This window comes from Protopterus annectens, chromosome 4.part0, assembly GCF_019279795.1.
Source record: "Protopterus annectens isolate FY-2018-M chromosome 4.part0, PAN1.0, whole genome shotgun sequence".
NCBI classification, from domain to species: domain Eukaryota; kingdom Metazoa; phylum Chordata; order Ceratodontiformes; family Protopteridae; genus Protopterus; species Protopterus annectens.
Window position 1 is genome coordinate 521,530,696 of NC_056733.1, and position 212,500 is coordinate 521,743,195.

General features: G+C 39.6%; 1 protein-coding gene across 2 annotated transcripts; it reads left to right on the forward strand.

Moving 5' to 3' along the window:
• Positions 1–881: 881 nt before the first annotated feature.
• LOC122799411 (zinc finger protein 883-like) lies at positions 882–130,451 on the forward strand. Of its 2 annotated transcripts, XM_044068442.1 has the most exons (4): positions 882–1,068; positions 24,194–24,320; positions 65,347–65,469; positions 127,272–130,451. In XM_044068442.1, exons 1-4 carry the CDS (start codon positions 1,057–1,059, stop codon positions 129,143–129,145), a joined length of 2,136 nt encoding a protein of 711 aa, XP_043924377.1. In that variant the 5' UTR covers positions 882–1,056; the 3' UTR covers positions 129,146–130,451. The 2 variants fall into 2 exon arrangements, with proteins under 2 accessions (XP_043924377.1, XP_043924379.1); XM_044068444.1 differs by lacking the exons at positions 882–1,068; positions 24,194–24,320 and having other exon boundaries at positions 65,369–65,469; positions 127,276–130,451.
• Positions 130,452–212,500: the final 82,049 nt, after the last annotated feature.

The window sequence follows — 212,500 nt, forward strand, 5'->3', positions numbered from 1 at the left end:
TCACATTCAATATTGGGTAATGCTGGATTTACTCATGACTGACTTTGTTTTACCACTAACCTGAGGGATTAATCGAAGACAGCCACTGGTAAATCCTGCATTACCCACACCCAGATATTGTGAAAATAAACACTACTAAATAATTAGCTAGGATAGCATACCTCTCAATCTATGGCAATTTAAAATCACAATGCTGGCCTTCAGAAATTACAACAAAGGGTAAGAAAGAATAGTATTTTCCTGTTTCATGTCCAGATTTTTGCCTCATATTTTGGGTCTGTTCCTCATACATAAAACTTGTGGTTTTCTGGCAAATCACTGATGATTGAAGCCACTAAATAATGGAACACATTTGAATGTCAGGCTCCATATATTTCAGAAAATACATGCTAGCACAAATTGTGTATTTTTGGCAACTTTCTAAGTTTATAATAGCAATATTTAAAATATGTTCCTATTTATGAGCCTTTGCCCCTCCCCCATTATTTTAGACTTTTGTCTCTACATTTTGAGAGGTATGTGCTCCACACAATTAGATATATGTCTCAGAATAGTGATGTAATCATTTTTGTACAACCTTTACTTTAGCAACCCTTACTTTACTGAGGTCAGTTAAGGTCAAACAAAGCCAAGTCTGAAACAAAAAAACATAGTATGGTTAAATCATAGCAGCTCAGAAGTACATTAAACAGATCTTTCTTTATTGCATACAACAGACAGTAAAGCATGGAGTCTTTCACAGCATTGTGAAGTGATAACTGCATACAGCTGGCAACCTTCCTCGTTAATTATTCAGAAGGATCCAACCCTGCTCCTCCTTTGCAGTTGCCTGCTGTGAATATTAATAAGAAGAGTTACATAGCGATAGGGATGAATTTCAGTGTTGGACAGGAAGAGTAAGTACATCATGTTACAAAAGCTGTTTCAGTGTTGAGGTTGTAGGAAGTTGCTAGGAATTTCTTTTCCTTAAGGTTATTTGTAAAATGTTTTGATAACTAACAGCTGCAGAACCAGAGCACAGCAGCAGGTTTTTCTGTCTGAAAAAGGATTAGTACCATGAAGCTAGAGGTAAGTCATACTGAGAGTGAGCACACACACACAGTGCTGCTGTAGGAGAATTTGTGTTCTGTGGGTAAACAGTGTATGTGATGTTAACCAAACATTTAATTCAACAGCAGGTTGTATCCCTGACTACAGCAGTCAGTGTCAGAGATTGAAACTGGATAAAAGACAGGAAGCTGGAAATAAGAGATATTGAGAATGCATGCACTCAAACCATTAGACATACACACAGAATCACAAAGTGCTGCAGCTGAGGAACTGGTATTGTATAGACACTTGTACAGCCGCAAAGCATAACTGTTGCTTAGGGTGTTCCTTCTTTTACTAGTTCTTGATTGCATGCAGGTGACTTGTGCATTTACTTTGGCTACACACTCTGTTGTATGCTTACAATGCATTACAGGTTTGCACTTGAAAAGTCTGTTTTAGTGTCTTATTGAATGTAACAATGTTATGTATCTTGACCATGTGGTTTTTATATTTATTCAGGCCAAAGATTAATCATATTTGCTTAGTCTTTGTTTTTGCAACTTGCCATTTTTTTAACTAAACTAGACCATGACTGAGATCTTAATACATAAATAGATGCATAGGTAATTATTACTAGGCTAGCCAATTTCCCTTTTAAAGGTGAGAATCAAACCCTGTACCTTGCATCTGTGAGGTAAACACCTTAATCATTATACCAAGTAAACAAACAAAATAAGTAAATACATCAGTCAGCCAATCCATACCATACTTTATATTTTCAAAATCTTGAGAGGAGTTGAAGAATGTAATATTGGCAGACTGAAGCAGGACAATGACTTTGAAAATATAAAATGCTAAATAATAAAAAGTATATAGTTTTATTTAGTTTTCGTAAGCATGTCTGTATTACAGGCATTCAGAATATGACATCAAATAAGAACTATGTCTCTAGATCATACCTCACATTTTGTGTGTGTGTGTGTGTGTGTATGTATGTATGAGTGTATATTTTACTCTGTGATGCTGATGTATGCATCACAAAAATACAAAATTCCTCAGCAAATTGGGATCATATCCCACCACTGTGTATATCTGTATGAATGTCAGTATTTTCTTAACTTCCTAATTTCAGGAGACAGTGAATAACATAATGTGAACATCATATTATGTTTATATTACCTCATACATACTGTATTGTTTGTAAACATTTTTATGGTGTATGTAATACTTTGTGGAGCTTTTCTCCCTGGGCCTGTGCTGAAAAAGGGCGCAAGCTCAGTCAGACATTGCCAGTTAACAAATGTCAGATAAATAAATTATTTAGAGCCTAGAGGTTAGCAGTGTATAATGTGGAAGAAAATATCTTAAAAAAACTCTGAAAAAATATGGAAAATTTGAAGCGCTTTTGATTGGTAAACCAATACAATAAGACAGCATCTAGGCTGCATTTGTTAAAGCTGTTTAACACTATTTTCTTATAATCTAGCTGTTCCCTGCCTACTTCGGGTGCAATGTTTGTTTTAAAGAAATCTGTTATTCCAAGAATGGTAATTGCAAGAATACAATCTCCTCAGTCCCTTCTCCCCGAATTTATATGTCCCTGAGTGTTTTTATTGCTTTGTATTAGAAAAGTGCTCGCAGGATGAGCAGTAGCAAGTCCTGCCCACCATACAGTAATCAATGAAAGTTAAGTAATATTCATACTGACAGCAGCATGAATATTCATTGTCTATTTGTAGTTTGCCCTTTTCCTCAAGGTAGTGCGATCTTGTAGATGGTATATTTAATTTGTGGGGGGCTTTCCCCCTGCAATAATGAAGAAAAAAAAATTATTGCACACAGAAATCTGCATGGCTGTCAATCATGCATCTTTTCCTTACCAGGATTTGCCCGTTTCAGTAGATGTTCCCAGATGTTATTTGCACGCGTAAAGGATCGAGTGAGCTGCATAGAGCAGGGTAAAGCGCTGACAAACTGCAACCAGGCTCTACCAGACCATACACCACACTTAAATACGGACACTAAGGAGCTAGGTGCCGAGGTCACTGAAAACGACTAAAAAAAAATGGTCTCATCAAAACTAAAACCTTTGGAAATGAAACAGTTTCCCAAAGACAACCTAAATTTGGTGGAAGTAAAGTAAGCAGAGAGACCGGGGATGGAAAGGGAAGTTTACTTCAACACCCACACCCACAAGGGTTTAAAAACAAAAACATTCTACCTTGCACACACCTCATTTTTTTCAATATTCACATCCCCAATGGATGTCATTGTCCCCCATCATCCTCCCTCATCGACCCATGATGCGGTTGTTTGCTTCATTTGTTTCAAATGTACACCCCGGCAAAAACAGCTGAGAGAGACCAAAAGTAAAACAACCATCTGCACCATCTCCAACCAAGGTCTTATTCTGGTAGCTTGCTTAGGAGACAGCTAGCTATTCAGTATTTCAGTAGCATACTGCCTCCTCGAGGTGATCTCTGCCCACCCGCATAAGGGGCCATGCCAATGGAGGATCTGATGGACATGCTCAAAAATCAAAATCCATCAGGACCACCCAGCTAAGCTAAAGACTTAAACCTCGGCGCAGTATGAATAAAACATGCTGGAGGGATAGATTCATAACCCAGAGGCTTCCCTCCTAGTAGGCAGTGCCTCCCTGCCACTCTTCAAGAGAAATCAAAAATCTTGATGGTGGATGGGAGATTGGAAGTTTACCGTCACATCTGGTCACATCACTGCTAGACAGGGGCACAAAACAAATTCTATATATATTCTATTTTCATTGTGTCACTGTGTGACTAGAGCACAGCACAGTATTATATTTTTTACATTTTTTTTGTACCATTTCATGGGGTGGCAAAAACACCCACTATGGCTAGGCTTACAAATGCCCCAGGGCAGATAGCCTAGTACTATACTATGAAACTATGAAACTATGACAATCACTGAGGATATGCCCACTTCTGCGAAGACCGGCCTGCAATTTACGTTTCTGATGCAAAGCTGTTTTTACATTTATCGCATCTACTACAAGACTGCATTTGTGCAAGGCTTTCTCTTTTCACCTTTTCACTCTGACTGGCAACCATGGAGTTAGCATATATAAGTAAGGGGAGTTGTAGTGGGGAAGGCCTTTTTACAAAAAAATAGTGGTGGTGCTGCAGTAGCGTTGTCGCCTTACAGTTAGACGTTGCCCGTTCGATTCTCAGTTAAAACGTCTTCTGTGTGGCGACATGCGTGAATGGGCGTTCCTTCGTTGAAGGTTGTGCGTTAGGCCCGGCAAGCCAGCACGTAAAAGTCTACTGCCAATCTTTAGTGGACCGGAGTTCCGCTGTGGCGACTCCTAACCAGGAAAAGCTGAAAGACACAAACAAAATTAGGGAATTATTCTTAAAGTACTTATAGTGGATCCAAGTTTCCATATGTTAATGTATATTTTCAAATTGTTTATGGAATGTCAGAGATGTTTTGTGGTGAAGTTTGCTGACATTGCCATTAGAAATCTGATTTTGAATGACATAGTTTTCATCTGGATTCTTGCTAAGTAGATTGTACTTTTTCAACACATGGGTTTTGAACTTGTCCTGTAACTCAGGATGCAACGACCCTTCCTATTTCACAGGTACTTCTAAATATTTCTGATGTAAGTGAACATTTCACATGTGGTCACGTTTACTGTCACACAAAAGGAGGCACGTGCAGTACTTTAGCAGCTTATCTCCCAGTTTAACCTTATGTGGCCAAGCAGGTTGTTTTTGTAACACTCGGGTATAGTAATACTAAGATAACTGAATGTATTCCTGTATGCTACAGTACTGGGAATGCATATTTGTCATTAGTAAAAAGCTATATTCACATTCCATACGTTACAATGTGGACATAACAGGTTTAAGACTGGCAGTGACATTGGAAGCTGCACCTATTTTCCTCACACTAGGCCATTAAAAAAATCAGGTCTGCTGGTTGATGTGGAGTCATCCACTTTGAGAGTGTGTATCTGTTTTTTGAGCCATTTGGCAACCCATCTTACAAAGAAGGGTTTTACATTCAGTTTGCTAAGTTTATCAGTAATGCCTGAATGTGGGATTGTGTCGAAAGCCTTTGCCAAGTCGAGGTTTGCTGTGTGCACAGATTTGCCCTGGTCACATTTCCAAAGAAGTCCACCAGTTTTAACAGGCAAGATCTGCTCTTGATGAAGCCAAATTGGGTAGGATCCAGGGTTTGGATGTCACCTATGTCTTTATTTATGTGGTCCATAATGATATGCTCCATGGTCTTACATATGAGGCTGGTCAGGGTTATGGGTGTGTAATTCTCCAGGTCTGTTGCTAGGCCGCCTTTATGGAGGGGAATAACTCTCACTGTTGTCCATTAAACAGGTACAAAGTCTTTGGTTAGACTATGATTGAAAAAGGTACAATGGTAATCCTAGTTCATGTTTTAGTCTGTTTAGAACAAAAAGCCTGGGATATCATCTGGTCCCACAGAGGCTATGTTTTTTGCCTTGGACAAGGGTTTGAGGACCTGCTCTTCAGATATGTAGGGTGGTGGGGGTTGGAGAAGGTTTGTAATAAGTTAGGAGGGAATAAGGGAGTTAAATTTTCACCAAACCTATCCACTAGCAGGTTTGCTATCTCTGTGGGGTCAGTGAGTGTGATACCATTGGTCACTAGTTCTGCACATGCCTATGTCCTACCTTTTAGGCTATGTACGTAGCTGTAGAAGACCTTATGGTTATCCTTGGCTGTACTTGCTAAGTTTCTCTCAAAGGAGCCCTTAGAGGATTTGACAAGTTGTTTTATTTGTCTGTTGAGGATGAGGAGGGTGCTTTTCCATTGTTGGGGCCTTGCCTTTGTTTTCTTGGACAGCAACATTTTGCATTTATTGTAAAGTTTGTTGATGTTGGATGTCCACCATGACAGCTTGTTTTTACTTGGAGCTCTAGCTTTGATTCTTTCTGATATAGCTGAATTTATAGACTTTAATGTAAGCTTCGGTGTAGTTACCACTTCCAGCTTGGTGTGTGGCTTGGATTGCATTTATACCTTGACCTAGGAGGGTATTATTTGCCTTGGTGAAGTTTCTTAGTCTGATTTCACCCTTTGTGAGTTCTGTTGTTAGTGTCATCTCAAAGGTGACTGTTTTGTAGTCAGATTTAATTAATGAGTGTCTAACAGTTGTGGCACTGCATCTGTTTGACATGTTATTGAGGACCAGATCTAGAATCTTTGTTCCTCTTTTCGGGGTCTGAACAGATAGTTCCAGGGCATTTGAATTAGCAAAGTCAAGAAACTTTTGTGCTAGCAAGTTGGGGACTAGTGTAGATTTCCAAGTTGATGGTGGGATAATTGAAATCCCCATAACCAGAGTGCTCAGTAAATTTGGATTGTCGCCATTGTGGTCAAGTAGGCTTAATGGGGGTCGTGACCCATGGAGGAGGATGTACAACTGTCTGTGACTTGAATGGGAGTCTTACCCACAATAACTTTGATTTGGAGTAACAACATGGAGTTGTCCTGTCTAACTAGACAGGAAGTGAATTTATATCTAATAGAAACACCGCCCCCTTTGGTTTTCACATGTTCATTTTGCAGTCTAAAAGTGTGAAAGGCATTGTAGCATTGCAAGGCAGGGGTACTCTCTGAGGTCTTGAACTAGATTTCTGTGACTACACAGACATCTACATCTTTTAGTGATAGAAGTGCTTCCAGGGAGTGTAGTTTTTGGTTTAAGCTCCTAGCATTTAGCAGTATGACCCTTATTTTGTTCTGGTTTGCTAATTTCACATTGGTAATGTTGTTTTCAAGACCTCGCCTAAAACAGGCACTGTGGGGGAGGCAAGAGCCTTTTCCAGCAACAAAAAGCCTAGAGGTGCCAGGTGCAAACTGTCTCTGGCAAAGCAGTGAGGCTTCCCAAGCTGACAGGAACTAGAAACCCTTTGAATGACACCAAAAACTAAGCCAATTATTGAAATCAATCATTTTTGTTTATACTGCAGTATCATTCTAAGTGAGGGTAGTATGCTGCTCAAGGCTAGGGACATATCTGCCTGGGACACATACTCAGAGAACTCAGCCATGTCTCTGTTCATATAGTCCAGTGAGGTACATCTCAGGTTGTTCACATCAACATGAACTATTACAGAATCATGATGGTACTTGTTGCTGAGAGACCTGAGTGCATGCATGATCTGACAAATCCTGGCACTGGACAGGTAGCTGACCATGACATTCTCCTTGTCCAGCCTGGTGAGTGGGACATCTGTGTGTCTCACTATCGAGTCACCATTGACAAGAAAATTTGTTTTTTGAGTGTTTTTCCTTACAGGCTTGGTGGGTGAGATACTGGTGTTGCTATGTGTTGTGGGTGCTGTAGGGACTGTGTTAGTTGTAGCAGTCTTGTGTTTTAGAGTTCTCTGGTGTTTAGGTAAGTTTTTCGAGAGAACATCTATATATGTAGATTTTTGTGTTTGATGCATACTGTGGGTATGAGTAATGGTACTATGTGTATATGTAGTGGTGGGTGAGTTGACACCCTCTTCCATGTTAGTGTTTTGAGTGCAAGAGAGCATGGATTCAAGATTCTTGGTGTAGATACATCTCTTGCACTCTGTACTAAAGTGAGTTATTAGTAGAAGGTTGTCAGTGTACATGAGGCACTTGCTACACTGCCTCAAAAGACCCAAGTCAGAAGGATGGCAGGAGAAACAGGGGTAGTCCAACTGTCCATAATGCTAGTTGAAGACTGTTGTCACTAGGGATAGCTTTTAGAATTTTCATGGAGGAGCTCAGTGGGTGGATATTTCTGCCTGGAGTTTTATTTTTATTATTATTTTTATTTGGCTGGTGATTAATAGGTTACAGCTCACTAGCAGTATTTATTTGATCGGGAAAGCACTAAGGATGAGGGCTACACAAGTGTGCTACAGTAGTATCTAAGGGTAAAACTGTTAAATGTAACTAGCCATCTTTAGCGCACAGTTGCGCAACAGTGCGCAATGCTGTGCAACGTGCAAACAAGTAGAAACCTTCTCAAATGTAGGGCCTAAATACCAGAAGCTAAAAACTTGAAATAAATTTTCAAAAGATTCAAAAAGATCAATGAGGAAGCTTATTCCAAGCCCTAGACCGACATCCCTTTACCAGACAGGGTCCAATCAACACAGTCTTCTCACTAATGCAGCTAAGCCCCTTCCAATTCAAGATGACCTGGAAAACATGCTCAGAACAAACAAACTCTTATAGTCCACTCTTTTGGAATTTACTAATTAAATCTTGGCTCTGCACGTATGCCTGTAATCTGTCCTATTCGATCAAAGCCTTTCGCTGTTTGGATTTGTACCGTCTTTCCTTTCCTCAATGGGGAAAGTAATCTGCTCGATCTGTCATAACTAGATTTCTGGATATTACGCTTCTTAAACAATTGAGCCTTGATTTTTTTTTGTTCTGGGATTTAGGCTGCAACAAACTTGAGGAAATAGGTAGCGTAGTTCTAGTTTGCCTGGAAAGTAATCTTTCAGCAAGCGAGCCAAGAATATCATCACAGGGTAAGTTTTTGAGATGAAGTAAATTCAAGAATATATCAGTATTGTCAGGCTTTGACCTTTCAGATAAACTGCTTTGCACTATGCACTGCTCGTTCAGCTAGACCATTGGCCTGAGGATGTTCAGGACTACTAATGATATGTACAAAGTTCCATTCTTTTGCAAATTTTTGAAACAACTGGCTAGTGTATTGAGCACCATTGTCAGAAAAAAAATTGTGTGGACTACCACAAACTGAGAAATGATATTTCAACTTAATAATAACTGTAGTTGAGGATAAGTTTGGTAGTAGATCAATCACAAACATGTTTGAGTAAGAGTCTACCAAAACTAAGTAGTGTTTATTGTTCCATTCAAATATATCATTTGCTACAGTAGACCAAGGTAGTTCAGGAATTGGATTTTAGCTGAAGCAGTTCTCTTTGAAAATGCAGTCTAGTACTATTGCATACTGAATGAGAAGAAAGAACTTTATCAATGTCTTTTGATAATGTAGGCCAAAATATCAATTCTCTTGCTCTTCTCTTTGTGGGTGTGGATCCTGGGTGACCACAATGTAGAATTTGAATATACTCTTGTTGTAAGGAAGCAGGAACAAAATTTTAGGACCTTTGAAAACAATGCCATCTTCCATCAACACTTCATTTCTGTAAGGTAAATATGTTTGCACCTCAGGTGATGCACTAAATTGCTTTGACAGCCATCCGACATTAATATAATGATTGAGCTTCTGTGAAATTGGATCAGTCTGAGTGTGATCTCTTAACTCATCAAGTATAGTGGTGGAAAAACTACGCACTGACATCACATCAAACTCAAAAGTTTTTCAGTCAAGCTGTTCTTTTGTATTTCTAGGAGATTTGGATAAAGTATTCAGCCAGCTAAAGCAACTTTCCTTTAGTGTAGATCATTTTGAAATTGTACTTTTGCATTTTGAGCAAAATGATTTGCAGTCTCCCTGGAGCAGAATGCATAGGCTTATTTAGAATAGTAACTAGAGGTTGATGATCAGTTTTAATCTGAATAGCTTGACTATAAATATAATCATGAAACTTGGAGCATGCAAATACTATAGCCAAAAGCTCTTTCTCAGTGTGAGCATATTGCATCTTAGATTGGGTTAGTGTTGTAGATGCACAGGCTACTGGTCTGTCCTCTTGAAGTATGGTTGTGCCTAGGCCAAATTTTGAAGCATCACAGGAAAAAATAACTGGTTTGGTCGCATCATAGTATCTTAACATAGGTGGGGTGGCAATTTTCTGCTTAAGGTTTTCAAATGCCTTCTGATGATGTTCCAACCATGACCATGAAACATTTTTGCATGTTAGCTCTCTTAAAGATGCTGTTAACTCACTGAAGTCTGGTATAAATTTGCCTAAATAGTTGTCCATGCTCAGAAAACACTGTAAACTTTGTACACTGTCTGGCACTGACATCTCTAGAATAGCTGTTTGCTTGGTCGGGTCTGGTCTCAAGCCTGTACTTATAAACAAATGTCCTATGTGCATAACTTCTGGAAGTCTGAATTTGCACTTCAGAGGATTGAGCTTTAAGTTTACTTCACGTGCTCTGTCTAGAACTTTCTTGAGGTTTCTGTCATGCTCTGCTTCACCATTGCCTCCAACTAACAGATCATCTGCTATTATGGCACAAGGATAACCTGAAAAAAATTTGTTCCATTGCATGCTGAAAAACTTCACTTGTAGAATTTATTCCAAACAACATCCTTAGGAATCTGTATCTGCCAAACGGAGTACCAAAAGTAGTTATAAATGAGGATTTGCTATCCGGCATCACTTGCCAAAATGAACTCTTCACATCCAAAACAGAAAATACAGTGGCATGCAGTATTAGAGCTACAACTTCTTCAACTGTGCACATTGGATGATACAGTCTTTTTAATGCTTTGCTCAAATCTCTTGGGTCAGTGCATATTCAGATTTTATCTGAGCCTTTCTTGTGAGTGGCTACCATGGACAATACCCATTCATTTGGTTCTGTGATTGGACAAATCACAACTTGCTGCACCATTTTATCCAACTGAGCTTTTACTTTGTTTTACAGAGCTATCAGAACTCTTCTTGCTGGTCTGACTACTGGAGTGATCTCTGGGTCTAACTTTATGGAATATACAACTGGAAGCTTTCCCAATTTATCATCAAAAACATCAGCATACTCTGAGAAAATGGCTTAGGAGAAATTGGAACTCGGAACTGCACTTACATGATGAACTTCTTTAGCAAAAGAAAGCAGATTCATTCTTAAACTATCTTTGAGACCCAATGAAGATTGCACTGGCCTTCAGACTACATAGAATAACAAGTTGTAACAGTTCTCGGCCAAATAACATGAAAGTATCACTGAACCTTCACTTTGAATTTCTTCACCTCCATATGTAACAAGCCTCGCACTACTGGTTATATTGAGTTGTTCGTTAGTTCTTACTTTTTGCAACTGTGTCCGCTAATATAACATTACACTTTGACCCAGTGTCTACTTTGAGCTCATTGGATTTTCCATTAATCCAGACTGTACAAAACACTTCACTTCTTGTCAATAAGTTTACTGCATCAACTCTTTCAACAAGCACTGATACACCATCTACATAGAAAGCTGATTGTTTTGGCTCTACTTGATCAACATGCTTGTTTGTGCGACCTTTCTTTACAACTGCATGAGACTTACTTGATTTACAAAATGTTTGGAAATGGTTCCATTTTTTACATTTGCAACATTGCTGAGCAAATGCTAAGCACTTCTCTCTTTTAGACTCATGATTCGCGCCACAATTGCGACAGTTAACAATAAAGCTAGATTTGAGTTATGCTGATTCACGTTTGTGTTACACTGAGCTGGCGCTGGAGCTTTCACTTTTTCTGGAACTTTCTAGAAAATATGTGGCTTCTTTGGAAATCCTATAGCTGCCATGTGCTTAGGCCTGTTCTTGTTTGTCAAGTGTTGCATACTATCTACATGTGCTCTGGAGCCAACTGAATCCATGCTTTTGTCACTCGCAAGCATACTTTTATGTTTTTTGTTACCTCATGGTTTTGACAAACCTTTATGGCTTTGCTCAGTGTTAAATCACTGTCACGAAGTAACATTTTTCTCACAGCAGCCCTGTTAATACCACATACAAGCCTGTCCTTTATCAGCTCATCTTTTAGATCACCAAACCGATATGTCTTAGCTCTGTATCTCAAGTCAGTTATATAAGCTGCAAATGTTTCCCCTGGTTTCTGATCTCTTGTGTAAAACAAATGCCTCCCTAACATAACATTCGTCTGGGAGTTGCACATCTCTCTAAACTTACGCTTCAAACACTTGGGATCTTCCCTTGATTCAGCTTGTACAACAATATGGCGGTCTGCACCGTTTCCTTCATATACTGCTGGTGCATACACAAATCAAAATGAATACCCTGGTGCATGCATCTCTATCTGCATAAGCTGCTTGTATGAAAATATTGTACTCTTGCTCAAATATTCTCCAGTTCTCTGCAACATTCTGATCAAACACAAGTGGTAGGGGTTTTTGAAATCCGTCTGCCATATTAGCACATACCAGCGAATGGGTTTTTTGCAAATAAGCATGAATATACACACATACAAATATGCAGAAGTTTCTGGCATAAACAGAACTTGTCCAGTGCCTTCGTGCTCTGAATTTATATTCTGATTGGTCAGAATTATGTGAATGAATGAACTTGTAGTACTTTTGAATGACTGGACTTTGCAAAATAAACTTCTCTAGCTTTTCAATAGTTACTGAACTTTGCAAAATAACTTCTCGATGCTTTTGAAATATTATCTATAAAGGCAGAAATGCTAAAGTAATTCATCATGACTTGTGAATCTTATTGGTAAAGGCAGAAATGCTAAAGTCACTTACTATCACTTGTTAAAGTCGTCACTTTAAGAAGCATTTGAGAACTTTACAATGCGACTGAATAACTTACGAGCACTGTAATACTCTTGTAATGTTGTCTTTTGCAAGAAAACACCTCTTGGTGTAAGAAACATATCAAGCAACTGCACAATGCAAATAAATCAAACACCTGTTGCCCAAAACTCAATAGCTTTCGAAGTAATTATATTTTGTGAATAACTGCATACAGCACACTGAAATGTCCCCAAAATGGCATTACCTTGCTAGGTAACTCTTTACAGTACAAGAAGCACTCTGTAATGGCAGCACTTTGTGAACAGACACACCCAACACAAGAACTTTTTCAAAATAACTATACTTTGACTGGACTGCATGAAATGGTTGCACTTTGCAGACAATGAACTCTTCGAAATACATGCACAGTAATAAGCACACACTGTAAGCCCTTTTACACACTCTGAGATACTTCAAATAACTTTAGTTACGCCCTTGATACAATGCGAAGTTGTAGTTATGCCCAAAGACAACACTTTGCCCAAACACATTGTCGCCTTGCTTTATTTTGCTTAATGTGCCCTTTTCTTTCCTGTTGTAATAGTTCTGCTCGTTTAAGCCCTTTTTATGCCCATCTTACTTTTCTTGTGCTCGTTTTACTTTAAACATGCTCAACTTTGCCTCAAACACATTTGTTTTGCTTTAAACATACCCATTTTGCTTTACAGTTAATTGTTTCATTGAATACTTTTATCTTAAACATTTTCTTTAGTTAAACTTTTTGTACTTTACCCTTGCCTGATAATGCAGTTTGTGCCCTTGTAATGCCCGTTTATTGTCTTTCACGTCGAGTAAATAATTTGTTTTATTTTTCGTTATCTTTGATTCTTTCTGCCTATGTTTGTGCTCTTTTCTCTTGGTTTTACCTTCGCTGTCGTCTTTACATCTCATGGCTGGAAACATTCTTCTCTCTTTCATCCTGGTTCTGAACACCTTGTCGCTTTTGTGTTAGGACACAAATAAATGAATATTTGTGGGTTCTGTTCAAACAGCTTTATTATATACAAACACATTACTATTGCTGACTGTAGACTGTAAGTTAAGTAACTTGTATACAATTAATGACTATGATCATGCATGCTCACTCCATAGCTGCTCCTTCAAAATGGCACTAAGGTTGTGCACATGTGCAGGTTATGTACGTGCACATACAGCTTTGCATGCTTCTTAAAGATTTACACTCTGATCTACAGTGAGTAAGAAAATAACTTCAGTCTTATTTTTTTTTCAAATATATTTTTATTGCATTTTTTCTTCTTATTTTAATACAAGAAAAGAATATCACAGAAAAATATAAGAACAGGTACTAGTAATATCAAGTTGCAGTAATCCTAATAAAGTATATATAACATGAACCATCAGTGGTAAACTAACAATATGTAAAATTAACTAACAATCAAGTTGTTCATATTGAGCTATAATACAGAAAACTACACAGAGATAACGTACAACACATTGAAATCTGACATTAAACCACTTGCATCAAGACATTTCTAGCCTACCTAACTTACGTTATATCTTGCACTGACTATATACACTATATACATTGATGTCACCTTGAATGTTCATCTTATATGTATTACCATGACCTACCCATTGTTGTTGTGGTAAACATTTTACAATATTAAATACCTTTAGTTTCCCTTATTTACATAGAATAATACTGATGCTGTAGTCCCTTGTTCATAAATCAGTTTTGACCTATTTCTACAACCGTTCTCCAATGTTTCTGATAATAGGATTTTTTTTTTTGCTTCTTGTAATTAGTTTACTGGCTAATAAATATTTTATAGCCATTCCTTTAAATTCTTCCCATGTGATTTTATTTCTATCTAACCAGTTTTGGGCTATGTATGATTTCATCATTGCACACTGTGTGACTATGATGTGTTTATTTTCATAGGAAAAATTGGTAGGGAATACATGTAAAATTGCCATTTCCCATGACAGGGTAGATTTAGTGTATCCCTTTTTTTCTAACTTGGCACAACGAACACCATAATTTGTAAGCATTCTTGCAGCTACAAAAAATATGAAGAGTGTCTGCAATGGTATATGATGTAATAAGGAGAGTGTGCGGGATTAATTTTGCTTAGAAAAAGTGGTGTGTGATAAGCATTGTTATTAATCATAATTTGGGTGTAAATTAGTTTTTTGAGGGGAGGCTAGTTTCAAAGTAAGCTCAATTGCAGCAGAGTTTTGTTCAACAGTGATCTTATTTTTCTCTTCCCAAAATTTTGAATATAGAACTGCATCTTGATATTTAATTTTTGTTATTAATCTATAGGTATTTGACAACATTTTAGATCTCATAAGTAACAGGTTAATAATTTGTTGATATAGCTGCATGTCTTGGCTATCTATTTTAACATTCATAGTAATTGTGTTAATCAGGTATGTTAATTGGTTGAGTATGCTGTTATAACTTTTATTTACTTCATATCTTTGCCTAATATTTTCAGTTGAAAGGCTTTTGACCTGATAGATGTCACGTATGTTGATGTTTTTGATTTTGGGGTACTGAGTCAGGTTTATCATAGTATTATTTAGTTTAATATAGGTTCATAGGTAGGTACTAGGCTAGTAGCCCTAGGGCATATATAAGCCTGGCCAAAAAGGTACCCTGGCCACCCAAGAAAATTATTGTCCTGTGCCCCTGTCGAGCAGAGCCACAGAAGTGATCCCTGGGGTGAATTTTCTATTTCCCATCCAATCATCAAGATTTTTCTTGAAGAGTGTTAATGAAAGAGCTGTGACCTAGATAGGTAGTCTGTTCCAGAGTATGGGAAGTCTGTGGGACAGGACTCTATCCCTCCAGCATTTTCTGTTTATTGTGGTGACAAAGTTTAGGTCCCTAGAGCATGTAGCTCGGAGGGATTGGGATTTATTTAAGTGGAGCATGTCCAACAGCTCTGGGTTTGACATAGCTTTGTATGTTAGGCAGAGATTGCCTCTGAGTAGGCGATATGTGATGGAGTAAAGCTGGAGTTTTTTGAGACGGTCTGCGTAGGGCATCTGTTTGAGGCCAGTAATCCTCTTTGTGAGGTATTTCTGTGGCCTTTCCAGTTCTTGTAGATGTCTTGTGAGGTACATACCAAAAGGGGCATTGTACTCTATAATGGGTCTAATGAGTGATGAGTAGAGGGGAACAATGACCTCTTTTTTTCTGGATGAGAAACCTTTTGTGATGAGGTGAGCCACTTCGAAGGATTTCCTAACCACTGTGGCAATGTGATTATCAAAGGAGAGACTACTGTCCACCTGTGTCCCATGATCTCTTATAATACTTTCGGCGTTAAGTAGACTACCACTTATGTAGTAGTTCATGGGTACAGTGTTTTTACCAAAGGAGATGACAATACACTTTTTGGCATTGAGCTTCAAGACATGGCTTTGACACCAGGCATCTGTCTCAGTGAGGACTTTTGTAGTATGTTCACATCATTAGGAGTTTCGATTATGGCTCCTAGTTTGCAGTCATCTGCAAACTTTGTTAGCCAAAGACCTTCTGTGTTAGCATGTACTTCAGAGAAGTAGATACCAAACAGGAGAAGACCCAGGACTGAACCCTGTGGTACTCCACTTGTCACTGGTCTGAAGTCGGATTTGGAGTCTGCTACTTTCACAGTGTGGGCTCTGTCCATGAGCCAGTTGGCAACCCATCTTGTGACATAGGGATTCATACCTAGTTTAGTGAGCTTGTCTATAATTCCAGAGTGGGGGATGGTGTTGAAAGCCTTGGCGAGATGTAGATAAGCTGTGTGAACCACCTTACCCTCATCTATGGCTTTGGTGACTGCTTCAAAGAAGTCAGTCAGGTTTAGGAGACATGATCTGCCTTTTACAAACCCAAACTGGGTAGGGTCCAGAGTTTGGAGATTACCAATGTCTTTGTTTATGAGTTCCATAATGATACGTTCCATGGCCTTGCAGACCAGGCTCATCAGGCTAATGGGGCGGTAGTTCCCAGGGTCCGTCGTGCTCCCCCTTTGTGGAGTGGGATAACCGTCGCGGTTATATTATATTAGGGTTAAGGTGTATTGGTTGTCCCAGTACCAAAGTATCTTTAAGATTTAGGGAGGATACCAGCTTTTGAAATATTAGTGTGTTTCTTATGAGTATGGGGTGGACCTTAAAATACTTTAATGTCTTAGAATTCTAAAAGGGTACTGCTTTAGGATTTAAATTACATGAGATTAGATGATTGTAATATATTTTAATCTATAGTGGATACCATGCTTTGTTGAATGGTTCAAAATTTGCTATTTGTATAATTCGACTAGCACTTATAATGTTATAGTATGTTTGGAATTCAGGTAGACCTAGCCCCCCTTTTTGTTTGGGTAAAGTTAATCTGGAATATTTTATTCTTGTATTTTTTGGATGCCAAATAAATCTGCCTAGTAGTCTTTCAAGTTTGGAGAAGAAATTTTTGGGTATATATTGATTAATAACACTAAAATGAAACAATAGTCTTGGAAGAATATTCATTTTAACTATAGATGTCTTAGATAGTAGAGATAGACTGAGATTTAACCATCTCTTAGTGTCCTCAGTGATAGTAGTCCAGGTTTTGAGCAAGTTGTTTTTAGTCATTTCAGATTGGGGGTGAGTGAACATGATACCCAGATATTTAAGATTATAATTGACTTTTATTTCAGTTTTGGGGAAATAGAATTCTTTATGTCCTAGAGTATTCAGAGGGAATATGACTGATTTTTTTTTTGGGTTAAAGGCACAATGCAAATGTACTAAGCAATTAATAACAACATTGTATACTGTGGGAAGAAGAAAATTTGCAATAATTTGTTAAGGCCACCAAATCATTCAGTAGTGAGACAGTAAACAAAAGCAAGTATTATCTTAGAGTACTTTCAATAAAAGCAGAGATGAATATCAACCAGCCAGATACAAACCAATCATCTTGAACCTGTAAAGAGGAGAATGCCATTTCTGAAGAATTAACTTTGGCAAAAATATATTTAGAAAATGTTGTGCCTATTTATTTAAAGTTATATACAATGGTATGTCAAACAAAGGTTGGGATTGAGTTTAGAGAATAAATAAAATGGGATGGGGGGACTACTTTAAAGTAGAATTCTCCTTGACGGTCTGCAATAGTGAATGAAAAAACATTGCATTTAGACCTGGGAACCGTTTTAGGGTTTAAGTCTTGATAGTTGCTGGATTGTGAAACTCACCTATATGCTGTCAAAAAAGATAAGAGAAAGAGATAAGAGAAATGCAGCAAACAAAAAAAAATGAGCCAGTCTCCCAACAAAATTAGAGAGTCCCATGCTACAACTGGAGTGCGCAATCAGCATGTAGGACAAGGAAAATGCTCAACAGGTTACTTTGAAAGATGTGTTTGGAAAATTAAAAAAAATGAATGCCACCATAGAGATGTTTATGGTGGAAACATGAGCAAGAATTTAGAAAACCGCAAGTATCCTAAGCAGCCATACAGGCATGATAAAAACATTCAAGAGGCAGAACAATTGCAGCTATGGGTAGAAGCAACAGAAGCCAGAAGCAAGACTGGATTTGGTAGAGGAGATCCTGCAAGACTACCAAAATAGGGCAAGGCAAAAATATACACTTGAGAGGGTGTGCCGGAATGAGCAGAGGGCAGAGACTGTAAGCTGTCTTATATCATGCAGTTTGCAAAGTGGATACGGATACTAGAGCCACATATTAAAAAGCCCTGAGGACACAGTAGCAACATGGTAGCAAATGCTTCTCAAAAAGAAAAACAACTGTGAGATTTGAAACCTATAAAATGAAGGAAATGCTACTATAACTGCTATGGAAATTAGGGGCTAAATGGATATATGGGTCTGCTTTGTTTTCAATGACCAGGATTATTCTATGGAGACAAGAAAGAGGTAAGCAGCATTTTTACCTATCCCTAAAATGGCAAAGTGCAAGGAAAGTGGGGCCAGATTGATTTATCTGTAAAACAACTGATGAACCAAGAGAGCCACTGAGGTGGGTGGAGGAAACGGGACCTTTACAGGTGGTTACACATGTTACAGTGCAGAGCTCCATGCAAGAATGGGAATCAGTACAATGCCAAGCCGATCATGAAGGGACATCTAGTATGCAGGGAAGAGGTTTTCTACCCTTTCAAAGACATTACCTTAAGGAAAGATCAGAAATAGCCCAGCAACATTGTAGAAGGTGAACAGGAACACAGAGCAGCCAAGCCAAAGAAGTCCTTTTAACTGCTCAAAGGAGAGCAACAGGTAAATAGGTCAGTAACTATATTAAAACTGTGTGGTGCAGTGTATGAGATAGTTAAAAGAAAAGCAATTGCACGTAGAGCATACAATGTCTTTGCTGACCATATGTATCATATGTGTTTTACTAAGTTTCCTGTTTGTAGCACAAATGAGAGTGTATACTAAAGTATTTAAAGAAAGTTAACAAGAGTTTAAAGTTCTGGTTCAGAGGGAAAAGAGAAAACACAAGAGAGAACAAAGCAGAGGAAGATAAAGCAGAGTAGGACTGGGGGTGGGGTGGGGGGGTAGAAACACAACCTGAATGATGAAAGCCAGCACAGCCTTGTATGTAGGCAAGCATAGGTTGTGCCTGCAGGGCATGTTTTGGGGAAATAATTTGCATGCCTTGGGAGAACACATTTTTTTTAATTTTAGGGGTTTAAAAAGTTTAAAAATTTTGATTTGTCTGTAAAAAGTGGTAAAAATGAATGGACAATTGATAAGCAAATATATGGATGAACAAAGATAAACAAAAATGGAGAGTCTCTGGGAAATTTCAAGAAGGAAAGAGTGAGGAGTATTACATCCAGGCTATAACTATTTTATAAGATGGAGCATGAATTGGTTAACAGTTTCAATCAAAAGAGACAGAGTGACAGAGAAAGAGAGACAATATTGGGAGTACAAAGAAGAAAGGTAGACATAGTAGTGTTAACTGAAACACACTTAACACATGATGAACATACTAAAATGGAAAAAAGAGGATTTTATTTGCAAGCTATATAGGTTACTACTATCTGCCCTCCTAAGGCATTTTTATAGCCAAAGTTTCAGTTCTTACGCCAACCATTATAATAAAAAAAAAAAATTACCCATTGTTTTTGTGCCCTCTGTCCAGCACACACACAGAGATGATTCCTGGGGGGTATCCGATCTCCCATCCCCAGTCAAGTCAAGATCTCTCTTGAAGCCAGCCAGCAGGTGCTCTGCCTCACATGGACCGGGATTTTATTCCACAGCATAGGTAGTCTCTGATAGGTGTATATAGGAGCAAGGAGGTGAGGAACAATGTTACTGACAGCTAGAGGGCTTCCATATATCCAAGATATGGAGAAAGCTGGAGGACAATAAGGGTAGGTATGTGGGCATAAAGGTCTAGTCGTATGGGCAGATGTGAGCTGTAGTGGCATTATACCTACCACGAAATGTCTGCTTCAAAGAAGTTAGAGTGATTATAGTAGATGTATTTAGGTTTTATAAGGGATTCCTCTGTGTCACTGTAGACAGGAATCAGGTGTATTCTAAGGAAGATGTACAAAGTAATGGCACCCGGTGGAAAATAATGAAGGCTGAGAGACAAACAAAAGGGCTCCTAATGAAAATAGGGCTGATGGATGTATGGAAGCTAAAGGAGGGGATAATGGAAGGTAAGGGGTTTACCTTTTACTCATGTAGATTTAAAACATGGTAGAGAGTGGTCAGGGGATATATTCTAAAGGAATATGCGGACCAATTAAGGAGAGGGGAAGTGATGCTGATAATGTTTTCCAGCCACATCTATCGTTAGGTAAAAGATGCACTAAAGGGCAAACCCAGACCAAGCAAACACTTGGAGATTCCCAACCTGTAAGTTAGAGAAGAAAGACTATATCAGCAGGATTCTGAATATTATACACTCCTGTATGGAGTCTGTAGGTTCTCCTTGTGTCTCTGGGATTCCTCCCAAAAACATGCAGAGTGTTTCCATCTCCAACTCACCCAAGAACTGTAGGCGACAGCACAGACTTTTGTGCCCTATAGGGGAATGTTGCTTAGACCAACCACTTTGGGCATCAACTGTGGTGCACAATACCTACTAGCTAAACAAACATAGATCAGTGACTGCATACCATGTCAGGGCTAGCCACTCAGTAGTGTAAAAATTGTCTCTAGGTGATTCGGTCATGTTAACAAATATTGCCAAAAAATGGGCATGGGTATTTACTGATGATAAGTGGGCTGAGGACCTGGCTTACTCCAGTCTATGCCAGGACCATGCTAACTATGGAAGGGGTGCTATGCCCCTTTAGGCCAGTGTGTGCCTTCCATAAAGCCCAGAAGCCCAGGATCAATGAACTACTGACCGGCCATTGCCCAGTTGCCCAGCTTGAGTTACCTGGGATAGCTGTGTTGAGCTACATCTGGAGATAAAACAAGTCAGCCTGTCAAAAATGAACTAAGGACTGCTACAATCACTGAGAAGATGCAGCTTGGTAGTGCATCATTTGATGGTAAGGAGGAGGCTGAACATCCTGTGTATGCAGGAAACAGGATGAAAGGGCAGTGCAGCAAAGCAACTTGGCTTGGGATCCAGTGTCTACCACTTGCTAGAGGGACAGACTAGAAATGATGTGGGAATTGTGGTGAGGAAGAGGCTTCGGAAGACAATGAGGGATGTCATTAGAATTAGTGACAGATTCATGGCAATCAGACTCCAGTGTAAGGATAGGGCAGTATTAATAATCTCAGCCTGTGTCCCACAGCAGGGTTGTGATAGTGAGGAAAAGAGTGTATTCATTCCACATAGGTAGACTTCCACCTAATAAGGAAAGGGCATTTGGGTAGAATCAGTGATTGCAAAGTCATCCCCCAGTGAAACAGTTGGCCCACAGCATAAACTACTGGTTGGCAGAATCATCTGCAAGCTGTGATCAGAGAAGGTTCTAAGGTCATCAGAGAGTAGGTTGACCTGGAAGTTGACTGGAGATAAAAGGATGAGATTAAGGAATTAACTTGGCACTCTGACACCCCAGGAAGAAGAGCAAATAGGTGGAATTGATGAAGAAGAGTAGCAGCTCCTTAAAACAGCATGTGTAAAGACTATAGAACAGATATGTAGCTGAGCCAGGTATCGAAGCAAGGTCCCTAAGGAAAGCTGGTAGTGGAATGCAGAAGTCTAGGAATTCATCAAAAGGAAGAAGGAGTGGAGAAAAAGTGGGAGATAGAAAAGAAGGATGAGGCAAAGAAGGAATATTTACTGGTCATCAAACAAGCTAAGAAAAAAGAACAAGTCATCGGAGGCATTCTACCCAAGGGCCAGATCCAGCACAAGGCAAACTAGACTGCTGCCTAAGGCCTGATGTTGGCTGATGGGGCTTGGACTGGTCTTAAAAAAAAAAAAAACTCCCACCTTTCTGCATCACCATCAGCCCAGATTTGCTCCCACTGACCTCTAGAAGTGCTTCTGCAGCACTATAGATTTATTTCAATATTACACAGGAACAGGAGATTACTCTCTAGGTCTTTAAAATTAAAAAAAAAATGCTCACCTTCCTGCATCACCATCAGCCTAGGGATTCGTTGACACTTGCATCAGATGTATGGAAGCACTTTTGTAGAGTGCCAGATTTGTCTTGACATAGCATGGGAACAGGACTTAGCAGTGCAAGATGCAGAAGTACTTCTGCAGAGATTTTGTAGTAGTAGGTCAGAAAGCACAAGAACAGGAGCTTTAGCAGTTCGAGATACAGCATAGTACAGGGACTGAGACACTTTCTTGAGTCCTGTCTATAGATTTGTAGATACCCTGCCACTGATTCCTCCTGCATATAGGATTCCCTCAAGTTCTACATATGGCGTTGCACTTTACCCTGCCTCCTGATTTCTTCTGCATATGGAATTTCCTCCTACAGTTAGTCCAGGCTGCAGGAAATTCAGGTAGGTTGGTATAACAATTAGTCAATAATACATTTGTCATAATTATTCTTTCTCTAAAAATAACAAGTTCCAGAAGCACCATCTGGTTGCGTGGCTTTTTCAAACTCACACAGTAGGTAAATGGAGCTATTTTTGGCTTTGTATAGAATTCTTGAGCAAAGAAGTTGAGAGATATTTTTGTCCATTCCTTGTGAAATGTGTGGCATTCTGGCAAATTGCTGTGGACTGAAATCATTAAATAATGACAGGTATGAGTTTCAGACTTTGGATCCTTCAGAAAATGCTTGCCAATGCTAAGATTTTTATTTTAGCAGTTTTCTAAGTATATGAAAAACATTTAAAATCTGTTCCTAATTGTTGGTTGCAAGCTCCTTCCTGCTATTTATATGGCTTACAACTGCAGCCTGGCCATGTGACTCATCAACCGTAAACTGTGAGGAGGGGTGCATAGCCATTGGTTCATAGGTTGATAGGTAGGTACTAGGCTATCGGCCCTGGGGCCTATACAAGCCCAGCCAAAAAGGTACCCTGGCTTTTGCCACCCAAGAAAATTATTTTCCTGTGCCACTGTCGAGCAGAGCCACAGAGGTGATCCATTTCCCATCCAATCATCAAGATTTTTCTTGAAGAGTGCTAATGAGGAGCTTTGTTTGATATAGATAGGTAGTTTATTCCAGAGTATAGGAAGTCTCTGGGACAGGAATCTATCCCTCCGGCATGTCCTGTTTATTGTGGTGACAAGTTTTAGGTCCCTAGAGCATGTAGCTCGGAGGGATTGGGATTTCTTTAAGTGGAGCATGTCCAACAGCTCTGGGTTTGACATAGCTTTGTATGTTAGGCAGAGATCACCTCTGAGTAGGCGATATGTGACTGAGTAAAGCTGGAGTTTTTTGAGACTGTCTGCGTAGGGCATCTGTTTGAGGCCGATAATCCTCTTTGTGAGGTATTTCTGCGGCCTTTCCAGTTGTTGTAGATGTCTTGTGAGGTACATACCAAAAGGGGCGTTGTACTCTATAATGGGTCTAATGAGTGATGAGTAGAGGGGAACAATGACCTCTTTTTTTCTGGATGAGAAACCTTTTGTGATGAGGTGTGCCACGTAGGAGGATTTTCTGACTACTGTGGCGATGTGACTGTCAAAGGAGGGACTACTGTCCACCTGTGTCCCAAGGTCTCTTATCACACTTTCAGTGTTTAGTATAGCAGAGCACCTCACTGGCCATCTTCAAGAGAAATCTTGATGAGTAGATTGGAAAAAGAAAATTCACCCTGGGATCACTCCAGTGGCTCTACTCGACAGAGGCACTAGGAACTAGTGCACGATGCCAGGGTAATCCTATGGGCTAGTCTTGTAAAGGCTCCAAGGCCATTAGCCTAGTACACACCTATGAGCCTATACACTATTTCTTATTTAGTAAGGTATATGGGGAAAAGTTTTATTGGCAGTGACTGATTACTACGTGGAGGTGGGAATGGTTTCTGTTGCTCCATTGCCACAGTGTTAGGGAGTTAGGTTCATTATTGCTAGTAACTGAGCTGTATTAAGAACATACACTGCAATGTGAAGGACATATCAGAACTTTCTGAAATAGACTGTTTCCTTGTGCTAGGGTGCAGAAGAAATGTATTTAATAGCCATAAAAATGGCAAAGAGTTGATGTCTGTAAGTAACAAATGCTGTCAGTGCAGCTTTGTTTTGAAAAGTTTCTTTAAAGCCGTAGAACAAAATAAATTAAAAAGTGTCTCATTTTTCAGATTCCAGAAACCTTTGAAGATGTTGCAGTTGACTTTTCAAGCGAAGAGTGGAAGTTGTTGAGCAAAGGGGAGAAATGGCTACATCGTGAGGTGATGGTACAGAATTATGAGCACATGGTTTCACTAGGTAAGAAGAAAGATCGCAACCGCAGCAGGTGATGTTGCAGACCTATGGCCAAATGTTGTCAGTAGGTAAGGAGGATGGTCCCAAAGAGTCAAAGGGAGGTAATGGTTTGAGAACACATCAGGGAGGAGACGCTGTATAGCAGAATATGTACAAGGAGTGCATAGTATGCAGAGAAGCACATCAGGTTTGTAAGAAACTCAGAATGATGACCATCATGTATCTGTTTCATTGGTGATGTAACATGCCCTTTAGCATCTTTACATACAGAAAGAAGGTTCATAGGTTAATAGGTTCATACTAGGCTATCTGCCCTAGGGCATTTATAAGCCTAGCCAGAGTTGTGTGGCTTTCACCACCCCTTAGGTTGAAGGTGCTCTCACACATGGGGGGGGGATTCTGTTCACAGCATAGGAGTCTCTGGACTGAATAGAGCCGCCAATTTAAATGAATTTTGCTATGCCCTTTTTCGAGGTTAGTATACTGTGCCTCTGTCTAACAGTGACACAGAAGTGATACCCGGGGTAAACCTACGATCTCCCATCCACTCATCAAGATTACTCTTGAAGAGAGTCAAAGAGAGACTCTGCCTAACCTGGACTGGGATTTTATTCCAGAGTGAAGGGAGCCTCTGGGTTATGAATCTGTCCCTCCAGCATGTTCTATTTATTTCAGTGCTGAGATTCAAGTCTCTCGAGTGCGTAGCTCGATGGGATTTGGATTTTCTGAGGTGCAGCATGTCCATTAATTCCGGGTTGGACATGGCTTTATATGTCAGGCACAGATCGCCTCTGAGCAGGCAGTATGCCACTGAGTAGAGCTGGAGTTTCTTTAACCGGGCAGCATATGGCATCTGTTTGAGCCCTTTGATCCTCTTGGTGAGGTACTTTTGGGGTCTTTCCAGTTGCTGCAGGTGTCTGGTAAGGTACATCCCAAAAGGGGCATTGTACTCAATTATAGGCCTGATGAGGGATGAGTAAAGAGGCACGATGACCTCCCCTGATCTAGATGTGAATCCCTTCATGATTAGGTGGGCTATATAAAATGTTTTTCTAACCACTTTGGCCATGTGGTTGTCAAATGAGAGATTGCTATCAACTTGAGTCCCCAGGTCCCTAATTACTTATTCTGTACTTAATGGATTACCACCTATGTGGTAGTTTGTGGGCACTTTGTTTTTGCCAAAGGGGATGACTATACACTTTTTGACATTTAGCTTGAGGCCATGGCTCTGGCACCAGTTGTCTGTTTCTATGAGGCCCTTTTGGAGGATGCTTGTGTCAGCTGGAGAGTCGATTATGGTGCCCAGTTTGCAGTCATCTGCGAACTTGGTCAGCCACAGTCCTTCCGTGTTGGCCTGTACCTCCGAGAAATATATACCGAACAAGAGAGGTCCCAGGACTGAGCCTTGTGGGACACCACTTGTAACTGGTTTGGAGTCTGACATGGCTCCAGCAATTCTAACCATGTGGGTTCTGTCCTTGAGCCAGTTTGAAACCCATCTAGTGACATAGGGGTTTATATTTAAGCTGGTGAGCTTATCTATAATGCCCGAGTGGGGTATTGTATCGAAGGCTTTTGCGAGGTCCAGGTAGGCTGTGTGGACCACCTTCCCCTCGTCAATGGCCTTGGTGACTGTTTCAAAGAAATCGACCAGGTTTAAGAGGCAGGATCTGCCCTTAACAAAGCCGAACTGGGTAGGATCCAGTGTCTGTAGGTCCCTAATATCTTTATTTATGAGGTCCATGATGATCCTTTCCATAGCTTTGCAGACCAAGCTAGTCAGGCTTATGGGGTGATAGTTTCCAGGATCCGTTGAGGCACCACCTTTGTGGAGAGGGACCACTGTTGCTGTACACCACTCTTTGGGTGCATATCATGTAGTAAGGCTGAGATTGAACAGTAGTTTTATGTTTGGATTTAGCTCTTTTTGGAGTTCATGTAGGATGCAGCCCAGGACACCGTCTGGTCCCATTGATGCTGTGTTTTTTGCTTTGGAGAGGGCGGTTCTTACCTGAGCATCTGAGATGTCAGGGGGCAGCACTCTGCTGGGATAGATATTTGCCCTTTTGGTGGGGGGGAGTTTGCGCTGAACCTGTCAGCTAGGATGTTGGCAATGTCTGTGGGTTCGGTGTATTTTTTGTCATTTTGAACTAATTCTGAGCATATTTGGGAATTCCCACCCAGGTTCCTAACATAACTAAAGAAAGCCTTGTGATTATTCTTAGTGTCCTGTGCAATTTTTCTCTCGAAGCTGGCCTTAGACAATTTTATGAGTGCCCATAGTTTTTTGCTAATACTGATCAGAGATGCCTTCCCTTTTTGGGATTTTGCTCTATCATGTAGTAGCTTCCTCCTTCTATTGTATAGTTTGTATATGGCTGGGGTCCACCAGACAGGACGTCTGCCTTTGGAGGACTGGGTCTTGGTTTTATTTGGGATTGCATGATCCATGCATTCCTGAAGGTGTAGGATTCTGCGGTCTGGGCCGTATTTTCCACAGGCCCGGGGGCTTTGAAGGATTCTACCTCGGTTTTGAGGAGTGTGAAATTTGCTTTAGAGAAGTTTTTCACTGTGGTTTTCTGGGCAGGGGGTGGAGTCGGGATGTGAATATCCAGTGAGATTAGTTTATGGTCTGATCTTACCAGTGAGGGATACACTTCTGGTCTGGAGCATAGAGTCCCCATGTTGGTGATGATCAGGTCCAGTATGTTTTCCCCTCTTGTGGGAGTGGTAATAAGTTGTTCCATAGCATTTGAGTTTATAAATTCTAGGAACCTTTGGGCTAGGGTGTTGGAGCTAGAGTAATGCTCCCAGTCTATGTTTGGGTAGTTGAAGTCACCCAATATAATGGTGTTTGGAGAGACCTTCATATTTTCCAATGTTCTCAGGAAGGCCGAGTGGGGTTCCTGGGTTTGGGAGGGTGGTCTGTAGCAGGCTATAAACTGGAAGGCAGTTTTTCCCACTGTTAGTTGCACATGGATAGTCTCTGATGCTTCATGCTGTGCCACCAACCTGGAGGTGTGGGTATCTTTGACGAATATTGATACTCCCCCCTCCTTTTGTGGTTCGGTCCAAGTTTTGGGTTTGAAAAGCATGGTATGAGGTATAACCTGGTAGTGCTGGGGTGCTCTCGGGAGCCTTGAACCAGGTTTCTGTTACTGCACAGATATCGATGTTCTCCATGCTAAGGAGAGTTTTGAGTGCGTGCATCTTGATGTTTAGACTTCTGGCGTTGAGTAGCATTACTCTTAGTTTCTTATCCCTTGTGATACCTATGGAGGTGGGTTTGTCTTTTGAGCCTTGCTTAAAACAGGCACTATGGGGGTAGCAAGAGCCTTTGCCAATATCCGAAAGCCCAGGGGTGACAGGTGCAAGCCGTCCCTAGCGAAGCATCGTGGCTTGTCGAGCATGTCATCCCAGGCTGACAGGCATTGGATCCCCTTTGAATGACACCAATACTTAAGCCAATTGTTGAAATTGATCATCTTGTCTTCATATTGTGGCATCATTCTTGGTGAGGGTTAGATGCTTCTCAAGGTCAGGGTCATACCGGCCTGGGCTACATGCTCAGAGAGCTCCTCTATGTCTCTTTTCATGTAGTCCAGGGAGGTACGTCTCAGGTCATTCACACCAGCATGGACAATGACTGAGTCATATTTGTACTTGCCTTGGAGTGACCTGAGTGCTTGTGGTATGTGGTGGATCCTAGCGCCCGACAGGCAGCTCACCATGACCTTCTCCTTGTTCAGCCTGGTGAGTGGGACGTCAGTGTGCCTAACGATAGAGTCACCTATTACAAGTGTATCAGGTGTGTTGTTTAACCTTAAGGGCTGTGACTGTTCGGCACACTGGGCTTTGTGAGCTATGTGTTGCACTTGTTTTGTTTTGGGGTAGCGGTTGCTTGGGTGTCTGCTTTGGAGGTCTCTGCTACTTAGGCAGATTTTTATTTAGAGCCTCCGAGTATGTTTTTGTGTGTTTATGTGTTTGGTTTGCTGTCGTGGTAGGTCTATGTGAGACTGGAATTGTAGTGAGTGTGGTTTCCTTCTCCTCCTGACTGGTTACACCAGTACTGAGTTGAGAGAGCTTAGCCTCCAGTTTGGCTATATGGTTGCATCTCTCACATGTGTTGGAATTTGTTGGGAGGATTAGAGGGTTGTCTGTGTACATGAGGCAGTTGTAACATTGCCTCAAGATTCCCAGATTCACCAGCTGGACCAGAGAGGAGATTGACAACTGACCTTTGGACATGCTAGAATAGTATTGGGAATTCCTTTATAATTGAAAAAAAAGGGCCAATGGGGAACAAGGTACTCAAGGGGAGTGTGTGAGGGTGTAGTGCTTTTAATTTTTTAGTGCTGACGTATATAATTGCTTTAGTGAGCATGTGCCAGGCAACTTAAATGCAATGTGTTACAGGTAACTTAAATGCAAAAACGACAAACAGTAACTTTATTTCAAGTGAAACAAGGAAATAAGTACAGTAAGCAATGCAGATATCACTAGGGATCCACAGAAGCACTGAAAAGCCACGTTTTAGGTGGAATTAGCGTTTCAGGGAAATAACAAACAAACAAACAACAAGCATACAAACAAAGCTAGATTCAGCAGGCCTGGATCTAGTCTATGCTACAGCAAACAGGGTGTACCAATTTCAGTAAGAAACGGTTCAAATATGCAGGCACTATAAGCCTTTAACCAGAAATTCCCAGCTCAGAAGGGCAGAGTCCAGCCTCTCCTCCCACAAGAGTGCAGACCACGAACCTTCTTAATGTAAAATAACTGGCCTGAAGCCCAAGTGCTTAAACCAGAACTAATACACTTTTAGAATAACTGAGCCCTCAATCAGCAGTTCCCAACTTAGAAGGATGTAAGCTACCTGTCCCGCCACCACAGTGCAGGCCACAAACCTTCCTAATGTAAAACAACTGGTCTGAAGCCCAAGTGCTTAATCCAAAAGACTTAGAATGATAGCTACACTTTAATCAAGTTACTACCAAGCAGTAATAAATACAATTGAATACTTTAAAGAATGCCTGGATTAGTGCTCAAGTTATACAAACAAAGCTAGATTCAGAAGGCCTGGATCCAGTCTGTGCTACAGCAAACAAGGTGTACCAATTTCAGTAAGAAGCAGTTCAAATATGCAGGCACTAGAAGCCTTTAACCAGAAATTCCCAGCTCAAAAGGGCAGAGTCCAGCCTCTCCTCCCACAAGAGTGCAGACCACGAACCCTCTTAATGCAAAATAACTGGCCTGAAGCCCAAGTACTTAAACCAGAATTAATACACTTTTAGAATAACAGACACTGAGCCCTCAATCAGCAGTTCCCAACTTAGAAGGATGTAAGCTACCTGTTCTGCCACTACAGTGCAGACCACAAGCCTTCTTAATGTAAAACAACTGGTCTGAAGCCCAAGTGCTTAAACTAAAAGGCTTAGAATGAGTTACACCAAGCAGTAATAGATACAATTGAGTACTTTTAAGATGGCGCAAAAGCAAAATAAAGTAGGAAGAAACACAAATACAGTAAAAGCAGATAATTTTTTTTTTTTTTTTGAGTGAGCAAATGAGATGGGCCCAGGAGTTACAGGACAGAAACAAGTGCAAATGCAGGCCTTCAAATCAGAAAGTTGAGAGAGATGGAAGACCGCCCAAGTGGTGGTTAGTGAGTGCTGGATCTGCAGTGAAGAAGAAGACACAGATCAAGCAATATGCCAAGCTGCATGAACTGGCACCCCACCTAAGTACCGTGTTCAGTCATAGCCTCACCTCAGGCTTTGTGCCTGCTGAATGGTGCACAGCAGCGGTTATCCCACTCCACAAGGGGGGGAGTCACCACGGACCCCGGGAACTACCACCCCATTAGCCTGGCCTGCAAGGCCATGGAACGTATCATCATGGAACTTATAAACAAAGACATTGGTAATCTCCAAACTCTGGACCCCACCCAGTTTGGGTTTGTAAAAGGCAGATCATGTCTTTTAAACCTGATAGACTTCTTTGAAGCAGTCACCAAAGCTGTAGACAGGGGTAAGGTGGTTCACACAGCCTATCTAGATCTTGCCAAGGCTTTCGACACCATCCCCCACTCTGGAATTATAGATAAACTCACTGAAATAGGTATAAATCCCTATGTCACAAGATGGGTTGCCAACTGGCTCACTGACAGAACCCACACTGTGAAAGTAGCAGACTCCAAATCCGACTTCAGACAAGTGGAGTACCACAGGGTTCAGTCCTGGCTCCTCTCCTGTTTGGTATCTACTTCTCTGAAGTACAGGCTAACACAGAAGGTTTTTGGCTAATGAAGTTCGCAGATGACTGCAAACTAGGAGCCATAATCGAAACTCCTAACAATGTGGACATCCTACAAAAAGGGCCTCACTGAGACCGATGCCTGGTGTCAAAGCCATGGCCTCAAGCTCAATGCCAAAAAGTGCATTGTCATTCCCCTTGGTAAAAACTCTGTACCCATGAACTACAACATAGGCAGTAGTGTATTTAACACCGAAAGTGTGATAAGAGACCTTGGGACACAGGTGGACAGTAGTCTCTCCTATGATAATCACATCGCCACAGTAGTCATGAAATCCTTCTACATGGCACACCTCATCACAAAAGGTTTCTCATTCAGAAAAAAGAGGTCATTGTTCCCCACTACTCATCACTCATTAGACCCATTATAGAGTACAATGCCCCTTTTGGTATGTACCTCACAAGACATCTACAACAACTGGAAAGGCCGCAGAAATACCTCACAAAGAGGATTACCGGCCTCAAACAGATGCCCTACGCAGACAGTCTCAAAAAACTCCAGCTTTACTCCGTCGCATATCGCCTACTCAGAGGTGATCTCTGCCTAACACACAAAGCTTTGTCAAATCCAGAGCTGTTGGACATGCTCCATTTAAAGAAACCCCAATCCCTCCGAGCTACACGCTCTAGGGACCTAAACCTTGTCACCACAATAAACAGAACATGCCGGAGGGCTAGATTCCTGTCCCGGAGACTTTCCATACTCTGGAATAAACTACCTATCTATATCAAACAAAGCTCCTCATTAGCACTCTTCAAGAAAAATCTTGATGATTGGATGGGAAATAGGAAATTCACCCTGGGGATCACCTCTGTGGCTCTGCTCAACAGTGACACAGGAAAATAATTTTCTTGGGTGGCAAAAGCCAGGGTACCTTTTTGGCTGGGCTTGTATAGACCCCAGGGCCGATAGCCTAGTACCTACCTATGAACCTATGCAGTGGGAGTATTAAGGAATAAGAAGCTCTAGAGGTAGGTAGGGGTACTTTGTAAAGAGGTCTGTTAAGTCATTTGGGCATAGCTGCAAAGGATGAGGGATGGTCTAGACAGAGGACAGTACTAATGATTGCATTGGACAGGGTAAGAACAATGGAAGGGAGAAAGCTTTAAGGTTGAAGTAAAGCAGAGAAGTAAGAGACTGGGATGTTGAGTTAAAAAGAAGTCAGAAATTAGATAAGCAGGATGCAGAGGAACAGTGGTGAGTTAAAAGAGTGGGACAAGTGGAATACTAAGGGATAACAATACTAAGGTATGGAAGTCAAGAAGAAGTAGAAGAAAAAAGGCCAGACCATGAAGTGAAAATAGAAATGGGAAAGTTTGTTGTTGGAGGTTTATGGTAATGGAGTCGTAAGCATGTTTGCCTATAAATACTTGTAAATGTATTTTATTGCTTCAGTATTATCTTGTATTGTTGACAAAAGGAGAATGATCATGCACAACAAAAGAGAGAAGAACTGTCAGGCCAGACATTTGATGTCTCAGGGAAACTGTTTCTTTTAAGCTAGGTAGTGGCACAGAATGTAACATTGTATCTGAATTTAGATTTAAAACAATAGTTGCCAGTTACTGAGTGTAAATATGTGTGCATTCTATTGACATAGTTAGGTCATAAACTAAAAACCAGCGTGTCAGATTTTACTCAAACACGAATACATGCATAAAAAAACATAAGCATATGTTTTAAGTGGGTCTTTTAGACATTGAGGGAAACCACGTAAATATATTAGGTTTTGTGATTTGTGAGAAGTTTGGTATGGCCATGAGGATTAACAGTTCACAGGCTCAGACCAGATGCTACATTTTAATAGCTAGTCAACATGTTTCAAAGGCAGATTACAGGTATGATTATGAGAAAAGCAATGCATCTTTTTTTTTCTTAAACAGGCTTTGCAAATATTTGCACTACAGAAAGACAGTATTTGTGGCAATATTAATGTTTTAAAGCATACAGCTTGAATGTTGGCTGCACACTGAATGTTAACCCCACTGTGAGTGTTTCAAGGCAGTTTCATAAAGTTCCTAATCTCAGAAGTATAGCTAGAATAATAAGAATGTGGCTATCATCACTTGGAAATATACTAGTGGATGATAAACTTGAAGCAAAACAATTTATTTCTGACACTTAAGATGTTAATAGCATTTTGGAGCATTGACATAATCTAACATCTACGAGATGAGCATGGATGCTTCTTTTAAAGCTAAGCTTAATGCCCATTTCTGTAAATGGGCTGGATACACGCACGCACACACGCCTGCACACACACGCGAGCGCGCACACATAGTGCTACTAAAGAACTACAAACTGCATGATCTGTTTACAGTGTTAACATATATTCAATTAAAGCCAACTTGATTTGTATGTTATAAGCCAACCTGGATTGTGTATTAACAGTAATAAAGTAAATGTAAAGTTTTATAAATGCCTTATAATATGCCAGTCAGACACTGTGGCAGCAATATTTGTTGTCCAGGTGTGTGCTTTCATGTGAGACTAGGCAGTTTATTTTTTCAGAGATACTTGCATAAGTATGTGAAAGTTACATCCATGTATATTAGTAAGGATATAAACAGCACTTCTCTCACTAGCTATAGGTAGTAGATGTGTAGTAGGCTAGCAACCACTGGTGCCTTTATAAGCCTAGTCAAGCATCCCAAATGTATCCCCCAGGTTTATATGCCTTAGATGTTATTTTTGGGGTGTATGTAAGCTAGGGAAAGATTTACAGGCCACCTCTGTCATTAGAGACAAAGGTGCTAGACCTGGGGTGTATTTCCAATTTCTCATCCATTGGTCCAGATTCCTCTTGAATAAGGTTAGGGAAGAGCTCTGCTTCTCATGGATTTATGTTACAAGCAAAGTTTAAATTCCTAGATTGAGTAACTCTAATACCTTGTATGCCAGGCATAGATCGCCTGTCAGCAGTCTGTAGGGAACAGAGTATATAGAGAGGACTTTGAGATAAACTGCATATGTTCATGCCCTGTATTCTTTTTTGTGAGGAAGCTCTGTGGACATTCCATTTGTTGCATGTGGCTTGTCTGGTACATACTGAAGGGGGCGTAGTACTCAATGGTGGGATTGATGAGGCTGAATATAGTGGAAAAAAGACTTTCTTGGACCTAGCTGCCATACGTTTGCATATAAGTTGAGCAACACTGAATGATTTCCTTAGTACCTTAGATACATGTTGGTCAAAATCCAGGTTACTATCTACATAAGTACCCAAATCCCAGACTACTGGTTCTGTTCTTAGGGGTGTGTTATCAATGAGGTAATTTTTCTAGGGTGGTGACTTCTCAAAGGGTACTGTTATACATTTTGTGACATTGAGTTGTAAACCATATCTGTGGCACTAGTCATTTGTCTGCATTAGTTTTTCCTGTAGGATGTTAGCATCTTGGAGGTGATTCTATTACTACTTCTAGTTTGCAATCATCTGCAAACTTGGTCAGCCAGAGGCCCTTGGCATTGGCCTTGTCGTCTGAGAAATAGATGCCAAAATAAGGAACAGACTCAGCAGAGAGCCCTGAGAGACTCCACTAATGACCACCATCTTTATGGAGGTGGTCTCCCTTATCCTGATTTCTTGGGTCCTATGTGATAATCAGTTGACTGTCCATTGAGTAACATAGAGAGGTTATGCTTATATCAATGAGTTTGTTTACAGTGCCTGAGTGGGATATAACATCAAATGCATTTGCCAAGTTGATGACTTTCAAGATGACTGCACACTGAACAACAGCTTAATTCACACTCTCCCAGTGTGAAAAAAGAAGCAGAGAAATAAAGGCTAGTAATTCTGACATTTTTAATAAAATTCCATTACTGGCTATATTTATACTGCCTGGATGCCAGCAAAGAAGAAACATAGAGAGCCAGAAAGCAAATCAACTAGAAAAAGTGAAGAGAAAATATTGACTGGGAAGAATCCTGCAGATCTTCAGTAAAAAGCAGTAACAGTTCAAGCTCCAGCTTTGGTACAAAAGATGGCTTTCAGTAATTTATTGGAAAAATAAATCAAATATGCTCAGAACTGAGTAAAATAAATGAAACAACAAAGAAGTATATCAACTCAAATAACAAACATCTGATAAAAGGAAGAAGCTTTGAACAGCTGTTCAAACTGATAAAACTGCAAAAATCAGAGATAGAAGTAAAGAAAAAGCTGTCCGAGTATGAAACTGCTTAAGAAAAGCTGTTTAAAAAAATAGTAGTCTTAGAAGACACAGAGCACACAGAGAAAACCTGAGATTTTCTGCTGTACTAGAGACAATAGAAGGAACGGACTGTATCAACTATATGAAAGCACAAATAAACAACTGGACTGCTGGTATTCCAGAGCAAGACTCCTTAATCGAAAGGGCGTATCATATGCATGCTCTAAACCTGCCCATGAAGAAGCAGCCAAGACCTGTATTAGTAAATATTTAATCATACCAGCAGAAAGAGTTTATCCTGACAAAACTTTGGCAGAAGAGCAAAGTATTAAAAGTTGGAGACAGTAGAGTGTTTGTGGAAAAGGGTTATTCACTGTACACCAGGTAGAAGAGAAGCAAGTTTATCCCAGTAGTCAGAGAATGCCAAGAGGCAAGTGCAAGATTCATGCTGCTGTACTCATCTGCCTTCAGAATATTTTTCCTGGCGGATCAATGACATTGTTTTGATGCAGAACAGGCTAAGGAGGAAATACAAACGTTTATCCAACAAAAAGGGAGCCATCAAACAGAGGGGGACACTGCTTCTCATTCTTCTAATAATAAAGCTCATAGAGAGACTTTGTCAGTGAAACCTTTTTCAGTGCTTGAGAGACAGAAAAAAAATGCACAATATTTGACAAGACAAATCAGGAGTAGCTTGAACTTCAACTGGATTGGAGATGGAGATAAACATGAAGAAGACCAGCAACACTGAAATTAGTGAATAAATGTGACATTATAAAGCATCAGTCAGATTTATGAAATATGGTTACAAGAAAAAGTGGCTGAAAAAGATTGAGCTTTGGTTGACTTTGTTAAACTTAGGGGAGGCTGAAAAGCATATACCCTACTTCATGTCATTAATGTTTCGAAGGACACTAAAAGGAAAATAATTGTTGTTCTTAACAGTACTTGTATAAAACATTTCATGATATAAATTGCATGTTATATAGTAAAGCATTTTCAGTGACTGACATGTGATAAAGGTACTAAAGTAAACACGTATTTTTTTTTCTTTTTTAGTTTTAAGAAATGTAGGCATTGCAATCTAAAAATAGAAAAAGGCTGGACAAAAATATGTTTAAGTTAATATGCTCTAATTGTTGGCTGTTGAGGTGGTGGATAGGGAATACAAATGCAGTGATTATAATATATGTAGAGTTCAGATGTTTTCTGTTACATTTGCATAGGTGATTATCTGGATTAATGCCCTTGGCTTAACCTAATAACAAGTTTTTTTTATGTGTGTGTAAGCAAGTGCACTTAAAAATAAGAGAACACTGTGAATGTAATGAAAAGTTTCCCTTTCATAAATAAATGTCCAGTATGAGCTGAGAAGTCTGCAGCTAAGGAGAGTTGTCGATTCTGTTTTTATATTTCCATGGAAACAAGGTGACTACAGGGGCAAGTAATAAATGAGTTCTGGGCAGTGTTTGCTGAGGGGATAGTAAAATTGAAATGTACAAGGGTAAGCAAATAAAGCTTGAAATTATTGGAAGTGAATAACAGATAGCAGCTTTCCTCGTACCATCATACTTCAATGCATTTAATAGAATGATGTATAATTTAGTTTTGTTTAAAGATGGCCAGCCCATTTTTTAAGGCTAAAGTTAGCTTTCTGAAGTCATACAAGCTGCTTTTCACATCAGGGTGGGGAAAAAAACAGGACAAAAACAGACAGCAATTAGTATAAGTAGGAGGTGTAACAGACACCTGAGTGTGGATAACCTTAATTTTAGTTTAATAATGCCTGTGGGTACACCTGTTGATTTAGGACAGTTGTGTTATCAGGAGGATTAAACTTCATTATTTGAAGACATACATCATTTTGTGTGTTTTGCTCCAAGTTAATAGGTTATGGGAGTGTTCTCGGGGGGGGGGGGTCTGTATCACATCGTTGAATGACCTATGTGATGCCCGTGCCCTGGCCCAGCAATCAAGGAGCCTCAATCCTCACCATTAACACCAGAGAGGGCATCTCAAATATGAGGAAAGGATAACAAATACACACAGGAAAGTGCAATTTCCCTTAAGAGCACACAGAGGTCACAGTCAGTCTGGGGCTGGTCACTCCCTTGCTCTCCAGGTCCCCAATAAGACTCCCCACTGTAACAGCTATAGGGTGCAGATCTCAGCCTAGTAAGCAAGCCGAAACCTCTTGAACCCTGTCTGTCCAACCAGTGCTTTTTGCCCCTGCCCAAGTAGCTGACACACACACACACACATATATGCACTTTCAGATAACAGTTTACACAACTACACAGACACTTCTGGAGAAGGCTGGCACAGGTTCTCCAGCTGTGTCCCCTTTTACCCAGACTATACGGTAGTAATTACTGCCACCACCCAGCTAATATTGATCAGCTACTCAAAGGCCCTTAAAAGGGTGTCCAATTATTACTATGCAATATTATTATCCAAGTGGTAGTATAGTCCAGGGCTAAAGCTATAGGAGTGGCTTTGTACAATTTTACCAAAGGCATACAAGTACTCTAAAGAGCTTAAATTATCTCTACATAAACCAGCCACAGTTAAAAGGTTTTAAAATATTTAATAATAAATTAAAACCACAAGACAATAATTTCTACTACACAGTCAGTGCTAGACAAGAGAGTTCATAGATCACACAGAAATTATTAAAATAGTCAGTAGTACAGTTCTGACATCACAGAAAACCACTTAGTCTAAACTTTCTAATTCCTAGCTATTGCTACAAGAAAACACACTTCTAAAATAACTTACTTATAGAGCAAGGCAGAGTGTTGTGAGTTGTAGTCAAGTCAAAAATGCTTAATGCCTTTTGATTCTCTCTGTTTAAATTGCTATTGCAGTTTTGATAAACATTACATCATCTCTTTTACACTTTCCTGGAGTTCCCAGGCTGACAGAAACTGCATTTACATTCTTTTACACTTAAAGCAATAAAGGACATTCCACATGTAAATTCTGGTCATTAATTTTAGCCTTAAAATAATAGGCAGGAAGCCTTCATCTAGCTGGACTAGAGCCGACTTGTAAAACATCAAAGGCAGTGATGAAATAATTTTAATTTCAAAGGACCAACAAGAAATGCTTGACTTAGCTTTCTTTACAGCAGATGGTGATGTTGCCACATTGTTTTAAGTTCAGCATTCATATTTACAAATGATAGAATTATCTGCACAATTCTATCTGGCTAGGCTGGCAGCTTTCACCCATCTCTACCAATCTTCACCCCCCCCCCCCCCGGAGAACTCAAACTGTTTTTCAAGTGACCCTTCAGAAATGCCTGTTGAGAGGGTTAGGTCTATCTGAGTGTACCTACCCCATTCCCTGTCTTGATAGCCCATGAGCATTGGCATTGCTACTCCCACTGCGGTGCTGCCTAGGCTCCATCCTAGCAACTTGGCATTTTGCTGGCTGGCTCTGTTTAACCATGTTAGGGGGTTGTGATCTGTCATAACAGTGAATTTCCTTCCATACAGATAAGGCTGAAGTTTTTTCAGTGCCCACACTATGGCTAGACATTCCTTCTCTATAGCTGCATAGCATTCCTCCCTGGGTTGGAGCCTACGACTGAGATAAACCACTGGTCCGCTTCCCCCTCTGAAGAAATCTGGCTAAGTACAGCCCCCACCCCATGGTTTGAAGCATCCACCTGCACAACAAATCCTTTGCTGTAATCTGGACTGGCTAACACAGGGGGTCCTCCCAAAGCTTCTTTAAGAATTTGGTATGCCTGCTCACATGCTGGGGTCCACGCTACCTTTTCTGGCCTGTTCTTCCTTGTCCGGTCTGTGAGGGGAGTAGCTATGGTATTATAACTGGGGATGAACTTTCTGTAGTACCCTACTGTCCCTAAAAATGCCCTCACCTGCTTTTTAGTAACAGGTGCAGGGCATGCCTGAATGGCTTCCACTTTGGCAGGTTGTGGCCTTACCTTACCACTCCCCACTCTATGTTCTAGGTAGGTGACCTCTGCCATACCCACCTGACATTTGCTCGGCTTAGTGGTCAACCCTGCTCTGTGTAGTCTTCCCTGCACCTCCCTGACATGCTGGAGGTGTTCTGGCCAGGAATGGCTGTAGATGGCAATATCATCCAGGTAAGCAAAGGTAAATATTCCTGCTCCTGCAGGGATATGATCTACCAGCTTCTGGAAAGTTGCTGGGGCATTCTTCATCCCAAAGAAGATCTTTGTGAACTCATATAAGCCAAAAGGAGTCACAAAGGCTGACTTCTCTCTAGCACTGGGAGTCAAGGGCACCTGCCAGTAACCCTTGGTAAGATCGATGGTTGTAAGATACTTAGCCTCACCCAGCTGCTCTAGGGCCTCATCTGTCCTAGGTATGGGGTAAGCATTCGACTCTGTGTGACTGTAGTCCACACAGAACCTGGTGCTGCCATCCTTCTTTGGCACCTGCACCACTGGGGAGGCACAGGGACTGTTGGACTCTTGAATCACCCCTAGTTCCAACATCTCCTGTACCTCCTCCTTCAGAGTCTGTCTGACTCTCTCAGGCACCCTATAAGAGGCCTGCCTAATGGGCCTTTTGGGTCCTGTATCCACCTGGTGCTGCACCAGGTGGGTGTACCCTGGTTTCCCCAGTGAACATGTCCCCAATTCCTGCAAGAGTGCTTGGATTTCTCAAACCTGGGTAGGAGATAGCTGCTGGGACATGGCTACCCCTTCCATTGAGGTATCAGCCCGAACCTCACTGAGGAGATCAGTCCCCAGATCTCTCTCAGACTCCTCCTGCAATCCACTGCAAATGCTCAGCACAAGGGCCTCCCTATCACGGTAAGGTTTCATCATGTTAACATGGTACAATTTGTGCCCCTGCCATCTTACCACCTTGTAGGGACCCTTCCAAGCTGCTTGCAGCTTGTTGTGTCTGACAGGAATGAGAACCATTACCTGCTGTCCCACAGCATACTCTCTAGCTCGAGCATTCCTGTCATACCACACCTTTTTCTGTTGTTGGGCTTCTGCCAGATTCTCCTGGGCCCAGCCCATGAGTTCCCTGAGCCTTGTCCTGAGGGTTAGGATGTATGCCACAACAGACTCCTTCTGAGACTCGCACTCACCTTCCCACTCATCTCAAATTAAATCTAGAGGTCCCCTCACCTTATGCCCATACATCAACTCAAAGGATGAAAAACCTGTGGATTCCTGGGGAACCCCTCTGTAAGCAAACAACAGATGGGGCAAATATTTGTCCCTCGTAAACTGATCTGCAAATACCCGTGGCATGGACTTGATTGTAGAGTTTAACCTCTCAACAAGACCATTAGTCTGGGGATGATAGCGGTGATCTTCATGTGCTTCACCCAACAAGACTTCCACAGACAAGCCAGCAGGTCTAACATGAAATAGGCACATCTGTCAGACAGTATTTCTTTTGCGAAACATACCCTGCTGAAAATCTCTAACAAAGCATTTGCCACCTTCTCTGCCTCAATGGAGGACAAAACCACTGCCTCTGGGTATCGTGTAGCATAATCCACTACCACTAGGAAATACTTTTTCCCTGTGGAACTTGGGGTACTCAGAAGACCCGCAATATCCATAGCTACCCTCTGAAATGGCTCCTCAATCGCAGGCAAAGGCATCAAAGGAGATCCTGCCTTGCCTACCTTTTGGCACTGCTCACAGGTCCTGCAGTACCCTGTTACATCTCTGAAAACTCCAGGCCAGTAGAAGTTCTGCATAATATGCCTCTTTGTACATTTTATGCCCATATGACATGCAAAGGGAATATCATGGGCTATGGCTAGAAGCACCAGAAGGTAGGCTGTAGGCACTTCCAACTGCTGTACTCTCTCACCTTCTAGCCCTCCCTCAGGGGGTCCGCTCTCTGTATAGTAACCCTTTGTCCCAGTATACACATTCCCCTTTCCTTGAGAATCAGGTGCCTCCATAGCTACCTGCCTCAGGCCTTGCAGTGTAGGGTCTGACAGCTGAGCCTGTCTCAAGTCTCTCCTTGTAACCCTTCCCAGCTCTCCTTCCACAGGAAGTCTGGCATCCTCTGACAGTGGTGCCTCACTGTCAGCCTGGGTACTACTACTCACCTCTACCTTTGCAGTCACTCTGTCCAAGGGACCATCAGTACCCACAAGCAGTTGTGGCTCACATTCAGTCTCACTGCTACAGAGTAGCTTCCTCCCTGAAGTAACCACATCACCAGTCCTGGTTGCAAGTATGCAGTCTGTCTGTGTCTCCCCAGGCTATCAGACCCACATGCTTGTCTCCTAGCCTGACCACATGTAACTGCATAAGCACATGGTACTGCCTCATCCAAATCCTTCCCTCTCAGAACATCTGCAGGATGGTAGTTTATTACCCATGTTGTCTCAAGACAACCTACTATTGGCATTTTGTCTTTCCCACTTACTGGCTCCCTCACCTTTGGTTCCCCACCTTGCCTTCATGGACACCTGTATGCCACATGGCCCCACTGGGTTACATTCAAAACATTTAACCCTAGCTCCTGGACATGTACCTGGACTAGTGGCTTCCCCTGCTACTGGCAGATTCTGTTGTGGCAGTCTGTGCTTCCCACCATGGGTTCCTTAAGACCCATGAGCAGTACTGGGAGTCCCCTTCCTGTGCAAGACTGCCCTGCTTGCCAGGTATAGGTCTCCCTTCTTCCCTAACTCATCTGAAGTACCACATTGTCTATCAGCTAACCAGATCCTCATGTCCTCAGGCAAAGTGCTGAGGGCTATTTCCCTCACCAAAAGGTCTGCCAGCCCTTCAAAAGTGGTGACCTGACATCCACTTACCCACGTATGGAAATAAGTGCTCAATTCAGCAACATATTCATACACACTTTCATCTGCCTTGCATCTGTGCTCACAAAACTTTTTCCTGTATGTTTCAGGTGTTAGCTTAAACAGTTCTAAAAGACAATTTTTTACAGCAGTATAATCAAAACATGCAACGTCCGACATTTTGGACAGAACAGTTACAACTTTACCATGGAGTAAGGGGGTCAGGAACTGTGCCCAGAGCCCTTGATCAACTTCATACTGTTTACATACCCTCTCAGACATATGAATGAAACTATCAAAATTATCCCCCTCTCTAAACTGTGGAAGAAATTTACTGACCTTTTGTGTTTCTGGGGTCCAGTTACTCCCTTCCCCATTACCTCCATGACTCTGGCGAAGAGTCAGCATCTCCTTCTCATGCTGCCTCTGCCTCTCTTGTTCCTCAGCTTGCAGACGTAACTGTTTCTCATTCTCCTCAGCCTGCAAACATTGCAGTCTCGCATTTGCTTCTAATTCCACATGCCTGGCCTGCAACTCAAGTCTCTTTAGCTCCAGCTGGATGTTTAATTGAGCTGTCCATTCTCCAAGGGAATTATATCTCCACTGCCAGTCTGATTGTCCTCCTGGTTGCTGTTTTCTGATGCAGCTGTAACCAAGGCTGCAATCAGGTCTGCCTTAGTCAAGTTTCCATGCACCAGTCCTCTAGCCTGGCACATCTCTGCCAGCTGGCTCCTTGTCAGCTTTCCATACTCCTCTGCTGTCATGCTGCCTGCTCTCCCTGACTAAGCTAACAAAAGAAATAAAACAATTGTGATCTGAACTCTGAGTATTCACTGTGCAGCTGTTTTGAGTACAAAACACCTTCCAAGCTCACTGTACACAAGCTACAGGATTCACTCTACCCACACCACTACAAGCCAATTAGTATTTGCCATCTAATTAATATGTGATGTGGATATCCCACCACTGCCAAACAAATAAAGCTTGAAATTATTGGAAGTGATAACAGCAGCTTTCCTCGTACCAAAATACTTCAATGCATTTAATAGAATGGTGTATAATTTAATTTTGTTTAAAGATGGCCATCGCATTTTTTTAAGGCTAAACGTTAGTTTTCTGAAGTCATACAAGCTACTTTTCACATCAGGGTGGGGAAAAAACAAGACAAAAACAAACAGCAATTAGTATAAGTAGGAGGTGTAACAAGCACCTGAGTGTGGATAACCTTAATTTTAGTTTAGTAATGCCTGTGGGTGCACCTGTTGATTTAGGACAGTTGTGCTATCAGGAGGATTAAACTTCATTATTTGAAGATGTACATCGTTTTGTGTGTTTTGCTATAAGTTAATAGGTTATGGGAGTGTTCTAGGGGGGGTCTGTATCACATCATTGAATGACCTATTCAGCAAATGTCTCTTCATCGAACTTCATTTGTCAAACCCTTTATGTGTCAAGCTATCATTTTAGTGATTTTTTTCCCAGGAAAAAATACTACTAGGCCAGCTACCAATTGTCGCAAAAAAAAAAAAAAAAAAAAAAAAATTAAAACCCAATCAGGAGAGCAGCACCTTCCACCCCACCCCTAACTACCAACTCCAAGATCACACTACAGTGGAGAAAAGGGCAAATTCCCAACGATGGTCCACTGTTTTTTCCCTGAGAAATATTTTCTAAAATAGTTGTTTGACGGCTAGAAGTTTCAGCAAATGAAATTAGATGAGGCATTCACTGACTAGGTCATTCAATGATGTGATACAGATCTGTTCTAGGGGGGTTTTTGGTTTTTTGTTTGAGGGTTTTCGTTAAAGCTAACAGTCATGTAAATTGTGGCATAAGTTAAAATGGAAATGACAAGAAATTACTGTATAAAAAAACTTGCCAAACATTAGTGGGTTCATGTAACTCAAAAGCTGGAAATGGACATTTAAAAAAGCTGTCATATGTAATAGGTTGGAATAATAATTTCTTATCACAATGGCTACACTATCCATATTATTTTGGAATGTGAATGGCCTCACAGGTATAGACAAAAATATAAGGGTGTTGAATTATATTAAGAAATGCAGCTACTGGCAGGGAAGATGATTATGCTGGCATGTATTTATATTCCAGCAAAAACTGCTGTTATGGAGGTTAAGAAACTTTTGGGAGAAATCATCAGCTTTCAACGGGGAATATGACTTGTAGGTGGGGAGTGGAGCTTGATTTGCAAATGTGAGGATGTATCCAGGGGACCTAAAAATTAAAATAAAAAAGAGGGTAGATTTCTTAAGAAATTTCTGAAAATATTGGATATGGAAGATGTGAATTCAGTAGTCAGAACTGTCACAGATAATTTGCATATTTTCTAAGATATGATAACTGGGCTACACTAGACAGAAATTATATTTCTTGGGAATATGTATATTTAATTGAAAGCTCTGAAACATCCATTAACTATTTCAGATCAGTTGCCAATAACAACTAACATAAAAAATGCAAGGTAATGAATTGAAAATGAGACACTGGTGCTTTCCTATCTACCTGCTTAAAAAAGGAATTTAAGGAATGGTTATTAGAAATTGTTTGAGTGTTACTAGGGAAGATAAAAAATTCTTCAAAGTTCTAGCTAGTGAGTCAGATAAAATGAAATTGGAGTTTAAAAATATGACAGAAATAAAAGAAAAAGCGGTATGGTTAAGACATTAACAAGAATTGTGTAGAGGGGCTGACAAAATTAAATTATTGCAGAATAAGGAAAATCTCACAGAAAAAGAAGAGGTGGACCTGCAGACTACTTAAGAGAACATAAGGGAGTATCTAGATAATATGTGTGAGTTTAGAAAGATTGCTGTTAAGCACCTGTTCTTTTGATAACTCCAGGGCACAAAAACTTTTAGCACAATGACTTAGAAAACAGAAAGTAGAAAGGGTTGATGCCAAACTTAGGGAAGACTTAAGTATGCTGAGGTTAGCGCTAGATGACCTTCAGCAACATAGAAGAAGATGAGATAAAAATGATTATATATATAATCAGACTTCTGGAAGGTCTCCAGAAATAGATTGTATTTCTGTGGAAGTTTGGAAGCTAGGAGGGAAGAAAGTGATAAAGATTTGGAAGGTTTTGGTAAAAAGTATTTAAAAGGAGGGAAAGCACCAACAACCTGGAAGAAAGCTGGGGTGACTGTAATAGCTAAAGACGGCAAACACCCATCAGACCCAGGTACATATAAGTCCATTTTAATTTAAAACCATGGTTATAAAGTGTTTGTGTATAATAGCTAAAATAATTGCAAAGGTGTTACCAAAATTGATAAATATGAATCAGTGTGTTTTTGTGCAGGCAAAGCAAACATTTGACACAATTAGTAGAACAATGATGATCCTGAAAGAAGCAGAATGTAAGGAAATGCCACTGTTGGTGGTGGGTCTTGATTAAGAAAAAGCATTTGAAAGAGTAAGCTGGGATTTTATTAGTAGACTAATGGAAAAATTTGCTTTCCCTGATGCAACAAAAAGGTTAATTTGGAGGATATATGAGGAATCAGAGGCAAATTTAAAGTGGGAGGATTCCTCTTTGATAAGTTGTGACTGAACAGAGGAACAAGGCAGGTGTGTCCTATTTTCCCTTTGTTATTTGCTTTATATTTAGAGGCATTTGCAAGGAAAATAAGGGACTCATAAATTCAAGGATATAATAGATATGGTAGTCAAGAAATGGCTTAATTTGCAGTTGATATTGCTTTTTACTAATAAAACTAGAAAAAGAAATTTCAGTGCTGTGAAACATTTTTGAGACAGTTTCAAGTCTTTCTGGGGTATAAAATTAGTGAAGATAAAACAAAGGCTGTAGCTGTAAACTATGTACCCACACATGAATTCATTCAGCAACACCCATATTTATGGGGACACAAAATGAAGTATTTAGGAGTGTGAATTAAAAAGAATTCTGTTATGACAGCTGAAATTATGTGGGAAGAGACTAAACAAAATATAATACAAAAACAGAGAAACTGGAAGCTCTTGTGTATGGGTATGGATAGTAAGATACAAGCAGAAAAAATGTTTTTAGTCCCTATATTTTCTATATGCAGTCAGGCATATTTTTATCAACCAGAAAAAATTGTGGACAATAATATTTTGAAAAAAATTTTCTGGGAGAGGAAGAGGTTTCCCTGTCTCTATCCAGGCCCCAAACAAGACTTCCCCACTGACACAGCTGTAGAGTTGAGTCTTCAGCCATGTGTTCCAAGCCAAATCATCTACCACCCTCTCTGTGAAACCAGTGGTCCGTGTCCTTGCTCCAAATGTCTGACACACACACACACACACACTCTTTGAGATTTGGTTTTCACACACACACACACACCTGGGAAAGGCTGGCAAAGCTTTACTAGCTTTACCATCTCTGCTCGGGCTAAAGATAGTTCCACCACCACCAGCCAGCTACTCTAAGTCTGTTACAAGGGTACCCAGTTATACTGAGTAAAATTTAATACTAATACAAATGGTAATGTTGACCAAACAGCAAGGCTTTCAGGAGTGGCCACAATGTTGCCAGATAAATATAAGTACTCTCAAGGTTAAAATATTGTCTTAAAGACCAGCCAGAATGAAAAGTTTACAGATATTTAATAATAATTAACAAAAGAACATGAAAATACTATTTATTTACAATAAACACAAGAGTTTTGGTCGCAGGAAATATTAAAAATAACACAGGTGGAAGGATTCACACAGATACAGAAAAACAATACTTAACTAATCTCACTATATTTTCCCTGAGTGGTCTAAAGAACTACTGTCCCCTAGTTCACTTAGTTCAATCTAGTTCACTTAGTTCACTACTTCAAAAAGTGCAGTGTCATCCCCTTTGGTAAAAACTCTGTACCCATGAACTACCACATAGGCAGCAGTCTACTTAACACAGAATGTGTGATAAGAGACCTTGGGACCCAGATGGACAGTAGTCTCTCCTTTGATAGTCACACTGCCACAGTAGTCAGGAAGTCCTTCTACGTGGCACACCTCATCATAAAAGGGTTCTCATCCAGGAAAATAGAGGTCATTGTTCCCCTCTGCTCGACACTTATTAGACCCATTATAGAGTACAACGCCCCTTTTGGAATTTACCTCAAAAGACATCTGCAGCAGCTGGAAAGGCCACAGAAGTACCTCACAAAAAGGATTACTGGCCTCAAACAAATACCCTACACTGACCGCCTCAAAAAACTCCAGCTGTACTCCGTAGCATATCGCCTACTCTGAGGTGATCTCTGCCTAACATATAAAGCTATGTCAAACCCAGAGCTGCTGGACATGCTACACCTAAAGAAATCCCAATCCCTCTGAGCTACACGCTCTAGGGACCTAAACCTTGTCACCACAATAAACAAGACATGCTGGAGGGATAGGTTCCTGTCCCAGAGACTTCCCATAATCTAGAACAGGCTACCCATCTATGTCAAGCAAAGTTCTTCATTAGCACTCTTCAAGAAAAATCTTGATGAGTGGATGGGAAATAGGAAATACACCCCGGGAATCACTTCTGTGTCTCTGCTCAACAGTGGCACAGGAAAATTAACTTTCTTGGGTGGCGTAAGCCAGGGAACCTTGTTGACTTGATCATCTGAGTCTGGTTCCCACACTGCCCCCTTTACTAGAAACTGAACTGGAATCTAGCACATATGTGTCATAATACATGCACATAGAGCTTTGCTAAGATGTGTTATAGCATCTGGAAGCTATAAAACCATTTCTAAAACTTCCACTCTTCCAGGGTAGCAATTAGTTCACCCCTAAGGACAATACAGTAAGGTTACTAGTCCTGGTTTTCACAGACAGTTTGTCTGTGGCTGCAATCAGAACTGTAAGATACAATCTTTATGGCCTAAACCAGATAATTTAATTTCAGACTATTTTTCAAAATTAGCTGGACTGAGAGTAACTTCTCCTCTTCCAGTATCCTCTGTTACAGTATATTCGTTTCAACAGTTACAATACAGTCTGACATACAGATGTATTTCTTTTATGTCCATCAGGACCCACTTTTTTAAATAAACATCTTTAATAAATGATCACATATGACATAAGCAATCTTACATTTATATAAATGAAAAACAAAATGACACCAGTTTAGTTGCAAACATTATACATCACAGACACCATTGAAACAATTGTTGTTGCAAACATTATGCATCGCTTATAATCTATATAGTCATTCTCAGTTAAGCATTATATGGCTCATTCCAATTCTGACTCTTAAAACTCATTCCTTCTCTGCATATATTGTTCCTACAATTCCCATTTTCCCTATTTAGTTTGTTCCTTCCCTTTTCTAAAGATCCCAATTCCAGTTGTTTTGTCTCTGTTATTATATTTACTACGTTTAGTAAAGTTGGCCTAGGCTTTGCTTTCTATTTTCTAGTAATTACTTTTTTGGCAGCCACCATAATTAGACTCGGCAAGGCTTTACTATGTCTAGGCAATTCAGATTCTGTATCATAGCTCCAAAAATTCCTCTCCCCAGTCAATCCAGTCTGCTCACCCAGCATCTGTGACAAAGCAGTCTGCAGGGAGTCCCTAAAGTCTGCCAGTTCATTACATTGCCAAAAAATATGTTCCCAGCCACCTCTTTCTTGCCCATCACATCTCCAACATTTGCTATCCACCCGAGGAAAAATTCTTTGGAGTCTACTTGGGGTATAAAAATATTTATGTGAACACTAGACTTTATTGCATATTTGAAGGATATACATATATCCCCCTATTGTCTCTTTGTGAATTGCTTATCCAATCTCTCTTCCCAATCCTTTCTAAGCTCCTGTAATTGATTCTTATAATTTTCATGCAATATATTTATATGCTTTGCTAATTATTCGTTTTTTAATGGCAGCTTCTGTTCTAGATTCTATTAAAAAACTATACCAGTGCTGGTCTTTCATTTAGGACCCCCTATTTCTTTCTCTTTGCCTATACTGTGATGTCAATCCTTGATAGGGAAGGCACTCTGTAACCTGCAGTCCAAATAAATTCTTGGCCTCTTCCCATTCTATTACCTTTCCCTTTCTAGTTATTCGGTCCCAATAACTTGGCTCCTTTGCCAGTTTTCTCCAGTAAATTCCATCCCCCTCTTGCCTGTTATCGATATCCTTAACCACAATCATTCCTATCAGCAGAATCTCTTTTCTCCATTCTTGTGCTGGTTTAGTTATTAGAATACTCCCTGCTATTTTATGAATGTAATACTCTGTATGATTTTTGTTGTTTTCCTTAAGAGTCTGCACCCAAAATCCCAAGCTGTCCTTATTTCTTGAGCTTCCCCCCTGTATCATCATCATTCCTCTCCACTTCGAATTATAGTGTTCTGCTTGTACTATGTATAAGAGCCTTAACTGTGTTACTGTAAAGTTCCCACTCAAATTGGGTAATCCTAGTCTGCCTTGTTCTATTTTTTAAGAATCAGCTTATCCCACTTGACTCTTGCTGTCTTCCCTTCCCAGATAAAATCCTTCAACTCTTTTTTTAATTGCTGTCCACAGCTTCTCCTCTGCTTGATAAAAATATGCCCGAACTGTGTGTAACACCTGTTGTTGCGTCTTTCGGCTTTTCCCGGTTAGGGGTCGCATCAGCGGAACTCTGGTCCGCTAATGATTGGTAGTTGATTTTTATGTGCCAAGTTACCAGCCCTGACGCACAACCTTCAACGAAGGTACACCCATTCACGCATGTCTCCACGCAGAAGACGCTCTACCTGAGAATCGAACTGGACAGCGTCTTACTGTGAGGCGACAACGCTGTATAACACTAATGGGACTAAAAGCATTTTAACTGCTTTTATCTTACTATCCATATCCATATAAAAAAGTTTCCATTTTCTCAGTTTTTATATTATCTTTTATTTAGGCTCTTCCCACATATCCTTAGCTGTTATAACAGAGTTATTTCTAATCCATACTCCTAAATACTTCATTTTATCATGCCCCCATAAATATGGATATTGTTGGACCAATTTGTGTGTGGGTACGGAATTTACTGCTATTGCCTTGTTTTAGCTTCATTAATTTGGATCACGAAAAGATTTGAACTGTCTTAAAATGTTCCTCAACACTGTAATGTCCCTTTCTGGTTTTGTCATGTATACAATAATATCATCTGTAAATAGAGCCAGCTTTTCCTGACTACCATACCAATTATATCCTTGAATTTCTGAGTCTCTTATTTTCTTTGCTAATGGTTCTAAATATAGTGCAAACAACAAAGGGGAAAACAGACAACCTTGCGTGGTTCCTGTACTCAAGCAGAAGTTATCAGAGAGGACTCCACCCACTTTAATTTTCACCTCCGATCCCTCATATATACTCCTAATCAACCTTATAATTGTATCAGGGAAAACAAATGCTTCCATTTCCCTGCTAATGAAGTCCCAGTCTACTCTGTCCAATGCTCTGTGTACATCAACACCCACCAATAAAAGTGGTATTTCTTACATTCTGCTTCCCTCTGGATCATCAGTGTTCTGTTAATATTGTCAAATGTTTGCCTCCCTTCCACAAAACCGCACTGATCTATATCTATCAATTTTGGTATTACTTTTGCCATTTTTAGCCATTGTAGACATGAACACTTTATAATCATGGTTTAGTACTGAAATGGGCCTGTATGAAGCTGAATCCAATGGATCTTTACCCTCTTTATGTATTACCATTACCACTGCCTTCTTCAGGATGCTGATACTTCTTCTCCTCTTAAAATACTGTCAAACAAATCCTTCCTGATCTTTACCAGTTTTATTTCCTTCCTAACTTCCAAACTTCCACAGAAATGCCATCTATTCCTGGGGACTTTCCTGTAGATTGGTTATACATAGCCATTTTTATCTCGTCTCTTCCTATCCTAACTGTTAGTAATTGAGCCTCATCTACCTCTAACCTTGGCATACTTAATTCTTCCATAAACATTTACATTTGTACTTTTTCTTGGTTTCCATATTTCTCTGCTTTATACAAACTTTCATAAAATTTCCAAAATATTTCTAATATTTCTGGATCTCTTATCTCCTGTGTTATAGACTCCCTAAGCTTGGTGACGGCCCTTTCCACTTTCTCTTGCCTTAATCATTGTGCTAAAGGTTTTTGTGCTCTAGAATTATTATCAAAAACAGTTGCAATCTTTCTAAACTCATGCATAGTATCAAGGTAATCCCTTATTTTCTGCTTAGCATTCTGCAGTTGCTCCTTTTCTTGTTCTGAAAGATTCCCCCTGTTTTGCAATACTTTTAACATTTGCAGCAGGACCTGTGTTGGTACATTTTTTAACACAAGCAACTTTACAAATCCATTTTAAACACAAGTACCTGTACAAATCAGTTTGATATACAAATAGCGTATAATTCTTTACAATACTCCAGCAGGCTATGCTGACATATGTTACATATCCACTGCCCTACGTCTCCTGGCATAGCTGGCAATACCTCACATCATTACACTAGGACCCAGTCTAATAGGGAATTTGATGTCTTGCTATAATGTGTGGGACTACTAATTAGTTGTGTAAACCAAATAAGTTCACAGTAGATGTAGGGGAGTTGAGTTTGTGTCCAACCAATTGACAGTCACATCACCTAGTAGCTTTATTTCTTGTGGAATTGTTATGGATATCCAATGTAGGATATCTTCCAGTACAGCTGTATTGTCACCAAGAACAGTAATACATATTTGTGTGTAATTGTTTAGTTTCAGGAAAGTAATAAGAAGCACTGCTGAATTAAATTTTGGTATTAGCTTGGTATAAGGGGAAACGTGGTAGTTGTTGGTAAATGTTAAAGCAGTACCACCGCCTTTCCTCTTTATAGTGTCATTATGAATGATATTATACCTGGGAGGTGTAATTTGAGTAATTTATGCTGGGTTTAAGTCAAGTTTCAGTTACAGTGATAATGTCAGGCTTCTGTTGGGTAATACAGGCATGTAGTTCAGGAATTTTTATTTCTTATGCTTCTAATATTTATGGCAGCAAAAGTTAGATTACCGGGTTTGGGGGTTGACCGTTGTAGGGTTAGAGTAGTCTGTGGAAGAAAATTTTCTTGATGTTCATTGCAATAGGTAGGGCTAAGATTAGGGTGAATGTCTCCTTCCAGAAGGATTTTAGTACATTAGGGAACTGATACATTTTTTGGAAAATATTTTTCCACATAATTTTGGTTTGGTTTGAGTTGGAATGGAGCTAATAAGTCTATATTTGGAATAAAGATTAGGGGTGTCATTAAACAGGTTTGGTGTGATGTGTGGAGTGTATGGAAGAAGTATGAATAGGTGGTTGGGATAGAGTTGGAGATATGTTGAGTGCTATTACAGTCATGGTAGGATGAAAAGCTGGCTCAGTAGCAGGAGAACAATGTAGGATAAGCTGAGTTGTAGGGTTCCTATTATTTCCTCAGAGGCATTCTATCGAATGCCTCTTCATTGAACTTGAAACCACGGAATCTGAAAACATTGAATATCCACATAAGCGATTTCTTTCCTTGGGAAATCTGGCTCAGTAGCAGGAGAACAATGTAGGATAAGCTGAGTAATAGGGTTCCTATTATTTCCTCAGAGGCATTCTATCGAACGCCTCTTCATTGAACTTGAAACCACGAAATCTGAAAACATCGAACATCTACATAAGCTATTTCTTTCCTTGGGAAAGAAATCACTTGGCCATCCTCATCGGTTTGCTGTTTTCCCCACTGTAGTGTGATCTCAGAGTTGGTATATTTAGTTGGGTGGGTGGGGGGTGAAGCCCCCCACTTTGTAATGTTTGTGGTTATTTGTAGGTGTTTGTAGGGCAAGCGATTTCTTTCCAAGGGAAAGAAATCGCTTATGTGGAGATTCAATATTTTGAAAGTTCACGGTTTTGGGTTTTGAAGTCGATGAAGAGGTGTTCAGTGGAGCGCCTCTTCGAGGAAATAATATATAGACCCGAGTAGTAGCATAATTAAGTAAAGGGGTCTGTATGTTATAGCTTACAGGTAGTATGGAAGAAGGGATCAAGAAGGAAAATGAAGTTACAGGGTAGAAGGATATTTAGTAGTGATGGATGCTGAAAGCTGATAGAGGGTAGGTAGGAAAGAAGTATTTTTTGTGAAGGAATAGAGTTGGGTTGTCCTAGTATCTTCTCTGGAATGTAAGGAGTAGGGGGGTTTAAAAGGCTAGATTATGATAATATAGGTAGAATAGGAACACGTGACGGTTTATTTGGGAAAAGTAGAATATACAACGTAAAACAGATAGGTGCTGTTAGGGAAGGGTGTGACAAAATGTATGTAGAACAAAAGTATGGAAGGGAGAAAGGTAGTTGGGAATGGTGCTAAAAGATTAAATAGAAGATTGAGAATCAGGTAAAGAGAAACAGGAGTGTTTTTTTGGTAGTAGTAAGGTTGTTTAGGAAGGTTAAGTAACAGGAGTCACTTGTGTAATGTGTGTGTAGGGAGTATAATAGTAGAGTAAGAGGAGGTATGTATTAGGGGTAGGGGAGCGTAGCTGGCTTCCACCTTCAGGTCAGATTATAACGGAGAGTAATTAGTTTATAGCCAATGCAAACCAATTAGCAGAAAAGTACAAAGTAGAACAAGTTTTCTTTCATTTCATGAATGCAGAAACCTATCAGCCAGGAAGAACAAGTAACTGGCATGTACAGTGTAATCTACTGGTCAAGTTATGGGTTTAGCCAAGATTACAAAATTGATGTTTATTTACGAGGGATACAGCTTTGTGGTCTAACTTTATGAAAGAGGACACTACACTTGGGGGTTGGGGGGGTTGCAGCATTCTCCCATGTTTGTGAGTACTAAGTCGAGGACTGAATGGTCCAAGGTGTTTGTCTTTACAAAGTCCAGGAATCTCTAGTCCTATACATTTGGGGGTTGTATAAGTATCCAAGGTTATAGTGGGGTATTTGAAGTCGCCAATGAATATCACATTAGGTTGAGTGGTGAGAGCATCTATTAAGTTCAAGTATAAGTTATGGGTTTCTTTGGTCATAGATGATGCCCTTTAGTTTGCAAGAATATGATATGGAACTTTGCCTATGGAAATCTGGACATGAAGAAGCTCAAGCATGGTATTCTGCATCTTGAGGTCAGTTTGGTGGTGTTATACATTGAGACACCTCCACTTTTGCTTCCTGCCGGTGCAGTAGATGGCCTAAATGTGTGGAAGGCATTGTAGCCCTGCACTGCTGGGGTGATCAGCACAGATTTATACCATGTCTCAGTAACTCTGCAGATGTCCAAGGAGAGCCTGGACAGACAGTGGAGTTTCTTGTTTAGGTTACTTTACATTCCCTTGGGTTGATTTTTCTATGTTGGAAGGTTTGACAGCTTGGCATTGCCTAAAAAGGCACTATGGGGAAGGACAGAGTTTTAGCAAATATTCAAAAGCCTAGAGGGGACAGGTGCAGACCATCCTTGGCAAAGCAGTGTGGTCTGTTGACAGTATCTTCCCATGCTAACAAATATTGTACCCCCTTGGAATGACACCAGAAACTAAGCCAATTCTTGAAGTTGGTCATCTTTTGTTCATACCGTGACATCATCCTTAGTGAATGTAGAGTGATGCTCATTGATAGGCACCTACCAGCCTTGGGCACGTAGTCAGAGAGATTATGGAACACTCTGTTTATAGAGCCCAGGGAAGTACATCTTGCACCATTGGCACCCATATAGACTATGAATGAGTAATACTTGTACTTATGGTCTAATGACTTGAGCACGTGGGTGATTTGGTTGATCTTCCACTTATAGACAACTGACCATGTTTTTTCTCCTTATTCAGCATGGTGAGTATGACAGGTGTAGGTCTCCTAATGGAGTCTTCTAGGACTAAAATATTGGCTTGCCTTATAGGCTTTGTAGTTGAGGCACCAAAGGTGTTGCTGTATGTGTTGTGTTGGGTGTTGTTTTGGAGGAGTGCTTTTGGGGTTTCTGAGGATTTTTTTTTTGTTTTTTGTAGGATGAATGTCTAGGATGTCTTTGGGTTTAGGAAGGTTGCTTTAAGTGCCTCAGTATATGTTGGCCTATGTGTCAGTAATGTTTGTGGTGGGTGTAATCCTGACAACCTGATTATTTTAACTGCTTTTATGTGGAAGTCGTGTCCCCAGTGATCTTGTGTAATTACTTCTCTCACATACTGTATCTATTTCTCTAAGGATTAGTTGTTTTTAGTAAACATAAGACAATTCCTACATTGTCTCAGGATGTCTATATCTACCAAGTTGGCGGCAAAGAAATTGGAAAGTACTCATCCATGGTGTCTTGTCTTTTGTAGGTGAACTACAAAGGGTAGTACAGCTTGGACACTGCCCTCAAAAGACCTGTGATTGGCTGTGCAGGTAGAGAGAGCATTGCCAAGGTGCTAGAAACATAGTGTCTTGGGCTGTATCATTGATACCTACAGCAAGCAATTTAGGTTTAAAAAATGCTATACTCCTCAGCTGGTTGTGTTTGCATTCGGTGTGTTGGGTAGAGATACTAAGGCAGAGAAAAACAAGTCTCTCAAGTAAGTAGGGTTACTTACTAGTATGCTTCTTGTGAATACCTGGACAAACAGCTGAAGGGGTCATTGGCGGAACAGTTTCATTTTGGTACTTGTGCATACTTGGAGAGACTGCTGAAGGTGGTGGGAGAAACATTTAATTTTTGTGATTGTGAATACTTGGACAGCCTGCTATGAGGGTCACTGGGGAAAATGTTTCATTCAATTGCCATTTGAGTGAATGTGCATACTTGGACAAATTACTGAAGAGACTGCCAGGAAATTTAGGAAAATAAAGCAAACAATGCAGCTATATTGCTTGATGGGCAGCAGTGCATCAAAGCCAAACATAATTGTAGCGTATATGCTTGATTTTAAAACAAGGATCTAGTAACTCCTTTCACAGAAGATCAGCTCACTGAAATGTAAGTGTTTTGAGGAGGGACAGGCTTGCCTGCATCCCCAATGTGATGTTGAGCCACCAACACCATCCAACTAGTCTATTCTTCCTGTTCTTTGAAAAAAAGCTAACATATCTGTGTGTGTGTCTCTCTCTCTTTTTTTCTTTCTTTCTTCTCTCTCTTTGTCCCTCTCCCTCCCTTGAAGGCAGTTTCAAGGCCATACCTCTCAACTTGTTAGCACAAGGAATTTGAACAAAGTCTAAAATAACGGGGGTAATGGCCCAGAAATAGGGACAGGTTTTAAATATTGCTCTTTGAAAGTCCACAGAATAGCAGGATTCGTATTGTACATTTTCTGAAGGAAATGAAGTCTGAAACACACAAAATTGTATGTCGTTATTTAATGAGTTCAGTCCTCACTGATATTCCAGAAAATCACAAATTTTGAGGTGAAAATCTGGATGCTCTGCAAAACTCTGGACGGTTGAGAGGTAGAGACCAGGGCTAAGTATTCAGCTCATGTTGGTTAATACTCAAAGTCCATTTGTTGCCTGGGTGAACTATGGAGAAAATGAGGCCTCACTGCACTCTGTATTCTTAATAGGCTTTTGGGGTCTCCATCAGAGTACTTGAACTGAAGTAATCACCATTACTGCAAATTTGCAGAATAACAAATTGTGCTGCCCAAAGTGTTATACTGTATGTCTCAGCCAGAGATTGGTTTAGGACTTTGGAAACTTTCCTTCCTCTTTTGCAGCAGCTGAAAAGTATCATAAAGTAGGATAGGTATATGTAATGCGGTATGCAAATAGTTATTGGGTTTGGTATTTATGACTATTATTGGGTTTTTATAAAATGTATGCTATAATTAAAATTATGCAAATTTTAGCTCAGGCACTTTATTTTTTGATGACTGGCATGCAAATTGAATATATATCTATCATGGTATGTTTTGTGCTGTAACAAACATTGTGTGTGTGTGTGTGTCTGTCTGTGTGTGTCTGTGTCTGTGTGTCCTTGTATGCCATGTCAAGCCTAGCCATATTTCCTATCCCAAAGGTAAGAATAAAACCCTGTACCTTATGAATATTACATGAATCTGTGTCTGTGTGTGTCTATGTCTGTGTGTCCTTGTATGCCATGTCAAGCCTAGCCATATTTCCTATCCCAAAGGTAAGAATAAAACCCTGTACCTTATGAATATTACATGAATCCAGCAGAACTCATACTTTCAGAAGCAATTTAATCCAGGGGACAATTTTTTTTCCAATACTTTTTAATTTCTTCTGTTGCTTACTTGTTTGCACTTTGCATTTATCTTTATTCACTTGTTATGTTTTATAACTGAAAGTCATTTTATAACTGAAATAACACACTTTGAGGCACAGCCTCTGTTATCTAGTACAGCACACCTCTGTTGCTAAACAGTAAACGCACTCAGTGTAAGTGTCTAGTATCTTACTATGTCACTGGGGCAGGCTGTAAGCAGACAATAAACTGCACACTGCTGTGTAGATGATCCAGTGTTCACTGAACTAGCACTAACTATCAAAATATTGTGTTACAAAGAGTTGTCAATCTGATGTAAAGTTTGGGTACAAATGGTATGGCAATGCACACTAAACATTTTTGTTTAGTATACGTGCATATAAAATATTGATTGGTCAAAATGTGTATTTTAGTTGCTTCTCCTGTGGGTCATGATTTTCTGTTTGAACCACAGTTATTTCTGTTTTGCAGTTCATATTTACCAAGCTCTTATTAGTATCATTTGTTATGCTGCTATTGGCATTTGGACTGTACCCACAAAAAGATATGGATTGTGCTGAATTCTTTTTTATTTTTAATATCTGTATAGTTTCTTTAAATTGCTAAAGCTGTGTTGTGTTGTGTTGTGTTTGATTATGCATCACATGACAGTTAAACAATTAAATCTGAAAATACATTAAACTTTCAGTAAAACGTCCTGTTTGGACATGCTTTTGAGCTTCTTGGTCTCTTATGTTTTTCCGAAAAGCTGTTGTCTAGGCATTTTTCCCACCCCGTTCAAAAAAATTTTTTTTGCTCCGTGTGTGTGTGTGTGTGTGTGTGTGTGTGTGTGTGTGTGTGTGTGTGTGTGTGTGTGTGAGGGGGGGAGGATGAGGGTCTCCCCGTGGGTAACAAGTGGCCTAGCTACTCCTCTTATACACACACACATATACCCTTGGAGATTTGTTCAGCATTGTTTCAAGGTGGTAGATGGAGGGCTGTTTGGGAAGTTGAGATGTCATAGAGGAAGTGTACATATGGAACAGTCTTTTATGGATAATGTAGGGGTCAACTGCAACTGAATATTGTAAAGGAGGTAAAAGAACTGGAGGTGGTGTCCTTAGAAAATGGAAAGAGAAAGTTGCATAAAGGTAAATGGAATCTGTGCTAATTGTGAAAATGTTACTCTGATTTGTTTTCTTTCATATTAATGCATGTGTACTTGTGTCACTGGTTTAGTTGTGATTTAATAAAGGTGTTTATATGTGCCTACTCGGTCATGGAAATGTATTGTAATATTATATTTTACTCAGTAGAAAGGGAAATGGATACAAGACTGTAAAAGGTCCTTTTGCTGTGTTCACTTGCCCACTTAATCTTCTTCTTCTTCTTCTTTCGGCTTTTCCTGGTTAGGGGTCGCCACAGCGGATCATCTGTCCGCTCATGATTGGCAGTGGAGTTTTACAGTGTCGAGTTGCCAGCCCGGCGCCCAACCTTCCACAGAAGGCACACACATGCGCACACTCACACCTACGGCCAATTTAAAGTTTCCAGTCCACCTACAGCATGTCTTTGGGATGTGGGAGGAAACCGGAGCACCCGGAGGAAACCCACGCGACCACAGGGAGGACATGCAGACTCCGCACAGAAGGCACCCAGCTGAGAATCAAACCAGAGAACCTCTTGCTGTGAGATGGCAACGCTAACCGCTGCACCATCCCACTTAATAAATGTACAAATAAGTAAAATATGGTTAGAATAACAGGGTCATGTCTTCCTTATGAGCCATTAAAATGTATTTCTCTGTGTAGTTGTGGCTAGCTGTGCCATTCAGCAGAGTGGGTGATTGCAGTGTACGTTCTGTGAATCTCACGCCAAGTGTTTAATACAGCAGGACTAGAATTTAATTATGCAAAGTGAAACAAAAGAAATCACTCTTATACTTAATTCTTTCCATGCTGACCATTAGTTACCATTTGCCTCCCCAGCACAGAATTGTACCTAAATCTTATACAACTACTTGGTGTTTGTCTAGGATCTGTAGAATGATGGCAGTGGAAGTCTACTATATTTATGTTAATAATTGCAAATCAATATTACATTCTATCTACAGGAAGCCATCCTTTTAAATATCATATGATAGACAGAAAAACTGTCAGTGACCCTTGATGTCTGCCTCATTCATCTTATTAATTTTAGGTGGCCATAATTTGTACAGTTCTGCAAATGTGTCAGATGCTAATCAACATTAACAGAATTCCCTGTCTTCATTTAAAAGCTCACAGGGGAATTAATTCAAATGTTGCTGACAGAAGGTATCTGGCTTCAACAGTTCTGATAATGTCAGTGGTGTAAAGAACATTACACCAAAAGTCACATTTACCATGCTTACATGTGACAGAAATATTATTTAAAACTTGGAATCTAAAGAATGCTGCTGCTGTAAAGATAGGTTTACACTAAATAATTTTGCTTTTTATACTTCGTATAACAAGCAAAATTATTTAGTAAACATATGAGCATTTGTTAGTGGAATTACTTCATAATGTCATCTTATCAAAAGACACAGACTGCATTATTAGTAAGCATAAAGTCAGAGCACAGCCTTCCAGACAGAGCTACTACCTAGGGTGTTACAGAAATGACCCCTTAATATACCTGAGCTCAATTTTGTTTTAAGGATAAACTAGTCTGTTTATATTCCTGAATTATGTGTAAATATACTGTCATTTTCACTACTTCCGCGGTGGTGCAGCGGTAGCATTGTTGCCTCACAGCAAGAAGTTCTCCCGTTCGATTCTCGGCTGGAGTGCGGGGGAGTGCCTTCTGTGTGGAGTCTGCATGTCCTACCTGTGGTTTGAAAGACATGCGTAAATAGGCATGCCTTCGTTGAAGGTTGAATGTCGAGCTGGCACCTCGGCGTTCGTGAAAATCTACTGCCAATCATTAGCGGACCGGAGTTCCGCTGTGGCGACCCCTAACTGGGAAAAGCCGAAAGACAACAACAACATACTGTCATTTTCATCATAAGTACAACTGGAAAGATGCCTTAAACACATTTATTATAATGACAGCAGAAATCCTAATCGAGAACAAAAATATCTTTGATGGGAAACTGAATAAACACATTCTATAATTCCACTGATGAGAATATCTCTCAACAGAGAACTGAACCATTGAAAATAGAAGAGTTTTTTTTTTTGTATTTCAAATCAACATTATACAGAAGGGCTGCAGATGTTAAAGTTATGAAAGATAAGATGCAATATAATGGTTGTGTGTGGCTTGGAAAACAAACTGGACAATTCAAATATGGCTGATTTAATACAGTTCCAAACTGAACCGCTGTAAGAAGTGGGATGTATGACTCTGTTCGCATGAGGGATGTATGGACTGTGTTCCCCCCACCCCTACTAAAAATGTACAGTGCAACCACTAATGAAGGACACACTGGCTTCCTGGTAGTGGAGCAGACATTTGGCACAATGTTGCTGTTAGCACCATGGTGTGTCTTGAGTCAGGGTATATAAGTAAAGACAACACCACTGCACTTCAATAAAAATAGCTACCAACTAGAGCTCATTTCTTAAGCAATTCTCTTGACTTTTGGTCACTTCCCTCTTCAAGTAATAACTTGAAAATAAAGTTATCAACCTACAAATTAAGGAATCATGATGGAATACAACTAGCCACTCTAGTGACATAGAGGAGTAAAGCCCTGTCGGTCGTCCCCTCCCGATGCCGAAGTCATCAAAAAATCTATACCGCTGGGGACCCTTTTCTTCCCAGCTGATGTCAGAAATTACTGAAAAAAAAAAAACAATGTCTTTCTTGTGGTAAACAAATACCCCTGTCTCGCTTTCCAAGCGCATCAGCTCTCAGGCACCGGTTCGCCGGGCGCGAGATTTTGAAGATTTTTTTTTTAATATTTGCCGTACCCCGCGGGACCGATCGACATCGAAAAACTAAAAGACTGGGAAAGACTGGGACGCCCACACCTCGCCCACCGATACCCCACCACTCCACGCCAAAACTCCAGCTCCTCTCCTCTGGTTCCCTCTGCGGTCTCTCGTACCACCGCTCCCACCACACCGACACACACCGCGACAGCCACCCGACTCATCACTCCCCCAGTTTTCCTCCCGATAATAAACCCGAGGAAATGCCCGAGACCATTGCTGTAGACAGGGTCACTCCTGCACTGCGGAGCTGCCAGGCCTCCTATGGCCATGTCTATAAAGGCCACACTAGTGCTAAGGCAGCCAGCAAAACAAAGCATTCAGCCTACCAGAGACCAACAACAAATTATGTCCATGGCTGCTGATTTAATTTCCATGATTAGAGGTTTCCATCCTGAGGATGAGAGAGCCTCCTTCAGCTGATAAAATAAAAGGCCTGACCTCCTCCCTCTATATTCCTTCAGATGAAGATTCTGAGGGCTCTGTCACTCTGATGGCCAGAAGAGCTCTTCGACCCAGAGGAGGACGGGGATGGAAGATTCCATCCTCCTCCCTCTGCCTCCCGTGATATTTCTTTTGGGGGAAGTTCTGCACACCATGAGGAACATTTCAAGTGGCATGGTCAGGAATATATGATTTATAGTGCTACCCCCTTTCTTCTCCTCTGCTCCCAGAAAGCCACAGGGGTATACAGACTCCAGAGAAACATTCCCATTTATTCAGTTCATACTGCTGATTTTTGGAAACTATTTTAGGGGGGCCTAAAGGTTTTTCCCCACCTAAAAAAAGCCTCCTTCCCTAGGAAGCTTAGGTCATTAAGGAGAGATGGGGCAAAAGGTTTACACATCCACTACCTTATCTATGAGAGAGCTTTATTGCCTTTTTCATATGTTACAATATCAGGATTACGTGTTAGAAGATTTACAAAACATGCCAAACTACCACAAAAACCAGGGCAGAGGCTATCAAGCAAATCACTCTGCTGACTAGTTCCAACAAAGAACAAGACCAGGGGTTTTACTCAAGACTGTGACTTGTCATTAAACACCTTTTCTCATAGTACCAAAGTTCAAAATGCTGACTCTACCTTCAGTAATGCTCATTGCAGGCTCCAGGGGATAAAAACCTGGATTTACTTCAAGCTCTGATTACACCAGTATGACAACAGTCAACTTCCAAGTCAAGCTCTACATCAGCCATCAATTCTTAGGAGCCAAACAAGAGCCAGCCCAGCAGATGGCTTACCTGCCTGAAGACAAGCAAGAGAAGTTAAAGCATTACTTCCAAATAAAGGTTTAAAAAAACAAAGATGACTGAAGGCAAGGAGATTCCTACAGGCCCTGGTGTGGTGGCATCCTCTGCATTCTCCTGTTCCATTAGCAAGACTACACATGAGAAGCTTCAATGGTACCTAAAAAAAGCATTTCTCCTCAACACAGCAAACTTTGGACACAATCACTCGCTCATTCCATGCCTACAAGGAATTCCCTGGGTGGTGGCCTCGTGAGCACAAAAAACACAGTATGTCATTTCAAAAAACCAGATATAACAGACTATGACCACACTGACCTCAGACCTTGGATGGGGGCGACAATGTGTTGGCGACAGCCTAAGCAGGAATTTCACAGCAGACAACTCACTTCGACATGGGGCAAGCCAGAAGGACCTATTTTGCTCTCACTCAACCATCTCTCTACCAAAATCCTGCACAAGGACATACCATCAACTAACACAATCTATGCATTCCCACCTCTGCCACTGATGACCTCAGTATTACTAAAGAGGAGGTGGGCTCCCCCAATGGCTCTACTTTTGACTCAACACAGCCTGGGAGATCCCATAAATCAGCTCTCTCTCTCTCAAGGAGAGTTCAGCGGGATACTAACAGAGGCCAAGACCATCCACCAGAAAGGTTTACTTAGCAAAGTGGAAAAGATTCAGCAATTGGAACATCCCACCATCTCTGAAATATTGGCAGAGATATTAAGAGACGGCCTCTCATATTCTTCCATAAAGATACATGCATCTGCTATTTCAGCTAGATACAACATTTGAGCAGCAGCTTCCAGTTGGCTTGCAATTTCCGGGACAGAAGAACCGCCAGTGTAGGAAGTGAACAACTTTTTGTAGCTTAGCCCCCTGCAAGTCCAAGGAAAGCAATTTCAAAACAGACTATTTCAAAAGAGCAGGCTTTGCTCGGCAGTCCTGCAAGGGGTTGATTGCCACACCATCTTTTCCTAGCTGACGTCGGAGAGAATGCGACATCAGCCGCCCGGACCCAGACCACTTTGGATCCCCGCCGACCGAGGGCCTTTTTACAGTGCAGGCAACCTGAGTTTAATAAGTGGCTCAGGCAACTGACAGAGATGCAGGGAGCAATGAGTGTGTCCATCCTGTGAAGGGACAGGGCATTCGTCAAGGACACCTTCGAAGGAGATGAGTGGTCCAAAGAGGGGAGTTGCCCTTGAACATGTGTCAAAGAGCATGTGGGGGAGGGGATGGGTAAGTCATATATTAAAAAAAAACATTGGTTAGAAGATAGACAGCAGACCCTCTTCCCCCCAACCCCGTGGATGCCCTTAGGTTCCTTGCTGGCCCCAGAGTAAATTCAAGAATTTGATCAGGGGGAGTATTGGAATACCAGTAGACCCAGAGTAGGACATGGGGCACTGGGACATCTGTCAGAGTGGCAGTAAGGGGGGTGGAATATCACTGTCTCAGCCTTAATTTGTTCTGTCCTTGGAAATAAAAGAAATCCTTTTCAAAAATTGTACCAGTCAGCTGAAACACACTGCTACAAAGCATGTAGAGTCTTGCGCTATATGTATTATTTAGAGAAAAACTCTGGTACCATCTACTAGATATATATAATTGCAATTTCTTCACTGACAAAGATTAATATTACTAACAAAATAAATTATCATTTTCACTGTAAGCTGCCCAAAGGAAAATATTGGAATGCTGGTTCCTTGAAATCCTTGTTTAGAATGCAAAGACGGATGCCAGGGGAGTAATACTGAGGACAGTAAATTAGGAGTAATTGGCACTGTTAAAATATTTCTACAATCTGCTGCTGTTATTGTCTGCTACATATTTGCTATTACAATTCCAGATGTGTCAGTTAATATTTGTAATTGGGTGTGGCCTGGATCATGAGTGTAAAAGGTATTTTGATCACTTTTCCCTGACTGGGCTAACTAAATCAATAAACATACAGCTCATACCATCTGTTCCACCAGTACATAGACTTCCAATCCATTAAAATATTTCTGCACCAGTTACTGAGTCACTGTTACAGACCACTCTCTGTCTAGTAAAAGGACAATGAACGCAGCCAAGGTATCTCTGGTTCCTTGACTGAAGTGCAAACCAATTTCAAACTTACCAGTTTGTACCAAGACAATATATCTGTCATCAGCCCATCCAAGTTTTATGACATACAACAGAAATATCTCAAAACTTTATTGCCGAAATGCACAATTGTCAAGGCTGGGATTTAGGAAAGCTTGCACTAAGCCATGAAGACTAGCTGCAGTTATGTTCAAAGGAATATGGTTACCAGAGATGTAAAAAAAAAACAGTGGGCAAAAGTGAGTAACTGATCTGTATCCAACTTTTGGTTTCACTGAACTCAGCCAAAGACCCTGCCTCAAAAAAGTAGATTCCTACAGTGCTGAGCCACATGCAGCTGTTTCACCACTGCACGCCTGCATTTCTGCAGTGCTGAGCCACGTGTGACTGTTGCACCACTTCATGCCTACATTTCTGCAGTGCTGAGCCACGTGTGACTGTTGCATCACTGCACGCCTAGATTTCTGCAGAACCACTTTGAGCCCACAGTACATGGAAAGGACAGCCATGTTGTTGTTATAGGTATTATTTCCAGTTGCAGAGATTTTTCAGAGACCAGTGATTGTTTTTTTTTTAAAGATAAACCTACTTGCCTGGCCATATGCCAGCCTGCTGGGTGCCCCTCCACCCAATGTAATAAGCCCAATGTCAGATTGCTTTGCAGTGGCATACTTGCTGAGGGATAGCTGCACTGAAGAACCTTTCCTGTTAGTCAGCCATAACCAGCCATTTCCCTCACTGACATGCAACATTGACTTTCTAAATCTCACTTTAGACTTTCTCTAAGCTGAAATTTGTGTGTAACTTACTTCCTTATAGTTTATTCAAGCTCTGGGATTCATAAAGAAGTTGGCTGTGGCGAAGCACTACACAACCTGATCGGCTGTTTTTTAAACTTTACTTGTTTCATGGAATGGGGGTAATGTAGCTAGGTATTCATTTAACTGAACTGTAATTGCGCTTAGGTGGAAGTACAACGGACAGCTTAAACAAAATAGCCTACCGAGTCGCACAGCACTTCACCAGTGCTATCTTTTTTCTGAGTCCTACAGTATGGTTGTTTCCTGGATATAATGATTTCAGTAATACTGCTGCATTACAACTATAAACCTGTTTACTGGCACTAAATATGCGAGTCTTCAAATCAGAGGTACCATTAAATTCTTAAGTAAATAAGCATGAGCTCTCTGAGCTTCTGGTTTGTTTCTGAGTTTTTAACATTGTCAGTTATGTTTATGTAGTAAGTTATTGACATGACTGAATTTGTTGGGATGTGTTTTTAACTAAATAATTTGTGTTTGTTATTCAGGGTATAACATTCCAATGGAACAGCTGTTGCTTATAATTGAAAAGCCTGGTGAACGTCCCTTTAATGTGACAGAACAACAAGTGACGGTGCTTCAAAGGAGCCTTCCCAAGGTCATCTCCAAGAGTAAGTAACTAGTTAGCTAATTTATTGATTTGGCTTTGCAGTTTTTGTCTAAGAGTTAAACAAGTAAAAAAATGTACATTGAGGATGAATAAGTGAACATCGGTTATAACTGCCAGTATTAATAAAAACAATAATTATTCATAATCTTTCCAATTTGTTTTGTAAACTGAACTGGACAGTGCACTAAACATTTAAAATCATAGGCCATGCTTTCAGGTTATGAAAACCAGGCATGTGTGCTATAATATGTGTGAGATAGTCAAGACTAGAGGACTTTGGTGGAGTCTGTAATTAACAAAAGATTTTTTCTTGTTTGCACAATTAAAATAAATGCCCACTTTCCCTACAAGATATCAAAATATTGTCACAGCTACATCTTAGATTTATTAGCTTAAACATGAATTTAAGTAACTTAGATATTTTTATTTTCCTCTGATATTACCCTTACTTGTCTGTACAGCAGAGGTGAAGTATTTTTCAAAGTAGAAGTATCATGATGACAAACTATACTTTAGAATGGTTGCTACTTTCCTTTCTCTCCTCAGCTTCCTGTTAAATCAGTGTGTGTAAACAACTAGCCAAATTTGACATGTATGTTATTTTGACTGTATTAGCTATGTTGCAGAGTTGACAGTTTGCATAGTGTATAAGGCATATTTGTAGTGACGGATTAAGTATACCTTGGTCCTTGAGCAGTTTTCAAACCTGGAGCCCCTACCATACCTCTCAACCTCTAAGCACAAGAAATCTGTGCAAAGACAAAAATAATGTGGGGAAGGCACAACAATAGGAACAGATTTTAACTATTGCTCTTGTAAACTTAGAAAGTTGCTCGAATAACAGGTTTTGCATTAGCATCCATTTTTTAAGCGATATTAAGTGTCATCATCATTAATCCTCTTTTCCCAGTATTTTTCTACATGGGATCAGGGTGTTGTGTTAACTGTCGCTATCTTTCTCAATTCAGTGCCACACTCTTGTCTTCTTTGGCACTTATGCCCGACTGTCGCAGATCTTCTCTCACACAATCCATCCACCTCTTTGCTGGATGCCCTCATTTCCTCTTACCTTCTTCCTGTCTGTCAGAAATCTTCTTCACCAGATTGTCTTCTTGTTTTCTGCACATGTCCGAACCACAGTAATCTGTTCTCCCTGATTTTTTCTGCAGTTGGAGCTACTTTGGCTTCTGCTGTTATGTCATAATTTCTTCTTCTGTCCCACAGTGTGCATCCTATCACCCATCTCAGGCACTTCATTTTCATCGCCGTTAGCTTCTTCAACTGCTCTGCCTTTACTGACCAGGTTTCTATACCATACAGTAGTAATGGTCACACCACTGTCTTGTACACCTTACTTTTCATCTTCTTTGGCATTCTTCTCTCATACACTACACCTGGCACTCTATGCCAGTTGGCTGCAGCCCCTCTGATTGTAACTTTGATCTCTTCATTCAGACTTCCCTTCTCATCAACCACCCCTCCCAGATACTTGAAGCTGTTAACCTATTCCACTATCTTCCCTTCATTCGCAGCTCTCAGCTTATTCTGGTTTCCCCAGTTTGAGGCCATTAACAACAACAACAACCACTGTCTAATCTGCACTTAGTTTCATCCCTTGTGCCTTCAGTTTTGCATTCCATTCCCCAAGCCTTTGCTGAAGTTGTTGCTCGGAGTCTGCCTGTAATGCCACATTATCTGCGTACAGCAACTTTGTGGATCTGTCCACTCCAACTTGTTTGCTAATGTAATCCATCACCTGTATGAACAGCAGTTGGCTCAGAGCTGAACCCTGATGCATACCCACTCTCATTGGGAACCCTGTATGACACCAAACACTGTCTGTATGGCAGTCATTGGATCTTTGTACATAGCCTGCACTAATTCTACCAATGTTTCTGGGACTTCTGACCACCAAAGAACTGCCCATATCAGCTTTCTTGGAACCTTGTCATATGCTTTCTACAAATTTTGGAATGCCCATTTGGACTCTTTTCTCATCTCTAGCTTCTTCTCAACTATCTGTCTCACTACAAACATTAAATCAGTTGTGCTGCATCCTGATCTGAATCCAAACTGCTTATCTGCCATCTTGCTTTCTACTGCTCTGCATATCTGTTTGTCAGTCACCCTCTCCAAACCTGTCATGCAGTGTGACAGGAGTTTGATACCTCTGTACTGCCCACAGTTGTGGATGTCCCCTTTGTTATTGTACACTGGCATGAGTAGGCTTATTCTCCAGTCATCTGGGAGACACCTTTCTCTCTACACTGCTGAGTTACCCTCAGGAACCATTTCTCCCCTATCTCATCCAGCATCTTTATCATATCTGCTGTGACCTCATCTGAGCCTGCTGCTTTCCCTGACTTCATCTTCCGTACTGCTGTTTTTACTTCTTCTGATGTGGGCTTCTCTTCTTCTCTCATCGTAGGCTGTGTTTGGGCAGTACAGCTTCTGTGGGGTTTTCTTCATTCAGAAGCTGCTGGAATGAAGTACTTCTTCCAACTGCCTTTGATGCCCTGTGGAAGGTGAGCACGTTGTTGCTGGCATTCCTTATGAAGGGTACCTGACGTCTTTATCTTTCTGTTTTTGCCTTGCAACCTGATATAATTTCTTTTTGCCACCTACTGAGTCACTTTCTAGAAGCTGGTAGAGTACTTTTGATGCTCTGTTCTTTGCTATTGCAGCTCCTTTCTTAGCTTGTTTGTTAGCCAACCAGTACTCCTTCTTAGCATGGTCCAGCTTTTCTGACTCCCAGTTTTTCCTCCACTCTTTTCTTTTGATGACTTCCCGAACTTTTGCATTCCACCTCCAGCTTTCCTAGCTTATTTCCATACCTGGCTTGGCTACATATATTTTCTGTAGTCCTCACATATGCTGTTTTGAGGCACTGCCATCCTTCAACTCCACCTATTTCCTCCTTTTCATGGGGTGCTAGAGCCCTGAGCAATTCCTTGAACTGTTGTGTTGTCAGCCTGGTCTGTGTTGACTTTAGAGCCTTCTCTGACCACTGCTTGCAGCTGATTGTGGCAGCCAGTGGTTTAAGCTGTGGACCGACTGTCTCACTGGGGATAACTTGCAATCACGGATTCTCTACCCTAGTGCCCTTTACGTTCTAGGAGGAAGTCTACCTGAGATGCATGTTGGCCACTCTTGTATGTGATTTTGTGACTGTCTCTCCTTTTGAACAATGTGATGGCCACTATCGAACCATTTGCAAGACAGACGTCTACAGTGGCCTCTCCTTCTTTATTCCAGATGCCCCCTCTCAGGCAGTCCTCGTATCCTGTTCTGTCTGTCCTGATATGTGCATTGAAGTCACCCATTATCAAACACTAATTCATACTGTCCTGCTTTATCTGGTAGATTCTGCAACTGCTGTCTGAATGTAATTGTCTCTTCATTATCACAACCCTGCTGTGAGGCATAGACTGAGATTATGAATATTATCCTATAATTAGGCTGGAGTCTGATCACCATGAGTCTGTCACTAATTCTGATGACAGTCCTCACTGCCTTTTAAAGCCTTTCTCTCAATACAATTCCCACACCATTTCTAGATTGCCCTCCTCCCGAGTAGTAGACTCTGAATCCCTTTGCTGCACTGCCTTTCCATCTTGTATCTTGGATACATAGGATGGCCAGCCTCCTCTGTACCATCATGTAAAGGATTTCTATAACAAACCTCCCACAACCCTAAAATCTCATCCTAAAAAATTCTGGAACTCTGTTAACCAAATATTACATCCTGGTAATCTTAGCTCCCCCAATCCATGCCCAGACAAGACATGTGAAGCAACTGCCACTATCTTCAATACCTATTTAATCGATTCAATATCTAAGCTACTGAACCCTAACCCAAACTCCTCTACTACTAACATCTCCAACTTTTCTGAACCTACTCCTAATACTATCTTCTCAAATATCTTCTCCCTCAAACCAGCTACATCAAAACTCTACTCTCTAAATTAAAACCCTGCTCAGCATCAACTGACAATATTCCTTCCACATTTCTTCTACTAGCAGCTGACTTTCTTGCTGTCCCTGTATCTATCCTAATTAGATGATTAAAGTCCCTTCCATCTGGAAACAATACTACACTCTACCTATGCACAAAGGAGGTAACTCCTCTGATATCTCCAACTTTAGACCTATCGCTATCCTCTCCCCTCGCTCTAAAGTACTAGAAAAATGTATTCATAAACAAGTTATGCAGTATCTAATAAAGGAAAATCTGCTTACACCCACTCAACATGGCTTTAGACCCAAACATAGCACCACTACAGCTCTATTATCCTTCCTCAACACAGTCTCTATAGCCATGGATGACCATAAACTTATTTATTGCCTATTCTTGGACCTCTCAAAAGCTTTTGACACTGTCTCACACTCTCTTCTGCTGCACAAACTGCATAACCTCAACTTCTCCTCTGATACTGTTGTGTGGTTCTCCAGCTACCTCACTGATAGATCTCAATCAGTGAGATGGCACTCTGCACTCTCCCCTCCCTGTCAAAATGGGTGTACCTCATGGGCACAGGAACCATAGAGCGAGGGGGAGGGGAGCCCTCCCACTTTTGCAGATCATCTCTTTTAAAAAAAAAAAAAAACAAATCCATGGCTCAAAAGACAGATGCAGCTCAATGATTCAGCTGCATCTATTCTAGCATGTCTTTTTTTTTCAATTTCCCAACCCGAATCACTACTGGCAGCCGAAAAGACAAACAGGTGGTAAACTATAGCTATAGGTGCCGGAACCACAGGGCAAGGGCGAGGAGGACTCCTGCGCACGTCGCACTAATTTAAACACAAAAGTGCGGGGAAAGCACTTCTTGCTGATAAGGTTCCCAAGTGTTAGCTCCGTGGATAGCTGCTTACTTCTAAGGCTCCAGTTCTGGAGGAAGTCAGTGATATTTCATTCTGTTACGCTTATGCAGTAAGTGCGAGCGTTTAGTGCTAGTTCCATTTATTTTATGCAGTAGCTCTGAAGTGGTATTTCTGGCTCCATTTATTTTATGCAGTAGCTCCAAAGTGATAGTGATGACCATTTAGTACTAGTTCCATTTATTTTATGCAGTAGCTAGATAGCGCACTTTGCCATTGGCCTAAATCTTTCTTTATCCCACTATGTTCTGTAAAGTGGCTGGAATTTCCCTCAATACCTTAATCAAACCAGTCACTAAATAATACACAGATTGTTACAGATTTGATTGTAGTAATGTTAGTGTACACACTGCATTTTTAATTTTGGGTTTCAAATATACAGAATAGAAAACATAGGAAGTAACAGTACATGAGTTTACTGTATGAGGAATTGCTGGCTGTTCCCATGGTGGTGTGAGAACAGTGTGAAAGTTGGTGAAATATTTGAGGCATTGCTTAGAATGATATTTACAAATTGTCATCAAGGTTTCAAAACATTTACAGTCAGTTATTTTGGCGTTAGAATGGGCTCTGACATTGGGTACCACTTGAGACTGCATAGTATTCAAAGATGTTGATGACTGTTTCTAGAGGTCATTTGCACATAATTTCAAGTGTAATGCTTTGACCAAGGATGTATTCAAGTTGTTTAATGTCTGGAAAAAGTTATGTGCTAGAGTTTGTAGGTACAATGGTATTGGATTTATATCAAAAAGGGCCATAGCTCCAAAGTGATAGTGATGGCTGTTTAGTGCTAGTTCCATTTATTTTATATAGTAGCTCCCAAGCGATATGTCTTGTGTGTAGCTCCAAAGTGATATTTCGTGTGTGTGTGTGTGTGTGTGTGTGTGTGTGTGTGTGTGTGTGTGTGTGTGTGTGTGTGCATGTGTTTAATTGGGCTCAAACCCTGTACCCTAGGTATAGGGTCCTGCATTTTCTACCCACACCACCACATGTGATTCAGGGAGTTTGGCTCATACTTTTGGTCTGTTCCTCTTAAGATTTGTGGCTTTCTGGCAAATCATAATGAAAGCCCTTTAAGCTTCAGTGTTATCTTTTTATTTGGAAACACACAGTAACACAGAACACTATTTTAGCACCTTTCTAAGATTATACAAGCAATATTTAAAATGTGTCCCTGGTTTTAGCCCTTTGCCCCCACCCCAAATACAATTTGTCTTTTTCCACATTTCTTCTGCTGTAAAATTTAGAGATTTAGTTGTGTCAAGTGGATGGTGCAGTGGTAGTGCTGTTGCCTCACAGCAAGAGGTTATGTGGTTTGATTCTTGGCTGGGATGCCTTCTGTGTGGAGTCTTTATGTTTTCCCTGTATTTGGGTGGGTTCCCTCTGGGTACTCTGGTTTCCTCCTATGTTACAAAGACATGCATCTGGAGCATTTCTCCCTGGGCCTCTGCCCTCTGCTGAAAATTGGCTTTCTTCCAACTCTGACTTTCCTGGTTAAAAAATGTTAAATAAATAAAAATTTTTACAAGGAGCTGAGAGCTTCAGGGGAAGAGAAGTTTAGTGCTGCATATTTCAAGACCGTTTGCATTGTTAGCACAACAGGTAGTAGCTTACTTTTGATGCAGAAGCTGTGGGTTCTACTCCCACAGTATGCAGATAGATCGCTGATACTGTACTATGTTGTATTTTAAAGGGAGTAGATGCTACAGTCTTGTGAATTTCCTCCTTTGGAGGAGTTACCTAGTAACTATGAATCTGTTATCAGTTTGCTATCCATTCCCTGTTGCAGTATTATTAGCTTATCATTTTTTAATATAACATAGGCAATTTATTCTTCAAGGGTAACAGCCAATTTATTTTTAGATGAAACAATGAAATATAGAGTTGTTTCCTAGCAGCAACCTCTTTCATTAGTTAGAGATCCCATGACTTACTTCTGCAGACATTTTGCATATTTACTGATATTGGTGGATTATGAGAAGTTTGAGTGGCCTTTTATGGTTGAAATTTTCTAAAATGAGTAGTTTTGTTTTGTCATTATTGGTTCATACATTTTGTTTCATTGCTTACTGGAAGACTGTTCAAAACTACAGATTTAAAACACATTCTAACAACTGGTGCTGTATTATACAAGGAATATAATTTAATACCATCAGGAAGGTGAATCAAGGAATGCATACATGTATGCATGACCCTAAAAACGTGATTGAAAACAACCCAGAGGAAAGTGTGAAAGGCTCAAAATCATGGGCAAATCGTAAGCTTTACTCTTATTACCAAAGCAATGAATGAAGGTAAAACAGTTCACACCACATTACCTTGACCTGGCAAAGCCTTTGGACACAATCCCCTACTCAGGTGTAGTACAAAAAATGAATAATTTAGGGGCAAACACTTATATCACCAGCTGTATTGCCATCTTGGCTCACAGGATGCAGGAGATCAAAACAGGGGAAGAGACCAGTCACCAATGGAGTCCCCCAGGGTTCGGTGTTTGGCATATACATCTCAAAAGTAAAAGGAAATGGCAAAGAGCTTTGGCCAGCTAAGTTTGAGATGACTGCAAGCTAGGAGAAGTTATTGAATCCCCAAATTACTTAACCATCATGCAGGAAGGTTTGTCCCAAATAATAACTAGTGTCAAATCATGACAATGCCCTCTGAGAACTGATCCAATTGTTTGGCATTTGGGAACTTGTGTGTACAGTGACCTAACTTTTGACCAACATGTGCCCAGAGTCATAAGAAAGCCTTTCTGTATTGCACAGCTTATAAACAAATTGATTGTGACTAGATCTAGAGATGCTGTTGTCCCCCTTTACAAAGCTCTCATTATGTCATTCATTTGTATAATGCCCACTTTGGTATTTATCCATCCAGCCCCATGCAACAACTGGAATACCTTCAGAGATACCTTACTAAAAGGATACAAGTCCTAAACAATAGGTTTTGCATGGACCACCTCAAAGACTTATTACTATACTCCATATCCTACAGATTGCTTAGAGGTGACATGTCTGGCATACAAAACATCCTCCAACATAATACAGATGGACCTACTGAACATCAGCAAGTCAAATGGCATCAGAAATACTCAGTCCAGGTATCTAAATTGAATGTTGTGGAGAGATGGATATATATCACAGAGGCTACCACTGTTCCGGAACAGACTATTCATAAAAATAAAGCAAAGCTCATCCATCCATATTCAAATGCAACTTGGATCTAAGGATGGGTAATAGAAAATGTACTCCAGGATTTCCCCTCATGCCACTAATGGATAGAGGCAGTTCCTAAATGCTGCATTCCTTACATGGCCACTCATATTATCTATGGTATGATCACAGTTGTTCTCACTAGGACTAATATACAATTATCAGCCATGGGGATAGCTAAGACCAGTCAGAAAATGTTAATTCAAGCACCAAAAGGGAATTGGCTAAGCTTAAAATGTCCTCCTAGTGAACCTATGCTGTGGTAGCAAATGGTTATAAAAAAATACCCTTTTTAGTTCACTAAGTGCCCCTGTCACCCTCCACCCCCCCAGTCTTTAACAGCTTCCGGTGCCTATGGTGTACCTCAAGGGTCTATCCTAGACCCTTTACTTTTTAATATCTTTACTAATCAGCTCTATACCTCCTGTCCTCAGTCGTCTTTAGTGCAATATGCAGATGACTCTACAGTCATCACCACAGCCAACTCTTCCTCTAAGCTCTTCTCAGGTACTCCGGCATCTTTTAACTTAGTTGAAACATGGCTCTCCAACAACCAGCTCATCCTTAACCCTAAAAGAACAAAGCTGTTACTCACCTAAAACGTTCATAAATATTAAACCCTCCTTCTCCATACAGTCCCTTAATAACACTCCCACTCAGGTAGAATCCAGTACTAAGCTCTTAGGCGTAACCATCGACGATCAGCTTAAATTTGACTTGCATGTTAATAACTGTATCAAAAAGACACATTCAGAACTAGGGCTCCTTTACCGTAACAAGAAATTCCTTACCTCTGAAGACAAGATTACTATCTCTCTTACCTACCTCCAGTCTAATGTACAATTCTCAAATTCTCACAAATCTTAACTCAGCACTCCTGATCAAACTCGTATCTACCTACACAAGGTAGCTAGATTTGTTGCCCAACAAAGCTACAAATCCCATCACTGTCTCTCTCTCTAAAACACCTAAACTGGCTTGAATTACCCCACCAGCTTCTTCTCTCTCAGCTCCAGATCATCTATTCTATCCTATATCAGCCTTCCTACTGCCCAGCACTATCCCCTCTCATCTCCAATTATTCTCCCTCCAGACCTCTTCGAAGCTCTAACCAAGACCTACTACAAATCTACAAACCCAAGTCTAAATGTGGACGCAACATGTACAGATATCACCCCACTATTGCCTGGAATAGGCTCCTACTAGAAATCAGGACCCTTACACATCCTAAACAATTTAAGACAGCCACCAAAGAGCACTTTAAAAGTCACTGGTCCTGCCACTGCACTCTCCCTCCTTAACATCCCCTACTTCCCATACCTTAATCTACTTTCTGCCCTTAACTCACTCTTCTCACTAGCACTCTAATCTTCCTCGACTACTCTTTCTACTGTCTTATAGAATCTATTAAGCAAATTGCCTCAGAGAAACATTCTTTTCTAATTGGCTTGCCTCCATGCAACTACATCATGATAAAGTTGTTTTTTTTTTAACCATTTACCCCAAAAACTGTACTCATCTTAATGACATATTTCTTTTTATACATCTTGAAATAGTTATGCTATACTCATGATTACTGACACTGTATAACATTGTATTGCTACTTAATGCCTTGTAATAATCCTGTAACATTGCTGTTTAATTCTAATTTGTAATGAAAATTGTATAATATGTTGAAGCTTTTCTCCCCGGGCCTCCGCTGAAAAAGGGCTCTTTAGCTCAGTCAGACAATCCCGGTCAACAAATGTAAAATAAATAAATAAATAAAATAATAAAATGTCATCCACTTCCAAGCTCCATCCTGTCATTGAGCCTAAACTAAGTGTAGCAATTCTTACTTCTTGTTAGGTAGGTTTATTGGTTTTCCATTTAGCTTTTTCTCAACAGAGCTATCTCAGGTAACCCAGGCTAGGCTACTGGACACCAGCCAGCCAGTAGCTTATTGATCCAGGGCTGCTGGGCTTTATGCCAGGCACACACTGACTAATAGGGGCACATACATCCCTCTCACCATTAGCATAGATCCCTGGTGTAGATCGGAGTAGGCTGGGTCCTCAACTCACTTATCACCGGCAAATACCCATGCCCATTTGGCGACATTAGTCAACCTGTCCAAATCACCTAGAGCCATATTTTACACTGTCAAATGACAAGCCCTGCCACAGCATGCAGATTGTTATCTGTGTTCTCCTATCTTGAGGATGCTCTATACAACAGTAGATGCCCAAAGCAGTTGGTCTATACAACTCTTCCCCCGTAGGACTCCACATAGAGTCTGTGCTGCTGGCCACAGCTCGATTCATTGGTGGGTTTGGGATAGAAACACTCAGCATTTTTTCAGAGATGGGAGGAACAGAGACATAGGGAGAACATGAAAACTGCAAATAGGCATTGGCCAGGGTCAGGATCAAACCTTGTGCATGGGAGGCGAATACCTTGATCATTATGCCAAATGGTCTTTAGACAAATATAAGGTTTGAAACTCAAATAACTGTTATTATTTAATGACTTTAGCTTTGTCAGAAAACCACATATTTTATGAGGAACAGACCAATAATTTGAGGCAAAAATCTGGACATTTGAAAGATTCGCACCCCCCCCCCGCCCCCCACACACACATATATATTTGCATCTTTGGAACATGCATACATGCATGTACTCTTTTGGATTCACCTTCCTGATTGATTTAACATAACCAGGGTATTTGTAATTATATTTATAGTTTAATGTAGCAAAACTTGCTTGAGTGTTTGTTTAAAATTGAGTAGTCTTGAACATTATTCCTGTAAGACATGAAACAAAATTTACTAATCAGTAATAATAAAAGTACCCATTTTAGAACCTTTGAACCATAAAAGAAAACTCAAACTGTTGTCTTATAATCCACCGATGTCTGTACTTATCAATCACATCATATGCCTCACATGTTTGGTTGAGTTAAAAAAAGGCAGTAAAGTATTACATCTTTCTTTATACAAATGCACACTTCTCCTGCAATGCCTGACTAATGACCATTTAATATGATCATGATAGCAAGGTTAGTAATTTTATCCACAGACAGACCCCTACCCAGCACTTATAGCCACTGTGTTGACTGTGTACATGCTAGATGCTTGACTTTGATAAAAATAATGGCTACAGTAATGTATTATGTTTATTTCACACAAACACACAATAGCCACAGTAAAGCATCCCAACTTCCTTCACAGAAATGAACTCTAATCCTGCAAATCCAGATTAATGACTGTTTAAAATGAACAAATAAAAAAGTGGTAAGTTACTTTCATTCAAAGACAGACCCCTCATTCCCACTCAGCAGTTGTATATACTTTGTTACTGCAACACAACTTGGATACCTGATTGTGATGAAAATAATGGTCCCATTAATATAATTCAAGTTTGTTTCACACAAACACACAGGAGCTAGTATGCAGTATTCCATCTTACTTCACAAATATATGTACATTAGTCGTGCAAAGTCAGATTAATGACTGTTTTAAGATGAGCAAGCAACAGCAGTGTAAGGTACTTTCATCCACAGACAGACCCCCACCTATTCTCCCTGTACTTATCACCACTTTGAGTATACAGCCCAGATGCCTGACTGTGACAAACAATAATGTATACAAGCTAGTAAATGTATTTCAACTTTTTCACATAGTCACAATAAAGTATTCCAACTTGCTTCATAAGAATCAAATTAGTTCCACAAAGCTAGAATAATTAGCAATGATGACAATCAGTCATGTTCTTCTAAGACATTCCCCATACCCATCAACTGTAATTACTTTTGTGTCTGGTACATCTCAGATGTCCATCTTTAACAGATAAATAAATAAATTAAATAAAACAACTGGCTCCATTTTACACAAATACACAGTGTAAAGCTTCAAACCATTCCATGCCTGTATGGCAAGCAAAAATAGCACCAAAATGAGGTGCTCAGAACATTTTGATACCTTAAGTTACAGTTTTTTGTACTGGGTGAATGTGTTCACAAATATACCCCAGAAAGTAACAGCTCACAGGCTTAAAATAAGTAAAATTGTTCTTCAAAAGCATGACACAATGAATTTGTCTCAGTGTTCAGAAATTATCTAATACAAACTTTGTGATTAATGAGGAAAAAAGCAGTAATTAGCACAGACTGAGTTCTGCATTAACAAAACTAAATATTCTTATGGACTGGTTCTTATATAATACAATAAGTCAAGGTCAAGCAGGTGATTCATCTCAGACACTTCCAGGTGGTGCATTGTTTAATCGAGACATCTGCTGAGATGCGTATATGTGTTTGTGTATTTTAGGTGGTGGCAGTAGTATTTTGGTTTTCATAAAAAAAAAAAAACGTAATATAATATGCTGCGGCTGCTCTGAATAGGGCCACCATGGGACATTTATTTATTTATTTATTTGTTTATTTATTTATTTAAAGTAAAGAAACACGGTGTTTCTTTGCTTATTAATTGGATAGATTAAATGTCCCATGGTGTCTCTGTTTAAAGCAGTTGCATCACCTTACTCCTGTACTGGACACGAGTCTCCTACAGCTGTGGGCTCCATGTAACCACCCAAATCACCCCATTATAATCTCTTTCTGCATATTTCTATGGTTCACAGGCATATATAAGTATTGAGCAGATAGGAATTGCATGGCTATATAGTACATTTAAACAAGAGGAAGTTTGCTAATACGTGACTTAAAAGAGGACTTGCAGTTCAGAATTATTGTGGATGTAACTTATAAAATGAGCATGTAAAATTATTACAGCAAGTGAAAAAATATCCACCTGTACAGCAGAAATGGGAAGAATCAAGGCAAGCTTAGATAATGAGAAGTAGTTTCATGTAATCCATACTGCACAGCAACCTATACTGTTAAGTATCAATGTCTTCAGTGGCTCAGAACCTCAGTGATGTGGGCAAAATGATCTGCAAATTCTTTGGCGTTTGAGTGAACTTTGAATAACTGAGGTTCATCTGCAGCATATAACAAGTGAATAGAGAGAAATATGTATAATTTAAACACATAAGTAGCAGATAAAAGCAGAACAGTATAATGCATGCTGCTTATTAGTTACTGTGATGAAACTATCATGCATACTGTGTGGTGTAAGACATTATCTTGATGACACCATGCATCAGACAGTACCACACAGTACCCACAAGTAGAAGTATTATGTGCTAGCTGTTCATTGCACCAGTGTCAGGGAACATGAACATTGTGGTGGGTGCAGGCCACATATATGGGTTAGGACAAGACACACATCACACATCACTGGGATGGGAGGACTTCACATGGTACATCACCTTGTAAATTCAAAGGGGTATCTCCCACTAGAATTTACAAAGTGTCCCTGGGGTATTCTGTGGGGTATGACAACATAAGATTTTTTTGGGGGTTGTCATGGAGTGTTCTGTGGGCTATTCTACCGTGAGGTGTCACACTACAAAATCACTTTATTTTTGAAATTTTCCAGCTTGGGTTTCTCCCGTTTCACCAGGGCAAAAGATAAAAGTCGGTGTGTTGCCTATCTATATCACATCTGACAAGTTTGGTGTTGCACAATGGCAATTTTGAGGATGCAGCTAACGGAGATTCCTTAGTCCATAAGATGCATCATCATGAAGCCCATAAATTAATGGTGATGCTTCTCTGCACATTCATGCTTGATACTCATCATGGCAGCCAACTCCTAGATGGCACATGTAGTAACCAACTGGAGACAGACAACACTACTTGGCATCTGCTCATTTACTTCCATGGATCTCTGTACTTATCTGGATATACTGTCCATCTAAACATGGCCAAGAACATGAGGTCACAGCTGACTGGAGAGTTATTCCCATGTACAATGTAGTATTGATATCTAATCATGCATGTTCCCGTAATGGAGAACAGTAGTGCTGGGCTGCAGCCAGTAAATGAATGTCACCCTTAGTTGAACATTCAATGTTTACAACAATGTGCAGTGTACCCACCTTCCCTGGGGGTGACATAAGGGTGTGTGTCTCATCATTAGACATATGGGTAGTGTCTGTATTAGTCATATGCCCAACTAACAGCAACGTCCTCAGCTGCAGTGTTACCTGTAAAAAAAATACGCCAACAATAAGAATAAATGACAAGGTGTTGCATCAAGTGAACACAATTATATAAGGATACCTAGGCTAGATGCACACCCCAGCCCGTAGCCTTGAACGGCCTAAAGAAGAAACAGTTGGACAGACCACATGAAAATGATTTGGCTGCAGCTGTTGGGAATGTCCTCCCATTATAGTGTAATCCATTTGTAGTTTTTATCCACTAATTTAGAAGCAAAGCTACGTGTAGTCTGACACTTACCTACAGTGACATGACTGACGTAATAGACATGAACACTCCATAGCATGTTAAAATATTAGTATAGCAGGGTGGTAGCATTCATGGTGTACACTGTTTAACACAATAACTGGATGTCAATAGCTAACTGGTACATCCTAGAAATAATAGTATATTAAGAAAAAAATTTATTCATGATTTGTACTGAATCTGATTTAAAAAGAAAAAGGAAAGTCATCAGTCATTGTGCAGTGCAGGAGCAGTAAGAAAGACATTAAAATCAAAAAATCAACTTTTCACTAGCTGAAATAAAGGAAATTGAAATATATAATTAAAATTGACTTTATCTGCCAAAAGCTAACAACCAAAGCTCTCATTTATATACCAGTACCACATTCATCTTATTAGTTAACAACCAGTCACAATGTTTCAAAGGCCTCCTTTGTAAAACAACCTTGAAATTCAAATAATCATTAAGACCCAGGGCTGCACTGGCATTGTCAGATCCCCACTCCAATGGTTAAAATATATTTATCTTAAACATAAAACAGAAATCTTTTTAAATTATTACATTTGATACAATGTTAAAAAGAGTATTTTTCTTATCCGTTTTAGAATGAGTGTAATTGTGTTTATACATTCTCTTCCACAAGCAATGTGTAATTCGCCAACATAAAAAGTATTACATGAACAAACAACAGACAATATAACTTATACTAGTAGAGATGTAGTTAAAATCACTAGGAGCCATAGTGCTCATTTTATTAATGAGGGATAATGGACCTGACCTCTCCTCACAGGACTCGTGTTAGTGCTCGCTACCTGGGTCTGCAATTTTGAAACTGAGCAGTGTTAAACTCAATAATAAAGTAATGTACACCATAGACATAGACACACACACACACACACACTCACACATCCACGCTTGTATAAAAGTAATGTACTAGACTAGGCTAGCTGCTCATGTGGACCATTTTTATGTGTGTGTGTGTGTGTGTGTGTGTGTGTGTGTGTGTGTGTGTGTGTGTGTATGTGTGTGTGTGTATATATATATATATATATATATATATATATATTGATTGTAGTTCAAAATACTGACACCAGAATATTGACAGTTCATGTGACCTTTGTAATTAAGAACCTTGGAAGTCTGTTCATTTGTGTCTTGTGAGATACCTCCCAAAAGGGGCATTGTTTCTGTGATGAACCTAATCAATGCAGAATGCATGAGGGTAAGGACTTAAACTCTGGATGATATTAATTTTGCAATCAGCTGTGCTAAAGAGAAGGACCTCCTTACCACAGTTGCAACATGATAATCAGAGGTGGAATCTGCCCATGTTCCCAGGTCTCTTAACACACGTATTGGGGAAGTAGTGGATCAGGCAATAGTTACAAAAGTGAACTTGCCATGAAGCATATATTTTATACAAAGGATGTGCTATATACACCAGCAAATGTGCAACTTCATATTTTGAAGTGGAGTGTTGGCTACACTATGTGCAGGAGACAGGGATTGCCTCCAGGGAGACAGGGATTTTTTTTTCTGCTCTTCTCTTGAAGAGCTAAGCAGGTGAGGCGGTACATCTGGGACACGCAATGAGAGTAGGATGCTAACTGCCTCTGCTGTAAAATATTTTCCTAAAGAGCTATCCCTCAAGTATTTTACTAAAACATGTGATCAGACCACCCAGTAGCAGCTTTAGTTGCAGTTAGGGGATCCCCACCTGTTCAGTGGAACTCCTTGAATGTAACTATGTGAGGAATGGAGTTCTTAAACTGACTGCCATCACTTTCAAATGAACTGCCTGTCCTGTTGCATTCTGTAGTGAAATTGCTAAAGCAGATTACTTATTGTAGTTAAATTTGTCACCTAGCAGCTCAGTGCAAGAGTGTCATGCTTGTCTTTAATTAGAGTATTCCCAAAGTATTCTTTTCCCTGCAATTTTATATAGCCGTGCAGTTTGTGAAGGGACTGATTAACTTCTTAAAATAACTTCATTAACATTACATTGCATTTCATTTCCTACTTTAACTTTGCGGTTGTCTAAGCACTATTTTGAACAAGCAGTACCTTTACTTATCTCACTCTAGCTTTTCCAATTAGTCTCTTCTTCACATGTGCAGACTGATCAACTTCTGCTAACACTGAAGTGTTACATGCTTTGTTCCCTTCGCCAATTCCCTACTCACCTCCCAGACTGTCATCCTTTATCCACCTCCTTTATATATCACACACTTTTCCTGTTAAAGTCACAGGATACCACCTTAATGTAGAACACCCAATATAAATCATCAACATAATGTCTATTAACCATACACCATTAACTATAGCATTCTCTGCTAAGACCATCCTAAATCCCTTCATTGCACCACTCTTGCAACAATTAACTTCCTCTATACCCATCTCTGACCTCTAATCTCATTTCCGTTTCAATAAGCTGAAATACTTGCCCCTACAACAACTGAAGAATCAGCTGTCTTGAGCACAGGAATATCTGGCTCACATTACTGAAGTATTTCATTACACTCTTCTAAATCTGCCCAGCCTAAACCACAATTTCCAAAATCTGTCTACAGATTCTCCCATATAGTCTACATTCTCTTACTAAAAAGTAACACCAGACTGAATCCTGGCCCTACCTACACAAGCAATCTTGCATATTAATCTCCTGCACACACAGTTAACTGTGTCCTCTTCAGTGTACAAAGTACCAAGTATACATTTGATCTAGTAAGGACATTTTCCTTCAGGTATAAACTGGAAATAGCAGTCAAAGAATCATAGATTAAAATGACACACCAGAGCACATTCTCACATCATACAACTAGTCACATGACAGCAGACCTAGTCCTGGAGGGAGTTTTTCAATTCAAATCTTAGTCCCACAATAGAAGCACAAGCCACTGCTTTCACAGGCACTGACCCAAACTGAATTTTCCTAAGGTTTCCCACCAAGAAACCACCCCTCCTACTTTTGTCTATATACAGCTATCCTGCATATTCCTCCCACCCAACTTCCCAAATTCAAATAATCATAAATAACATTCTGCCCATCACCCCGCCCCCCACCACCAAAATACAGTAGTCTTAGTCTAGGATAATTTAACCTCAATTTTCTTGGACCTGTTACCATTGATATGGCAGACATTCTGTCTGATCTTAACCTGATGAAACTAATAACTGAGCTGACACGGCCAACACACATTCATAAAAAGCACTGCCAACCAAACTTAGACTGAGAATTGTCTGTGATATCTGTCTCCAACTTTACCATCCACTTCCAATTGTTGACCACTACTCAGTAACTTTCATTATAAACCAGTAACAGAAATGCAGCAGCTCCTAAAAACAGGCTCACAAGCTAAAACTCACAGGCTCTACATGATCAGTTAAGTACTTTCATCCATAATATCAGGTCTTCTTCAGAACTGATCAAACTAACCAACAGGAGGTTTAAACAGATGTTAGCCACCAATCATAAAAAACAGGAAGTTGTTACCTGAATACATTAAAATTCATTCCAAACATATATCCGTCACTATAAGTAAAATAAGAATTAATATTAAAACTCCCGTATGTCATCAAAAATAAACACTTACAAAAATAGTAAATACAATATATAAATAAAAATATATCAAAATTTTGCAGACCACATTTTTAACAATGGGACTATAGAAACATTCCCATTGATACCAGGAGTGTTGTGAGCAAAGTAATTCCTTATATTCCAAAGAATTCTCCTACCCCCCCTCCCCCCAGTATCATATGCCATTACTTCCAAAGTACTAAACATAAATTTCTTAAAGTTGTGACAAGCTAAGGAATGCCAAAACAGGGCATAATTATCCTTAGCTTTCTTAATATCATACAAATGTTCATATGTTCTCTTTTTTTTTAGTGTCACTCAGTTTTACCCATATAAAAAATGGGACAAGGTGAGCATGTAGCTAAATAAATTAAGCCCTTATTGAAACAATTACCATTCTGGAAATAAACCTTGGTATTAGCATAATTTTCTAAGCAGAGTCAATGATTGCATTGCCCACAAGCACCACATTTGCATGTCCCTCTTTTGATAAAGTTATGTCCATTGTTGTCATATGGGTGCTCGAAAATTTGTTTAAAATTACTACAAATCTTGTACACAAATGTGGTCTAGTCTGTATTTTATTAAAAATAGATTAATTTGTTCTAAAAATTCTCCAATTTAAGTCAGTGATGTCCGTAATGTTGGTGTCATAACCATGAGCCAGTACCACAGCAGTAGTAAACTGATTTTTAGAATTATCAGATTTAAAAGCATGACTAACAAAATTACTAGATTTCCCTAAAAGGGTAAAATACCTCGCTTGGCGATGGTCAGTAATATATTGGAAAGTATCATTAATTAGTTTTGTGACATAACCTCTAAATAACATATCTCTAATAATGTTGAGCTCTTCTAAAAACAATGACTTTTTTGAAATCATACAAGAAAGTCTTATAGCTTGTCCTTTTACCAAACCAAGTTTCTGTTGATGAGATGTGCACGTTTAAAATGAAGATATGGATTACTAAAGGTTGGTTCCTGTATATAGTAAATGAAAAAGTCCATCATTCTTAGTAATTATAACATCTAATTAATGAATAGCTTTATGGCGTATTAAATGTATAAAATGTAAAAAAAAGCTTGTTTATTCATTAATGTAAGTAATAAAGTTCTTAATTTCATATTCAGGAGAAACCCACAAAATAGAAATGTTATCTGAAAAACACAAATATAATTTGCAGTATGAAAAGAAGTTACCAGGAAAAAAATATATTTCTCTTCCCAAGTTTTCATTACTAAATTAACATACATGGATGGTACAAGCTGCCCCCATTTCCACATCCTTAATCTGTCTGTAAAGTTCCCCCACAAAAAATATGAAATTATTTTTTAAAAGAAGTGCCATAAAATGCTCCATAAGGGAAGTTTCATTACTAGCATCATGAAAATATTGTAATCCTACATTTTTAAATATTAAGTTAGACTCTCATTAATCTACCACTTAAGAAATCCCACAAGTCACATAGCATGTGGGGAATATCATTATAAGCAGGTTTTAAAACTCTGTCAACAAATGTAGCCAAAGGGTACATCTTAGAGTATTGAGCTGAACAATTGGCCTAAAAAGCTGGATGACAAGTATCTTTTTGAACTTTTGAAATCCCAAAAATACTGGGTATTTGGGTTTGGGAGTTGTGTAAAATTTCAAAAAGCTATATGTAATGTTAGCCTTTTTACCTATTACTTGTCTCACTTTGTGACTTAAGTTTTTTTATTAATTGTAACTGTTTGACATACTTAGTTTTACATTTACTGTAACTAATTGTTAAAGACTTATCTATGTTCATGTTTTTCTGGAGGTTTTCTCCCCAGGCCCCCACTGAAAATGGGCTCTTACTGACCTAGTGGACTACCCCAGTAATCAAATGCCAACAAATAAATAAGTAGACCTTTCCAAAACATACACTGCAGTACACAAAATAAATGGTTTCTGATATACAATATGAACTTCATTTCTAGACACCGATAAATATGTAGGCATATCTTGCAGTAAAGTAAACATACTAGTGGAATATAAAATACTGTCAATCAACACAATACCTCTACCTTTGTCTGGTGTCATAATTCATATTGTCTTATTTATATTAAGCTGGTGAAGCAAATTCTTTCAGAAGCTGATCAGTTACCCCGATATCATGGTTGTAACTTAACACCATCATACAATTCAGCTTCACAGGCCTTTTCAAATGCTGAAACTAGTGGATGCGGCAGGAGGGGGGGGGGTGCATGGGTTGAAACAACTCTTTTTTCTAAAAACATTAACACCATGAACTAGTAAGGAGTCCTTGAATAAAATATTCAACTTTAATTTCCTGGTAAATAACCTGAGATCTTTTAAAGTGTCCACCACATCAAAAGAGAGAAAAGGTACAAAAGAGAAACATTTGGAAAACAAGGAAAATGTGCTGAAGTCAATACCACATCACTGTAGTTAAAAATATTCCCCATGATTCAACAAAGCCTACATGCTCATTTTTCACAGTGTGAGCATCTCAGCGCAATGCACACATGGCCGCGGAAAGTTTTAGATTCAGTAAGTGCCCTGTAGAGGAGCACACCTTCGTGCAAGCCAGGTAGACACCAAGGTATGCTAATTACAGCATAAGCAGCTGAATCACATGCTAATCAACCAATCCAACCCGATGGAACTATTTAATAAGCTGTAAAGCATCTGTGTAGACTCCGTGCTGGTTTGTCCTACATATTCCAAAACTTTTAGAATACTTCCACGGAAAGCAGTATATGTGGACAGAACCATGTCACATGCTGCATTTGCAGGGTAAGTCTTGAACCTGGAGTGTATTGCATTATAATAGGAATGAGTGACATATCTTTGTATCGCACTAATATAGCAACATATTCTTGTTTGTGCCGTAACAGTAACTCAAACCAAAATCACAAACCAAAGACCAAAAAAAGAAGAGCAAGCTGTAAAACCAAAATCCAACCGTTTATTAGCGTGAGCGCTTTCGTGCAAGCAAATGTCTGCACTTCATCAGACCTGATGAAGTGCAGGCATTTGCTTACACGAATGCGCTCATGCTAATAAACGTTTGTATTTTGGTTTTACAGCTTGGACTTCTTTTTTTGGTCTTTGGTCCATAGCAGTAACTTGCCTTTGCTCCCCCCAACAAAAAAGGTCTATCATTGTTTGTGCCATAATAGTGACTCACCTATGCCCCCTCCAAAAGAACAGGAAAATGACACAATTTGCTAACAAACTCTTTTTGAAATGCTAAAAGTTCTAGCAAAGGAACTGTCCCTGAAGCATTTGTATATATTTATCACACAGCATTCCATTTTCATGTATTGGCAGTCACGTATACCTCTGAAATGGCTTGGCAAACATGCCCATGCCATCAGTACACTTCTAACTAATGCGTACAGATAAAAGTGTAAAAGCCTATACTTCAAATATTTCTTAAATACATTCCAACATATGCATTATGTAGCTGACCAAATATAATCATACCTTTTGAAGTGCAATACTTATCTGTACAGATATATCCTGAAGAAATAGCATTATGTGCAGTCTTTCCAACATAAACAAGTATCCCCATCATCACTTTGCCTATATGTTTGCCTTCCTATGGTGTAGATTCAGGGCTGTTAGCACAGTGAATAGGCAAATGAGGTGTGAACTCATTGGAATTGCTGAATCCCAAAAATTTGGATCCATGTAGGACATGTGTAAACATAGTGCAGGCACTCTCTCAGTATTTGTTTTTAATGGATTGCATGTGTGACTGTTTAGTGGTTGGGAAGGAAAACACAGCAGCACTGTAGGCTGCCTTACTTCCACTGTGTGTGTCAGGTTAGGAAAGTGTTAGATGTAAGGTTGGAAATGGGAGTAAGCAACACACAAGTCACAGGTTGTGTTTCTTAACATCCAACCTGCTGTGTTTCTTAACATCCAACCTGCCCTTTATTTGTTGGCAACTGCATATATTATTTCCACTTAATGTCCTCACACATCTTAAGGCCAATGATTTAGAATGGCTTACACACTGCACATCTCAGAGTACAGCTCAGATAAATGAAGAATGGCCAACAGGCACACAAATGTAAGACAGAGCTGTATATTTACAAGCAATAATCATGACAGGTTATGTGATCACTAGGTGCACTACACCCAAAACTAATACATGTACAAATAACACTTGTATGGTTTGATATCACTTTAGATGCTGTTGCAGTTGTTTATGTGTATGTTGAGTTAAATTCTTTGCTGGAAAGCTGTTTGTGTAGCAAAGATGGATAAGGTACCTATCCTGTGTTCTGAAGGTGCATTGGAGTGACAGTTCAAATCCAGGCCTAAGTATAGATGTCTTGTGTAATAACATGTTCTATTGTGCATGTCAAAGATTGCTTTCCCTCATTTTTTATATTGGCCAGTGTTTGTGAGATGTGTGGCTCTGCTTATCTGGTTTGCGCAAAGTACAGCAGTGCACAAACTGGACAACTGGCCCACTCATGAAGCAGACAGGACCCAGACAGCCGAAAACAGAAACCAGCTGCATTCAATCAATACTATTGGGCATTTTACAAACCTGGTAAGTGACGTTTCACTGCAGTTAACAGTGAGACCTTAAGAATGATTAGTAAAATAGGCAGTGACATGTAACTAGTCCTGTTGCAGAAGGTGTTAAGTGTAGGGCTGGAATATAGATGGTCCTGGGTTCTAGTACAAGGGTGTGCAACCTTTGTTTTACTGTTTTGACATTACTGTTTATACCAATGAACTGCAACATAGACAAGTGTATTCTCAACCTTCTTGTGACCTACACCTGTTACCACAGGGTTCTGGGTTCAAATGCAGCATATTCCATGCACGTCTGCTGTTGTTCCACTTCCCTTTATAGTCACTCTCATTTATAACATTTGACATAATGTAGCTGATATTAATTATATGTATGATGGCTGAGGCTCTAGTATTGTGTCAGTTATGTATTTATTTATCAAATATATAACTGTTGCTATACTTTGTATTATATTCCTGTAAGTATATTTTTGTTATCTGGACTGCCATGACATTCACATTTATCTAACATACATACACAACTGCCTGTACATCCAATAACCTTAAAATTGCTTTGCTTGCCACTGTTGCACTCCACTTACCATGGTGGAAATGCGGTGTTTGGAGGTGTACACTACCGAGCACAGTGTTTGTGTGATGGTAAGTGGAGCGCAGCAGTTTCAAACAGTGTGCGCACTCCCAGTAAACACCATAACTTGAATTGGTAGGAAACATCACTCTCCATTGCTCTTGATCCATGGTAGACATGGCAGTCATTTCTGGAGACAGTGTCAGATTTACGGCACAAAGATCTTGGACTCCTAGTTAAACACCAGAGTGCCGAGCTTCTGCAGTGGGACTATTCTAGCTTCCAGTATAAGTCAAAAGGTTGGGATAGTTTGACTCGGTATCCTGCATGCTAATGACCAATGTAGGCATCACTATAATAACCTGTGGCAGAGGAAGAAGGATCCCTCAATGCTTGGATCGAGGAATTTAGGTCTGCAGACATCCCACAGTTGTGTAAGTATCAACTACAGAAAGTACTTGTAAGACTTAAAAGCTGAATATAGACAAGACTGGTATTCATAATGGTATTCTTTTCTGTTCTGTTTTTTTCCACAGCTGCCATGGACTGGAAGGTCAGTGTAAGAACCCATGGTCTTAGATTGGCAAGGATGTAGGAAGCATGTGATCTCTATGAAGCAGAAGAGTAGTGTTATTGTAGAATTAAAAGTTAAAGATAACTTTTTTTGGTATTTAGTTGTAGCAAATTGAGCATGCATATATGAAATGTAAAAGCAAGTATGCATGCTTTAGTCTGTAGCACAAACCAAGAGTACAATATTAGACTTTAGTCGGAAGTTGTGGGATAAAAGACCCCACTTCCCAAGTATATAATACTGTTAATTCTTCAATTATGTGTAACTTAAAGGTTTAAAGTAATAGCTCTATAGTAGTGGCACACATGCCCTGCTGTAAACTGTGATCTTTATAGTTGGAGCACGCATATGTGCAATATATGCACATATCAAGGAGTACTTGCTACAATCTGCAGTATAGTGTGCATCTGTTATGAGCTGTTAGTCTTAAAAGTAAAAGTTCTCTATTAGAAGGAGGTCATCTTAAAAGTGAAAGTTAAGATAACAGAGTCAAATAATTGTATTAATGCATTGTATGTCACATATAAAGGTACTAATCTTGTCTGTTTCTTTTTTGTCTCACCCCAACCTTTATCTCTCTTTTTTATTTTATTCTATTCAATTTTTTTTGTTGTTGTTGTTGTATTTTATTAATTGTCATCAAAATATGACCATGTCTTCCACATGTACTACATCACTAAATGCTCCACAGCGCAGCAGGGTAGGCCTGCCCACAAGATATGCCTGCCCCCCTCTACCAGCTCCAGCACAGTTGCCCAGCACATCTGGGAGCCAACCTGGCAGCACCACCTCTGCTGCTCATGTATTACCTGCCTCATCAGATAGTCTTGCCCTTGAGGTCGGTCCTGTGGTACCCTCCAAGAGCAGCAGCAGAGATGATGATTTTATCACCCACACAGTTATCCCAGCAATGGTGCATAGGGTTGTGCATCACACTGTTGGTGCATGTCTACACCAGCTGGAGAGGATGCTGTCCCTCATTTTGTGCAGTAGTATGAGGAGGAAAAGGAGACATCAAGTACTTCAGCCAGAGGCGAAGTGAGGTGACAGTGATGACAGTCCGGTGGGCGAGGACCCGATTCTCACTGTCACCCAGCTTAATGGGTGGGTTCTGGATGTCCCCACCCTGTCCATTCATGGTGTCCCCAACTTTTTGTGTCTAGCATCGTTCCGGTCTCTTGTCTTGTTTGTTTGCAATTGCATCCTCACTTACCCAACTAACCTGCTTACCTGACTCAGACATACCTACGGCCCTTCCCCAACATTCCTCTCTCTCTTTCTCTCTCTCTCTCTCTCTCTGTCTCTCAAAAAAACAATGTCCTATACATAGCTCTCCATTTCACACATGTCTTCTTGACACACTTGATTTGGTCCAGTTGGCTATACAATGTGATTGTGCTATGGTTACCCTCTCTCTGAAGGAGACAGTCCAAATTCAGTTGATATTTTGCACATATGTTTAATTTACACCGTTAAAGAAGTGGATGTTTATAGTTCTTTCCTACCTCCCTCCAGCACATTCCTGTCCTGCTTTCCCTTTGTTTTTCCCCCTGCTCGCTCCCCATTTCACCACTGTCTTATCTTTCCTATTACTTTTCTTTAATGTATTATTGCATGATGATGTGCATTACACACCTACGGGCAGCAATGGTTATGCAAAAGTGTTTAGAAGTATTACATACAGCTGTATTCAAACCCAGTACCATCTGGCTCCAAAAAGGAATGTATCACTGCATTAACTGCATTAACACATGCTGCCACAGAGTCAATTAAGTAGCAGGTGTATTCCGGAGACCCTGTACTAACTGTCAGACTTTGTTCTTCCCCCTTGCTTGCTCCACATTTCACCACTTTCCTATCTACCCCATTTTAACACCTTTAATCTGGTCAAAACATAGAATCACACACAACACACATAAGTGACAGAAAAAGCAATGGATCCCTTCACATTTTGGGCTCGATGTTTGTGAGAGGGTGCACATTGCTCACCAATGCGCAACAACAGTGATAGGCTGCAAAATGCTGTGGTTACCTCTGTACAATGCCATTTAACCCTGTTGTGGCACACAGCAACACATCTCGTATAAATAATTAATGTCATTGCATTATCACTCTGTAATGAAAAGTATTTTAAAGTATTCGATACACCTGTATTCAAACCCAATACCATCTGGGTCAAAAAAGAAGTGTATCAGTGCATTAACACATGCTGCCACAGAGTCAGTTAAGCAACGGGTATATTTCATAGACTCAGTATTAATTGTCAGGCTTTAGCAATGTGGCTTGCATTTGTGCACTGCTTTACCTATGCACAAACGTGTAACTCGCATTTGTGTGCAATTTGCAACTGTTGCACAAACCTGCTGCTCGCCTTCCTATGGAAATTTTTATATTATGCTGTATTACTGCTGTCTACTGTCCAATTCCTGTGTATGACATGAAATTACATGTGTAAACATTACAAACTGTGGGCCCTACCTAACATGATTTACCATGTTTGCAGATGACTGGTAACTGGACACACTAATACAGAATGCCCCAACGATGGTAACGTATTACAGAAGGGGCTGCCACACGCAAATTATTGGTGCCAGACTCACTTACTGAACCGTAAAGCATATAATACCTCATTGTCCCCTTTGGCAATGAAGTACTCCTGCTGATTATGATGTACATAGTATCCCTCTAAGCTCAAACACAGTGTTGTGAGACTTGGGAATACATGTTGATAGCAATCTACATTTTCATCACTGTGTGTCCGTAGTGGTAACGCACACATTCTACATTGTGCACATCATACATATTGACAGCACATCCAAGACCAGGGTGGTCATACTTCTGCTGTACTCTACCCTTATTAGACTACTAACTGAGTACAGTGCTGCCTTCTGTCTGTACCTCACTAGACACCTGCAGCAATTGGAGAAAACACAGGATTGTGCCTAGGAGACTCTAAGGCCTCCAAACATGACATACATGGAAAGACTGAAAAACCTGTCAGTGTATTCAGTATCATGCTGGCTGCTGAGAGGTGACCTGTGCCTGCCCTACAGAGCAGTCTCAGACCCTGCCTTACTGGAAATGCTGCATATCTGCAAATCACATGTGACATGAATGTCTTGGCCCAGGGTTTTCATCCTAGCCTGTGATATAAACAGAGCATGCTGGGGAAACAGATATATACCCCAACAACTCACACTCCTCTGTAATAGACTCCCACTGTATGTGAATCGGTTTTCCTCAATGACCCTGCTCAAGCACAACCTTGACTACTGGTTGAGTGATTGTAAAGCCACCTCCTCTGGGGTGGCTCCTATGTCCCTCATGAACAGGGATAGTTGGTGCTGCTCACAGAATTGTTCTGCTAACCGTGGCCATCCAACTATGCTTAGTAAGGGTATGTGTGGTTTTACACAGCTAAGCTTCTAAACACCACAGGACCATTAGGCTAGTAGACTGCTATGTACATATGAAGCTATGAGCCTATACAGGTCTCCCAATATTTTATCTTCCAAATGGCCTGCTGATTTCATGTATTATAAGTTCACTGCAGTTTTGTAAAAGTCAGACTTGTGCCATGGCGCTTGTGTATCGTACTGCATTCTGTAGTCTGTGTACTTATATAGGTAGGGTTTCTGTTCTCACTGCAGTCAACTGAACGTGTGTGTGTGTGTGTGTGTGTGTGTGTGTGTGTGTGTGTGTGTGTGTGTGTGTGTGTGTGTGTGTGTGTGTGTGTCTGTGTCTAGCCAGAAGAACAGAAGTGTATAAACTACAGTTAGTGCTCCAGTCCCATGGATTGACAGTATTTTTATGCTTGCACATGTCTACACATCCATTTCATTCAGGCCTCCCAACATCTTCTCTTCAATATGCACTGCTGATGTCATCTACTATAAGTTGGCCTGCAGCGGTGTAAAAGACAGATGTGCAGCATGGCGCTTGCGCAAAGTACTGAGTTCTGTAGTCTATGTACTTAGATAAGTAGGGGTTCTATTCTCACTGCAGTCATGTGTGTGTGTGTGTGTGTGTGTGTGTGTGTGTGTGTGTGTGTGTGTGTGTGTGTGTGTGTGTGTGTGTGTGTGTGCGTGTGAATGTGCTGTTGCTTGAAATTACAGAGAGTATTTTACACCAGCATGTGGGACACTGTTACATTCTCCTCAACAGACACTGCTGATGTCATCAGCTATATCAGATTTTAGATATGCGGTCACCTCATCCTATATGATAAATATTTCAGTGATATGGCTTTTTATCTATGCACATACATCATGGCATGTCTGTGTGTTATCTTACTGAGAAAGCCCTGTGGTCTCTCCAGTTGCTACATGTGTTTGGTGTGGTACATGAAAAAGAGAGAGCATTATACTCTATTAGTGTTGTGATGAGGTTTGACTACAGTGCTGTTATACAATCATAAGATCTCAGTATGATGGTGTGACTTATGTTGTGCACAGTACAGGCTTTCAATATCAGTGTAGACACTTGGTGGTCAATGTTCAGTGTGCTATCTACATGTGTTCCCAGTGCTTGCTTCACTGGATTTCTGCATAGCAGGACTGTTGTTAATGCTGTGATTAACATGGAATTCCACTTTTGAGATGGATAACATTACAAAAACACATTTCTGCATTTATTTGTCGATCATGTGCCTTTGTTACCATTCAGCTGTGTATGTTAGCTCCTCCTGTACTGTGTTATCACCGTTGCTGGACTCAATGATTACACACAATATGCAAGAATCAGCAGACTTGGTAAGCCAGAGGCCATATACTTTAGCCTGAACTGTCGAGAAATAGAGTTCTAACTGTGAAGGGCCAAGCACAGATCCCTGGGGTTTGCCAGTGGTGACAGTTCTACTGGTACAGGTTGATTCACTAACTTTCACATGATGTGTTCTTGACTGTCAATGAGCCAGTTGGTTACACATCAACTGACATAAGGGTTAATCCCCAGCTTGGAGGATTTCTCAATGTTACCTGCAAGAGGGGTTATGTCAAAACCCTCGCCCAGATCACGATAGGCAGTATGCACTGTCTTACCTTCTTCCAGGCCTATCACATGGAATCAATGGGCTGTGGCAATATCACAGATCACCTATGGTGTGACTCGGAACATACACCTTCCTGATACCATTGAATACACAGTTAAACACAACTTCCACATGGCCTGTGTCCCATACAAGGGTGTACATCAACATGCATCCACCTGAGTTGGGGACAGCACCTGATGCATGCATGTATAGAGACATCTTGACTCTTCTAAACTCTGAGCTAGACCAACATGTTATCTTGGACCTCTTCCACATGTACACTAGTAATATTCCAGGTGTGTGCAACAAACCTGTGTGAGTTGTTAATGTTACAGCAAGTCTGGTACATCTGATAGATGTCCTCAAAGAGTTCATTGAAGGCATGCATGATGACAACAGTATCATCTTATGGAACTTGACCAGGTAAAGGCATTTGACACAAATCCACACTGAAGTATTCAATCAACACTGTCGTATGTGGCCGTAAACAGCTATATCAACAAATTGGTAGACCAGTGTATGACATACGTGGCATCTCACTATGTTGAAATGTGTGACGTGACCTATATGTCAGGTCCAGTGATTAGGTCAATACATCAGATGTGTCTGCTAGGCCCTTTCCTGCCCATGCTATACACATGCTGTGTCCAAACAGCTGCCTGAAGGACTACAGATTGTGGGCAGTCAGTGGCTCCAACTGTGATATTAGTATAATACAGATAGTATCAACACATATCAAAATCCACTGCCACAAGCATGACAACATCTGCATTGACCAGAAACATAGAGAGATTTCTTGAATCAGGAAACACACCACCCAAGTATAATGTGGACATCACATCCTATAATTAGACCAATAGGTATGTGACCCATGTTCTGGGGTAGATGCTAAGCGGTACATCCACCAGCATCTGGTCACAGTGCTGACTCTGAATGTAACACAATTACTATGTATGTGACAGACATGCACATCAGAGGCCATAATACCGTCATGGTTCCCAGCCTTCATCACACCAATAACTATGTACAATGCCCCCTTCTTCATGTACCTCCATACACATCTTACAGTGATGTGTAACTGAAGTATACCACCTTTGTCACAGTGCACTGTCACATAGCTTATTGGCCACACCTAGGCATTCTTTCTGTGGAATATACATGACTGTCTGATGGTGCGGAACACCACTCAAGTTGTTACACCAGATGCATGTGTGCTACCTGTTCTGCTTATGTGCACACTACATACATAGGTGTTTGACAACATTAATAGCATGTATATTGTCTGTGTCATAATAGTTGTTCAATTGTGTGTCTGTGCAGGCTCATCACTTATCACTCCACATCACATATGTTACGTCAGAGGCATTTGATTACTGGTGGTATTTATTAGGATGTTGTCTATGATAGTGGTTGGTTCTTGTAATGTTTTCCATGATCCTTTTACCTGTGTCCAACTTGCTGGAGACATATGCTGAGAGTACACTCACCTTCAGGCATATCAGTTTGCACAGCTTCACAATATGCACCATACCCCAATTGTATGTTAAATCCCTGATAGAGGTCCTCTGCATTATTCATGTAAGGATGCTTATCTCACACAGCCAGCCTTCCCATTGTTATTTCACCTTCATCTTGTATGACAGTCACAAACAACACATTTTCACTATACAGTCCATACTGTACCATATAGGTATGGGCTTGGTGTTGTTGCTACAACCATCTTCCATTGACATGCCCTCCTCTGCTGTACATGAAGGAGTTTCACCTGTCCTCCTTCCCTGTGTTCATTCATGCAATTCATCTCTGTGTCCCTGTTCAAGACACCCATTTCAGCTGAGTGATCATTTTACATGGCAGTCCATGTAATGTTACAGATCATTAACACAGCTTCAATACAGAATGCCAGGAATGGGATATCACAATACTCTGCACTGTAGGTACTGATGTTCTTCGTGTTTCACTGTTGCAGTCATCACTTGTGGGTTATCCCTGCTGGGTAGCCCTCGGTTGGCCTGAATACCAGAGTCAAGCTTTTCCCCTGCCCCAGCTGCTGTCGCTCTTGGTCTGACGTCAGGTCGTCAGTGGTATAAAGGAGAGCAGCCGGTGCCATTACCATTCTGTACTGTGTTTGGACCGTATACTTCACAGACATGCCTCTCAACTGTCCAGATATTCCCAGGATGTTCAGATGTTTTCCTTATCAAATATGTGGCTTTCTGCCATATCTCTGGGATGATCTCTGGACTGATGTGACAGAATATTGCATACATTTGAGTGCATATGTCTCAACTGACCGGATTTGTGCAGAATGTCCAGTTTTTGTCTCATGTTTGTGATTTTTTTCCTCATAACATGTTTGTTTTCTGGCAAATCATTGGCATGTCATTGCAGAGTGAAGTCAAAAACTGATGACTGACATTTGAGTTTCAAACTTTATGCTCTTCAGAAAGTTCATGCTGATGTACTACCTATTTATTCTATCAACTTTCTAAGTTTGGAAGTGCAATATTAAAAAATTGTTCCCTATTTTTGGGCCTTTGTCCCCCATTATGTATGCCTTTGTCCCCATATCTTGCTCAAAGAGGATGACAGGTATGTTTGAGTTTCATTCTACCACATGTCTGTGTGACATCTATGGCAAATATGTCCCTATTACTGGTTAACTGTCCCTGTGTTATGTTGGCCTCTGTGGAGATATGTTGCACTAACAGATTCACAGCAATCTGTGAAACCCTAGTGGTCATTGTTGCATTCCATGCAAATCTGTGGGCCTTAGGTGCTCTGTTTTACATGTAATTGATTATGCATTTGCTTACATGGTTTCCTGACCAGCAACACTGTTGCCAGCTACGAAATCTAGCTTTGATGCGCCACACCTCATTAATATGCATTGCTCGCTACCACGCACTGCGTACCACGCACCATCATGCTAACATGCAAACTCCGTGTAAGTTCTGCAATAAGCCTACACAAAGTTTATTGAATCTTGTCTATTATAACTGTAGCAGGTATTAATAATACCCCTATGGCTGGACTGAATAACAGCTTCTATGTTTTCTTCATTCCCTGTCATCACGATCATCCTCTCCACTAACCAAATAAAAATAGGGACTTCAGATGATCCATATGGTGCTCTTGGGGATGTTGATATACCTCTACAGTCCCTATTTGTATATTAGTTCTGCAGCCAAGCCTCACCAATCTCCTGAAATAAAGGAGGGCTTAAAGGAGCTGCAACTTCCCCATCACAGGGACTAGAATCAAAAGCCAAATGTTCAATAGTTTCAGTAACAACAGATGTTGGGTTGTTAAAGGATCATAGAAGAGTATTAGGCTATCAACCCATAGGTCATTTTAAGCCTAGCTATTTCATCCCAGTGTAAGACTGCATTTAGTGGTGACTGCCTTGTCTGGGAGGGTTGTGGATGCTATCCCCGGTAGAAATTTATGGTGCCCCATCCACTTGTCCAGGTGGTGCTCTGTTTCACATGAATTGGTAGCCTGTTCCAAAGATGTAGCCGTCACTGGGCGATAAATCTGTCTGTCCATCATGTCCTCTTTAAGTTACTGGTCATATTTAGGTCCCTGGAATGGGTAGCCCTAGTCCCATTTGATTTACGGATATGCAGCAAGTTCATTAGGTTTGGGTCTTGGATTGCTCTGTAGGCCAGGCATAAGTCTCCCCTAAGAAGTCTGTATAATACAGAGTATAGTGCCAGGGACTTTAGTCAGTCTGTGTAAGGCACATGCTGAAGCCCCTTGATCTTCTTTGTTAGAAACTTCTGAGGTCTCTCCAGTTGCTGCAGGTGCTTAGTACAGTACATGCTGGAAGGGGCATTATACTCAATTATGGGCCGGATAAGGGCTGAGTATAGAGGGGTTATCTCTTTTGCTGTCAAGGCGATATCTTTACTAATCAAGTGTTTTACATAGAAAGCTTTCCATACTACAGTAGACACATGGTGGTTGAAGTTAAGGTCACAGTCAACTTGTGATCCCAGGTCCGTTACCGCTTCTTGGGTACTTAGGGTATTGTTGTTGATGTGATAGTGAGAAGAGATATTATTTATGCCAAAGGGAATAATGATGCATTTCTTTGCATTCTGTTTGAGACTGTGACTAATACACCAGTCGTTGGTCTGTGTGAGACCCTCCTGAAGTATACTGACATTCGGAGTTCAATGATTGCACCTAGTTTGCAGTCATCTGCAAACCTGGTCAGCCATAATTCCTTAGTTTTTACCTGAACTTCTGAGAAGTATATATCAAACAATAGAGGGCCCAGCACTGACCCCTGTGGCACCCCACTGGTAACATGTCTGCTGGTTGATATGGAGTCACCCACTTTGATAGTGTGTGTCCGTTTTGTGAGACAGTTGGCAACCCATCTTACAACAAAAGGGTTAACATTCAATTTGCTAAGTTTATTGGTAATGCCTGAATGTGAGATTGTGTCGATAGCCTTTGCCAAGTCTAGGTATGCTGTGTGCACAGATTTGCCCACGTTAATGGCCTTGATCACATTTTCAAAGAAATCCACCAGATTTAACAGGCAGGATCTGCCCTTGACGAAGCCGGAGTTGGTAGGTTCCAGGCTTTGGAGGTCATCTATGTCTTTATTTATGAGTTCCATAATGATACATTCCATGACCTTACAGATGACGCTGGTCAGGCGTATGGGTCTGTAATTCTCCAGATCTGTTGCAAGGCCACCTTTGTGGAGGGGAATAACTGTTGCTGTTCTCCAGTCTGTAGGAACAAAGCCTGTGGTTATTCTGTGATTGAAAAGGGTACTTAGTGGTGATGCTAATTCATGTTAGGTATGGAAAGAGAGTCCTTATTATGAAAAGGTCCAAACCAAACAGTGAAAAGGTGACAAAGACAAACCAATTAGAAAAACTACAAGAACAACCTAGCCAAGCTGGAGTTTTCACTGTGATTCAGCTCTATGGCTTCTGAATATCCATGACTTTTTACTTTGTCTTTTTAAGTCTTTGTGGTGCATTCAGGCCAATAAAGCCAAACCTCAGTAGCTGTGGACATGCATGTTTCAGCCTTCTTATGACCTTGTCAGTACAGCATTAGTGGACTGTTTGGCTATACTTTAGAAACAGAGGGTTTTTAAACCCAACTGATGTCCATAACAAGTAAGGTGTCTGCAAACTATCCCAACTAACATCCAAAACAAAGAGTAAAAAGGTCACACAGAGAAACCAATTAGTAAAAACTACATATAAGGTATAGCTAAGTAGTCCACTTATGCTGTGCTAATGAGGTCATAAGGCTGAAACATGCATGTCCACAGCTAGTAGGGTTTGGCGTGGTTGGCCTGAATGCACCCATAAAGACTTTAAAAGAAAAAAAGTAAAAAGTCATGGGCATTCAAGAGCCATATAGCTGAAACATTTGATGTCCTTAAGAGGTCATTTTCATATATCCCATAGGCCTTTGTTACAGGAGGTTTAGGGTATCACACAGTTAAAACTCTACCTTGGCTAGGTATTTCTATTTCCAGAATGTTTCTGGTTCCCAGGAAGGAGCGCACCTAGAGACCAATTCTGGATATTTCCCAGCTCAACACCTTTCTCAAGATTCCTTCTTTTTGGATGTTGCCTCTTCAAACCTTATTTCCTATTCTTCTTCTATCCAAGGCCTTTTTAGTGTCTCTGGACCTCAAGGATGCCTACCTGCATATCCCCATTCATCCCCTTTTCAGGAAATGTTTATGTTTCTCTGTTTCTTCCTTGCATTTTCAGTTCTCTGTTTTGCCCTTTTGCCTCTCTACTTCCCAAGGGTATTCACCAATTGCCATGATTCTGTCATTGCTTTTTACAGGATGAGATACATTCAAATCTTCACTTATCTGGATGATCTGCTCATTCAAGCTTACTCAGCCAAGGCTGTGCTTCAGGATCTTCATTTTACTTTTTTCCTGTTGCATAGTCAGGGGTTTACTGTAAACTTTCAAAACTCTGCTCTGATTCCTTCTCAGGATCATATTTCCCTTGATTGCAGGATGCAGACTATCTTGCCCTCAAGCATGCGTCTCTTATTGCCTTTTGTATTCTCTCCTTCCTCTGAAGTCGGTCACAGTCAGGGAGGTCCTCAGGGTTCTAGAGGTCATGGCTTCCACCATTACCATGCTTCCTCTGGCCAGGCTCTGTATGAGAAAACTTCAGTGGTACCTCAAGTCATTGTGGTTTCAACTTCACCACCCCTTGGACTTTCTAATTCCCTTCCTCCTTTGTTTCAAGCTCAGGTTTCAGTGGTGGGTCCATCTGCTTCATCTCGATCCGGGGCTTCCTTTCCAAGCCCCAGCCCTAACTCAGGAGCTCTTTATAGATGCTTTGGACTGAGGATGGAAGGCCTCCTTTGGTTTTCTGAAAGTTCAGGATGTCTGGACTCCTCCTCAGAGGTCAGACCACATCAGTTTAAATGAGATGAGGGTGTTGCTTCTAGCTCTTCAGGCTTTTCATTCCTTTTTCATCCCAGCCCCTCAAAATTTTCACAGACAATACCAACAAGCAAGGAGGTACAAGGTCCTGCCTTCTTTGCAGACTACCTACTCAGGTCTGGAATCTAGCTGTCTTGTATCAAGTGACTTTTCAGGCAGTTTACATTCCCTCAGAGCTCAATCTAGTGTCAGACTTATTAAGCAGGTCCAGCACACAAGCTCATGAATGGATGCTTCACAGATATGTGTTTCTTGACACTGCCTATCAGTGAGGTATTCCTCAGTTAGAAGTTTTTGCCTGCCATCTGAACAGACAACTTCCTCTGAGTCCCAAGTCCTCTGACTTGGAAAGTAGATGCCGTGACTTTCATTGGAAGGGGATGTTTCTGTATGTCTTCCCTCCCCTTCCTCTGCTTCTAAGAGTCTTGCACAAGATCAAGCAGAACTCTCCCAAAATCTTGCTAGTGACTTCCTTTTGGCACAGAGAGCAATAGTTCCCCCTTCTTTTTCATTTGGCCAGGGGCAATCACCACAAGTTACCTCACTGGGTGGATCTACTCACACAAAACAAAGGATTTCTTATCCATCCTCACTTGTCCATTCTTCAGCTGATGCTATGGGTGATAGGATTTTGATCCCTTTTAAGCACTTATTTTATCAGGACATGCTTCAGGTCCTGCAAGATGCCAGGAAGCCCACTACCAGGAAATCATACTTGTCCAAATGGAAAAGATTTTCCATCTGCTGCCTCTCTCAAAACCAGCGTTCTTTATCTGTTCCGGTTCCTATGGTTCTCTCTTATTTGTATGACCTGGTCCATGCTGGGTTAGCATATTTATCAGTTAAAGCTCACCTGTCAGCCATTTCTGCCTGTCTGCCTTTGGCTACTCCCCTAGCCACTTGCTTTCTTAAAGGTGTCCTTCATATCAGCCTATCCTGCCTTCCTGGGACCTTAATTTTGTTCTTGAAAATTTGACTCAGACTCACTTTGCACCTGCTGTTTCAGCTTCCTTACAGTTTTGTACTTAGTAGACCAGTATTTTTGGCCCTCACTTCTGCTAAGAGAGTGATTGAGCTTCAGGCTGTCATGGTTGTTCCTCCATTTTTTGTTTTGTCACAGAGATAGGGTGTCTCTTCGTACTAATCCATCATTTATGCCCAAGGTGGTCAATGAGTTGTCTCTCAGTCAGTGTATTCATCTTCCTTCATTTTTTCATTCTGCTCAGTCTGCCGTTGAGAAGGTTCTTTGCACCTTGGACTTGCATGGATAGCTCAGGTATTATTTAGACAAGACTAAGGACATTCACAAATCTGAGCAGCTTTTTGTTTCCTTTCATCCCTGGTCTTTGAGTTTGCCTTTTTCTAAGCAAACCATCTCTCTTTGATTTCTAAGGTAATTTCCTTTTGCTATTTTTTTCATAGTAAATGTCTTCCTCTTCAGTAAAGGCTCATTCTACTAGGGTTGTTGCCTCCTGTGTTGTCTTTTTCAAGGAGTTAGATACCAATTCCATCCTTGAGGCTGCTACCTGGCCTTCTGTGCATACTTTCACTAAGCGTCACAAATTGGTTGTTATTTCCAGAGCTAGGGTTGGTTTTGCCAGGGCTATCCTGTATGGGCTTCTGGAGGGCTCTTCTTTGTCTTCCTCTTCCCATGGCTCATCTTGAGCATTTATACTGTCACTTCTGTTATGAATATTACAGGAGTGATATGGAAGGACATAGTACAGTTTTGTAAAATCTTACCATAACAGTAGATGCCCTTCTCTTCACTGTTGCAGTATTCACTCCCTCCCTCCTGCTCCCTCTACTCTAGCTTGTAATTGATTGCCCTCCTGGCTGGGGGAACTCTTCTTCCTTTTCTCCTTCTGGATGCAAATGTCCTTCCTTGTCCCTAGGGACCTACTTTTCTTCCTGGGTTTTTTCAGTTATGCCCCATGCCCTATGCCTTGTGCATGGAGTGTACGTGTGAAATACAGGACCTGGAAATATTAAGGCTTTGGTATACTGGCCGGATGTTGGCTATCCTTCACAGGAAATCCCTTATATTATTAGTACTGCAACAGTGAAGAGAAGGACATCTGCTGTTATGGCAATATTTTACACAACAGTACTTTATCTGATGTTCTTTGTTAGATGGCCTCCTTTTAAAGATCTGATCTTCTACTGGCCTCCTCTAGAAAATCCTTACTCCTGACTTATTTTCACCTCCATCACATAAATATGTTCCTTAAACCTCATCGTACAACCTATGTCGTCTCTCGTAAATCACCTCCTAGTCTGAATGCACCTGCAACTAAACTACATTGCACCAATCATGCTTTCTCCACACTAGACCCTAAACTCTGGGACTCTGTATCAGTGTATGTGAAAGAACTCCCCTCATACAGAGAGTTTAGAACTGAACTTAGAAAACACATAATTACACAAGCTTCACGCCAGTGCCACCAATCTCATCACGTCATGTAAATCTCTCTCTCTATCTTTCCTATCTTCATTCATTCACTTACATTTAGTCAACCTAGCAACTGCAGAATGAAGTTGGAATAATGGTTAACCTGTTTGCCTTACAAACACAAGGTGCCGGGGTTTGATTCTCACATGGGCTAATTGGCTAAGCTTAAAATAGCCCACAAGGGCTGTTAGGCTAGTATTACTCTTACTCTTAATCTCCCTTATCTCCTCACCTCTTTTTTCTGCCTTATTTCCTTTCTCTACTCTCCTAGTAGTTTAATTAAGCTATTTTGATATAATGGACTGAAACAGATTTGATAGTGACAACATATATATTACTTGCGCTGCATCGCCCTTACTTGTAACTTGCCTTTCAATTTCACATATGATATACAAAGTTTGTGCACATTTCGAAAGTTTGTGTGTGTATAATAAAAAAAATATATATATATATATATATATATATATATATATATTTATATATGGATCTAGGACTTTTGATCGAAAGATCAAAAGCCAGAATCTTTTACCACAGAACACACTTTAACAAAAATGCTTTCATCGAAAAAATGCTTTCATTAAAGTATGTTAAAAAAAACACAAAATGTAGTTGAATGCAGGGGGGCAAGACCCCCTGCACCCCCCACACCCCCCTACTTTAATATTCTCACTCCAAGGTCATACTACAGTGGGGAAAAGGGAATTTTCCCTTATCGCACAGTAGTACGACCGGAACAACAAGCATACTTACGTGAAAGTGCTGCTTCGGGGAACAGCACTTTCGTGCAAGTATGCTCACCAAATTGGGATTCGGTGAAAGATGCAGTCAAGCATCTTTACGGATCCCATATATATATATATATATATATATATATATATATATATATATATATATATATATATATATATGTATGTATGTGTGTATATATATATATATATATATATATATATATATATATATATATATATATATATATATATATATATATATGCGCACACACACACACACACACACACACACACACACACACTGTAATGCAGAAATACGTGACTTTGTGTCTTCTTTACATTGTGATATACTCACCTGGCTTGTGCCAGTAAGTGGGACCATGCAATAATATGATAAAGAAATGTAAATAAATAAATAAATATAGAAATAAAATTAGAATCTAACTAAAACCTGTGACAGAAAAAGCAATTGTTAAGGACATACTGTTACCTAAGATACCGCAAGGTACTGTAGCCATGGGTAATCTTATTAAATGCATACTGAAAAAACTGAAGACAACATATGACAAAATTTCTAAGTGTATTTCCTATCTGCCAACTTCTGTTCTGTACTGTATTAAAAATGGTCTAATTTGCATTTAAGCCACATTAACTCACAAATAGGGATGTCACCTTATCAAATGCTCTAAGTGGGTCATTTTTCATAGGTGTATACTAGAGTAATGTCCACTGAGGCCTTTTTATGCAAGCCATGCATCCTAAATTTTAGACAAGTCCTAATACCCTTGGTAAGTATAAGCAGGGGCATGGGAGATTGATCTTTTACAGACTGCCTGTGTCCATTACAGACATAGGTACCAAACCAGGGATGTATTTCCTGTTCCCCATCCATTTATCCAAGCTGTACTTGAACTGGGCTAAAGTGAAACTCTACTTCACATGGATAGGGAGTCTGTTCCAGAGACAGGGTGGTCTCTGGGATACATGCCTGTCTCTCCAGCAGGTCCTGTTGTATCACAGGCAAGGTTTAAGTCTTTAGAATGGGTAATTCTGGTGCTGTTTGTTTTGTGTATATACAGGAAGGCCATCAGAGTGGGGTCTGGAAATGCTTTGTTTGTCAGGCATATATCTCCCCTCAATAGTCTGTACGAGACAGAATAAAGGGATAGGGCTTTGAGGAGGTCTGCATAGGATGTGTTACTTATGCCCTGTACTCTTTTAGTGAGGAACATCTGTGGATGTCCCAATTGTTGGATGTGCCTGGTTACGTATGTACTAAAGAGGGCACCGTACTCAATGATACTTCTGATGAAAGGCCAAATAAAGTAGAACAATGATCTCCTTGAACCTAGATGCTATACCTTTGTTTATAAGTTGCCGAATAAAGAATGATTGCCTTTTTACCATAAACACTTGATAGTCAAATGCTAGATTACTGTCCATTTGTGTCCCCAAGTCCCTGATTACTGAGTCGACTCTTAGGGGTTTGTTGTCAGTATGATAGATACCAGGGATGATTGAATTCCTGAAAGATACTGTTATGCATTTATTGGCATTTAGTTTTAGTCCATGGCTCTGACACCAGTTATTTGTCTGTGACAGCCCTTCTTGGAGAACATTAGTGTCAGTGGGGGATTCTATGACTACTCCTAATTTGCAGTCATCTGCAAATTTGGTCAACCAGAGGCCCTTGATGTTGGCCTTGATTTCAGAGAAGTAGATGCCAGGAGTATTCCCAGGACCAATGCCTGAGGGACTCCACTGATGACTGGCCTCTTTGTAGAGGTGGACTCTCCAGTTATAACTTTCTGGGTCCTACCTGTGAACCAGCTGGCTATCCACTGGGTGACATTAGGTTTTATACCTAACCTCTTGATTTGGTCAACAATGCTCAAGTGGAGTATTGTATCAAATGCTTTGGCCAGGTCAAGGTAGGCGGTGTGAACCAATTTGCCCTCATCCATTGCTTTGATGACCTTCTCAAAGAAGTCGGCCAGGTTGAGAAACCTAACAGGGTTGGGTCCCATTTCTGGAGATTTCCTAGTCATTATTGATCATTTTCATGATAATCCTTTCCATGGCTTTGAGTATGAGACTAGTGAGACTTACGGATCTGTAGTTTATAGGGTCTGCAGATGACACTCCTTTATGCAGAGGGATGGCAGTTGCTTTCCTCCATTAGTGGGGCACATCGCCTGTTTGGAGGCTAAAGTTAAATGGTGATTCCAGAGGACCTTCTACACCATATTTCATGTTATTTAGGTTAGGGCCCATTGATGCACTGTTGTTGACCTTAGAACATTGAGCACCTCTTCTCTAGTGATAGTAGGGAGAATTACATTTGGAAGGTATTTCATGAGGGGAGGCTAGGAGAGAGAGGGGTAAAGTTAGAGCTGAATTTTTTTTTTGCCAGTAGGTTTGCTGTATCTTGTTGCTCTACTAACAATGAGCTCTGCTCACAATTGTGTACAGCCTTTGAGGTTGTGGACAAAGCTACCGTTTGCCTTGTGATTGTCCTTGACATTGGGCAGCCAACTTTACATAAAATTTGGCTTTGGTAGAGTTTGGCAGTCCTCTGAGTTATTTGCTTAGTTCGAGAGTGTTATAACCGTGCTAGATATTACACCATGATTTCCTTCCCTCTGTTATACAGCCTATTGATTTTGTGATTCCACCAAGGTGGCTTGTTTTTTGAGGTAGTTCTGTATTTATTCCTGGTGGGTACAGCTACCTCTATGCAGCTATTAACATGCTTGTATAGGGTTTCTGTGACCAGTGTCATGCAGGCAGCAGTATTCTCAGGATTTAGCGGGGCTTGAAATTTTGCTGGGTTACTTCATAGTAGCATGTTAGCCTTAGAGTAGTTCTGAACATTCTAGGGTTACCTGCAGTTCTGGGTTTTACTTTCACTCCACAGGAGACTTTTTGTGGTCTGACCTTACCAGAGGGAGTGTGAAGTGTTCTCCAATATTATTGAAGACCAGATCCAGTATATTTTCAACCCTGGTAGGCATATTGACAGTCTGGTCTGGGAAGTTTGTGTGTATAAAATTCAAGAATCTCTGTGCTTGCATCTTTGGTGTTGTATATGATTCCCAGTTAGTAGTGGGATAATTTAAGTCACCCATGAATATGGTATTGGGTTGGATGGTGAGTATTTCCAGTAAGCTTAAATACATACAGGTTTCCTAGGTCATTGAAGGGGACCTATAACTTGCAAGGAAGTGGTGTGGGAGTTTGCGTATGGTGATTTGAATGCGGAAAAGCTGAAGCACATTGTCCTGTTTGACAAGCCTTGAGATATATTTATTTTTGATGCAAATCAAGACAACTCCTTTAGTCACTGCTTGTCTAGTAGCTGGTCTAAATGTGTGGAAGGCATCATAGCCTTGTACTCCTCATCTCAGTAACTGCAAAGCCATAAGAATTCTGTAGGGTGATTAGAGCTTGTAGGGAGTGGAGTTTCTTATTTACATTCCAAGCACTGAGCAGTAACACCTTTAGATTTTCTTGGTTTTGGTTTGCTATGTTGGGAGCATTCTCAGTTTGGCATTTTCTTGGACTGTGTGTCCACTGGGCCTATCTGGTTAACAAACAGGTATTATTTTTACTATAATTCTATTTATTTATTTTATGTCTGCACAACATGATGCAATCCCTTATCTTCTTCTTCTTCTTTTTCTTCTTCTTCTTTTTTCAGCTGCTCCCGTTAGGGGTCGCCACAGCAGATCAACTGTTTCCATTTCTTCCTCTCCTCTGCATCTTGCTCTGTTACACCAGCCACCTGCATGTCCTCTCTCACCACATCCATAACCCTTATCTTAGGCCTTCCTCTTTTCCTGTTACCTGGCAGCTTCATCCTTAGCATCTTTTTGCCAATATACTCTGCATCCCTCCTCAGCATATGTCCAAACCAACGTAATCTTGCCTCTCTGGCTTTGTCTCCAAACCTTCCACCTGGGCTGACCCTCTAATATAGTTATTCCTAATCCTGTCCATCCTTGTCACACCCAGTGCAAATCTTAACATCTTCAACTCTGCCACGTCAAGCTCTGACTCCTGCTTTTCTGTCAATGCCACTGTCTCCAACCCATATAACATAGCTGGTCTTACTACCCTCTTGTAGACCTTCCCTTTCACTCGTACTGGTACTCATCTGTCACAAATCACTCCTGACACCCTTCTCCACCCACTCCATCCTGCCTGTACTCTCTTCTTCACCTCTCTTCCACACTCACCATTACTCTGAACTGTTGATCCCAAGTATTTAAACTCATCCACCTTTGCCACCTCTACTCCCTGCATCCTCACCATTCCTCTATCCTCCCTCTCATTCACACACATATATTCTGTCTTAGTCCTGCTGACCTTCATTCCTCTTCTCTCTAGAGCATATCTCCACCTCTCCAGGGTATTCTCCACCTGTTCTCTACTCTCACTACAGATCACAATAAACTGTCTTTCGGCTTTTCCCGGTTAGGGGTCGCCACAGCGGAACTCCGGTCCGCTAATGATTGGCAGTAGATTTTTACATGCTGGCTTGCCAGGCCTAATGCACAACCTTCAACGAAGGAATGCCCATTCATGCATGTCGACACACAGAAGATGCTCTAACTGAGAATCGAACGTGCAATGTCTAACTGTGAGGCGACATCGCTACCGCAGCACCACCACCGCAGTATATCACTACAGATCACAATGTCATCTGCAAACATCGTAGTCCACGGGGACTCCTGTCTGATCTTGTCTGTCAACCTGTCCATCATCATTGCAAATAAGAAAGGGCTCAGAGCTAATCCTTGATGTAATCCCAACTTCACCTTAAACCCATCCGTCACTCCCACCGCAGACCTCACCGCTGTCACACTCCCCTCGTACATATCCTGTACCACTCTTACATACTTCTCTGACACTCCCGACTTCCTCATACAATACCACAACTCCTTTCTAGGCACCCTGTCATATGCTTTCTCTAAATCCACAAAGACACAATGCAACTCCTTCTGACCTTCTCTGTACTTCTCCATCAACACTCTCAGAGCAAACATTGCATCTGTAGTGCTCTTTCCTGGCATGAAACCATACTGCTGGTCACTATTCATCACCTCCCTTCTTAACCTAGCTTCCACTACTCTTTCCCAAACTTCATGCTGTGACTGATCAGTTTAATCCCTCTGTAGTCACTACAGCTCTGCACATCACCCTTATTCTTAAAAATTGGTACCAAAACACTTTTTCTCCATTCCTCAGGCATCCTCTCACTTTCCAAGATTTCATTAAACAATCTAGTTAACAACTCCACTGCCATTTCACCTAAACACCTCCATGCTTCCACAGGTATGTCATCTGGACCAACAGCCTTTCCGTTCTTCATCCTCTTCATAGCTATCCTTACTTCCTCCTTGCTAATCCACTGCACTTCATGATTCACTATCCGCACATCATCCAACCTTCTCTCCCTCTCATTCTCTTCATTCATCAGCCCCTCAAAGTACTCTTTCCATCTGCTCAACACACTCTCCTCGCTTGTGAGTACATTTCCCTCATTATCCTTTATCACCCTTACCTGCTGCACATCTTTACTAGCTCGGTCCCTCTGTCTAGCCAATCGGTACAGGTCCTTTTCTCCCTACTTAGTGTCCAACCTTTTATACAACTCTTCATATGCCTTATCCTTAGCTTTCGCCACTCTCTTTGCCATGCACCTCATCTCCTTATACTCCTGTCTACTTTCTTCATCTCTCTGACAATCCCACTTCTTCTTCGCTAACCTTTTTCTCTGTACACTCTCCTGTACTTCTTCATTCCACCACCAGGTCTCCTTGTCCTTCCTCTTTCCAGATGTCACACCAAGCACCTTTCTAGCCATCTCTCTTACTAGCTCTCCTGTAGTTACCCAGCTATTTGGTAACTCTTCACTGCTACCCAGTGCCTGTCTTGCCTCTTCCCTGAACATCACCTTACAATTACCCTTTTATAGGGGACCTTAATATATGCAGAATATTACACAGTACCTCCAGTATCAGTTATGCAAAATGTGTGTGTGTGTTTGTGTGTGTGTGTGTGTGTGTGTGTGTGTGTGTATATATATATATATATATATATATATATATATATATATATATATATATATATATATATATATATATTAGTACGTGCAAAATATGCCAGTTGTCTCAAAAATTAATTCAAATTCAGTGCTGTTGTTTAATATTTTTTTTCATACCAGTGTGAATCTTTTTGCCGTCTTATATCTTACTCTGTAATTCCAGTACTGCCTTCCATATAGAGCATAAAGGTCTCAACGTTTTCTTCTTCATAAGATGCTTTTATTCCTGGAACTAATAAGCTTGTGAGTCTAGTTATAACCTTTTGCCATTTTTTTTGTAGTTTGCTTTGAAAGCTTTTCTCTCCAGGACTCCTCTGAAAATGGACTGTGCCCAGCAAAGCTAACCCAGTTAAGGGAAAAAAAATAGTAAATCTTTCAATCAAGTCAGCATGGCTTATACTAATCTGCTGTACTATATTTGCTGTTGTATTTTTACTATTCTTTATTGTAGCAGAGAATTTTTCTAAGATCCATGATATGCCCCAAAAGCCACTTATAAGTGTGCCTACAGCAAACAAATTATGCCCAAGAACTAACTGCATCAGTAGCTCTCTCTCTTTGGACAGTACTATAAAGTCTCCTTCTATGTCCAGTGCATAACTTTTAACAAAATGATGCTTCTTCATTAGGCCTAAAATCTTTGTGCCTTTCTAAAGCACAAACAAATGTTTGGCACCATGGCAAGGACCATGTGCTATTCCTCCAGCAGACAACCCTCATGTAGTGGTTTATAACCTAATTAATCAGCTAAAAAATGCAGATTTAGGAAAATGGACAAACTTTATAATCTACTGACTGAAGGACCAGTGGGCTGGAAGGACTGGTATTAGCAATCTTACCAGCCATGTGCAGGCAGGAGGTCATCAGTTCTAGTGATATTGCCTTGCCCACCTCCAGTTCCACTGCCTCCTGTCTCAATCCCTTCAGCAACAGATAGTAAGATAGTCACTTTTACCTTCAACAAGTCCTCCATTGAAATTGTCATAGTACCAAGGGCAGGTGTTAGAGCCCAGGCATCCCCAGCAGATATCTGTTTTTGCAGTTTCACCTTGGTCACAGATTATTTTTACCTAATATTATTTTCCTGCTATGCTGGTACAAGTGGCATCAGGGGACCTAGTTTCTGGTCTTTGTTATTGGACAGATGCATACCCATGTGACACAGACTATCAGCCAGTTACCCCAAGGTCATACATCTGAGGACTAAATGCCTATCCTGCAGGACCCCCCCCCCCCCCGTCACTATCCATTTGTCTATACAAGTTCATTAAGGAGTATATGACTACATGAAATGGAATTAGCCCTCAAAAGTCCCAGCCCTGAAAAATGGATGTAGCTCTTTCCTCTAAAAGAGATGGAATCCCTTCCCCTAGATTCCTCAGACTGAATAGGACAAAGAGGATTTTGCCTATTCAGCAGAGATCTCCTCACCTATAGGAATTGGCATGGATGGTGTTGAAACAATTTCATCAGACTGCCCCCCAGAGATAAGTTTTAAAAGTTTCTCTGAAAAAATAAACAGAATACTTGTAAGGAGATCCAAAGAGATCTCAGAGACATATGAAAATACCTAGATTTCTTATGTCTGGAAGAACCAAGACCAGCAGTGGATCCTCCATGCTCCAGGTATTCAAGAATGCTTTTAAAGTGTGTGCTCCTTCAGCCAGATTCACACCCATCCAAGAAACCAGACAGGTTTGTAGCACTGGTTTAGGGATTCTGCAAATACCTGTATAAAACAAAAAATACAAATGGTTGTTGGCCAGACAGTGGTGTTCCTTGGTGTTGTCAGCAGGTCAAAGTTGTCTCCAATCTCAATGTCCTGGGTTTATCCATGAGTGTGACTAACTCAAGCAAGTGGAAGGTATGGCAAACAAAATTAAACAGTGAGACCTTAATGCATTTGCTGCAAAATGACTCAAACTAGATTCACAAGGTACTGTTAAATGCCGATATGATGCCAGTGGTGCTAGTGGTAGCCACATTGACAAGAGTCTGCAAATATGTTTGGCTAGTAATTCAGCACTGTCTGCAGGATGTTAAGGGACAGTTATTAAATTCCCCCATTGGACAAGGAGTTGTTTGGTCCATCTTTCCAGAGATTTTTTAAGAAACTGATGGAGAAAGAGGAAGCCTCTGGAATTGAGGTATCTTTTCTATCTGCCCTTCTCCAGGTACAGTGCAAACAGTGCCACTAAGCAATGTCTTTCCTACAGGTGGTGATGCATTGTACAGCAATTTAAGCAGAAGAAAGGCTTTGAAAAGAAACAAGCAAGGAGTAGTGGTACAGACTGGGGCAAGTATCAAGGTAGGGGAGGGGAGGGATATCTCCTACTTTGGATTGTAACAATCATTAGTGACTATGCAGTTCCTCCTCTTCATCAGTCATTTCATTCCTCCCTCCTCCCCCTTCCCCAGGTCCTGGAAGAGAGAGAAGCTTTCCTACTTCAGAAGAAACCCTTTTCAACTGATTTTGTTCAAGTGGTTGAAAGATCGTATCAACAGGTTACTGAATAGAATTCAAAACATTCCCTCCCTTCCTTTAATTACTTTCCATCTCATAAAATCAATGAAAGAATGCAGAACTAATTTTGGCTCAAATCTTGTTCTGCATAACCATGGCAGCTGTCCCATAAAAGAATAAGGAATCAGACTGTTCCTAGTCTGACAGATGGATTACCCATGAAGGCCAATCCTAGACCTACCCAAACTGCACAGTTTTATAAAAATAACCAGATTAAGAATGCTGACTCTGCATTCTCTGCTCCCCTTACTGATGCAAGACAACCCTACTGGTCACTTTAAATTTAAAAGATGCTTACCTGCATATTTGCTTCACAAATACTACAGGCAGTTTGTGCACTTCAGAGCAGAATAGATCCACTTTCCTTACCTTTTGGTATATCCAGAGTCTAGCGTGCTCGCAAAAATGCTTAACACTAGTATTTGCTTGCATCAGAACCAGGAGGATTCACATCTACTTATATCTGGATGACTGATTAATCCAAGCACCACCTACCATAGAAGGGATGCAAAGGACCCTTTAATAGTCTGTCCATTGCCTGACCAACCTTAGGTTTTCTTTGTTTAACATGCCAAAATCTAGCCTAATATTAAGGATGTTGAAGATCTTCCTATGAACCGGGGGCACAAAGATAAGTAAATTATTTCCGCCCCAGGACAGAACTCTTCTGTTGCAGCTTTTCTTTGCCAATATAACCAAAGGGAACACGTGACGGCCTGAACAATTCTGAAAGCAGTGGGTGCTAGACTGCTTCTTAGGAAAATGCAGTGATACTTGAAGAATCTCTGGGTGCAGCACCAGTACCATTTCAAAAAATATTACCACTTATTCCACTGAAGGAATTTAGTTGGTGATCCTTGCAGGTGTTGGCCACCCCAGGAGTGCTTTCTGTGACCTCTGACTGTACACAGATCCTGATAATGCCATACACCTAGCTGTGAGGCTTGTGTGGCCCAACTGAAGGTAGACGACAGATGAAAATATTAGAAGACACCTTCAAAGTGAACAAGTATGACAGAGTAATGAATGGCCTTAATGGCATTGATTCTGGCCCTGTTGACATTCAAAACAGTGTGGCTTTCAGGCATGGTAAAAGTAGAGACAAACAACACAGTTGCTGTATGGTGTAGAATGGGGAAGGGCACATATTTTTATGTACCCTGCAGACTAGCGATGGCCAGGGAATTGACCTTTCAGAAAGGCTTGTATCTCCTGGCCACATGCATCCCATCAGACTTAAACTCAGTGAGGACAGACTCTCTAGATCTCCTCCAGCCTCCATAAATTTACATTAGACAGGTAGATATTGCAAAGTTTAGCACAGAGGTTAGTGACCCCAGGCATCAACCTCTCTGTATAACAACAGAAATACTAACTGTATATATTCTGTATAGTATTTCCATTGAAAAGAGCCTGGGCAATAAGTGTATTTTCATTCTTTTGGATCGACTGATTTTTCTATGATTCTTCTATGCATTTCTATCCATTTTCCTCCTTCCCAGGATACTCCAAATGTAAAAAAGGAATGCAAATATTTTATTTTAATAGCTTACATATGACCAAAACAGCCATGGCTCTCAGCTAAAAAAAATAATCAGAGAGAGATCACTACTTTTACTAATGTTTGCAAACTTTTTGCAAAAAAGGTCAGTGGTCACCGACACCAACAGAGTTTTATGCTGGCAGCTTAGGCTCATTTTAATAGCCTGCTAAGACCACTTCTCTGAGGAAGTAATGTGCATCAGCTAGAGCCTAGAAGACCAAGCACTAGAAAATCCAAACTGTTCAGATAAAAAATGTTGTGTGCATGGTATAAGTCTAAGAATATTGTAATTACTGATGCTATAGAGCCCACAGTTCTGCAGTACCTAACTGAGCTCTTCCACAATGGCTTATCTTGGGTATCGGTAAAGGTGCATCTTTCATGCAATACAACCTGCATTCCCATGGGTCTCTGTTCACCCATTCCACAGTCAAGCAATTCTTGAAGAGGACTTTATTTTGTTTTAGTGTACTGATTTCAATGGACCAATTACAATTACAGCACGTGTGATTACAGTCACAATGTTCAGCAAGAGATACAGTAAAACAAAGGTGCATGCAATAATAGAGTCATTTGGGTTGACTGCAATGTTTAGAGCCATTGGTATGAGTTACAAACATAAAGTAGATAAATGGAGTAATGTAATATGGGAAGAGGATGAGAAGAAAGAAGAAGAGAAAAAAGGATGGAGAAACAGTATTGATAATAATTAAATTTGGTAATGACAGAAGATGACATGCAGACAGGAGTCCATGAGGTTTAAGTGATATGTCTGGTCCGAGGGCATTGACACTTGGCTTCATTATACAGAAATTTTTGAGCTGATGTCTAAATTCAATATAAGAGGGGAGGTCTTTTAGAGATACTGGCAGTGAGTTCCCGAGTTTTGGTGGTAAAGTGGAAAATGTATAGTTAGAGCAATGTTTAGTTAATGGTATTAGTAGAATGGAAGCAGATTGGTAAAGACTTTTCAGGTTTCTGTGAGGAAGTTTTAGTAAGGAGTTTTTCAGCGCAAGGTGAAATCTTTAGTGGGTTCAAGTTTTGTAAATCAGCAAACCCTGTAAGAGGTCTGCTCTCTGTTTTGTTTTAAACCTTTTGGCTGTGTGAGGCACTGTTGTTCATATGGAAGAGAGAGCAGGTTACAACAAAGTAGAATAATTTATTGGATATGATTTATAAGGTTGTTCCGTGGCAGGACTAGCCACCTGGTGGTGTAAACCTTGGGTGTAGATGATTGTCACTTCTGAAGTGGCACCTTGACCCCATGTGCAAAAACGAGGAAAAAAGGGTTGTGGGTGGATGGATGGATTTTTAAGGTGGTTGTGTTTTTCTTTGATACTGCAGCAGTTATGAGTAGGATGTATTCTAACTGGGCAAGTAGGATTTCCTTACCTGTTGCAGCTCTTCTGGCCCAGAATCATAGAGAATGTATGTACTTTTCACTTCTGAATGTGGAAGTTTGAGTTTGGTCGAGGCAGATTCCAAGATACTTGAAGGCAGTAGTTTAAAATGAGTTTTGTTTAGTTCTGTAATGTAAAGGGTCCTGGGTGCTTTGCTAGCTTTTGATAAGTACTGAAATACACAGATGTAATATTGGCGACATTAAGTAGTAGTCTGCACTGGAGAAGACACTTACTGAGGCAGTGGAGGTGATTTTGGAGCTGAGTCTGGATTTGAAAGGAGTGGTTGAATTCCAAAGATGTCCATATTGTTGGCATATAAGATAATCTGAAAAGTTGGAAAGGTTATATGGAAGTTTAGCATACTTACTTTTCTTTATATTTTTTAATAAAATGGAGCTCTGTGGGACTCCTTTAAGGAGGGAGTTGCATGAAAAGAGAGGGTCCAGTTTTAGCTCTGTGAAATCTGTTGGATATAAAGTCTTTGAACAATGAGAGTGTTGTCACATATGCCAGTTTCTTTCAGTTTGTCAAGTAGTAGTGAGTTGTCTTTGAGATCAAAGATCTTTGTGAGTTCTGTGAAGACAGCCTCAATAAGGTTGCCTCTGTCCATATTAACTGTATGATATTCCTATTTTCCCAAAAACATTTTTTGTGAGATTATGAGATTTTATTGATGAATGTGGCATTTGTCTATTATCTATTCATTTATAGACAGCACAGTGGCATAGCAGATAGTGTTGTCAACTCACAACAAGAAGTTCCTTGGTTTGATTCTCGGCTAAGGTGCCTTCTTTGCAGAGTCTGCATGTCCTCCCTGTGTTCAAGTGGGTTTCCTCCAAGATTTCCTCCCACATTCCAAAGGCAGTGTAGTAGGTGGATTGGACACTTTAAATTGGCCATAGGTGTGATTGTGCATGCAAGTGTGTCGGGTAGATGAACTACAGTGGCAGGGCTTAGCCACCCAGTGGTGTAAACCTTGGCTCTAGATGATTGTCGCTTTGAAGTGACACACCAATCCAATGTGCAAAAATGGGAAAAAAGCATTGTAGATGGATGCATAGATGAATATTAATGAATGTGGGCATATAACTGAACGTGTGCAATTTTTTCAAGAATTTTCCCCATAAAGTATGGAGAAAAGCCGAAAGAGTGTGCGTGTGTGTGTGTGTGTGTGTGTGTGTGTGTGTGTGTGTGTGTGTGTTGGTGTTGGGGGGATCTTTTAGATTTTGTTGTTTAGAGAGAATTTTAATTAGGACTGTTTTCCAAATGTCAGGCATGGCGTTTAGTTGGACAGAGAATTTAAGTGTAAGTGATGGAAATGGCTAGGAAATCTGGAATAGTTTATAACTCATACCCAATAGGAAGCCTATCTGTCTACCTTGGGTCCCCAGTTTTCTGATGGAGAAGGTAATCATCACTCATTTCATACTTATTGCTTTAGTGTTCCTCTTGTTTTTATCTTAGAATTCTTATTCTTTTGGCTATTATATTAGTGATGGTGTGAAGCGCAGGTCTTGATGTGTAAAGAGCCCTACACTCTGTGTTACTGTGATGGAACTGGTAAATCTTAAAACTAACTCGGCCCCTTCTTTGTGCCTAGAATGGTGTCAGTACTGCTCTTAAACCAATCAATTACCATTGTTTTATCCCAAGCCCAAGATCAAGGCAGGATGAGAGATATCATAACTGATGGCTATACACCGACAATTCTAACTATGTAGAAAGAACAAAGGACTTCAAACAGTGTTGACCAGCTTTTCCTCCTCTTTACAAGCAGGCGGGCAAGTCTTAAAGCGAACTATTGAAGTGGATGGCTAATTGCATTGTATCTTGGTATGAACTCACAGAAAAATTATGGAGAGACAGTTAAAAGCACATACCACCAGGGCAGCTGCTACTACAGCAGCCCTTTTAAAGACTGCCCCAACCCAGAGTATCATATAAGTCCCATGGACTACTATTCAAACTTTCTCCAGACATTGCAGTTGTGCATTTGAGCTAGCAGCAGTGCAGGCCTTGCTGCAGCAGTCTTGCAGGGCATGTTGTAGCCAGCCACTCAAGGATAGCTAACTGCTCTAGTATTTTTTGGCTGGAGAATGCATGCAAGTCCTGATGAACAAAATATGGTTGTGTGAATGCCTTCTCCATAGCAGTAACAATTTAAAAAGAAGCTTCACTGCTGTGCTATAGGCTCCCTCTCATCTTCCTCTGGATGTGACAGGTTATAGGAAAGTCGAGGATGGTAGGGGATATAGTGGGGTCAGCTTTCTTCCCATTTGAGGTGGAGGGATCCAAGATCTTTCTGTTTTGGTTCCCTTTTTATTTCCTTTCATTCTTTTCTTAAATATTTTTCCAGTTCTGTTAAGTTGTACTTGGAAAGCAGGGGTCAGTAACAACAACTGATCCAACTTCCAAAGTCCTCCTTAACCCTCTCCTCTTACCTAAGCAGGACTGAAAAGGTGAACCAAAGATATACTGGTGGTAAAACCTATTCAGATGATCCCAGGGTTATTTATCTGCATTATATGAGGTACACTTGTAAGTGATTTGTCCAACCCTAAAAAAAATAAATAAACGAAGAGGGGGAGTAGGGTTCTGTCCCTTTTAGCCAGGTGTCAGATCAATGTCCTGAGCAGGTGAAGGAGTTCAGGTTTGTTTTGGGATGTCCAAAAGCTCTGGAAGTCAGGCTGGAAGGGTAGAAGTACTTGCAGCTAATTCCCAAGTATAATGAATACTTCCAGTAGTGATCCTCCTTTTTGAACATCATCTGTTAACTCTTTTATGCCTACAGCACATATTCAGGATTTCAGGAATGTACCTGCCATATGCACAAATCAAAGGTATGATGTGTACTGTATCTGCTGACTTTATAGGCACCTCAGAGATAGACACTTTTCTTCAGAAAGATGAAGGGAAGAAATTTAGATGCAGTGAAGTGAGAGACTGGATTGGCTTATTTTCTCTTTTTCAGTTATGCAAATTTAACATAATTTATAGGGAACCACATCTGGTCTTTCACAAGGACTGTGTATCCCTTAGGAGTAATTCTCATTTCCTCTCAAAATTGATTACTCTGTTGTTCCTAAATTAATCCAGTCATCTTTTATCAAGCGCTCTTTTTTATTTCCTTTGCCAGAGCAGAAACAACAGTAGAGAGAGACTTTTATTCTACAGATGTCCATGATGTGCTCAGATTTTACCTGAAGTGGGTCTATGAGATTAGGAAGTCTGAACTGTTGTTAATCTCCTTCACTCCAGGAAGGAAAAAGATTTCATTTGCCAGATTCTTTCCAAGTGTAATGCTCAGTGCATTGTTTTTTGTCATTAGGTGATGAATCATCTATTTGGAAATGCTGATCACAAAAGACCCTCACTTGAGGTGTGACTGGTTCTAGTACTTGATCAAGCCTTTCTTCACTGCAGACATTTGTACAGTGGCTATTTGTCATTGCTTTGACAGCAGCACCATAAGTCGGGCTTTCACTGGTATGTGGGTTCTTAAGTCTCTTTCTGCTGAACCTTAGTCATTAAGGTCCTCCTTCCACCTTGATAGTTTTACTGCTTGGGAAATAGCCCATATGTTGATCTATCAAAAAGAGCCTCTGGTGTTAGATACAAGAACGTCTTACCATGTTAGTTGATCTGTGATCTTCCTGGAGGTCTCCCAAATACTTACCCACTATTTATATTTGATCAGACAGCCCATCCTTCCAATTCACTGTTAGCTTGGCAAGCCTGTGCTTTGATATTTCTGTAATATAGGTGTCAAAATATTAATTTTATTTCTTGACTTGCAAAAATTATGCTTGCTTATGTTTAGGGCAAACTGGTAGTCTGAGTGGATAGGTACTTTAATGCCATTGAATGACATTAGTGCATAAGCTAGAATTAGGTGCAGACAGCTCCATGCATGGAAGCTTCTTAGAAAAAAGTGCTGAAGTGACTGGTGGAAACATTCTTCATGTTTTGAAGGGATATATATATATATATATATATATATATATATATATATATATATATGTGTGTGTGTGTGTGTGTGTGTGTGTGTGTGTGTGTGTGTGTGTGTGTGTGTGTGTGTGTTTTTAACCGAAGCTTCATGTATCTGATGAAGTCTGACTGAACAAGATGAAAACGCTGTGATTTTAAATGTGTTCATGCTTTTTAAACTAGTATTAAACCAAATCAATTTTTGAACTGCAAGGCTGTACTGAGTTCCTTTTCTGTGGTACCTGACTTTTGTCTTCTCAGACTGCCATGCTTCCTGCCATCCATTTCTAGTTTAAGGTACTCCACAACTATCGAAGCCAACCATGAAGCAAAAAAATATCAAAAAAATCAAATATTTTCTACTTGAACAGCAAAAAACTTTATTCCATGGGTTGTTAGCGCTTTCGCGTCTACTCTGGACGCTTCTTCAGACTTTAATAAAACACTTCATCACTTTTGTATTTAAATACAAATCAATTAAACAGTTAACCAATGAAAGCCTTTGTGTGAAAACATAACTATAGAAAGTCAGAAACTTCTAAACAGATAAAAAGTCAGAAACTTACAATGTGAAAATTAAAAATTCAAAATTCGACATTGACACTAAAATGGACGTAGTAATAGATTATTACTGTTATTAACATTTCGGATGGCAAATAGCATATGAATATTTATTAAAAACACAAGAGCATATAAAAACAGCATGTGATAAAATCATTTCAAATAAATGAAACTACTGAAAAACTTCTAAAAATACATATTCCTACTAACACCAAGAGACATGAAAAAGTCAAATGTATAGCTTTAAATAACTGCTAATGCTTCAGATGACGACTGACTAGAAAGGATTTCAAAGTAACCCTCTCATTAAGGCCATGTCCTTCATCTGCTTTCATTCTGATGATCCATTTACATTCTTCCCTTTCAGTGAAGTTACTAACATTGCCTAATCTCAATGTGGTGTGTATCAATTCAATAACTAAGAACTCAAAAGTGTGTGTGGTGCCTTGCGATAGAACATGTCTAGCCAGTGCGTTCCTGTCATTCTCCCTGTTAATTAATATAAATGCTCTCTAACCCTTTCCCTCAACGTTCTATTCGTCATACCGACATAGAAAGCCTGGCATTTGGTGCAGATGGCTAAATAAACTATGTTCCTTGTCCTACAGTCTGCATAATGATCAAATTTGTATAGCACACCTGTGTCCGGGTGCCTAAAGTTATTCCTGCCCAGTATGTATTTGCACTGATTGCAACTGCGACATGGAAAGGTACCTACTCTAACAGTAAGTGGTTGATCTTGAAGTTGCCTTTTATCACATAGCATGTTCCTTAAAGATCTAGTATTCTTGTAGGAAAAACTGGGGTAAGGACCTACAAGTGCTCTGAGCCTATAATCCAACTGTAGGATACCCCAGATGTTCTTCATCTCACATTGCTGCAGTCCTTACATATGGGTAGTCCGCTGTCCTCGGTCGGCCCGAATACCAAAGTATTAGGCTGACGTCGGTCAAGGCGCTTAAAACTGACATCAGGACGTCAGGGTACAAAAGCGCATGACCGACGTCATTTCCTCAGTCTTTTTTGCCGCATGGTCCGATGCAGAAGCAGCGTAGTTTCAGACCGAATCCAAGTTGGCTAAGTACCCGTTGGGGAATATTTTGGTTTTTCTTGCCTCAGTGTTTGGATGTCAGAAAAAGTGAATAACTGTATTTCTTGTGGGAAACAGATACATAGGGATTATCATTCTTTGTGTATTCCTTGTTTGGGGCCTGAGCTCGGCGTTGTTGGGTGTCGCTTTTGTGCTAGGTTCAATAAACGCACTATTAAGGTTAGATTGTGCTAGGCTGGTCTTTGGGAAGCGGTGCAATTATAATATGCCGCCGGATTCTCCGCGCCCGCTTCTAAGAAGCCGAAAGACAAAGCAGTTAAACCCAGGCAAGATGAGCGTCCGCTCCGGACGCCGGTTCTTTAGAGGCTTCAGTGGAACCGGTGGTTCCACGGAGACTTCTCTGGAGTCTCAGGGGAGACTTTGATTTTGCAGGAGGTGGTTTCTCAGGAGGCAGGTCAGGCTGAAGGGGCTTCTCAAGTTACTGTACTCCCTCCCTTCCTAGGGTGGTTAGGCCTTCTCCTTCTGTTTCCAAGGCTTCTCCCAGAGGCAGGCCAGTTTTAGCTTCTGTTGGTGTCACTCCTAGTTCAGCAGGGTCTGTGCCTAAGAAGCACATGCTTAAAATGGCAGAAGATTTGATTACTCTGATTAGAGGTTCTTTGCCCCTCCTGATAAGAGGCCTAGGGTGGAGCCAGAGTTGGGAAGTTTTGAGCAGGCTTCGGATGTTTCAGAGTCTTCAGCTGAAGACTTGCAGGAGTACTCTCCTTATTCTGATTCTGATGCAGATGATTCCACTCCTTCTGCTTCTCCTCCAGAGGATTTTTCTTTTCAGAGACACTTCATTCTATGAGGGAACATTTTAAGTGGGAAGGTCAGGACTTCTCTGATTCTAGGAAAAGGCTTAGGGAGTTTTTGTTACCCCAGCATAGGCCCTTGGCTATACCCCCTGTTCTGGATGTTGTGGAAGATGTGTTTGCAGAGGCTTCACTTAATCCTGATTCTCTGCCTCCTGCTCCTGTTAAACCGGATAGGTATTACAGGGTGCCTGAGGCTCATAAATATCTTTATAAGAGTCCTAGGGCAGACCCAGAAACTATTAGTCAGGGACCTAAGGGTGTCAAGGCCTCTGTTGTAAAAATCCGGTTCCTCTAGATAAAGAAGCCAGAGCTTTGGATAGATGGGGAAAGAAGGTCTATACATCTTCTACCTTAGCTATGAGGGCTTTGAATTGCCAGTTTCATATGTTGAAATATCAAAACTTTCTTCTTTCTCAATTGAAGTCTAAGGTGGATGCTCTGGCAGAAGGCATTGAGTGTAAAGAATTACAAGATTTGGTGCATGTCTCTGAACAGGTGGGTAAGCATTCATTACAGTGTGGTTTTGATGCTGTGCAGGCCTCGTCTAGGGTGGCTGCCACTGGCTCAGTTCTTCGCAGGCACGCCTGGCTGAAGGATCAGGATTTATCTGACCATGTTAAGACAAGGATTTTGGATGCTCCTTTGCAGTCTGATGTGTTGTTTGGTTCACCTGTGGAGTCAGTCTTGAAGAAAATGGAAGACAAGGCTAAGTCTATGCAGGCTGTTAAAGATTTTTGCAAGTTCAGCCTCCGAAGTTTAGTAGGAATTGGCCTGCTAAGGGGTGGACGTATCCTTCTTATGATTCTCAGTCTAGGGGCAGATCTAGACGTGGTAGGGGCAGAGCTCAGAGTTCTTTCAGGCCTAGAACAGGGAGTTCACCTGCACAATCTTGGTGAGGGCAGGGGCCAGTCCTTTCGTAAACAGGCCCAATGACCTACTTTTCAGCTGCCAGATCCTTCTTGCCAGACAGTACCTTTGGGAGGAAGGTTAGCACTCTTCAAGGAAAATTGGATGTTGATTACCCAAGACAAATGGGTATTGGATATCATACACCAGGGTTACAAGTTTTATTTCCATACCTTGCCTCCTTTCAAAGGCATGCCGGACGTTCCTCCTCAGCAAAGACTAGAGGCAAACAAATTTCTCTACTTCAAATAGGGGCCATACAACCGGTCCCTCTGCCAGAAGTGGGCCTAGGATTTTATTCTCGCCTGTTTCTAGTACCAAAGAAAGGAATGGAGACCAATTTTGGATTTATCTATCCTCAACACATATCTGGACATTCCCAAGTTCAAAATGTTGACGTTACAACAGCTTTTACCTCTGCTGGGCAAAGATCACTGGATGGTGACTCTGGATCTCAAGGAGGCTTACCTTCATGTTCCTATCAGGCCCAGTTGCAGGAAGTATCTCGTTTTCGGGCTGGGACTTCACATTATCAGTTCTCTGCATTGCCCTTTGGCTTATCTACTGCAGAGTGTTCACGAAGGTTCTGGCTCCAGTGGTAGCTTTCTTCAGGCTAAGAGGAATACAGATCTATCCTTATTTGGACGATTGCCTGATTCTGGCCCAAGAAAAGGACGAACTTCTTCATCATTTACAGTATGTGATGGCAGTGTTAAGATGCCTGGGGTATTCTGTGAACGAAATAAAGTCCAGTCTAGTACCCTCTCAGGACATGTGCTTTCTGGGTGTGAGACTGAATACAGCATCCCAGATGGCCTTTTTGACCCCAGACAAACAAAAGAATCTTTCTCTTTACTTCCACCAGTTGTCTCGTCAGTCCAGGCTGACTGCAAGGACAGTCCTTCAAGCCTTGGGGTTCATGGCATCTTGTATTCTGGTACTTCCCAATGCCAAACTGCATATGAGGAAGCTACAATGGTATCTCAAGAATGTATGGACACAGCACTGCCAAGATTTGGACACTGTCATTCAGATAATACCTTGCATTCAAAAGGAATTTTTGTGGTGGGCTCAGGAATGTCACCTAAACAAGGGACTCTCTGTGACCCGGCCAGAGGCGAGTCAGATTTTAACGACAGATGCCTCAGACAAAGCTTGGGGAGCTCATCTAAATGGAAAATGGGTACAAGACACGTGGCCTGCCAGACTTCAACATCTACATATCAACTTGAAGGAGATGTTAGCAGTCCAATTTGCATTGATAGCTTTCAAGGATTTACTTCTTCCAGGGCAGGTGTTGATTCAAACAGACAACACAACTGTCATGTGGTACATCAACAAGCAAGGGGAACATTCTTATCCTCTATGCAGACAAGCAATGATTTTGTGGGAGACTGCTCTCAGTTTACAGCTAAATCTTCAGGCAAGGTTTCTGCCAGGAGCACAGAACTCCTTAGCAGATGTGTTGAGCAGACAATTTATGGATCCCCACGAGTGGAAATTGGATCCTCATGTATTTCAGAGATTGACAGTGTTATGGGGAACTCCAGACATAGATCTGTTCGCTTCTCCACTAAATTACCAGCTGCCAAAGTTTTGCACAAAAGGTTTCGTCCGACAGCTTGGAAAGTGGATGCTCTCTCATTCAATTGGAGCAATCTTCACGTGTATGCCTTTCCACCTCTGCCTCTCCTCCCAAAGGTACTGCTGAAGGTCAGACAGGACAAGCCAAACATGATTTTAATAGCTCCAGATTGGCCTCGACAGCACTGGTACCCATTACTGAGAAGTCTGGTACAGGAGCCTCCATGGCCTTTGCCTTCGATTCCTCACCTGCTGTCTCAGGAGAACAGTCATTTACTCAATGTCAAACTTCATTCTCTACATCTGACAGCCTGGCATATTCTGTTTTAAACCCTGGAGGGTCTCAGCTTCCACAACTAGTTTTGAATGTTATTTTGGAGGCCAGAAGGCCTAGTACAAGGAAAGTTTACGCAGATAAATGGAGGAGATTTTTATTTTGGAGTACAGCAAAGGACTTTGATGTTTCTAAACCTAATTTAAGTGTTGCGCTTCAATACCTTACTGAGTTATTGGACAAGGGTTTGTCCTTCTCCTCTATAAAGGTTCATGCTGCAGCAATTTCTGCTCACTATGACTGTGACCCACCATTATTTTCTCAGCCTTTGTTTAAGCAATTCCTTAGAGGGGCAAAGAATATAAGAACCCCACGTAGAGCTCCTACTCCTGCTTGGGATCTCAATTTTGTGTTGGAGAAACTCACTCTACAAACTTTTGAGCCTGCAGCATCGGCAGAGTTGAAATATTTATCATGGAAGACTGCTTTTTGGTTGGCCATTACCTCTGCGAGAAGGGTTTCTGAATTACAGGCCCTTATGGCAGTTGAGCCTTTCTTAATTTTCCACAAGGATAGGGTGTCTTTGCGTACTAACCCTTCTTTTATGCCTAAAGTGGTTTCTAGTGTGGCTTTAAACCAAACTATTCATTTGCCTACTTTTTATGCAAACCCCCAAAATAAAGGGGAAAGGATTTTGCACACTTTGGATATACACAGACAGTTGCGATATTATTTGAGCAGAACTAAAGGGTTCAGGCAGTCTCAGCAGTTGTTTGTTTCTTTTGCTTTGGGTTCTCAGGGCAAACCTGTTTCAAAACAAACTATTTCTAAGTGGATTGGTTTTGTATTGCTTTCTGTTATTCCCATCATGGTAAGGAGATTCCAGTTGGGATTAGGCCTCATTCCACTAGGGCTACTGCCACTTCTACAGCTTTTTAAGGGGTGGCTACTAAAGATATTTTGGAAGCAGCTACTTGGAGTTCAGTGCATACTTTCTCTAAGCATTACCACCTTCCACTTTACTCTAAATCTAGGGCTGGATTTGCCACTGCAATTTTACAGGGCATGTTGGCAGCTCCTAATGCTTTATAGTTTTGCCATCCTCCCTTACCTCTGCTTTGGGATTCTACCCATATGTAAGGACTGCAGCAATGTGAGATGAAGAACATAGTACAGTTTTGTACCTACCATAAATGTAGATGTTCAAGATCCACATTGCTGCAGTCAACCCTCCTCCTTCCCTCTGTTGTTGAAGGTGGTGGTGTGGTTTGTGTTGTACATATTGTAAATATGGTTAGTGCAGGTGGTTGGTTAGGTTTTGCTGGTTTTGGCTTTGGCCTTTCTTGTTAGGGCCTTCTGACATCTGGGGCAAGAAAAGACCGAAATTCGTCGGTCATGCGCTTTTGTACCCTGACGTCCTGATGTCAGTTTTAAGCGCCTTGACCGACGTCAGCCTAATACTTTGGTATTCGGGCCGACCGAGGACAGCGGACTACCCATATGTAAGGACTGCAGCAATGTGGATCTTCGAACATCTACATTTATGGTAGGTACAAAACTGTACTTTCTTTCTAATGACATTAGTAATACTCTTGTTCTTATTGGTATATGAAAGTACCATCATATTTTTATTTCTAGTAAATGGCCTGCTTTGTTCCACCTGTTCACTGGTTGCTATCCTAATGTAAGGTCTTGTTATGTTATTATATGCTCTTGTGTTTTTAATAAATATTCATATGCTATTTACCATCTGAAATGTTAATAACAGTAATAATCTATTACTATATTCATTTTAGTGTCAATGTTGATTTTTGAATTTTTAATTTTCACAATGTAAGTTTCTGACTTTTTATAGTTATGTTTTCACACAAAGGCTTTCATTGGTTAACTGTTTAATTGATTTGTATTTAAATACAAAAGTGATGAAGTGTTTTATTAAAGTCTGAAGAAGCATCCAGAGTAGACGCGAACAACCCATGGAATAAAGTTTTTTGCTGTTCAAGTAGAAAATATTTGATTTTTTTGATATTTTTTTGCTTGATGGTTGGCTTCGATAGTTGTGGAGTACCTGCACCTTGATATTGACATTTTTCATTTGGGGACATAGCAGGTACCTTACCCTGAGAGATCTCGGTTTATTTATCATTTCTAGTTTAAGCCACAAGCAATGATTTGTACTCACACACACCCACACCTGCATATGGTTAACTGTTTCTATTATGACAACATTCGAGGCCTAAAATAGAGAACATTATTTCTCTGAACACATTTTTCGCAACTCTGGAGTTTCTTTAAAATGATGAACTGTGTATGTCAAATTAACTGGAGGGGAAAGCTAAGATTTTCTGAGAAAACACGACTAAATTACTTCTTACAAAATGTATTAAGTGGGGGCTACCAAATATTTGTGTGTTGGGGGTTTATGCTACAGAGATAAGTTGACTGAAAGTATCACTCAGAAACATACACTGTTTTGTAAAATGCATACCATATGTACTGTAGATATCACTGTAAACATTTACTGAAACATGAAATAAAGAATATGTATGCTTTTGCCTTGTATAAAACCAGTACTATAATTTTTATATTGTAATATTAACAGATTATTAATGTCTTGAGATCCGAAGTTAATTATATATCTCTTTAAGTCAGCAGGTGGGAAAAACACCAGAATCCATTGGATTTTATGAATTCTGAATGCACTAAAAATTTCACAGATGACATTACTGTTAAAAAACATGAAGCTGATCATACTGGAAACCAGCAACATAAAGTTGTGGAGTGTGAAATGAGACTGAGTCAGGAAAATGAGTTACAATGTTACCTACAGACTTATAAGAAGGTTTGTAGATATGGTAACTGTAAAAAGAGTTTCATATTTCCATTCGGATTCAGAACACACTATCATGCCAAAACCAGAGAGCAATTTAGAAATGGGTTCCATTCTTATCATAGTATTTACAAATCCAGAACATTTAGAGGTATTAAAAAAACAGAGAAGTGTAAGGATAAAGAGACCTTGCACCAAAAAGGCACCAGTGGAAAAAAACCCAATCAGTTTAGCACACATATCAAGACTTTAACAGAGAAGCATAAACCCCCACAACACACAACTGTTCTTAATGGAGAGAGGCTGTATAAATGTATTGCATGTGACAAGAGCTTTACAAGGAAGAACCACTTATTGATCCACAAGATGATCCATTCTAGGGAGAAGCCTTTTAAATGCACAACATGTAACAAAACTTTCACAAGGAAGAGCAGCCTTACTGTCCATGAGAGAATACACAGAGTGGAAAAGCATTTGGAGAAAGTAATAAGTGGTAAACCATATACATGTGCCACGTATGGCAGATATTTTACAGAAAAGGAAGGTCTCACAGAGCATCAGCAAAAGTGCTCTACAGAGGATAGAAATCTCACAGTTCATGTGCGAAGTCGCTATGGAGAGAAAACCTATAAATGTGTAACATGTGGCAAAACGTTTAAAAGCAAGGGTAATCTTAAAGTTCATGAAAAAATCCACACTGGAAATAAGCCATATAAATGTACAACATGTGGCAAGTGCTTTACATATAAGTGCAGTTTAACCGTTCATAACAGAAGCCACAGTGGAGAGAAGCCATATAAGTGTACAATTTGTGACAAGAGTTTTACATTAAAGGGCAGCCTTACAATCCACGAGAATATTCACACTGGAAACAAGTTATATAACTGTACAACATGTGGTAAAATTTTTATGCGTAAATGCAGCCTTACAGAACATGAGAAAATCCATGTAGGAAACAGATGCTATAAATGTGGCATATGTGGCAGTACTTTTACACTGAAGAGATACCTTAGGGTCCATGAAAAAATTCATATTGGAGTTAAATCCTATGTTTGTGCCACGTGTGGCAAGAGCTTTATTCATAAAGGTTACCTTAGAGACCATGAAAAAAGCCACACAGGAACCAGGTGCTATAAATGCAATATATGTGGCAATACTTTTACACTAAAGAGATACCTCATGGTTCATGAGAAAATCCACACTGGAATTAAATCCTACAAATGTGCCACATGTGGGAAGAGTTTTATGCGTAAAAGCAACCTTATAGACCATGAGAAAACCCATGTGGGAGACAGATGTTATAAATGTGACACATGCGGCAAAACTTTTACATTGAAGCGATACCTTATGATCCATGAAAAAATCCACACTGGCATTAAATCCTACAAATGTGCCACATGTGACAAGAGTTTTACTCATAAAGGCAACCTTACAGACCATGAGAAAAGTCACATGGCAACCAGCTCCTATAAATGTGGTATATGTGGAAATACTTTTACACTGAAAAGATACCTTAGAGCCCATGAGAAAATCCACACTGGAATCACCTATAAATGTGTCACATGTGGCAACAGTTATACGCAAAAAGGATATCTTAAAGTTCATGAGAAAATTCACACCACAAATAATAATGTGACTTTTAAAAGCCATAAAGCTGTTCATACTGGAAACCAACGCAACAAAGCTTTATAGGAAACTGTGAAAGAAATGAAAAACATTGGTAACACCATCCAGTGCAAAAGAAATTAATACATTCTTGAGATACATCTATGTAGATGCTGTTGAACACAATAAAGATGCTGAATGGATAAAAGAAACATTTAAGGCACTCTAGCATACAGAATATGAAATAAAATGAAATAACTGGCAAAAGAGACGAAAGACAAATGGAAAAGACCAGGTCTAGATACTGTAAACAGTTTTCTTGCTAAAGCCACTAATACTTGTATTAATTCATAAATTTGTTAATTTATCAATATGGATATGATTTTAAAAAGCAAAAACAAATCTATGGTTTTCCAAGTAAAAACATGCGGCTGTGAGAGCTGGATTATAAATAAGGCTGTACACCAGAAATTTGATGCTGTTCAGCTGTGGTGTTGGGGAAATGTTTTGAGAGTTCAGTGGACTACAACATACAAATCAGATGCTACTTAAAGAAATAAATCAGACTGTTCACTGGAAGATCTGCCAGTAAAACTAAAGTCAAGTACTTTGTCCACATAATATGAAGACAGAATTCTCTACAGAAGACGATGGTGAGAAAGATTTAAGGCAGCAGAAGAAGAAGGGTTCAGCAGAAGGTAAGATGGGCCAGACACCAGTACTAAAGTAATGAATATGAAGATGCAAGAAATTAAAGTAGTAGTTGCTGGCAAACAGGCTCGCCATGCCAGAGTCCTTCTGCTCACAAAGAGTTGGACTCTATTAAACAGCAACAACTAGCATATTTGTATCATTTAACTTTGAATAAAAATGATCTGGATGTACATCATGAAATTATACCAGTGTGCTTAACAATGCATAAAGTTATGCTACTTCTTGATAATGAACTTGCAAGCCATCTTAACACATTCAGAGTAATAATTTGCCTTCCAACAGCCTATACATTGTACATAGGAACAGATGGAGAGGCTACAGTTGTTTAGATAAAAAAAAACTGTCATGACAATTGACGGAAAAATGAGTAAAAACAGAATCAAGGATAATATTTTACTAAACAAAGTTATAAATTATGCTCTGTTTTTTCAGGATTTTATTAAGTATTGCATGGATAGATTGTGCAAAAGCATTGGGTAGTATTTCACATATTAATATCATAAAATGGTTGCAATCTTGTCACTTTAAATCTCAAATACTATGAAAAAAATTGCAGGTCTATCTATATTAGAGCCATGATATGGGGCATATTCAATCTGATGTATAAAAATCCGGGATATTCCTGGGTGATTCTGTAACACCAATGTTGTTTTATCTTCAGCCTACTTAAAGGAAAACTCTACCCTAGAACTAAAAAAACAGTTTTTTCACTCTATCTTTGTTTCCTGACCTATTTTAATGCCTCAAAATCACTCTAAATGCTTTATTTGTAATTTTAGCCTCTTTTCTACAACATGGCAACCAATGGGGCTTGATGTATCATCGTGATCTTGTACTCCCTCAAGCCTTTCACATTTCCATAATACTTTGTGTGACTCATTCCAGACGTAGGAAGTGACTTTAAATTCCCATGTCATTGACATATAATGGGATTTGGGAGGGTCAGTGTTATTTTTTTACCTTCTGTGAAAGGACTGCTTCTTTTCTGTCTTTAATCACCCTTATTTATGTTTGGCTCAGACCTTGTTTTACACTATACTTAGAAGTTTTCCAGCCACAGCCAGAAAAGTAACTAAATTGCAGGCCTTTGTTCAGGGTTTTCTTTTGTAGTCTGAGGGATTAATTCTGCAAGGGTCTCTCAGTGCAATGACAGTTTTAACACCTCTGCAGTAGTGTGGGGGAGGGGACTCTCAATTCCTCTTGAACTACAAAAGAAAACACTGAACAAAGACCTGCAATTTAGTTACTTTGCTGGTTGTAACTGGATAACTTCTTAGTATAGTGTAAATCAAGGTCTGAGCCACACATAAATGAGGGTGATTAGAAACAGAAAAGAAGCAGTCCTTTTACAGAATGTAAAGAAAATAACAGTGACCCTCCCAAATCCCATTATATGTCAATGGCATGAGAATTCAAAGTTTCTTCCTTATGTCTGGCATGAGTCGTATAAAGTATTATGGGAAAGAGAAAGGCTTGAGGGAGTACAAGATCACATTGATACATCAAGTCCCATTGGTAGCTATGTTGTGGAAAACAGGCTGAAATTACAAATAAAGCACTTAGAGTGATTTTGAGGTGTTAAAATAGGTCAGGAAACAGAGAGTGAAAAAAACAGTTTTCTTTAGTTCTAGGGTGGAGTTTTCCTTTAACTGTATACTTATTTCACACACTGAAGTATTTTTGCTTTACAATTAATTTCATCTCCAGTTATATTCCTGATAAAGTTGTAAGTGATTTTGTAAATGGTTTTGCAAAAAAAAAAAAAAAATAGTGTATTGTTTAAATTTTTAGATTTAATGTTTACTCAGTTTTTCTCCGTATCTCCACCCACAAAATGAAGTCATATTAGGTATTGGCCAATGATTCACATATAACTCCATAACAGTCTTGGTAAGCAAATACAACTTACCTCTTTAGAAGAAAAGCTTTTTACTTACATTGTGGTTTAACGTCTGTCATTACTTGTTCATTTTCTTTGTAAAGTATTCCACCTGTAAGATCTAGCTGACATCTTGTCTTTCTAGGAAGTCAGAACCTCTCGCTGATACATTTAGAATAGAAATAGAGTAGCCTGTACATTCATTTAGGTAATAAGGCATTGTGAGTTCACTCTTTCATGATAACATGGCAGGAAAGATTCAAGAACAATTTCAGGGGCCCATCCTTATCAACTAAAAATGCAGAAACAATGTTTTTTTTTTTTTTTTTTTTTTTTTTTTTTGTACAAAAGCAGTTAAATACTAAATGATATGTCCTACTACAAAGGTTTGTTTCTTACGTGCTACAGAATATGGCCAATGTACTTTAACAGACTAGACTTTAGATATTGCATGATTTCAAAGCAAAACAAAATCCTGCCAAATAACATCCTCATTATCTTCTTTTGTGGATGATCTAAAACTGTGCAGTTCATATGGCAAACAGCTGAATGTGCAACCACAAATGGTTAAAAAACTTTTTCAGGTGATATGAGAATGCCATTTATAGCAAGAAAACTGAAGTATCAAGAACGTATTAGCATAGGAAAGAAATATAATATAGAGGTACCAAAAACAAGAGGACCTATATAAATATCTGGGCATGGATGAAGGGTCATCGGTATGAACAAATGGGAATAGAGATGAAATAAGTAATATTTCAGAAGAGTTAAGCTAACACTGAAATAAAAAAAAAGTTGATATATTTTAATGAAGTGAGTATTGCTTGATAGTTGGTTATCTATATTTTATTTTTCTTACATTCTGCAAGTGTATCTAATACTAAAAACTGCCTTGACACGTAGGAATAAAATTCAAGATATAAATTAACTTACCCTCCCTATTCTGACTTTCAACTTGCGTGAGACTGACAGCTCCCAAAAAGTGGTGGAATGTTTAAATAGAAAAACAAGAAAACTACATCATACCAATCAAATTACATATAAAAACAGTATTTGACGTTATATATCCATCAGTCTGAAGGAGACATTGGTTTCCTTGAAAATGATCATATGTGTAGTCCTGCATATGTGGACCTGCTACTATATCTGTTAATGTTGTCAAATCCAAACATAATAAACGTTATAAGTCACAAAGTAAGTAATTCTAAGATTACATCCCTGTTCAGATTAGCAAAGCCATTTTAGAAAGGTAGATCAGCCTAGAAATAGGGAAATACAAGTAGCAACAGAAAGTGCTAAAAATATAAAGCTCACAAACAGAAGTAAAGAAAAGCAACAATTACAGTGCCATGTTTAGACAACTCTTGCATGAAAAAAAATTGGTCAAGATTCAATGGCTGAATGGCTAAGGATATGTGCAGGTAAGCCAAAAATGAAAGGCTAGTAATGACTGCTAAAGATAGTGGGCTTTGCATGCAACGGTTCACAGAATCTAAAGAAGAAGTGGAAGAATGACAATAATAGATTCTGTATTGTAGAGCAAGACACAATTGCACACTTTGTGGCTGGTTTTGATGTATGTCTGAGGTCTGTAAATGGAAAGGCACAATAATGATACATTGAAAATTGTACCGTTACAATTCACAAGCTGTTGAGGAGCACTGGAAATATGACTCGTAAAGAATTATTAAAGTTGGTGAAGTAACAATCGAGATATTGCAGAGAAATCAGTGTGACAACCAGTGACACAGATGGGGTTTGAATCCTATTGTGCCAACCAAATACATGCAGAATGATGGCACACACTACTGCCAAATATGAAGGAAAGACCCTATCTGGCACTATAGAAATGGTCTCTCATGTCACACCACTGGTACCCAGTAGGTTAAAATGAAAGAAAGTACACACAAGTCTACCTCAGTAATCAATTTTAAAGGCGAAACCTGACCCCGACAACTTAAAGGAAATATACTCTACTATCCTAGGTATGAGCTGTCAACATCCACACCTAGATTAGACTGCACACAAGCCACTTTTAGTGCTCAGTCTTTGACCTAGTATCCCAGAACCCCTTTTCACCACTTTGTATGTTTACTACAGTTTTCAAGTGCCCTTTAACCATGGTAACCACCTTTCACACAAGCTATTATTTTTACATCACACATACACACAAATCCCAAGCATGGTTTGCAGAATTCTCCAGCTCTCCATAGCTTTCTTCTTGACACATTAATAACTCCACCAGCATCATTGGTCAGGGACCTCCAGTTACCTACTGCTCTTAATTAAGCAAAATATATAATCATTCACCTTTATATTTTCACTTGTGGTAGGCCCAAACAATATAGCTAAGTAGAGATAGGGAGCTTAACAGCTTGCTCACAAACACTGGTAAATGATAGCTCTCCTCTTTGCTAATAAATAGCAATAATACATATATAATAAAAAGACTAGCTGTAAGAGTTTAAAAGTAAATAAATGAACTTTAATTAAGCAATAAGGTAAATGGTGCAAGTACAGACTGAATATGTAGAGGAATGAGAGAGTGTACATGTAAAAAATAAAATATTCAGTTAAACACACAAACATATGTAAAGAAAATCTCTACTATACATCTAACTACCCCTAGTTTGAGGAGTACCACACACTTACTGTTAGAAGTTAACAGAAGAAAACACAGAAATTGCAGATAGCAAACAAACTGGGAAGTGGTCACCTCAATATCTTGCAAGCAAAAAAAAAAAAAAAAAAACAAATTCAGTCTCTGATACTTAAAAACATTTCAGGAACTCACACTGTTCACTGTTCTGCTCCAAGAAACAGGGACACCTTTTCCTTTTCCAGAAAAGCATTAGATCAGCTTATTTTAACTGTTGATTTTCCCACAATAAAAGTAACTAAACCAGTTCCTCCAAGATCTTTAGGAACAGTGCGTTTACATAATAATGACTGATTCCTCTCAAGTGCACTTTAATTACATTATGTGACTCATTTCTTTCCTTGTTTCTACCCACGTCTTAGTAATATGTAAGCATTTAAGTCCTTTTAGAGAGACCACCAGAAATTACACTTCAAGGACATTTTGTGGTCTTATATGTTCAAAAATAGAAAAAGCCTTGCCTCCTCCAGCAACAAGAAACATATGCACTGCAGTGAAAACAGTTCTAATACAGTTTACAAATGTGACAACAGTCTGCAATAAGACAAAAGAGAAACGCTGTCATATTTTAAATCAGCTTTATATTACAATTGAAGAAAGGAAAGTTCACTTTGAAATAGCCACATCTAGTAACTACAGCATCCTACATACTGAACATAAAATCCGTGAAATGCCAGGATGTGCAAACAGAAAGTAGAACAGTATGGAGGGGTATCCTCACTACACTCTGGCACTGGACTACACTAAATAAACTACTAATAAATCTTACAGCAGTTATAACCTTTGGCACTACACAAGCTCTAGCTGAAATTTCATCAGTAAATCTAATCAACCCTCTAAATAATGTTATCCAAGGCTGTCATAAAAATTATTTAAGTGTTCTGTAAGACTGCACATAATCATTGAAACAGTCATTGAAAGAACTGCAGATAAGTATCGTCATAAATGAAACTAATAAAAATCTCAGAACTTGCATGTGAAGCCAAGAAAGCCCTTACCAAAATGCACTTTTACCAAAACTAGAATCTGCTTTCATTAATTTCCTTCATTCTGCCATTCTGCCACAAAGACCAGCTTAATACTCTTAGCTGGACAATAAAAAAAAACATAGAATTGCATGCTATTGGAGAAATCGCATTAACTACTCATGACAGAGCAACCTTACTCTTTATTATAGCACTCTTTAAAATAGTATGCAACCATGTTCGCTCTTGCCCTCTAAGTTTAAGACTGTAATTCCCAGACCCCCCCCCCCTCAGTTGAAACACCAGCAGTACAGTAACAAAAAAAGTATCTTTGGCCTCAAAAATTAGCCTCGCCTGGGGAAACTATCTGCCAGGAGATGTAGGAAATAATAATTATAAACAATAATAATAAAAATAATAAACTTCCCAGGAGTTTTGTACAAAGCTAAAAGGGCATATCTTTATTGAAGTCAGATGTAAGTGATTCAGAGATAATAGCTAACATAAATCATTATCTATCTTCTTTCAGATGAGCTAAAGTGAAAAGTAACAAATATGACAAGGCTGACAGATTCACAGAATAATTAATGCAATAATTTATTATCTTTCATGTTTGTCGCAACACTGATATGGTGTTGGCATTATGTGAATTAAAAATGTCTAATATGACATATTCACAAAATATTTATTATAAATGCCATTGTTATTCTACCATAGTTGTAGAAATAATACTAATATGTTATTTAGTTGTATGTACATGGAACTTATTTTAAATATTTCTTCTACTGTGAGCCTCCTTTTGCAAAACTGAACATGTTTGTGATTCTAATGTGAATGTTAAATATCTGTTCAGTGCACACCCACTGGAAATAATAATCAGCAAATCCTGTTTTCTCTGTACACTCATCAGTATTATACAGTGCTTTTGCGGTCCGGTAAAAGTAGTTGCTTTCCAGTTGTTCAGAACTAAGCTTGACTTGTGGCTGAAAAAGGTTTATTAACTAGCCGCCAACCCTGTCAACAAACAGAAAATACATGCATAAAATACTGGGAATAACTTGGCTGATAAAAAGGAATTTCCAGCAATATCTGGAAAAGCTAACTATGCAACTAATCCTTTTTGAACTACAGAAGGAAGTTGTTCTGTCTGTCTACATTGCATGTACTGAGAAGAGCACTTGTGGCAAACATCACAAGACTGAAGCAATACTACCCTGACTTAAGGCTGGTATCTCTTCTTTTCACCGTATTAAATACTTTAAATTGTTGGAGAAACTATAAATAAAGTATGGTTACTCAGATTACCACTGGAATGCAAGTTAGAAAGAACTATACAACAATTAGAAGTACTTTTACTAGAAGAATAGTAGATCATTGAAAATTTTCAGAAAGATGGGATAAAATTTGTACTTAGTGTTAAAAGTGAAACCCAGATCTATATAATGCTATTTTGACAACCTATTAAAAAAATCCCAGCACATGCAGAAGATATCAGAAGGTAAGAATGCAAAATAATGAAGGTTTATGACTTGAATGTTTCATAGGGATGCGGAACAGAAAATAATAGCAATAGTAGCACACAGAATAGAAAGAATTAGTAAATTCTGAAAAAACATCGGCAAGGATCCCACTGAATATAAGAAAGTTTGGATAAAGAAGGTAAAAGAAACCACAAGTAACACTTAAAGAGGCTGTGAAAGGGAATGATGTATGTCAGTGAGATTACGACAACATTAATAAAGGGTCTGTCTGGAAGGTGCCAAATCCAGATAATGCGCCTAATTTCTAGGTGAAGAAGCTAACATCTTTGCACTGAGATGTCATGTTATCTGTATTCTTACCCTGAACAGATGCTGTCTAGTTAGCAATGGTGAAAGCTTTATTCCTTAAATGTAAACCTGCAAGCCCTCCTGAGAAGTAGTGACAGCAAGTTGTATAGAGGGGCTGAAGCTGATGCTGGCAGATTCTGCTGTCATTTAAACACAAACTTGATTATGGCAGAAGAAGATAAAGGTAATAAAAGAAATTCATACAAAGAAAGTGATCATGTATTATTAAGAAATCCATATTGCAGAGCTGTAAAACTGTATGGCAAGAATAGGTTTCAAAAAAAGTGTTTTTAAAGTATTTAACATTCTTAAATCAGAATGCATACAGATATATAACATAAACCATAAATGTATAAATTACATTGCAATTACTATGAAAAAGTGGCAACTTTCCTATTTTATTCATGGCTCACCTGTAAATTATTAGTTCAGATATAATATTCCAGTAAGGGATATTCAAGGGTAATCCTTTATCATATTAATGTTGTGTATTGCTGTTAAAACATTAAGCTGTTTACTTAATAAACTAGGCTGTACACGTGCCATGACTTTAACAAAACAGATTTGCCAAATGACAGCTCTTCTCATGTTTGTGGATGATCTAAAATAATTCAGAGAATTATGCACCTCAGAGAAACCAAAAGCAGAAAAAAATCCAGCAATGAAGTGACAAACATGGTCTTGGCTGAGTAAACTAAAACTTTAATATAAAAAGTTTTAAGGTAATGCAAGCACTTTCACGTCTATTCAGGATGCTTCATCAGGCATAATAATTAACCTGCTCACATTCATTTCAATACACTCAAAAGTTGCATCATTATTGAACTAGCCAATCATATCAATAACACGATCAAAAACTGCATATTGAGCGGGAAGCAGTCAACATTCCATATTATAAAGCTTAAGAACAATAAGATAGAGAAGCTATACAAATAAATAGAACAAATCTCTCCAATAATTTAATTAATATCAGATTAAACACTATGACCAAGGCTATAAAAATAATCGTATTAAAAGCATAGACATAATGCACTAGGGCAGCCATGGTAGTGCAGTGGTTAGCATTGCCTCCTCACAGCAAGAGGCTCTCCTGTTCGATTCTCAGCTGGGGTGCCTTCTGTGCAGAGTCTGCATGTCCTCCCTGTGGTCGCATGGGTTTCCTCCGGGTGCTCCGGTTTCCTCCCACATCCCAAAGACATGCAGTAGGTGGATTGGACACTCTAAATTGGCCCTAGGTGTCAGTGTGTGCGTGTGTGTGCCTTCTGTGGAGGGTTGGGCGCTGGGCTGGCACCTCGACACCATAAAACTCCCCTGCCAATCATGAGTGGACAGATGATCTGCTGTGGCAACCCCTAACCAGGAAAAGCCGAAAGAAGAAGACATAATACACTACTTTCGCTGAAAATCTGTTAAGTCTCCTAAAAATAGTAGATGGCAGTAGAGTTGAGTGATAGAACAGCCATGTATCACTTAGTAAAAGCATTGGACAAAAGCATGCTTTTAATACATGTATTTTTTATAGCCGTGGTCATAGTGTTCAATTTGATATTAATTAAATTATTGGAGAGATGTATTTTATTTATATGTATAGCTTCTCTAGCTTATTGTTCTTAAGCCTTATAATATGGACTGTTGACTGCTTCCTGCTCAAAATGCAGTTTTTGATTGTGTTATTGATATGATTGGCTAGTTCAATAGTGATGCACCTTTTGAGTGTATTTTAATGGATGTGAGCAAGTTCATTATTATGTCTGATGAAGTGTCCTGAATAGACGCAAAAGTGCTTACATTATCATAAACCTATTTATTTTAAAGTTTTAGTTTACACAGCCGAGACCGTGTTCATCACCTCATTGCTGGATTTTTTTCTAAAACTGTATATCTTTTCTGACAAATGACTGAAAGTACAACTACAAAGGGAAAAAACCTTTTCAAGTTCTTATTTACAAGAAAGTCAAATATTTGGCCATATTTCAAAAAAGTTGCTCTCAATCATACCTCTCAACTGTACAGATTTTCACAGAATGTCCAGATTTTGACCTCACATTTTTGCTCCATTTTCCATAAAATTGTGTTTTTCTGGTAAATTAGTGGCAAATCATTATAGGTTCATAGGTGTGTTCTAGGCTAATGGGCCTGGAGCCTTTACAAGCCTTGCCCATAGGATTACCCTGGCATCATGCCACCCGACCTTAGTTCCCCAGTGCCTCTGTCGAGTAGAGCCACTGGAGTGATCCCCAGGGTGAGTTTTCTATTTCCCATCTACTCATCAAGATTTCTCTTTAAGAGGGCCAGTGAGGTGCTCTGTTTGACATGTATGGGAAGTCTATTCCATAGCATGGGCAATCTCTGTGTTATGAACCTGTCCCTCCAGCACTTTCTATTGATTGTGGTAATGAGGTTGAGGTCTCCGGAGCATGTAGTGTGGAGGGATTGGGATTTCTTTAGATGTAGCATTTCTAACAGAGCTGGGTCAGACATGACTTTGAAGTCAAGCAGAGATTGTAAGAGAGAGATACTCTGTACTGCAGAGAAACTAAGTAGGTGATATGAGACAGAGAATAGTTGGAGTTTTTTGAGTCTGTCCATATAGGACAAGTGTTTAAGGCCTAGGATCATCTTTGTGAGGTAATTTTGCAGTCTCTCCAGTTGTTGCAGGTGTCTAGTGAGGTACATGCCAAATGGGACATTGTACTCGATGACTGGCCTAATGAGGGAAGAGTAGAGGGAGACAATGACCTCTTTCTTCCTGAATGTAAAACCCTTAGTAATGAGATGTGCTACACAGAAGGAATTTCTGACCACAGTGGCAATGTGGTGGTCAAAAGAGAGGTTGTTGTCAACCTGTGTTCCCAGATCTCTCATAACGCCTTCTGTGTTCAGTGGACTACCATCGATGTGGTAATTCATGGGAAACTGTTTTTTCCCATAGGGGATGACGATACATTTTTTGGCACTGAGCTTAAGCCATGGTACTGACACCAGTCATTGGTCTCAGTGACACCTTTCTGTAGGATGTCAACATAACTTGGGGAGTTAATAATAACTTCCAACTTGCAATTGTCTGTGAACCTTGTCAGCCAGAGTCCTTTCATGTTGGCCTGGACTTCAGAGAAGTAGATACCAAAAAGTAGAAGACCCAAGTTCGAACTCTGTGGGACTCCACTCGTGACTGGTTGGCAGTCTGACTTGGAGTCAGCTACTTTCACACTGTGGGCTCTATCTGTGAGCTAGTTTTCAACCCACCTTATGATATAGGGATTGATGTCTAGCTTAGTGAGTTTTTCTATGATTCCTGAGTGGGGAATGGTATCAAAGGCCTTGGCCAGACCAAGGTAGGCTGTATGAACCACCTTGCCTTCATCCACAGCTCTGGTGACTGACTCAAAGAAGTCAACCAAGTTGAGCAGGCATGATCTACCCTTCACAAAACCAAACTGTGTGGGATCCAGAGTTTGGAGATTCCCTATATCCTTGTTTATTAGGTCCATGATGATGCACTCCATAGCTTTGCATATCAGACTCATCAGGCTAATGGGACAATAGTTCCCAGGGTCTGTAGTTGCTCTTCCTTTGTGCCATTTGGTAGGGACAAAGCCTGAGGTGAGGATGTGATTGAACAGGGGACACAGGTGAGATGCCAGTTCACTCTGTAGTTCATGTAGAACATAGCCAGGGATATTGTCAGGTCCCATAGAAGCTGTATTCTTGGCCTTGGACATTGCTGTTTTAACCTGTGCAGCAGTAATACTGGGTGCCTGGCAATCTACTGATATTGTGATTAGTCCTTTGGGGGGGGGGGGTGAAGTTGGCACTGAATCTGTCGGCCAGTATATTGTCAATATCTGTTGGCTTGGTATAGGAGGTACCATTGTGCAGTAGCTCAGAGCAAATCTGGGTATTGCTGTGGAGAGTCTTTACATAACTATGGAAGGCCTTGTGGTTGTCTTTAGTATCTGCTGGAATTCTGTTTTCATAGCTAGCTTTAGAGGATTTGATGAGGTATCTCAACTTTTTGTTAAGGCTGAAAAGGGAGTTTTTCCAGTCTTGGGACTTCACCTTATTCCACATCAGTTTTCTCTTTCTGTTGTAGAGTTTGTTTATGGCAGGGGACCACCAGATTGGCTTCCCTTTTTTGGAGGAGAACATTTTGGTTCTATTGGGTATGGCAAGATCCATGCATTTGTGTACGTGTTTGTACAGTGCATTGGTGTGTGATTCAATGGTCATGCAACTGTTCCCCATTTGCATGGGTGCCGTGAAGTTAGCCACATCTGTTTTTAGGAGCCCAAAGTTAGCTTTGGAGAAGTTTTTCATGGTGGTTACCTTTGCAGGGGGTGATGTGGATTTCCAAGGTGATTAGTTTGTGATCGAATCTAACCAGGGAGGAGTTGACTATTGGTGTAGAGCAATGGTAGCCCATGTTAGTAATGACCAGGTCAAGGATGTTGCTACCTCTAGTGGGGGTAAGAATGAGCTGGTCCAGGACATTGTAATTAATGAATTCCAGAAACGGACAAGTGTATTGGTACATGAGTAGTTTTCCCAGTTAATGGAGTGGCTAGTTCAATAGTGATGCAACTATAGCAGGCCACGGCCTGAATCACTGTCTTACCCAATGTTAGCTGCACCTGAAGTATCTCTGATGCATTATGTTGGGCTACCAGTCTGGAGGTGTGTGCATCATTTATGAATATGGAAATACCACTGCCTTTGGAGCTTTGGTCCAAGTTCTGGGGCCAAAAGGTGTGGAATGATTTTATAGCCTGGTAGTGCAGGGGTGCTTTCTGCTGCCTTGAACCAGGTCTCAGGTTACAGCACAAATGTCGATGTTCTCCATTTTAAGGAGTGCTTTGAGCGAGTACATTTTGAGATTTAGACTTCTAGTGTTGAGCAGCATGATCCTCAGATTACATTTGTTTGTAGCTGTTACTGTGGTAATTTGGTGTTTGGAACACCACCTAAAAAGGGCACTGTAGGGGTCGCAAGAGCCTTGGCTAGCATCCGGAAGCCCAGGGGTGACAGATGCGGGCCATCTCTGGCAAAGCATCGAGGTCTGTCAGCCATGTCATCCCAGGTAGACAGATATCCCCTTAGAATGACAAGAGAAACTTAGCCAATTGTTGAAATCAATCGTTTTCTTCTTGTACTGTGGTATCATTCTGGGTGATGATAGGATGCTACTCAGGGCTAGGGTCATACCCGCCTGGGCTACATAATCCGAGAGCTCCTCCATGTCTCTTTTCATGTAGTCCAGGGAGGTACATCTCAAGTCATTCACACTGACATGTACAATGACAGACTTATATTTGTACCTGTTGTTGAGGGACCTGAGTGCATGGGTTATGTGGCAGATCCTGGCACCTCATGTTACTTTCTCCTTATCCAACCTATTGAAATTTGAAAATAATGAGGGACGTTTAAGTTTTAAACTTCATATCCTTCAGAAAATTCATGCTAATGCAAAGCCGGGTATTCTATCACCTTTCTAAGTGTGAAAGAGCAATATTTAAAAAATGTCCCTATTTTTGAGCCTTTGTCCCACTTTTATCTCTGGCTTTGTCCAGATTTCTTTCTCCAAGAGGTTGAGAGGTATGCAGTGTAAGTCTGCCCTGATTCTGAAGGACTGTCTGTGTAAGTAATTACTTCAGTGTAAGGCCTGTCTCTGAATAGGCTTACATGGAAGCCAGATTCCAAAAGACCTGCTCTTGGTATAAGTGATCACTTACACTGAGAGCAAGTCTTTTGCAATCAGACCCTTTGTAGTTGAAGAAAATATTACAAAGGTATTATTAAGCTATACCTAGTGTCTATGGCATTGTACATGTTGAAAGAAATACAATACCAAGACATGAAAGCATAAATTAAAGCAAGGCAGAACAAAGATGCCCATATGCTTCCTGTAGTACTGATATTAACTGAGCTGGTTTAAACATAAAAAAACTAAAGTATATCTGAATTTTTTACCAGTACATGTGACTCATATGGCCTACAGTGTAGGTGATGTGAGGAACACTTTTGGCAAGCAGTGAAGACTGAAATAGTTCAGTTATCATGAAAATTAAATGTACTCTGACTTATTAATGGATTAATTCCTCCTTTGGCATTAAAAGTCTTAACCACATGCAACAATTGAAAAAGGAGATACCATATAAATATGCAAATTATGGCAACATTTTTACACAGAAAGATGATATTTTGTAACACAAGAAAATTCACAGGAAAGACAAATCAGATTCAAGCAATGAAGATGACAAGTCTAAGATGGCATATTTGCTCAGATTAGCAGAAACAATTTTGGGAAGAATGGATATGGAAATTAAACCAGAAAATGATTAAAACAGGTTGAAACAGAAAGTATAAAAAAATAGAGAGCGTAACCAGAAGAAAAGGAAAAAAAAACGGAAAAGCTCGCAATTATACTGGCAAATATAGAGAACTTTTGGAACAAACATAAGTTGATTCAGATTTCGTCTATAAATGGCTAAGGTGAGATCTAATTTAAACCAAAAGAAGAAAGGTAAGTAATGGCAGCTCCAGACAGTTTCCTTACATTCAGGATGGTTTACAAACGCTATACGAAAGGTGAGAGCTGTATATAAATGGAGGTTCTTTAGTACAGAACTAGAAACAGTTTCACATCTTATTGCTACTTGCAATATACTGAGGGTCTATATACTGAAAGGCATAGTAATGTGGGAAAATTATTACACTGGGGATTGTGCAAGCCCTACACCACAAAGAATTACTGAAAAAGAAGCCATTCTGATCACTTGGGATCATCCAGTACCAGAAGTCTAGAAAGCAGAAGCAAGAAAGCTAGTATTCTAATCAAAGATAAAAGGGCAAAAGTAGCATTACTTGCTGAAATAGCTACACCTAGTGGTTAATACCCTCTGTACAGGGAGACATAAAGTTGCAAAATACAAATGTATGCAAGCAGAAACTATAGCAATTTGGAATAAAGACATATAGTTCCAAAACTATTAGGACAAAAAAAAAGAATTTTCAATCACACTTAAATATGCTTCCAATGCAGGTAACTTTACTATGGACTACAGAAGGAGGCAACTCTGGGTTCATTGCTTATACCAAAAAGAGCAGTCTTCGCAAACATCAAGGCCTGAAGCAATATTGATTTTATGAACTTTAATCATACCATGACTTAGGAATAGGGTTCTTTCCTGACACAGTATTAGAAATCCTAAAGATATGGAGAAATTTAAAAAAAGTGAAGCCTTATTAATGTGCAACATGTGACAAGAGTTTTACACTTGAAAATAACTTAAATACCTTGAGGAATCTTCATTAGATAGGTGTCAGGATGGAACGATGTGATTCCAGATTGTGAGATAAAATCAGTATGAAAGGGAAGTAGAAGTTGGTTAGAACCAATTTATACTCAAGCACAGGAGTCTACCTTCAAATGATAGACTTGGTTTATTGTCTCCCATTAGGACAAAATTGTTACATATATTTACATTTCAAACTTTTTATTGTGTTTGACATTGAAAAGGATGTTGACTGTAGAGGTGAATTGCAGGAATCCCTAGATACAAAAAAATTACCCAACACTATATAGACAGTAGGGACAGATATGGAAACATGGATACTGCAAAATACCAGATGATGAAAATATTGGCACTATGTCAAGTTATATTCTTTGTAGCCCTACTGTGGCAAAAGAAAACTATAGTCCACAAAAAAATTAAAAAAAAAACTAATTAACTTGACAAGATGCCTAGAAACAGCTAAGTGGACAAGTGAGGATAAAACAGAGGAAATCCAGAATTATCATAGCTGGATTACACTGTGAAAATATAAAATAAAAACTGAGAGAAATTGTATCTGAAAGATTGTCAGGCATCACAGATTCTAATATAAAATCATTAACAGAACAAGTCAACAAAAGTGTGGGCAAAGAAACACTGAGGCAGTTACGGAAAGGTGAAGGTGAGGAAGTACTAAAAAGACACAAGCACATAAATTATTTAAAATGCAAAGGGGAGAAGTATGGCATTGAGAGAAAAGGGGGATTTGATTTGATACAGCATGTATAAGAATGAAATAAAGCTGTATTAATATGAATATACAAACTTCAGAGACGTTTGAAGATTTAGAGTCAGTGACATCTAGTAATAGTAAACATCACCAAGAACAGAACTACAACCAAAAGCATTACAATGTTTTGAAAAAAAAAGTTCTGTAGTTAAGAGGGAAAGCAAATTCATACTGAAGTAATCCACCATTTGAGATTGCAGATTAAAAATTATTAGCTCAGGAAATGACTCAAGAATCAAACCAGTGTTATGCAGAGGGACAAAGAGCAGGGAACATAGACCCATAGCTGAATTTCTCAGCAAGATAAAATATTCAGTGGGAAGACTTGATAGAACTAGTAGAAATGGGCACATATTTTAGCATATACATGATAAAGAGGCTAGTGAAAGTTATGTATGACAGTGTTTTAGAAGAGTAATGAAGACATTATGGTAGCTGGAAATATTAAAAGACCTGCAGAGTAAGACAGTGTAACAGAATATACCACTGTGTAGCTACACTAATAACAAGCTTTGTCAACTTAAATGGAAAGTATTAATGGAAGATAAGTGAACAAGTAGAATGCCACCATGGGAAAACTGACTAGAGACAACTCTGACACAATAATCAGCTCTACGTCATGTAGAAAAGAGATCAAATCTTAAACATGCTGAAAAGAAAAACAATACTAAAACAAATCAGAATTATTATTATACCATTGCTAACTATAAATTAAAAATCTTTGCACAGGCTGAAAGTCTCAGAAATGGATGTAGAACTACAAAGGAATAATGCAAGCAAGCAGCTTATGGATGACCCAAAACAGGGACATTGTGAATTGGGAAGAAAAGCAGCAACAGTAGTAACACCAACAAAAAAAACAGAGAAAAATAATCCTGTGTGAAATGGCAGCAATAAAGATCTTACTGGACAGAGAAAAGATGCTGAATAAATAAAAAAGTTAAAAATACAGTTTATAAAATGAACATAACAAATCTGATTGGACAAAAATGACATATTCAGTATTTGCATGAGTTATAGCCAACAATGGAAATGGTACTTTTCCAGGTATAAATTTCAAAGGGCAAACATCCAAGTCACCCTGAAACATGCATTGTGAACAATGCCAACATTTTTGTTCACCTTGCAGACTCCATTAATAATTTGCACTCCTTAAAAATAAACGCCATGCTAATGAAAAATATTAGGGAAGTATTAAAACAGACATGCAATACTCACAGTGCAGTTAAGATACATACTATATGTATATATATATATATATATATATATATATATATATATATATATATATATGGGTCTATATAATATGAGCAAATCACACAAATTGCGAACGGTCATAATGTCAAACGTTCTGGACATCCAAGTGCTTTTTTTGAGATTGCGGTACAGTGAAGAATGGGCTATTTGCCCTTTCCTCACTGTAGTGCGATCTCGAAGTTGGAATATATATTTAGCAAAGGGTGTGGGGGGAGCATCCCTCACAATAGGAAGTTCGAGGTCCGGTACGTTCGATATGCGTTCGGAATTTGTGTGATTCGCTCATATGATATAGATCTCTCTATATATATGTGTATATATATATATATATATATATATATATATATATATATATATATGTAAATATATATATATATATATATATATATATATATATATATATATATATATATATATATATATATATACACACACATATAGTTGGCTATGACAATGACGAGTGAATGTTTGGCAAAAACTGGAACTTCGAATCTCATTTGGTTGATGCCCGTATCACCGACCTGCTCCGTGTGTTCAGGGCAGCGAATGCCACGGTGCATTAGCACATATGTGATCCACGTTATGACTACAGATTGTGCTACAGTGGGGATAGGGAAATTACCCGCTTCCCCACTGTAATGCGATCTTGGAGATGGAATATATAATTTGTAGGGGGTGTGGAGGTGCAGGGGGTATTGCCCCCCTGCAGAAATATTATGTTAAGTGATTTGCAGTAGTGAACTGCAAAAATGCCGAAAGTGTGAATGCAATTGTTTCACTCCATGCACTTCAACATTCTGACCTCATTATTGTGCATAACATTGCACATGTGAATCACACAGCTGAACGTATTTTATTATGAGTTTGAATATTTTCATAGTAAACTATATATATATATATATATGTATATATATATATATATGTATCAAAATTCAAAGACTCCTTAAAACACCCATGTGGAAGGCAAATAGAAGCACAGAACAGGAAATCAATACTAGGCATCATGAAGTAGGGCTTTTGTATTCTGTCTGAAAGCAAGTGCCAACATTTTGTTTAGGCTAATAAAAAAATGAAGTTTTATGAGAATTTTTGTTGCCCTTACAGTTTCATGCCACAGTATAGTAGTTAATTTATAGTGATATATAAACACACACACACTGATATACTGCCATGATCAAAAGGTAGGTAAAACAAAAGCAAAAGAAAATAAAAATGGTATGTATGTGTTAAGTTTACATATGCAAACTTCAAAACACTCTAAAGTATCTTCAGCATTTTCTACTGATGGGTTAAATCACAAAAGTGTGGTTCACATATAGATGCCCAGTGGGAAAAAATGAAACAATCATTTAAAGTAATATAACTGATAGCAAACTCGGCAATGAAATAGTAAAGCATGGCTGCTATATGAAGCCAGTTTTCATAGGTTCATATTTTGGTACTAGGCTATCGGCCCTAGGGCCTATATAAGCCTAGCCATAACAATTCCCTGGATATTTCTTCCCACAATATTTACTTCCCTGGACCCCTATCTAGCAGGGCAACTGACGTGATCCCTGGGGTGAATTTCCTATCTCCCATCCAATCATCACGGTTCCTTTTGAAGAGGCCAAGGAGGCGCTCTGCTTGACATATATGAGCAGTCTATTCCAGGATATGGGGGGTCTCTGGGTCAGGAACCTATCTCTCCAGCATGTTTTGTTCATTGTGATGACAAGGTTTAGATCCCTGTAGTGTGTGCCTCTGAGGGATTGGGATTTCTTTAAGTGGAGCATGTTCAACAGCTCAGGGTTTGGCATGGCCTTGTATGTTAAGCAGAGATTGCCTCTGAGTAGACGATATGCCACAGAGTATAGCTGGTGTTTTTTAGATGGTCAGCATAGGGCATCTGCTTTAGGCCTGTGATTCTTTTAGTGAGGTATTTATGTGGCCTTTCCAGCTGTTGCAGATGTCTTGTGAGGTATATACCAAACGGGGTGTTGTACTCTATAATGGGTCTAATGAGGGATGAGTACAGTGGGACAGTGACCTCCTTTTTTCTGGATGAAAAGCCCTTAGTGATGAGGTGTGCCACATAGAAGGATTTCCTGACTGTTGTGGCGATGTGGTTATCGAAGGTGAGACCACTGTCCACCTGTGTCCCTAAGTCTCTCATCACACTTTCGGTGTTTAGTGTACTGCCACCTATGTGGTAATTCATGGGTACATGGTTTTTCACAAAGGGGATAACTATACATTTCTTGGCATTAAGCTTGAGCCCATGGCTCTGGCACCAAGCATCTGTTTCTGTAAGGCCCTTTTGTAGAATATCCACATCATTTGGGGATTCAGTAAAGGCTCCCAGGTTGCAGTCATTTGCGAACATTGTTAGCCAGACTTCCTTAGTGTTGGCCTGTACTATAGAGAAGTAGATGCCAAACAAGAGCGGTCCCAGGACTGAACCCTGAGGTATTCCACTTGTCTGGAGCTGGATTTGGAGTCAGCTACCTTTACAGTCTGGGTTCTGTCAGTAAGCCAGTTGGCAACCGATCAAGTGACATAGGGATTTATGCCCAGCTTAGTAAGTTTATCTATGATTCCATAGTGGGGGATGGTGTTGAAGGCCTTGGCGAGGTCCAGATAGGCTGTGTGGACTGACTTATCCTCGACCACAGCTATGAAGACTGATTCGAAGAAGTCAATCAGGTTCAGGAGACAAGATCGGCCCATCATGAACCCCAAACTGGGTGGGGTCCAGTGTTTGAAGGTTGCCACTGTCTTTGTTTATAAGTTCCATGATAATGCGTTCCATGCCCTTGCAGATGAGGCTCGTCAGACTGATGGGATGGTAGTTTCCATGATCCAAGGTGGATCCCCCCTTGTGGATTGGGATAACTGTAGCTGTGCGCCACTCAGTGGGCACGAAGCCTGAGGTGAGGCTATGATTAAACATGACACTTGGGTGAGGTGCCAGTTCATTTTGTAGTTCATGTAGTACACAGCCCAGGATATCATCTGGTCCCATGGAGGCTGTATTCTTAGCTTTGGAGAGTGCAGTTTCTACCTGTGTGGCCGTAATTACCAGAATTTGGCAATCTTTTGGTATTGAGATGGGCCCTTTAGGGGGTGAGAGCGGGGTGAAATAGGCACTAAATCGATCTGCCAGAATATTGGCAATATCCTTGGGATAAGTATATTTAATGCCATTCTGCTGTAGCTCAGAGCAGATCTGAGCATTGCCATTTAGATTCTTGACATAACTATAGAATGCCTTGTGGTTGTCTTTGAAACCTTTGGCAATTTTATTTTCGTAACTAGCTTTGCAGGATTTTATGAGGGATCACAGCTTCTTACTGAGGCTGGTAAGGGAGTTTTTTGCATCCTGGGATTTTCCTCTTTTCTGCAACAGTTTTTTACTTCTGTTGTATAGTTTGTTTATGGCAGGGGACCACCAGATTGGCTTCCTTTTTTTGAAGGAGAGCATCTTGGTTCCATTTGCAATGGCACGATTCATGCACGAATGGATGTGCTCATACAGTGTCTTAGTGTAGGATTCAGCAGTCGAACTTTCAGCTCCAGTCTGCATGGGTGTCATGGGGTTTGTCACTTCTGACTTGAGTAACATGAAGTTGGCTTTGGAGAAGTTTTTTATGGAGGTTTCCTTACTGGGGTGTGGGATGTGGATGTCAAGGGTGATTTACTTATGGTCAGATCTGACCAATGAGGGGGTGACCATTGGTGTGGAGCATCTATCTCCTATGTTGGTAATGACCAGGTCTAGGATATTGGATCCCGTAGTGGGACAATGGATCAGTTGATCTAGGGCATTGGAATTTGTGAATTCCAAGAACCATTGGGAAAAGTTGTTGGTACCCACGTAGTTTTCCCAGTTAATGGCAGGGTAGTTGAAATCACCCAGTATTAGGGTGCTTGGTTGTATCTTAATATTTTCCAGTGTGTTTAGAAAGGTGTAGTAAGAATCTTGGGGCATGGTGGGGGGTTTGTAGCAAGCTATAATTTGGATTGCAGTCTTACCTACTGTTAGTTGCACCTGGAGAATTTCAGTTGTATTGTGTTGGGCAACTAGCCTGGAGGTGTGAATATCTTTGGTGAATATGGACACTCCTCCACCTTTAGTGTTTCAGTCTTGGTTTGGTGGCTGAAAACTGTGGTAAGAGTTGTAGACTGGTATTACAGGGGTGCTCTCTGGAGCCTTGAACCAGGTCTCAGTTACTGCACAGATATCGCTGTTCTCTATTTTTAGGAGTGCATTTTGAGGTTTAGACTTCTAGCATTGAGTAGCATTACCTTTAGATTTTGCATGCTTGTATCTGTTACGGTGGTGGTTTTGTCCTTTGAACCTTGCCTAAAAAAGGCACTATAGGGGTGGCAAGAGCTTTAGCCAGCAAACTGAATCCCAGGGGTGAGGTGCAGACCACCTCTGGCAAAGCATCGTGGTTTGTCGATCATGTCATCCCAGGCAGACAAATATTGGATCTCCTTTGAATGACACCAGAAACTTAGCCAATTGTTGAAGTCAATCATTTTGTCCTTATACTGTGGTATCATTCTGGGCGAAGGCAGGATGCTACTCAGGGCTAGTGTCATACCTGCCTGGGACACATGATCCGAAAGCTCTTCCATGTCTCTTTTCATGTAGTCCAGGGAGGTACATCTCAAGTCATTCACTCCAACATGGACAGTGACAGAGTCGTATTTATACTTATTGTGGAGTGACTTGAGTGCATGCATTATGTGGCGGATCCTGGCACTAGACAGGCAACTGACTGTAATTTTCTCCTTGTTCACCCTGGTGAGTGGGGGTCAGTGTGCCTGACTATTGAGTCACCTATGACTAAAATGTTGGGTACGTTGTCTTGACTTACGGGCTGTTGTTGAGTGGCACACTGATGTTGTGCGTTATGTGTCACTTTGGTTGTGAGTGGTGTTTGTTTGCGTTTCAACTTTGGAGGTTCTTGTTGCTTGGGCAGGTTAATGTTAAGGGCTTCCACATATGTGGGTTTAGTGTTGCTATGTGTGGGTGTTGAAGGGCTATGTGTTGCTTGAGGTGTAGTGCAGGTGTTAACCTTCTCCTCTTGACTGTCTAGCACAATCTTGGCTGGAGAGAGATTTGCTTCCTGTTTTGCTATGTAAGTGCATCTCTCACAGGTTGTAGTGTTGGGTGGTAGGAGGAGAGGTTTGTCTGTGTACATGAGGCAGTTGCTGCATTGCCCCAGTATGCCCAGATTCACCAGGTGGACAGGAGAAATCACCGGAAGCTGACCCTTGGACATGCCTGTTTAGGTGCTTTTTTTGTAAAGTACAAGAGCTGTTTTCCCTTACCTTTGCAAGGTACTTTGCAGTTATAGGCTGTTTAGTGCCTACGATTAATTTCTCCTTATTAACAAGGAGAGTTGAGTGCTTGCATCAGTTTAAGGCTTCCTAGTGCTTTCCAGCAGGTTCTAGAGCAAGTGCAAGTCACAGGGGTTCAGATTGTAGTACTACTACTGAGAAACCAGCGAGTTGTAAGGGAAATTTTGAAGAGCAGACTTTCTAGCACCTGGGATAGTTTAACCATAGCCCTGCGGAGCTACACAAAGCAAAACATGTGCAAACACACATGTTTTTAAACCAGAAAGTTGAAAGGGATAGAAATCAGCCCAAAATGGCTAATAAAATTACAATTTCAGAGCTGGAAACCACTCCTCTAGCATTAGATAGGCAGTACAATGCTCACCACTCCCACTGGTAAACAGTAGGACTTTCCTCTACCACAGCAAGGTCTGGATAGCTCTGAACACAGAAAATAAAGTCCTGAAACCAGCAAAGCCTGGGATCTGGACTATCGTAGCTAGGAAAGGCGGGAAACGAGCAAACAAGAGAGTTTTTTTTTTTTTTTGGTTAAAACAAGCTAAACAATGCAATAATACAGTAAATAAACACAGAAAAGGCTAGCACACTTGAGTGTGTAGCCCTAAACAGTAAATGCAATTAAAACTCTACAAAATTAGCAATGCAATGGGCCATCAACAATGATGGGAAACAAATGTAAGTATTACTGTAAACAATTTAAATGAAAATGATGTTATGTGAAAGGAAATAAGCATCTTCAAACACATTGTAAATAATCACTGTCAAAATAAATACATTTTGACCACTGTGTAACAGAATAATAATAAGTAAAAATAACAAATATATCCCATCACTTTGAAGATGGCTGCACACTGATTAAGAGCTTGACTTCATCTCTCCCAGTGTGAAAATAAAAACTGAGAAACTGCAGCCAGAGATAATGTCAATTTGAGTAAAATTCAGTTACAGGCTAGTAAGTATATTGCCTGGATGTCTGTAAAGAAGAAACTAAGAAACTGTAAAGTTCATCAGTGAGAGTGGTGAGCTTTGAAACAGCCTCTCTGTCACCTGGAGGAGTGGTTTCAGCTGAGAATCTGTAGTCTTATTGGCCGTTTTGGGTTATTTCTTTCATCTTTCTGTTTAAATACCCGTGTTTGTGCGGTTTTGCACAGCGGCATGTAACTGCGGTTAAACTATTCCCGGTGCCAGAAAGTCTGCTCTTCAGAGTTTTCCTTAGAACTAGCCAGTCTTCTCTTTTTAGCACTCCAAACTGTTTCTGTTCTCTTGAACGAGTCAGTCTTCTAGTTTTAGCTTTAAAAACTGTTTCTGTTCCATTAAAACCAGCAAATCGTCTAGTTTTAGCACTCAAAACTGTTTCTGTACCCTTAAACTAGCCAGTATTCTAGTTTTAGCAGTCATAACTGTTCCTGGTGCTCCGCACTTGTCCAACTTTTGCTGCAAGCACTAAATCTACGAATTACTGCAGCACTCAACTTTCCTCACTATCAAGAGGAAATCAGCTCCCAGTACTTAAATTAATAAGCACTAACCAGGCATGTCCAAGGGTCAGCTCCTGGTGTTTTCTCCTATCCACCTGATGAATCTGGGCATCTTGGGGCAATGTAGCAATTGCCTCATATACACTGACAACCCTCTCCTCCTACCACCCAACACTACAACCTGTGAGAGATGTACTTTTATAGCCAAACTGGAAGCCAAGCTCTCTCAATCCAAGACTGGACTAGACAGTCAAGAGGAGGTTAACACCACACCACACTCAACACACAGTCCATCAAAACCTGCACCTCCCAAACACACACATAGTAATACAAAACACACACCTACATTTGCAGATGTTCTCAATAAAAATCTGCCCAAACAGAGACCTCCAAAGCAGAAATGCAAGCAACAACCCCCAACACTACCCGAATGACACATAGCCCACAAAATCAGTGTCTCACTCAACCTCAGCCCATACGGCAAAACAACTTACCTAGCACATTAGTCACTGGCGACTCTATAGTCAGGCACACTGACGTCCCCCTCACCAGGCTGAACAAGGAGAAAGTCACTGTCAGCTGCTTGACAGGTGCTGGGATCTACCATATAATACACGCACTCAGGTCACTCTACAACAAGTACAAGTATGACTCCATCATTGTCCATGTTGGAGAGAATGACCTGAGACATACCTCCCTGGACTACATGAAAAGAGACATGGAGGAGCTCTCTGACCATGTGGCCCAGGCAGGTATGATACTAGCCCTGAGTAGCATCCTGCCATCACCCAAAATGATACCATAGTACAAGGACAAAATGATTGACTTCAACAATTGGCTAAGATTCTGGTGTGGTTCAAAGGGGATCCAGTATCTGTCTCCCTGGAATTACATGATCAACAAGCCACAATGCTTTGCCAGAGGTGGCCTGCACCTGTCACCGCTGGGATTCTGGATACTAGCTAAGGCTCTTGCTGCCCCTATAGTGCCTTCTTTAGGCAAGACTCAAACGTCAAACACACCACCATAGTAGACATAAACAAGCGAAATCTAAGGGTAATGCTACTCAATGCTAGAAGTCTAAACTTCAAAATGCACACACTCGAGGCTGTCCTTAAGATGGAAAAGATTAACATCTGTGCAGTGACAGAGACCTGGTTTAAGGCTCCAGAGAGCACCCCTGCATTACCAGGCCACAATTCTTACCACACCTTTTGGCCACCCAACCCGGACAGAAATACTAAAGGAGGAGGCGTGTCCATATTCATAAAGGATATCCACACCTCCTGGCTAGTTGCTCAACATAATGCCTCCAAAATTATCCAAGTACAATTAACAATGGGCAAGACTGCAATTCAGGTTGTAGCATGTTACAGATCCCCCACCATGCTCCAGGATGCCCATTCCATGTTTCTCAATATACTGGATAATATTACGATATAGCCCAATACCCTAATTTTGGGAGCTTTCAACTACCCCCTCCATCAACTGGGAAAACTACTCATGTACTAACTCATTTGCCCAATATTTTCTGGAATTCATCAATTCCAACACCCTGGACCAGCTTGTCCATACCCCTACCAGGGGTAGCAACATCCTGGACCTGTTCATTACCAGTATGGGTAATAGATGCTTCACACCAAAGGTCAACTCATCGCTGGTCAGGTCCGACCACAAGCTAATCACCCTAGGCATCCATATCCCGCCCCCCTCCCCATTAAGGAAACCACAGTAAAAAAAACTTCTCCGAAGCCAACTTCATGCTTCTTAAGTCAGAAGTGGCAAACTTCATTACACCCACACAGATGAAAAATAGTGGCACGACTGCTGAATCATATTCAAATGCACTGTATAAGCACATACACGAGTGCATGGACCATGCCATCCCCAACAGAACCAAGATGGGTGGGAGGATGGCATAATGGTTAAGGTGTTTACCTGGCAAACACTGGCAAACACAAGGTGCAGGGTTTGATTCTCAACCTATGAACCTATGCTAGCTTCCAGAAAAAGGAAGCCAATCTGGTGGTCCCCTACCATAAACAAGCTCTACAACAGAAGGAAGAAACTGTTGCAGAAAAGAGTGAAATCCCATGACTGCAAGAACTCCCTGGTCAGCCTCAGCAAAAAGCTGAGATCCCTCATAAAATCCTCCAAAGCTAGTTGCGAAAATAAAATCACCTTGAATTCTAAAGACAACCACAAAGCCTTCTACAGCTATGTCAAGAATCTCAATGGCAACACTCAGATTTGCTCTGAACTACAGCACAATGGCACTACATTTACGAAACCAACTGATATTGCCAACATCCTGGCGGACAGGTTCAGTGCTAACTTCACCCCCACTCACCCCCCCCCCCAAAGGGCCCGTACCGGATGATTGCAAAGCCCCTGAAATGACAGCCACACAGGTGAATACTGCACTCTCCAAAGCCAAGAACAAAGCATCTATGGGACTGGACAACATCCCAGGCTGTGTTCTGCATGAACTACAGAACAAACTGGCACCCCACCTAAGTACCATGTTCAACCATAGCCTCACTTCAGGCTTTGTGCCTAAGGAGTGGCACACAGTGACAGTTATCCCACTCCACAAAGGGGGTGCCACCACAGACCACGGGAACTACCGCCCCATTAGTCTGATGAGCCTAGTCTGCAAGGCCATGGAACACATCATCCTAGAGTTTATAAACAAAGACATAGGTAACCTCCAAACTCCGGACCCCACTCAGTTTGGGTTTGTAAAAGGTAGAGCATGCCTCCTAAACCTGATTGACTTCTTCAAAGCAGTCACTAGAGCCGTAGATGAGAGTAAGGTAGTGTGCACAGCCTATCTTGACCTCGCCAAGGCTTTCAACCTTTCAACACCATCCAACAGTCTGGTATTGTAGATAAATTCACTGGACTAGACATAAATCCCTATGTCACAAGATGGGGTGGTGAACTGGCTCACTGACAGAACCCACACAGTGAAAGTAGCTGACTCCAAATCTGACTTCAGACCAGTGACAAGCGGAGTCCCACAAGGTTTGGTCCTGGGTCCTCTCCTGTTCAGTATCTACTTCTCTGAAGTCCAGGCTAATACAGCTGGTCTCTGGCTAATGAAATGTCGCAGATGACTGCAAACTAGGAGCCATAATCGATTCACCTAAGGATGTGGACATTCTACAAAGAGGCCTCATAAGACTGATGCTTGGTGTCAAAACCATGGCCTAAAGCTCAATGCCAAGAAGTGCATTGTCATCCCCTTTGGGAAAAATACCATACCCATGAACTACCACGTAGGCGTTAGCTTACTAAACACCGAAAGTGTGATAAGAGACCTTGGGACACAGGTGGATAGTAGTCTGTCCTTTGATAATCACATCTCCACAATAGTCAGGAAATCCTTCTACATGGCACACCTCATCACAAAGGGGTTTTCCTCCATAAAAAGAGATGTCATCATTTCTCTTTGCTCATCACTTATTAGACACATCATAGAGTACAACACCCCATTTGGCATGTACCTCACAAGACATCTACAACAGCTGGAAAGGTCACAGAAATACCTCACTAAGAGGATTACCGGCCTCAAAGAGATGCTGTATGCCAACTGTCTCAAAAAACTACAGCTCTACTCCGTCGCATATCACCTAGTCCGAGGCGACCTCTGCCTAATGTACAAAGCCATGTCTAACCCAGACCTGATGGACATGCTACACTTAAAGAAATCCCAATCTCTCCAAGCCACACGCTCCTGGGACCTAAACCTTGTCACCCCAATAAATAGAACATGCTGGAGGGATAGATTCCTGTCCCAGAGACTTCCCCTGCTCTGGAATAGGCTGCCCATTCATGTCAAGCAAAGATCCTCATTAGCCCTCTTTAAGAGAAATCTTGACAATTGGATGGGTAATAGGAAATTCACCCCGGGAATCACTGCTATGGCTCTGCTCAACAGGGGAGCAGGAAAATATTTTTCTTGGGTGGCGAAAGCCAGGGAACTCGTTTGGTTAGGCTTGTATAGGACCTAGGGCCGATAGCCTAGTACTTACCTATGAACCTATGAAATTCAATGAGAAAAAGGTATAGTGAAAACACTGACTAAGACAAATCTGGCAGCTGTTCAGCATAAAGACGTTCAAGTTCCAGCTTTGGTTAAGACAGGGCTTCCAGAAATCTAAAGGAAAAAATAAGTCAGATGTTCTCAGAGCTAGTTAAAATAAATGAAAACATGAAGAATACTGACTCAAAGGCTGGAAATGGAAGAAGCTGTAAACAGATATTCAGGTGAGCTGATAAAGCCATAAAAAATCAGAGGTTGAAATGAAGAAAAGGCTGGCTGAGTATACAATTGCTCTAAAAGAGATGTTTCAAAAAATAGTAGAATTAGAGGACAGAGCAAATAGGGAAAAGCTGAGATTTTCTGCTGTACCAGAGCAACTAGAAGGAACAGACTATTAATTTTATGAAAGCACAAATAAGCAACTGGACTGGTATTCCACAGCAGGAACTATTAACTGAAAGCAAACACAGTTTTTAATACTCCAAATGTGGCCATGGGAAAACAGCCAAGACCTTTATTAGTAAAGATGCAATCCAACCAGCAGAAAGTGCTGACCCTGTCAAAACTGTAGGAAATGGGCAAAGTATTAAATGTTGAAAACCATAGTGTATTTGTGGGAAATGATTATTCACTGTATACCAGGCAAAACAGAAACAAATTTTATTCCAATAATCAGGGAATGTAGAGAGGCAGGTGTGAGATTCAAACTGCTGTAGCTAGCTGTCTTCAAAATGTTTTTTTTTTTTTTCTGGAGGATCAAAGTCATTGTTTGATCCAGAAGAGGCTAAGGAGTAAAAGCAAAAGTCTGTCCAAAAAAATTAGCCATCAAGCAGAAGGGGACTCTGCTTTACATTCTTCTGATAATTAAGCACACAGAGAGACTTTACCAGTGAAACCTTTTGTACTGTTTCAAAGGAAGATGCTTGATGACAGAGGAAAGAACAGGAGCTGACCAGAAGAATTGGAGAGCACTGTGGAATTGAACCAGAATCTGAAGTTGGGAGGTGAAAATGAACAGGAAGAAAACCAGTAACATGGAAATTAGTGAGTAAATATGAGACTGCAAAGCATCAATCACATTTGTGAAATATGGCTGTTTAGGAATGAAAGAGTGCACTTTTGTTGACTTTGTTAAATTTCTTTGGAACTGAAAGGCATTTGCCTCACTACATGATGCCAGTAATGTTTGGAAGGACTCGGAGGGGAGGAGGAAGGAAAAAGGTAACTCTAAGTAAAACTATTTTTTTTTTCTTAACAGTATTTGTAAGAAAATATTCACAATATAAATTGCATATTTATATTATAATGTTTTTAATCATTCTTGTATGTAATGGAGTTATTAAAGTAAACAGAGGCCTTTTTTCCTTCTTCTCTTTCTTTTTTGGTATTAAGAAATGTAAGCATTATAGTATAAAATGAGAATAAAAACTAAACAAATGTGTGTTTTAAGTTAACAGGCTGTAATCTTGATTTGCTGAGTAGGTATACACAGATCATAATATATGTAGCGCTGATATGTTTTCTGTAAGTTCTGCATAGGCAAATGTCTGGATTAAGACCCTTGGTTTAGTGTAATAACAATTTTTAAGTGAAAACAACTAAATATGAAAACACTGAATATAATGATAAGTTTTCATTTAAGAATAAATGTTTCAGCTGGTGTTTCGGGCTGCAACACTGGACTTCCTTTATCTTTATTTTCTTACTTTTCCATGGAGGCAGGCTGATAATGGAGCAATAGAAGACAGAACACTGGTTTCTTAGTGGCCAAACGTTAATGATTTCTGAGAGTATGTAAGTAGTTTTCACATCTGGAGGACAGGGAATAAAGATAAAACAAAAGAACATGCATGGATTAATGTAAGTAGAAGCACAGGCCATAATATGCTTCTTATCATGTATAACTTCAGTTTCAGCTTAACTAGGGCTTGTGTTAGCAGCTGTCTGTTTGGCACAAATGTTCACATTAGAAGAGCTAAACATCATTATTTGAAGAGGTACATAGTTATGTTTGTTTGTATTAAGTTATTAGATTATGGAGGTGTTATGTGGGTGTGTTTAGTTTGTTGTTTGAGGGGTTTTATTAAAACAAAAAGTCTTGTAAAATGTGACATAGGTTCCAGTGTTGACAGTAGTGAAAAAAAATGTAAAATATTAAACTCCCAAGCATTAATGGGTGCATGTATCACAAAAGCTGGAATTAGACATTTTAAAAAAGCTACCATATATGACAAGTGGGAATAATGACTTCTTGACGTACTGGCAACTCTTTCTATATTATCTTGGAATGTGAATGTTCTCACAGGTATAGACAAAAAGGAAAGAATACTTAATTGTATTAAGAAATGCAAAGTGTAAATACCAGTGCTACAGGACACATATTTGGAAAGAATTGATCATGTGAATGTGTTAAAGAAAGGATTTCAGAATGTATATTTTGAAGAATACCATGGACAAATGAAAAGAGGAGTACTTATATTAATTGCCAGAAGAGCTCCAGTAGAGATAGAACAGGAAAAAGATAATGATGGCAGATGTCTAGTAGTAAGGGACTACTGGCAAAGGATGAGGATTACACTAGCATGTGTTTATATGCCACCTAAAACTGCTATTTTGGACCTTCAAAAAATTTGGGAGAAATAATCAGCTTTCAGCAGGGAGTATTACTTCTAGATGGGGAATGGAATTTGATTTGCAACAATGAGGATATATATGGGGGGCATAGAAAGGACAGAATAACAAAAGAGGGTAGGTTTCTGAAGAAATTTATAAAAATATTTGCTATCAAAGATGCAAATTCAGATTCAGGTTTTTTTCCAAAGTAGACAATGTTCTCTGAAAGTATTCAGGGGCTTTCCCAAGGTAGTTAATGTTCTCTGAAAACATTCAGGGTTTTTCCCAGCTGAGAGAGCTATTAAGATAAGACAAAACCAATCAGCGCTTAGTAGAAGCACAGGCTGCACCATGTGTCTTAGCATGGATGACCTTTCTTTTAGGTTAACTCAAGTTTGTGAGTGTGGCTGTCAGTTTGGAACTTTTGGTCCTATTAGCAGAGTAAAACTTCAATATTTGAAGGTGTACATAGTTTAGTGAGTTAGTATTAAGTTAGTAGGTTTTGGGGTGGTATTGGGATGTTTTTTTTGAGGGCTTCGAATAAAACAAAAGGTTTTATAACATGTAACATGGATTCAAATTTATATGACAAGAAACAACTGTATAAAAGTTAAACCTGCCAAACAGTATATGCATCTAACACAAAAGCTGTAGATATTTTATCATAGGTGTTATACATTAAAATTAGGAATAATAACTTTTTTATATAATAATGCTTTCTTTAATGTCTTTAAATGTAAGTGGTCTCTGAGATAAATGCAAACAACAAAGAGTAGTGAGCTATATTAAAAAATGTAGAGTGCAAATAGTTATGTTACAGGAGACACACACAGAATGGTTTTCATGATGGTTATTTAGCTGAATCCCTGGGACAAAGGAAAAGAGGAGTATTTAATAAAATTGCAAGAGGACCTCCATAAGAGATAGAAGAAGATAAAAAAGATATTAATGACAGATTTGTAGTGCTAAGGAGCTACTGGCAAGGGAGGAGGATTACACTGGCATGTATTTACATTCCACTCAAAACTGCTATAAAGGATCTTTAGAAAATTTTGGGAGAAATAATCTGTTTTCAGCAAGGAATATTACTTATAGGTGGGTACTGGAATTTGATTTGCAGCAGTGAAGATGTGTCTGGCAGGGGCCCAGAAGGGAAACTATAACAACGGAGGATAGATTTTTGAAGAAATTTATGAAAATATTTGGCATGGAAGATGTGAATTCAGTAACAGGAATTCGGAGTGAATTTACATATTATTCCCCAAGATATAAAAACTGGGCTAGGCTAGACAGAATTTACATTTCACAGGAACATATGCATTTAATTGAAGGTCTTGATACCCACCCAATAACTATTTCAGATCATGTGCCAATAATAGCTAAAATAAAAACACAGGGAAATGAAATAAAATGAGACATTGGCACTTTCGCACCTATCTGTTGAAAAGAGATGAATTTAAGGAATGAGTAGTGGAGATTATTCAGGCGCTGTTAGAGAGGATAGCAATTTCTTCTAAAAAATATAGCTTATAGCTAGGGAGTGTGACAAAATTAAGGTGGAGTTTAGAAATAGGGTGGAAATAAAAGAAAGGGAGCTATGGCTATGAAGTAACAAGAATTATTTAGAGGGACTGACAGATTGAAAGTATTGCAGAATAGGGGAATCTCACAGAACAAGAAGAGGATCAATTGCAGAATGCTAGGCAGAAACTAAGGTATTACTTCAATAATATGCACAAACTTAGAAAGATTGCTGTTAAGCAACTGTTTTTTGATAATAATACTAGAGCACAAAAACTTTTAGAACAATGACTCAGGCAACAGAAAGTAGAAAGGGCTGTTGCCAAACCTAGGAAGCCTATAACAAAGAAGGTAACAAGAGATCCTATACAGGTGTTAGAAATATTTTGGGAATTTTATGACTTTCTATAAAGTAGAGAAATAGGAAAATCAAGAAAAGATACAAATGGGAATGTTTATGGAGAATTAAATATGCCAGGGTTAGAGGTAGTTGAGGCTCAATTGCTAACAGGATAGGAGGAAATGAGATAAAAATTGTGATGTATAACCAATCTACAGGAAAGTCCCCAGGAATAGATGGTATTCCTGTGGAAGTTTGGAAGCTATGAGGAAAAAATGCTAAACATCTGGGAGGTTTTGTTTAACAGTATCTTATGAGGAGGAGAAGAACCACTATACTGGAAGAAAGCAGTAGTAGCTGTAATACCTAAAGAGGGTAAAGATCTATCAGATCCAGCTTCATACAAGCCCATTTCAATACTAAACCATGATTATAAAGTGTTCATGTCTATAATGGCCAAAAGAATGGCAATGGTAATGCCAAAACTGATAGATATGGATCACTGTGGTTTTGTGGAGGGGAGGCAATCATTTGACAACATTAACAGAACACTGATGATCCAGAGGGAAGCAGAATGTAAGAAAACACCATTTTTGGTGGGTCTTGATGCAGAGAAAGCATTTGATAGAGTTAGCTGGGAATTCATGAGCAGGGCAATAGAAGCATTTGCATTTCTTGAAAAAATTATAAGGTTGATTAGGAGGATATATGAGGGATCAGAGGTGAAAATTAAAGTGGGTGAGGTCCTCTCTGATAATTTCTGCTTAAGCAGAGGAACTAGGCACAGAGGTGTCCTCTCTCCCCCCTTTATTATTTGCATTATATTTAGAACCATTGGCAAAGAAAATAAGGGACTCAGAAATTCAAGGATATAATTGGTATGGTACTGAAGAAAAGCTGTCTTTATTTACAGATGATATTATTTTGTACCTGATAAAACCAGAAAAAGACATTACAGTATTGTGGAACATTTTGAGACAGTTACAGATCTTTTTGGGATACAAAATTAATGAAGGTAAAACAAAGGCAATAGCAGTAAATTATGTACTCACATGAACTGGTTCAGAAATGCCTATATTTATGTAGACATGATAAAATGAAATATTTAGGAGTATGGATTAAAAGTGATTCTAGTGTGGCAGCTAAGGATATGTGGTTAGAGACTAAACAAAAGATAATGCAAAAACTGAGGAAATGGAAGCTTTGTTATATGGATATGGATAGTAAGATACAAGCAGTTAAATGTTTTTAGTCCCTTTAGTCTTATACACAGGTCAGGCATATTTTTATCAACCAGAGTAGAAGTTGTGGGTAGCAATTAATAAAGAACTGAATGATTTTATCTGGGAGTGGAAGATGGTGAGAATCAAGTGGGATAAGCTGATTCTTCCAGTAGGACAGGACAGATGGGGATTCCCCAATTTGAAGGGGTAAGAATCCTATACATAGCACAAGCAGAAAACTATAATTCAAAGTGGAAAGGGATGATGATGAAACATGGGGGAAGCTCAAATAACAAGGAGAGACTGGGATTTTGGATGCAGGCCTTTAAGAAGAATAACAATAATCATGCAGAATATTATAACCATAAAGTAGCAGAAAGTATTCTAAGAGCTAAACCAACATGGCAATGGAGAAAGGAGTTTGTGCCAATAGGGATGACTGCAATTAGGTACACAGTAGGCAAGAGGAGGCTGGAATTTATTGGAGAAAACTGGCAATAGAACCAAGGTATTGGAAGCAAATAATTACAGAGGGAAAAATAAAAGAATGGGAAAGCACCAAAAATTTATTTGGACGGCAGGTTAGAGATTGCCCTCCCTATCAGAGATTGATATCACAGCATAGGCAAAGAGAAAGAAATAGGGTGGTCCGAAATGAAAGACCAGCACTGGTAGAGTTTGTAATAGAATCTAGAACAGAAGCTGCCATTAAAAAAGGAATAATTAGTAGAGCGTATAAAATATTTCATAACTATAAAAATCAATCAAATGAGGTTAGAAAATATTGGGAAGAGAGATTGAATAAGCAATTCACAAAGAAACAATGGGAGGATATATGCATGTCTCCCAAACATGCAACAAAATCCAGAAGATTTAGGATTTTTGCCTGAAAATGTTTACATAGATATTTTTATACCCCAAGTAGACTCCAGAGAATTTTTTCCTCAGGCAGATAGTAAATGCTGGAGGTGTGATGGAGAAGAAAGTGGTAATTGGAACATATTATCTGGGAGTGTGGTGAGTTGGAGGATGGGATGCGCTGTTGGATATGCTAGGTGGTCAGATTGGTCTGATGAGGGAGGTGATTTGTCTGAACTATGATACAGAATCGGAATTGCCTAGACATGGTAATGTCTTGCTGTGTCTAATAGGGGTGGCTGCCAAAAAAGCAATTACTAGAAAATGGAAACATCTAAACCAACTATACTGGAAGTAGTAAATATAGTAGTAGAGATATAACAACTGGAATTAAGATCTTTAGAAAAGGGAGGGAGCAAACTACATAGGAATAAATGTAGATTGTGGGAACAATACATAGCAAGGGAGGAATGAGGTCTAAAAGGTGGCAAGACCTAAATGAGCTATGTAATGTTTGAGTGAGAAAGATTGGGTAGATTATAAGTGATGTCTAATGTTTGCTACTGGGAGTGTGTCAGTATGGTTTGTGATGTAAAATGCTTGTAACTAGGATTGTGTCAGTGTGGTTTGTTTTCATTTATATAAAATATGATTGCCTATGTAGTAAATGATGGTTTAATAAAGATGCTTCTTGTTTAAAAAAGCAGGAATTGAATAATTTATGTAATATTGCTCAGGTTTTGTGATATATAGCAATGTATGTGAAGTATAATGTTTGTTATGTTAATATAGTTTGATTACTTTATAGGAATGCAAATTTGCCTATGTCACAAGTGATAATTCAGTAAAGGTGTTTGGAAAATGAAGATGTGAATTCAATATTAGGAACTTGTAAAAAATGTACATGTTATTCCCCAAGGTACAATAACTGTGCTAGTTTTGATAGAAATTATATTCCCCAGGACCATGTCCATTTAATTGAGAGCATTGATACACATCCAATAACTGTTTCAGACCATGTATCAATAATTACTAAGATAAAAATGCCAAGGTAATGAAATAAAGATGAGACACTGGCACTTTCTTACCTACCTGTTAAAAAGAGAAGAATTTAAAGAATGAGTAGTGTAAATTATCTGGGAGTTGGAGTTAGATCAGATCATTGGACTGTCTTATTTGAAGTTTCTATCCCACCCACCTGCCAGCCGAAATCAAACCAAAAAATTCTCGAAAGCTGACTACAGCCTCCTAAGGGAGGGTATCTGTAGCTTCACACCACTGCCTCCAACAGAGTATGCAGACAACTATGCAATGCAGTTTACAAGCACCTGTACAAGTGCATGGACTCAGACATACCCAATAGAATTAAACCTGCTCCTCAAGGAAACACAAACCTGTTTGGTGGACATCTTCTATCAACAGGCTTTACAACAAAAGGAAGAAACTGTTGTCCAAGGGTAAAATGGAACAAATTCCAAATTTGAAAAACTCCCTCCTTAGCCTCAACAAGCAAATTAGATAACTAGTGAAAACCTCCAAGGCCAATTTTGAATCAAAACTAGCCTCCGTAACAAAGGGAAACCATAAAGTCTTCTTCAGTTACGTCAGGAGCCTCCATAGCAAAGTGCAGGTTAGTTCCGAATTAGTACTTAACAGCATCACTTACACTGATCCTGTTGACTTGGCCAACCTGCTAGCAGATAGGTTCGTGCAAACTTCACCCCCTGTCCCACCCCAAAGGCACTTTTGACATCCCAGATACTTGTCCCGCACCTCACATCTCCATAGATCGTGTTACAGACCCTGTCCAAGGCAAACAACACAGCTTCCGTGGGACCTGATAGTATCCCAGAATGTATTCTGCACCAACTCCAGCAAGAACTGGCTTCGTCATTGAGCACCCTTTTCAACCACAGCCTAAGTAATGGCTTCATACCATCAGAGTGGAGAACCACCATTGTCACCCCCTTGCACAAAGGTGTGCCACTACTGACCCTGGAAACTATCTCCCTATTAGCTTAACAAGTCTGACCTGTAAGGCCATGGAGCATATTATGAATTTCATAAACAAGGACATAGCAATCTCCAAGCACATGACCCCACCCAGTTCGGATTCATTAAGGGCAGATCTTGCCTGTTGAACCTGGTCGACTTCTTGGAGACTGTCACCAAGGCCCTGGATGAGGAAAGTCAGTACATATAGCTTACCTTGACTTGGCCAAGGCCTTTGACATAATTCCCACTCGGGCATCATTGAAAAGCTAACAGAACTTGGTATAAATCCCAATCTCATCAGGTGGGTGGCCACCTGGCTCACTGACAGGACCCTCAAAGTCAAAATAGGTACCTCCACCTCTGTCACCAGTGGAGTTCCATAGAGATTTGTCCATGGACCCCTACTGTTTGGCATCTATTTCTCTGAGGTACAGGCAAAGGTAAAAGGCCTTTGGCTGACCAAGTTTGCTGATGGCTGTAAGTTGGGTGCTGTCAAATGTTATTAACATACTACAAAAGGGTCTCACAGCAACTAATGACTGGTGCCAAAGTCATGGCCTCAAGCTAAATGCAAAAACATGTATCATCATACCATTTGGCAAAAACACGACCCCTACTGATCATCAATGGCAACCCCCTAAGAACACAACCTGTGGTGAAAAACCTGGGCACTCAGGTTGATAACCTCACATTCGACCGTCATGTAGCAGCAGTGGTCAGAAAAGCCTTTTACTTGGTTCAGCTCATAAGTAAAGGGATTGCATCCAGAAAAAAGAAGGTTATTACCTCTCTGTACTCTTCCCTCATTACACCAATATTGAGTATAACGCCCCGTTTTGGATGTACCTCTCCAAACATTTGCACCAACTGGAAAGGCCATTGAAATACCTCACAAAGAGAATCCTTGGCCTCTAACACCTGCCCTATGCAGACAGGCTCAAATTACTATTACTCTACTCACTGTCATGCAGATTTCTCAGGGGTGAACTGTGTCTCGCCTACAAGGCAGTCTCGGACCATGCCCTACTAGAGATGCTCCATATCCATAATTCTAACTCCTTATAACTACCCACTCAAAAGGCCTGAACCTAATATATGACATGACAGGTTTGTCTCCCAGAGGCTTCCCCGTGTTGGGAATAGACTTCCCATACATGTTAAACAGAGCACCTCACTGACCCTCTTTAAGCGCAGCCTTGATGAGTGGATGGGAAACCACAAATTCATCCCAGGAGTTCCACCTGTGTCCCTCACTGACAGAGGTGACAGGTGCTGACTGAGGTTTATTTTTGGGAATAAACTCTTGCCTAGGCTTGTAAGGTCCCCAGGGCCATTAGCCTAGTAACCTCCTATGATCCTATGAATCTAACACAACACTGTTTTAAGAGTAGCTCAAGCATAGTAAACACATTCAAAGACAGAACAGCAGAAAAATGTGAATAAATGATGAGAAGTAGATTTGAGTTATTAAACTACACACAAACTAAAGAAATGTTAAGTGAAGTACAGTTTGGGCATACCAATAATGGAGAATAAATCAGAAACTTCAAAAAATATGACTTTCTATAACAGTAGCAGCTCAGAAAGAAATAAGGTAAATACAGCACAACATTTATATATCATAAATAGAAGGTATGGCAGAAACCAGACAGATAAGAAAAATACAATAAAAACAAACACCTGGGCAAAAAATGCATATTCAGCATTTATCCCATTTAAAGATTTCTAGCAATATAGGCATTGTTACACACCAATAACATGAAAAGAAGATCCATCAATATAATAAAAGATAACTGCTTTACCACATCAGATATTGCATTCCGAGAAGTCACGAAGCAGCATAGAGTACACAAAAGCTACATTACATCACTCACCACAAAGTCAAACAGACATATAGAAACAAAAAAAATATTAATAGTACTGTTAATGCAAATAGCATCAGGCTTATTTAAAACTGCATGGGTGTACATGTCATAGAGCAAAAAGTGGGCATGAAGTGAATAATGAGAAGCAATTCTAGACTTAAAACAGATTAAAACAGCCTGGAAAATGTAAGTCTGCAGTACTGTGTAAAAACTAAAAGCTAAAGGCACAAGAGTCACACAGACTAAACAATAAACTGATATAGAGGATTCATGTTCAGTATCTAGAAGAAGCATTATGCTCTATAAAGTCATTTTAATAAACTACTCAATAACCCAACATAATTTTATCTTCACCCATTTAATGGAAGAAGGGTACTTCAAATCTGCAAAACATAAGTTCATAAGTGAGTTATAGTGTTCAGGCCAAACAGCCATCAAGGAACACTGTATCCATAATTGTAGGGTCATATACCCTTATGCCCATCCATGAATCTAAAAGTCTCTTGAAAGTGTTAACATTTTCCACTTTCTTAGTTGTGGGATCTTGCTCCATAACACCACAAGTCTTACAGTAATATATAAATGTCTGAGTCTTGTCTTATTAGAAGTTATACAAAATTTTAAATTATTCTGTTTATATGTTTTATCAAATTGATATATATCAATATTAAAAATTGCCTGTAACTTTAAATCATGAAAAATCTTAAACGTGAAATTTAATTTGTCATGAATATGTCTATAATAAATATGTTCAAAACTTGGCATCTCTTCATAAAATTAATTTTCTAATAATGACAATTTCTTCTAGTGAACTATCTCTGTATATACTCAGTACTATTAAGCTGGGTTTGCACTATATGAACAAAATACATGGCACTCCAAATCATGTTTGGGAATTAGGAAGCTAGTGTATGATGACTAGACTAAGTAAAGAATGCGATTTACGCAGAAGATACGCAAATCATTCCATGAGAGCAACCGTACTACAGCTATTAACAAAAAGAAGAGTAGAAGCTATTATATAATGACTGTACATAACCAGAGTCAAGTTCACAAAGACACCAAACCGTATCAAAAAACTGTCATTAGTAAGAAATTTAGTGTCCTGCAAACCATAAACATCAAGTACAAGAAAACTCATTGGAACAATAAAAAGAAAATACAGTAAAACAAGCAAACAAAATAAAGAACAAATACCACCAACAATTCCTGCAAAAAATGCATGTCCCCACTTGGGAATTATTGATAAACTCACCAAACTAGGCATCAACCCCTATATCACTAGGTAGGTTGCAAACTGGCTCACAGATAGAAGCCACAATAAAAATAGAAGACTGCAAGTCAGACTGCTGACCAGTCACAAGTGGAGTCCCACAGGGATCGGTCCTGGATCCTTTCCTGTTTGGCATCTACTTCTTATAAGTCCAGGCCAACACAGAGGACCAAGTTCGCAAATGACTGCAAGCTGGGAGCCATAAGTAACTCCCCAAGTGATGTAGACATCCTACAGAAAGGCCTCACTGAGACCAGTGACATGTCAAAACCATGGCCTTAAGCTTAATGCCACAAAATGCGGTCATCCCCTTTGGGAAAAACTCAGTTCCCACTAATTACCACATTGATGGGAGCCCACTGAACACTGAACGCGTTATAAGAGATCTGGGAACACAGGTTGACAGCAACCTCTCCCTCGACCACCACATTGCCACTGTGTTCAGAAAGTCCTTCTATGTGGCACATCTCATTACCAAGGGTTTTGCATCGAGGAAGAAAGAGGTCAACATCTCTCTCTACTCTTCCTTCATTAGGTCAGTCATGGAGTATAATGCCCCTTTTGACATGTACCTCAGTAGACACATGCAACAGCTGGAAAGGCCACAAAAGTACCTCACAAAGAGTATCCTAGGCCTTAAACACGTCCTACATAGACAGACTCAAAAAACTCCAGCTATTCTCTGTCTCATATCATCTATTAAGACACAATCTCTGCTTAACGTACAAAGCCGTGTCTGACCCAGTTCTGTTAGAAATGCTACATCTAAAGAAATCCCAATCCCTCAGCACCACACACTCCAGAGACATCAACCTCATTACCACAATCAACAGAACATGCTGGAGGGACAAGTTGTTCATAACCCAGAGACTGCCCATGCTCTGGAATAGACTTCCCATACATGTCAAGCAGAGCACCTCACTGGCCCTCTTCAAGAGAAATCTTGATGAGTGGACGGGAAATAGAAAGTTCACCCTGGGATCACTCCAGTGGCTCTACTTGATAGAGGCAATGGGAAATAACGTCGGGCAGCACGATGCCAGGGCACTTTTATGGGCTAGGCTTGTAAAGGCTCCAGGGCCATTAGCCTAGTACACACCTATGAACCTATGAACAAACCCAATATACAATGGAAACATTGTGTATTAATAACAAATCAACAATTAAGAGTCTCAAAAGCATTTAATTCAAATAACACATTGTAAAATATACTAACTGGGATTAATAATGGATGACCATAAACTGCATGGACTGGTACATACAAAAAACCACATACTAGAGCTCTATGTATCTCATGAATGTGCCCAGTCTCACAGGTGTATCATATACTACTATTACCTGAAGGAATTCAAGTTCATTGTAGGTATGAAAGTAATGATACAGGACATGTTCTGCAATTCACAAAAGTATACACTGGAGGGAAGCAACAGGAATATAGATAGTTAATAGTGTATACAATGTGCAAAGAACAGCAGAAGGATTTAGCCAGTGTTAAACATACAGTGATACTTTGTTCAATGGACCATGACTGAGCAGCAGCCTCAGCAGTGAACAGGAGGAAATAGCAAAACCTAACAATGAAACACAGAAATGCAAATCTACATCCCAACCTTGCATTCAGTTCAAAGAGTCCAACTGCTGTCACACTTATACGTACTCCAACAATGACAACTGCTACTTGCCAGTGGGAGCAACTCCATCACTAGATCCCTTCATTTGTATTATAAACAAACGAACCCTGCTCTACAGGCTTGGCCAGGGAGGCTGAAATATTTATAGATTGTCCTTGGCCATGTTTGTGGAATAGCAGCAGATGTGGACAAATGCAGCCCTGACATCCACCCTGGCGTATGAGCTATGATATACTGTTCTGTGGTAGTATAATAAAGGTGTGTGTGTATCTGTGTGCATCAGTACACATTAGGAGCAAGGGAATGCTTAAAGTATGACGGTTGCATGAAAAAGGGTGAAGTTGAAGAATACTTGGATAATGTATGGTAACTGAAGGATGACATTACCATGTCAAGACTGCATACAAACCATAACACACCAGCCATGATGGCATTATATCTTAACAAAAGCCAAAGAACTATGATTTACAAAAAATTGAATGTATGACATTTAGAGGAATAGTTGGAGATAGGAATAATGTTAGATCTTTGTAGCTTGAAGGAGGGCCATCACAGTGGTGTGGGGATATATTGCAGAGACTGAGTTGTGAGAAAGCAAGGAAAAAACTTATATATTTGTTGAGAGTACCAGATGAAAGAATCAGCTATCTGATGGGCCTGATCACTTATTAAACAGTAGAGTAATTAGCAATGCACAAATGTAGCACAGGCTATTACTTAACAAAGATCAGCCAAGCATCCAATAGGCATACAATGAGTCATACAGGCAGAGTAGTTTTCCTTACTTTTTTATCAGCTGTGATGTCTGTGTTCATGTATAAGCAGATTACTAACTACATTTACAAAAAATAGGGATCCAGAGCCATCTGCAGAACGAGATACAGTTTGCGATGCAAGTCCGTGGAAGTGCATTGCAGCCTTTGTTTGTAAACTGTGGTAATTTTAAACCATGTATACCAACATAACACAATTCCTACCTACAGGACTGTGAAAACAGTGAATATTACATAATTGCTAAATAGATAAATGTGTGTAAATATACACACATAAATATTCTATTTTTGGATAATCAAACTACCAAGCTCATAAGGTGAAACAGTTCAAAACCCATCATTCTGGTCATAGATGACTCCATTGTGAGACACACAGATGTATCCCTTACAAGGCTAAATAAAGAGAGTGTTACAGTAGTTGCCTGTCAGGGGCCAAGATCTGCCAGATCACACAAGCACCTAGGTCACTTACCCCTAAGTACCAGAATGACTGCCAAAGTCCATGTAGGAGTGAATGACTTGAGACGTACCTCCCTGTACTATATGAAGAGAACCATGGTTGAACTCTCTGAATGTGTGTCACAGGTAGGTGTGAGCTTAACACTGAGTGGCATTCCACCATCTCTAAGGTTATGATGCAATGCAGACAGAAAATGATCGACTTTAACCATTGGCTTAGCTACTGGTGTCATTCCGAAGGGGACCAATATTTGTCCGCCTGGGAGGACATGGTCAACAGATCGTGCTGCTTTGCCAGGGATGGTCTCCACCTGTCACCACTAGGCTTTTTGATACCGGAAAAAACATTATCCACCCCGTTATGCATTTTGTAGGCATTGCCAAATAGACAAACCTTCCAACATAACAAACAATACTCAGGACAAGCTAAAGGTGTTGCTGCTCGGTGCTAGGAGTTTCAGCAGGAAACTTTATTCCCTGGAAGCTGTGTTGACATCTGTGCAGTTACAGACACATGGTTTAAACCCACAGAAGTCACTCCAGCTGTGCATGGTTATAATGAATATCATAATGAACATGAGAGAGTTAAAGGTGTATCTATCTACATAAAGGATAATGTCACCTCAAGATTGTTCAAACAATATGATTTGCTGTAACTACTCCATGTGCAACTATCTATGGGAAAAATCCATTAATAAATTCTTGCTAGTTACAGATCCCCCTCCATAAACAAGGATACTTACACATCATACCTAGAACTACTTGAATCCCTCACCATCCAGCCCAATATCATTCTTATGGGTGATTTTAATTACCCTTCTATTAACTGGGAGGCATAAACAACCACTATATTACAGCCCCAAAGATTCCTCGACTTTATAAATTCAAATACCCTGGAGCAGCTGGTCTGCACTCCCACTAGTGGAACAAATATCCTAGATCTGATACTCGCAAATATGGGAGAGTGCTGCCCCACCCATGTGTAATGTCTTCACTGGTAAGACCAGATCACAAAGCATTTTCTCTGGAAATTAACTTAAAACTGGACCCCCACTGAACCCCAACACTTCAAAATCTTTTCTAAGGCAATACTAAGCAATGGCATAGCTAGAGTCCGAGCTCCCCCAAATCCAGAAAACACAGTAGCCTAAGCAGAGCAATACAATAAAGCCATGTATGACCACATAACTGCATAGAAACAGCAGTACCAAGCCAAAATAATCCCAGGTCAAACAGCAAAAACAAGCCTCCTTGGTGGACCCCTGGTCTTAATACATTGTATAACAAAGGGAAGCCTAATACACACCTATGAACCTATGAACAAACCCAATATACAATGGAAACATTGTGTATTAATAACAAATCAACAAGTAAGAGTCTCAAAAGCATTTAATTCAAATAACACATTGTAAAATATACTAACTGGGATTAATAATGGATGACCATAAACTGCATGGACTGGTACATACAAAAAACCACATACCAGAGTTCTATGTATCTCATGAATGTGCCCAGTCTCACAGGTGTATCATATACTACTATTACCTGAAGGAATTCAAGTTCATTGTAGGTATGAAAGTGATGATACAGGACATGTTCTGCAATTCACAAAAGTATACACTGGAGGGAAGCAACAGGAATATAGATAGTTAATAGTGTATACAATGTGCAAAGAACAGCAGAAGGATTTAGCCAGTGTTAAACATACAGTGATACTTTGTTCAATGGACCATGACTGAGCAGCAGCCTCAGCAGTGAACAGGAGGAAATAGCAAAACCTAACAATGAAACACAGAAATGCAAATCTACATCCCAACCTTGCATTCAGTTCAAAGAGTCCAACTGCTGTCACACTTATACGTACTCCAACAATGACAACTGCTACTTGCCAGTGGGAGCAACTCCATCACTAGATCCCTTCATTTGTATTATAAACAAACGAACCCTGCTCTACAGGCTTGGCCAGGGAGGCTGAAATATTTATAGATTGTCCTTGGCCATGTTTGTGGAATAGCAGCAGATGTGGACAAATGCAGCCCTGCCATCCACCCTGGCGTATGAGCTATGATATACTGTTCTGTGGTAGTATAATAAAGGTGTGTGTGTATCTGTGTGCATCAGTACACATTAGGAGCAAGGGAATGCTTAAAGTATGACGATGAAAAGGGTGAAGTTGAAGAATACTTGGATAATGTATGGTAACTGAAGGATGACATTACCATGTCGAGACTGCATACAAACCGTAACACACCAGCCATGATGGCATTATATCTTAACAAAAGCCAAAGAACTATGATTTAAAAAAATTGAATGTATGACATTTAGAGGAATAGTACGAGATAAGAATAATGTTAGATCTTTGTAGCTTGAAGGAGGGCCATCACAGTGGTGTGGGGATATATTGCAGAGACTGAGTTGTGAGAAAGCAAGGAAAAAACTTATAGATGTTCCTATTTGTTGAGAGTACCAGATGAAAGAATCAGCTATCTGATGGGCCTGATCACTTATTAAACAGTAGAGTAATTAGCAATGCACAAATGTAGCACAGGCTATTACTTAACAAAGATCAGCCATCAGTTATGGTCATTCCCCTGTATAAGGGTGGACTGTCAACTGACCCGGGAAACTACAGACCCATAAGCTTGACTAGTCTTGTTTGTAAGGCCATGGAAAGAATAATCAAGAACCTGATTAAAAAAAGACATAGGAAACCTCCAGACACTGGACACAACCCAAGTAGGTCATGCCTGATAAACCTGGTGAACTTCTTTGAGAAGGTTATTAAGGCCATGGATGAGGGTAAAACAGTGCATACCACCTACCTCAACCTGGCCAAGGCATTTGACACAATACCCTACTCAGGTATTATAAACAAACTCAAAGAACTGGGCATACATCCCTACATCTCCAGCTGAATAGCCAGTTGGCAAAAGGGCAAGACACATCCGCATTTCCAGTAAGAGGCCAGTTACTTTTGGTGTGCCACAGGAATCAGTGCTGGGATCACTCCTGTTCAGAATTTACCTTGCAGATGCCAAGGCCAGTGTGGAGGGCCTCTGGATGACAAAGTCTGCATATGACTGCAAGCTGGAGGCAAGCACTGAATCCCCCAGTGATACAGATATCCTTCAGGAAGGTCTAAACCAGACAAATAACCCTGCTAACTACAACATTAACAACACACCCTTAAGAGAAGACTCAGCGATAATGGATCTGGGTATCCAGGTATATAGTAGCCTGAACTTTGACCATCACGTATCCAAAGTCATAAGGAAGTCATTCTATGTGGCACAACCTATAAGTAGAGGTATGATATCCAGATCTAGGGAGAATATAGTCCCACTGTACATAGCTCTCATAAAACCAATAATTGAGTACAATGTGCCATTTGAAATGTATTTGAACAGACACTTTCAACAGCTAGAGTGACCGCAAAAGTTCCTCACAAAGAAAATACAGAGTGTAAACAACATGTCCTTTGTAGATAGACTGAAACCCCTTTCCCTTTACTCTGTTTCCTATCAGCTGGTAAGGGGTGACCTGTATCTTACTTATAAGGTCCTCACAAATTCAACCCTGATGGCGCTGCTGCATATCTGCAAGACGAACAGCATGAGAGGCATTCCAGGGATCTGAACCTAGTCAGTGCATCAAATAGAACATGCTAGAGAGATGGATACATGTCCTAGAGATTGCCACTTCTATGGAATAGGCTTCCTATTCACGTGAAGCAGAGTCCTTCACTGGCCCTTTTCAAGGCCAGTCTGGATCAATGGATGGGGAACCATAAATTCATACCCTGGATGGTGCCTATGTACCTTGTAAATAGGGGAAATCTGTAACATCTGTAAAAATACCCAAGTCATAAGCACAAACCCATGCCTTCCTCCTGCCTGTAGTAGACATATACTGGGTAAATCAGATTACATTGGCTAGCTTTGTACTGTTCTCAAGCCGTTAGTCTAGTAATCTCCTATGAACCAAAACAAGCTTAGAATGATACAGCAAAACAGGTAACAAACACAAGGGAAAAGTAGCAACATATAAAAAAATGTACCACATCAATATTTATTCTACATATTTATAACACATTACTTAAAAATATTATTTGGTGCTCAGGTTACTTTGTTATTAGCATAATTACTAGCTAAAGTCATAAAAATAAGAGCACAGTTTGAAGGAACTAAAAAAAACTTTATTTAGCCACTAAAGTGAAAAATAAGTGCTTTCATCTATTAAATTAGACTCCGGACTATGGCATTAACATTGATCTGAATAGCCTACAGCTTTTAAAATAGCTTAGTAGATGAGATTACGTGTATCTTAAACTTTAGTGGCTAAATAAACTTTCCTTTTAGTTTCTTCAAAATGTGTTTTTATTTTCATTCATTCAGTGATATAGACACCTGATGCTTGCTGCAGAGTTGGGGGCTATCTGTGATTTCATATTTTAAGTTTGTTTGTTAGAAGGACAAAAACCTTATTCACTTTTTGTGTTTAAAAATCTGTTTCAAAACATTATGAAATATTCTTATAATTTTCAAGCATACGTTCATCCACACCAAATACTTTTATAAATTTCTTCAGAATTCTACCCTCTTTTGTTATATTTTCTCATCTAGGTCCTCTGATACATACTCAGTATTGTAAATCAAGTTCTAGTCTCCTGTATAAGTAATACTCCCTGCTGAAAGCTGATCATTTCTCCCAAAATTTTCTTTAGTTCCATAATAGCAGTTTTTGGTGGAATATAAATATATGTCAGAGTAATTCTCCTCTCTTGCCAACAGCTCCTCACTACCACAAATCTACTACTATTGTCTTTTTTCCTCCTCTTGTTTGACTGTTGGAGGCCCTCTGGCAATTTATATAATTAAGTATAACAGTCATAAAAGTGTGGGTACCTAATGGCAGTTCAACTGGTTTCAGTTATCAGTTCTCACCACGTCACAGGAATAAAAGTCCTCTTCAGGAACACAGGTCATAAAGTCCTCTTCAGGAACACAGGTCATAAACTCTTTCAAGTATCCAAGTAAAATGAGACACCGGAGTAAAAGGATAATAATTTATTGTAGTTAGCGCTTTCGCCACGTAGGCTTCATCAGACTTTATACAAAATGAGAAATCTACTTATTTAAAAACTAATGAAACGAAAACCATTGGTCATAAATTATCCAATGAAACAGCAAGGTCATTAACTCATATCTAACACATGAAAAGCCTATGCTGAAAAATGCTGCAAACAGTTGCCTCAAAGCAATACTAAAAAATATTAAATATATTGCCTAAAATACATTGTCATATAAACTACTGACATGTATACTAACATTCAGTATCTAAGCTAAAATCTGCACTAAACAAGTACATATAATTAAAACATTATATATGGTGATTAATACGAACAACTAACATATAAACACCTTTGGATGACAGCAACTCTAATGCAGCTGAGTTGCAAACATAAAATGAAAACAGTCTGAACAACAAGCGCTTCAAATACTGCAGCATGCAGAAACACATAAAGTTCACATAATGCACTTAACTTATTTAAAATGTTGGATTATCTAAAATAAAACAAACATCACACTCTAGTTCATGGTGTATCCAAAAAAGCAAAAAAGACAACATTAGGTAAACATGATAAAAACTCTAACTGAATACAAACGAAAACAGAACCATATGACAATAAAAGTCACTAACCTGAAAGCATAACAGCTTGAAAATCCATTCAAAAGAGCCAGCATATATATATTTATATATATTTTGATTGCTAACTAAGCAACTTAATGTTACAGCAGCTCATAAATCCATTATAGAGAGCAGTTTGTGTTAGCTCTCACTCTAGCTTGCTAGGCATTCATCATAGGGTGGTTTACATAATGTTAAAGTAACATAACACACACAATACTTTGACATATATAGAAGTGAAAGCATTGTGTTACAAGCTGTAACATACACTTAAAGTGTACATCAGCAGTAAAGCAGGTTAAAAAATAAATAAACCAAAAGTACACCATTTGACAAAAACTCACTATGGCAGCACACTCAATCGTGACAGATATTAAGACTTCACTCGCTGTTGAATGCACGACTCTGCGCTAGTCCTTAAACAGCAGTAACAAATAATACATAAACTCAATATAAATATATTAGATGGATATGCAATCAGCTCTATCTACCTAGGTCTCATAGTGGAACCCAAACGCTCCAAACAAGAAGAGGGGTATATAGGAAACATAACAGATAGTAACCAAATAACTATCAAGCAAAGCCCAAGAATATAGACCTATATGAGAAATCACAACTAACTATCAATCCTTATCAAAGTCCCTACTGAGCAACTAACGGAAAAATACACACGAAAAAAAGGGGAGGGGGGGGTTGTGGGGGGAGACAAAGTCCAGGCTTATAAATATCCAGTACTAAACGACCGGAAGACATACTAAACTGCAGATCCAGAAAAGATCATAATTTCGGTCTACACACCCTTCTTTTCCTTAACATCGGTTTAATTTGAACTTTATCATTGAGTCCTGGTGCCTTGTTGGCTCTACATCTGATAATCCACCTTAACTCCTTTTCTAAAGTCAAATTTACCATATCACCACCTCTAATGTTCCCAAACACAGTTTGGAGAGCACAGAAAGTGAACTTATGCGTCGCATCAAACAACTGTACATGTTTTGCTAAGGCATTATGAGCCGAACTAACACAAATTTGATAAATATGCTCCCTTATGCGCTCCCTCAGAGTTCTATTGGTCTTCCCAATATAAAACGAGGGGCACTTGGTGCATCTAGCCAAATATATCAAATTACTACTACCACAATTGGTCCCAGTACTTAGTTTAAACGTGTAGCCTGTAGTGGGATGTACAAAACTCATCCTAGTATCTATATAAACACATTGTTTACACCTACCACAAATTTTAGTATTATACTCATGTTGTATATGACTATTCTGATGTAAAACATTCTTAGGGCCACAGAGAATCCTTCTCAGGTTAGGTTTATTTTTAAAAGTAAACTTAGGTTGGGTCCCTACTAAGGGCCTGCCTTGTCATCCAATAACAAAACATCCCAATGCCTCTCCATTATCTCCCTAAGAAACACAACATCTTTGGTGAAGAACATACAGGCTCGTATCTCATTATTGGTCACTTCCAATGTATCATGGCTAGTTGTACTTGGTTCCAAAAGTAAGGTCTAGCTCAATCAGATCTGATGTTATCTACCTCTCTCAAAACTTCTTCAAATTTAAAAGGAGCATAGCCTCTCGAGGTGAAGCTACGCAAATAGCTAACTTCATTAACATAGCCTTCTTCTGAGGCATTAAGCCTAGAGGCTCTCATCAGCTGACCTTTCATCACATTGTCAAATACATATTTAGGGTGCATACTCCTCTATGTAAAAAGTATTCTTATGGCATGACTTACGATGTATAGAATTATTCAAGAGGCCACTATCCAATCTATGTATATTAACATCTAAAAAAGAAATTTGCTCACGTGAATAATTCAAAGTGAACTTCAAAAATTCGGTGGATGTGTTAATATAATCATAAAAAGCTAGAAGGCTCCTCTCGTCACCAAGCCAGACAATAAAAAGGTCATCCACAAATCTTTTATAAAGGCCTATGTCTGTCATGAAGCGCTGGTTCTGCAATATAAATTCCTCTTCCCATTTTGCCATAACAAGATTGGCGTAGCTATTGGCAAAAGAAGTGCCCATAGCTACGCCATCCTTCTGCAAAAAAAGATCTTCACCAAAAAAAAAGAAATTGGAATAAAGAATAGTTTCAAGGAATAGTGCTAACAGATCTATTTTTACCATGCTATATTGTGACTTACGGCTTAAATAATCAGAGACACTGGAAACACCTAGATCATTGGGAATAACTGTAAATAAACTGACAACATCCAGTGTCACCAGGTAATATTCTCTATTGTCATCAAGTTGTTTAGTATAATCATATAAGTCTAACAAAAACTGTTTACTGTCTCTAAGAATAACTGCATTAAGATCAACCACAGGGCGTAGGAAATATTCCACATAAATAGAAAGGGGCTCAGTAGCCCAGCCTTGTCCAGCAAGAATGGGGCGCATAGGAGGATTGTGCAAAGATTTATGGACTTTGGGGAGACCTTGTATAATAGGTATACGAGGATTCTTAACCTTCAAATAGTCATATGTCTCATCATCAAGTAAGCCGTTCAAAACTAAATCATCTAACATATCATATATTTGGAAAACTTTTTCAGTAATCTCTCCCATTGTAGCTTTATTATAAAATTTCACATCTCCCAACATCTCACGCATCCATCTAACATAATCTGTTTGGTTCATAACCACACAAGAGCCCCCTTTGTCAGCTGGTCTAAAGACTACAGATCCATCTAGTTTTAACTCATCCAATGCTTTCCTCTGTTTATAACTTAGATTATTCGTGCAGTTCTTCCTGTGGTTAAAATCAAAATATGTATAAATATCATTTTCTACCAGTTTAGCATAAGTATCTACTAAAGGGCTTAGTTGAGGCATATATACACTGGTAGATTTAAAACGTGGATTGTACGTCACATCTTGAGTTGTGCCAAAATCTATTTTCAATTGTAGATTCCTAATAAACAGTCTCAAATCTATGATGGAGTCTACTAAATTACCATTACAGCTGGGTATAAAACTCAAGCCTTTCTCTAGTACATTTTCTTCATCACTAGTAAGGGCTTTACTAGATATATTGATAACTAACGATTCGTGGTTCTCTCCCACATTTTCTTTAGGGTCGGGCCATGTTGCTCCCCCCCTGACCCTTTCCTCTTCTGTCTGCCTCTGCTTGCAGATCGTTGTCTGCTTACATAGGAATGTTGGGCTATGGGAAAAGGAACACTGGCCTTCGTACCTAAGTTCTCATAAGATGTGCTGGGTAGTACTTGACCAGTAATCTTCCTACGTACTACTTCACTATTCACCTTGTCAGTTGCCATATTATCCAGCTTAGAGTTCTCACCAATGTTAACTGCATTAGTAACTATAAGAGTATTAGATGTAACAAGACCAACACCATTGTCATTAGAAACCTATCTATAACATCATTTAATAAAACATTATCAGTACAGGTATCAACCAACACACTCAGTTGTAGCAGGTAAAACATTAGTAACTGTAGCAGGCAAAACATTAGTTTCATGTCTTCCAGGCAAAGCTGTCCTGTTATCAGGTAGCTGCCTAGGCCAAGTAAAGACATGGCAGTTATTAAAGTCCCTTAAATCTCTAAGTATTTTATTTTTCTTTTGTTCAAGTAATCGCTTTTCAAACAACATGACATTGTCCAGAACCCTCTTGAGTTTAGGATCAATAAAGTCACTAGAAAAACTATGTTTGATCTTGTCATACAGTGTATTAGCTCCATCTCTAAGGGTTTCCTCTTCAGGGGTAAAAAAGTTAATCAACAGTCTCATATAATTGAAGCTGAGTTCTAGGTTCAGTTTCTGCCATTGACACAACAGTTCTGGAAACTTGTTACCTGTAGTAGGCATTTTCAAGATCCTGAGGCCTCTCGGTACAATTTCTCGGTACAATTTTCTTAGCTAGGCAGGCCTCAAAGTGGTGTCTCTGTAACTGAAGTCTCTTTAACTTTAATAAATCGGTCTCAAGTTAGCGAGGTCTTCAGTCAAGCTCATGTTATTAACATTATTATCTAGATTAGCATCAGGATTCAAAGTCGGTGCATAGTCCAAGCCTACGTGGCGAAAGCGCTAACTACAATAAATTATTATCCTTTTACTCCGGTGTCTCATTTTACTTGGATACTTGAAAGAGTTTATGACCTGTGTTCCTGAAGAGGACTTTATGACCTGTGTTCCTGAAGAGGACTTTTATTCCTGTGACGTGGTGAGAACTGATAACTGAAACCAGTTGAACTGCCATTAGGTACCCACACTTTTATGACTGTTTTGGTTTATGAACTTTTTTCCTGTGTGGGCACCGTGCTCTGTTTGCTGTGTGTGGCCTTTTTTTGCTTTGTTATATATAATTAAGTATAACCAAAACTAACACAGTTAGAACAGAAGAGCCGGACTCCAAAGTACATTTTTAGAGCTTTTGTTTGTATTTAATCACTCCACAAACTTCTTCAGAAAAAAACTGAAGAAGTTTGTGGAGTGATTAAATAGAAACAAAAGCACTAAAAAGGTAATTTTGAGTCCGGCTCTTCTGTTCTAACTGCGCTGGTTTTGGTTTTACTTAATTTTATTGGGAGTAGTGGATTTAGAATTTATAAAATTACTTCATTTTTTTTGTTCCTGATATTCTGGTGAATATCCATCCCGAAATCCTTTCTTTGTCAAATTCCCATGCTCATTTCTTCATAAATGTGTCTCCTGCAGCATTGCTATTCACACTCTGCATTTCTGAATATTTCGATACTCTTTCCTTTTTGTCTGTATCTGTAAGACTATTTACATAGGTAAAAGTACAAAAAAGCGGCAGCTCTCCACAAAACACCAATAAATCCAAAAGGAGTGCAGTCCCAGGAAGGAAGATCTCCAAACAGTTAAAAGCAACTTTTATTGCCACAAGACACGCACAAAACACTTCCACATTAACGCTCTTCCAAAATAAATCGCGTTTTCGTCACATCCACTGGACTTCATCAGAATCTGTAAGACTATTTACATAGGTAGGTACTAGTCTATCGGCCCTAGGGCCTATACAAGCCTAGCCAAAAAGGTACCCTGGCTTTCATCACCCAAGAAAATTATTTTCCTGTGCCCCTGTTGATGAGAGCCACAGAGGTGATCCCCGGGGTGAATTTCCTATTTCCCATCCAAACATCAAGATTTTTCTTGAAGAGTGCTAATGAGAAGCTTTGTTTGATATAGATAGGTAGTTTGTTCCAGAGTATGGGAAGTCTCTGGGACAGGAATCTTTCCCTCCAGCATGTTCTGTTTATTGTGGTGACAAGGTTTAGGTCCCTAGAGTGTGTAGCTCAGAGGGATTGGGATTTCTTTAAGTGGAGCATGTCCAACAGCTCTGGGTTTGACATAGCTTTGTATGTTAGGCAGAGATCGCCTCTGAGTAGGTGATATGTGACGGAGCAAAGCTGGAGTTTTTTGAGACAGTCTGCGTAGGGCATCTGTTTGAGGCCAGTAATCCTCTTTGTGAGGTATTTCTGCGGCCTTTCCAGTTGTTGTAGATGTCTTGTGAGGTACATACCAAAAGGGGCGTTATACTCTATAATGGGTCTAATGAGTGACAAGTAGAGGGGAAAAATGACCTCTGTTTTCCTGGATGAGAAACCTTTTGTGATGAGGTGTGCCATGTAGAAGGATTTCCTGACTACTGTGGCAATGTGATTACCAGAGGAGAGACTACTGTCCACCTGTGTCCCGAGGTCTCTTATCACACTTTCAGTGTTAAGTAGACTACCACCTATGTGGTAACTCATGGGTACAGAGTTTTTACCAAAGGGGATGACAATGCACTTTTTGGCATTGAGCTTGAAGCCATGGCTTTGACACTAGGCATCTGTCTCAGTGAGGCCCTTTTGTAGCGTGTCCGCCCAAAACCGCGTAACCCAAAAGCGCGCATCCATAACTGCGCTCCCTTAAGCGCGCACCCATATGCGCGCGTAAAAATATTGCTAATCAGTTCCAATGTTGCTACCATCAAGCTAAAATGTCAAGGACAGCATTGGCTTACTAAATGCAAATAGAACCACTTTAAAAATAGAAAAAACAAGAAGTAATCTAGTGTGTCATCCTTTGGTAGCCTGCTAATGTGAGGTGGGTTCTCTGGGACTACGAATGCTATTTCATCCCTTATCACAGTGTGAGGAAATCTGATGGTCTGTACCAGTGTACACTGTTTCATCTCAATTAAAGTAACACAAGGAAAGTCTGTCTGCTCAAACTGCATCTGTCTGCAATGACACAAGCACCTGAAGCCTTCGTGTATCTTGTGAGTTTTCGATTTCTGTGACTGTGTTTCTTCCATACTTTTGGGTAAAAACATAAAAGAATTAATTGAATCGTCCAGTTGTAATAACCGCTGACAGTTATGACGCGCATATGAAATGCGCGCTTTTGGGTGTTTTGATATCGCCCGCACATGTCCTATTCTTCCAAAACCGCGCGCACGCTTTTGGCTACACGCATATGGCAGCGTGGTTATGGGAGCGCGCTTTTGTCATGCACGCTTTTAGGGTGGTGCCCTTTTGTAGGATGTCCACATCATTAGGAGTTTCAGTTATGGCTCCTAGTTCGCAGTCATCTGTGAACTTCATTAGCCAAAGACCTTCTGTGTTAGCCTGTACTTCAGAAAAGTAGATACCAAACAGGAGAGGACCCAGGACTGAACCCTGTGGTACTCCACTTGTCACTGGTCTGAAGTTGGATTTGGAGTCTGCTACTTACACAGTGTGGGTTCTGTCAGTGAGCCAGTTGGCAACCCATCTTGTGTCATAGGGATTTATACTTAGTTTAGTGAGTTTATCTATAATTCCAGAGTGGGGGATGGTGTCAAAAGCCTTGGCAAGATCTGGATAGGCTGTGTGAACCACTTTACCCTCATCTGTGGCTTTGGTGACTCCTTCAAAGAAGTCAATCAGGTTTAGGAGGAATGATCTGTCTTTTACAAACCCAAACTGGGTGGGGTCCAGAGTTTGGAGATTACCAATGTCTTTGTTTATAAGTTCCATGATGATATGTTCCATGGTCTTACAGACCAGGCTTGTTAGGCTAATGGGGTGGGAGTTCCCAGGGTCCGTGGTGGCTCCCCCTTTGTGGAGTGGGATAACCGTTGCTGTGCACCATTCAATGGACATGAAGCCTGAGCTGACGCTATGATTGAACATGGTGCTTAGGTTGGGTGCCAGTTCATTCTGTAGTTCATGTAGAACGCAGCCTGGGATGTTATCAGGTCCCATGGATGCTGTGTTCTTGGCTTTGGAGAGTGTGTTTTTTACCTGTGCAGCCATGATTACAGGAACTTTGCATTCATCCGGTATAGAGATGGACCCTTTAAAGGGTGAGGGGGGAGTAAAGTTAGTACTGAACCTATCTGCCAGGATGTTAGCAGTATCAGTTGGTTCTGTATATTTAGTGCCATTGTGTTGTAACTCAGATCAAATCTGAGTGTTGCCATTGAAATTCTTGACATAGCTATAGAATGCTTTGTGGTTGTCTTTAGTATCAGTGGCGATTTTGTTCTAGCTTTGGAGGATTTTATGAGGGATCTCAGCTTCTTACTGAGGCTGACCGGGGAGTTCTTCCAGTCATGGGATTTTACTCTTTTTTGCAACAGTTTCTTTCTTCTGTTGTAGAGTTTGTTTATGGCAGGGGACCACCAGATTGGCTTCCTTTTTTTGGAGGATAGCATCTTGGTTCTGTTAGAGATAGCACGATCCATGCACTTGTATAAGTGCTTATAAAGTGCATCTGTGTAGGATTCAGCAGTCATACCTCTATTGTCTGTTTGCATGGGTGTCGTGAAGTTTGCCACTTCTGTCTTAAGAAGCATGAAGTTGGCTTTGGAGAAATTGTTTACGGTGGTTTCCCTAATGGGGGAGTGGGGGCAGTATGTAGATGTCTAGGTTGATTATTATTATTAGTTTATGTTCGGATCTGACCAACGAGGAATTGACCTCTGGTGTGGAACACCAGTCACCCATGTTGTTAATGACCAGGTCTACGATATTGCTCCCCTGGTGGGAGTGTGGATAAGTTGATCCAAGGCATTGGAATTTATTAATTCCAGAAAATGTTGAGCAAAAGAATTGGTACATGAGTAGTTTTTCCAGTTACTGGTGGGGTAGTTGAAATCACACATTATTAGGGTGTTGGGTTGTACCCTAATATTTTCCAGTGTATCAAGAAATGAGGAGTGTGAATCCTGGAGCATGGTGGGGGATCTGTAGCAAGTTACAATTTGTATTGTGGTCTTGCCCAGAGTTAGTTGCACTTGGATAATCTCGGATGCATTATGCTGAGCAACCCGCCTGGAGGTGTGGATATCCTTAATGAATATTGACATGCCTCCACCTTTAGTGTTTCGGTCCAGGTTAGGTGACCGAAAGGTGTGGTATGAATTATAGCCTGGTAATGCAGCGGTGCTCTCTGGAGCTTTGAACCAGGTCTCTGTCACTGCACAGGTGCCGATGTTTTCTATTTTAAGGAGTGCCTCTAGTGAATGCATTTTGAGATTTAGACTTCTAGCATTGAGTAGCATTGCCCTCAGATTTTGCTTGTTTGTACTTGTTAAGGTAATGAATTTGTCATTTGAACCTTGCCTAAAAAAGGCACTATAGGGGTGGCAAGAGCCTTAGCCAGTATCCAGATCCCAAGGGTGAGAGGTGCAGGCCATCTCTGGCAAAGCATTGTGGTCTGTTGATCATGTCATCCCAGGCAGACAGATACTGGATCCCCTTAGAATGACACCAGAAACTTAGCCAATTGTTGAAGTCAGTCATTTTGTCCTTGTACTGTGGTATCATTTTGGGTGATGGCAGGATGCTACTCAGGGCTAGGGTCATACCTCCCTGGGCTACAAGATCAGAGAGCTCCTCCATGTCTCTCTTCATGTAGTTCAGGGAGGTACATCTCAGGTCATTCACACCAACATGGACAATGACAGAGTCATATTTGTACTTGTTGTGGAATGACCTGAGTGCATGCATTATGTGGTGGATCCTGGTACCCGACAGGCAGCTGACAGTAACTTTTTTTTGTTTAGCCTGGTGAGTGAAACATCAGTGTGCCTAACTATAGAGTCACCTATGACTAGAGTGTTGGGTAAGTTGTTATGCCTTATGGGCTGTGGTTGAGTGTCACACTGAGTTTGTGGGCTATGTGTCATTTGGTTTGTGTTGGGGGGGTGGAAGTTGCATGTGTTTCTTCTTTGGAGGGCTCTGTTGCTTGACCAGATTTTTATTGAGAGCCTCCCCAAATGTAGGTGTGTGTTTTGTGTTGCTATGTGTGTGTTTTGATGTTGTAGGTTTTGAGGGACTATGTGATGAGTGTGGTGTGGTGCAAGTGTTTACCTTCTCCTCTTGACTGTCTAGTCCAATCTTGGGTGAAGAGAGCTTTGCTTCCAGTTTGGCTGTATAAGTGCATCTCTCACAGGTTGTAGTGTTGGCTGATAGGAGGAGAGGGTTGTGTGTGTACATGAGGCAATTGCTGCATTGCCCCAAGATGCCCTGATTCATCAGGTAGACAGGAGAAAATACCAGGAGCTGACCCTTAGACATGCCTGGATAGGTGATTATTTATTAAGTACTAAAAACTGTTTTCCTCTAGACAAGTGAGGAAAGTTGAGTGCTGTAGTAATTTGTAGCTTATTTAGTGCTTACGAGTTCTGAATAAGTGCTGATCTCAAAGAAACAGATTTGAGTGCTAAAACTAAAAAACTGGCTAGTTCTAAGGTAAAAATTGAAGAGCAGACTTTATGGTGCCAGGAATAGTTTAATACTAGCTAAGCGGCGATGCATAACGTGTTTTTTTTTAATATAACAGCAAATGAGCAAGCTGATTTAAATAAATTAACCAATAAAAACTGAGCCCCGTTCCAGCAGTCTTTGATCAGACAAGTTCTAACTGCACATTCCTGCCACTAGGGTACAAGGGAACCTTCTCCAAGAAAAGATGGCCTGGATTAGTGCTCAAGTTATACAAACAAAGCTAGATTCAGCAGGTCTGACTTTAGTCTATGCTACAGCAAACAAGGTGTACCAAATTCAGAAAGAAACAGTTCAAATAAGCAGGCACAATAAGCCTTTAACCAGAATCTCCCAGCTCAGAAGGGCAGAATCTACCCTCTCCTCCCACAAGAGTGCAGACCAATGTAAAATAACTGTCCCGAAGCCCAAGTGCTTAAATCAGAATTAATACACTCTTAGAATAACAGACACTAAGCCTTCAGTCAACAACTCCCAACTTAGAAGGATGGAAGCTACCTGTCCTGCCACAACAGTGCAGACCACAAACCTTCTTAATGTAAAACAACTGGTCTGAAGCCCAAGTTCTTCAACCAAAGGCTTAGAATAACAGTTACAATTTAATCAGGCTACTACCAAGCAGTAATAAATGCAGTAGAATAAATACAACTGGGTACTTTTAAGAAGAGGCAAAAGCAAAATAAAGTGCAATTTTTTTTAGTAAAGTGCAAGGAGACAGGAAGGAGGAGCAGAGGTTAAGAACCTAAGTGGGTTGGCCTTCTCAAATGTTCTCTCTGTATTAAGTAGAGTGAACACCAGACTGGGGGGGATGTCCCATATCAAATTTACAGTAGGGGCAGGCAACTGCTAAGCCACCAACTATAACAACTTTACAAGAATAGGGTAGGAGGGAGGGGGAAAAACAGTTTCAGGACAGATGAGAAACATAAAACAATACCAGAAAATATATCAAATAATTCAGTCAGGCAAACAATAATTCAGTCAGGCAAAATTAAGACAATGCAGAGCTCTGAAATGTTAAAATGCCAAGAAATATACTTGTCAATCAATATATTTCCAGATTGTTTGAGAATCACACCAGCCAGATCCCAGGAGTTTCCAACACTGTATGCAAGAATTTACAAACATAAACTATTTTTAAATCAGCAAACCTTGAAGCAATCAGATAACACAAAAGCTTTTAGACCAGTTTTATAAACTCCATCTCAGAAATAGGGGGTACGCAGTTTTGGGAAAGATGAGAAACATAAAACAATGCCAGAAAATATATAAAATAATTCAGTCAGGCAAAATTAAGACAATGCAGAGCTCTGAAAGGTTAAAATACCAAGAAATATACTTATCAATCAGCGATATATTTCCAGATTGTTTGAGAATCACACCAGCCAGAACCCAAGTTTCCAACTGTGTATGCAAAAATTTACAAACAGAAACTATTTTTAAATCAGCAAGCCTTGAAGCAATCAGATAACACAAAAGCTTTTAGACCAGTTGTATTAACTCCACCTCAGAAATAGGGGGTAAGCAGTTTCAGGACAGATGAGAAACATAAAACAATGCCAGAAAATATAAAAAAATAATTCAGTCAGGCAAACAATAATTCAGTCAGGCAAAATTAAGACAATGCAGAACTCTGAAAGGTTAAAATGTCAAGAAATATACTTATCAATAAGCGATATATTTCCAGATTGCTTGGGAATCACACCAGCCAGAACCCATGAGTTTCCAACAGTGTATGCAAGAATTTACAAACAGAAACTATTTTTAAATCAGCAAGCCTTGAAGCAATCAGATAACACAAAAGCTGTTAGACCAGTTTTATAAACTCAACCTCAGAAATAGAGGGTAAGCAGTTTCAGGACAGATGAGAAACATAGAACAATGCCAGAAAATATATAAAATACTTCAGTCAGGCAAACAATAATTCAGTCAGGCAAAATTAAGACAATACAGAACTCTGAAAGGTTAAAATGCCAATTTAAAGATAATATTGATAGTATAGTTATTATGATGAAAAGCTGTTGTTCCTACCTATTATAAATGTCATTTTTTAAATGTGTGTTTCCAGCTTTTGTGTTACATGCATACACAAAAGTTTGGCAGGCTGATTGGTACACAGTTGTTTTTTCTCATCTCCGTTTGAACCTATGTCACATTTTTCAAGAATTTTTGTTTTAATGAAAACCCTTCAAACAAAAAGTAAATACATTTTAAAAACACCTCCATCTCCTCTTAAGTTAGAACAAGCACACAAAACTATGGACATATTTAAGAAATGAAGTTTAACCTTCCAGATAGGAACTGTTGCCCAAAATTGGCAGCTGCACCCACAGGCATTACCTAACCTAAAATTAAGGTTATCCATGCTAAAGTGCTTGCTACAGCCTGCATTCCCACTTATACTGATTGCTGTCTTTTCTTATCTCTGTTCCCCTCCATATGTGAAAATCAGCTTGAATGCGTTCAAAAAACATTAACTTTTAGCCCTAAGAAAAGAACACTGGCTATCTTTAAATAACACTAAATCGTACACCGTTGTATTAAATTCAGTAAAATATTAAGTTTGCTAGATAGGCTGCTATCTCTTATTCACTTCCCATAATTTCAAACAAATTTTTACTGAACTGCTTGTCATTGTACCTTTAAATTTTGTTTTTCTCTCAGCAAAGAATGCTCAGAACTGTCAAGATTAATTGTTTGTACCTGCAGACAGCTTGTCTCCATGTAAAAGTAGTCAGCAATGAATGTTTGTAAATTTCACTTAGAACAGAATGTATAGCTGCCTTAGCAGCAGACGCCTGACTCCCACTGAACATTGCTAATGGGAAAAACATGTAATATCTTTGCAGGTGTACAAAGCCTGTCATTTTTCATTGCTAGCTATGTGGTTATCACACTGTCTTAATACTAAAATGGAATATATGGAATGGAATGAAGTAACCTCCACTGTGACAGATAAAATGTTCAGAAAGGCTTATAGCTGAAAACTAACAGGTCCAAATGCTACATTCTAATTCTGGATATTTCTTTAACAGTGCTACAGCCATGAATTTGCTTTGAGTAAAAATGTCTTAAACTATTAAGACTAGCCTGGTTAACAATGAGAAAAAAATGGCATTTGCAAGGCATCCTAAGAGCTATCAGTCAGTATGCTATCCTCCACAAGAATATATTCTGAATACAGGGCTAATGCAGCATCTATAGTTACTTACTTTACCTTTGCTTGATGGCAGAGAGAGACAATAAACTATCTATTCTGTCTTTTTAAATAAATGTAATATTCTACTTATCCATCCCTACACATTCCCCTTCCACTTTTAACATTTGTCCCATTCCCCTTTGAATGCTTCTAGTAACCCATTCTGGTAGTCCGTTCCACGTGTTTACAACTATCTCTGTGAAGACATACTGTATTTCTTCCAGCAGCTAGAAGTTCATTTCCTTTTATGTCTCCAACACAGGATGCATTGCTTAAGGTATAATCTAACCATGTTCCTGTAGAGTGGAAGCATTACATCTTTATTTCTGGACTTTATCCTGGAATTCTGTTTGCTACTGTATTGCCATCGCATTCTAACACCAGTGGCCAGTATGTGTCTTTGTGTTGTCAGCAAAAGGGTTAATCTTGTTCTCTTTTCCTTCATATATGCCCAAGATAAACACAGTGAATAGTAGTGGAACCAGGGCAGGTGCCTGCAGTATTCTGCTAGTTACTTACCCATTTCTTGATATTGTCCATCTTAACATAATCCCCTGTGTCTCACCACTAAGCCATGCATCTAGCCAGTTCCCCAGTCCTGGTTTTATCTCAACCCTGGTTTTCCATTGGATGAAGTCCAGTCAAGGCGACAGAGCAAAGAGGTTATAATAATCATATGCTATAAAGGATCGTCTTTTCCATACAGAGTCATAATGGTGAGTGAATGAAAAGGTGAGAACATGTGTATGATTTGGATGGATTACAGAGAAGCAGTTGACAGCATTCCACACTCCTGGATTATAGAACTTTCAGCTATATAAGATATATAACGCACTGATACATTACCAATTCTAAAAAAAAAAGTGGCACAGTAATTTGCAGCTTAGCAAAGAAAAAGAAACAGCATTATTTCAGGTATACAGATCAAAATAAGGATATTCCAAGGTGATTCGTTACCACTAATGTTGTTGTTTTATCTTGTACTTGATACACTGATTGATTTCCTTAACATATTAGGCATCTCAAATAAAAAATAAAAAAATAATAATGCCAAGAGATATTCCTTCTCCTTTTTGTGAATGACTAAAACTTGTCTAGTTCATGAGATTGGCACTTCAAAGTACAACTTAAAGCAGTAAGTGTTTTTCTCAGGTGACATTTGCCCTTGATAAATGTGCAAAAGCAACATTCCTAGCAGGAAAACTTGCACATCAAAAAAACTTTGGGGCAGAATGTGTTATAAAGGAACCATAGTAAGAGGGAATGTGTAACTCTCATGGTACAGTGGAAGGTTCATTAAAACAAAACTGATAAATAATAAAGCTCATTAAGGAATATTAATAATTTTAACATGTAAGAATACCATTCAACCTTCCAATTTTTTTCACATAGCTTTGATGTGATGAACTGTCTCCCCCCACATAAATCACAAAAATACTGTATCATTTAGATAGGCAAAGGAAATTAATTTATGCCTACCAATTTATTATACACACACACACACACACACACACACACACATATATATATATATATATATATATATATATATATATATATATATATATATAGTTCCCCTTTATAATCTCGAAATATTGAAATCTCGAATTTCAATATCTCAAGACCATAAAGGTGAATGTTCAAAATCCCAAAACCCAAAACCGAGAAACACAAAATCACGAACAGTAACACACCATACACCACATACACGATCTTACCCACGCTACAACAAATCAAACAGCAAAACATACACAAACAGAATAACACACATCAACACACCTAAACTACATATAAGTGGGGGGCAAGCCCCCCTGCACCCCCCATGTGGGGGCTGTGCCCTCCCACTGCCGTACTTATATATACTCTCTGAGATCGCACAAACAGGAAAACACAGAAAACTCACACCCAGACATTCTACAGTCACACACACACACACACACACACACACACACACACAAACACTCACACACATGCACACACACACACACACACACACACACACACACACACACACCATACATATACAAACACCAGCACATCCAACATTTACACACATATACTTTCCCCTGCCTACCCTAACCCACACCTACAACTTACAAACACAGTCACATACATCCAACCTCCCAACAAAAACCCTTACAAAACACTCACTTACCTTAAATCGCACCTAAATCCACACATGACACCGGACACCATCCACAGAAACCGCCGCAAGGAACATAGTGTAAAGCCATAACCGCAAATTCGAGATATTCGAATTTGAGATTATACAATTTCGCTATTTTAAAAATTTACCTTTATAGTATTGAGATACTGAAATTCAAGATTTCTGTATTTTGAGATTATAAAGGGGAACTATATATATATATATATATATATATATATATATATATATACATACATACACAGAGGATATAAAACATTTACACACCCCTATTAAAATGCCAGGTTTTTGTGATATAAAAAATGAGACCACGATAAATCATTTAAAAACTTTTTCCACCTTTAATGTGACCTATAACCTGTACAAACAAATATGTTAGGTGAAAAATATAAAAAATAAAAAACGTACAATAAGCTGGTTGCATAAGTGTACAGACCCTTAAACTAATACTTTGTTGGAGCACCTTTTGATTTAATTACAGTATTCTGTCTTCTTGGGTAGGAGTCTATCAGCATGGCACATCTTGACTTGGCAATATTTGCCCACTCTTCCTTGCAAAAGTGCTCCAAACTTTCAGATTGCGAGGGCATCTCTTGTGCGCAGCCCTCTTCAGGTCACCCCACAGATTTTCTATTGGATTTAGGTCTGGGATCTGGCTGGGCCATTCCAAAACTTTAATTTTCTTCTGGTGAAGCCATTCTTTTCTTGATTTGGATGTATACTTGGGATCACTGTCATGTTGAAAGGTGAAATTCCTCTTCATCTTCAGCTTTCTAGCAGATGCCTGAAGGTTTTGGGTCAAAAGTGACTGGTATTTAGATTTGTTCATAATTCCCTCCACCTTGTCTAAAGCCCCAGTTCCAGCTGAAGAAAAGCAACCCCAAAGCATGATACTGCCACTACCATGCTTCACCATGGGGATGGTGTTCTTTTGGTGATGCAAAGTGTTGCTTTTGCGCTAAATGTACCTTTTGGAATTTTGGCCAAAAAGTTCAACCCTGGTCTCATCAGACTATAGCCCATTTTCCCGCATGCTTTTGGGAGACTTGATGTATTGTTTTGCAAATTTTAGCTGGGTCTGGATGTTTTTCTGTGTAAGAAAAGACTTCCATCTTGCAACTATACCCCATAGCCCAGACATATGGAGAATATGGGAGATTGTTGTCACATGTAGTACACAACCAGTACTCACCAGAAATTCCTGCAGCTCCTTCAGTGTTGCTGTAGGTCTCTTGGCAGCCTCCCTGACCAGTTTTCATCTTGTCTTTTCATCAGTTTTAGAGGGACATCCAGTTCTTTGCAACATCACTGTTGTCCTATATTTTATCCACTTTTTGATGACTGTCTTCACCGTGTCCTATGGTATAACCAATGCTGTGGAAATGTTTTTGTATCCTTCTCTTGACTGATAATTTTCAAGAATGAGATGCCTTTGATGATTTGCAAACTCTCTGTGAACCATGGCTTTTGCTGTAGCAGGCAACTGAGTAAATGTCAATAAAATCCCACTAGGACAGCTGAACTTTATTTGGGGTTAATCAGAGTCTCTTTAATTGATGGCAGGTGTGTACCCAAGAAGACGGAATGCTGTAATTAAATCAAAGGTTGCTTCAACAAAGTATTAGTTTAAGGGTGTGCATACTTATGCAACCAGCTTATTGTATTTTTTTTAATTTTTTATATTTTTCCCCTAACAGATTTGTTTTTCAATTGAATTGTACAGGTTATAGGTCACACTAAAGGTGAGAAAAGTTTTGAAATGATTTATTGTGGTCTCATTTTTTTATATCACAAAAACTTGGCATTTTAACAGGGGTGTGTAAACGTTTTATATCCACTGTATAGATATATATTGATTGATTTATTTTATTTATTTTACATTTGTTTACCGGGATGGTCCAACTGGGTGCAAGCCCATTTTCAGTGGAGGCCTGGGTAGAAAAGCTCCATTGGTTAGTTATCAAAATTTGAATGTCATAACAACAATTCCAATGATACAACAATATTCAAAGTCATACAAATAAGATGGTGGCAACATGCATAATCATTAAATATACAATTTTGTGGTATAAGTACACATTATTGTGGTCAGAGGGGTAGTTACACATGTTAAATTATTTATAATGGCACAGTGACCAGACTCACAATGTACTACTGTATCCGTTGTAGTTTATTTTAGAATACAAAATATTGCCAAGCAATTACACTGTCTGAGTTATTTCAATTCTATTATAACATAGCCAGAAAAATGTCTTTGCTTCTCACAAACTGTGTCATGCCTAGGATCAATGCACACTTGATCAAGACGGCTCTAAAGAAGAGCAAGCAATGTTCAGTTTGTATATTCTTTTTTGATAGCAACAGATGTTATTTCTCAGTGTCCTTGTGGTTTGCATGACTAATTCTTGTTCCGTGTCATCTTTCCATCAGTTGAAGTGTCTGTATTTCATTTCTTTCATTTCTACATCTGAAGGCTCACAAAAAAGTCCCTGCTAAAATATCAAATGTCTCTTTGTATGTTTCAGTCAGTCATAACAGGATGCCATTTTGCTGTATTGGTTTAGCCCTAAGGCCACAACCACATGTCTTCACAAACAAGTTAAACTAGACATGTTCTTCTTTCCGTGAACCAATTGTAAACCACATATATTCACAGATAAGTTAAACTAAGCATGTTTCATATTTCCTTAGAACTTTCTCTAGCAGATGTCTGACCAAGAGCTTGTTGCTAAGAATGTCATACTTTCCATATTTATTTTTAACTTTGCAGTTCAAGCTTTGCAGTTTATGCCTTACATTTCTGCTTTTTAGAAAGAAACATTTATTTCAAACCTTGTATTAAGTTAAACCTTGCTTTACAAGAAAATCGTTCTTATTTTACAATTACTTTGAGGAAAATATTTTACTTTATATAATATCTATCAATTCCCCCTTTTTTAATTAAGCCAAGGAAAATGTAATCTACAGGAAAATGTGATTCTCTGTACCCTTTCTTCATTGTTAACAGAATATCCCTCATTCTGCTTCCATCAACTGTAAATGTTCTTTTATGGCCAATTGTCTTACGACTCTATTTTTATAAGACCCTTTAAACATAAATCCCATATCTGTAACCTCTACAGGGACTGCATGTAATGGCTTTTTCCCTCTGTAATGGATGCGGCTACAAACCCAACAATTTGACTTGCTATGTGCCTTTTCAAACAAATTTTGCATGGCTGAAAATGTATTGAAATCAGGTATCCAATCATGATGTCTCTGTTCTCATGATCTATTATATCTAAGTATCTCTCCCTGTTTTTTCTTTGCAACTCTTTTATTTTCATTTTCTTTTGTGTTTACATTTCATTTTTGGATTGCCTTTTTCTTTCCATATATTGTTATTATAAACAATATGTACAATCTTATCACAATGCATATGAGTATTAACATGCACCAATAAGCAAAGAAAGTGGAAAAAAGTGCCAAAAGTAAACTGATAACCAAAAATAAGGCACTGGAAGGTTCCCCAGAATAAAATCCACTGTTTTATTGATCGCACATGATATTAAAAAACGTAAAACACATCCAGAACGCATTAACTGTATCACCACATTTTCGTCACAAAAACTTCTTCAGATGAGCATACCAACTTCTGAAACCCCTTTATATAAAGAAACATCCCCAATTAATCAATTAACAAACTATTATACTTTTAAAAACACAGTGCAACAAAAACTATATACACAAACAATGAAACACAATAAATACAGAAGTGCATAGAAAATCATTTGTTGGTCAAGCAGGAATCTTGTAAAAAACATACATTATTTACAATTTGTAAAAACTTATAAACAAAAAATGTTTAAAAATATAAAACCTTTTTAAAACCACCTCATTTGAACCAGTGTGGTTGTTGTGCCCAATGCCCTTATGTCAAAGTTGGAGAGATGGTTCATCTGAAAAGTAGAGACAGACTTAAGACAAATGGTTTTGCTAATTGCAATACTAATGGTATTATTTATTTAGCCTTGTGTGGCAAATGTGAAGCATTCTATATAGGCAAAACTGAGAGAAAATTAAAGTCAAGAATGTATGAACACAGGTACGATATAAAAAAGATGAACAGTAACAATTCTCTGTATAAACATACTCTGAACTGTGCAGGAACTGATTTTCATTTTTATGTAATAGAAATATTGCCCATTGATCCTAGGGGTGGCCCTTGGGAAACACGCCTAAAATACAGGGAACTGTACTGGCAATGAGTTCTTGAAGCTACTAGGTGTCCTGGTTTGAATGAGATGGTTTCATTGAAGCCAGTCTTAAAGCTTAGGTCAGCTAAACTTTAAATGATGTGACTTTCCAGCAGATGGTGCTGTTTTACATTTTGTATGACCTACACAACAGTGTTTTAAATGTGGTTTTAAAAAGGTTTTATATTTTTAAACATTTTTTGGGTTTCTTTATATTTGCATTAGTCTGTAGACAAACCAAGCATCCCTCTAAAACTGTCTTACATAGCTTTTTTAGACACGGATTCCTCACCTTCTGTTTGACTATACTCCATAACTTCTCTGTACCTATGTGGCCCAAAATTTTGTGATTATATTCGATGAACTGCCCAGCTAGATCTCCCGGGATATATGGTATTTTTTCCCATCTGGCATTGGATAGACAAAAATTGCCTGTTTGGCATCCCCTTCCCACATACACCTGTCCAATTCTTCAGGAATCCCTTACTGTTTTTGAAGGGTTGCCAAATCCTATATTTCTACAGGTGTAGTGTTTTCAACTGACATTACCTTGTCTGCGTACTCAAAACACTCATGTGGGTCTAGCCACTCACCTGTTTCAGCCACTTGTTATGCCTTGGCATCCGCCAAAGCATTTCCTCTAGCCTCTTCTGTGTTACTTTTTGATGTGCTTTGATTTTAACAATACTAAACTTTCCCTGTAAATCATTCTGGGTAATCAATGCCCATAACTCCTGTAGTACTGGAGCATGTTTTAGGGGTTTGCGAATACTGTCGACGAATCCCCTTCTGGCCCAAACTGCCATGTGTAAGCATAAAGAATTTACCACATAGGCACTGTCACTGTAAATATTGACAGGTTCAAAATGTTGTAAAACATATTTTAGTGCTTCTATGTATGACTTTAAACATTTGGGAATAAATGCAAAATAAATCTACATAAAGCATCATTCCAAGTAGACCCCACAGTGTATGTCAACCATTGTTCAAATGCCAACATATTAAAAAAAAGTATTTTTTCTCTTGCTACTGAAGCAGAGTCTGCAATAAACAAGACTGTTGATAAATATCAGCAGGAGAAATAACTGCCATTATACCATGACCCCCCCAAAACGTGCACGCTGATTGGCCAGCATGCCCGTTGTATATCGAGTTATACTAATGGAAAAAGGTCCGTGCCGGACTTTTTCCATTAGTATAACTAAAACACTGTCTCACTATGTTAAATGGGTTTAACATAGAGACAACTTTAAAAATAAGCAGCGGAGATGTCCGTTGCTTATTTTAAGCTGTCTCGCCATGTTAAACCCATTTAACATAGCGAGACAGTAAAGCAACGGAGAAAGCAAGATCTCCGCTATGTTAAATGAGTTTAACATAGCGAGACAGTTTTAAAATAAGCAACAGACATCTCCGTTGCTTATTTTAAAACTGTCTCGCTATGTTAAACTCATTTAACAGCATAAAAAAAAAAGCAACAGAGATCTTAGCAAGAGATCTTGCTTTCTCGTTTACAGATCTGATGTACCGAGGCCGCAGTACATCAGAACTGCCGGATGCCAGACATCTGCGGAAGGGCAGTAAACAGGCATTATACTATGCCATTATTTAAGAAAAGTAATAGTTTCTTTTCTTAAATAATGTCTAGTTTCTTTTCTTAAATAATGTCATGGTATAATAGCAATAACCCACTTCTGGGTGTGCTAATTTTTACCGGTTGGCTTTGTTTGGTCCTCGGCTTCACTCGGGACCAAACCACGTCAACCGTGGGTAAATTTAGCATTACCCACACCCAGGCGTGGGTTATTGCTATATTCCCGCTGACCCTTGTCCAATGTCGATTGGAATATTTTGTGTCCCTTGTAAATCTTTTTGGGCTTTCTGGTATTGTCTTATCATTTTAATCTCTGTAGTTTTTGCCCTTAGTAAATCTTGTTGTGCTCTACCCAATTCTTGTTTTAAACCATAAATTTCATTCTGTAAAGTCTGAATGTTATTTTGAGTCTCTGCCTCTAGATGGCATTTCTGTCCCTTACTACTGTCCCTAGGCAAATTATGAAAAGCTGTTAAAACCTTTTTTAAAAGGTTAATAATACACTTTACTATATCAGAATTTTCTTCTTGTGCATTCGTAAGATTTTCTTCCTATAAATAACATTTTCATGTAGTCTATTCCATTCCTGACAATAATTGTCATACATTTATGCTGTATGAGATTTTAGTAAAGCCTTAAGACATTGAAGAAAATCTTCAACAGTTTGCATTATATCTGACAAAGGCATGACTGCAGAAGTTTCATTTAACTGTTTTGAATCTGAGAGACTAGTGACACCAAAATAAAGCATATCCTTTGACATGATAGGATATAGCTTATTGTAGGACTTACATACTAGACTCCTGTGACAAGATAGACATAATTTTGGAAATTTACTTCCACATAAAAAACAGTCTTCTTGAATTGCTGTACATTTTGTCATGTATGGATCATAGACATTTATCCATTTACAAACACAACTTTTTGTAATTTTTGAACATTAAAAATTCCAGTTGTACATTTCATGTCTGACAGACAAGATTCAAACCATGCCTGTAAATAAGAGCAGACCTTGCCTGGTGTATCATGCAAATCTATTTGTACAGAATGTGGGCATTTTAAACTTAAGTCTCTAATGCATACATGTTATAACTGTGAAGAATTTACTATATTTTTTGTAGATAACAAACAGGTGATCAGGCTGAAGTCACTTCAAAGAAATGGTGTCCTTCAACAGACGAATTGATGGTGGAACATCATTGGACAGATGCAATGGCAAACTCAGCTACCACCTAGGAGAAGTGCTGGAAACTGTTGCCCTATTGAACTCACATAGAAATTAAGGCACCAAATGAACAATAACTACTGGTAATGGATATAAAAGGTCACAGTCAAGCTGCCTCGCCACTGTTAAAGTATTTATAGTGGCAGAGTGAGCACACTCATAATGTACTACTGTATCTGTTGTAGTTTATCTTAGAATACAAAATATTGCCATGCAGTTACACTGTGAGTTATTTCAATTCTATTATAATATAGCTAGAAAAAAAGTCTTTGCTTCTCACAAACTGTGTCTTGCCTGGGATCAATGTACACTTGATTAAGACAGCTCTAAAGAGGAGCAAGCAATATTCAGCTTATATATTCTTGTTTGATAGCAATAGATGTTATTTCTCAGTGTCCTTGTGGTTTGCATGACTGATTCTTGTTCCATGTCATCTTTCCATCAGTTGAAGTGTCTGTATTTCATTTCTTTCATTTCTACATCTGAAGACTCACAAAAAAGTCCCTGTTAAAAATATCAAATGTCTCTTTGTATGTTTCAGTCAGGCATGACAGGATGCCATTTTGCTGTATTGGTTTAACCCTAAGGCCACAACCACATGTCTTCACAAACAAGTTAAACTAGACATGTTCTTCTTTCCGTGAACCAATTGTAAACCACATATATTCACAGATAAGCTAAACTAAGCATGTTTCATATTTCCTTAGAAATTTCTCTAGCAGATGTCTGACTGAGAACTTGTTGCTAAGAACGTCATACTTTCCGTATTTATTTTTAACTTTGCAGTTCAAGCCTTGCAGTTTATGCCTTACATTTCTGATTTTAGAAAGAAAGATTTATTTCAAACCTTGTATCAAGTTAGACCTTGCTTTAGAAGAAAAAATTCTTATTTCACAATTGCTTTGGGGAAATATTTTAATTTATATAATATCCATCAATACATACATATGTGAGAGAACTGTCTAGGACATAAAGTTAGGACTTGTTCAAAAATTCTTGAAACTAAGTAGGAAGTTAAGAAGATTAGATTAGAGGTGGACCAAAGTGAGCAAAGGATGAGGAGGATGAAATGGAGTGAGAGGTAGAAGGAAACAGATATAACAGATATACCATAGCAGAGAGAAAAGACAGTGGAGAAGGTGATTTGCAGACAAAAGTGAAGATAGGAGAGAGTTTAGGATTTGGGGGAATTAGCTGGGGCAGATACAGGAACAGATCCAGTTGTTTGTGAGGTATCCTTTTAGAAGTTTTTTAAATTGGGGTGGACTGGTAGTGTCTACACTATGTTATGGAACAGTATTCCAGATCTTGGAAATATAGTTAGAATAGAGGAACTCTCTGGCCTTGTTGTTGCTTTTAGAGACATTTAGGAGAGTTTTATGAGAAGATCGGAGTTGTCGAATGGTGGAATAGGGAAGAAGTATCGGTTATAGAGCTGGGGTTCTTTCAGGTTGGTGTATGATTCCATGGGCAGAGATGAGCTGGGTGTAGGTTAAAAGATGGGAAGTTCTAACCATTGTAGTTGGCGTATGGCAGAACAGTGGTGGGATCTGTGTGGGTTTAGATAGGTCTGCTTTGCTTAGGTTAGTGAATATGAGACAGGCATAGAGTAGTATGGACAGGAGATGAGTTCTAGCTATGTCTTGTCTGGTTTGATTAGTAAAAAAAAGGCTTCATTTGATACAGGGAGCCTAGTTTAATGTGAGACTTCTTAATGGTCTGAGCTAGATGTAGGTCAAATTTCAGTTTATTGTCGATTATTACACCTAGTAATTTTGTCTGGGAGATGGCTGATATAGTGGTGTTGTTGGTGGAGTGTATCTGAAATGTAGGGGTACTGGGTGTTTTGGTGAGGTGGAAGAGCATCAATTTGGTTTTGGATGGGCTCAGTATAAGTTCAATTTTGGCTAGCCAGGTTTCTACTTCGGAGAAGGACTGTTGTGTAGGGATTTCTAATTGTTTTAGAGAAGATACAGTACAGTACAGATGAGGGTTGAGTCATCTGCGTATTGGATGACTGAAGCATGAGGAGCAGATTTGTGTAGCTGGTTAGTGAAGATGAAAAACAGTAGGGTACCTACTATGAAACCTTGAGGAACACCTATGTTGACAGGAAGTAGACTAGAGATCATCTGTTGCCATTTGACTGCTTACTGTCACCCGGTAAGGTCGCTGTGGAACCATGATAGGGAAGAGGGGCTGAGATTCAGGCTGGCAAGCTCAGTGAGCAGTTTCTGGTGGGAAACTGTATCAAAGGCCTTAGAGAGGTCTAAGAAGATAGATGAGACAAATTTACTTTGGTTTCTTAGTTGTTTTACAGTGTCAGTAAAGCTAAGGAGTGCAGTTGTGGTGCTGTGATGTGGACAAAACCCATGTTGGATGTAAGATAAGAGGTTGTTCATTAGTAGGTTGTTTAAAAGCTGGGCGTGAATACATTTTTCTAATATTTTAAAGAGGGGTGGTAGAATGGCAATGGGTCTGTAGCTGAATAGTTTTGTGTTATTGCTGCCTTTGTGCAAAGGAATGATGTATATTTTCCAGTTCAGCAGAATGTAATTTTCAAGGATAGAGTGATTAATCAGGATGAGATTGGGAAAGTGATGGCATCTGCTGCTATCTTTAGAAATTCTGAAGGTAGGTTGTCTGCTGCTAGGGTTGTGGTTCTGAGTATTTTAAGTAGTTTTTTGATGGTATGAGTTGGAACAAGTTTAAAGGCAAAGCTGTCAACTCGCTGGATTATTTGCGGTTGGAATAGCTGGTGGTGTATTTTGGTGAGAATTGATTAGGGAGTGAATTGAGTTTGTGAAGAAGGTATTGAATTGAGAGGCTATGCTGTAATTTGATGGAGCTGTGTTAAATTTTGGAGTAGTGGTATTACCTGATTGAAGTAGGTTTTTTTTTACGGTTGACCAAAATTTTTTAGGTTTTTTATGATTAAGTTGTTGGACAACTTTATAATAAGTTTTTTTTGTTAGATTTTATTTGGGACTTGGCTTTGTTTCTAAGTTGTTTGTGGAGCTGTAGGTTTTCATGGTTTTTGTTGCTTTTCCAGTGTAACCAGGCTGTGTTCCTTTGCTTAAGTATAATTTTGGTGTTTTTTGTGAGCCATGGTGTGTAGTGATTTCATAACTGAGCAAATCTACAGGGGGCTAAGCTGTTTAGGATGTTAAGAAAGACTTAGCTTTTCTGACTTGCTTCATAGGAATCCCCAGGAGTGTACTCCCATTCCCCTCAGCAAAAGTTTCATCCTGTGTCTTGGCCATCTTCCAATCAACCCAAGGCTGTCTCATTGCCTTGTACTGTGAGACCCTGCATCAGTGGAACATTAAAGTGCTTTCAGCTACACTAGTTCCCCTCAGCAAAAGTTTATCCTGTGTCTTGGCCATCCTACAATCAACCCAAGGCTGTCTCATTGCCCTGCACTGTGAGACCCTGCATCAGTGGAACACTAAAGTGCTTTCAGCTACACTAGTTCCCCTCAGCAAAAGTTTCATCCTGTGTCTTGGCCATCTTCCAATCAACCCAAGGCTGTCTCATTGCCCTGCACTGTGACACCCTGCATCAGTGGAACATTAAAGTGCTTTCAGCTACACTAGTTCCCCTCAGCAAAAGTTTATCCTGTGTCTTGGCCATCCACCAATCAACCCAAGGCTGTCTCATTGCCCTGCACTGTGACACCCTGCATCGGTGGAACACTAAAGTGCTTTCAGCTACACTAGTTCCCCTCAACAAAAGTTTCATCCTGTGTCTTGGCCATCCTCCAATTAACCCAAGGCTGTCTCATTGCCCTGCATTGTGAGACCCTGCATTGGTGGAACACTAAATGCTTTCAGTTACACTTGTGTATGTTAAAATTGTATTTAATCTGTTCTCTAAACTGAAGACTCTTTCCTCTTTCACTGTATACATGCACACTACTGGTCCCCCCATTTTGTTCTCTTCCTATTGTACTCCTAGGTCAATTACTTAAAACTACTTTCGCTTGGAAAAGGTTTACCTATGTAGCTGCAGCGCATACGTCAATTGTTTTCCCCTGTAGAAATGGTGGTCCTTTTCACTACACTGTACTAGATCTGTAGCATAATATTTGTAGTTATTAGGAAGCTACTGCACTACACTGACATGGAATTGACTTTGCTTGTTTTTCCTGTTTTCCTTTTAGCAGCTGGCCTAGTCCAGTTTTTCTGACTCACAAACTTGCATTACTTTGTGTATACCCCCTCCCCCACCTTGAATCTGCACACCTCCCTCCCACTCCTGCTTAATTACAGAGGTATCAAAAAACCTGATGTAGAAAGGCACCATCATTTGACTTAGCTTTTCTGCCTTGCTTCATAGGAATCCCCAGTAGTGTGCTCGCATGTAAGTACTACCTGGTATTGTTTTTGTTTGTGATTCTTATTGCTATTTTTGTAAAGTTCATCCTAAGGGGATCCTGCAATGCTTCTGTAACCACTCTGCCTCCTCAAGAACTAACTTTAAATGTGTATGTACCCTATTGTAAAACAAAATTATATCCTATACCTACCACTGTTGTATAGTAACCCTGCGTGCATTTGCTAGCATTCTACCATGGATTTTATCTCTGTTTATGCTCCTAGTCTCTTTCCTCCTCCTCTGAGTGCTCATAGCTTACCATTGTACTTACTCAGTTAGGTCACCAGGTGGCATTGTTCAACCACTACCTAACTTTTAATACAAGCCAGAAGTACTGTAACTGTTCTATTTAATTTACCACTGCCCTGTTTTAGCCCTGTTAATACTTACTATATTCTACTAAACTGCTAATGCCCTGTTTTTAGCTCCAGTCCCCTGTCAACCCTCTGCATTCTTCTAATTTCACACACACAGTGCCTTATGCCTGTGCCGCCTTACCTCTGAGGTAGTTCTCAGCTTCACTGATAGCTTTCCCCTGGCTTTCTTCCTTCCCCTTGGCTCTACTCACTCTGTTCACACTGCGGGCTCACTCTGCTCCCCTACCCTGCCCCCAATTTTTACCCGCCCCACTACTCCTACTTTTATTTCAACCACTCCCCACCCACTCAAGACAACAATCCAGTCAAAGCCTTCCCCTCTTTACCCCTCCTCCTTTCACCCACAGTCAACCATTCAGTCAAAGCCTTCCCCTCTTTATTCCTCCTCCTTTCACCCACAGTAATTAAATACATCACTAATTAAATACATCACTCTTTCATTACCCCCTCTCACCCCACAGCTCTTCTCTCCAACTACAAATCCTCCCATATTAAACTACCTTTATTCTAACCAGGCTTTCCTTACTGTTCCTAACACATGGAACCCCCATCGCCCTCCTACTGCTCCTAACAACTTTATACCATGCTAGCTCCTATACCGCCAATCAGCTTCCATTCTCTACTCCTTACCATACTCCCACACAAAACCATCTCCTCGCTCACACAGATAATCATTTCTTTTCCATCTCCTCCTCTCTGTTTCAGCTCAACCCTCTGCACCTTCTTAATCCTAAAATTATTTCCACTACTGCTAAGTCACTTACTCTTAAACAAATACTAGACCATCCAGAGTACCCTAAATCCAAACCAAAACACACTAAAATAACTTCCTTCAGTAACCTTGTCTTAGCTGTAGACATTCACCCCAACCCAGGACCTAACCCACCCACAAATAACAATTACCCTCCCCCTCTCTCTAACCTTTCATCCCCCTACAATACTCTTAAATTTTTCACACTCAATGGCCAGAGTCTCAACAACAAAGCACATCAGTGTCAAGCATGGCTAAGTCATATACGACCAGACATTGTAGCCATCTCTGAAACCTGGCTCAAACCCCACATCTCTGACTCTGAAATCTTACCATCTGGATTTCACACTCTTAGATGTGACTGCCCAAAGAAAAAAGGCGGAGGCGTTGCATTAATCTATTCCAATCTACTTACCTTAATTCCCCTACCAAACCCCATTTCTAAATTTGCCAGTGCAGAACTAACAGTCAGTCTATTAACAATGATTAATCACAAAAGCCTCTGTATCATCGCCCTTTATATCCCACCTGGAAATAACATCTCAACCCTTGAAGACATACTCCAATGGGCCTCAGCTGAAATTAACCTTGAAACTTACATACTAGGTGATGTAAACATCAACTGGAATAAAATCAACAGTCCCACACCCTCCCTGTCCATTAACCTCTTTAACTTTACTCAAGTAACCCACTCCATCACCAGATCCAATAAAGCAAATCCCCCAGGATCCACTCTTGACTGGATCTTAGTCACCCATCCAAATAAAATTACCAACTCTGGCACCATCCCTGACTCTATTAGTGACCACTTCCCAGCTTTCATTTACCGTGCAACCACCTCCCATCCAAACCAACATCAATATGTTTAGACCCGAAACCTTAGTAAATTTGACCTCAAAACCTTCTCTAACTATTTCGAACAAATTAATTGGAACATTCTAAAAACCCTTCCACTCGATAAAGCCATAGACCACTTTAATTCTACTTTCCTAGATGCTCTAAATTCCCTAACTCCAAAAAGGAAAAAAAGAATAAAAACTATAACTGCCCCTTGGCTAACCAAAGAAACAAAGCAAATTATGCATCAAAGAGACAAATCCTGGAAGCTTTACCAAAAAAATAAACTTCCTAAAAACCTTCTCCAATATACACAGCTCCGTAACATTGCAAAAAAAAATCTTCAAAGACAAACAATCCTACTACACTAAGCTCTAGTCCAACCATCCCCAAAACCCTAGACTTTCTTGGAACTCCATAAAGTCACTCCTCAACCCAAGCTCTAAAAATAACCCCTGTCTGGACCCAAGTAAATCTGACCTTGAATTAGCCTCACTCTTCAACTCTTTCTTTATAGATTCAATATCCGACCTAACGAAAACTTTTCCCAACAACGACCCATCTCTCCTACATTCCACCTCATCTAAGTCTGCAAATAATTTCCCCCATTATGTTTGAGCTTAAACCTGTCTCTACTAACTACATAAAAAGACTTCTCTCCAAACTTAAACCCTGCTCCAATGCACATGACGACATCCTCTCTTCTTTTCTCAAGTCTGCTACCGATTATATAGCTCTCCCCAATTAATATCCTAATTAATAGATCCATAAAGGAATCATATATCCCTAAACTCTGCTGTTCCACCTTTATTCTTCCTCTCCACAAGGGAGGCAAAAATACTAACATTTCAAACTTCCACCCTATAGCTCTTCTGTCTCCAATCTCCAATCTCCAAAATCCTACAAAAATGCATCCACCTCCAACTTATGGCTTTTCTGACTAAACACCAACTTCTTAACACTACCCATCATGGCTTCCAACCAGGACTTAGCACCATAACAACTCTACTCTCATTCTTAGAAAGTGTCAATCAAACCCGAGATTCTGGGAACTTGGTATCCACAGTGCTCCTAGATCTCTCTAAAGCATTTGATACTGTTTCCCATAAGCACCTTCTAAGTCACCTCTCAAACCTAAATCTCTCCCAAAACACTCTTTCCTGGTTCTTAAGCCATCTGTTAGATAGATCTCAGGCTGTGAAATGGAAAAAAGGCACCCCACATTTCTTGCCCACCCCTACCGGAATACCACAGGGGTCTATCCTTGGACCAATGCTGTTTAATATGTTTATCAATAACTTTCACTCTGCTATTCCTAATGCCAAAGTCATCCAATATGCATATGACTCTACACTTGTCTGCTCTGCCTGTAACCTCCCTGAACTCCTGTCTAAAACTCAGACTGCCTTCTCAATTACTGAGATCTGGATGCACCAAAATCACCTTTCTCTCAATGCTAACAAATCTAAAATACTACTACACCCTCAAAATTTTTCTGTTTTGATAAAAATTCCTTCCAAGTCCTTAGCCAAAGCAACTCTCCAATCGAAGTTGTTCCCTTTGCCAAATTACTCGATGCAACTATAGGTGAACACCTCAAGCTCAACATCCATATTCAGCAAAATATAAAGAAAACCCACCAAAAACTAGGTATGCTATACAGGAACAACCACTTCCTCTCTACTTCTACCAGGCATACTCTGGCCTCCTCATACCTCCTTCCCTCCCTTCTGTACGGCACCCCACTACCAACTAACCTGTCCTCTTCCATCACTTTCAAACTTGAAAGCTGTTATAACAAAACTTCTAAAACTGCCACCAAAGCCAAACATTCCACTCATCACTGTGTTACACTCCAATCCCTCAAATGGTTAGAATTCACAAATTACCTGGACTCCCTCCAGCTCACTACAGCACATAGACTAATATTTAATCCAACCAAATGCCTTGCTCTAACTAACATCCTTCCCCCATACACCCCAAATAGAAGTCTCAGATTTGAACACCAAAATTTAATTAATGTCCACAAACCCTAACATCCTGCTAGACAACTTCTCCTCTCCTTCTCCTTAGGTAAGACATGGAACCCTCTCCCACATTAAGGACAATGTCAAACACAAACAACTTCAAAACTCAGTTTTACACCTACCTCTCCTCCAAATGGAAATGTAACTGCATTCTCCCTATCTAGAACTCTTTAACAAAAGACCCTGGTAGGATATCCTCCTGAGTTCCTAAGCACCTTGTAGCTGGCTATAACCTTATATAGCTAATTCCCATATGATCTCTCACACTCTGTAAATATTGTAAAATAGCTTTTGACTTTTGACTTTAATTGTGTGAATTTGTTAAAATGTATCTGCACGATATTTTTCCACTATGGGCAATATTGCTCACTCTTTGTATTATTTGATATGTATTTATACTTGTACTTTTATTTTTATTGGACTGCTATCTTTACTGTAATCTGTTTCATGGAGCTTTTCTCCCCAGGTCTTGACTGAAAACGGGCTCTCTGGGCCCAGTGGTCTTCCCCGGTAATCAAACTGGAAATAAATAAAGAAAGAAAGAAAGAAAGGCGGTGTTAAAGTAATGTACAGCAGCATCTTGGGGAAGGGTTTTGATGGTTGTCCAATTATATTGTTGTAAAAGGGAAAGAAATGTTTGGGCATTGAATCTCTTTTTGCTACAGATTAGTTTGATACATGGTTGCCTGGGTGTGCTAGTGTTGTGTCTAAGGAAGTATATAGGGAGGTGATAGCTAATACTCTCTGGGAGGCAGCCAGCTTGGTAGGTAGCTGATGGTTTATTAGTAAGGGTCTAATTTAGAATAGATTGTCTATTGAAGTGTTTATCAATTTGAGTTGCTTCTTGGACAAGCTGTGAAAAACCCTGTAGGTTTATAAAGTTGGTAGGATTATTGGAGTTATAGGTGAAACAATCAGTATTGAGGTCACCCATTATAATAGTTTCTTGTTGGAGGGTTTGGATTGTCCAGTGAAGTATATCTTCAGCAGTATTAAGGTTGTAACCTGGTGGGATATAGATGGCAATAATTATTAGATATTTGCTATTGTTAATTTTTAGTTTGATGGGTTGAATTTCAGTGTTCTTAATGTAGGTATGTTTATGCTGATTAGTTCTAGTTCTAAATTTTGTTTGTACATTATGGCTAACCCACCCCCTTGCTTGTTTGGACAATCACATTAGTGTAGGTTGTAACCTGGAGGAAGTATTTTGTTATTTTTAATTTCTGGTTTGAGCCAGATTTTTGTCATAATTGATATTTCAGGGGGAGTATAATGAAAGTAAGGCATGTAGTTCATGTACTCTGTTGACAATACTGCTTAGGTTTATATTTAGCCAAAGGAGATGGTGTCCCTTAGAGGGAATGGGGATGGTAGAACAGTGTGTTGGGGTATGAGTGATGGTGGGTTTTTGATTAAGTGCATGGTCATGGTTTGGGTGAATATCACCACTGAGTTGTAGTTGTATTAGTATGCATATAATAGTTTTCATGAATTTGGTTAGCAGTTTGTTGTGGTGTGTGATACTTTGCAGTTTTGAGTAAGTTTGGTGATATTTAACTCATTCCCTTCAGTACAGCTCTTTTCAGTGTGTACCTTTAACTCCCAGTGGGTGTGGCTTGAGCCTTTAAAAATTAAGTTATCACCTTACAGTTCTAAGAAATACTCATTGACAGAGGTCAAATATTAATACAATCATGTTTGCCATCATGTATGCATTAAGATAAAAGGTTCTGATACCTTGTATATAGCATGGTTTTGGAATTATGAATGCAAATATGAGCAAGCAATATTTGACACCTAGATTTGCAGTAGAAGGTAACTGCAAAAATGTCTGGAGATGCACTCAGCTGTAATAAGTTAAGTGAGAAATAGCTTATGTACATTATGTTATAAAGATTAGATGCAATTTTAGGGTTGCATTGGGTTGTTTGATGGTGATGGATGTTAGTAATGGAGTTGGAGGGGTAAAAGTTGTGGGGTGATTTGTGGTAAGATGTTAAGTGGAAAGTAAAAATTAACAGGATGAAGCTTGATTTTTGGAGGGGTAGTTTTATTAGTGTGGGGAGTTTGGAAGGTGTAGACATTTTGTAATGAGAGATTAGTTGTATTACAGCTGAGAGGATTTGATTGGCTGGGGATGAGTCTGGGGTGTGGTTAGTTGTAGTTAAGTTTGGGGGAGTGGAGGTGAGTGGGATTTGGGGGCAGGGTAAGGGAGCACAGTGAGCCTGAGCGTAGCGAGGGTAAAAGGAGCAGGTTGAGCCAAGTCTCTGAGGTAAACTGTGGGATAAAAGCAAACAATCAACCTTGGACAGTGGTGAGTAAATCTTGGAAGTGTCTGGGTTACAGTATGGCTCTAAGAATTGTAGTTCTAATGTTAATTCTACATTTAGTATTGTTGTTAAATTGCAGTAAAGGTGCAGAGAGGGATAACAGAAAAGGGGATGGTTGGCCAAGAACGTAATGGTCCGGTGGTGTGCTTGTAGCCGATAGTACAGTTAACAGTTTATATATCAAAAATTAAAATACATACATGAGCTTTTAAAAGTTGGTTATTTGGCTTTTGTTTTGTCACTCTGTAGTTGAACAAAGGTGGAGGGATGTAACAGGCTGGATGAGGTGCATTCCACACTTGAGGGAATAATTATGCCTTACATTTCAGCCTATGGGAGGAAAAGAAAAGTTCTACTAAGACTCGTAAAGAAAGAAAGGAGGTGTAGGTAAGGAAAGCAGAATAGAACCAGATTTAATATTATGCAATATACGAACAATTTATAAAGTATTCAAACTAATATAAACAGAAGACATTGTATACTAGGGAAACAGTAAATATGAACCCCGCAATACAGTTCTACAATGCTAGCTTGTAACTTATTCAACAGTTCTGGCATGCTCCAGTACTCTAGGATATTTAACTAATTTTAACTTGCTATAGTATTTGCTCTAAATGTAGATTATAAAATGCTCATGGCAATATATGCCTCAAAAATAAAACAGTTTCTTGCAATGTTGAAAAACAATGATCAGAATGGGTTTATAATGAATAGGAACATCTATGATAATATCAAGAGAATACTATCAATAATTCAGAAAAGAACTAACTTTGGCTAGTCTGGATATCAATAGTGCATTTGATTTAGTTATTTGGAAATACTATCATTACTGGAGGAATTACATTTTTCAAACAATTTTTTACAATTAATCAAACTTCTGTATCAAAACTCCTTTGTATACATTAAGACAGGCTCATATACTTCCCAATCAATCATGACTACTAAAGGTACTAAACAAGGTTGTCCCTTGTCCCCATTGCTTTCTGCTCTAATTATGGAACCTTTTGCAAATTATATAAGATCAAATAAAAACATCAAAAGCATACTAATAAATAATGATTTAATCCCCAAAATACAATTATTTGCAGATGACATCCTATAACGTTGAATGATTGCAATTATTCTCTTATTGCAGTATTCCAAGCAATAGAAATATTATAGAAGAAATCAGGACTCAGTTTTAATGAGAATAAGACTAAAATACTATCTGTTAATTATAATATTAATAAAATAGATAAGAAATTACATAAATACATAGTCAAAGATGGTAAAATCACTTACGTACGGATAATCTTGTCTGATAATATTAAAAATATAACAACCCTTAATTATAATAAAAACTTAAATTCCATAAAATAATCTCTTAATAAATGGAATAAATGGAATATTCTTCACTATAGAAGAGTGGCTGTCATGAATTAAATGATTATCCTTCCTAAAATTCTATATATAATACAATCTTTATCCCTCCCACTCCCAAATAAATATAAAACAGTATAATTCTTTGTTTCTGAGATTTTCATGATTTCCTTATAAGCCTAGATTAGCTTTAAACCATCACATTTTTGACTGGACATCAGGTGGTATTGGTCTTCCAGACTGAGAATTATATTCCTTATCCTCAATTGTTAAGACAATAATTTCTTGGTTAAATAACAATTATAATCCCAAATGGAAAGATATTCAGGGAGGTATTTGGTGTAAATTCAATAATTTTGCAATATAATATCATACTAAAATAACTACTAATAAATTTAATTGGTTAGTTACTAAAAGACTATTTTATAGACTATTTTATACAAAACAAAAACAAACCAGTTAACTCTTATTATATTAATACGATAATAACCGCCTTTAAAATGTTCATTTTCAGGAAGCCTGAAAAATCTAAAGCATGGATTTTATTTGTATTTCTAATTGCATACACTCAAAATAATATTAATACATTTATATGAATGTTTGTCTGAAAAGGTTATAGGTGTCAGAATTAGAGTAAGGGTTAGGAAAGGGGATAGATCAACTGTTTTGAATGGTTGGTGTTGTCATACCTCTCAAGTGAACCTTGTTATGAGGAACG

What these genes read in the sequence shown, in the direction of transcription:
- LOC122799411 (XM_044068442.1), top strand. An exon ending in TGAGCACATGGTTTCACTAG is followed by an intron (nt 24,321 to 65,346) that starts GTAAGAAGAAAG and finishes TTTGTTATTCAG; the next exon opens with GGTATAACATTCCAATGGAA. An exon ending in TCCCAAGGTCATCTCCAAGA is followed by an intron (nt 65,470 to 127,271) that starts GTAAGTAACTAG and finishes TATCTCTTTAAG; the next exon opens with TCAGCAGGTGGGAAAAACAC.